The sequence below is a fragment of the Micropterus salmoides genome, unplaced genomic scaffold (genome assembly GCF_014851395.1).
Source record: "Micropterus salmoides isolate LMB-PRFRI ecotype aquatic unplaced genomic scaffold, ASM1485139v1 Ms_hic_scaffold_1, whole genome shotgun sequence".
NCBI lineage: Eukaryota > Metazoa > Chordata > Actinopteri > Centrarchiformes > Centrarchidae > Micropterus > Micropterus salmoides.
In genome coordinates this window covers 31,691,250-31,979,607 of record NW_024040040.1, presented here as the reverse complement: position 1 = coordinate 31,979,607, position 288,358 = coordinate 31,691,250, and the positions used below count along the sequence as shown (strand labels likewise).

The 288,358-nt window shown below is 41.1% G+C and overlaps 5 protein-coding genes across 7 annotated transcripts; 3 read left to right on the top strand and 2 right to left on the bottom strand.

Annotated features, from left to right (window-relative positions):
• The first annotated feature begins 73,735 nt into the window (after positions 1 to 73,735).
• nrp1a (neuropilin 1a) lies at positions 73,736 to 136,913 on the top strand. Of its 2 annotated transcripts, none has more exons than XM_038723978.1 (18): positions 73,736 to 74,225; positions 75,434 to 75,846; positions 77,274 to 77,448; positions 94,167 to 94,348; positions 101,245 to 101,472; positions 106,145 to 106,300; positions 108,897 to 109,063; positions 118,080 to 118,235; positions 120,264 to 120,408; positions 124,080 to 124,411; positions 125,788 to 125,932; positions 129,913 to 130,023; positions 130,701 to 130,751; positions 132,626 to 132,769; positions 132,879 to 133,156; positions 133,277 to 133,373; positions 133,494 to 133,547; positions 133,679 to 136,913. In XM_038723978.1, the coding sequence occupies exons 2-18, from the start codon at positions 75,744 to 75,746 to the stop codon at positions 133,963 to 133,965; spliced, it is 2,811 nt and encodes a 936-aa protein (XP_038579906.1). In that variant the 5' UTR covers positions 73,736 to 74,225; positions 75,434 to 75,743; the 3' UTR covers positions 133,966 to 136,913. The 2 variants fall into 2 exon arrangements, with proteins under 2 accessions (XP_038579906.1, XP_038579910.1); XM_038723982.1 differs by having other exon boundaries at positions 129,913 to 130,002; positions 133,679 to 133,965.
• Positions 136,914 to 142,610: 5,697 nt separating this feature from the next.
• Positions 142,611 to 168,040, top strand: LOC119906664 (integrin beta-1-like). 2 transcript variants are annotated; one of them, XM_038723956.1, is made up of 16 exons: positions 142,611 to 142,978; positions 156,724 to 156,790; positions 157,185 to 157,270; positions 158,029 to 158,248; positions 158,343 to 158,513; positions 159,473 to 159,711; positions 160,040 to 160,195; positions 160,329 to 160,424; positions 160,907 to 160,996; positions 161,239 to 161,379; positions 162,205 to 162,407; positions 162,545 to 162,783; positions 162,938 to 163,160; positions 164,251 to 164,486; positions 164,690 to 164,856; positions 166,836 to 168,040. In XM_038723956.1, exons 2-16 carry the CDS (start codon positions 156,724 to 156,726, stop codon positions 166,899 to 166,901), a joined length of 2,400 nt encoding a protein of 799 aa, XP_038579884.1. In that variant the 5' UTR covers positions 142,611 to 142,978; the 3' UTR covers positions 166,902 to 168,040. The 2 variants fall into 2 exon arrangements, with proteins under 2 accessions (XP_038579884.1, XP_038579894.1); XM_038723966.1 differs by lacking the exons at positions 142,611 to 142,978; positions 156,724 to 156,790 and having other exon boundaries at positions 157,219 to 157,355.
• Positions 168,041 to 168,978: 938 nt separating this feature from the next.
• Positions 168,979 to 188,833, top strand: rab18a (RAB18A, member RAS oncogene family). The gene is made up of 7 exons (XM_038723949.1): positions 168,979 to 169,166; positions 171,512 to 171,567; positions 184,116 to 184,177; positions 184,462 to 184,534; positions 185,288 to 185,406; positions 185,895 to 185,961; positions 186,603 to 188,833. Exons 1-7 carry the CDS (start codon positions 169,099 to 169,101, stop codon positions 186,770 to 186,772), a joined length of 615 nt encoding a protein of 204 aa, XP_038579877.1. The 5' UTR covers positions 168,979 to 169,098; the 3' UTR covers positions 186,773 to 188,833.
• Positions 188,834 to 205,625: 16,792 nt separating this feature from the next.
• mkxa (mohawk homeobox a) lies at positions 205,626 to 231,901 on the bottom strand. The gene is made up of 7 exons (XM_038723947.1): positions 231,782 to 231,901; positions 230,253 to 230,521; positions 227,691 to 227,850; positions 224,842 to 224,995; positions 221,281 to 221,658; positions 208,505 to 208,538; positions 205,626 to 208,377 (listed from the first exon to the last, which is right to left on the bottom strand). Exons 2-7 carry the CDS (start codon positions 230,426 to 230,428, stop codon positions 208,167 to 208,169), a joined length of 1,113 nt encoding a protein of 370 aa, XP_038579875.1. The 5' UTR covers positions 230,429 to 230,521; positions 231,782 to 231,901; the 3' UTR covers positions 205,626 to 208,166.
• A 10,797-nt stretch (positions 231,902 to 242,698) lies between these two features.
• odad2 (outer dynein arm docking complex subunit 2) lies at positions 242,699 to 284,543 on the bottom strand. Its single transcript, XM_038723933.1, has 21 exons — positions 284,460 to 284,543; positions 283,047 to 283,294; positions 282,530 to 282,687; positions 282,038 to 282,239; positions 281,717 to 281,823; positions 280,282 to 280,418; positions 277,493 to 277,609; positions 274,124 to 274,341; positions 273,429 to 273,578; positions 272,305 to 272,458; positions 265,256 to 265,402; positions 264,733 to 264,942; positions 263,761 to 263,994; positions 263,130 to 263,240; positions 262,856 to 263,010; positions 256,001 to 256,181; positions 255,540 to 255,601; positions 253,033 to 253,147; positions 249,501 to 249,689; positions 249,114 to 249,335; positions 242,699 to 243,483 (listed from the first exon to the last, which is right to left on the bottom strand). Exons 2-21 carry the CDS (start codon positions 283,268 to 283,270, stop codon positions 243,367 to 243,369), a joined length of 3,210 nt encoding a protein of 1,069 aa, XP_038579861.1. The 5' UTR covers positions 283,271 to 283,294; positions 284,460 to 284,543; the 3' UTR covers positions 242,699 to 243,366.
• Positions 284,544 to 288,358: the final 3,815 nt, after the last annotated feature.

Genomic DNA, 288,358 nt, shown 5'->3' with positions numbered 1-288,358 from the left:
TAACTAACTTGTAATAGATTACAATTTCTGAGCAACTTGCCCAACACTATCCAGGATTCTGATTACGAAGACCATTAGGGCACGGCAGCAACAAGCTTATTTGTAAGTATCGTCCACCGTGTTGATAAGTCTGCAAGTATTTGTGCTTGTGAAGTTAGTAGTTTGTACAACATGACTTGATGAAAATGTTCAGTCTCCTTGCTGGTTGTTTCAGTACATACAGAATCATTACCGCTTGTTGTTAACAGGCGTCTTGCTTGTGTGTACTTATAATATTTATATTTATTTTGGTTTTGTGTTTCTCTGTAATGTAACAGTGTTAACAATGTTACTTTTAACCTTCTTTTTCAGCCCTGGAACTAGGTGCGAGTAATGGCTTAAAGTAACAAAACAAGTCAACTAGGAAGATCTTCAGGCAGAGGCAGCCCTACATCTCATGGAATAATACCACATACATGTGTTTTTTTCTCTTTCTAAACTCTCTGATGTTCAAGGATCTTAAAACTTTCATCTCAGTGTTTTAATAGTACTATTTTAGGTCATGTTTGTAATGATGAATATGCAGATGTTCAGTGTTTACTCTGATAATGCTTATGTGGTTTCATAGATGGTGGTAGGAAATCCACAGAGGACTGGGAGTAACCCCATTAGCACGCTGCTGGATAACCATGCAGAGGCCCAGGGGAGGTCATTATGAAGGAGCTGTTTGCTATCTTCATATCTGTAATTAACATATGCAATGTTGATTACTTCTTTCAGCATTTAACCTAGATCTATATTTGAACCAGTCTATAACATGAAAAAACCAAGGAACCCAGAAACAAACAAAATAACTTGAAATGGTGTTAAAACCTCACCCACATTCCACAGACGCCAGTTTCAGTCAACAGGTTGGGAGCTGTAAAAAGAATCACAATACCAAATAGAAGATTTTTCTTTTCTTTTTTTATGAGATCCTGTTCCTGTTGGGAATTATTTAGAGGAGGTGTGATTGAATGGCAGGAAAATGTGACAGGAATGAGTGTGGGATTGTGTGATATCCCACCGGTATCCCACATCTCTATGCAAGCTCTCTGATGACCAGCTGCAGAATTCAGTTTACACTTGATGGCTCCATATTTACACGGGAAGACAGCATGAATAAAGAACAATTCAATCACAGGGTTCCAACCTCTGTTTTCCTCTCCCCGGCATGCAGAAAGATGGAATGAAAGGGAAGGGGAAAGAAAATGAAAGAAGGAGAGACAAAAAGAAAATCATGTGAAAGAAATTACAGCAAAGTGAAGGAATGTTTGATATACACTTGGACTGTGAATGTAGAGTGCAAAGCCAAATGTGTGTGTGTTTGTGATAAAACAGGTCTTTCAGAGTCTTTTATCTTAAGGAAAATAGAGGAGAAAGGGCCGATCTTCCAATGCAATCATTCTGTTTCACTCATTCTTTTTTTCATGCTTAAGAACCACAAACAACTTTTTCTTCCAGTTCTCTTCAGCTACTGCATTGTCTTCATCCTTTCACAACATTTTTTGAGAGACAGTCCACTTGATTTGCGTTGTTTTTTTTGATTTTGTAAATGCATGAATTCATTGAGGGAACAGGTGGGGAGCTGGTCTTGTCTGTTTGTGGATTGCCTTGATTCGAATCCCAGTTAGTGTTTCATTCAGCTATTGGGAGGCAATGGGCAAACGTTCAAACAAATGCCAGATTCGCTTATCAGGACCCTGCTTCATTTTTCGATATGTCAGTCTCGTGCCAAGTGGTTTGCAAACTGGCAAGGCCACAGAAGTTTGATTTCATGGGCTGCTAGCTGAACGTCTAAATAGACAGGCGGCAGCATTCTCTGCCCCAGTTTGTTCAGTCATATCATTAAGTACACAGTACAAGTCCCCATGGATGTTTCTCATTGCATTAATGCAGTGATAAGCACAGTTAGATTTGCAGATTCAGCTTTAAGTGCTGGTGACTACCAGTTAGACATTGCTCTGTAAAGAAAAATAGTTCCTCAGGGGTGCAGATTCATTGTATATTTGCACTGAGAAACTGCTAATAAACTATCTCTTAAGCAAGGTTGCTTAAGAGTGCTTTAGAGTTCCCAGTATTGCTTCATTGGGGTTCTGCTAAAGGACAAAAAACATACACATACCAATACATGTTGCACTAATAGCTAAGGATAGCCCACTGTAATAGTAAGAGGGCTGACTGAAGTCAGGGCCAGATTATACTAGAAAAGACATGTTCTCCCACTATTTCGGACATCCAAAGTGTTTAGAGTTGTTCTGAATCCTGCATTGGAAGATGGATTTAGTGAGACAGTTGTGGAGGAGGTGGTTTCCGAAGCTATTCGACCATCTTACAAGCACTTCTGAATTGTTTGTCAAGGAGTCAGAAGAACTTTATTAGTCGTTTTATTCTTCCATAAAAAAAGTGGTTCACACAAAAACACACAGACCTTTAATTCTCTATGCTCTCTCTATGGTCCATTTGTTCAGTAGATCGAAACTAATTATTACAGGGAGAATCAGTACAAGTAAAAACTAAAACAGTGAGTTTTTTGATGAAGAACAGCAGAGAACAGGCTCTGTAGTCTGTGAGAAAAAGTTCACCTCCAAATTCAGTAAACAATGCCTTATGACAGACATTTGGACCATAGCACGAAAGGTCATGGTTGCCCATGGCACAGGTTGACGTGAGTATCCCCACCCCTGTGAAAAATTTTAAATTATGTGATTTTGTATTTGACAATATAGAAATAAGTCATAACATGGCTTTGTTTTGGTTGTACATGACAAAAGCACAGATCAGTTGAACGGGTTATGATGACATTTAGCAAGAAAAAGGTTGTGTAACCTCCTGTGCTCAAACTAATATATAATATAATCTGGCTGCTTTCTTTGTCCTTGTTTGTCCACTCACACAGCTACCAGTCTCAACTAGAAAATGAATGGAGCAGAATTAAAATATGCATCATCACACCTCCTTTTAAATCGTATCACCACGTGCATGCGCTCAATGCACTGTGTAAATAACTGCTTTGAAATACCGACAAGAATTTTGGCTCCCTATTGTTGTTTGATAATGTAAAACAGCAAACACTTGCCAGGGTATCCTGCTGCTCATTGTGTAACAAGCCAAGGCCCTGACAAACATAAGGTACCAGCTGGTCAGCATCCATTTCTACTGAAGTAATTTGCAAATGGAAACTGCTTCATGCTATGCACGTGCACGCACACACAGAAGTATGAAAGGGCCTGAAGCTGTTTCAATACACCCAGACCAGGGAGAACAGATTTGAAGTTGTGCAGGTTTGAGATGTTAATGTTTTCCAGGTTGAATCTGAAATACATTGCATGCTTCAGATAATTCTATACCTGATCCAACGGATTCTGGTGCTCATGCAGAGCCCAGAGGATGAAAGGAAGCAGAAAAGGGTATGAAGGGAGGAAAGCTGAAGATGAATTAATTCAGTGGGAGTTACAGGCATCCTAGTTTTAAGATCTTTGGCCAAAATGTTTTTGAATTTGAAGTTTCCCCGAGTCTTTTACATGCTTTAAAACTAGTTTGATAGTAGTCAAGAACAAACTTTCCTGGGCTGTAAGGATGAGAACCTAAAACTTATCACGTGTTTCTCTACAGGTGCACAGCAGAAGTTGCAAATTAACAAAAGAGACAATTGCTGACTGTTTCTGGAGGGATTCAAACAGAGCTTTGGGGCATCACAGTCTTTCATTAGAATGCTGATCTAGTCAAAATGCAACCCTGGAAAACACAAACTTGGTGAAGAAGGGAAGGCTTGCCTTGTCAGGAGTTTACATTGATACACGAAAGAAGAGGGCAGTCTCTCTTCATTCTCCCTCTCTCCCTTTCCCTTTGTCTTCAATTGTTCTGCTCCATGGCTTCATCAGCATTTTCCCTCCATTTGAAAGCGTGGGATTATGCAAGAGAGGCAGCATCAAATGATAGGTAACTCACCCACCCCTCCCTTCAATACCACCCCCTCTCTCTTGTCTTTAAGTCTCCCGGCTGCTGAGCATGTAAATCTGTGAAGCCTGTAAAAACACAACTCAACAGTCAAGTCACTCACTAACAGGCAGCACTGTCAGCACACACACGGTAGTTTTTGAAGTCAAGGTCGAATGTATGAAAACATACAGTAGTCCCTACAATGTGTGTGTGTGAAATATCGGAGGTTGAGTCGATACATAATGGAATGTTTCAGAAGAACCTTCAGGATACAATTGTCAGTTCCACTGCAAAGCAGCAACATTGGAGCTATTGTGTGCTGAGGTTCCCGTGTATGAAAGCTGGGATGAAGTCAGCTGAATGTTTGGTTATGATGCCCTGCACAGCTTTTCAGTGTGTGGCAGTGGCAATAAAATGCAAACGACTGACTACTTTTTTTCGCCTCCTACTTCTGTATTCATCGTTGGAAAAATAGAAAAAATTCAGCTTCATTTTCAAAGAATCGTTTATCCATTGACAATGAACTACATTTAAACTGACAAGTTCTGTTAGTGCATCATTGGCCCCTTTGCGCTCTCCTCACTAACTCCTTTTAGAACAAGATTAGAAAACGTCCAAAAAATATGAGGAGGTGCAAATTGCACACTCCATTTTGTGCAAAGATGGAACAAATAATAAGCTAAAAAAATTGCCTTGACAACTTGATTACAAATGCATTTTTATGAAGAACAGTCTATGTATTTTGTAGTGGAGTGAAATCTTGCAATAAAGCAGTAATCTAGCACTCATAACATAACAACAATGGGACACAACATTTATGTAAATTATTGCTAACACAGGATGTACTCTTAAAGGATTATCTAAAAGACTCAATCAAAATGAAACCTTTTGACGCACTGTTCTTTATTGACCTATGACAGAACTTGTGTGGACAAAGTAAAGTTGTTTTTATTGACGGCGTGGGTCTTATGTGCAGTGCCCCAGAAACTCATCTGATGCTGTCAAGCTAAAGCACATTGATTATTGGGTGTCAGTGAGTGAACTGTCTCTGAACCTCTGTGTCTCATCTGAGGCGTTGTCGTCCTTTGAGTCATCATGCTGTTTCTATTTTCTACAGGAACTCACACTGTCCTTTTAGTTGATGAAATATCTCAGTATCTGGCCTTTCAAGGATTTGGTTCAATATTTTCCAGACTGCAGAACTTTCTGATCCTGGGATTAAGGCTCGGTGCATTTCTGTGCCTTGCAGCCCGTAGATCCAACAAAATCTGTATTTTTTTCATTAAATTTTCATGGATGATTTTATTATTCATTTGAATAACACTTGAGCTACTTTACCATTAATCTTTTCCAGATATGAAGACAAGAATTGCCCACATTTCCCATTACATGATCAGTGTCTATTCCCCAGACAGTATTCTCTGGCATCTGTGGGTTCTAATTTGTGATAGCATTGAACCTATTAGTGATACAATGCAGGACCTCTTGTTTCATTGACAGCCCTTTTGATTATACCCTTGGCATGCCAATAATCCATTAAACACATTGTTTACTTTGCCCATGCAAATAGATCCACTCTTACATCATATGTGTACGGTGATATATTTCGCCCCATTTAATAATGCTATTAAACTTTATTGTGCAATGAAAAGACTACTCACAGCCATTAGTGGCAGTGCAGGAAACCAAGTGTGCTGTAATTTGCACCACATTATCGCCTCCGTTGCATTTTACTGTTTACATAATGACCAAATGTGTTGGACAGCTTCATACTTTGTGTTTAGATACATTAGCTATTATTCAACAATAAAGGTCTGAGCATGGATTTAAAGTTACAGTTTGTGTGTCTATAGTCACATTAGAATATGTACACTTCCTTGTGAGTGAATATGGTTTTTGACACTTGTTTTGCTGTTGCTATAAAATATGAAAAACTATGCTCCCACAACATGCTTAAATAAAGATACACTACACCAAGCAATGCTTAATGAAATCCCTCAGTTGATTCCTGTACAGAGCCAAGTGATAAAATATAACATCCTCTTCCCATGCGTGTGTGTCACCCTTCATTACACCTCGGTGGCTGCACAGCAAACCAAACATGCCCAAGTCATGCCTTGCAGCCCACAAACCAATCTGCCCAGCAACATCTTATCCAAGGCATGACAGATAAACAGGCGAGAAGTGCTGGTGAATGGATGGGTTTGTGTGTGGGTGGTCTCCAAGGCACGGATGACGGAGAAGGAAGGTCGACGGCTGTGTGGGTCTGTAGCCCATGGCACTATCTTGGAGAGAACACAAGTCAGAATGTAGCCTGGACAGAGGACTGATAGCAATGAAGCAACCGATGATCTTGCATGTGTAGGAGCTTTTGGGTGTGGCAGGACATTTTTGCAGTTTTAGGCTAGATTTATACCTCCGTGCTGATGTGTACAGGACATAGATTGGACCGATACGTCTATTTTGATGTCACGTCAGAAAATTCTGAGTGAACACGTCGATTTTTAACGTCTTATGACATCTGGACTATTTGATTGGTTGGTGTAAATGCACCCAGCCATTTTTGACACGGGCTGCTTTTGGCTGTACATATGATGTGCAATTGTAATTTTGTGTTCAGTCCATTTGTGTGGGGTGGATACATAAGAATTTCTTTCTAAACACAAATGTGGTGTTTTAAACTGTAATTCCAAATCAACAGTCCAATCAGTCTGCTCATGAAGGGACAAAAGTTAAATTACATTTATTAAAATGAAAATGTGCGACCCTGTACGCAGGATAAGCGGTCGACGATGGATGGATGGAAAATGAATATGTCAAGTATGAATCAGGGTTAAAGTTTTTTTCAGTTGGCTGGTTGGGCAACTGAGTCAGAAATCTACTTTCCCCTATACAAATTGTTTTATTTATTAGCGTTTATCAAATTATAACCGCATCAGGTGCTACTGGAACAAGACATGGACTAGAAAATATGGAATCTGATGCAATGCTACTATACAAGCAATCCCAATGAGATTGCTGACAAAGAAACAACTCCTTGCTCAGTGTTCTAACATCCGTAAACTGCAGCTCCTACCAGAACTAGAGATTGATGAGGTACAAGGGGGAGCCAGGAACGACAGGTCAGCGGAGAGATGTCATCATCATCCCCACACTCAGAGATTGGGTCCCAAGCCTCAATAACATCAATATAAACAACAGAACACAGAATCAGACCTACGATTGAAGATCATAACTAAGCTGGACCCCCAAGTACAACGACCAAGATTGCCATAGCTAAGTGACAAATGTACCCTCTGAAAGTCTGCTAGAAGATGTGAATGCAGCACTACATACTCTCCCTACAAAAGCCATAACCGAGACCAATGAGCTGATGTACACTGATGTACGCCACAGCAAGAGCATTACCCCCCATGGAAGAGAAAGCTAGAGGCTAACCAGGAGGAGGCAGCAAGGAAGTCCACCACAGACGAATACCTACAGAGAGTAAGGTCCTGAAAAGTCAGCTGAATGGGAAAAACAGGATCCGAGCCATCAACACATACGCCCTGCCAGTCATCAGATACCACGCTGGTATAATAAACTGGCCAAAGTAGGAGATAGGGGCTACTGACATCAAAACAAGAAAGCTCCTCACAATGCATGGAGTGTTTCACCCCAATTCCAGCACCTCCCGAGACTGTACACCAAGCGTAGCGAGGGAGGCCGAGGGCTAGAGAGTGTCAAGACCACTGTCCACGATTAAACGACAAAGATCCAAGAGTACATCAGGAAGATGGGCTTAGTGAATACCTCAAGTAGCAGAAACCCGAGGGTGAGGACAAGGAAGACAAAGAACCTTCATGGAGGGACAAGCATGGCATGTACCACAGACAAATACAAGAAGTGGCTGATATCAATAAATCCTACCAGTGGCTGGAAAAGGTTGGACTGAAGGACAGCACAGAAGCACTAATCATGGCACAAGAACAGGCACTCAATAGAGGCTGGGATCTACCACACCAGGCTGGACCCCACGTGCAGAATGTGCAAGGATGCCCCTGAGACAGTACAGCACATAACAGCAGGGTGTAAGATGCAGGCAGGAAGTGCATACATGGAATGCCATAACCAGGTAACTGGCATAGTGTACAGGAACTGCCATGAGTATGGGCTGGAAGTCCCAAGGTCAAAATGGAAGACACCTCCTAAGGTAGTTGAGAATGACCAAGCTAAGATCCTGTGGGACTTCAAGATCCAGACTGACAAACTGGTAATAACTAACCAACCAGACATCGTGTTGATCGACAAAAAGCAGAAGAAGGCTGCAGTGATGGATGTGGCAATCCCAAGCAACAGCAAGATCAAGAAGAAGGAACACAAGAAGCTTGAGAAATACCAAGGGATGAAAGAGGAGCTAGAAAAGATGTGGAAAATAAGAACAACAATGGTGCCAGTGGTAATCAGAGCACTCGGGACTGTGACCCTCAAACTGGGAGAGTGGCTATAGCAGATTCCAGGTAAAACATCAGAGGTCTCTGTCCAGAAGAGTGCAGTCCTAGGAACAGCTAAGATACTGCGCAGGACCCTCAAACTCCCAGGCCTCTGCGAGAGGACCCGAGCTTGAGGATGACACATACCACCCCACAAGGGGTGAGGGGTGAGAGGGGGATTATTATTTTTATATATATATATATATATATAAAGAATGAAGAACACGGACATCAGTATCAGTTCTTTCTTCTGTCCTCTGGCCTTCTCCCTCTGCTGATGACGGGATTCACTGACTGCAGGAGGTGTCTGGTTTGTCTCACTCAGCAGCTGAGTTTACGTGAATTTGCCAAATTTTAAGGTACATGGCAAACTAAGTTAAACAGCTAGACTACATACAGGCAGCTTTCGTATTAGCTAGTTTGTAACAATTCACTATTACCCTAGCCAGCAAATTAGAATATAGCTTCCTACATGTTTATGCGTGTTGAACAGGAGTATTGGTTTCTACTTGCTAAGGTTTTATTAAACTTGATTACAGTAACAAGCATAGTTGTCCTTAACTCAAGTAATCTTCAGCGTGGCCTTTCTGATCTGCTGTCCGTGTGTGTGTGTGTGTGTGTGTGTGTGTGTGTGTTTGTGTGTTTGTGTGTTTATGTGGAGAAGCTCAGCTTTGACACAAAGATCAGGGGGCTGCAGTGTCATAATAAATTACACCAAAACATTTTTTTTTCAGTTGGGCAAGTTATGAATATAGATACGATTTTCCGACTTGACAATGGAATGGATGGAAAGGGAGGAGGGGCGAGGGGTAGGAAAGGGCAGGGCATGTGGGGGCAAGCAGTTGGTTCAGTCATGATAAGGAAAGCCAATACTGTAAGAGAGAGACAAAGAGTACAAGAGAGATAAAGACCTGTGATGACTTATTCCATAAAGGACAGACTGGGAGGAGGGAGAATCCATGAAAACACACACACACACACACACACGGACATCGATTTACTTGCAATGTGGTTGAAAGAGAAAGAGCGGTGGGTGAAAGGGAGAAAAGATGGGTTTTGTAGTGATGGACACTCATGGTGGATGTCCACATTATTTTTCTGGCAGAGCAATCTTCTCCAATCTAGGCAGTGCGTAATGGAGGCACAAGAGATACCAGGTGCTGTTACCTTCTCAATTCAGAAATGCAAGACCAAATGCCAGACTGAATCGGATGAACCTTTTATTGTTTGGCCTGCGCTTGGCTGGGCCTTGCTGTTTGCAGAAAACCCCCAAGGGCTTTCTGCAAACGATTCTTTGAAAATTCATGCCCCAATCAAACATGTAAATGGCTCTTAATTTGGTGATGCACTGTTAATAGCACAGCGATTACGCATTCCTCATCACTCAACCTGATTGCAAGCATTTCTCGACCAACCCAGGACACACACATACATGCAGAAACAAAAAGGGAGTGAGACAAATAAAGAGCACTGAGCCGGTGGGGGGGGCACACAGGGACTGGAGATCATCAGATTAATAACCTCCTCTTTTATTAAGAAAACAGTATTATTGTGTTTGGTCATCCGAGCATAACAAAACAAGCCAATACACTGGCTGCTGCAGAGCTGATTATTGTCCATTATGTTTGTTTGGAGGACTTTGGTCAGACCCAAAAGGATTAGGGCTGATTTAGAGACTGAAAAAGGGGATTTGGAGGAGTGTGTGTGCGTTTGTGTGCATGTGTACAGAAACTATTGCTGCAAAAGTGTGAAGCAAACACTTTGACTGTTTAGAACACGACTCAGAACAGGGAGCGTTGCCTGGTGACTCCGTTGCTAGCCGCATTGGCGATACAATAGGATAATGAAATCTCTTGCTGTTCCAACTCTCCAGGCTACGGCACAAACAGAGGAGGGGAAAAATACACTTGAGTTCATTGTAGCTCGTCGGATTACGGCTCACTTAATAATGCCTTTTCTTTGCAAGGGAATAATAGCTTGGGACATTACACGTGGAGAAAGAGGGAATTGTTCCCACCGGCACCTCCATTACCATAAAAGTTGTCACCGCTTTAGCATGTCATCATTTTTGATTGATCGCATCAAAATCTGACACAGACAAAGACAAGCTGATGTGTAAAAAAAAATGATTCATTTTCGTCTCTGCCGTACCAGGGGGCCACTGTGAAGATGGTTCACAGCATATGATAAGCCTCTGAAGGCCTCCTCCTCTGCGTTCTCACCTGTCATTAGTGAAGAGGCCTTCTCCCACAGGCAGGTCACCTCAAGGAAGGTGTGAGAAGAATCTATTACAGCCACTGTCTTGTTCCTTTTTCAGGGACAATCATAGACACTGACCCTCCGTCATCTTCCTCCTCTCAGGCTTGCCGACGGTGAACCTTCTTTTTTCCGAATATCCTCTCACCCTTCCTCACTTAAGTCTCAGCTCCACCTTATATTTTTGTTTCTTTTTCTCCGTGCCTACGCTTTTGTTACCTAGCCTCCTACTCCCACTCTCTCTTCTCTCCTTTCACTTTTCTTTCACCTTTCTCTGCTTGTGTAAGGTGCCTGAGCCCAATTCGCTACACCAACCTGCCATCTTGACAATTACTGCAAGCGAGGAGGACAACAGCAACAAGAGAAAATACATGATTACCTAGGTTCTGCAGGCTCTACAACAGAAGGTAGAGGAGATAGAGGGAGAAACAAAGACAGACAGCTGGTAATGTTTGGGAGAATTGAGGGGGGATGGTGTGTGTGTGTGTGTGTGTGTGTGTGTGTGTGTGTGTGTCTTCAAGGTTGTGTGTGCATGTAAATGTACACTCCCTGTGCTTCTAATTAGCTGATGTGTTCATTAGCTCTATCAAGAGATTAGACGTTCAGTCAATCAGAGCAGCAGACTGAAACGGGGCTGTTCTTTCTCTTGTGATTACACCGATGTTTAACTTGCTCGAGAAGCCCGAGACGTTCCTCTGATCATTGTTGCTGCTTCGTGTTACCACTGCTCGCCGTTCTGAAATTAAAAGTCAAGGGTTAAAAATCACTGTTTTCCTCCTTAACTTCTCTCACATCACCTTGGTAGCTTTTTTTTTTTTTCATGAAAGCCTGCACAGCATTGTTTCCTTCCCACACGTCATTCATAACCTTGAGGAACCAGGGAGAAGTAAGAGACTCCCACCACGTAAATTCAAAAGAGGGATGTTTCAATAGCATTGGCAGGTGAAGAAAAAAAGAGATGTGGTCCATGTATCCATGGTTACCTTGGTTTTATTGCTGTTTGTCTTGGGAAGCAGACATAATAAAAGTGCAGGGATAAAAATGACTGGGCAAAGGGTGTAACTGCAGAAGACGGCCCCACACATAGGTGTTGGGAGGGTATCATGAGGGTGGAACTGAAACCTTCTCTGATCTAAAACCCTTTCAAAACTATCTGGTTTACAAGAGTCTCATTAGCCTGATTGGTCTGCCCCTGAATGTGCACGTACATCATATTTTAGTTTATCAATTAAGATAAGGGGGTAAAGGGAGAAATAATCGTTGAGATGCAAAATGCCTGCCTACAGACCATTTGCTGGTGCAATGGACATCGCTCAGGTTGCCAGATGTCTTGCACAGTCAGCCATTTACAGCATGCTCCCTTTATTTTGCGTTGGACAAGGAAAGGAAGTATCATTCCCATCTTCTGTCACCTTCTTTATTTTTTCCCGTCATCTCTCTCCCTTTCTCCACCAAGGGCCAGAGTGTTAAATGAAATAAAGAGAGGAATTCATTCACACCTCTGTGGTCCTGGCGGGGCAGCTGGGTGGGAAAGGCAGACACATTATCTCCCATGGTGTGGCCGCATCAGATAAATGGCCCACTGAGGCCTGGGTTAGTAGCTGACACACACACACACACACACACACACACACACACACACACACACACACACACACACACACACACACACACACACACACACACACAATTTGCTTCGCAAGGGAGGATTGAACATTCAGGTGTTGTTTGCCACTGATATTATTTAGAAGATACATTTGGAGAAAATAGAGCTGAGAGGAAGGGTTGTGGGGGTTGCAGGAGGGAGATATCAAAGGGCTCCAGCAAATCCCCCCATACTCTTACTTTCTGTAAGGCTATTAATCATGGAGAAACTGCTTGAGCCCCACCTCCCCCTACATACACATGCACGTGTGTGAGCGTGTGTTCCTAGCTCAGAGTAGATGTGGGAAAAAAAGAGACAAAAAGTATACAGTGAAAAGTCAACACTGATTGAAAGACAGGCAGATTCACACAATTAACACATTGGCACATGAAAGCCTGTACTCTCACAAGTTATTGTTCTTGTGCTGGCTCATCAGGGAGAGTGTTGCTTTTGCGGAAGGACACCCACGGGAGCCTCAGGAGAAAACATGGTGATGACACAACCCCAGGGGGGCCATAACGACGATTTTGCCACTGACAAGCCATCTAATCAACATTGTAAGGAATGCTGTCATGTACTGAACTGTAAAATGGTAAGGCTTAAAGAGTGTTACTGTTAAGAGTAAGACTGCCTGCCTTCAGTTCATAAGTTGTGTCTACAATCCTTGATTTACTCATTGACAATACATTATATAATGGATAATTAGAAGTTTACTGTATAGTGCGGTAAATTGAGATTTTTGACCGGTGAATAATCCTTTCTGGGTACAGTGCCACATAAACGTCTGTTGTGCATTTAATTAAACAGGAAGTACTGGATTGTGGGATTGTTAGCAAAATTATGCCATTCCATTAACACCACTGTTAAGTGTGTAAAATTCAGGTTTTTCCCCCTATCAGTTTGGTATGGAGAATGGTTTAGCCTCAGTTGCCAGTGAAAATGAAAAGAAGCCAGTGTGCAAATCATAATTGTAGCAAATTTAGAACTCAGTGTGTTGCAAATGGGGAGAAAATACTGCACCATAGTTACTAAATTCATCCAAAACTGACCCAGACATTAAAAAATGAACATATTTTAACTGCATAGGAACTTTTATAAGATTTCAACAAAGCATAATCTTTGGCTTCAGTTCCAATGCTATGTAGTGTTAATTTTGTCATTTTAAAATTTATTCTTAGTCCTTTTGTCCTTTTTAGTTTTGTCATATTTAGTCCACTGTATACTATTTTTTTAAATCAGGTTTTAGTTGACTAAAAGTCTGGGTATTTTAGTCTGATTTTAGTCAAAAGAAAATCAAAAGTATTTTAGTCCAGTTTTAGTCATTAACCATCTTTTTAGTCTTTTCTGACTCATTAGTATAATTTGTATTAACATTTTGGTCTGCTCTAACCAAAATAGAGATGTTTATCATTTTAGTCTTTATTTCACTCATCTCACATATAGATAAAATGTTTTGTAAAATTTGAATGTTAGCCTTGTTCTCAGTTAACTTACCTTAATTCCCAGGTGGTTTGCCTTGATATGCTGCTTCAAGTTCGTAGTGTTTTTTCCAGTAATATTATAACCACATTGCTTGCCGTCCAATATAATTAGACACTCTGTTTTTTTGTCTGCCTCAGTGTATATGAAATGGGACCAAATATCTAAGCACCTTTATTTCCCTACCAAGTGTTCATTACGAGAGTTTGCTTCCTCCACAGTACACCGCTTTCCTCCCGCACCAGGCGTCACAAAGAAAAAAATACCGCTGAATGAACGCTGTTCAAGTGAAAATTTAGAGAGAAAATATGGCCTGTAATATTTTGTCTCCTCATTATACTGACAAAAAGAAGGAGAGATTTTATTAACGTTTTTATTTTATGAATTATATTTCAGTGTCGTCATTTTTCGTCAACAATATTGCAAGTTAATATAGTCACAGTCAGCGTTTAAGGCCATTGTCGCCGTCTCGTCATTGTCTCGTTTTAGTCAGGGGGAAAAAGGTCGTTGACGAATATATTTCGTTTAGCTTTGTCTGACAAAAGTAACATTAATTCTACAGAATTTTAAGCGAGTTGCTCTGTGTTTCTTTCCAAAGTAGTGCTTGGGAGTTCTGGGTGACTTTTTGTACCTTTGACAATTCATCAAAGAATCAGACATTTTCTAATGTAGTTACTCATTTTTGTACCTGGAGAGTTTCTTTTCCATCTAAGCCTTGTGAGTGTTACTAATAATCACGTACAATAATTTATATAGAAAATTTACTGGGCCTGTATTTATGGAACAATGGAAACCTGAGACAGTTCCTCCGACTTTGCAACCGTCGTGAGAGAAGCAGGAACCCACAACTGTTGTGCTGGCTATGTTTTTATGAGAGTTGCATCTGACAGTGCGACACTCATCAAGGCTAACGTCTGTCAGCTCTCAGTCAGACTGAGTGTTCAACATATTGGAGTGGAAAAGTGTCAGCCCAATTATTTAGCAGTGCCTGAGCAGGTGCCATTACCAGTGACTTCAATGATTCAAAACATCGTCATAGCAGGCATGAGAGAATGAAATGTGTTGCTGAATCAAAATGTTTAAATCTTAACACTCGCACAAACTGCACAAAAATCAATCCAAATAAGCTTTTGTCATTGACTGACCAAGATAAGATAGGATATTTTACTTTCAAATGACCTTGAGGAGGGAGAGTGAAAGACATAAGATGCTTTAAAAACCTCTCTTGATTCATTAAAAAGTCTCTGTCACCAGAGACGAGGGGGGATAATAGGATAAATCTGTGCTCTCAGTGTGTGTGTGTGTGTGACACAGCTGAGTGATTCTCTTCATGTCTCTGAGGGGTAATTAGCTCTGGCGTGGCCTGTTGTTGCTCTACAGGCCTCTTCAGTCCCGGGACTAGGATGGCTGTGTCACCAGAGCCTTAGAGCTTCGTCTGTGGGGAGACCACCATGCAGTGGACCTTTTTCTGTAGAGCTTTAGGGTCACTCTCAAATAATCAGTCTGTCTGACCACACTCTGTCTTTTATACTCCATAGTGATGTTTTCAAGTGCCATGTTATACGTATATTACAATTCTTTCCCTCTCCTTTCTTTTTTCTCTCCTCCCTTTCTGTGTCCTTTCTTTCCTTTCCTCTCCTTTCTATTCATTGCTTTCCTTTTTTCTTTTCTCCCCTCTCTTTCTCTTAGTTCCTTCCTTTTTCCTTTCTTTCCTTTCCTATCATTTCCTCTCTACTTCATCTTTTCGCTCATTTCTGTTTATCTCTTTTTCTTTCTCTTCTTTGGTTTCCTTCCTCAACTTTTCCTTACCCTTTCTCACCTTTTCTCCCCAGCATTCCCTTTCTATTTCCTTCCCTTTTCTCCTTTGCTTCCTCTCCTTTGCTGTCCTCTATCTTCATAATTTACTTATCTTTTCTGCCCTTTCATTTCCTTTTCTTTCCTTTTTTCTCTTCCCTTCCCTTCCCTCCCTTTATTTTATTTTAATTTCTCTCCTTCCCCTTCCTTCCCTTTCCTTTGCATTGGCCATTCTGTCAGGAAATCACAATCTCTCCTTCTCTAGCTTTCTTACCTTGACTTGTATCCTTTGTCCATTGGAACACCAGTGTTTGCTGTACATAACTCTTTTTCCATAATTTTCTCCATCATGTCCTCTTTTTCCATCTCTCCTTAATCTTTTCGTGACTTCTGTCATTGATTTTTCAAAAGGAGCATGAAGCCTATCAATACATCTAGCTGAAGAATGAAATCAATTGACAACGCCCTTCAGTGAGTGGTTAAAATGTGCGCCCACTGGTTTATTATTAAAAAGCCAGTAGCTAGCATTCACTCACACATCTCTTCATGTTCTGTTTGAGCCCATGTTCACTAATGACTGGCTCGTGACCAACCTCAATGTACTATCCTGCCTTATGTGCTTAAAAAGACAGTTTACAAGTAGAGAGAGTGCTGCAGACACCAATGTGCCATCCAATGTACGTTTGCAAATACTTGGTTCTCTGTAGATTAAGTTAAAAAATAGAGATTTAAAATATTTGAGTGGCCACCATATCATCTGTTTCTGAAAGTGGATCCACTCTTATTTATGTTACATATTGAAAAAAATTTACCGCAAAGATTCTGTCACTTTTTAAAATACTTCTGGAAACTGATTGCCTTTCTCGCAGCGAACAGTGGCACCGCTTTTCCCTCCCTGCCTCCAACTGGTCCATCCTCCAAGCCTCCAGTTATTTACAAAATTGTTTTAACTTTTTGTTGACACAGTGGTTTATTTGAGGTTGGCATTTTCTTCTACTTCTGGTTACATAGTGCCAGCATTTTCTCCTGCTTCAGGCTGTCTGCTCAATTGCTTTCACCTCACCAGAAGTTCCCACCAATCACAATCACCAGTCACAGTATGGAGGCTCACATAGGGCAAAAGTTGCATTATTGTGGCAATAAAAATAAATCAACTTAAAAAGTGAACCAGGTATCGAGAAACAAAGGTGACCTCTTCAGTTTGGATTTTGCTGGCTTTTTAGCTTTTTCCTTTTCTGGCTACCATGCTAAAACAGTGATGATGCCTGTTTGTGGGTTTTTAATCGTCAAAGTTTTCTCCTTGTACTTCCATACACCAGCTCCATTAGTCTCTCCCTCAAGGGCGTAGCTTTTGTATCAACAGTGGAAGGGACACATATTCATTTGGTATGGGAATCCACCCCTAGAAAATTTGGAGCATTAACCTCTTAACTCCTGCATTCTGGTGAATTTTCTGCACCATTTTCTGCCTTTTCTGCATTAATTTATGGTGCAAATGTCCGTATTTATATAAAATTCAGGTGGCATGTGACAATTCAAAACATAAAAATATAACAGAATATATGCAGGTGGCACCTATTCATATCCTTAGTGTGCTAGTAGTTACTGGATATGGACATGTAATTCTATGCCCTCGCCCATGGTACTGTTATGGAGTGGTTTCACACAGGTTCCATTTCGTATTGTCTGCCTGGTAATGGCTAATGCTGATGAACACCCAGGTCGAGCCCAACTTGAGCTGTAATCATTTTTACAGTTGGAGATCTGACATGCACAGCCAGTGGTACACAGGTCAGCTGCCTTGCAGCTTAGATAACAGATGCCTGGAAATGTTGGATATGCCGTAGTAGTTACAGCATTGGAACCCAGCATTTCAAGTGCATGCATGTTCTGATGAAGAAGAGGGGAGAAGGCTGAACAATTGATACCTCCTGTATACGTCACATGAAATAGTCTCAGGTGGGTGTAATTTTTAGGAGGACAAAACATTTAAAGAAGACAAAGGTCCCTGAAATGGTATCATTGCCCTCTTGATGTGATGTATTTGGTTTTGAGTGTTGGGGCAGGACATCACAGAACCAAAACTAACAGGCTATTAACAGAGATGTTTTATAGAGGAGACACGCCACTCAATCACATCCTCAATGCAACTCTATGGGGAAAGCCCGTAACACCAAAGATGGTGGTTATCCCGCCCCTCCCGCTAGAAAGTTAATGGCCTGCTTTAATAGCCAAAGGGGGAAACATACAGTGGGGAGAACAAGTATTTGATACACTGCTGATTTTGCAGGGTTTCCTACTTACAAAGCATGTAGAGGTCTGTAATTTTTATCATAGGTACACTTCAACTGTGAGAGACGGTATGTAAAACAAAAATCACGAAAATCACATTGTATGATTTTTAAATAATTAATTTTTCTATTAACATAAGTATTTGATCACCTACCAACCAGTAAGAATTCTGTAAGAGCCAGAATTCTTACTCCACAATGGCCAAGACCAGAGAGCTGTGTAAGGACATCAGGGATAAAATTGTAGACCTGCACAAGGCTGGGATGGGCTACAGGACAATAGGCAAGCAGCTTGGTGAGAACAACTGTTGGTGCAATTATTAGAAAATAGAAGAAGCTCAAGATGACGGTCAGTCTCCCTCGGTCTGGGGCTCCATGCAAGTTCTCACCTCGTGGGGCATCAATGATCATGAGGAGGGTGAGGGATCAGCCCAGAACTACACGGCAGGACCTAGTCAATGACCTGAAGAGAGCTGGGACCACAGTCTCAAAGAAAACCATTAGTAACACACTAGGCTGTCATGGATTAAAATCCTGCAGCGCATGTAAGGTCCCCCTGCTCAAGCCAGCGCATGTCCAGGCCCTTCTGAAGTTTGCCGATGGCCATCTGGATGATTCAGAGGAGGAATGGGAGAAGGTCATGTGGTCTAATGAGACAAAAATAGAGCTATATGGTCTAAACTCCACTCGCCGTGTTTGGAGGAAGAAGAAGGATGAGTACAACCCCAAGAACACCATCCCAACCGTGAAGCATGGAGGTGGAAACATCATTCTTTGGGGATGCTTTTCTGCAAAGGGGACAGGATGACTGCACCGTATTGAGGGGAGGGTGGTCAGTAAGAGCATTGAAGATGGGTCGTGGCTGGGTCTTTCAGCATGACGAAACACACAGCCAGGGCAACTAAGGAGTGGCTCCGTAAGAAGCATCTCAGGGTCCTGGAGTGGCCTAGCCAGTCTCCAGACCTGAACCCAATAGAAAATCTTTGGAGGGAACTGAAAGTCCGTATTGCCCAGCGACAGCCCCGAAACCTGAAGGATCTGGAGAAGGTCTGTATGGAGGAGTGGGCCAAAATCCCTGCTGCAATGTATGCAAATCTGGTCACGCTAAGGGCGTGGCTCGGGATGTCTGACTATTTGTTGGTTTCTCTACCTCTTTGGTTGTGACTGAAATATCTAAATTAATATCTACTGGATTGCCTTGACATTGTGTACAAATAATCCTGGTCCCCAGATCATCATTTTACTGACTTTGGTGATGCCCTGACCTTTACTGTAGCACTACCAACATGTAGATTATTTTTTTCTTGATAACTGGGTGGCATACTCTCAGTAAGTTACACTTACACTATACTGCAGCATAAGGTCACCAATTTAGATGCACTGTTTTACCGCCTAGAGAGTGTATTATATGTTGATATAAATTTGCATTTATTAATCATAGTGTCTGCATTTTCATTTCTTTCTGCAAATTAAGGGGTACCCCTGTGAATTATATCACAATAGACACCTTAAAAAAAGAATGGTTAAATCTGAAGGAAGTTTTTTTTCAGTTTGTTGTCTCCCAAAAGCTGAGATATCCCTTATGACATCATCAGGGTAATTTCTTTACACTTGATATTATGCAGCTGTGTGGCATGCCCATAGGAATACATGTATTTGTGCATGTGCTCACGTTTGTGAAAAAAAAACCGCGGAATGAGAAAAACATTGAATTAATGATACAGTAACAGACTGATCATAATATTTTTTGCTAAAATGCAAGTGTTTGAGTCATACTGTGCAGTACAGCTGCAACGATTAGTGGATTAATCTATAAGAAGAAAATTAACTACCATTTTGATAATCAATTCATTGTTTTAAGTAATAATTTTTCAAGCAAAAAAGTCAAACATTTGCTGGTTCACACTACTTAAATGTACATATTTGTAATTGGTCTGGCTCCTCCAGCCTCCCAGCCCCAGTGTTTCCTCTGTTTCATCTTCCTAGTGTTTTTGTCTGTCTGTTGTCTGTTTGTTCTCCCTGTGATTGTGGGTGTGTGTGGGCGCACTACTCCTGGCTCTCCTTCCTAAGCTCCAATCATCAAATTACCTGTGGCCAGGCCCACCCACAGAAATGACTGGGTCCCTGAAAAGGTCCAGTGAATGGGCCCTCCCCAAATCTGCTACAGGCTACTCATATCATGTGTGCTCTCTCTCTATCTCTCACATTAACATATACAAGTAAACAGAGAGCGACTTACTCAGTTATGGGAGCTACAAAAGTGCGTGCACACACACACACACACACACACCGAGGTTAACATAAGATCTACTAGACTTACACAACACATTTCTCAGAAGGAAATGCCGTCCTTTATAATGTCTTTAAAGTTTGGCCACTCAATGGTCTCACTTGGCTCATTGTGGAGCGTAAGTAATTCTTGATTTTCATTGTACTGAAGGATCTCTCTCCTCCTACCACAGTTACTGGTAAAGTGCAAAATATCCTTAGTGCAACGCAAACATCACCATCATTATCTACAAAATGACTTAATATCCTCCTCACTCAACTGCTGGAACTTCAGTATTCCCTTGAAATCATTGCAAATGTTGCTGATTGACTGAAATCTGGAAGTCAGCTGTACAATGATATTGTCCACTGCAATACACTACACAGAATTCCTAAATGTTACATCAGGCGTCTTCTATGCATCTGACCTTTCTTCGGTGCGGTGGTGCTTTCTCTGCCTGCTGTGGGGGAACTCAGGTGGGATACCCATTGTATCCGTTATATTTTGAGCGGAGTCGGGGTTAAATGCTGAACATCTTCGCTATTATCATTAGCATCATCCTCTTTCTCACAGGTGGTGGTGGCTCCTTTGCTAAAAATATGTAACATTAGCCTCCTGGCTATCGTTGGCCTCTTTAGCCTGACTGGGAGCAGCTTTCTGAGCTGAATGAAAAAAGTTGGTCAATACATTATGTAGCCCACCTCACTCAACTCTAATTTTGTCTCATGGTTGCCATATGAGGCATCTTCACATCTGATTACCTTTGCATGGGAGGTGAATTGGTGAGAGCTACGCGAAATTTCTAAGTGGGAATATGTCTACTTTAACAACATGCACTTCAGGCATGTGATTCTGACTAGGTTGCAAAGAGGCCGAGCTAGCTTATTTTATAGCTATTTTGTTACTGTTACTGTGAGCTGGAACTCCCATGCACTCTTTAACGACTATAGCCCTTATTTCACCACCTTAAACACATTATCCTGAACATGAATGAACATTAATCAAACCACAGTGATTGATCGCAATATTAGTTCACCTTTATTACATCACCTTTAAAAAAAAATGGTGACTCAAAACAATAAACCAAATAATAAAACCCGGGATTTTACTTTACTCAGTTCTCTGTTGGTACCATATACGCTGGCGCGCTGTTGGAGCTCATTTACCTTGCAAATAATGTCTGTAATGTCACTCACGGTTCCTTAGGAAACTCCGAAAGTTGGGACCTCTGTCTCTCAAACCCTGTGTCCCGCTCCGAACTGGACGATGAAGAACTCCTTATAGACTCCTAATGTGCAGAATTTTCTCCTCTGATGTAAGGTGGCGGTCAGTCAGCACCGCGGCCGCTTCCATGAAGTGTAGCCGTCTCCCACAGTCGAACGACAGTTCTCCTCACGCACGTGTTTCCTCTTCTCTCCGCTAGCTGCAGTGCTAGCACGCTAACAACAGTTCAACATGTGTTCTTCAATTTCAGACTTATGGCGTAAACAGTCCAAATACACACGTTGTACCTCTAACACCACATCTACCCGGTCTCTAACTCCTAAGTGCAACGTAATTTAAACCTTTAACACAACTAAAACGTTAAAACTCACCGTTGCTGTGTCGTTCACCTCTCACTCGCTCTCAGGCCGTCACTTCTTTTTTATCTTCCGTTCAACCCCCACCTTAGAACCCGATAGGTTGCCCACAACAGCTCCAAGTAATCACTGATTCGCTAATAACAGACTGACACCTGACTATCGAATAAACCCCCAATTATATGGACTTGAGAGATTCAAGAGCTACATAGAAAATTGGACATTTCAACATCTTACCAACTTAGAAATTACTCCATATTAATGCACGTCTTAAAACTATTACACAGCAATGGTAAATTTAACCAGTCCGTGTCTCAATTTACCCTGTACATTCTTTACTGAAATAAACATTATATAACCCAAACTAGCAGGGTGCTACAATTATTATTTGGGTCCTTGCCAGCTCCCTCTTTTTCTTCTCCTTTCTTCTCTGGCATACCGATTTATGTGCAGGTCCTGGCATAGAAAAGAAATTCACTCCAACATTAGCTAGTAAATGCAGGTCACTTGAGCTGCTGACCGCGAAGCACTTTTGATGTTTTGACATTGCGTACAACAAAAAAAAAGCCTACTCATTTCAGGAGAGAGGGGTTTCATTTTGACACAAGCTACATTTTACTCAAGCAACATTAAATAAAATGCATTTTTTTCTCACTTTCAAGAAATAGTGATGCTACTTTGGTTCAAAATAAAATATGGTAACCTGCTTATATTTAGGATGAACATTGCTGGACTGCATGGGCCCCCCTAGTTGCTGGGCCCCAGAAAACTTTCCCCTTTATCCCCCCTTATGGGCAGCGTTGCCTGTGGCTCCCCTACATTCCATACTCAAGACCTGCAGTAATTAAATACCTGCTCAATTCTCCATTCCTCGTCAGATCGTCTTTTAACACTAGTGGTACACATGTTATGGCCAAACATAAAACCTGCTAAGGACTTTTTTTGCTTTGCTTGTTTGTTCTGTTTGTGATTTCTGTGTTTCGTTCTTGTCTGTGTCTCAGAGCTTGGTCTTGAATTGAGGAGCATTCTGTTTGTCTGCACCAGTCAGCTCACAGCGCCTGCCTTCCCGCTCACAGAGACTCTTAGCCTGGATTTCATCATTGCACATTTTTTGAGTCTATCAGTAAACCACTGTTTTTGCTTCTACTCCAGCCTCTGTGTCCACAATTGAGACCTCAGTTCCTTCAGCCCTTAACAGGCTTTGCTGCTTTTCTTTGTCATTTATGAAAGTCTTTGGGGTTTGGGCTGTTGGTTGGACAAAATAAGTAATTCGAAGACATTACTTTGGTTTCTGGACTGTAGGAAATTGTGATGAAAGTTTTTCACATATTTTTGGACATTTTATAAGCAAAACGATGAAATGCACTGTACTTGTATAGTGCCTTTCTAGTCTTCCGACCACTCAAATCAACATTCCCACACACTCATACATTGATAACATTGGCTACCTTGGAAGGGGCCAACTGCTCATTAGAAACAGAAACTAATACAATAATACAAAATTGTGAAAAATGCTCATCAAAACTTCCCAACCATACTTGGTTGATTTATCATGAAAATAACTGACAGATTAATCGATTAAAATTCCAGCCTTACTGTGCACTCCTATTATTGCTCTGTATGAATATTAAACCTCATTAAAAATGTGTGAAACACTTTCTGTGCTCCACCCCTTTGGACAGATGGCGTGGTCCTCCATTAGAATGTTATTAAGCTAATTATCAGGGCAGCACCCACCATCTACACCCCCACCTCCTGATTATTGCCAAACACACACACACACACACACACACACACACACACACACACACACTCCCTACTTTACTCCATGGCGTGCCTGGAGGGGAAAATGTCAAAGCTGCGGCTTTGCTAGTCAGAATCAACACGACACCAAAGGCAGCTTTCTTCCTCACGGAGAGAGCTTAGAGGACCCTGGGATTGGCGATGATGGGAACAGGAAGTAGGAAGATATTGGCCATCTGGTTGACCTTCTATGTACTGCTATTAATACTAATGAAGTTCACCGTATTCAACCAAGCTGAAATAAAGTGGACAGATATTTAGTGATGGACAAGGAGAATAATCCCCTCCACTGTGCAAAGGACATTTTAAAAATATAAATATGCACATATGCAATCCATCATTGCAATGGAAACAGGAATAATGGAATGATAAATGCTGCACATGTCAGTAGCACAGCATGAGAAATGGGGATGATCTATGAGTTTTCTTAATGGTTCTTGGTGAGGAGAGCGGCCACATTGAAAACATATAAACACCTTCACAAAAACAAATGGAGAGGCTGTGAAATGATGGAGGAAAAACACGGTCCTGTCAAAATGACATGTCTCATACAGACAAACAGACAGCTGACATTTCACACCACAGTCAGCAATCAAGTCATTGTTCATTAGCAGCACAAGGCTGAGGAAAAGGATAAAACTGCATAATGGAATTGATGCCAGCACACACACACGTATATCACTGCATGGACACACACAGAATGCTATGGTCTCTGAAGACGACCCCAGATTGGGGATGCCCATCTCCCCTCACCCCCTACAGTGCACAGAGAGAAAGAAGGGCTGTCCCCCATCCAGACGGCTCTACATCCCTAACGAATGTGACATTTAGCTGATATTTACATGCCATGCATGATGCTGATTTAGCATGCCAAACACTAAGCCTCAGATTAAACAAAGCTTAGCAATTACACACAATCTATCATGCAAAGATTTACTACAGGTGACCTGTGCAGCTTAGCCAAGACATCCACTTAGTCCTGCACCCCCCCCCCCCCCCCCCCCCCCCCCCACCACCTCCAACCTTCATTAAAATGTTACACATACAAGTTATTTACATAGCAGTGAAGCAAAACACAGTATCTCTGCAGGGGGAACTTTCAATCCTTTCCATCTGCTGAGGTTGAAATTGCTCTGCTGACAAGAGGCAAAATATCAATCAGAAGTAATTTCTTCCTACTGCCTCGGTTGTCAGCGCTGCCGTCGAATGTTGACCCTCTGTCATAACACATTTGTTTACCATTTACATCACTCACTACACCGACTCCAAAAAACTGAAAGGTATTATGGCACCAGCAGCAAGAGAATATAAAGCAGTGAGGGCATTTGTATGGTGGCCCCTCTCCGTGTCCCGCTCTTTCAGAAATTATTTCACCTCAGCAAAAATAGCCCAAGTAAACAAGGCCGCATACTGGAAAGGTAAATTATGAATGCCAACTGAAAGGCAGATAAACATGTGAGGTGATAGTGAGTGCTTTTTAGATTAATCAGATGACAGCGACGGTAAGGTCTGCCATCAACACCCATAATGGAGATGTTACCTTACTGACAGACAACTAGCTGCAACAGAAGCTCTTATATCAGCAGGATTCCTCCCAGACAGACTTGTGAGGCCTGCTGGAGTGCTTGTCAAGGCCTTAACTGATGGGTATTACTGGCTCCAGGAAAATGAATGTAATTTCATTTACCACAGTGAATGTGCATGTGTCCATGTATATGTGTTATAGTGCTTCCGAGTGCAGACAACAACATTGCTGCCCCTCTGAAATGACCTCCCTAACCTCACTGTTACACACTCAGACACTGATTTGCATGGAGCCTGGGTAGAAATGTCAGGCCATTAATTGCCAGTATAAGAGCTATTTTGCTTCCTCTTTCCTTCATTTTCTAAACCTGAGGTCCAACAAGTTACTTTAATTGATTTCTCACTGGGTCAGCAAGAAAGGAAGGCTTAAGGCCAGATGTGGTGACATAACTGACATTTGAAGTTAAAAGTCAAGCACTGGTGGCAGCACATTCCACAGCGAAAAAGTTAATTCAGCCAGCACAACTGTGTGACATTATAAGGATCATGTGTTGAGAATAAGAAAACCGGCTACCAGAATGTGATTTTTGTAAACAACATGCCCTTATATCTGTTTATCAATTGCAGAAAATAGACTTAGTATCAATTAGGGAAAAAACGAGGTTTAGTCAGTCTCCAGTCTTTCATTTTTCCTGTCGATCCTTCTTTCTTTCTTCCAAATACACCTGTGTCCACTGTCATTTGTTTGTCTGCTTTCCCTACGGCATCCCTCAGGTGAATGTGAGTGAGTGGTGTACGTGTGTGTGTGTGTGTGTGTGTGTGTGTGTGTATCACACTTTCCAAGGTGTCTGGGAGCTGAGGGCCCATCTGTGGGCTTCCTCCTGAGCCTCTTGAGAGGGCCACAAAGGCTTCTAATTATCCCTGACCTTCTGGCTCTCCCTCTTTCTGCCTCCCACTCCGGGCCCCTGTGGCTCGCTCAGGTCTCCTCTCTCCCCAAGCACTCATCCCTCGCTCTGGTTGCCCCCTCGCACGTTCAGAATAACCCCTCCACTTGGCTCCAGCAGCTAATTGCTGCCATTTCAGAGACAAAGACAATGTTTGGTGCAAGGCTGTCCTCAAGGTCAGTCAAGGAGAAGGGCTCCAACAACACCTGCATGTCTGTCGAGGCTTGGTGGGTGTTTGGAATCACATTGCTTTTGACAGGCACAACTCTTTGTTTCAAGGTGTTCCATTTGTGGAGAAAAGTGATGCTTCAAAACCTGTCATTAACAGCTAGCAAGACACAGAACAGGCAGGGGTGATGTGGATTGGACAGGATAGCTTTTTTTTCTCAATTATCAGTTTCAAGCTCAATTTTGTCTTCGCTTACTTAATGTTTTTGTATGAACACATTGCTTAATAACATCAAATTAGAAATTACATTTGAAAAGTGCATACTTCATACATCATAACTGTGTGCCACATTCCCTGTAGTAAAATACATAGTCCTTCTTCCTTTATAAAAAATATCACCCTGCATTTTGCATTTTAAGATAAGATAAGATAAGATACAATGTAATTAATAAACCTTTAATAGTAATTTGCTGTTGTAACAGCTCCCTCTCCTCTGGAAAGGTTTTCACAAATAATTTTGAAACATGGCTGCAGGGATAGCTCCTATTCAGCTACAAGAACATAAGTGAGGTTGGTTAACTGATGTTGGGTAATAAGCCCTGGCACACAGTTCCAGTTCATATCAGAGATGTTGGATGGGTTTCATGTCGGGACTCTATGCAGGTCAGTCAAATTCTTCCGCACCAAACTGAAAAAGTTATTGTCATGATGAAACAGGAAAGGGCCTTCCCCAAATTTCTGCCACAATGTTGGTAGCAGTATACTGTCTCATTGTATTTTGTGGAATTAAGAATTTCTTTTTTCAAAGGAACTGTGAGGCCTAAACAATAGTTCCTCTCAATGGATGTCCACTAGGGGTGTGATGAGATCTTGCGCCAACACACAACTTGTTGGACTAGAAAAACAGTCTACAGCCATACTAGTGGCTCTAGTGAGGCTGTAGCTAACGTCAGCATGGTAACATGCTCGCAGTGGCAGCGTTAAAATGCTGATGTTTACGTGGTACGCTGTTTACCATGTTCACTGTCTTAGTTTAGCATCTCAGCATGCTAATATTTGCTCATTAGCACAACAGTAAACACAACGTATCCTAAAGCTGGGGCTGAGGGTAATTTTCACAGGTATCATTAACCAAAGTGTTAAAAAAGATTTTAAATACGGCCCAGTGATGCTGGATGAAAAGTCAGGGCATCATCAAAGTTATTACTTTTAGAAACATTTCACTCAAAACCGCACATGTTGAATGTGTTGGGGGACCATGCATTTCTAAACAAATTTCAATTTGCGTCTGGACCAAAGTGGTGGACTGACTGAAGGACAAACATTGCCATCCCTACAGTCATGCTTTAAGTGTGGCTAAAAAACTTAAAAGATAAGATCTAAATTATTAAGCTACATACAGATGTTTTTATATGATTTTCTTTTGCATTTCTGTCCCCAGAGTTTTTGATGAATGGGAACAATATAGTGGTTACATTTTTAAAAACCTTTAAAAAACTGGGTATTTTGATGAAAATACCTAGTTTAAAAAGTATAGCATATCCGCAGTACTGACACACAGTACTTTGTATATCAATATCCAGCATTTGGTTTAATACACACTATAATCAATATTTTTTACAATTGTATTGCAATATCTCATTGTTAACCAAAGTTCATAAAATGTTTACTAATGAAAGTGAACTAACATTGCCCGGGTCTTGACAGCTGATGATGTATGGGTTTGGGACAAGGTGAATGCCATTTGTTTCTTCATGCATGCTACAACCGCTCCGAGCAGTCTTATTCAGTTTATGGTCATGGATGAATGGGGAAAGTGAACATGGGCGGTAATTAAGATCCCGGCTTATTGAATTTCACACTTTTCAAATTTAGATTTATCACCCAGTAAAAGGTGGCCTTGCCGCCTGCCTTGCCTCATTGTGAGGACGTTGAACCAAACAAACAGTGATTAGCACATAGAATAACTCTTCTAATTAGCCTTGAAGCATATATTTGCAAATGAATCTCATTGAACTGTATTCAACATGTAACGTTTAGATGTTAACATATATTTTCCACCTGACACAAACAATAAGGGAAATTTCTCTTTTTTTCATAATAGATAATTACTGTATTTCAAAATGTCCAGTCAGTAATCTGACCTACAACATCACCATGGAGACTGTAATTATGTACATCCTGATGTGAGGGGTTGAAATAGACATGGGAGAAAGGGGGTGATGCTGGAAAGCATGTCAGTGAATATCAGAGCTTGAGCCCTGCAGTAAATAATGACTCCACTGCTGCACTCTGTCTCCTGCTGAAACCTTGCTGGTCTCTCGGAGAGAGTTGCCAAGGAAACAGTGAATGAAATAAATCTACAGTTTCATGTCAGAGGGTTGAGGGAGACTTGGAGACGCAAGACAGGAGACCAGAGCAAATATTCAAATCGGTGTCCTGCATATATGTACACATACCAAATAGTGATAGGTGGAAAAGGAGCTGTGAGGCATTATTCAAGAAAAATTTATTTTCTCTACGGGTAATACAGCTTGTTGCTCCCAAGTCAAGGCATCGAGGAAAAGAATACAAAACTGTGATGAAAAGCAATTTTGGGGCACATTTTGAAATACACTGGAGCTGTAACTATTTTTCCTTGAAGTCACAAACACAAACTAGAGGTGTGAGAAAAATGTGATGTGAATCATGACAGCAAAACATGAAAACAAAAAACAAAAACGTACTTTCAACCCGACTGAAAACCAGCAGCAGGGATAACAAAATGGGTTGCAGAGCCTTGTTAGCATCTTGTTTGTGTTCAGTCGTTGTATCTGTCAGTTATCTGGCTTCTGTTGTTTTATGTCCGTGTTTCTAATTGACAAGTTGAAAGCTACTGCCCCCCTGTCCTTAATCCCCCCGCACCAGCATTAATTAAACATCCCTCCCCTCTTCTAATTAACAGAGCATTACGAGAGCAACAAAATAAATCAGCGCTCCGCATACATCCAACTGATAATGTATTCCAAAGTATTTATCAGGCAAAACAATCCCCCTCTCTATCTCATGTAATTAGACACTGATCAAAGTATTGCTTGATTTGATAGGATAGAAAACAGATTTACTGTATAAATTATCAGCAAAATAAATGCAAGTCTGGGCTATAGTTTTTCAACAAGAAGAATGTGAAAGAATTCCTAAAGTCTAAATTTAGGTTATAAAGCCTTGAATGAAGGATGTATCTTTCAGGACTTCTTTTTCATGTGTTTTGTGGCCTCTGGTGTTGCGTCAAAGTATTTGGAAACTGACACAAACAATTTTCTAGTGGAGGACTTGGTTTTGAAGAATGGCTATTTGTGGCAACCAGCTACACAGTGATCAAAGGCAGAAGCTCCCTCCATCCTTCACTGCAGCGATAGTTCTGTTGAATCACATTTGTAATTTGAGCGTTTGTGTAGGTGGGGCGCTCTCAAACACACAAGTGTGCAGACACACACTTCTTTTGAAAGCCCACGGTTCTGCTTTAAAAGATGTTTTAGCCTTAAACAGTGCATAAAGAAAGAAGTGTCACTTTCTGTCCACCTACCTCTTCATGTGGTGGGTCCTGAGTAGCCAAAAAATGTTTTTGTTCAGACTGCTTTATGTAAGATATTGGATTTTTTGTTTGTGAATGACCGTGTATTGCGATGGTTGAGGGTGTGAATGTGTGTGTTTGTGTGTTTGGCTTATAGTCAGCATGTACACGTGTTTGTTCTTTTTGCACCAATGTTGCCACTTTGTTTCCTTCAATTACACGCGTACACCTTGCCAGCTAATGCCCAAGTTCATTCATAATGGATCAAGGGATGTTCTAGCTGCAAGTACTGGATCACCTCAGTTAGCAGTCCTCAAACAGCCCAGGCATGTCCTGGCACTTGTCCCAGCAAGGAACGGGGACCCCGGTGACATGGATAGGGAGCTCAGGCAGCGCCGAGCTGCTCAAATATTGATCAGTGGAGCTGTCTTTGAGCTGGATAGTCTCAGCCAGTCACTCGCCTGTGGGACTCGGTGGTGGGTTGAAAAGGCCACACAATAAAGAAAGAAAGTACTCGCAGGCTTGTCAGAATCCTTCCACATTCTGGTAGATGCCACTGCTTCTATCGCAGCAGCAGTCCACGGAGAGAGAGTGAGAAGAGCATCACCTTTGTATTGACATTCTGCTCAGTTCTGCTAGATGACGCGTCCCTAAGGATGGACCCAGGGTGGATGGTTGATCAGTATGGGTTAATAGGCCATACAAGACCATTGTGTCTGATTTCAGTTGTCTTACAGAATGCCACAAGTCTACATATCTATAGACATTAATATACTAATATTGACATGGTAATCAAATAAGAAAGAATGTAAGAGACATCCACAAAAGTGAAACAAGTTGTCCTACATGAAAGATGTTGTATTTATGTGCATTTCTGAGTGGAAACAACAGAACCTCAAAGAAAAAAGTTCAAATATCACACTTGCTGCGGTGGAAAATGTGGCAAGAGATGCAATGAAAACTCACAGAAGCTAATTGTTCAGATGCACTTTGACGTTGTAGTACCTGCTTCCTCTACTCTAGGCAAAGCCCTTGTGCCATGCGACACATCACTATTACATGCCTCCTGTCACCCCACAAATAAAGAATAAAAAGCGGAATGTGGTGTACATATACACAACATCCCCAGTCCAAAGGTGGCTTTGCTGTACTGTTAGCATAGCTTGTTTCTGAGTCAAGGCACCAACAAAAAGAAATGTAATAAAGAGCTGTTTTGGTGCATACAATTTAAATGCATTGGCAATAAAACATTATTATTTTTCTTTGAGGTGTATCTTACTAGTGCTTTTGTCTCACTAATATAATGTGGCAGAAGTGCAAGATGAATTTTGTGGGAATCATGACAGCGAAATCCTGTTCTGAGTCCTGTAAGGTTTTGGTTTTCTACTGTAGACAACACATTTTTGTCAAGCTACACAACATGCCTTTACTCAACCAGAGAGCCAAAAAGATAATGAAATAAAAATAGTGGCAGTGTCCTGGGTGTATGTTGCCAGTTTGACATGTTACATATTACCCCCCTCTCCATAACTAGTGTGGCTGGTTAAAAAAACCCCACCACAGGGTAAACCAGAACCAAATTCATTCATAGAAAAAAACAAATGCTGTCTTAAGTGGGAAGTAGCATTAAAATATCAGGATGTATCAGAGTTAATATTGTCATATCCTCTCGAATATAATTGCATAAAGATAGTTAATGGAAACATGCACTAATTATTATTTAATTTGAAAAAATAAAAACTCATCATTTCTCCAATTTAAAAATCCAGCTGGTACTGTAATATTTATGGCATTTCAAATGCCTGCCATAAGGCAGTATAAAATTTGCTTTTTTAAAAACTCAAAGCGACAAATTGCATAATTCCCCTTTCAACAATTTAAGTCTTGGAATGTGAAATGTGAGAAATGAATGGAACAACCTACGGGTGCTGATTGAACCATAGATACCACTCCTTGGGGATTATGAGGAAATCAGACATGAAAGCTGAGCCATGCTCCCCGGTGCTGAATGTTCAAAAAACTTCTTTGGCACTGCAACTCACCTGGCTGAGTCTATAATTAAACTCAACTTTTTGATGAGCTCTAACTTTTACTTCACCTAGGTATGCTGTCCAGATGCCAGAGCCAATCTCGCTCGGACTCCTATCCATACTCTCAGATCCTATTTGGATGACTGCCACTGATTCCCTACATGTCAACACAGCATCAGGTGCGTGGCTGTATTTCGACTCATCCTATGCCCAACTTGAATTTTCATCCTCACGACTGCAGGCTGCTGAGTGCCGACGGCTGGCCGAACATCGCTGCTCTGCCAGAATCCTGACACAGGCTGCAGATGCACATAGTGACACAGGGTCCCCTCACCCTGCTGGCGCCGGCACCCGCCTGGCCATCTGGTGCTGCTAGAGCAGGTGCCAGTCACTCATCACACCCGCCCACCTGCCTTCCTGTGAGACATGGCCCTCCGCTGAGGCCTTCGGACCGACTTCACAGCTCCCACTCCCACCTCCTCACCTCCCTTTCGTTATCTGCTGCCCATGGGACACTGACACGCCAACACGCTGTACTTGTTCAGAATCAGTTCACACACATGAGGGGGAGCTAGTCACTTGGCATGTGCAGAACAGACAGGGATGTTCAGAATAAGTGATGTGCGCTTCGACAGATTGTCACTTTGCGTGTTCGAGACAAAGAGGAATGTCGGGGGAATGCGCAACAAGGCAACCAGTCACTTTGTCTTGTCTGTTCAGAGCAAACTGTTGAAGAGGAATAGCTGTGGCGCCAGGGCAGACAAGCTTATGTAGAAACCCTCATCAATCCTTCCTCTGTCAATCAATGTTGGGCTGAAAGAAATCTCCCGGTCGCGGCAGAAGAGGGCAGAAGATGAAGGCGCTGATTTGACTGATGACATTTCAGTGGACATTAGCACTTTAGCCGTCTTTCGGAAAAGCCCATCAATATGACCGCCTCCTTCTTATGGACAGGCAGCACTTTGCTCCAGTCTACATTTGTTCTGTCTTTCATTTCATTAACTCAGATGTCGGCTGAAATGAGCAGCTGTTTTTTGTTTGTTTGCTTGCTGACATTTCCTTTGACATGGACAATACATCAGAGCAGCCATAATCTCTGCCTATCTAAATGGCTTCTTTTTGAGAGGAGGCACTGCTCAAGATTTGACATAAGTTGCTACTAAATCCATTAGCCCGACTTGTCACTGAACATTAGTGATTACAGTTGAAAAACTAAATGAAACTCTTCTAAATAAGGATGGATGACATCTGCATAGAAAGTTAAAATAATTCAGTTTGTGGTTGTTTGGGTTTTAAACATGACTAAATACTTAATTTTCTGAAGGTCCTTTTGAAAGCTTATAACAAACTGTACCACTTTTTTTTATTCATTGCCATGCTTTAGTAACAGACGTTTGCTTAGATGTCTCCCAGCCACATCAAAACTTCTAAACAAACTAATTTGAGGCCAGATTGTAAACCCAGTCTGTCTGTTGCACTCCATGGTGTGTTCTTAGGGTTGTGGGGAAGAGGTTGACATGAAGACAGATGTTGTTTGGGCTATGTAAATGGTGGAGATGTTTAAGGGGTGAGCAGGAAGACAAAATGATAAATGTGTGTCAGTGAGGCGCAGCATCCCTCACACAGAAGTTTTCCTCCCGAGCGGGAGGCTTATTGCCTTGCGCTGTCTTCAAAGGGCCGAACCGTGCCAGGCGGCACGTTTTGGAAACCACAGTGGTTTTTATCTGAGAATTCCTAAGCACTTCCAGAGGTCCTGTCTATATTGCTGTCAGGAGTTTAATCATAAACTTGTGAATGTCCTTGTGGTTGATGGTGATCTAGGCTCTATAGATAAGTCACTATTCTAGGTTTTTCAGCCCAGGAACTTTACTCTTGTGTAGCTGCATTATTACAGAGGCTTGTCTCCAGTCAGCTGGACTTGGATCAGATCATAAAGCCTGTGAATGGCTTCACCACACACACACACATACAGATGCAGAACACACACCATGCTCAGCTGGAAACCCAGTGAAATACCAGCTTTCTGGCGCATGTTACCATCATTATCTTTCTGCTGCTGGGTATCTAAACCGCTGAGATAGGAGAAAGGGATCATATGCACGCATACATTCGCTCACATACCTACACGGCGATGTCATGTCATAGGACTCCCTGTCCTCCCCTTCTTAGATAAAGGCAAGCACAGATGAAAGCCCCTAAGAAAATATAACAAGAGGACACATTTGTTATGTGTGATAGCATCGGCATGGAGAGGACAATAGAGACGCACGAGGAGCGCTCAAGAGAAGCATTCACAGCAAATGTATTACTTCAGAAGGAGCACAAACACACCACTTGATTCATCACACCAGCAGCGTATGTGCTTCGAAGCTCTTGAATCGGAGAAAAAATGTAATCTTGGTAGAATTTGGAGGGTGTTTGCATCATTGAGAAGACACTCAACCGACTGGGTAATGTGGAACAGTCAGGGCGAGTTGCAGATTTCGCAGATCAAGGAGTCGTTCAAAGTCAGATCAGGTTGAGCCGGATGAGTGGGAGGTGTTTGAGAAGTTGATATCAGTTTGCCATTACTTGAAGAAAATGTTATTCTGTGTGAGTGTGATAAAATGGCTGATTCACCGTTTCAGTTCAAAACCAGTTTCCTTCATGTTTGGAAATGTTTAACAAAGAATTAAAATCGTGAACTAATATGGAAACTTCAGCAATCACACAGTGAGGTGCAGGCGGTGGTGGCACATGTTTCCTTGTGTTCAATACCCTTGAGGTGATTTATTACTATCTTAATAAATGCTCTTGGCACAAAATCTGAAGGAAACAAACTAATTTTGTGTAGTCGAAAGACTTCATGAATCACACTAACGCAGAACACCCCTGACACACACACACACACCACCTCTCCCACCCCCATGAACAGTTTATTGAGCGTTAGGCTATTATATTATGGACACAGTGAAGGGCAACATATTTGCTAGTTGGCAAGTTGTTATCTTGTCAAATGCGATTTGTGTGTTTGCGTCTGGTCAGAACTTATTAAGTACTGTGAAGTCTTAACGAAAAGTAAGGAACAAAAAGTGCATGCAGATTGCAGGTGCTCACAGTTTGAGGAGTGAAAAGTAGACTGGTGCTTACTGCGATATGGATCATTCACTAAGTATGCTGATGTAGTAGACTGGGTGCATGCTGGAGAGAACACATGGGTGATTTTGTTTAATTCATCATTCATGTAGATTGCAGCAGATTAATTGACCTGTCAGAACAGAACATTCATCATTCATTCAACACCAATTTTTCTAATCAATGCATTTTTTAAAGAATTGCTAAATTTTGGGAAGTTTTTTCCTGAGTGATAGATGAGAATATTAATGCCACTCTATAATATGAAACCAGCAGCTGGTTAGATTAGTTTAGCATACAGACTGGAAACGGAAGGAAACAGCTAGCCTTGTTCTGTCCAAACGGAACAAAATTCACCTACCTCCTACCTTTAACCTCTACAGTGGGCTAATAGACTGGCTCTTAGACTTCTTTCACCCCTGTCAGCAGCCATCATCATTTATTTATAATTTATATTTTCAACTGCGCAATACTGACTTAACAGTACAATCATTTTGTGCAATAATTCAACTGTGCAATATTCCGATACACTCTATTATTTACACTGTACATTTCAACTAATATTTATCATTTATTTATGCTATTGTTACATTTATAGATCCACTATGTCAGTATTATTATTAGTTATACTGTTGTTATATACTGTAGTGTGGTGCACATTTTTACATACTTCTTATTTTCCATTTTATTATAATATATCTATGTTATATATATTTCGTGGGGTTATGTGCTATTATATGCGGGCTATTTCTTGGCCAGGCGCAGTAACTTCCTGGAGTCTCTGCTGCTTTTTCCACAACCTCACAGTGGCAGCAAGAGTGCATCACTCCAGGAAGTTACTTAACTAAGATAAGTTAACTTGCTGCTTGCAGTAGCTTCATTTTTACTGCATAAACCTGTTCTCACTCCCAAGCTGTCACATATCATCTACCTTTTATCATCTCAGAAATATTGCAAAACTCCGTTCTACACTCACCTTAGCTGATGCTGAAAAACAGGTCCACGCCTTTGTCTCCTCCAGATTGGATTACTGTAATGCACTCCTCATCGGAATCCCTAACAAGAGTCTGCAGAAACTGCAGTATGCTCAGAACAGTGCTGCAAGGATCCTGATGAGATTGCAAAAGTACGACCACATCACACCCATTCTCCATTCACTTCACTGGCTTCCTGTTTCTGCTAGGATTGAATACAAGGTCTCACTTCTCACCCACCAGTGCATCTATGGAAATGCCCCCCCCCTACCTGAAAGAACTACTCACCCCTCTCACTACAACACGATCCTTCCGCTCAACAAACTCAAACCGCCTCCTACTCCCCAGAACTAAGCTCAACACCATGAATGATCATGCCTTCTGCTCTGCCGCTCCTCGGACTTGGAACGCCCTCCCTGAGGGCACCACAGACTATTGAGACTTAATTATTATTATTATTATTATTATTATATGACACATGGTCAAGCCCTGTTGGTATCAGATCACAACAAACTGGGGAGCCCCTTAGCGTCATAGTTCAACGCACTGGGGAAAGCCACTTTTGAACTCTAAAGTTAGGTGTAGGATATGTTACAGAGAAGTCCAAGTAAAGAGGTGGTTGGGGTGGACAGTGGGTGAGAAACATGACTTTTAACCAGGAGGCTAGTGTTCGTTTCCAATGTGAGACAAAAAGTCAGAATTAAATGTTTTTATTTAAGTTGTGTAAGTTATGCAAGTAACATTACTTAACTCACGTATGTTAACTTAACGTAGTTATTTTTTAACCCAAACCATGATCTTTTCCTAAACCTAACCAAGTACTTTTGGAGCATAAACCTAACCAAACTGCCACTTTTCACAACATTAACAATGTGCCATTTAAAAATTGCACTGTTTTGCAACATTAAGACTTACTTGTCAAGTGTAACGGGACGTTGCATATTTATTGTTGCTAACTTGACCGCGGCACCCTAAACGTCGACACTAAAGGGGTACCCTAACCCAGGGCGTTACACAGCGACTCCAAGGGGACCAAGTGTCCATAGTGGCGAGTTGGGAGTGAGAATGTGTTGACTGCATACATATGACTCTCAACAAAGTGAATAAGCACATTTCCTAAAATGTAGAACACAAAACAATAAGGGCAAACTGAATGAAAATGTTAAGGTTCCAGGCTCTCAAATGTTAGAATTTGCTGCTTTTCTTAGTTTTATATCATTGTAATATCCTCACTATTTCTTGAAAAAAAGTGAAAGTATAATAAAGGATTTTAAGGGTTTCAATCCATTGCTGACATATTGTTCATACTAAACAAATTATAAGAAATTATGTGTTTTCCTCTAAGTTATGTTGTCTAACTAAAATATATACATATATTTCCGGATGTGGTGTATCCCTGATTGCCCCCGATGAGGGGTAAGTTAAGCCACATGGGGATCAGAGACATCAGTGTAATTATGTCATGCCAACAATGCCAGTTCACAACATTTCATTGCACGTGAGACATTGCAGCTAGTTTTTTGTTTTAGTCTCCTAGTTGTTCCGAATGTATTGTTTTAAAGTCATCCTGCTGATCTTCATGTCCCTTGCCATCTGATGTATGGACTTGAAGCCCTGTCCGTCTTCCATTTATAGAAGCATGGCTTGGTGGTTTCTGGTCTAAAATCCATGTCACATCATTTTGGTGATCAAATGTAAGAATGAAATGTAGATTTACAGTAAAATAGCTGGCTCAGCTTCCTACAGGTATTTTGGATAAAAATGAACATACTTTTGGTTTTACTTGCTTGTGCGTGCAACTGCTGCAGCTTCCTTGTCCGACTATTTTCACAACTTTGAAAATAGTTTGTTGTCCCTAACCTTCCGCTACATAGCCATGATGATGACCACTGACGGTGAGAAGTGTCCAACATTCCACATTCATGTGTGTATGAGGTGTCCCAAAGCAAAGAAGATAGACACCGCACATCTAACCCCATTTAGGTACAGGTGTAGGAAATAAAAACATCACAGTCTCTCAGCCACAAGAGGTCTTTTTTAGGAAATCATAAACTTGGCTCATTTTATGCTTTTGGACAATTCTGTTGTTTTTCTCCTGAGGACAGTCGTGTCCTCAAAATTTTAATGAAATTCAGTTGTTTTTAAAAAAAAGTTATACATAAAATGATGTTTGTGCGAAGGTCCCTGCCAGTGGGTGATTGTGGGTGTAACAGCAATCAGCTAAGAGTCTTCTGAGTGTTGTGTTCGTCTAAATCAGCTAGCCTATCACTTAGAATCCCTTTCATCCCTTTGTATGACAAACAACATCTGCAGAAACCACACTCAGCAATCAGCTTTTTATAGCTTGATCCCTTAAATAGCCTATTTGTTCTTTGTTTTGCCGCTGCTGTATATCAGCTGAGACAGGAGTCAATTTGGTTTTCCATTTTGATCATCAGCATCAGTCAAGAACACTTGATTGAGCACAATGAATGAGTCACTTTGAATCATGATATTATACTTTAAATTATCTTCCATGAATAAACATCTGTAGTAAACACAAAGAGGGTGGTCTCTCCTCTCGCTGGTTTATTTAAATTTTTACCTATTAAAATGCATAATCTCCTTTACCTCTTCACAATTGAAGAGAACAATTGGAGCCTGAGAGCCGTCTATTGTATCAACAGTATGATAGCGTGTAACAAAGGCCTAATTACTACCTGCTGGATATGATGAGGAATAATTAGCTCGATCGTTGAGAGCCACTGACGACAAGCTTGCAAGGAGCTCACTTGTGCCCATTAATAGAGTGAAATAAATGTATTATCTCTGTTGTTTTCATGAATAGTCAGTTGGATGCAATGAAAGCAAATGTTACTAGAATGCTTACTTTGTATTTCAGGTGTTGCACTATTCAAATCACTTGGAAAACAGTTTGATTCTTTCCTAAGTTGTTGCTGAAAATAATTTTATTGTGGTGCAAACAAGCAAAACAGAAAAAAATAATGATGTGAGAGCTAAATAAATACCTCTGATAATTGCCCAAGCTCCCCGCTAAGAGTCATGTTTAACAAGGTGCCATCCTCACTACCTCATGGTAAACTACTGAGTCCTGCTGAGAGTTGACACATTGCCCCCCCCCACACACACACACAGCCTTTACGCTGAGTCATTAAACAACCATGCACGCCTCCTCAATCTGCAATTGAGAGTTTAGAGCTTTAAAGCTTCATGCTCTGGGTCAAAGTTTAATCCAGTGTGGTGCTGTGTAAAAAGATCCGGTTCCTTGGCCCTCTGGCTCCTCCAGGCCTTCCCTGCTGCTGGGGTTAACTCCCCTCCCTGTTGGTCCATGCAACATTCCTGCTTCTCAGGATGACCAAAGATCGCTGTGGACCATTAGCATTGAACAAAGGAAGCAGACAAAAGAGGGTGACAAGGAGAAGGCGCAGAGTGGAGGCAGGTGCATTTTAATGACTGTGTGTGTGTGTGTGTGTGTGTGTGTGTGCATGTTTTTGTGCACCCCTGCATGTACAGTCCCTCACACACTGTTAACAACTCTGAGACACTGGTGTAAATGTGCCGCCACTTAAGAAAAAACATTTTCTCGGTCCCCTCCACAGCTTCTCTTCCCAGATTCTGTCATATTTCACAGGCAGATTTGACAGATGTTGTGTGGTTATATGTCAGTGTGTGGCCAACTATTTGTTTTCCCTCTGTGTATGTGTGTGGCCACCTCTGTCTAGTCTTTGTTACCCACATTACAGATTACTCCATAACTCAGCAGGGGCTTTAGCCTCTTTTTTTCCACTGTGTAATTATATTCTAAAATGCTTGCTTCTGTTCCTAATGGGAAACAGTGATTATTTCACTCGTATTACCAAAATAAGTTATTGTAACTTATAGGTTGCACATTACCACAAGAAAAATAAGAAGTGCAATTGAATTGTGAAGGGAGAGTAGCGCATGCAGATGAAATATGTTAATAAGCTGCCAAGGCATGAGCGCAACTTCTGGTTAATGGCACAACACTGCAATCTGGCCCTCCAGGGGAGAGAGAAATGAGCATCTTCATCACCACGAGTCCTCTGTCTGAGAGAGGAAAGAATCAAGCAGACAGAGAGCATTAAAAAGCAAACGAGAAAGACAGAGAGGCTGCGTGTCCCTGCCTCCCATGCACATTATCCCTTCCACCAGAGGAGAGGGAATAAGTAAAGAGAAGAGAATTTCCTTGAAATATCAGAACAAAGAGCACATAAAAGCAAGAAAAGTGTAATTGTAAGAGAAGTGGATAAGAAATACAGGAGAGAAAGGAAGTGAGGCATGAAGCAGTGAAGGGATCGAGGGATGAAGGATGTTTGGGAGAGCAGTAGAGGGCCAATGTGAATACGTCACATCAACACATCTCGGGGAACCCGGCCAATCGAACCCATCCCTCTCAGCACTGCAAGTTGTATTACACACACAAATGTTATGCTGTTTGAAACCCATCAGCCAGCACCTCAAAGATTCATGGCCGCCTCTCTTCCCCTCATGTCTCTGCAAGGGTCCAAACCGAGAATACATTTTTGCTTTTTCTCCTCTTCTCATCAAAAGCATTACTGATACTGGAGCTATGTGAGTGGGCGTGACAGGCATCTGACATCAATATCCCAACACTGTTCTGGAATGATTTCACACAAGTGGATTGGCTGATTGGGCCGCAGAAGGGGGAATCCTGGAGACGGGGCACGGCAAGGTCACAATGACAGCTCCAAGTGTGATGCAAATAGAGGAGGCGAAATTTCATGGCAGAATTGCAATCAACCAGCCAGTGTTGATTAAAACGACACATTTGTTTTGCAGAGGGCTTCCAGCAAATGAAATGGCCTCATTAAACTGTGGTCGGCGTAGAACTATCAGGGGAGTGGGAGTGATAGCAAAGAAGAGAGAGAGAGAGAGACACCATTTGAATTCTGTGTCCTTTAATGAAACATCTCACAACAACACAGAAATGGTTTGAGTCGCAGGTTGTCAATTCAAATATTCAGACAGTTAGTAGGGAAAATGAGTGAATAGCAATTTCACAATATTATATTATATTATATATTTTTCTTAGAGTCAATAAATCCCATAAAATACCATTGGTGCCCAAAAGCTATTAAAAACATGGCAGTGAGCCACACTGTTGGTCAGTAGCATGTTCCTTTCTTAGTATGAATACACAAACTGTACCATCCTGCTAGAGCACCAAATGTAAAGTAGTCCCATAAATTTTCTGAAATTACTGAGCCTTTTTTTTTTAATGAAAACTTCACCTATTTATAGTATTTTTTTTATCCCACGTATTAGTCTTCAACAACAACCAACGCTGACTCAGTCACTCAAGGCAATTTATCACACTTCATGCAGATCATTCTGGAGCCACAAAAGATTGTATACAACTGTTTTCACATATGCAGTAGCACTCCCTGTCAACATCTGTCAACAGACTTTAATGTGTGATTTGATGAGTTCAACTTTAAAAATCAGATTGACCACAGACAGGGAAATTATTGAGTGATGACTAATGAAGGTAACCTACAACACAAACCGATAATGGCTCATTGGCTCAGTATGGCCCAACGGACATGGTTTGTCAGAAACCTAAAAAGTGTTGGGTGCAATAATTGCAAATTTTCCCCTGTGTCCTGTAGTGTGAGATTAGCATTCCATTTTGACGTCTGTCACCTAGTCTGACAACCTCTACAACATGTTCCATGAAGTTTCACAAACTCCCCAACAGTTAAAGAATTTTTTTGTTAAAAGAACACATTTGATCTGTTTTTCAAGCTACATTAAAGAACAAAGGTTTTTTTATCAGTATCACTTAACAACAACAGAGACACTGGTGCTTACATGATCTCACCCTTTAATTTTTGCTGCTTCCTTCATCCTATTTACACCCTGATGGCACTCTTACTCATTTGCGCGCTTTGTTTATTTCACCCCACAGCAGCCCTCAGACTGTGTGTGAGTATGTGTTTGCCTGCGTGCATGCCTATGTCTCTGTCTGACGTGACAAAAAGGGATACTGTCTGTCTAGTAGAGGCAGATGATCATTTTGTCTTCTTCCTCCACAAGGTAAAATGTGCATACAAAATGATTATATACAGTGAAGATTACAATTTCCCTGCGGATGCCTCTTCAAACCTACCCGCTTGATTGATAAGGGATGTCACCTGTGTGTGTGCGTGTGTTTGTGTGTGTGTGTTTGGTGGTTGGGGTTGGGGGGGGAGGGCCAAGACAGTAAAAATCTAGGGCATAATTATGCTGCAAATGTGTTTTGCACACTTAAGAGTTGGCATCATAGACAATCACTTACCCTTCTATTGCACACAGAGGATAACATACACACACACACACACACACACACACACACACACACACACTCTAATCATGATAATAGCATTTGTTAGCAGGCCCAGTTGAAAGCTCCAGTGTTGACAAGAAAATGTTTCACAAGAGGTTTTAGAAATCAGCCTTTATTCACTTAACATTATTAGAATTCTATGCACTGTCTATGTCCTTTTCTCTAATAACATTTCATGTACATGTTCTGCTACAAGGCACACGGTTGAGAAAGATGAAGGGTATTCTCCACCACAAAACCAGGCTGGCTAATCAAAAGATTTAGCAGAGCCCTGGAGTGTGGAACCTCACCAGCATGTTGCACTAGTTGGAATGGGAATGTCTAATTATGTCCTGAGGGCTGAGAGGGGCTTCCCTCTTTACTTCTCTCCCACTCTCACATACTTTTCTTCCCTCGCAAACACACATGGACTGTTTCTGCTAACTGTCACACACCCAGGGGTTAGATGAGCTCTGACCCCAGCTTGTTTAACATCACCAGATCATCTGACAGCTCCAATCTTCCCTCTTCACACAGAAGCCTGTTTGGCCATCGAGGCCAGGTGACAGATAAGCTGGTGGACAGTCCACGTCCAGGGCTATGGCAACACTGACCTTTGGAAAAACAGATAATCGGTGACTCATTTGGCCCTGAGTCCCAGGACCTCTGTTTAGCAAGGTTATCTCCATTTTAAAATGGAGTCTGGACCCTGCAGGCATGTGGACAGGATGACAAGCTTGTGTGACCTTGTTGGCCTTTGTGTATGCAGAAACCTCAAAGCTGCCCCTGGTTAAAGGTTAACACTCAACATAATAAAAGGGCTTTTGTAGTTGTTGGCCTCTGCAAGCATGGATCTCATCACCCGTGCAAGTGTGTACACTTGTATGTAAAGCTATGCATTCTACTCTCAAGTAAATCTGAAGGAAAAACTGCTTGTTCTTTGTTGTTTTTACTGGAGGTCAGGCAGTATATCTTAGACCTCTGTACTATAGCCCAGATTGTAATCAGGTGAAACTATATCCAAAGAACATTAACTACATTTACATGCAAGAAAGGTTATTTTGGAGAAATCAGGAGGAAATGCAGGAAATGACACAGTTTGTTCCCATTCATTAAAATGTGTATTTACATGCAAGAGGTCACTAATCAGATCAGAAAAACTGACTAAATAAAGTTAAGTATACTCAATTCAGACAGTATGCAGACTAAATTTGGTTGAGTACGCTGTGGACACTGCTGTTACAATGCAAAGGAACTGCTCAACTCTGAAAAAAATGTATTAAAGGGTCTATCTGTAGTTGTAAGTGGCCACTAGTGGTGTAGTTTTCAGGTTGCAACCTGGTGAGTGCTCGTACGAGTGCTCGAACTCATGAGCACTGGGAGACTGCTTCACACAACATGCAGGAAACTCGTTTGAACTCCCACTGCAACTTTACAGTAATATTTTTTATCAGCTTAACATTGGACCAATCCATGCTCGTTACATGATAACGTGCTTTTTCAGAGATTCAGTAATGTCAGCACAGCTAAATGTATTGGATGATAATGAAAACAGTTTGTGAGCTAGACTGAATATTAAGATTGTTGCGTTACTTTAGTGGATAGGTCTTTCCCTGTGTTGTTGTTCTGTTTGTTGCCTGTTCTATTTTTGTTGTTGGTTAAAAAGAACTGAACTGACCGCTGTCGAAACTCAACCTGTTCTCACTTTCAAGTCATCACATATGGACACATGGTGAAGAGCCCTTTGCTCTAACGCACTGGGGAGCCCCTTAGTGTCATAGATCAACACACTGGGGAAAGCCCTGTAGCGTAATTTTTGAACATTAAAGACGTGTAGGATATTTAACAGAAAAGTCAGAGTAGGGAGGTGGTTGGGGTGGATGTGTTGGCCAAAAACCGAACTTCACTCAGGAGAAACAAAGTGTGAAACAAAAAGTCAACATTAATTGTTTTTATTGAAGTTACGTAATTTAACTTACGTAAGCAAAGCCACGTAAGTAATATTGCTATTTTAACCTAAACCATGATGTTTTCCTAAACTAAGTAGTTCTGTTGCCTAAATTTAAAAAAATTGCGACATTTCAACACGTTAACAACGTGCCTTTTCACAACATTAACCACTATTTTTATAGTTAAGTCTAACCGGACTATATACTGCATTTTTATTATTGCTAATTTGACCGCGGAGCCCTACACATCGAAAAACAACACTAAATGGGTATCCAGGGCGTTGAAAAGTGACGCCAAGCAGTCTTGACCAAGCATTCATATGTGACGAGTTGGGAGTGAGGATGTATTGTGCAACTAAAGCAGCTTATTATCATTTTCAGTTTTATTTTAGACTTGGATGCATCTGTACATGTAATGATCTTTCCCTTACCCCACTGCAATTCGTCTTTCATGCATATGCACTATTGTTAAAACCCTTTTCACAAACCTCATTATATATATTCATGGTGAGGAAATTGCTGTGGAAAACAGGTTTTCGGGAGACCAGATTTCTAATGAGGTTACTGCAGAAAGCTAAAAGTAACCCTTGTTACTTGGGTGCATGTAAACCCGCTGACTCAAGATTGACCAAAGTCCGTCAATGAGGCCAAATATGTGGCCTCAAACAGGTAGTAAGCAGCTTGGACAAATGTGTCTGTAACCTGCTGACATATCAGTATGTTGCTCAACTCCCCTGACTTAGTTTGAGTGCAATGTTTCAATGTTTGCCCTGCCCCACGATGCAGCCTAACTCTGTTTTCGGAGCTCTGAGTGAAATCGAGCACTCCAGATCCTATCTATTTGATTTCTCACAGTCCTAATATAACCTCTTCCACATGAGGCTTTTTATTACCGCTCAGGGAGACAAGCTTTATTTGCAAGCTGTTTGCTGTAGCAAATCGTTATTGCTCCATGGCATTTCAATTGAATAAGATATCAAGTTATTGTGTCATTCACTGGGCCCCAGACGTGACTCCAATAGGAAAATAAGATATTGAAATAGTGATTTTAATAAAGGGAGCTGAAGATATGATTCTACCTGAAGAGGGTAGGAAATATCCAACAATAGTGTGAGAATAATAGTATTCCCAAACTGATAGCTGTTAATCTTAAGCACTCAAAACATCCGCATGCAGAGATAAAGATTTTGCTGAAAGCTCACACACAAGTAAGCACTTTCACAACTTCACGTTTCACATCACTGTTAGATCTTTTTGTCACGCTGTGATTTGTGAATATTTGGCAGTATTTCCATGAACAGCAGTGCAACTAAGATTATTATTATTAGTACATTATTTAAAGGTTCAGCTTACTTCCATTGTATGAGAGTGGTGCCATAGATTGAGATCCAGTGTTTCCCACAAATAGTCGGCTGTCACAGGTGTTATGCCAAATTTTGCATGCCTGCTGAGAATTGTAGGAAAATTCATTTAAGTTCTGCTTTTAAATGCTATACTTTTTCTTTGTGTTGTTCATCAATAGTGATAAATGATCAGTATATATTTTTTAACGTTAATCGTTAATATATAATTACACTTAGTAAAAGTACCATTTCTTGAGATTCAGCAAAAACATGTGCCGTTAACCGCGTTCAAACAGCAAAGCGTCCTAAAAGGACCTTAAAAAGTGAATTGTATAATTCGGTAAAACAGCCTACCTACCTACAGCAGGCATGCAGAATTCGGCACAACACCAGCACTGCAATACGTCACTAGACCTCGTGGGAGCAAGGCCTGAGTAAGCTCACGCAGTCTACCGGAGGTAGATTGTGTCTGACTTGACGGCGCTGTTTTTATTCCCCTATCTATCAAGTTGGCGAAAGTCACCCAGTTATCTCGAACGCATCTGTTGACTACTAGTTATACAGCGTGGTAACTTCGACAGCTGTTTTCCAAAGTTAACGTAGCTATCCTTATTAGCTAGGATCCTTACATGCTTGCTAATAACTGTTTTGAAGATGGGTCTCCGACATTGACAGCGTTGTGTTGGACAGATTTGCACAGCGGTGTTTATGATACCAACCATTCAATTCACAGACCGGTCTGCTGCCCTTGTTTGAGAGAGGGAGAGAGAGAGAGACAGAGAGCGACTGAGTGAGAGGATGTGCGGAGCGAATATGCGCTGTGCAGCGCTGCAATCACGAACAATTTTAAAATGGGTCGCCAAATTTACTTGAATGGCTGTTAATCTACCTGGGCGGCCCGCCCTAGTTAAGCCTATGTATGGGAAACACTGAGATCTGAACAATAAAACAGAAACTACCTGCATGGCTAGAAACCATAAGCCTAAAGTGTGCTTTGAGATTTGGTTGATATTACCCTTTAAAGTGACCTGGTTGGCATGATTTGGATGTTGAGCTGTCAGTGAACTTCAGAAAAGTAAAGTCACACTGTAGAAAGGCTGTAGACCCAAGGGTTTATATTTGCTGTTGCTGAAATATTTCACCAAACCTGACCAAAATTTTTCCAAGCTGGTCTGCTTGCTGCTAAAATGTTTGGACACACACAGACACTTTTCTTTATCTGCAGGTTGTCAAAATTGTTGTGGGACACCCAGCACGACAACACACAAGTTGACATCAGGCAAACACAGACAAACAGACAGACTCTTTTGCCATCCAACTGACAAACACACACCTGCACACACACACACACACACACACACACACACACACACACACAGTGGGAGGTGGGTTTGAAGCTGTGACAAACTGTCCAGCCAGCTGAGGCTATCCATGGAGAGCTTTTTTGTTCTGTTGTTTGATGCTGTTTTAGTAATTAACTCAGACAAAAGCTCCAGCAGCTCCCTTCTGATGTGCACTCAACACACACACACGCACAGACACAAACACCCATAAACACATACAATTCCACATCTATCGCTCCCTGATAAACAAGGAGTCTGGGGACATGAAGAATGTTTCGACAGCATGAACAGCTTCATTCAGGAATAGTTTTGAAATAAGCATGTGGGAATCGGCGGAAATCTCTGTCTGTGGCATTTGCATCACATCCTTCTACAGATCCTGAAACATGAGACTCACGCAGCAATAAGTGGTGTTCCCTGCAATGTAAATATGTCAGCACATGATACTTCAGTGTAAAGTGTTAAAAGCTGCACTGCTAGAATGAGCTGCTGTAACAAGAAAATTTCTAGAACTTTTCCCTTGCAGACATGTGTTATCCAGTATATTTGCAAAATGCTTAAAGAATAATTCATTCACACTTCCCAAAATGGTTTTAGAGGCCATGATGCCATGATCAATTGCAGTCTGATTTCATGCTCCACATGACAGATGAACACAGTAAAATGAGTTGGTTAGCTTGCTGATAAGTTGGAGGTGTGCAGCCTGTTGCCTGCAGCTCTCCATCTACCAGCTCACCGTGGCTGCTCTTCCCTGTTCCATTACTCCCTGCAAAAACTTAAACTGATCCACTGATGAAAAATGTTGAAAATGACTGTTGTCTTGTTTTGTAGAGGCAATTTTGATGAAAGATTACAGTCATTGCGATCTCAGTGATGAATAAAATTGTGTTTCATGATCATGATGAAAAGCTCCACAAAAGCTACAAAATGGAATTTGTGGTAATGTTGTTTTGTCAATTAGAAGTTCTTCTTTGAACTCACGAGCTGCTGCCATCCCTGCTAATTTATAGAGAAAAATACAGGCACACTAACATACAGCTAGTTATTGGTCTCTCCTTTCTGCAGCATCAATGACAGACTTTTTATGACGACGCACAAACTTGTACTTTTCAACCTTCAAACCAGAGCACTGCACTGTATTTATGTAAGTCTCCCCTCATGTCTCAAATGTTTGATGAAATAAGAGAGCTGTGTTTTCCTGTTTGGAGAGAGTTTGAGGAAGGTGATCCCTGCTGTTTGGTTTAGCTTTTATAACATTTATTGTCTATCTTGGTTTTAAATCTTATCCTCTGCATATATAGGCGGAATAAATTGTTTGTATTAAAAGGCTTTTTAAAAAAAGGTTACGTTTCTTTTTCACAATAAACATTACCTTTTGTGGGTACATCAACCATGAAATCGTGTAACTGCTCTGAATGTGGGTAGCGGGCAATGGAGCCTTTTCAATCCTGGATTAAAAAAGCAAAAAAAGCACAAGTTTCCACAGATGTCTTACTGAATCATCCAATTTCCGATGTAAACCCTCAAAACCCACCTGGTGTTCTCAGCTGAGCTTCAAACTGTCCAAAGAAAACCTTCCACCCACATTGAAAACCCAAATAAATTCTGAGCATTGCATCATGTAGCCGAGCCAAGTAAAAGGTTCCCCATGTACTGGTATCAGAAAAGCTTTTGGAGAGCTGTATGTTCAGCATGGCAGACTGTCAGAACCATTTTCAAACGAGCATGATATCTCTAAATGAGGTCATTTAGCTCACAATAACTTTATTACTACATATATGAAGGCCAGGCTTTGGTCTTCTAGAATTTGTTGGAGACTTGGAAGCCATCCGTGAGCCGCTCTGCTGCTCTTTCACTCTCTCCTCGTTCATTTGACCTACAGTCAGCAGCTTCTGTTTCATTTTTTCTCCTCCTCTTTGTTTCCCTGCCTGTCTTCATTAAACTTGTCAAGTTCCTGCTGCAGCTATGCCAGCCCTGTATTATGCTCTGCTGTTCTCATCACCATGCCCTTCAGTTGCCTGGAAACTGAGTATGACGAAGACATGTGAAGAGGCAGAGAACACCTTCTGACACAAAGTAAACATCAAACCTTGTTATATAAAGTACGTAGAAAGTTTCAGAATGAAAGTGAGGAGCAATTAGAATGAACTCTTTAGTGTAAATGTCCTTCTCAGTATGCACTGGTATGCCTGTGTCACCTGCAGTTAGGTCTGCAGCTAGGATATGATTGTAGAGCATAAAGTAATGTGGACAGTTAAGATCCTTGATGTCTGAGGCTACGCAAAACACATTACATCTAATCAGTGGTGTAGACAATAATCTGCATTGCCAAAGCAACAAGTGCTCAAATTAAATGACAAGGGATTAGAATGACACATAGAGTGTTGCCTGACTTGATTCCCCTATCAGTCGCACACCATTATTTTTTTGTGCCTTCCAAATCTGTTCCAAATTACTGTGGTTTGGGTTCAAATAAGTAATTAGATAAGGTTAGTGTTATCTTTATCATCATGGTGTGGTTAAAGTTAAGGAACAATCATGATCATGTTTTTGTTTTTTAAAAGAGGTTGGTAACGGGAAACGAACAGAAATTTTGTTGACCTATCCGTCTACCCCAATCTCGTCCCTATGTGGACTTTGTCACTCTATAATAGCCCCACATAACTTCCTCCTTTGCTCGTGTCATGAGTACTACGGGGCTACTAAAAGACTTTGTCACTTGAACGTAAACATATGTTGTATTGGGACAATGACACTGTTTTTTTTTTTTTGGGACAAAAGCATATAAAACAAAGTTTCATATCAAGGACTTCAGAGAACTACATCCAAATATGATACAGTCCAAAACCAAGGGCATTTATCTGCTTCTATTAAAGCCTGTACTCTTAAGGAAAACTGGCTGCAGGGATTTTCTCTCATTCAGCCACAAGGGCATTACTGAGGTCAGCCACCGATGTTGAGCGATAAGGCCTGACTTGCACTCTGTGTTCTAGTTCATCCTGAAGGTGTTGGATGGGGTTGAGGTCAATTCTCCCACACCAAACAGGGAAAAACATTTCTTTGTGGACTTTTTTCCACAGGAGCATACCATGTTCACACAGGATTGACTTTCAATCTGATTGAACTGCTTTAAAAAGAGGTGCTGGGGCAGGATGCATAAAACTTGGGACTCATGGTCCATGACTGAAACTGTGTGTGTGCACAAAGACAGCATTATGCATCCCCAGTCTTTTCATCAGATTTATAAAGCCGCATGTATGCCTGATTCTGTTTAATAAATCTCAATCGTTGTGAAACTGGTCTCACGTGGACAAGCATAATTTCCACTCCTACAGTTTGTTGTAAATGGATGTACATACACCCTTACACATCACTGTGCATTTTGAAACTTGTGCTGACTTGTTAATGAAAATGAGAAGAAAGGCAAAGTAGCAGTAGAGTTCAGGTGTGATGAAGAAGTTTCGGAGACTGATGAAGACTTAACATAGCATGGTTTATTGAGCCCGGCCAAGAAGACACAGTGCCAGAATACAACATCTGAACACATGAAACGCTAACACCAAATCTGAAGAATAACATCTTTTGGGTTTGTTTCTTCCCCCTATCCCACATGTTTCCCTCTAAGGTCATCTTTAACTGGCCTTAACCTAGAACAACAAATCTATCTGATGGTTATTTTCCAGTGATATGTCATATTGGAATCTATTACTATCCATAAGTTGTACTCTGATCTTTGGAGTCCGTAAGTTCTTGTAAACACTCTTGTAAGAATCAACCTTGTCAGATTCCCAGAGAACGTCCCGGGTTACGTATGTAACCCTTGTTCCCCTAGAAGCGGAACGAGACACTGCGTCGGTGACGACACTATGGGAACGCCTCTTGGCGTGGCAGGGCTGAAATCATGAATGAAACTACTCCAATCCTATTGCAGCGACGGTAGCGTGTGACAGCGTAACTGGAGGTGTATATAAGCACGCCAGCACACCAGACACACTAGCTCTTTGCTATGAAGCAAGGCACTCCAGGCGGGGCGAGGTGTGGCGGACCAATGCAGTGTCTCGTTCCCCTTCTCGGGGAACAAGGGTTACATACATAACCCGAGACGTTCCCCTTCGAGGGAACTCGAACTGCGTGGGTGACGACACTATGGGAACGAGAATACCCACTATGTCATGCCGAAGCCTCCGCCTGCCCCCCAGCGTGCAGTAACCCGTAGGCACGACTAAGAGGAGAGCGCACGGGTGCCGGGTGCGGAAGGAAGGTCCAGACTGTAAACCGGATGAAAGTGTGAGGAGTGGCCCAGCCAGATGCCTCACACAAATCCTGGAGTGAAGCCCCTGCGAGGAGGGCCCTAGAGGTCGCCATGCCTCGAGTAGAGTGCGCCCTTACGGCCATAGGTGAAGGTAACCTGCGCATCTGATAGGCCAGGGAATAGTCTGAACGATCCAGTTGCTGATCATGTGTTTGGAAGCGGGAAGCCCAGCCTTGGGGGGCCTGAAACACACCAACAACTGGTCTGCTTTCCTCCACCGGGAAGACCTCAGAGTGTAAATACTCAGCGCTCTGACAGGGCAGAGCAGATGAAGTCTCCCATCCTCCGCCGTCACATGAGGTGGGGGATGAAACGCCTGCAGCACCGTGGGCCCTGCCAAACTGGACGGAACCTTAGGGACAGGGGTGCAGGATGGCTCTGACCCTCCCCGGGACAAACACCAGGCATCGAGGAGAAACTGAAAGTGCCTGGAGATCCCCCACCCTCCTCAGAGAGGTGATAGCGAGGAGAAAGGCCATCTTAAGGGTCAGGTGCTTGGCCTCAGCCTACCCCAGGGGCTCGAAGGGGGCCTCAGCCAGCGCTTCGAGAACCACTGCCAGGTCCCAAGTGGGAACCCTGGAACGAGTCACGGGTCTCATCCTCCGGGCTCCACGAAGGAAGCGCACGACCAGTAGAAGCCTCCCCAGAGGCCCATCCTTCAGAGGGGCGTGGAACGCTGCAATGGCAGCCACATACACCTTGAGTGTGAACGGGGAAAGGCCAGCAGAGAAACAATACTGGAGGAACTCCAGTACCATAGTCACTGGGCAGGTAAGTGGGTCTACCGCCCGTTCTCTACACCAGGTAGCAAACACATTCCACTTCAGGCCGTACATCCTTCTCGTGGACCGCTTCTGCCGTCAGGCCCGCCTCCAGGAACTGCTCCCCCTCAGGGGCCAGACCCACAGCTGCTCCGAAAACCGCCAACATTTCCAGGCAATTTATGTGCCAAGAGAAATGATGCTCCTGCCAGGAGCCTCTCGCAAAGCGGCTGTTCATGACCACGCCCTACCCCGTGAGTGAGGCGTCTGTCGAAATAATTATCCAGCGACATGACGCTCCCAACACGGGACCCTGGGACAGAAACCAAGGTTTCCTCCATACTGACAGGGAACAAAGGCACCTGTTCGTAACCCGTATCAGACGGAGCGGATTTCGCCTCGGGGAGAATCCCTTGGATTTTAACCACCACTGCAGGGCTCTCATGTGCAGCAGCCCAGAAAATATTATACTGGACGGTACTGCCATGGGACCCAACACCCTCTGAAAGTGTTTCACAGTGATGGTGCGGCCTCGTTGAACTCTGGTCACTGTGGACAACTTGGACTCTGGGATGGGAGAAAGGCAGCCCCCTCGAGAGCTGCCTGGGCATGCGGCATCCCCAGACAAGCCACACACAGGGCATGAGTGTCCCAAGCCGTGATGTAGCGCGGGCATGGGAAACACTCTGCCTGAACTGCTCACCAGCCATCTCCTCTGCCAGACTTCCTTCCAGATAAGAAATTTCCTCTCGTGGTTGTACTTCTTTCGTAGTCTCAAACATGCCAGAGTGCCTGCTGAATAGAAAAAAGCTAGTGTGTCCGGTGTGCCGGCGTGCTTATATACGCCTCCAGTTACGCCGTCACACGCTACCGTTCCAGCAACGCCAATAAGATTGGAGTTTCATTCATGATTTCAGCCCTGCCACGCCCAGAGGCATTCCCATAGTGTCGTCACCGACGCAGTTCGAGTTCCCTCGAAGGGGAACACCGATACCTGCTAGCCTGACGTCTGAGCTACTGTCTCTCCCTCATCAGTCTAACGGTCCTCTCCCTAACAAGGACAGTTACATGAGGAAAACTAGAGCTGGAAGGCCAGTGAACACTTCTAAGGTCAGCTAATGATTCCTTAACAATGTTTCACTATAGGGTTATGTATCTCACCCTATATTTCACATCCACCTCATCATATCACCCAAAGCTATCTCAGAAAAACTGTGTATACACTTGTTCTGATGTGGGAGGTACCCACATCGCACATTCACCAGTTTATGTGTGGGAAACGGTGTACGCATGTTTTTTGTGTATACATGTTGTTTGCCTGTGGTGTTTTTATTGTGAGGGCCCAAACCCCAGTGCAATATTAAACCATATGCATCCGTGTGCTTCAAAGAGCTGAAGACTGATTATGGGTCTATGCCGAGCCGTGGGAGGGGGGCTACGGAAGCCTTAAGCGGCCATCCATTCAATTTTTTTTTTTACTCCCATGTTTTCCCATGATAATTGGATAATTTTCTTGAGATCTTGAGATAACAAATGTTGTTTTCCCGTGATAACAGGATAATTTTCTTGTGATCTTGAGATAACAAAACAATAGTTTAATACAGGTGCGTTTCCTGAGGATAATTTCAGAGAAGTTTTCAGCGTCACTGGTTAGCTCAGTTGGTAGAGCACAGGACTTTTGGTAGAACGGTTATGTGTTTTATTCCCACTTTTGCCAATTTTTTGTGAAGAGATTCAGGGGAATCCAATCACACATTTTCAGATGGCTATTTCAGAGGTCGTCAGGAAATGTGTGATTGGATTCCCCCTGAATGAGATGGGAAATGAAAAGTCCATAGGTTGATGGATGTAGTTCAATCGCCGGGATGCAAACAGTCCAGCAAATGCTTTATTGTGAGCATTGTCTCTTCATAACAACATTGTTGAAGAGGATTATAAAAAATGCTGCGAGTCCTGTGCTCTGCCAACTGAGCTAACTTACAACTTGCTGCAAAACTTTGCATGGAAAAATATAAACACAGTCTCTTCTGGTCTACATGTCATAAATCGTTTCATCTAATTTCGCAGGGAATCAAACCGGGCAACAGGAATTTAGAGTAACTAAGTAATATAGCTAGAAATAGCAAAATAATCTACTCGATGATGGTCTCAGTTGCTTATGTAGGTCATTTCAAAATTACAAGCTACTAAAATTCTTGGATCGTGGTAAATTATTTTCCACTTAAGTCAGAATTATTTGGGTTAGACATCTTGCACAATCCTTCACATAGATAATTATTACATTGTGGCTTAATCTACTACTTTCCTCGAATATAGAAACAATTAACAGCATAGCTAAAATTTAAAAGGTTTATTCTTGACCTTACAGCAGTTGACAAAACAATCACACCTCAAGGCGATCCAAAGCTCCATCACAGCTTACAAATGGACCTTGCGGTGAGTATTGTTTTGTTACCTTTGAACAGGGTAGTTGTAACAGTAAATATTTGATATTTAGTAGATACAGGTTTAACAATCAAGAAATGTGTCAGATGAGAAGCAGGAGCAGTAGAGAGGATGGATTTCCTGCCCTCCATCAGTTCATCATTGCGGACAGCGAGCCTGTTGACTTCTTCAAAGCAGTAAAGAAACACTATAGCAAATGCCATCAGTACTTGTCACCCCACTGCCCATGGTATCTTGGCAGTGTGTGATACACGTTTCAGTGCGACGTCCCATCAGTTTAAAAAACAAAACAAGGGCGGCCGATTCGTGCATCATTGTCACGTAGTGGCTGATGTTAAATCGATACAGGGGGCATGTATTTGTGGGTCACTCCGTGGCCACAGAGCTAATGACAAAACAAGACAAATTAAGTGTCTGCTTAGGCGGACTTCCTCGACTTGACACGCTGATGGGGGCAGTGTAATGGGAAAAGAGGGGAAGAGCAGACAAGAAACCATATAGCTGAGAAGAACACTTAATTTTATAGGCCTCATTTGGAGGGCTGTTGGATATGCTGTGCACAATGTGATGTGACACTGATTACCACCAGCATGTCATGGCAAGAACTGCTGCACTGTATGTGTCTTGCTAGGTGTATTTAACGTATGTGTTCGTGTGTATGTGCGGTTTGCCTCAAGGGCCCATTGTGAGGCTGTGAAGGTGGCAGAGTTGGAGAGGCACAGACCAGGACTGATAAAACAGACGGAGGCATATGGACGCTGGCAGTGAAACAAATGAGGTCAGAAAAGGTCAACAACATCACAATGTCAGTCTCAGTCTGCTGCTGGTATGACTGTTAGTTTTGCAGAAACAGGGGAGCTGATAAACAAGCATCTGGGCTGACACACTATTGCAAAACAGACAGAACAGTAGTTCATAGTCTGGCATTTGATTCATATCAGTGAAGCTAAAGTATGGGTGTTGCGTTTGAAGAATCAACAGAGCCTGAAATGATTATGTCTGATTGCAAATTAAAGTAACAGTTAACAAAAAATGCAATGTTTTTGGGAACAAGTGTGTTGTTTGTGTTGTTGTGTCTCATGCCAAGCCCCCGTTTTTGAAGTGTTTGCTGAAACCTTGTGGCGATTACACCCAGCCATATGTCTAGTCTGTGAACACTGTAGCTTCACAGCCATCCAATCCGTTTAGCCTTTAAAAAACAGCCACTCTCATCAAACGCTTTATAATTAACCATAAAATATGACTAGAGGAACTATGGTGAGCTGTCGCTTGTCCGCTCTCCAAAAAACGGGCCTGGTTTCCTCAGCAGGATGATTTCACGAGTCTTTCTAGAAAAGTAAAACAGAGTAGCATGGTTGTGTGCCACTCTGTCTGTATGTGTGTGTTTATGTTCTCAATATATCTTAATTAAAAAATGTTAATAATTCAAACTAGTGAAACATATTAGAATTGGTAGTGAAGCTACTTAGTAACCAGTATGATATGTGTTGGAGGCCTGTACCAATAAACATGCACTTCTCCAGGCTCAGTGCTCAGACAACTGACGTTCACTGGGGACCAAGTTGGTTTTCTTCTCATTCCCAAGTTTCTCACTGTCTATTTCTCTTCTCTCTCTCTCTCTCTCTCTCTCTCTCTCTCTCTATTCAATTCAATTCAATTCAAATTAGCTTTATTGGCATGAATGTATGTGTATGTGAATGTATGTGTAACAATATTGCCATAGCATCATAGAAATTACATAAGAAGAATCAACCCCATACATTTCATTAAACAAGCAATTAAAGCATAAAGTATTTAAAGCGTATGTGTGTTTGTGTTTGTGTGTGTGTTAAATTTTTTAAATATATTAAAATTAAAATAAAATAAATAAATGAAACAGTAATGTGTTTGTGTTATTATAATAATATATTAAAAATTAAATTAAAAAAATGTAAACATGTGTTTGTATATTAATGGGCAAAATTGATTAAAAAAATAATAATAATAATAATAATATTAATAATAATAATAATAAATAAGAAGAAATCAGTATCAAATGTAAAAACAAAACAATTACTAAAATATCAAACAATCAAAATAATAATAATATGAAAATGATTTATCAGTCTGAGTTTCCACTGGATGTCCTCACTTCATGGCATGAGGAGACATATTTTGCAGCAAATATTTCACATTTGGGCATTTCTCCCAGTATATAGGGGAGTTTGAATTCAAATTCGGGGTATATTTGGGAAATGTTTGCGAAGTGTCTTAGTGTTTTATATTTAGGGCACGAGGATAGAAAGTGCAGCTCTGTCTCTACCTGTCCCCTGTCACACTGGGAGCAGAGTCTCAGGCCAGGCTGTGTTCCTTAGTTTAGGACATTTTATTATGCTCAGGTAATTTGCCAGTGTGAATTCTCTTTTTAGGGTCAGATAACATTGTAATTTACTTTGTGTTTTGGTCGTTTCTTTCCAGTATTCAATATATTTTTCTTTCTGCGTGTTGATAATTTGTTTAGGTCTGCTTGAGTTGGTATTGCTGTCCTGAGGCTGTTGGGGACTTGTTACTGCAGAGAGCCTCAGGACCAGCTGGCTGAGGGGACTCTTCTCTGGTTTCAGCTCCTGGTATGTTAGGGCTTTGTGATGGTATGTCTGGGGGTTAACTGATTTTAATTTAATTGATCTTTTCAGTTTCTGAAAGATTCTATGATGTTTTGTCCCATTTGTCAAATTCATTATTAAGTTTTGGCCCCCAAATTTATCCACCATATAGAATGATTGGTTCTAGTACAAATTGGAAAATTTTAAGCCAGATTGCAATTGAAATATAGATTTTAATGTTTCTTTTTATTGCAAAGAAAGCTCTCCTTGCTTTGTCCCTCAGATCGTTCACAGCCATGTTGAGGTTCCCTGTGCATGTAATGTTGAGGCCAAGGTAAGTGTAGTTTTTTGTATGTTGTAATTTAGTGGTGTCTAAATAGAAATTGTGTGTAACCTGATTTCTGTATTGTTTCTGAAAGATCATTATCTTAGTCTTTGCTGTGTTTACTGTTAGGGTCCAGGTCTGACAGAATCTCTGCAGGAGATTAAGGTGCTGCTGCAAACCTTCTTTAGTAGGTGAAAGCAACACTAAGGATGCTTTCAGACCAACTGCGAATTTTCGCCTTGCGATGCTTTCCTTGCGTGAGTACATTCGCTGCAAGTGTTCACACACAACGCGAGAAGATTTTAACACAATAACGTGAAAAAACACAACTCGCCATTACTACAACTGTATGAACCCAAAGTAAACATTTTGCTGTGATTAAATAGCAATAAACGCATTAAACTGATGCCTACTGATAACTACAATATGATGCAGATTTGTTAAACATATGACTTCATGCTTTGTCAACAACTTCTAAAATGTTTGTTTTCTGAATGGAGTTTGGATTTATCAGGGCTATGCTATGCTAACTTGGTCACAGTAAAGTACAATGATAGCTGGAATAAAGTTACAGACACATGTTTTTTAACTCACCAGGTAGTTCAACCTCCTCGCTAATGTCCAGTTTTGTCCGGTTTTTATATAAATATGAAGTCGTAGTCCGACAGAGCTAACGATGCTAACAACACCATTGGAACCGGATGTGCACGGAAGCTAGCTGCTGAGAAGCTCGAGTGAAGATAAATCAACATTGAAATCCCAAAAACTAAAGTAAAAAGCTAATTTGATAAAAGCAGTTAACTCCGAGCTCCTCCCACGAGTAAACGGCAAAGCTCTCAGAGCAGAATCCGACCGACTACAGTTGTTTATTTGTCCAATGGTTGCCGTGCTGCTCTCTGCTCCTCTTCTTCAAGTTTAGCAGCTCTCAGCCGGCCTGCAGATTTTCAATCCCCCGCTCCTCCTGGTCCTCTCCACACAACGCTCTGAAGCCTCAGTGACGTACGGACAATCTCAAGACTGATGGGCTATCGCGACTCAGCGTCATGCGACTTCTTTGCTTGAGTTGAAAGTATTCAACTCACGCGAATTCCTTCGCGTTGCCGGCCCTGCCCCCTTCGCACCGCTTTGCACCACCCGACAGGAAATTGCGTCTCAACGCGTCTTTGCATTGACTTTGTATGTAAACTCACCGCCCTGAACGCTCGCTTCGCTTTTGGTCGGAAAACACCATAAGTCATCTGCATACAGCAGACCTCTGATTTCTGTGCCATTTAGGATGAGGTCAAGACCTTACACAATGACCCATTATGTTTGTATTACTTCAGAATGAGCCATTTCTATCTACATACACCACAGATCCACCACATGGATGTTGCCATGTTTCGCCGACAGTAGCCCAAAAGGACAAACTACAGAGGGCGTTTCATCACTACATTGTATACGTACGAAGAAGAACAAGAACAACATAACATTAACATAACATTAGTAGTATAAACTGGTTTATGGTTTTATGGTTTGGAAATGTGGACAAATGTAGTGACACACGTATTTAGCACAAGAGCAGACAGAGCGTGTTAGCCATTGTAGCTTCTCCTGCTCACTTGGAAAGGGAGGGGTGAGCGGTGACTGATGGTGCGTTCATGTGGTGTAGGAATGATCAGAATCTTTTTTTCCTCCTTAAATCTTTATAGCAAAAAGAGAAATAAGGTCTAAAAGTATACAGAACTTTTATTCTTGCAAAATAACCTATTGCATATACATATTTAGCAAACATGTAATTTGTAATAAGCAGTATTGTACTGTAATAATATTACTTTTAACTAACGTAGTGTAACTAATTACTTTTCTAAAACAGTAAGATTATAACTAGTTACTAATGCAAGTAAAGCTGCGTTACTCGTTACTGAAAGGAACTACAGGAAGAATGGAGAATGAGGAAGAGAAGCGTTCTTTCCACAGCTGTAAGTAGCTACTGCCATTATTGTGTCATAGTCTAAGATGCAAAGAACATTGTCGTCTAGTGTAAACTCTGTGTGACCAGCAAAAAGCTTTCAACCGCGAACAATTCTACATCAGATTTACTGAAGCATCTGCTGAAGCAGCACAGCAATGTGACACTTACAGAAAGAAACTCCAGCAGCTTCTGTCACTGATGCTTGGACTCGTCAGGAGAGAGTGGTGTTAACGTAACGTTTTGTAACAACTGAATACTGCTCTTATAAACAGGCTACATGTGCAGAAAAACAGCTGTTTAAAAGTCGGGATTTACTTGCTGTATTTTTTTATTTCAGCCGGTGGTGTTAAGAAAAGTTAGGTCTAGGCTATATGCTTTGTAAAAACCATACTCCTTGCTGCTGTTATGAATATGTTATTAGTTAAAAAGTCTGGAGAGACCCGCTTTGTTTGGGGGTGAAGGGGGGGTGGTTTCCCATAATTAGCCTATAATTTGGATAATTATCAACACTGACCGCCAGGTAGCCTATTGATTTTCAAATTTTTTTACTAGCCGTATTTAAAATCATATTTCATTGAGGATATGTATTGAGGAGCATATATTCGTGCAGCACCTCCTCGCTTGCTCCCTCTTTCTCTCTCTCTTGTGAACACCACTGCACAAACCTGTCCAAAGTTAGAACAGTTTTGCATTTTTGCTTTCAGATTTTTTATTACAGAAAGCGTATGAAACCCATGACCAAAATAGTCATATCACAAATCTTTGTGTTACTTACGGATGGAACAATAGTGAAAATCAACTATCCCCCTTTTTGATAGGGACCACCTGAAACTCTCTCAAGGACCCCTTGAGAACCACTGAGTTAAGTAACGATACTTAAATTACAGACGTTACATAACATCACTAAAAAAGAGTCTATGTTGACTTTTTGTTTCAGATGGGAAATGAACACCAGCTTCCTAAGTAAAAGCCTGGTTTCTGATCCACCCCAACGACTTCCTTACTTGAACCTTTCTGTTATTTATAGTGGGCCTACTTTTAGCATTTAACAATTACACCATGTGCATTGGTACCAGATGCCGAAGACCATGACAAAGCTGAGCTTTCATTTTGGTCATTTCCTCTCCTATTGTATTTTGTGATTTTAGAAAGCAGGTGAAAAAATTATTAAATTGTATTTGGCTAATTTTAGACATACAACCTCTTTATGCATACTATGATCTTTTCCCATATAACATATTGCTTTACAGGCTGGTCTCAAACGAACACTACATGTTTGCCTTGTCTTCAAGGTGTTACATACCAGCCCCTTCCCCACTTAACCACTTTATAAAACAGAAGGATAGCAGAGGTAGGGTAACAAGGGCGGTTAGTAGAGGGGACTGTATTGTACAGTACAGACGTAGTAAGTTTGGACAGACTGCATTCTCAGTTAGAGCAATCTGCTACTGGAATAGTTTACCTTTTGAATTGAGAGAATGCAACAACTAGCTGACTTTTAAACATAAACTTAAGACATAGCTTAAGGCCCAACAGATCTGTAGTCACTAGCAATTCAAGCATATATCTTCAAGAATTTACATAATCTTAACATTTTTTACATACTGTACTTCTGTCACTTTTGTCATCTATCTATGCATTATCTTGTATTTCATCTTCTTGCAGTACTTGATTAGGCACTATACTGATGATATTTGGAACTAAATTGTTTGTTTTTTACAAATACTTTTATCACTTCTGTAATGTAGCTACGCATGATAATTTTAATGTGTTTTTCTTGCAGTACTTGTTGAAGCACTGTACTGATGTATTGATGATGTTGGACATAAGTTAGCTGTAACCTGCTCAGGGACTACGGATGAAAATTTGCTATTTAGCTAACTCCGGTACATTTACATTGAAGTCTTACTACGGTGTTGATTAATGTGCACTGTCCTTGTTAAATAAATAAAAGGAAAAAAAAAGATTTTTAAATTATTCATTATTGTCAACTATACTAGTCCCTATTTCAGTACTTTAATACTACTTTGTTTTGCCTAATATGAAATAACATGATTGCTTGTGAAAATGTCCACTGGCAACATTTGTTTTAGACAAGGAAGTGCTACATTTTTGTAGGCACAGGAAATGGTCAGGGTGGACGGTGGAGGATGTACAAAACAAAAGACCTTAACATTTGCATGTGGTTAGGTTTAGGCAACAAAAGCACTTCGGTTAGGTTTAGGGAAAGATTGCGGTTTCAGTTAAATATTGAAAACAAGTCTTGTGTCGTGCTTCAGATCAGTGATGACTTTCTAATTGTTTTGAACAAACACTGCAATCTTTCTCTGAGTAAAACCAAGTGCTCTGAGTGCATAACCATAAAAAACATAAATCATGCTTCACTTGCTATGAGCAGACATGTAGGGAAAATAAGTGAAATGTGTTGTTAATCAATGTTTGCAAATACCACCAGTATGCGTTTAAAAGTACACATTCTTTATAATTTTGATATAAACTGTAATTCAGGCACCAATACATTTCTTTCACATAAATTTGCTGTTGCAAAATTGTAGTTTATAAACGTAGTTTCTTGGAGACACAGCCCTACTGAGGTACTATGCCCCAAGCCCATTCGTTCTTTCTAAAGTCTTTAAAAACAACTCACCAATATATAGTTTCGTTATTTAAAAAGGCTCAGTAATTGCCTAAAAAAGCACTGTAGCTTTTAGCAAATATTACTCACACACAGGGAAATGCATAGTAATGTTGGGGACTACTATTATTATCTTATTATTAACATACATCTGGTGCCCTAGTGAGTATGTACAGCAGCAGGACAGTGTATGCTGGATTGAGACAAAATAAAGTACAGAAAGAAATGATACATGTGACCATGTGCAGCAGTGTGGTTCATTGATGTGTTTCTAATAGTTTTATAGTCAATGGAGCTCTATGACACACAGTAAAAACATATAATAGGGTTTGAATACACACGTAATACTTGTTAGTAGGATGTTGACATTAAGGAAAATATGGAATACCATCAATCGTATCCTTTAATGCATTTTACTAATAAGATTCAAATAGCACATAACATTCTGCAGCTTACTTTTGTTTAACTGATAAGCATATTTTATAGATGTGAAAAAGATGTGATTACAGTATACTCCTCTGATTCACTTTCTCATTCTCTCTACTTGAATGCCCTGCTCTGTTTCTCTGTCTGCATCCAATTACATTTTTCTCTCTCCCTGTCAACCTCCATTTCTCTCTCCCCCTCTTTCTGTCTGCATTTAACTCCAGATCTTTCTATTTCTCTCTCCCTCTCCCACTCTTTCTATTTCTCTGTCTCTGCTGAACACAGTTTCTCTCTCTCTACATCCAATTACATTTCTCACTCTTGGTGTATATAAATTTCTCACTCACTGTCTCTTTCGCTGGATCCGACTCCAAATATTTCTATCCCTTTCTCTTTCTTGCTCTGCCTCTATTTGTCTATGCCAGCCTTTTCTTCCTCTCAGTCTCTGCCCTGCTGCATCTCTTTCTCTCGCTGTCTGTCTCTATTTGTCTTAGTGGACAGGTTGGTTTCTCTGAGGGCTGCACTCTGACATGGTGAAATGGAGTTAGTTTGTTCCTGCAGTGATGGCGGCACTTTGCAGTCAGGATAACAACTCCAGATATTGACGGAGAGGAGGGAAAGGACTTAGGGGTCACCATGAGCTGGCAGAAGGAGAGGTGAAGCTCCATGGCACTGCATGCATCAGCTGTAGGTACAGTAGAATATATGTGAGCTTGAGGTTAAGGATAATTATGGTTTATTGCAATGAAGGTCTTATTTTCATAGTTTAAATCAGTCATAATGATATGGTGCTCATCTTCATTGCTGGAATACAGTTATATGGCAGCATTAGCAATATTCAAAAGCAGCAGACCGGTTGTTAACAAGACAACAGCCAGATTATCTAAACCACTTTTTTTAAGGTAAAATCAAAGGTAAACACACCTTAAATGTGTGTAACAATCTCTTATTGTACAGAAAATCTGTGTGCACATAAATACAGCAAGTACTGTAGGACACTTCAGTAACAATTTTACCGTTCGGCTTGTTTTCCAAATGAGTTTGACTTAAATCACACCTGTGCCATAGGTATTTACTTACTCACTTCTTACTCATGAGAACTCAGATACCCTGTCTACATTGCATTTGTGTCATTGAAGTTGTATCTTGAAACATCTTCCAATAACTGCCCTGTCAGACAATTAATAATTTAGATGAGACAGAAATAAGCTTGTAAGAATATGGTGAATAAAACCAAACTGGATATTCTTCCTCCACCATTGGAGGACAGTATCTAAGTGAATTCACTCAAGCACCTATTAATTTTTAATTTTTTTTACTTTTACTCTACTACACTTCAGAGTTTTCTATTAAAAAATATGATGAGCTTTTGTTAAAGCAACATTATGTAAGGTGTGGGTTTTGTGCGATTTGGCGCCCCTACCATTTCAGAGTGTAAGTCACCGCTGACATATATATATCCATTTGTTATGATTATGTAACCCAGTGACAGTACAAGTTTAAAAGAACTTAAAAATGTATTAAAATAGTGTAATATTCCTTTAGGGAAATCAGCCAATCAGGAGCGATAGTTCCTCCCCCAGCTGAACATGACTGACAGGTCACGACGCAACTGCGTGATCCTGTGAGACCCTGCGCGTGTGTGTATGAGAAAGAAAGAGGAGACAAATATGCTTGATGGCGACAGGAGAAAAGAGAGGAAATTAACACATTTCAAGTTAACATAGTGATAAAAGTGAGTGTATTAGCAAGCTAAAGAACCAACACAGAAGACAGGATAAGGAAGGGCAACCGGGAGTTTGGAAAAAATCCCATTTACCACCTCTATTTGTCTCGGTCAGGTCTTATGGGTAGAGTGAGAACTACTTGGAAGATCCCTTTTCTATTGATGGCGAGCCTCCCAGTGTGATCTTGAAGAGACGCAGACCACCTCATCGACACTTCCCTTGGTGGTAGGAAAGTATCAGTCGCCTGAGCTGGTACACACACTTCATCCAAAAGTGCCAACTTTCCTCTTAAACAAGGAAACTATCACAGAACTGGTGACACACACTTTAACAGAGAACTATTGACAGTGGATTGACTAATACAGAAAGTGATCACAAACAGACTTCGACTACAAACGTCTAAAAAAGGAAAAACCCAAAGAATCATTTATTTTAAAGGGCCCATTTTTTATTTTTCATGTATGTTACAGTACGATGAAAAATGAGCAACTTTGCCAATACAGCCAAATATCAAGCAAGTGCGACAACACAAGATAGCAATATTACTTACAGTCCAACATAAAGAATGCCAGCTCAGTGACTTGTAGCCTCTCTTCTTAGCTTCCTCTGTCAGTGTCCTCTTTGGTCTATTCACCTCTGCCATTACCTAATGTTATGTCCATAGAGGCTGCTGAGCCCGGACATGTTCCACTCTCTACCAGCAGCATAATGTTGCTTGAAACTTGGGTGGCAAGCTAGCCAACAAAGCTAGACAGCATCGATGCAAGATGTTAACAACTTAAGATTGATAGCTAGTGGCTTAACCTCTGTCTGTGAAACCTCTGGCTGATTTCAACCATGTCAACAACTTTGCTAACACAGCCAAACATCAAGCATGCACAACAACACAAGACATAGAAAGCCAGTAAATATGTTATTATTTACTCATCCAACAAAAGAAGGCCTGCTCAGCATCTGTCCTGAATCCTTCCAGCTATTATAGCTCACAACAACAAGTGAAAGCAAGTTCAATATTTACTCTTTTCTGGTCGCTAGCTCCATCCCTCTTTCGTTTTATCTTCCTCACTTTCTCCAATAACATCTTCTTCGGTCTTTTTGCAGCTTCTGCCGTGATGCCCATACTGATAATACCGAGCTAGCTTCTTCCAAATAACTTACATTGTACATTATATACTTTTTGCGTCATGTTGGTGCCGTAAACCATTACGCCGTTGTGAAAAAATGCCTGGAATTCCAGTGTCACATACCGCAGTAGCTAGTGTAACAAGCCTGAAATGGTAATGACAGAGACCTTATACACCCTAGTCGAGGTCAGTGTGGCATCAAAATGATTTTGAAGCTGTTTTTAAGATTTTAAGATAAAAACACTACATAATGTTGCTTTAACGACTAAAGTGGTGGTTTACAAGCTTTTTGGCATGTGACCCCTTACAAAGAAAACAGTGTCTAGAGATTTCAGATGTCTATGAATTGCTAGCAGTTCCACCAAATTGGGATTTCCACTCTAAACTTCTCACATGGTTTCATTTAAATAACAGATTTGTGTATCACAACTTTGTTTTTCTTCTTTCCTCTCCCAGTAACGGTCTCCTGATTTATCTTGTGACCCTTCAGAGGACTCGAACTAGCAGCTGCAACAGTAAAATGCTGTTTACATATTGATGCATCAGTATTAACAATCTAATAAATATATAATACTTTATTGGTCATAGGGATGAAACTAGTACTTTTACTTTGATACTGTAGCTACATTTTACTGCTAATAATTCTGTACTTATACTTAATTAAAATTTTCCATGTTATTTTAATTGTAATGGAGTATTTTTACATAGACATGAATGCTTCTTCTGCCACTGTGAAAAGAGCTTATCTAATCGAAATACTGTAGCTGCTCTCAAGCCAGCTTTGGGCCAGAGTCGACATCCCAAATCGCGGTACTATACCAGTACCAATTCTGGTGCATCATTCATCATCTGGCAACCAGGCATGTTGGGTTTACGCTGCAATTGGGATTTATTTTGACATCCTGAGTGAATTTGGAAATAAAAACTGCAGATCTGAACCAAGAAGACCTACTGAAACCAGATAAGGTACAATAAAAGACAAGAATATTATCACAGCCCAAAGGTGAGTTTCTTTGTTAAATGTAATTACCAGTCTACAGAGTGGAAGGAATATTATCCATAACTAACAACATATTCTTCACTGTTGCTACCTTAAAATCATATTTAGTTGTGCTGAGGAGACTGGAGAGCCTATTAGCTTTTTAGGGTGAAAGCCAGATTCATTTAGAAAAAAATTATTTCAAGTCTTGCCCATGCACAGCCTGAGGACGGTGATATATCCTGAGCAGCATGTGAGCAATGTTGTGCATCAGTTTGCTGCTGGGGGAATTTCAGTCTTATTGACAGGTGAATCCTTTACACTGATTACATTTTTGTGGCATTTAAAATTTGTACCTTTGTGTTAGATTAAAAATACTTTGATAAAAAAGTGCATTTAACATGGATGTCAGTATTTGTGTGTCACACGGGCTTCTTTTAGAGCTGTACACCACAATACATTTGGTATGAAAAGTCCGCTCACTTCTTCTACATTCTGATGAAAAACTTATTTTACTGCTTGTGACCATGTTGGTCTTCTGGGGATATGCAGTCTTGTGATGTGTGTTTGTGGGAGTGAGACATTGTAGTGCCACTACTTCTTCCCGTCTGTTAGGTCGGAATCAAACATAAGCTTTTTTTCTCCTGTGTGATCTCAGTAGCCCAGCCTCTCAAGTCACATCCTGTCAGTCTTCTGCAAATAATCCAAGACTAGATCACCAGTCCTGTCACATGATACAGTGTTTTGTCAGCAGCCGCTTCGTGACAACAATCAGACCATGTGACAAAGACAGAAATACAAAAGACACATACCAACACATTAAAATAGCCACATGAAATAGCAAACATTTATATCAGCATGACACTGCTCCATGTCCACTCACAAAAGCTCGCACAGTAAGACTGATAAGGTAACTCCCACGCCTCCAGCAACACACATACACACACACACACACACACACACATGCATGTACAAAGGCCAGTGTCTCATGTTCCTCAGTAGCCCATCTCACTGTTTCAGTTAATCTTTACCATCACAGTCCAGGCCGCCATTGTTGGGATTTCCTCTTCTTAATTACTAGGACACTGGGCTTTGTGCCTACTGTGCTGGTTTCAGGCTCCATTTCTAAACTCGTTGTCTGTGTCTTTAACCCTCTTGTGAGGTTAGAGGGCCAGAGGGGCAGCTAGGTTTACCACCTGTTGAGGCAATTACTAACTTACTAACAAAGCATGAAAGGCAAAGAGGGGCTTTTATTCACCTGTCAGTGCTTTTTATTAGACCAAGTAAATAGTCATTATAATCAGAAGGCAAACGACCACCACTATTATCAATTCCAGTGCAAGCATTAAAAAGCTGCTGTAGATTTTTATGTAATAATACATCTGAACTGAGAAGCAGTTAGATACATCCACTGTAGGTTTACTTACAAGACAACGTCTCCATCCACAGAAAGTGATCAACCTTTCAGAGAGAAACACAAACTACATTAACAGCATGGAGTGAGCGCTTAAAAAAAGGGAACAATGACTGTGAATAAATGCCACCACCTCCACTCTCATCAGGCACAAAGAAGAGTTCTGTGGTTACGAATGTGCTGTTCAATAATGTCATGTAATATGATTTCTTAAGAGGAGCAATGTGAAGTTACAATTAAAAAAATACTTTATTAGTTACATGGCTTGTTCGTGAGACAATAAAAAAATGCTTAGTTTCAACCTTGGTAATTGTTTATCTGGGTTCAAAGCAGAAGAGAATAAAAACAATTCAAAGAGAATAATTAATGAATACCTTTTTTTCATACCTTATATTACATGGTTGACGTTTGGGCTGATGGCTGTCATTACTTATATTCATTGTTTCTGATGTATTGTTTTCTGTTGCTCTTGGTGTTGTTTTGGTCAAAGTATTGAATGACGATCATCATTGCCCACCTGTTGTCCCAATTATTCAGACTCCCTTGAATGAATGTATGTAAACAAGTAGTGTTTTATTTATGTAGAGAGTCATCAAGAAAGTATGTAGGAGTGGGTATGTAGTGCGTCAGCCACTCACGAGTTTGTGCCACAGATGTCTTTTTTTTACCGCAATCTTTCCTTAACCTTGACTACACATTAGTTGCCTTGCACAAATATTGTAGAAAGAACTCATCTTAAAAAGTTGTCATTAATTATATTTTGAGGTTTTTAGAGAATCATTGTTCCTGTCTGGTGATAGGGTTGCTATTAATGTGAATTGGTATTTAATCTACACAGGAGCTTATGTCATGTCAGACTAAAAAACTACTACTACTACTGGCACTACATGCCAGCTTATAGGGTCACACAAGGACACACCTTCACAATCTAGAAACTGTATGACTAGGTTTCTTTGAAGAACTTGGACAGACTTTAAGTATTTATTATTAGCCAATATACTGTATAGATCTCTATGTATAGATCCCCCTGAGAGCAGAGGGTTTTTACAGCAGTCACCAAGGTGATTTTAGGGAGGGTAATCTCTCATAATTCAAGTCGGATGGATTCACCGGAAATCAAATCAGCTTCCCAGACTGTGAGCTGAGGAGGCAATATCCCAGTGCAATTCTTCATTGACCTACATGGCTTTTCTCCCTGACAGCTCCCTCCCTTCTCTACACCTCCCATTGCCCTGATCTCCCAGTGCGTTTGATGATGAGCAGCGCAATATTCATCATCTCAGCCTCCAAACTGGAGAAAAGAAACAAGTGGAGGATAGAACATTAACCCACAAGAAAAATATATAAATATATATATATATATATATATATATATATATATATGTATGTATGTATGTATGTATGTATATATATGTATGTATATATAGACACACCAAAAATTTGAATTTGCCAGGCAGTTTGCTCCCTGGCTTTCCAGAAATGTAATTAAGCATCAGAGACAATCGCAAATCTGTGTGTCTCCAAAAAATGCTCGCTTGATTAGGTATCGAGGATTGGGTAATTTCCATCAGTGGTGATGTGAAATTGGGGTGCTGTAGGAGTGAGTTGTGTGTGTGTGTGTGTGTGTGTGTGTGTGTGTGTGTGTGTGTGTGTGTGTCTGTCACATGTGCAGACACTCATACAGATCCACATGCACACCCAGAGACAGACAGTAGGCTCCCTCATCATTAATTCAGGAGCCATCACTCTCACCCTCCTTCTGCCCCTGAGAAGCTCTCGATGCTTCCCGACAACATTATGCATATTTATTCATACATCCCAGCTTCACTAAATGTCACTGTAAATGTTTCTACTTCTAATGAAGCCATTTCTTTATGTTTTTGTTCTATCCCTTGCCCCGCCCTCCTTCTCTTCCTTAGTGTTTCCCCCTGCCTCGGTTTGAATGAGGAATATCCCTGAAAATGTTTCAGGTTCATTTTTCCTTCTCTATTACCATAATGCCTCTAAACTTCAGAGGCGCTTTATTCAACCCTCTGCTAATTCCATTCACACTTAGTTTCACCTCGCCAAAACGCCTCGGAGGAGAATCGCTGCCTTTGTAGCAATTACTCCAGACCTTGATCTGACTGAGCACCCTCCCACCAGCACCACCCTGCCCCTCAAAAGTCAGTGGAGCAGGGATTTTTTTCAGGCTCTCCTCTGTTTCGTCAGAAAGTGAATGTAAGAGAGCCATCTCACTTCGGCTTCTGTTTTTCTCTCTGTGCTTTGTTTTCAGATCCATTCACCTCTTTTCTCCATGCTTCCCCACCTCCTGTTTCACACAAACATGCACATGTGCATTCCACATTCCTGCGAACAAAATATCCCAGATTACAACACACTGGCGGAGTTTGAGGATGTGTCATTTGTGCCAGCTTTCCTGTTCAAGAGTGTGTGAAACATTTCTTCAGCTGGTAATTATCAACAGCTGCAGAAATTGTGAAACAGGTACAGCGGCTTCTATACTGTGAGAGCTACGGTGTATGGCCCCTATTCATGTGCACAGTAACCTTTCAGCCTGTAGCTGTCTTTTACTGCTGTTGTCATGGAGGAAAAACTGGAACACAGCATGATTAGTAGGTAACAAGGTCTTTTAAAAAGTTCATGGCCTGCACCTCTAATCCACTTTGTAATGCAATGGAACTGGAACATGCATTTAAATATTACTGCTGGTGGAGGAAATACCATACCTGTCATCTCATACTGTGTGTGCTGCAGTGATGTCCCTGATGCACTCTGTGACAGCCAGAGTACTTTTCTTTTTATAGAGGAAATACTGCCAAGATGGATATGGTGTAACTCCTTTCAAAGGTTGCGGGTTTTTATTACATAAACCCATGCGATTAAATGGTCCATATGACAGCGGCAAGCAAGAGCCAGTGTCTGACTGAGATCAGTGCAACATACGTTGGATGATATGACATCAGGACTGGCATACTGCACCCAGTCATTTGAGGCAGCAGGGCTGAAAATATCAGGCCTTGCTGTGCAGCTGCAATCGGAAAATGGACGAAATCTCCCAATGGGCGACCCAGATCATTCTCCGGGGGTTGCTAGCTGGTTTGATTCCACTGCATTGTTATTAACTCTAAGCCTGTAAGATTAACTAGGAAAGTTGATTTCCTAAACTTCTAGATCATTGTCAAACCTATAGTTTGTTTGCTCTTGTTCAAATTCAGTGAATTGATTTGTAACCTTGTGTTTTCCCTTTGGTGTGGTATATTTTCACACAGAAAAACTAGCAAATGAAAATGCTCCTCTAAAACCAACATTAAGAACTTTCACTCTGCTCATTGGTTGAATGTGTCTGAGGCGGGTGCAAGAAAGTAGAACGTAGGAAGAAGGTCTTGAAGAGATTCTTATCTACCCAAATATCAAGAAGGCAACGTACTTAGTTTCCAGTTCAGGTCCGAGCTTGATTAATTCTTCTGCTAGCTGATAGCAACTGTTGATTTCACTCTTGGCTGCTGGAGCTGTTTACCTCGGACTTGCAGGGTACGCCTTGTTGGGTCTAATCGAGGTCGGATCACGTTCCCAAAGGAATCCCACCAGACTGAACAATGCAAGTTTGAAGGATGTGTAGCATATTACATCCATGTAGTTGACCAGAGATTGTGTCCTGTCCAAATTTTTTGTTAGTTACAGGTCAAGTTTTGTTTGTATCAACCATAACTATGTTTTCCTCGCATTAAAAGTGTTCTGGTTGCCATACCTATTTTGTTTGCCTTAACAGTGATCTTTTCCTAGTCCATCCTGTAGATGCTGTGCACAAATTTTGGCATTCTTATCCAGTGACAGGGAGAACACACTTGGCCATAACATATGACTCGCTCAGCAAACCAGTGAGTCCTCCTTGTCTGCAGGAATCATGTGTTCATGTTTTCTTTTCATTTATCACCTGTCTGTAACCTCTAAGCCAGAACAGCACAAAAAGTGTAAAATCATGTCCAAATTCTTGGCAGAGGACTCCAAAGACCACCTCAGTTTGGAATGCTCACAATGACTTTTGCCAAACGGTCTGAACCTATACATTTCACTCTGACTCACTCACTTTGGTGAATAAAGGCCAGGCTAATGAAATCAAGTCCACTGCTCACAGGAGCCATAAAATGTCTGCTTTTGTACCGGAGCTAATTATTCATCAGGGCTATACTAAAGATTAGTGTGGATATATGTGAAGAAGCAAATCCTTTAAATGGCTCTTTTATTGTTCCCCTACAACCCCCCCCCATGTTAGATACGGCACAAGCTGGCACCCTTGTGAAATGACTCTAAGCCATTGTTCCTGTGTTATCCTGAAGACACGAAAGGCTAGTTAGTGCTGCCTTTGATAGAGATGCCCGGCACCATTTTAACATTTGTGTTATCAGCAAGACAGAGAATTATCAAGACTCGGGTGGGAATAAAGCCACTCGATCCTCTGTCTGTCTTTCTCTCTCTCTCTCTCTCTCTAGGAATAAAAAGAATAATAATATGCAGGGATTGTTGGCTTATCTTGCTCTATTGTGTCACAAAAAGTTTTCAAAAAGGGGACATCTCAATACACTATGTGCACAAAGCATGTCAATTTCCTGAACTGACACAGTGTTGCATGCATCCCTTTAGGGCAATACAATGATTTGCTACTTATGTTTTAGAACAAGAAGATTATAATACACAGTAAATGAAAATCATTATTTCAACACTACTACAACAAAGAATGAGAAATTGTTGTTAATGTGTAATGCTGATGCATGTGAAGTCTGACTATAATCTGTACTGAATATAGTCATTATGTCGGCAAAAACCTTTAATCAGCACACTTGTTTTTAAACCCAGCTGTGTAATCTCAAAGACATTGCAATGAGGTGAGGCTGAGGAGCAATGGGTGACTGTCTGAGCTGCTCACCAGCTCTGATGCCCCCTATAGGGCAGAAGGCTCCTAACCGCAGAGACCTGCATGCTGCTGAAAGCCAGTTATTGCAGTCAATTGAGCTAAAACAGCAGAGAACTCATGCAGCATGTGTGCCAGGCTTAACCCTTAAGGCCCAGTGGCAGCGGTGAGAGAAGAAGGGTCAAGGAACTTTCAGCTCTATGAGAGTTATGCAGAATTCTGTTTTAGTTTCAGTTCCCCTTACTGGAGAGGTTGCGCAGTTAGAGAAAATAAGAATGGATGTTTTGCTCTCTCCATGGTTCTTTCCAAGGGGATGTCCAGTTTTGTTATCACTTGTATCTAACAATAAACATCTATCATGACATTTTCTGTAATGAGTATTTTCAAATGAGGGTTTGTGAATGCACAAATTTAGAGGGTCATTCATAATTCCAAATGAGGTGTAATTCCAAGGTTAGTCCTGTTTTGTTTTGTTTTTTTAGATCTACAGAATCCCCTCCATGGAACTGATATTTTCAGCTGATTGCTCTCAATTCTATTTGAATTATTAATACTCCCAAATGCAGACATTATTTTATTTGTTTGGTTTTACTTGGGTTTGTGACTTGACACCCCTGGTTGGTGGTCTCACACCTATATTGTCACAGATGATGAGATCATGATAGCCTGTGAGTATTTATGGTACAGGTTGGGGTGTGTGACAGACAGACACCATACACCAACAGAGAACAACAATGCGCAGTGAGTCCCTTGGGCCCTAGGCTCCCAGAAAACAGGGCATCTGCCCAGATAGTACCTCTATGATGTCCCCACGACAGTTCTATAAGGACTTGTAGTGTGTACACTGCTCTATAGTGTCCTTAACGCACGTTGCTTTTTTAAACCTCCTATATCACTTCAATAATCTTACAATACTCATAGAGTTACATATGTTCGTGTTGCACCCGGATAAGACTTATTATCGTCAGTTTCTCATAAGGACAGGTTTTCTGTGAGTGATCTCAAATAAAAAACGGATCTCATTCTAGATGGCTTACAAGCGCAGAGACGCCAGCGCATTTAATGTCTAATGTGACTTTCTCATGCGTCTAATAAAGGCTACAGGCTTGTAGAGAGAGTGGCGGGTGGGTAAAATCTGCATCTCGATTGCAGCAGAGAACCCCCCCACCAACACACACTCACAAACACACACACACACACACACACGCACGCACGCAAGGAATCGCGCTTCCTCGTACTCATCCCTCGTAAAGGGGCGTGTGAGGCTGGCAGGGACTCAAACCCTCTGCATTTGTATCAGTGGAGGAGCCTAGAGCGGTGGCGCACGGAGAGACGAACGGGGGGGAAACTTCTATTAGATCACCCAGGACTTTTCTGTTTATTCTTTCTATCCCTTTGACATTTTTTGGACTGTCTATTATCCTTCACACTGGCCGGATTTCACTTGTGACAGCGCTAAATGAAAGGGAGCGAAACAGCGAGAGAGACCAGAAGAGATCAGCGGGGAGGAGACTAGTCAGTACGCGGACTCTGAAGACTCTGGGCATCGGCTGTGCGTCTTTGCGCGGTGGGGACCCGGGACCGAACTGGACTGCGCTGTGGTTCTCTCCAAGGTGTTAAAAAAGGGGGTTTGGGGGGGAGTAACTTGACTTGCTCAAGTGGGGCTCAGGAGAAGATCTGGTGTCATTTTAATAGAATCAGAGAAAGCCTATCGGATCGTACACTAAGCTCCACGCATGCTGGAGAGAGGAGGGCTGGATGCCTGCGGTTTTGCAAGTCCTCAAGACGCAGGTGAATGCAGCTGTTTTTATTTGATTTGTGCACAGGGGTGACCAAATATTGCTGCGTTAGCGTGCACTGAAATAATAATACAGCCTATTTGACCGTGTTACCATGATTTCATGTACAATTTTACTAATTTGGCTCCTATTGCTGTTGTACAGCCGTTTGTTTTTTCACATTACAACATGCATATAAAACTAATTTTTCATAATCATGTATTCCCTTGCATTGTGTTTATGTAGGATTTTGCAGTACAGGATGTGGAATAAGGTTTGCTGAATGCAAGCCCACTCCGTTTTCTTTTGTGCATTGTGACCCAGTAAGGGCAGCCTTGAGCAAACGACTCGAGGTTACTGTAATTTACGCTTTAATTGATTTCCCCTAAATTTCAGTGTGCCAGTTTAATGGTGTCACTGTTGTGGGGCAGGCTTTAACAATCGGACGCATTTGGACAGCTACTGGTGCATAACAGAAGTCCTCAAGGACTAAGGGGGAAAACACTTTCTATTATTTAGCTCCTGAGCAAAAGCTGGGCCTAATATGCTCTGTAGTATGCTTCCATTTGACCAGTGTTTCACAAAAGGGTTGCTCAGTGAGTCATTTAAAATGATCAGTCCCAAACAGAAGCGGAAGAGAACACATCCTGAGGAATTACCCCTGCAGTATTCATCATAATCCAGACTTAAAAGTTGTTAAAAGTCAGGATGTTTTATGGTAGCATATTTTCACCAGATATCATATTGGGTGAAATCTCAAATATTGTTTTTTTAATGTTCCTGGAAGGAGTCATGTTGTGTTACTACATCTACCATTAATGTCTCGCTCCTTTTTGTAAGAGAAGAGAGAGGGAGGGAGGAGAAGAGAGAGGGAGTAAGTAAAAGAGAGAGGGGAAGAAAGAGAGAGAATCATGTCACTTAACGGACTGCTGGTGCTCTGTGACTCAGTGTGCAGCTCCGCTTACATATAAAGACACAGGGCTTATCCCATATAGGTTGGCTATTTGTAATTAAGCCAATCATCAGTCTCTCCGAGTTCCCACTCGGAGCCTATTGAAGCAAAGTGGTCACAATTTAGGGTATGGGTGTATCCGTGCCTTTATAGTCTTGTGTGTGTAAGCAACAGCGCGTTTAGACAGATTGGGTAATGTCCAGAGCGCACGACCGCAGCACGCATTCTTAACCTGCTCACACTTCCGTCTATCTCTTTTCACCCCACAGCCAAGGATTACCTCCTGCCTTATCATTTGACGGAGTAAGAACTCAAAAAGGAGTGGGTCATTTCTTCACAAATCTTACGTTTTGGCTTCTTGGAGAGGATATGGCACGGTCGGCGCTGGAGAGACGAGCGCAGCCGGCAAAGGCGAGAGGAAACAGGAGCTGAACGACAGGATGCCAGCGACCTGAGTCCGCACTCAGATCTAACTTCGTTAAAAGAGACACTTCTACATTGTTTGTTGAGCTAAGAGGAGGAGAGAAGAATACTTGCCAAAAAAACTGTTGGGGGAGTTTAATTTCGGAGTTTGTTTGTATGCCTAATTTTATTTCTTTTTGTGAGAAAACAAGGATGCATTGTGGATTAGTCTTTATCCTGTTCACGGGAATCCTTTTGGTGGTCAAGGCTTTCAAAAACGGTAAGTGTGACATTTGATATCTATATAAATAAAGCTTTTATGTACTTTGCAAAGCAACTAATCCCGATATTTTTTTTAAAGATTAGCCTTCTCTGATCTCAGCTGATCTTTTGGCAAACTCGCAAGGCGCTCACCTGCCCAGTCTGCCTACACCCAAATCCCTCTCTGATATTTCTACAGAGACGTTATTGCTCACTACTGACTGTATAGAAACCATCCCTCTTAAATTGTGTTTCCTCCTTTATATCTTTTTTACGATTTCCCTCTAAAATTCTCATCAGAAACGGTATGACATTGAGTAGTGAGTTTTTTATTGCCTTATTTCTGTTATGGATCCCATGATACCATTAAAATATTCCTAAATATTTATATTTGTATTAACGCAATTTCAGTTACTTCTGAGAATTGTTACCTCTGATAAACTCTTTTAGAACACTTTATTCAACGAATTAATCCCGGCAGTAATCGGTTAAGAAGGTCCATGTTTTTGAGTATGATGAAGTTCAAAAAGTCAGCCCAAATGCTCGACTCGCACAACTTCCCCGTGTTCTATTCTTACAACGCCACTCTCGTTTCCATTTTGCGCTTTTATACCAGTCTCATTTTATTTGATATTAATTAATTATTAACTGATTTTGAAGATGTGTGTGCGGGTTATAATACAATGATGCAAACAAGCGCAAAACAAAGAAGATAAATGTGAGTAGCAGTCCGGGCCTCAAATGAATGTTCCGTTTAATGATAAAAATCATACTGCATCAGGAGTTTACAGAAACAGACTGTAGATCCCTGTGACTTTTGGCTTCTGCAAAAACGAAACGTCTATTGAAGCTTCTCCATTTAGTCTTTTTACAAGGATTAACATCTACTCATATCGGCCTGAAAGCTTATTTTAATGTGAGGAACTATTCCTGCCTCTGAGTTTTACTTGAGATCACCCCAGTGTACCACAGGATGAAATTAACCAACTCCATATAAGCTTACCATAGACAATATTATATTACATAGGATAGCGTTATTAAGAATAACACTACCGAAGTACTTGCAGTAACACTGGGATTTGTTACAATTAAAATATGTGCCAACTCTGCAACAAATGTGGTTTGGGATACTATTTACTAGATAGATAGATAGATAGCTAGATAGATAGATAGCTAGATAGATAGATAGATAGCTAGATAGATAGCTAGATAGCTAGATAGATAGATAGATAGATAGATAGATAGATAGATAGATAGATAGATAGATAGATAGATAGAACTCCAGTTGAACAAAGTGTAAGTTTGTAAAGTAGTGGCAACATTAACTGGTGCAATCAAACTGTTTTATCTCTGTCTCTGTGAACTGCTATAAAACACTGGCATCAGCTAAATGCCCATATGTTGAAAAGTGCTATCCTTAAAGAACTCTTTCCCTCCCAAATGCAGATAAATGTGGAGGCAACATCAGAATCTCAACCGCCAACTACCTCACCTCGCCCGGATACCCCATATCTTATCCCCCTTCTCAGAGATGCGTGTGGGTGATATCGGCGCCTGGTCCTCACCAGCGGATCCTCATCAACTTCAATCCACATTTCGATCTGGAGGACCGGGAGTGCAAGTAAGTACGCTGCGAGTTAGTGATCTTTTCTATAAAAAACAGATGTGGTCTTGGTCCCAAAAAAACTCATTAATTCAATCGGATTTTATCCCTGTGGCCCCAATCTGATTAAAAGTTGGATGGCAATAAAAGGGGGGAAAAGTGAAACCTCAATGAAAATAATCTTTATACTTTTATTCGGCAAAATGAGTGAATGCAAAAACAGTACCCATTTGGCCCCCAGATCATATTTTGGAAACCACTACACTAAGAGAGGCTGTATAGAAGCTGTTCACACACACACACACACACACACATGACTGTAGATTTATGTTTATTCCTAGCAAGTACACATGCGAGTTCCTTTGACTTTTATAGCGCTCATGTGTGACACTCATTCTCCCCTTTCCCTCATACATATTGCACATGAAACTGCGCCATCTAGCGTCAGCAGGCTCAGTGAAACTGGGTTATTGTGATCCTGCTCTGGCACTTCATAGGGCAGCAGGAATGCATCACCCCTGCCATCTGGTTTTGGAATGTCCGCGCTTCTCTTGTCGAATGAAGTTACCCGGGTATAATATTGATTTCTATTGCTGTACTTTAGCAGAAGGCATTGAGGGAGAAAGCCTAATCAGAGGCCATGGTAACTTTAAACACTGGAAGAAGAAAAAACTTCCATCTCATTTACTCACATATTTACATTTACATTACATTTATTCATATTTCCAATTAAAGTCCCTACTCACAAAACAAGTGAGACATTCTAAGAATGTGTTACATTAGAAAAACAAGCGTGAGCTTATTTGAATTATTAGTCATTCAGAGTTGTGTCAGAGTGAAATTATCTGACTCATCTGTGTTATTTTCACTTAGATTTCAACTTTAAACCAGGTGAAATTCCCTTTTTATGGTGAATTGCTCAGTGACAGTTAGTTACTGATCCTTATTTGACTTGTAAACCGTGAGCCATTGCATCCAACAAAAGGCTAAGAGGCTAACCTGTTGTCAGATAGATAGTTTAAGCCGATGAAACCGGAGACAGACTGTAATGTGATGAGCCTGTGTCAGTGTGGGTGCCCTGAGGTGAGCCTTGCCTGGGCAGACTGCCTCACTCTGATTGCCTGTCTGTGTGTGCGTGATTGTGTGTGGTTTGTGTGCGCGTGTCGGTGCCTCTGTCCTGCTCTGTCTCAGCTGTTTGTTTATGCTGCAGGGCTTAGGAGAGTACAGGGCTTTGCTGGATCCTGTTACTGTATCCCCACTCCACCCAAAGCCTGGACCCGATGCTTCTGTTGTGCTCCCTCAAAGGCCCCTGTATATGTTTGCAGGGTTTGGTTTTTTAATTCCTGATTTCAATCCGACTTTCACCTTTCTTTACTGCTGACCGAGATTTATGGCAGGCTGAAGGCTGCTGTCTTTTAAAGGCTGGATGCACTTTGACACTTCTTTTGGGTCCGATTTCAGCACCAGAGGGACTATTAAACTGTCCAAGAGCCTCAGTTACAAAAAGAGAGCGAGGAAGGGACAGGAAGAGAGGGTTAGCAGTAACAATGCTTGTGCTAATCAAATTAGTCAGGAATGAATTTCCTGTGTCTAAACACACGGAGTAAAAAGATTTTAGTCCCTGCAGGCTCAAGGAAGGCAGCTTTTTTTCCACATAGAAAAGAGGGTGGGCTTTGAGTTTAGTAATCTGTGGATGTATCATTTAGAAATGAGCTCAGCATTTTCATTTTAACAGCCGCTGAATTAGCAGATTGTTGATTGCCAGTTAATTGGCTGTTAATAAATTTGTTACAGGATGAAATGCGTGTATTGGATGCGTTTGCATCTGTAGCGTCTCTCCCTCTTTCTTCCCTTCTTTTTTCTTTTTTTTTTTAACTTTTGTCTCCTTTTTTTCTTATTCATTACATTTGGAGCAGACACAGCCTATGTAATACCAATAGTGTGGTCAGAAGGTTATAAACCACTTGTCTAGAGGAAATGCTAACAAATGACACCGGCAGTCGGCTGTGAAACTTCAGTAAGTCTCTGATTCATGTGGGCCACGCAGAGATTGGACCGGAAAACGGAGTCGACCTGACCTACAGCTTTTTCCTATTTTTAACTTGGTGTGCCGTTTCATTTTTAATGTTTTTAATGGAGCAGGTTTTCATAGGAGTTCCACTTCACAATGTATTCCACATTGTGTGGCTTCACTATGGTTTTATCCAGCAAAGATAAGACATGAAGTGAAATCCATTTTCCTTAATTTCATATTATGGCACTATGTAACATGAGGGCGGGTTATTGTGCTAATCGCTGACAAGGCATGTCATAGGTAACTCAATTACGGGTGGAAAATAGTTACTTATGTATCTGTAGACAGTAGTTGGGTGTGATTTGTGTTGGACCCATCAGACTCTCTGTCGCAGCTCCACTCACCAAATCAGCTCTTACATAATGGAAACTGATGAGAGCCAGAATGGCTTCCTTATCTGATGGACTGGCAGAGTGGGTGGAGGTGGAGGGAGTGGGGGCTACAATGCATGCTTCAGTGCACTGCCTTGCAATCTAATTAGTGGGTAAATGGAACACATATGCACCACATGTTCCCCAACATGGCTGTTATCAGCAAACCAAACAAGAAGCACTCAAAGTGGCTCTCCTAAAAAGAAAAACAGCCTTTACTGAGTGGAGTCTGGCCGCGGTGGTGTTGTTGCACGTGTGTGCTACCCTTGACAGGTTTGTTTGGGGAAGTGCAGAGGCCTGTATCCTGAGAGCTGGAGGAGGAAAACACTTCATCACAGAGATAAGGAAACTAAGTGAGCCCTGCTATTCTGAATGCAGAACGTGTTTACCTTTCACGCACCGTTGTAGACTTTCACGGAGTGGAGCTTCAGGGGCCACCCTCACCGCTCTCACAACTAATGAAGTTTGAGGCGAAAGCGCAGCCAGCATCAAGGCAAATATTTGAAGTCAATTTGCTCTGAAAATCAGTGGAATGAGCAAGCTAAGCTCAAGTGAAAAACTGAAGTAAATAGATGTGCTTTTGCTCCGCTTCCTCCCCACGCATGCATCCTCTGTTTCTCTGTGATCTGATAAGGGCTGTCAGGCTTGTCTGACTGTGGCAGCTCTGCCATCTGAAGAAAAAATGGAGGCTTTAGTGGATTTGAATCCAGAGTAACAGACAGGTTTCACGTAAGGCAGATTGAAGGGCAATTTATCTAATTCATAAGACAGACGATAGTTCTTACTGTTCAAGTAAGATTTGCTGTTTAGGAATCGGATAGTTTCCAGTTTTAACTTACTTAAACAAGTTCTAGGGAATCTTTCATCATGAGCTGCAGGCTGTACTCTCCCTCTTCTTTCCTGCAGACTCGAAGACGAGAACCAACTTTCTATAGAAATCATGTACTCCTGACAACATCATGAATCATTGATGCATCGGATTTGCTGACCAGACCAAAACACAGTTACTCCTTAAGCACACTGAAATCCCTTGCAGCCAGCCAGCCAGTCGAGGCTGGACTGTTTGTTTTGGAGGAGCAGAAGAGAGGGGTTAAAAACAGAGGGAGAAAGAGACTGTCTCCTCTTTCTCAGCCCTCCCTCATTTCTTTGCTTTTCTCTCTGTCTGGATGGTATGTTTCTGGACCTCACAGAAATTCCAGTGTGGCAGTCTGTGCAGTGGATGAAGGGGGGTTCAGATGAGATGTATGGCAGGGTGGTAATAGGCAGCGAAGATATTTGAGGAATGCCTTCTCAAGCAGCCCTTTGTGGGGGAGATCGTGGAGAAAGTCAGCAAAAGCCTCCCGCCTCGCCGTGCTTCAAAAGTCTGCGAGAATACCCCCTGCCTTCAGGTGCCTGTAACTCAAAGCTTGGAAAAGCACTCTTTTCCTATTTTTAATTGTAGTCCTATCCTTTCTCTGTCCCTCTGCTCCTTCCACTCCTTATCTCCCACTGAGCGGCCCCTGTGGAGCTGCTTGGCCTGCTGGGAAGTCAAACATTCTCTGCTGTGTACCCTCTACAATAGACATCCTGCCCCTCCTGGCATTCCTGACCAAGCCTGGACTCCAGAGATGACTAACAGGAGCTTGAAAAGGGGCAGTGGGTATTACCCTATACCGCATCTATAGTTGGCTCTTTCTTTGTCATGTGGAATCCTTCTAACTCCACTCAAATGGTCATAGTGCCCAACAAAAGTTCCACCCGTTTCTAGGAAGTGAGAACAGAGGACAGAAGAGGTTTTAGGGAAAAGAGCCACTTGGCTACTTACTAATTCCACTGTTACACCTGAATAGCATGCAGGAGCTCCATGATAAAGAGCAGCGGAGCTTCACAGCTGGGCAGTGAAGAGCAATAACTAACGTACTGGATCTGAAAACAGCCTTCACTCCTCTGTCAAGGCAAGGCAAGCATGGGCAAATAAGGAGAAGTGGGCCACATGACTGTTTATCAGCTGTTGTCATGGAGGAAAATAAATAAGAAAGGAACGCAACAGGAAGCTTTTCTAAACAGGCCTATGGCAGTAGAGGCTTTTAAAGAAGGGAAGTGTTGTGACCTCCAGGGTGAGCGGACAGGGCTTTGGAGTGACAAGGATTGCTGGAGATACTTACGGCCTGTTAGCGGACATTTATTTCTGATGTCCATGTGTGCCTCTTTTCAAAGTGTATGTCAGAGAAGCATCCATGCTGGTGGAGTTCAAAGCGGCTTCACAAAATAGGCACAGGAAAACAAAGGGTGCATAAGTGTGACACCACTTCTTTTAACTAACCGCTTTGACAAAAGCAGCTGAAATGATGCACCTGGTGTTTTCCACAGTACTCCCACAGTCAATAACAATCAGGCGTGCAAACTTGTGTTTGATTTGTCTAGATCCAATGGGTTTCACAGGAAATGAAATGAGAACCGCGCCTTCTGAGTTGTCAAAAAGAATAGAAGAGTGAAGACTGCCCGCATGCCTTAAGAATCTCTCACAGTAATGTAATGATAAACTTAATTGGCTTATATGTTGTTTTGATTTAGTGAACGCTAGCCACCACGATTTGGATGTAACGTTAGTTTTTAATGTTATTTCCATGGAGTCTAATATTTGGTATTCTAAACTCTGCTTATATAATGTTACTGACGTTAAGGCTCTGGAACTACTCTTTTAATGATACCAACGTTACCATTTTGCCAACGATTACCACAGAGGTTGAGTTTCTCCGCTAAAGTGAAAACTTAATGTTAAATTTAGCCCCTCATGGTTACATTTTTCTTATGCTAAAATAATATTAGCGAGGCTAATACTGTCATTACCATGAAGTAATTAAACAATTTGCTTTTGGATTTTCTCTGTAACATGAGACTAATTCATGACACAACAGTGTAGACATTTAACCTAGCTAAAATGGACTTACATTACTGAATTGAACTAACCCTGTGACAGTTGTTATTTTAATTATAGTAGTTGTGAAATCAACTTTTAAACATCATATCTATGCCCTGTCTTTTAAGTGAGCAAACAGCAGTCGGAATAGCGTTAAAGAGCAAAAACCATACACACAAGATGTCATAATTCTATGCTGAGTTTTTCCATATTCCAGCTAATATCAACTGTAAATCCACTTTTTTTTTTTTAAATATTCTTCCTGGGGGTGCATGCCCCCAGACCTCCTTTGGGGATTTGCATCTTTTTCACCTTTTTCATCCTTCATAAATGATATTGCACCCCTGAACAATGGAAATCAAATTATACCTAAAATTAAGTTGAAAAAATGTACCTTGAAAATCTGTCTTACCAGCAGCAAATCAAAGAGCAATCCTCTTTGAAAATATCATATTTGCACTTCACAGCAATTATTCCAAACCTTACTTTGTCATCATGGCACAACAAGCATCTAAAATGTCTATTTACAATACATTATCCCATTTGCTAACTGCAAAATATAACTGTTAATGAGGTAGGTGAGCCATTCAAAGCAAATGAAAGCCACAATGCTTTTAAATGTTAAGTGTTCATCTTTAATTAGCCAGAGGGCAGAAAAGACAGGACAGCAGACAGAGATGTTGCATGAGAAAACCGTTGACCTTTACTCTCATTACTCTCTTTCTTCATCTCTTTTAAACATAAAGGACTACTCCCTGGCTAATGAGCAGAATTAAAGTAGGTCCCTGCACATGTGTGCTGCAATACATGTGTGCATGTGTGACTGTGGGGTTGAGGGTCTTTTTTTTTATCATCCACCGGAGAAGTGTTTCACCTTGGCCGTGGCTTGGAAGGGCAGCCTGATTGAAAAGCTTTCTGGCCGTGGCATCTGCCATCCTCCCCACTGCTCTGTCACCACTTTGATTCATGCACAACCTGACCACAACCGGGAGGCAAGCCACTCTACCGCACAGCAGGAGGGAGGTCCACTTCACAGCAGAGGGGTAGGAAAAGTAGGGATTGAGGGAGGGAGAGAGGGAGAGAAAGAGACGAGACAAGGCGAGCGCTCATAAATAACCCGCCGGATTTCAAGCCTCAGTCACATATCTGTGGCAGCACAAAAGCATCATACAGTCTCACGTGTCTGCCTGTTTTGTTTTTCATCTCAATGTGGGAGTTAGCGACTCATGTTTGCCAGGGATTGAGTGTCACTAAGCTGTTTCTGGCACACGGCTGGTGAATTCTTTTTCTTTCCAGCCCCAAACCAATACAAGCTTCCCTATATGGAAGTTTCTTGTGGAATGGAGCCGCGGCCCACACAGCTTTAGAAATGTCAGTCGTATGCTCTTTTACTTTTTATCCAAAGCAGATTGCTTGAAAAAGGAGCCGTATGGAGAGACTCATGATTAGAGGACAACATTGGGTAATCTCAGCTCTCTATCTGGACACATCTATTGACTATAAGAAAATTCATACTCATTTTCCTTCCAGTGCCAATGAAAAAGCATTAAACACTGAGGCTGAGGCTGTGATTCAATTATGTGTTTCTGTTTCCAAAGGACAGTTGGCAATAAGTACCGTCTCCCCCTCTCTCTGCCTCATATAATATAATTAGCAACAGGTTTTCATCTCTCGCCTTTTTTCTTTCCATCAAATGCTGATTTCTCAGAGTATGAGGCGGCATGGAAAAAGACAGAAAGTGAGGGTGAATGAATGAGGAATAATTTGAGTTCATGATATGTGGGTGGCAGAGCAGTAGTCCGGGGTGGATTAGTTCCTCCCAACGTCTTACTTATCCACCCGTCCCAGAGGAGAAAGGAAAGAGAAGAGGCTGTTAGCTGAATTGGAGAGGCAGTCCTGGACACTTTAATACAGCGTGTCCAGGCTTGTCAGATATGTTTCGGTCAGTGGTCTAACCTTGAATGGGGCTCATGATTTTGATTGATGTGGCTGTGGTTCTACGCAGCCTGTTTGTTGCCCTAACGCCCCGGTGCTTACAGATCCACAAGGGGGGCAGTTGGGAGGGGGAAGGCTCAGCAACCACAGGGTTCTTTATTCAAACAATCAAGCAAGTGCCCAGAGGGACTCTGGGTGAAGCAAAGTTTGTTTGCAGTGGGTAAGAGGGTAGGTAGGTAGGAAGTAAAGCCAAGGACCCTCCTGTGTCAGCCCCAGATCCCCGGGGTCATTTTCGATCACTGTGTTTGCGCACAGCGGGGATGTTGGCTCACTGGTGTTTCTCCACCACTCAACTTGACGTGATTCGGTCAGGGCAGCAAGCAGACAGTGATTGATGGGGCGGTACCCCACTGCTCTCTGATTGAGTTAGAGCCACTCACAATCCCTTTCTTTGTTTGCTCTTTGCTTGATCTCTTCTCACTAAATTGGCAACATTAGTGTCTTTCTTTTCTATTGCAGCCACCACTGCTTTTTTTTTTTTTATCACGGCTTTATTTTTTTGTTAGATGGTAGTAGTTGTAAAAAAAAAAAAAAAAGGACAGTAAATTCAGCCTCACAGCAACCTTTTGTGGCAATATCACAGCAGGGTGGCGTTGAAAGTGTTATTAGTAGCCTGTACCTCTGGCGCCTGTCCACCCTTTCCAGGATGACCCCTGCCTACACAGGGATAAGTGAAGCCCCCCCCCTTTCATGCATACTTCAACAATCTCCCAGAGGACTTCACCAGAAGGCAGAGGGAAATGATACTTCTGAACAGACAGCCTCCAAGTTGGCACGAAAGTTTGATTGTACGGCCAGTAAATGGAAGAGTCACCTTGCCCTCCAAATGCTGGCCAGGGCTGGCTGGCCACCAGCACTTAGATCAAGCCTGTAATGCCAAGCATTCAGCTTCTCTGCCCGGCACCACGGAAGAGATGCACCGCTTGGCATGTAGCCCTCACAGCACGGCCTATTTGGCTTTCAAAGTGCTGCATCACTGGAAAATCTGAGTTCTTTGCACGCGGCGAGAACAATGCAGCCATCAGAATTGAATAAAGGATGTGGTTTTAAACGTTACATATTGCGTCCAAGGGCTGATCCACATTCAAAGGAAGCTTCTCAAATCTGGCAGCAGCTGATCGACCGGCCATGCCAGCAAATATGTGCCTATTGTAAAAACCCTTATTTATTTTTATCACCATCCTTTTTCCTCTTCCTGTGAAGAACCAGAAATAGCTTGTCTTGTCTTAAGGTTATTGTGTGATTTAAGGTCAGGTGTGGTTGCTGCTGGCTTTTTGTGCATATTATATACGCTCAAGAGGACAATGCTGGTCCTCTACAACACTCTCAGAGCATGTTCACTGTCTTCCATGCTCCCAGCCAACTGGCTGCATGTCCAGCCGAATGACCGGGTCATGGAACACCCAGCCCAGACTGCTCTCTGACCCCTCAAGCCCCGGCCGCCTCCACAGACTCAATTGAGGACAGAGAAAAGAAAAAGGAGGGTGAACGCTAGAGGGGACGGATGGGGCGTTTAATTGAATAATTCCCAGTGCAGTTATTACTACCATTGCCCTCGAGCTTTCTAGCTGTTGCAGAGCCATGTAAAAGAGTGAGAGCATGCTCCACGCCACTGAACCTTTTTATGGATTCATGTTGGCACCTGTTTGCAACTACCTCTATCAGCTATTCCCTCACCAGTCTGTTTCCTCCTCACCCACCAACACCACCGTCCCACCCACATCGCACTCTTTCTCTCTTCCTGCCCATTGTGGAGGTGAAAGTTTTGAACAGCACCCAAAAGCTTTACCTCTAGTTGACCTCAGCCTTAACTCCCCTCCTCCCTTCCCTTCCTCCTATATCCTCTGCTTCTTTGAATGCGGCATGCTCCTCGCACACACAGCTCATTACTCGGCAGGGGAGCACCGCTAGCTTCTCGCAGCATCAGGAACAGATAGATGATAGCCTTCATATATGCCGCATAATTTTAGTCCCATGTTAAGTTCAGTAGGTCACTAGCTCATGGTTGTTGACAATTTGTTTCCTCGTGTTTCTTCTTGTCTCATGTGTTCAGCATGCCATACCCCCACTAATGTGCGCAAAATACACCGAATACACTTCTTGGACCATTTTATTCAGTGCCATGATCCTTGTCTCTTTTGGGCTACAAGCGCAGGGAGGGGACAGTGTGTTTAAGAAAGATACTATAGGTGTTGGCCCACGCTGTGCCACATTCCCCCCTTTCTCCCAGTACCCTGTTATTTTTACCCTTGACTTCTCATTGTTGTAACGACAGCGTATCTGAGCCATGCCACAGACCCCTGTGGAGGACTTTCTCTTCGCTCACCTCTTGCCTGCCCCTCTCGCCTGTGTAATCAGAGATCCTCTCAAATGTCAAGGTGGGACAAATGGGAGCCATTCCCTCCTGTAATGGCCCCAGAAATGGGCTGAAGTGCTTCTCTTTCCCTCTCTCTTTCTCTCTTCCCTCTTTGAGAAAACACATGGGCCTTTTTATCCTCTGTATTTTCTGCTTTGGCCCTGTATTTGGCTCACTTTCTTTCCTTATATTTTTTTAATTTTCATATCAATTTCTTGCTTTTATTTTGGCCATTTGTAAATCATATCACAGCGTTTTTGGCTATGTTAACATGCTGAACCTTTTCGGGATATGATGTACAACTGACATATTGTGTAATAGCTCTGAGTCAAAAGGACTACATAAGAAGGCCATGAACCTGTGGCATTACTTCTATGACATGTTTCTTAGAAATGTACCCAAGGGGTTGGTCGATTCATGTGCAAAAGCATATATTCACGTGTGAATATTCATGTCTGTATGGTAAGATGCACATAGAGCTCGGCTGTATGCCAAGAAATTTCATTTCTGAAGCTCACTTAGCAGGGGGAAGTGCTAAATGTGTTATTTCCATTTTGCCATGGGCAGTTTTCTCTTTAATTGTACTTATTCATTCTCGCTGTATTCATGATAACAAGATGTGCATTAGAAATAAAGGTGGCTAGATGGATATTTTCATCTCACTGCAGCTGTTATACACAGCTTTCATATAGTCTTGAACTTCACACTGCAGATTGATGTATTTTAAGTGAAAGCTCCCTCACGTTATTATTATTATTAATATTATGAAAACGGTGGCTTGTAATTTTGTACAGTATTGACAGATGTTTTATTAACACACTTTGCATGTTAATACATGCTGATTTTTATTTAAATGCAGTTTACAATTTGATATGAACATTCACTAAAGAAAAAATATATAGAATATATAGAAATATCCTTTGCATTGCAACAATAATTTATTAGTTAATTTTAGGTAGGAGCTCATTGTGTTTTATCCACATGTTTCTCTTCACCTTCATTAGCAAAAGCATTTTCTGAGCTCAGCAAAAAACAGAAACAGTTTACTGTAAAATGCAGTGAACATTGTCTTATGAACATAACTTTTGGATGCATTAGAACCAAAAATTCAGTTTTTAAACCAATCCGGCCTTTTGAGAAATATAAGTATTTTTGATTGATAATGACTTCGGCCTTTGATTACTTTATCTTTAAGTCAGCACATAAGACCAATGACTGCATCTTTTGTTTAAGCTACAGATATATACATATATTCACATCTCGATAATCACGTTATTGTGACCTATTTGTCATGCTTTGCAATTTTAATGAGAGCAGAAGGTCAAAGTCTGCCTAACAGGATGACTGAAAATATGCACAGCTCTGCTTTGGCCCTGTAGGCATATCACAGTTGCCCATGGGAATAGAAAGCAAGTCAGCTGTACATACTTCAGCATCGACAGGGTTCAAAGTGCATTACGCCTTACATGCGAGGTGAGCATGGGGGATTTAGATGGCCTGCTAACAGTGGTAGCTTCTGTGGTCAGTTTTATTTACCCTGCTTGTTTTTAGTCCACCACCCCTCCCTCTGCTCCCCCCTCCAGGTCAGAGCAGTCTGAGCCTGCTCTGTGCTGAGAAGAAAGGATCCCCCCCTTGAGGCAGAATTCTCCCTCTGTCCATCCGTGCTCATATTTCCGAATAAAGGATTATTGTGCATGCTGCAAAGGGAGGGGGTTGCAATAATTGAGTCTAAATAGCCAAATTCATTAATTTGATTGTTGGCGACAGCAGATCTCTCGACAGTGTAATTAGGAAAGCTAATGGATGGAGGCACACTAAATCCATCAATGCTAATGATAATTGCTGTTCAGGAAAGCGAATATGCTTTACAAACATGTGGCCGAGGCCACCACAAAATCAGAAACAGCCACAGCATCTAAAAATATGACAGCGCTGGGTCTGACTAGTTGGGGGTGACTCCCTAAGAGGCTAGTCGGACGGGTGCAGCTGAGTTTTATGGGCGGGAAATATCCATCTTTTTTATATCTTCCATCCATCCGTGTGGCAGCGTGGTGGTGAGCGAAGCAAGCATGCCCTTCTCCCTTCGCTGACAAGGAACCACTTCTGAGCCCATCATCTGATTGGATAGTGGTTTATCCTGCTGATTGGGTTGCCACGTTCTGAGGCCTTGAACTCCTGCAATGTTTTACTGCAGATTTTGAAGTGGAGACACATCACTGAAGAGGATGATAGCTTAAAAAATCTGCTGGTTCTGTTTAACGACAAGATCTTGACCTTCAATAAAAATCTTAATGTTAGCAAGTCAATAAGGGTGAACATTTTCAGCTGAGAACATTAAGATGTAGATGTCAGATGACCCGGTATACTGCCCTGTTTTTTTTGTATTTCCTTGTCTGTCCAGGCAAGCTGACATTCGGATCATCACAGATGGACTGGGCCCTAGGAAAGAGTGAACCAGTTATTCTAGTGTGGGTTAATGAATGTCAAATGAAGAGGGAGGCAGCATAGAAGGGTCAGTAGAGAAAGAGAGACCATTTTATTTCAGCGAGGTATGTCCCCTTAAGGCTCGGAAAAAGTAAGTAGGAGATCAGCTTGTCTCGTGCCCCCTTGTACATACATTAATGATGTTTTTCCGGAGGCTAAAGAGACCGTTAGCTGAGACTCATTAACATGTGAAGTCTGCGGGCTGGAGTTTTCTGATAGCTGACAACAAAGTCCTTTTCCTGCTAAATCCCCAGGTCCTCACAGAGCTGTCCCTAGTCCGTTGTTTAGGGCTTTCCATTTGTGTTACCCAGAGATGTTTTGACATGTTTTAAGTGACATGTTTTTGTGCAATTGCAAGTTACGCTGTGATAGCCACTGAAAGGGAAATGCCAGAGAAAAGCGCCAGGCAATTGTTCTATACACAGCTGAGGCAAAGGGAGTAATAGCAAAGAAAGAGCTCTTGTTCTGGGGTTTTCCACAGCATGCTTGAGTTTATAAATGGTCTGATTAAGAAATCTAACCAATTGTATGAGGCTTATACAGTCTGTCATAGCATTATTCCATTGCCTCAGATTGTATTGCTTTTGTAGAACCATATCAAGCAGACATTTATAGAGGGAGGACAGATCATTTCCATGGCAAAGCTTCAGGCAATATAACTGTTATATTGTTAGGCCGGTGGTTTGTCGCCTTCTCTTTGGCTTTGCAAGGAGGGCTAATGTTCTTGTTTGACACTAGCGGATTGCTTTCTCTCTGTGCCTGAAGAAAGAAGGCAGGCTAATACATTTGAGTCGGTGAAGCGAAGGTCGTTGAGAATTACATTCGAACACCCCCGGCCCCCTACCCCTCTCTTTTTTCCCTTTAATTTCCCCACTGGATTGGCAAACCGTTTTCACTATTAGCACTGTGGTAGGCAGCTCACTGTGTGTGTGTGTGTGTGTGTGTGTGTGTGTGTGTGTGAGAGTGTAATCGCCTGTGAGTGTGTTGTGGCATGCTGACAGGCCCACCCAGACCCAAAGCAGACCAGACAGATAAATAGGTACATGGCTCAACTGGATTGTATTGTCATGAGGAATAAGGACAACAACAACAGCAGTGATACAACATATAATATCCCCACACAGGCCCCTGAGTAGAGGACTGTTTAACTTAGCATGTCAGGAGGACATAGATGAGAAGCAAAGCCCCAAACTGTGGGACCATCTGGAACTTAAAAGTAGGCCACGTTCATGTTCTTCTTTTATGATCCTAGATAGAGGTTGTTAACTGTCCCTTGTATTCCCTAAAGATTCTAAACTATAGAAGCAAGTCCCCACAGGTGTTTAGATCAATTGATTAGAGCTATATTTAACAGGGCTGGCAACAGGAGAGCCTTTTGGAGGCGTCAAACAGCTCTGCCAAGCATTTCCCATAATGTCTTCCAGATGATAAGGGCCTGGATGGATCTGTGTTAGCAGAGCGTTTGGACCCACCAGCGCAGAACCACTGGAGTTCTGGCTTACACACCAGTCATTTAGGCACAAATAGAGACATTTTGGAGGAGGAGGTCTCTTCTTTCTTTCTTCCCTCGCACATAGAGCACAGCGAGGACCCCCCGGGCGTTTTCTCTCTTCCATCTGTATCCTCTCTCCCGTTGTGCTGCCTTTATGAGGGCCAGGGTAAAAATGCAATAACAGCTTTACTGGAGGTGTGAGGAGACGAAATAGAAAGAAAAATAAGAGTAATCCTCTTGCTAGATGGTGAATAAGGAGTTGGTGAAAACATTTGTCGACTGGCATCTGCTCATGTGCCCACATGCTATCCAACATGCTATACATAACATGCATAATGCTGCTGTACACACTTGTTTTCACATATATTGCGCATATTACACTTAAATAACAGAACCCCCCCCACACACACACACACAAACACTTGCTCAGCTCCTTCAGCTGTACTGCAGCTTGCTCGTCTCTCCTTCTTCATCTCAGTGATGCATCTCAGCATCAATTTTTTAGGCGTCAGCTCAGCTTTTGGCAGTTACTGGGTGGGGAAGGGGGGTGTAAGATAGCTGCAGAGACAGAGGCTCTGAGGTGAATTATAAGTCTGCTGATAGTACAGAGCAGGACCGCAGAAAGATTGATGCTCTCTGTTGTGAGCTGGGAACCAAAAAATGGAGAGAGGAATCAGTAGAGGTGAGGAAAGGCGAGTGCGTCTAAGCAGAGAAATTGATTTCACAAACAATTGGGGAAGAAATCTACTGCTACATCTTCTAAACAATTATTTCAATTTATGTTGATGAACACTGTCCTTTTTGCTACAGGCACAAACCTTTGACTTCAACCAAAATGTAAAGTTAAGTCAAAATTACCAGTATGCTATCTTTTCAGTAACAAAAGTAGTAAGAAGACAATAACAAGTAACTAGACCCCCCCCCCCCCACACACACACACACACACACACTCACAAAAAAAAAAAACATTGGTTAGAATTGGTTAGTATTTTATCTTAAATAACTGCTCTGGTGACAAAACTAGACCATGACTTCTTTACAACAACAAAAAAACCTGATCCCTGCTTCAGGGGAGCCCTTTAAACTAAATAATGAGTGCGGGAAGGGGGGTTAACACTGTAAACACCATGTGAAACTAGTATTTTTTACTTCTGTAAGCCAAGCTGGGCTGTTGCCGCAGCAGGTGGCCGTTCGAGGAGAGAGCAGGAGGCCCTGGTCTGAAAACATAACACAGAGAAATGAAGCTCGATTTTAACACAGAAACAGTTGAAAAGAGAGGACTGAGCTCCTAAAGCTCCTTGATACAGTATGTTCTGATGAGACTTGTAATGCAACTACGATGTCTGAATGGAATGGATGCTGAAAAGAGGTTTCAAGAGCAGAAGGCTGCCTATCAGGGCGTACTGGTTTCATAGACCAGCAGCTTTTTTGCCAGGTACCAAACCTTTAGCCCAAGACATTTAAAGGAGAGACAAAGAGAAGGCTCCTGATGCATGCTGACAGGTCCATATCACCTCAGATCACGCTATTAGAGCAGAAAGACAAGTGCAGTCATCCATCCACCGCACCTCCTCAGGGGGCCAATGTCAGGGTGTGTCGCTGACGTCCAGCTCTACATTTAGTTCTCACTAGCTGACTCCTACTACTTGCTGTAGTATGTTGCATTATGAAAACTCAGTAGACAGCCCTCCCCACCTTCCCCAAATCACCTCTGGTAACTTATTTTCTGCTTTTTGTAGAAAAAGAGGGCAACGGGGGCATGTGGATACAAGTCAGGCCCCACCTGAGGGATTTAGCCCACCCCAAGCCATCATTCAAAGTGTAAATCACCTTTTTGTGTGAAATCCTATGCATTAAGTGAATTCAGAATCGCTAAAGAGACGTGATGTTTTGACAGTAATTTGGGAATCAAGTGAAAGTATGAAAATAGGCCCCTTTGCCCAGAAGGCACATATTTTCCCAGGAGAAGACAGAAAGAGCATGTGTGTAAATGATTGTGCCTGCACACCTGCTGCACATTATACTTACGTACATCCAAGTAATTTCCAGTATTTACTGTGTGTGTGAATTGCATTATTTTCATCTGGTTTCTGATGAAGATGGAGGACCAGGTCATCAGGGTTTGGGCAGGAATATGTTAAAGAGCTAAAAACTTGGTAGGAACTGCTGTTACGGACAATTAGGAATTGCGGAAACCTGAACCGAAATTTGGTTTTGGAGCGACGCTCGCCCCGTCACTCACAGTCAAAACACAGCATGGAAAAATACATCTGAGCCATTACACGCATATAGGCACTAGAGAAAAAACCACAACTCAAATGCATTAAATGTACACTCTTAACAAGCCTGTAAACACACACACACACACTGATAACCAGAGGCTGTTTAGACCACCCTCGTTGGCCAGTCACTCTAATTTCTCTTCTACTAAAATTTCACATGCCAGATTCTGTGTGTGTGTCATTGCTCCTGTTCCCAGTTCTATTTCAAAGCTGTTCCTCTTCTGCTCCTAAACTCTGCACCAACTCAATTAGGCGGCTGCTCCCTTCAATTGCTGTTTGTCTGAAATTCCATTTGAATGTGATGGGGGTTTTTTGTTCGTGTGTGTGTGTGTGTGTGCGTTTAACAGCTTTAACACCTACTCTTTCATACAATAGCCTAAGTCACACACTGTCGTTGCTGTCCTGTGGTTAAACAGGAGACAGACAACTGTTCAGCTGAAGTTCAGTAGTCAAAGCAGTTAGGTAAACCTGACCTCTGTGCTGTTGGCAGCGCAAAACCTCTGCATTACATTTTTGTGTGTGACTGCCAGGTTGACATAATGGAAGCATAGCCTGCCCACCTGTTCTCTGAGTTTGAACCTGAGGCCTCATTAGTACACAGTGTTTTATTTCCACTACATTACCTGCACAATATGCTGTGTTGCTCCATGTTTATGTGTTCCTTTGAGTATGGATGTATGTGTGTTTATCTATGTGTGTATGTCTATGTCTTCACATAACAGAGCAAGAACAGAACAAAATGAAAGTGCCTAACACGGCTTCTCTTTCTCCTGTTTTGTTCAGGTATGACTATGTGGAGGTGCGAGATGGTGTGGATGAGAGCGGTCAGCTAGTGGGGAAGTACTGTGGGAAGATCGCCCCCTCTCCTGTTGTCTCCTCCGGAAACCAACTCTTCATCAAGTTTGTGTCTGACTACGAGACCCATGGAGCAGGTTTCTCCATCCGATATGAAATCTTCAAGACAGGTGGGTGGCCTAGCACAGCTGTAGTTTCACTCTATCCCAACTGTTTGTGAGTAATATACTGTATATATAATATACTCAGGTTTAGGTCAGCAATTCTTATTACCGTGATTCTTGTTTCAAGTAGACAAGGGCTGAGAATATTGAGAATAAAAGTGTCTGACAAACCGCACTGCAAAGCAGCTGTTCTTGAGCTTTCAGTTGTATCACGCAATCTTCCTCAGCATATGGAGTTTGCAGAGTAGTGTCATTATACAAATGATGACCTGACATCTTAAAGTAGGTATGGACTTATTGGGTTAAGGTTAGGAAAACACTGTTATGAGCGTCACATGACATAGAACATGACTGATTTGTCTTTAGCTGAAGCTATCACACATACGCAATACGATACAGTATGAAAGCTGCAGGAATAATTCTGATAATGGGACAAGAAAGAGCCCCTCCGTCTAATTTCATGGTTTGTTTGTGATTTAGTCAAGGCACCAGAGCATCAAATTATGCAATCACAATATGGCAAGCAATATGCTCCATTCAAAACCAGTGAATCATACTCCCATATGTTCCATAATTGTATCAGTTTTTGTCTGGTGTGAATATTGTACAATAAGCAAGGGCATACTTTGCTAAGCACTGATTCAACAAATGTTGTTTCAAATGTTGGTTTATTGTCAGATGGCAGTCCACAGTAAGGCTATGAACCTGCCATTGTAACCACTGACTAGCTGGTTGTGCAGAAAGTTAATTCAAGCCACTGAACCAGGTTTAGGGTTAGGAAGTGCTTTCACCTCCTTCTGTTTTTGAGTGCCCAATCAGTTTTAACTTCCTTCCTGTTAAACCTAATAATAAGCCCTCTGGGTAATTGTATTCAGGAATCAGGTATGATAAACCATAAATATCCTTGGGGGATGTGTATCTTACCAGAACACAGCATACCAAGAAGGAGAATTTCCTGTTGGTTGGCCTTCCTTTGTTTGACTGGAAAAAGGAGGAGGAGGACAGGACATATCTGGAGAGTGACTAGTAGGCAGACAGGTGCTACAGACTCCACTTTCATTAATTAACCTTAACAGTAGTCTATGGGACGCCCCTCATGACCTTGGAGACATGATGAATGGTCTTGAAAGGTCCCTCCTTCCTTTTAATCTGGGCTAGTGTGTTGTGTTTGTGTGTCTGGGGTTGTGCATGTCACCATCGCGGCACGGCAGCTGGTGGAGTGTGGGTCCATTTACGAGATCAAAGCGACACTCCACCCCGACATACACAAACTCATCTGCACACACTTGCTCATTCCCCTTGATAGCCCAGTTAAATGTACTACATTCTTCCCATGATTAGCTTGGTATTTCCCAGTCTCATCTATTAGCCTGGACTGATTATAAATGAGGTGTGTTAGGGGCCCAGTGGCGATGGGGGATTAAACTACTGAGCACACTCGTAGAGTGCTGAAACATGAAGAAATACGGATGTTGCAAGAAATACTGGATGGAAGATAGAGGGTCAGGACTAGAGAGTTGGAGCTAGGTGAGAATCTGTGCTCTTTTTCTGCATTTTGAATCCAAAGAGGAAACAGTGCTGATTGGGAAAGGGTCTGCAGAGGTGTGGCTGTCGATTAAACCAAAGTTGATTAAACTTTTTTGTCTGGGTGTTTTGCACCTAGTGCCACCCCCTGCAGATGAGATCACCATGGGTGTGCCGTCACTTCTTTAGTGCATCCAGGCCCTACTTATACTTTGAGTTCACTCTGTGTTTTGACTACTGTGGCGCAGGCTGCCGCCAAGAACAGGGCGCTGAGATCAATTAACAGCCCTGTTTGTTAGAGCAAGAGATAAAACCAAGCAGAAAGAGAGATTCAAAGCTAGCTGATTAGCACAGCTTATCAACAAGCAGGGTATTAGCTGGGAAAACATTGTGTTGGCTAACACATGTAATGTTAATGATGATACACAGATGCTCTGATAACGGATGGAGGAATAGGAGGCTCGCGCTTTTGCATGCCAATGAAGGGAAATGCAAAGAATGCAAGCTGTTTATCACTGTGAGTATGGGCCTGGAGATCACAGGAAGTCAACCTTAGGGAATGGTGCTGCCTTTCCTGTGGGGTTAAATTCAAGCAAAGGTCACATAGAAAGTAAATATTTCCTCAAAGCAAACATATGCAAACATGAATACAGACTTATACAAGTATGTTTACATTGTGCAGTTTTACCCGCTTAAGCTATAAACTATGTAAATACACTTTCTGACATACTTCAACATGCTGCCATTTGTAGCCCTGGCTTTCATCAACGGTAGCCTGCAAAGTGTCTAATTAGAAGAGAACAGGTTGTTTTGCGGCTCTCTGTGGCTGCTTCCACATCAGTCTCTACCCTCTCCACTCCTCAATCCCATCCAACTATCTTAATTAGCATGGGCTATTTATTTTATAGCCTGCAAATTGGCAGCCTCGCTCTACTGGCTGAAGTCTGGCGAGAGACACGAAGAGCAAGATGTTGGGGGGGAAAGAGATAGAGAAGAGGGATAAATCTGGGAGTGAGGAATATTTGAGCTGAAGGGAGCAGATTAGCAAGATGGTTGTGTTTGTGTATGTCTCTACGGATGCCTTCAAATTCCAGGCAGTAATAAAATAGTGAATAAAAAAGCTGGGCAAACTAAGGGCTTGATAAACAACAACAAGAATGAACAAAAATCAGTTATGTCCATCCCATGAAGGCATGTAAACTGAGATGAGGTGGGGTTACTCTCTGCCAAAAGACTAAAAGCTGTGTTTATCCTGACGTCTGACAGTATCTCACTTAAAAAAATAAGTGTTTCTGGAAAGATCCATCCTCTTTATACACACACACACACATGCACGACATATGTTTTCTTTTAACAGCTCTGCAGTTTGCTTAGAGCCACATCAATGCTGGCCGAGAGCCCATTGAAGTGGGCGAGGAGACATAGATAGTGCCACTGCTGCCCACTCACACATGCGCACGCACGCACGCACGCACACACACACACATACACACATACACCAACTCATTTCTCTTCCTCACAATTACTCAGCATAATGACTAAGTCGATTGAATGGAGGCCCATCATGTTTTTCTTTACACTATAAACATCAACTTTTCATGCAAAAGCCTGCATGTTAATCGTGTCAATGTGATGCGGGTGCTTTTACTCTAAGCACACACCTGTGAAAACACTTTCAAGATGTGTGTGCATGTGTGTGTGTGTGTTGGGTGGGGCTTAAAAGGGGCCTAATTCTGCTTTCATGGACGGCATGTCCCGATGGTGTAGGTCACATCTGGCATAGAGATGCACTGTCATCACACACACACACAGCCCTTATGGAAACCTAAGACAACAAATCTCTTCAGAGATCCCATCAGCACTGTGACATCCTTCATTGGTTGGGGGAGAAGTGACGTCACCAACACAGTCAGTGCGTTAAATATCATGTCAGTGCTGCAGTGCTTCAGGGTGTGCGTGTATGGGTAAATGTAAACCCGCCTTTCAATCTGTTTCAGGGACTGACACTCAACAGGCATCAGGTTAATGTTTGATTTAGTGTTGAAAGAGTTTATTTTCCACCAACGATTAACCCCTCTGTCAGTGTTGCAGTGAAAGGAAGGGGAGGCGTAATGGGGGTGGGGGCAGTGGTGGGGGTGGAGGGGTTGTGAACTGGGCTAATGATCAGCCAGAGAGCAGCATGGAACATAAACAGTGGTGATTTACTTAGCAGTCCAAGAACAACACCTTCAGCCCCTATGGCTCCGGCCACTAATAACCCTTACTGAAGTGAGAGAGATGAATAGATGAAAAAAACAGAGCAGTGGATATGTGAAAAAGGAGAGCGAGACAGATTTAAAAAATAAAAATAGCAAGAGGCTGACGCATTTAACACCGGCGCTATTCTAATAATTAACACCCAGTCTCTGGTCTGCTTTCAGCCCAGAGCAACAGTTTAATAGAGACACAGAGGACAAGTCATCAGGGAGACTAACAGTTGAAAGGCGTCCCTTAATGTCAAAATCATATTTATTTAATATTTATTATAGATCTCTAACACTTCCACGGTTTAAATCAGATCTCCATTAAATATCATTTTGTCATCTGTGACTTGCCCTGTTACACAAATGCTGTTCACTCAGGAGCAAGTCAGAGTGACATTTGTTTACTCCACCATCCAGAGAAAGGCTCAATATAAACGAGAGTTAAAGGAATCCATTACTGCAGGCAGTAAATGTTTGAGCGCCTGGTTGGACGTTGCCGGTAAATGTTGCGTGTGTTCAAGGTTACTTCTATTTCTCTCTCCTTACTTCCTGTCGTAAATTCAGCTGTTTGTTTAAAACCAGTTTGGACTACTGGGTGCACTGTAGCCCAACTATCTGATTTAGCTCAGATAAAATGGAGCAATCAAAGCGTGTTTCCTTTCAGCCTTACCTGAGTCAAACGTTTCATATTTACAAAACGCTTCATAATTCAACCCTTTTCCCATCGGGGCGATAAATCCGCCAGGAATGATGCCAACCACTGCAGTGACCGAACAAGGGAGAGACAGAGAGTGAATGAGGGGCAGGGAGTTAGTATTTGGCTGACAACATGATATATTTGTCTCCTGAAGCTCCATGTCAACACAGATGGATTCGCACACGCTATACGTACGGACGCTGCCACAGAAAAGCGCAACTGCTATCACTGAATGTCTCTCACACAGACATCAGCACAAAGTATCCTGGGTGAAACGAAGAGAACTGGGGACGGAAGCCCTCCCATGTGCACTAGATAAAAGAGATCTGTTGGATGATTATCTCGCCGGTGGGACCAACCAGAGTGCTCTGTCTTCTCTAGCCACTCTGTTTTGTTGTGATGACTTCGCTCTGTCCTTTTCTTGAGGGGGTATAAACACAGCCAGGCACACTGAAAATAAGGAAGTTTGTCCATTGCTCAGCCTTAGTCATGATCATCCAGAAAGAAAACAGAAATTGGAAGTCCTAATGCTGATGATGATATATAAAGTACATTGGGAATAAGTACTTCTGCATATTTTTAAGCCCTATCCCACATTTCATAAATTAATTTATTAAATAAAATGTCATCAAGTTGTTAATACTGATGAAATTATATGGAAAATTCAGTCCAGGCACTCTTTTCAGTGCAACTCTATTGCCTGAATTTTGAGGTTTTCAGAGTGAACAATTTCCAAGGACCAAATCTGTTCTGGTCAACTGCTGAGCTCAGATAAGGGTCATGGTTGAGGCTGATGAAATGGATGGAGAGTGGAATTCTGAGCCAATATCCACAGGAAATTCAACACACTGACCTGAATTGCACTGTGGGTACTGAAACTGTCTAGAGCACTCAGGGACCATGGGCGCCTTATTCAAAGTGTCTTGCATCTGTAGTTTCTTCCCCAAAACAAAAAATAGTGCAGAACGGCTGTATCCAGCAACCCTCTCATCCCGGGGAACACTCTCTCTCAACAAAATCTCTCCATTTTCCGGGTAAATATGAGGAGAAGCTGTGAAATTAATGGTGCCCACTGTTCTTGAAAGCCACGCTTTAGCTGCCGCACTAAATGTCAGCTCTCTTTAGAGTCAAAACGCGGCTCGCCGTGGCTTTCAACTTGGAAAATCAACATGTCTGACCCTCCTTTCACTCACTCCACTGGTGGACAGGCTGAAGTGTGTCTGATGGTCTTAAATTAGGGGCCCAGCAAGATGCTTGAGTAACAGTGGAAAAAGCAGTTTGCCACATTCATTTAAGCTACAATGACTGTAGCATGGAGGCTCTATCTAGTGATAACTCCCTGCAATTTTGGTTTCGATCGGTCCCATCTGCGCCCATCATGCAGGCTGTCAGACTAGCATGAAAATGACATTATCCTTGGCACATTTCTGCCACTAATGGCTCCAAATAATTGCCCTGGATGAGTCCTCTTTTTTCCTATTGTTGTATACGTATGTGTTTGTGTGGAACCAGGCTTGGTAACAATCTGGCCCAGTGCTTGAGCATGCATAATCAACATGTCTTAATGTCTCTTCCTGTTACTCTTTTAAAAAATGTTCCTGCAGCTGTTAGCATCATTTTTTATCATATGCCACACTCTGAACGCCACATGTCATTCTTAAATCATAATCTTGTGCTCATGATGCTCTGAGAAGTGGCTAACATGGGAAATGTGCTAATGTTCCTCATCAGCTGAAAGGCGGCTCTCCGGGGAGCTGTGAATAAATATTTTGACTTTCCCTTGTGTAAAATTGTGTGTGTTGTATGTTTAAGTGTGTGTGTGTGTGTGTGTGTGTGTGTGTGTGTGTGTGTGTGTGTGTGTGTGTGTGTGTGTTGATGTATGCGCAGTCGTTGCCCTTGTCTTCCATCACTGACACGATAATTTTGTCTTAGCACCTCTCATGTGTTTCACAGACGTGTCCTGATGAGGGTGTGTGTGTGTGAGTGAGAGAGACCGTTTTTTAAGAGTGAATCAAGCTCCTTATTCATCATTCCCCATTCTGGTGATTGAGACCGTTCACTAATGTTTACACTCACAGTCCAGATGTTCCAAGAGTAACAGATTTAACACACACACACACACACAGTGATGAAGGAGTGTGATGTTTGTGATCATAAGGGAATGAGAAAAGGCACAGAACTACATAGAGGAGAGTCGAGAGACCCAGATGTAGCCTCTAGTGAATAGAAGAACTAGGTGGTCTATGGGCCATAAACTGTCCTCCATTCAATAGACCAGCTGGGAGGCATAGCTTCTCAATACCTAGCACACAAAGCCGCTTAAAACAGGTCACTTAACCAACAGTAATTCAAAAGAATAACCCCTCCTCTTCCTTTGTCCCTGTTGCGTCTCATTTTCTCACTTCCCATCTGGTTTCCTCCCTTCATCCTTCCTGCAGGTCCCGAATGCTCCAGGAACTTCACGTCCAACAGCGGTGTCATAAAGTCGCCCGGTTTCCCAGAGAAATACCCCAACAACTTGGACTGCACTTTTATGATCTTTGCCCCCAAGATGTCCGAGATCATTTTGGAATTCGAGAGCTTTGAGTTGGAGCCTGACCCAACGCCCCCTGCTGGTGTTTTCTGCCGTTATGACAGACTGGAGATCTGGGATGGCTTTCCCGGAGGTGAGAAAGCAACAAGCTGGTTGAGACTGAGCTGTGCATGAGCAGTTTTACCGGTAATTTGAAGTGACAGTGTTTCACTTTTGAAAGAAGGAGTGAAAGAATATTTCTACTACTCATGCATAATTCAGAAACAATAAAAAAAACACTCTTTTGTAATGCAATACACATTGCTCCTACAGCCATACTATGGCAGTTAATGTTGCTGCGTAACTGAGTTAGTTGGCAGACTGTATGATTCCTTTCTGCTTGTACTACTGTTACACTTCATTATAGCATCACAACATTTCAGTACTGCAAAAGTTAAAAAAAATTGGTTTTACACCTTTTCTCTGCAGGAGACATATTTGTTGTTACCTGCTTGTGGTATCTTTTCACTCAGACTGAATGAAATGATTAGCTAGCTTACTTGCCTACCTGCGCATACTCTGCCCGTGCACTCATTGGCCCTCATTTATCATTCTTGCGTAGAAACGGGCGTATATGTTGGCGTAAGATTATGCTTACACTCCTCTCACCGCGTGATTTATGAAGCTGTGCGTACCTTTGAAATCCAGCTGTACGCAATACCGGCCCTTGATAAATGCCGCGGCTGAAAACGATTGTCATTAGAATAACACGCCCCTATATATTCAAGTTTCCGCTTCCCCCACGCCCTCATTTTATGCCATGGACACAACGAAGACGGCAAAGAAGAGGAACTTCTCCGACGTGGAGATCGAGACCATCACCAGGGAAGTGGAAAGAAATAACATTGTTTTATTTGGGAGTTTAAAGAGTGGTATTAAAGGCGCCCACAAAAACAAAATATGGACGCAAATATACGACTTCTGTTAATAGTGTGGGGGTTGAGAAGCGCTTTATTTTACAGCAGGTGTTTTGAAACAATTAGCATTTAATTTAGTACCAAGTTACATGTATTGGGGTGTACAATAGTGATGATGATGTGATGTGGAGTACCATTAATTCACATTAATAATTGCATGACAATTTGTAATATTCTTCTTATTTTTATTATTATTATTATTTTTATTATTTAAAAGAAGAAGAATGTCATTTTTATTATTTTGTCAGTCTGAATTATTTTTTGTTCATTGAAAGCCTTTCATTACTGAACCTGCCGGGCCTAACCCTGAAACATCAGGTAAAGCGCACAGGCTCCACTGGGTATAGCTGAGGCCTGAGTACAGATTTATCCTAACTGTCATCCATCATTCTGTTTAAGTGCGGTTATAGTTTTTGCGTTGAAGCGGCTACAATTCCTACATTGCGACATCAAGGGATGATGCTTACCTTTTGTTTAATGCAAGATATTAGTCAAACGCTGAGCAAGAAAAACATAGACAAACCATTCTCGTGTTGCTTTAGAAACATTTTATTATTCTCTTCAAAATGTCGAAAAAAGCAAAACACTGCGAAAAAAAACAAAACAAACCTTAGATGGCATTTTGAATGCGCATTTGGGTGCTGACTTGTGACTGGTTCCGTGAATCTGCAGTGTGCATTTTTCCGTTTTTAGGCAATAATATAGTCAGTTCAACTTTTATTTGTGACACCACCTTTTTTTGTTTGGATATATACTGAAATAAAAGCAACCCCAAATAAACTACAAATTAAGGAATACATATGAATGCAAATCAAATTCTTTAGTAAAGTCACACAAATTAAACATTGAAGTCCATGTTGCACAAAAATAAACACTGAAGTTTATAATTACTATGTTGGTTTTTTTTTTACAGTGGGTCATAATATATCATATCTTGTAGTTTGTCAGTGCATTTTGTGGTGTTAGGAATTGTTTTTCTGCGCATTTTCAGCACTAACTCAAAACTTGCGTACATGTACACCACTTCCTGAGCTGGCGTGATTTGATTTGAGCATTGCGTATGCCAACGTCCATATTGATAAATCTCAAAGTCACTGTGGTTTTGGGTGTACGCCAGGTGTACGCTGGAAATTTGGTGTACGCACTTTTCATAAATGACGGCCATTGAGTGTGAAAATGTATTTTGGGGGAGTAGCCTGGGAACGAGTTCAGTTCTTTCAAAATCTAGCTGTTTGTTGCTAGTTTCTCCAGTCCAGTCTTTTTGAGCTACACTATTTATTTCTCTTTGTTAGTATTAATATTGTGTGCATTTTGTTTAACCACAAGAAAATATCACTGTTAAAAAAGTAATAACTGTGTACATTTGTCTGCCCGCATGGACACAGGTGAGTGATTGTTTCGATGTTAGAATAGGAAAGATGTGCATTATCCCACTGCTTAGCAATCTATCATGTGGGCTACCTGCCTCAACCAGACTTGGCACGGGTTTAACAGACCTCATGAGCAAAATTCTATTGCTGTTATTGCTCAATGCTCAGCAATTCCTGATTATGTCCTTCCTTTTTCTGCCACAGCCTACATTGGGCAGGAGGGTTTGTTTGTGTCAGAACTGTAAGGTATAATCTATGCTATAATATTTAATTTCTTGCTTCTTTACGCATAGAAAACACAATTTGATCTTGCAGGAAATGGCACAAGTTTCCTTATGTTTCCCACTAGAGAGAAAATTGAATTTGAACTGAACCAGTTTGGTCCTGATAAGAGCCAACATCTTCTGGTCGCAAGGTTGTGCAAAGGCTGCAGCACTCGCATAGATTCACAGACACACAATAAAATATTGCCTTAAAATAGCATTCTCAAATCCATCTACAAAATCAGCAGGTGAGAGACAGAGCGAGAGAGGGCGAGCAGTGTTCAAAGTAATGCTTCCACGGCCTGAGATGAGGCTTTGAACTCAGCGAGCAAAATCACCTCTTGAAGTTTTCAGTTTTTCTCCTGGCTATTCCAACACAGGGTGCAGACAAGATGAAAGCTTTTCTCACCCACCAGTGGCTGAAAATTTAAAGAATTTTATCTAGTAGCATTCAACTTGGTAATCTCTGCCCTGGCGTTCCAAGTGATAAGGTTGAAGTGTAAATCATTGCGCCTTTTCAAGTGAGTTTTACTTAAAGTTCAGTATTCTCTGAGATCACATCTCTGTGGATTTGAACGGTGTGGAGTTGACCTTTGAATCCACAAATTATTTCCATAATTCCCCTCGAGGTAGGATATGTTTAATTTTCAAGATTTGTGTTGATTAAGAAGACCCGCACACTCATGGAAAGCTGAGAACATGTCACATTATTATCACCTTTTAATACATATTTTTGCAAAAAGTATGCCGAAATGTCTGGAAAAAGGTTTCCTGTGCTACTTCCACCTTATTGAAATGCAGAGATTTTTCAGTTCCTTCTGCTGAAAGTACAGCACAAAAGAAGCAGAATAAGATCTACTAGAAACAGTGACCCTAGTCAGGGCAGAAAGTGGACACCATCACTTCAGACTGAGGTGGCATCACACCCTTCAAGTGTTGTTGTATGTGAAAGACAGCCATGTACAAAAATAAGCCATGGGAGGAAAATAGAGTATCTGCTTTTGCCAGGCGGTTCCTGTGGTGCAATCTGGATCGATACTGCATTAGCACAGAAGGCTGGAGGCATGCTAGCCATCGGGGTATGCAGAGGTGGGAGATGTCCAGGCAAATGCAGGCCTCCATGAAGCCCCAGGGGAATCACACCTCTCAAAGCACACATTGTTAGACAGGTGCTGTGGAGGAAGAACCTCCACTCTCCTGTCCCTCTTCCCTGAGGAATGGAGTATTCAGACTTCATAGCAAGGTTCTTTAAAATTTCATAGTGCTGGGGAGTCATGCAGATAATCCGGGAGATGGATTTTTTTTTGTCCACCCCAGGCCTTAGAGGATTTAAAAGCACACATAGATTCTCACGCACAAACACCAGGCACCTGGGTTATGAAGATTAATCTGAGCCATCACACCCCTGCCCTGTAAGTCCCCGCGGTCTGGCCTTTGCCTTTCATGTTGAAGCTGGGCCGGTGGCATGTTTTGGATGACAGAAGGCCACATGGAGGCAGGGCTGTCACTCATCACTGAACACAGCATTACTAATCACAGATAAGCCACACATCTATACAAACCAACAGGAACACACACTCACAAATGTGCATGGATCATAGCACACATCAGACAAACAGGGCAAGGTCAGTGTGCTTTCTTGCTCTCCAGCTTCTTCCCTCGTTACCCCATCACTCTTTCCCCATGTTTCCCTGTCTCTCTTTATCCCCCTATAGTTCTTCCTCCTTCCACCTTCCATATTCCGTCCCTCCAGCTCAGTCTGCTCAGTGGAACATGTCCCTCTTGTGCTTTTATTACTCTCTTTCTATTGCTCCCCTATTGTCTCTACACAGTCTTTTTTTGTTTGGCCTCCTTCACAAAACTCACTAGGCCATGGCTGTGTCCACCTCAAGCCTAAAAACTGGGAAGACGGGAGGTCTGAGGAATTTACAGCCAGCAAATAGACAGAGACCGTGACCTGCCCACACTAGGACCCTCTTCCGCTTTGGTCTTTTTGTGTCCAACAGTCAAGCGTTTCTCAAGTGTTTTAATGGGGATGGGTAAAAAAAAAATGCAGCCGGTGCCATACCTCACTGACACACTAGTTTTTACACCTCCATGGGGGGTTTAACCCATGTGTGACATGGCTATAGCAAACTTACAAATATTGAGTTAACCCAAGTCTAACCTGAATAACAATGTTTGTGCTTTTGTTTCCCTTTGCTTCTTGCCTCCAGTCGGTCCATACATCGGGAGGTACTGTGGGCAGAACACCCCGGGGAGGATAATCTCCTACACCGGCATCCTGGCACTGACAATCAACACTGACAGCGCCATCGCTAAGGAAGGCTTTTCTGCCAACTTCACCGTCATTGAAAGGACCGTTCCAGAGGGTGAGCTCACTTAAAAAAACACAAAAAATCGGGGATGTCAGGAAGGCAGAAGCAGAGGTAGCCAAATTACATAACAGCAAGAAAATCTGTTTATTGGGGTAGAAATCAAAATGAAATCACAAGAGAGATTTGATGAGTGGAATGAATTGAATTGAAACGGAGTAAGAATTAGAGGGCAATGAAGTACCCCCAGAGGAATATTACTTAAAGTTAGAAGCAGATGTTGTCTGCAATTGAAGCCACACATGGTCCTATTATGATGTATTCCCACACGTTTAACAGAGTATAAGAGTTAATTAAATAAACACCTCCTGCTTCTCCATTCAGGGAATGTGTTACAGGGTACAACTCTGCCTCCCATGGTTTACAAGACCTTTACACACTGCCGGCTCCAGACAGGCTCCAAAAGGCAACTTCTCCACCAGTAACCGTCCTAAACACACACTCACACACCCCTGGGGCTTTTAAACGCAGCATCGTCGTCACAGCGCTCGACCCCCGACCCCATTTTGCAAAATGCTCCGACTAAACATTTCATTAAGAAAGACGAGTGCTGGTAGGAGTCATAAATCTATCCAGAGGCTAGACCACCCCAAACACACAGAGTCAGCCTTTGAATAGCAATAGAGATGGATGACATTCAACAAATCTACTAATCATTTCCAAAAGGATTTTGTCTTGCCCAAAGGGAAGACAGACGCTGAGCACACACACACACAACAGCCGAAACTACCCCGCCTCACAGTAATGAGCACAGTGATGACTGCTGATGTCATTTCCCTGTAGTTTCCTCCGAGTTACTTGAGTCACTTTAATCACACATCTAATATCAGATTACTCAAATCAACTTTTAACATTCACCATAGAGAGGCATGGTGAAATATCTGACCCGTGATCAGTAAATACCTTCATTTACATGAGTTGCTTGGTCTTACATCACCGACCGAGATAAAAAATGAAAAAGAGAAGAGGCTAGAAAAAGAATCTCCAAACTTTGTCTGCACTCCTCCACACTTGAATCATTCATAATCCCCTTATGCATAATACACGGTGGATTCTCTCGCTGCTGCATGACAAGGGGAAGGGTAGACTCTAGCTGAAAGCTACTGATGAGAGGTGATAAAGTGATGAAAGGATGCCTTGTCTTTGGTTCTTACCCCATTTTTCTTAGTCTAATTCTCTCCAATCACTCTCCTCATCCACCCTCACTGTCTTTTCAGCTATCAACCCCGCTTTGGTTGGTAGCCCATATGATCAGATACTGCCCTTAGCACCCACCAAAATGCCTCTTTGTGATTTTTTTGATCATGATCCAGTAATCTAGATGATGTGGGTCTGAGTATAAAAGTTTGACAAGAACGGGCAGTCCTCTCCATGAGAGCGAGGAGACGAGGAGAGTGGAAAGGTGCGAGACAGTTTTCTCAGCCTCACACTGAGACTCTGCATCTCGTGCACATGAGCGCATACATATGCAACCGCGCATTGACACTGTAAAGCACAAACACACACGCTGACCCAGTGACTGAGGTGTGTTAGCAGTGTGACAGATGGTGAGACCATCTGTGTTAGCTCATAAGCAGCAGCCACATAGCAGTTCCACACTGCTCCTCATCCTGTGCCCTCTGAGTGTGTGTGTATGTGTGACCATGTACACGCAGGCACATGACTGCATTTTTGGGCAAAGGAATTTTGTTTATGGTCAGGTAGCATTGCGTTTAGAGAACAGGGCTCGTGACTGAACGGTGTATAGTCTGAAACACTGCTTTTTGACCAGTTTCATCAGTGGACAAAAAAGAAAGTAAATAAACACTAAGAGTAATGGTCCATGTGAATGTGTGAAAGTGTGCCTTCACATACCTTTGTGTTGTTGCGGTGACAAATTATATGGCTTCTGCCCAGATCAAAAGGTCACATTGTTAGTTCCAACCGTTGCCGCAGCCCCGTCCTCAGCGGTGTCAGCATGTCTGACCTCCAAGGGTTGGAGGGGCCGACCCTTAACTGACCCAGCTGAGTCTTTAGCCATGGAGGCCAGGATGCCTTAAAACGGCTGCCCCATGTCAACACAAACAAGGGAAGCCACCTCCTAGCATGGGTAGGTGTGCCATTGAGTGTGATATATGGCCCCAAAATACACATACTAAATGCACCTAAAATACCCCAAGAGACCAGGTTGGAGAAAATAGTTACGGTGTGCAAAAAAGATAAACTTCCCATAGGGAGGTCAGTGAAACACATCCAGTGAGTGGAAGAAATAACTGGAGTGAAAGTCACTTTAACACCTAATACTGGCGTAAACTTAGCCCACACTGAATGTTTTATGAAGACACTTTGACGTCTTAATGCGGAACACTTCCATCCTGCTTCCATTAAAAACTAAAAAGGATTTACTGAGGCGTCGCTGATGTCCTGTTCTTTTCCGGCCTGCAGCGCTGAGTGCCTGTTATGTGGTGTCCTCATCCCCAGAGACTAGCTCTGATTCTGGGGGACACTGAAAGCACATGCTGGGTACATTCTGATGCTTTCAGTGCTCAGAATTCAACTAAACATCTTTTTCTCTTCCTTTTCATTCTTTTCTTCCACCTCCTCCCCCCCTCAGACTTTGACTGTAGCGACCCTTTGGGAATGGAATCGGGAGAGATTACATCAGACCAAGTCATGGCCTCATCTCAGTACAACCCCAGCTGGTCCCCAGAGCGATCCAGACTCAACTACTATGAAAACGCATGGACACCAGCAGAGGATTCAAACAAAGAATGGATACAGGTACCACATTAAATGGGAAATTATTGATTTATAAGAGGGTTGTTAGATTCAGATATCACAGATAATTGTTATAAAGGTAATTTCAGTTACTGAGGAAAGGTAGAGAATATCTGAAAAGTAAACCATGGCAGTACAGAATAAGTCACCAACTGCCTGCAGTATGTTTTTGGAGGTGAGTCACAGTCTGAGGGTGTATGCCATATTAGAAGTGACTACTGCCTGCTTGAACACAGTATGAGTCCTGTGTGTTTGTCCTTCAGTCTGTGGAGGTACAGTTTCTCCATAACACTTTGACGAGACCCAACAATTTCGATGATGAATGTCAGCTGTCCTGATGGACCTCTGAGTGGTTGAGTCCACGCCTCACAAAAATTGCCCGTGTCCACTCTCTTTGTCACTGTCTACCTATTTGTCTATGTCTTCTCCCTCTGTCTTCCCGTCCTACCTAATAACATTCCCTTTCCCTGATAACAGTGGCCACCTCCAGGGATGCTGGGATTTAGTCCAGGCATCCTGCCCAGCCTCACACACACTCCCACACACACAAACAGGCTTTGTCATATTTTTCTGTCTGTCGACTTATCTGCACAAAGCGATCATCACCCACCAGGGGAACTTTATGCGGAAAGATTAAGGATTTAGTTCTTCCATCCCCAGATGGGGATAAGTCACATATCCCAAGTCCACTTACAGCACAAACCCCCCCAGTGACACAACAGCAGTGGCCCTACCTAGATGCATTTGGAGCATGTTTGATTTATTAACTAAAAGCCTCCAGGCCTTGTAAATGCTCGGACTGTTTTTCTTTTTCCACTGTTTTTCTACAGTCTTTGCTTCATTGCTGAAAAGTTTGGCCCCAGCATAATTCCTCAGGGGATGAATAATGGAGCTGACCCAAAGCCAAATATTTGCTTGGGAAGGGCCACAAGCAAGCTTTTCCTATATTATTACAATGAAAATAGTGTCCTGGGGGCCGCTGTTGCTCCTTCAGACTAATTTAATCAGTGTTTAAGCATTTATGTGTGCGGATTTACATGCATTCTCCCATGCGTGTGCATCCATGTGTGCGTTCTTGGCTTTGCCGGTGAGTGGGGCCAATATTGTCCTGCAGAGGAACCCAGCATGCATGTGAGTGGATCAGGAAGAAACATGGCCTCCCTTACAACTTCCTTCAGCAGTTGGACAGTCTGTTGCATTAAAGCATTTGTCTCTCTGAAAGAAAGGTCCATAAGGGTAACAGCATAGACTTGAAGGCTACTCTACATCGGTTTGCCTTTTTGTCAGCGGAAATTACAAGTGATCACAATGATTTGTTGCCACTCAAGACTATCGCTGCTGTAGTATTGATCATATTGAGGATTTGATTTGGCAGTAAAATCTGTATTTTAAAGAGATGTGCTCTAATGGGTGTCCTGATTTCCCAATACTAATCAGATCAAAACCCTGAATGGAGCTCCTCTAATTTCTAATTTCAAATGCAGCAAAAGAGCCAAGTCTGTGGTTGCCACATAATTTATGTTTTCTAAGGAGTGCGATGCACTTGTGCTGAGCACTCTGAGCAGATGCCCAATTATCACAAGTGGCATTAAAAGAGTAGAATTCTTCGTTCCTCTTTCATTAAGCCTGTCCATGGTGCTGCAACAAACTCAGGCCCCCTCACGGCACGCTCAAATCATCTCAGTGTGCCGTCAGAAGCATAGTAATCAATTCATTATTTATTTCATTATCATTCCCTGACTGCAGTTTGAGGCAGACAGTTTTATTATTCATGACAGGCAGCCTTTTGATTCCTGGGCATTTTCCATTCGCTCGGCGTTTCTTCTTTTTGCCCAACATAATCCAGATTTGTCGTCCATTTTAATGCTGCCTCATTTTGATGCACATGGGGAAGAAGAGGGCAAAATGCTAGAGTCTGTGTGCTCCTCTCTGGTAATTAGATTGGTGTGGTGTGGTTCAGCATTGAGTGCTGGGTTAGCCAGGCCATTAATCAGCCTTTTGGTGTACGCAGAGATGGACAGATGTCCTTTGAGGGGGTTTGTGGCTTGAGGAGGGAGTAAAGAAAGGGGCAATAATCCTTCAAAACAGGGCTTTATTTAATTTTCCCCGGTCCTTTCAAATATATATCCCTCTTTACTTGCTTCATTCTTCCCCTCATTCAAGTCTACAAAGCTACATCAAGGTAGAAGGAGATTTCTGCATATTATCTTTCTGTTTGAGCTATGGCTGTATTTGAAGCTTAAGTGGATGAACAGCAGGGGTCTCTGCAGCAGGTTGCAGCAAAAAATAAATGAGGGTACACCTGCAGACTACCCAGCTTATAACCTGATCCCTGTTTTATGAACTCAGACTTGTTCCACAAGGAAAACCTGAATGACACATAACACTGGCGAGGAAATACCTTCATCTTGTTTTCAGATTGGTGCATCATTGCCTGAAAACGAACGGTTCCTCGGTGACCGGGACAGGGGAAATTGCTAAGTTCCTGTCACAATGGCGTTGTCAGATATGTCGAAGAAAGGATCTGATGGTCACAGAGAGTCACCATATCATCTGAATGATGCAATAAAAGCAAGACTGGATCTCTGTCAGCCAGCTGCCATTGATCGCACATACGCACAACATTAATTATTTACACTGTCTTGGACAGAACCCAACTGTCAATACCTGAAAGCCTCTTTATTGAGCATCTCATAATGGCAATATACAGTACATGTTATCCCATACACTAGGTTAGTTTTTTTTTTTTACCCTTATGGGCTCGAGTTGATATTGGTCTCCATAATTTAGCTGCAATGACTCCTGCCATTATCTTCAATCTTCTTGCCAGGATGCATTATCCCTGATTACTTCATCTGTATTTATGTATTTATCAGCCTTTATATGTCTCTGATAACATAAATTGTTTAATCATTAGTCTCTTTACTCTTGTCATATGGGAAATTCTTTAATCTCACTTGTCTGATAGATGAAAGTAATAAACATGAGAAGCATATCAGTGTTTGTTTACACAGTATGCTCCTTTATCTCCTGCATGTGATACTAATTTCAAGGCAGTGTCAACCATTTACAGACAAACTTGTCATGGGTTTACATGGACGTTTAAAACACAGGGGTTTAAAACATTTTATTTCCTCATGCGGTCCGGCAAGGCAAACTGCACTGTGAAACTTGGGCCAGTTAGCAAAGATAACAGGTTGAGTTCCACCGCCTCACCAACCAAATGACCACTAATTGCACACTTCCTCGATGAAAGCACAGTCCTGGCCACCGTAGCGTTTATCTTTTCCGCAGCCCCAACTGCCGAGGCTAACGTCAGACGCTAAACCAGCTCAATCTGCCATATACTTTCTTCGCATCCGAATGTGCTTTCAATTACCCCAGGTCAATGAGTTGCAGAAATGCCCCCATCATTGCCATTGTCTCTCTCTTCACTTCTGTCCACGTTCCATGGCTTACCACCGTGCCGAGTGATGAGTAATTTGAATATGGACTGATAATTAACAGCAGCTTCTCAGTTGATGAAGTCTAGCGAGAGCAGAGGAGGAGTGTAGGCTGGCATGCATCTGCCGGTGAGATCATCGTGTCGTACAAATGGAAACAATGGACGCTGTCTGTACCTCTGTGCTCCCTGGCTTCGCTCTCAATTGGAAAATCAATGAAGGGATAGAGACCCATACTCGAGTGGAGTAGCCCAAAAGTAGGGCTAGAAATCGAAACATGAGGGATGGCATGATGTAATGAAATGAAACAGTGCTGTATAAGAACCCTGAGACAAAAACTCAGCTCCAGATATAATCAGTGTCATTTTCAGAGTCTGCACTATAGACAAGGAAAATACCTCAGAGCTCTGTATTCAGTCGTCATCACTAAACAGTCATTCGGAGCTGTATATCCTGGGATAGAATCATCAAGCAGTTTCCAGACATGACATACCCTCAGGTCGCCCTCGTTTCCTTCCTGATCACCATTTCTTAGTTTCATAATCATTACTCAGACCATTAGTCGTGTGTGATGCAAGCATGGGAACTCTAACCCTGGAGTTAGAGTCTTAAAGATGATTCAGAAGGAAGGAAACCTTAAAATCTGCTTCCTCTGACAGCTGGAACTGAAACCTTTAATCTTGCAACAGTACATATCTGAGCCCGAGCACACTCCACACACAACAATGCAGGCAACCTTTTATTTTATTATAGCTGTCGTCCGACCTATACATCCCTCTTTGTCAGGAAAACAGATGATCAACGCATGGGAAGACCTGCATAATTTAAAGCCACCATAGAGGTGTCGGAGGCTAAAAATAAACTGTAATTCTGTCAGGTGAATATTGTGATAAATGGAAGGTCGCGAGTGGAGCTTATAGGTCCTGCAGCATTTGAGTAATACAATTTTCATGAAAGGAGAATTAATTACACTTTCAGGTAATGGAGCTATTCCAAAAAGCTTCCGCTACCAAAGTACTGTAGGTAAAATTAGTGAACACATTGCTGAAAGCTGGTTTAGAACTACCACATATGGGACTAGAAACTCTCTTTTTCGCTGCATAATAAAGTAGCTCTGTGTATGTCAGTTCACAAATATGTCGGCTTTCTCTCATTACCATACACAGAACATCATAATCAGATTTTGTATGCAAAAAACAGATGACTAGAGGCTCTGCATCTACTTGATGGCCCGGAATTATTCCAGGCTATCTTTCTTCTTACTATACCATCCTTTGAGATCCACAAAGCATTTCCAGAGGTTGTTTTCTGGACGGGGGCCTCTGTCTATGTCTACCAGCTGCTCTTTGACTTTGGAACACAGAGGAGCGCTCCCTCCTTTCTCACCCTCGGCATTTCTCTTGTTGTTTTTGGTGAGGAAAAACGAATAAAGTCATTCCCCAGAGGCCTCGGTTTTTCAGTCAGCAGCCCCCCACCCCAGAGAAATGGATTTAAAACAGAGAATTCAGTAAACTTCTCCCAGAGTACGGATTGCTGCATACAACTTCTTGGCAACTCAATTATAAGCCAATCGAGCAGCGAGAGATAAAGTGTTTGAGCCTTTCTTGAACATCCCCCCTCCCCGGCCTTAAAAACTGCATGTCTCTTCACTGCACCCACACAACAATGACTAGGCTCAAATACATATCATGTGGCCTCGCTGTACATCTGAGTCATACAGCACAGAGACAAAACACTCCGTATCGGTTAGACGTAATGATCCCGCCCACAGCTGCCACTGCTGTTGAGGGATAATTGGAAAATGATCTCTTCAAACTTGTACAAACACACATAAATACACTGTTTGTCTGTCCTTCCCCGTAATTTATTTCTGTACTTACACACATATATATGCCTCATTCAAATGCATAATGTGGATTTCAGGATGTTAGTCTAATTGCATATATGCAGGCTTTAACTGGCTGATGTTACAAGCCTGAGCACGACTAATTCTTTTTCTGCCTTTCTGGTTTCATTAGTCAGTGAAACAACTGGAGCCATGTGGCTGCTGTGAGGCAAGAGACGTTGAGTCATCAGTTTGCCTCACAACAGGAAGGCAGAAAACACCCACAACACACATACTTGCGAGTCAAACATATTTCGGACAATGCTGGGGCAGGAAACACTCCTGGGAGACAAGGACACGTTGAAGTCCTGCCCACATATCAGTTGCTTTATGGAAAGATTCAGAGACACCTCTGTGATTTCTTACCCAGCCTGGCGTGTTTATGGCTCAGAGTGTGTGTGTGTCCCTCCAGATATGAGTTACTGTGCACCAGCATGCCCAGAATGTATAGTGTCATTTGTCTATAGGTGGGCTTCAGTCCAAACACATACCCTCACAAGAGAAATAACAATAATGTAAACTTGGAAAAGACACAAGCTTCATTCTGTTAGATCAGCAAAGTCACAAAATGCAGCACATCCCTATGGAGGCTAGATTAGGAGTCATAATTCACACCTTTCCGCTCAATGATTACATCACCCATTAAGCATGATTCAGCCTTTCAGGGCTCGATGACAAATAGTTCATTATCATCTAAGAGTGATATATTCCCCCAACATCCACTGTGCACTGTCTGCGATTTCTAAATGTTGGTTATTGGTTTATGTATATAGGTCAGCTAGTGCCGTCTGTGGCTCTGGGCTAAAAGGAGTCCCACTAGTAATCATTATCTGGGCCTGTTTGTTTTCACTGTGGTCTCTGTGGTGTGGGATGGACTGTGCTTTACATCCAAGCGTCCTGGCTGCCCATCTTCTCTTCCTGACCCGTGTAACCCCAGTCTGTTAACGCAGCCTCTACCTCATTCCTCTGCTTCCAACAAGCATCCATTAATAAATCATGCTTTGCTCATTACCCAGGCCCTGTTATCAGCCCGTGTCTGTGAAATTGCTCTAGTCTGTGCACTTCCTCACCAGAGACCCCATGCTTCTGTCCTTCACATCTTCCAAGCCATCACTGTCAGAGGCCTCCTCCTCTTCACTATTCTCTACCTCTTTCCTCCTACTCTTTCATCATTTCTCCTGCTCGTCACTTCTTGCCCTGATGCCGCACATATTCAGTATTATTACATTTGAGCTTTTGTGCCAAAACCTTCAGAAATTACAATCATTTGTTTGCCCCAGCATCTCTATGCTTTGTGTGACCCTAAAACTATTGAAAGTATGTTACGGTTTTCAGCTCTTTCAAAGTGGGCAATTCACCACACCCCTTAAAAAATTACTACTTTTAAATTAAACATACATTTTCAAAAAAGATTTGCATGTCCCAGAATATTGATTAAAGTCCAAAACACTTCAAATCACCCCTATATCAGCTCGCTCAGGCTCTGAGATTGTTTGAGCACCCATGAGTGTTCCCAATTAGCCCCGCCACTCATTTCATTCCTACAGGCTCTTCTTCTCCATTACACCTAATGAGATCCTTTCAGAAAAAAATATCCCATGGCCAAGTCTTCCTATTAGACCTTTTTTTATGTAAGCCTTTTCAGTAAGCCGCTTTGCCATTGGTCCAGATTGGAAATGAGACAGGCTGGCCATTTGAACACAGATGTTAAAGACCTGCCTGGGCTAATATATGTCGGCGCAGGCCTCGCTGCCATCCGCTGTGCTTTCCTCATCCAGCGCTGGCGCACGGCCGTTTACCCAACAGAGAGGAATTCAGCTCCTGCGTTATTAAATGGGAACCGTCTGAAGCTGAAGGGATTTAAATTGGTCTCTATTTGTGGACCCAAAAGAAATCTGGGACTTACTGTATAAGCCCCTTGAGCCTGTAGACAGGAACAAAAGTATTCTGTCTCCGTATTTGACTGTCTTTTTTGTTAGTCTCCATCCATCCAAATCCTTTGAGTAGCCAAGAGAGAGTGAGAGAATGGTGGAACCTCATTTATTGCTCCCATCTGTTTATGTCTTTTTGCTTTTGGTAGTGAATGTGAGGAGCAGGAATGACCAGCGTTCTGTGGCATGCAGATGTTCCTTTCCTGCTCTCTGCTCCGAGACATTAAGTGTGGCACAGTATATAAGGTTGGCAGACAATGCTTGCTGGCTCTGACTGGCTGCTTTTAACATGCTGGAGTTCTACGGAGATTTCTGGAGGCAGATCAACCTGGCTTTGATTTTCTTAAATGTGTGTGCTTCTATGTCTGTCTTCTCACTCTCGCATAAAGGATTTCACTGTTGTCGCTCTTTTCTTACACACCCATGCACATGCACATACGGATGATCTCCTCTCCGTCGATTCGGTAATCTACTCAAGCCTCTGGTCGCCATCCATCAGAGCTCAAACCCGTTTCACGTCAACATCAAAGGCCTCGTCTCTCATCATGATCTGGAAACCTGCTCCAATAACGCCCCAGCTTCCTGCATCAGTCCCGTGTTTTAGTGGTGTCTGCACGCAACACCATTACTTCTCATTACTGTCAGCTCAGCCTGTCAGAGGCAGTGTTATCGCTTGTTAAAATTAAGCATGCTGCTTCATACACTGACTGAGTTAGCATTCCTTTTAAAGCCTTTCAGTATCACACCACACCCACTCTTTTCCTCTGTTATGGATGAAGGGATGGTACCGCGGGGTTAAGTAGCCTCCACAGAGGTCAAAGGGAGCTGATTTGTTATCACTGGTGGCTGAAAAATTCCCTGTGTGTCTCAGAAATAGCAATAGCTGTCCTCACATTCAGTTCCTAGTCAGGCCCTCATGATCCCAGTGAAGTTAGGCAACAGACAGCAGCATTAAGAAAGTGGAAAGTGGAAAGCTAGTAAGAAGGCTGTTCTGGTTGTGAACAGGCATGGTTGGCAGACAGACACAGTTCTCCTTTAACAGGTCTGATGCAAACCAGTGACTTTCTCTGCCCAGCAGTAAACACACACAAAAATGCATACATGCGACTACAGAACAGATATACAACCAGACGCTCACTCACAGGTCTTTCTGACCCCACTGCCTGTGGCTGTCTCCATGTGAAAATATAATGGCTTTCCAGTAATGTACCGCAGTTCGTGATTACTTTATAAAGCCCTGCATATTTTAAAGGCACAGTATTTGATATTCAATCTGTATCTCTCTTTCCTCCTGGCCAGTTTTGATAATGTGATTGCAGACCCCGCTCTATTCAACATTCACTTTTATCCAATAAGCTCTTGTCTCCCATCTCAGGAAATTAAGTTGTCATCCTGTGTCTCTTTCATTAATGTGAAAATCATTTCATTGCTGTTTATTAAATTCCAGGTAGCTGCTGATGAGACTACGGCCAGAGGTGATTCTAATAGTGGGGTTATATTTTTAGCTCACCAGCTTGTCAGTGCATTGTTAATACAGACATTGTGCATAACAGTGCATTGAAAGCCTTTACTACAAAAATGATTCATGCATTTGAACAGACATAGGGCACTATATTTCAGCTGTATCAGCTCCAATTAATCAGTATTCTAATCACTACTGAAAGGGACAAAAATCTTACAGCTCCTGTAGAATGTTCTCACGATTGATAATTTTAAGCGGCTTTTTCTCAGGTGTCTTCTCCCTCTTCTACCCTCCACAGGTGGACCTTGGGTTCTTGCGATTTGTCTCAGCCATTGGCACCCAGGGCGCCATTTCCCAGGAGACCCGAAAGGTTTACTTTGTCAAGTCTTACAAAGTGGACGTTAGCTCTAATGGAGAGGACTGGATCACTTTGAAGGAAGGCTCCAAACAAAAGGTAGAATACCTTATGGTTCAACTTATTTGTGATAAGAGCTTCATAAGCCAGCAGTGATCTAATGACATGAAAAAGTTATGAGGCTAACTTACTTTACGGTGAAAAAAAGTGGAATTATATGGATAAGTGCAGCTCTGATAACACTTGTAGAAACTTTTGCAGCCTCTAACTCTAGATAAGACTATCAGAGCAAACTAGACTGTGGAAATTGTTTATTTTTGCATCTGCCTGACCAATGAATGTGTCATAAAAGCCACCCCTGCACATGTGCTGGACTTGGAATATCCCGTCCCGGTAATGTAGCCAGCTGACTTGAATTGTGGTCTGTTTTCCAAGTTGCTTTTGAGCTCAACAAAAGGGGGATTCCCAGCTATATGTGCTGAGTCTCCCAATGTGCAATTATACACTTTTCTCTGTATGGTAATAAACCCACTGTCTGTTTAAGTGGATGGTATTTCCAGCACAGACAGCGGCACTAATACAGCAGTGCAGTAACCATAGGAAGGATTATGTAAGGAATGTAGCCTCTGGTTTATGTCAGGCACCCGTCAACTTGTCGTAAAAGAAACACGGATGACAAAAGACTTTACAAACAAGAGTTAAAAGAGATAGGGACAGAAGGAAATGGGAAAGGCTGTCATGTTTGAGCAGCTGGTAGAGGTGGGTCCAGGAGAGAGGGAAAAGAAGATAAAGGAAGGGAGGGATGGCATGCTTAACCGGACCGTGACAGGCTGAAACCATTGATTGGCCTGTCAAACAGACCATGTTTTATCCATCTGGAGGCCAAGACACCCTCCACTATGGGCGTCTGGAGGGTCAGAGAGGCATGTGTGTGTCAGACAGTTCTCATGTTATGTCACATGTAAATACCACAAGGCATTTTTGAGTGAAAGAGTGCAAGGCCTCAAGTGGAACAAAGTTCTCAACAGCAACAGAGGGTCCAAACGAGCGTGTTTGTGCTGCTATGTACATGCCCCCGGGCCTGATTATTTTATGGTCTTCCCAAAGTACACAGTCCCTTCTGTAAAGTGGGGGCTTAAAGGTGCCGTGCTTAGCCCAGTCTGTGTTTCACAGGACTCTAAAGTGCTTTTGTGGGCACCATTTGCTACATGCTGAGCCTGCAGTTTGGCATCTCAGCGCAGCTCTGGAAAAAGCCACTTTACAGTTAGCAAGTGGAGAGGAGACTCGGCGTGACATTTAAGAGAGTGGATGACTTTGTTGCAGTGTCCCTTAGTGACGGGGTTGACAGGTATTGCTCAGGGACTGTGTTGCAGAGGGCTGGGCAGGATGTATGGACTAATGGGTGAGCCCTGAACTGCTATCTTTCTATCTGACTTTTTAGCTAACTGTCCATCGTTCTCCTCTCAGTTGGATTCTTCTCTGCCCTATAGCTGCTCTGTCAGGAAGGTCAGGAGGTCGTTTGGTCACCGGTGTGATTCAATTACACAGAATGAACCGTGATTGACTGTGGGGAGTTGTTTTGCTGGGTGGCCAGCCTCATCGTATGGTGCTAGTAAACTGTCAACTGACCCCAGGGGAGAACAGTGACATCGCTGACCTTTAAACAAGACACTGCAGTAAAACCTCCACCAAATCTGGAACACGACGACCGAAAAAGGGCATCTTGAGCAAATCTGGTCTTGTCAGTGTTATACATACTGTCTCAAGTTTCACTTGCCATTGCCTTTTTGTGCTGCTACACGTGGTGCAATAGGAAGTGCTGGGGCAGATTCAGGGGTGACAGGGAAATCAGTTTAATCAGTCTTACATGTATGTGACATTTGTCTCATGTATAAAAGTTACACGGCATAGCACCACAGTGTAAAGATTGTCCATTAAAATGTAATTTTATTTTTATTACAATAATACAAAAGATTTCCCACGCTGCGTCAGTTTCTTGCTCAAAGTGACACCATCACCCTGTGTTATTTAATTCAATGTGGCCAAGGTCTCAGAGAAGTTTTCACCTTGCACAGAAGACTCACCATGTTCAGTCAATAATTTACTTTTCTTCTGCCTCTATCACAGGTTTTTGAAGGCAACACCAACCCAAAAGACGTTGCCAAGACAATGCTGCCCAAACCCACGCTGACACGCTTCGTCCGGATCCGTCCCGTTGCCTGGGAAACAGGCATCGCATTGCGCTTCGAGGTGTATGGATGTAAGATATCAGGTTGGTAGTGCTAAGATCCATGCTGATCGACATGCATATATATACATACACGCACATTTGAGCTCAATCTTTGCCCACACCGTCCCACTGAATACACACAACTCTATATTACCCTGGTTACAGCCTAATTAAACACTACACAATTTCAAATGCAAGAATCAGATGATGACACTGACTCTATTTATGATTTCTGCTCATGCCCCGGTGTTGGTTTAGCTCTCTTCTTGTTGCAACATACTTGGTATTTCCAGTCCTGAACCCAGTTGCACCTTACTTCTGTCCGGTGTGAGATGAAGCTCTATTTCTGTGAGAGTCCTGCTCTACGGTTAAAGCAACCCGATGCATAATAGAGAAGTGGCACACAAAAGAGGATTACGTATTTATGTTACCCCATGTTTAGATGTACCTCATTAAATATAAATGGTGCCAACAGCTGGCAGGCAGAGAGATCTGGAACTGGGTGGTATCTATATGGTCCCATCCCACCTGCTGATCCAGTCTCAGTTTCCTCTTTAGCCACAGTCTGTCTTTTGCTTACAGAGCTCTGATTTTGGCAAAGCTCTTCTCATTTTTGCCTTCTTGTCGATGTCTTTTAATGAGCGGTGTGTGTGTGGCTCACTTTCATATGGTTTTAGCACATCTGTCTGCATCTCTATGGGTTTATGAGCATGTGTATTGAATGTTAATTAGTTCTTGCCTGTGTGTTTTGTTGTTCTGTACTTGGATAAAGAGGACAAGGACATGAATGAAAAACTCATTCTTTGTCACAGTAATATTTTGTCAGCGTTGTTAGTTCAGGATAAAGCTTTGGATTACAGTTAGGGTCAGGATTAGTTGTAACCAACCAAATGTGCTCATATGCAAACTGCGCGAGTGCTCTGTGTGTGTGTGTGTGTATGCAGTTATGCATTACATATGTGTGGCTGTTCACGTAATAGCAGAGACGAGGCACTGCGGGTACAGCAGGGTTACAGCTGGGGCGTGTGTTTCGGGCACACGACCAGACCGCTGCACAGAGCGTAAACACATCACAGGACTGAAGTCACCACAGGGCCTCCGTAAGGACGTCAGCACCCCTGGGTGCTGAAGACATTGCCAGATCCACTGCATGCTAGTTGTGCAGTCAGAGACAGAGAAACTGTGTGGCTCTTGAGGGCCGCATAAACTTGGTGTCTCACTCCGTTCTAGCTTGAGCTATGGATACCAGAACTTGAAAAACTGAAAAACTTTTGTTGAAAGAAATGCGGAGAGATTTTTCATGCTCCACTTCTCCTGAAAAGTGCTCCACATAGTAGCATCCTAAAGCGTGCACCAACATGTGACTACTAAACTAGTGGTGCAGAGCTATATATATATATATAACTTCCACTTCAGATGCCAAGGCCATAATTCAGGCCTCAGATTAGAGTTGTGCCCCAGACTGCTGCAAGATGTTATTCCCTAAATCATTATGGTCGCGTGCCTCTGTTGATATAAACAGCTACTCATTAATAAAAAGATCCACCGCCCTGTTGTTTGTAAATATGCCATGGTGTATAAATATCTCTGATGAACCACTTATGCTCCACCCAAACCCTAAATGTGGCCCGCAGAGCCATGTATCACCATCTACACGCTTACAGTCCAAAAGTGCACACGCGTGTTTGTTCCTCTGGGTGTGTCATTAAGTGCAAGGCATCTCTGAGGCTTCTGTGATCGCAGCTGAAATCGATTAAGGGCTCCAGATGACCCAAGAAGTTCACCCAAGTGTCTAAACTCAGATCAGACACACACATACACTTTCAATCACACACATATACCTTTCTTTCATATCATCCCACTTCAAAGGCGTTCATCATACAGTGCCCTGGCTTTGCTCTGCCAGAGGCTAGCTCTTGTGATCGCTCTCAGACAGAGCTCGGCCAAAGACGAAAGAAAGAAGGTAGAAAAAGTCTTCCGCTCCTCAAGCGTTTATTTCCTTGAGCTCCAGTTTTCTAGAAGGCAGAAACAGATATTTGTCTCACGGGTCTGCATAGGAGCAGCTTTAGATAACCAGAAAGGGAAAGACAAGTCTGAATCAGGCCTTGTTCTCCAAGTCTCCACTCACTTTTCCCAAATGCAGTTTTATTATTGAGTCTCACAGCAGTACAGTGCATGCTCTGTCTCATACAGACATAGAGGATTTAATAATGCCTAAATTTATCCCTCCGTGGGAACCAGATAGTAAATATGTGATTGCTTGCCACAGGTCCCTGACTCAGTGTCTTGGGATTAAGTGTCGGAGGAAGGTTAGGAAGAGACAGACAGGAAGATAACCCTAACACAAGCTGCTAAGTCAATCTGATAGTGGTAATTACAACATGGAGAAACTTTTGTGAGCTCCAGTGTATTCTACTTGGTTTAACAAACTGCAGAAGTGCGTGAAGGTAGGCAGAAAGATGTGGCACCAGTGTCTGTATATTTAACTCCCTGAGGAGGTGTTTCAGAAGTGTATAATAGCATATTTCATATCTGAATTGTACCATTCACCTTTTACCCCTCACTGTTACACCCATGGGACACAAGAATTATGAAGAAGTTTCACAGACTGCTAGTACTGTTAAATGTTACATGAAATGAACACACAATACAGTATGTGTATCTTATTTATATATATATATATATATATATAATATATATATATATATATTGGACTCCCATCATTTTGTTCATTTTGAAAAAAAGAAACCCAGGTACAATTGTATACAACTGGAGCCTTAAAGTCTTAAAAATTCAATGCAAAGTCTGACAATCCTTTATTTCCATGGTGATTCAAACACAAAACCTGGTACCAGTGCTGAAAAAACTGGTACTTAGCTAATTAGAAATGTTTATGATGTTGTCGATTTGGAACTAGAGAGTTAAGAAATTCAAATGTTAAAAAAAAAGATTTAAATGTTTCCGAGCTGTGGCAACAAGTTGTTATCCTTTTCAGCTCTTGATATGGAGGGATGACATGAAGGAATAAGGATAAGAAAAATGAGAAAACAGCTGTCTTTTGCAAATGAATGGGAAAGGTATCCAAAGATGCTAAAACCTACAGAGAGTTATGATAGGATAAGATAAGAGAAGGAGAACAAAACAAGGAGAAGAAAGTTCGAAAATGTGGACAGGAAACGACAAGGTGTTAAAAAAACACATTCCCACAGATGTTGACAGCTGTGGAGCAGAAGGTAGATGAGTGCAGCAACAGATAAAACACAAAGAGAGTGTTTTTTGTGTGTGTGTGTGTGTGTGTGAGTATATGTGAGTCTATAGAGGGAAGAGGGGGTGGATAAGGGAGATGAAAAGAAAGCGCTCCCAGAATGCAGGACGTGGAAGCACCAACCGAGAGGAGGGTTTTAATTGGCTGCCTGGAGACAACCGCTTCAGGCAGAGGAATTAGTATGCATAAGATCTGCAGACACAGAGAGAAAGAGAATAGAGGGAGAGATCATAGTAACATCACAAAGAGCTTGGGGAATCGTCCTCCTCACTTTGACTTTCACTATCACTGTTGCCCCTATATGAACCTCAAACTCACCAAACTAGACTTGTTTGCAAGCCTTTGGATATAGATCAAGTATTTTACCTATGTACCCATCATCTCTGCAGGATTTTATTAGTTTGTATCAAAGAGCTAAGCACCATTTGCTTTCCCTTTTGTCTTTCAGAGTACCCATGCTCGGGCATGCTGGGCATGATATCAGGTTTGATCACTGACAACCAGATCACCGCATCCTCCCATACAGACCGGAGCTGGGTACCAGAGAACGCCCGCTTGCTAACCAGCAGGACAGGTTGGACCCTGTTGCCCCAGCCCCAGGCCTTCACCAGCGAATGGCTACAGGTGGATCTTGGTGAGGAGAAGTTGGTGAAGGGGTTGATCATCCAGGGGGGGAAGCACCGTGAGAACAAAGTCTTCATGAAGAAGTTCCGCCTCGGCTACAGCAACAACGGCTCCGACTGGAGGATGGTGGCGGATACCAATGGGAACAAGCCAAAGGTGAGAGTTTAGTCTTCTGCTGATCATTTGCTACAATACCCTTGAACAGTGCTTAAGGTGATCCAAAAATTACTGCAATCTTTGTTTAGTTCTGTTAATATATCAGAAGCATAACCCTAAACAAAGAACACTTAATGCTTTCTTTTTGTTTAGCCAAAGTTATTTCGAGGAGGTGGGTTGGAATTGATGGTGTGATTTCTAACACAATCTAATAGATAGGTTTTACCTTCAGCATTGTGGAAAATTATTTGAATACATACTCCTAAAAATGTTTCTCAGATACGTCAGAACATCAATTCAGATTATGACGCATTTAGTACATTTTCACCAGAGCGTTGCACCTCGCAGTTGTGAGTCATTCAGCAGGCGTTGCGAGTCAATTTCAGCAGTGCTTTGAATCACATTAGGATAAGCATCTCAAGTCTCTCAGAGTCCTTTCCCAGTTCTTTCTTCCTGCTTTGTATTCTGCACGACGCACACTGTTCAACCCTTTCAATGGATAGTGAAACCTCTCCAGAGAGGAAGGAGGGGTGAAGGGAAGTCAGGGTAAAACAGGGGAGGAATGACGAGGATGAGAGAGAGGAAAGAACGCACAACATAAAGAAGTGACCCAAGATTTATCTGCGAGTGTCATCGCAGTGGCATCAACTTTGCTCATTGCATGCACACGCTTACACACAAAGAATGTATATAGACACTCACACTCACACACCTACACACACCTCCAGGAAGAGCTGCAACAGCCCGTCCCCAATTACAAGCGTCCCTGACAGGGCATAAATCTGATCCAGATGGGCTGATGGTTGATTTATGAAGGGACTAAGGAGGATCCATATCCCCCCGTCCTAGTTAGCCGCCTCTCTCCCCTTGTCTGAGAGGTTCCCAGCATCTAAGTTGCACCAGGCTCCTCTTCATGTGATCACACCCATTAATCCACTTCCATCAATCCTCTCTCTCCTACTTTGCTTGCTGCTCTTGCACCCCACATCCTCCCTTTTCCCCTCATTTATTCCTTTGCTTGTGGTTGATCTGAGGCGGAGTTGAAGGAGCCAAAAGTTGCCTTTGACAGAGGTGTCTTTGCCACCAGCCCCCTGCATCACTTGCCTAAGCTGTGCTTTGGATGTCAGCAAAGAGAGAGATCTGGTCATATTCTGTTCTTTCCTGTCATCATCCACCTATCTAGCACATGCCACCTCTCCGTCTGGTTTTCAGAAGTTTAGAAGAAATCTGCCTCTGGGTATCTGCGTTTGGAGAGCTCTATCAGTCAAATGCCCAAATGTGACATCAGCAATTTTGCACATTGTCTTTCTCCACTCACTCTTTTCTCTCTGTCTGTCTCTCTCTTTCTTCCACCTTCTCTCCTTTTTCCCTGCCAGATATTTGAAGGGAATGGCAACTATGACACTCCTGAGCTGAGGACGGTGGAGCCCCTGCTGACCCGTTTCATCAGAATTTACCCAGAGAGGGCCACTCCTGCTGGCATGGGCCTGCGACTTGAGCTTCTTGGTTGCGAGATTGAAGGTAAACTGGAACCCCAGTTAGAACTTCTATTAAAATCTATTGCATTGTCTGTGTTCTATCTAAATTATCACTAACATTTTGGTGCAAAATATAGAAATGTGAGTAGTAGCAGAGGCATTTTTACCCATGGTGGTGACATTTCTACCTGTGGTCCTGATTTGATTTGATCTACAAGCAGTAAAAACGTTCCTACCAATGGTGGCAACTTTTTCCTCATGTTGATGATACTTCCAGCTTTTAACCATGGTAATGAAATGTCCACTCCTGTTGTTGACATTACTACTCTCAGTGATTACAACCTCACATATTTAGTCAGAATATGAATTTTCTGTCTACACTGACGAAGCTACTGGGCACACCTTGACTCCGAACATTCATTCATAGACTGTGTTTACATGTGTTCGCATCCGACATGTCTTAACTCACACACAGGTGAGTCATCTGTCATCCAAGCCAATGACAAGACTGTAAGAAAGCTCCTCTCTTCATGTCTTTGCCACAGTCGGGTTATTTAAATATGAGCGTGAGGGCCCACAGCTGTGTACCTCCTGCTCTTTATCCCTACAAGGGACTGTTGTCTTGTCTCCCTGTTAAATCAAAGCTGCCCCCATAGATAGCCACTTCTAGAGGGGATCAAATGAAAGCCCACCTGGGCCAGAAGGATTATTGCAACCTGGCCCACATCACACTCGTCCCAACCCGCACACGTCTTTCTTCTTTCAAAAGGCCATACACACTTTGCTATCTTTAAAATTACCCCCATCTGTCTCTCTCAGAGGTGATGTTACACAGAAACAGTTCAGCAATATAAGAGTGTGTAGCGCGCAAGCCCTAAGTGGATTTACATATTGGATTTCAGGGAGGCCCATTCCGTTGTAAGCCTCATGGACTCCCACCGGGAGCTTTAGTCAGATGATAATGCTTGTTTTCTGTGTTAATGCCAAACACCCACAGACTCCCACAAATGTATACACACAGAGCAACCGCAATCACCCTGCCAAACATGTGGTTACACGCATGTATACACAATCACGCTCTTAAACAGGTGTTCATTAAATCATTTGCCGTTATTTTGAGAGATATTGCGATTACAATATGAGACATGATTTTAGTGGGAATGGAAATTTTTGCTTTTTATTTTCACTAAAGAAAAAAAATATATTATAATGTATAATGATATTAATTTTACTGGGATCTTTACCAAACAAGCAAATTCCCATACGTCTGGAGAATATTATTTTTAGGTGCTTCATTTATAATGGTATTGTACCTTTTTTTTTTAAAGCACACCTGCTATTATTGCACATATTATGTTTTCAATTATTATAATATTTTAATATTTCAATTACTTGTTCAGCCCCAGTGCATGTACTAGTGTGCACAAGCGTGTGTGTGTGTGTGTGTGTGTGTGTAGCAAGCCATAGCAAGAGGGCTAAATCCTCATTTCTGTGAGAGGCTCCCCTGACGCAGCTCTGACCCCATCCCTAACCTTTCCCACCCTGAATCTGACAGGGGCTGATCTGCCTCATATTTCATCTAGTGAGGGAGAGAGCGAGAGCATTGGCTCACACGCATGCACACACACTCTCACAATCTCACACACAGATAGTCCACATACATTTTTCAGGCTTTTTTCCCCTATCTGTCTTCCTTTTTCCTCCCTCTACACTGGGGAAGCCCGTTCATTACTCAGTCGGTGTAAACACACAAATACACACACACACACACACACCGCAGGACGGCTGTGTGGCATGGATCTACGGCCATGCCCGCATCCATGTGTAGTGGGGCCATAATGATAGGGGACTATGGCAGCCAGTGGCCCTGCCTATAGCCAATCCCAAACTCTGTTTCTGCGTCTTTGAGTTTTAGTCACACAAAGCTTAAGCACCATGCTTTAGCTTCAGCTCTATTTATACACCCACACATCCACAGCATGACAAAAGCAGAGTATGCTAATAGCTCAGGACTAGATTCAAGCCCAGTGTATAACTGTATGCTTAGTACACATATTTCAGTGTTATGGTCTATACCTAATTTCAGACTACATCTACAGCCCATGCTCGCATGCTTTCCGTTTTATTTCTTTAAAAAACCCTCAGTACTTTTTCTAGCACTCTCAACACACTTTCAGTCTTTGTTTGCTTGAGAGGTTTTCACTCCGAGTTTCTGATGACGTCTAGCTCTTGTCTAGCCTTCGAACCCGATGAATCTGCGTGCTCATGTTACATTTGCGTCTGGCCACCCCCCCCCCATTCAGACAGATTTCCACCAGTCCTGAATCTGGTACTGACAACCAAGATGGGTGCCTCTGTTGGGAACTGTTTCTGTTGAATCTGCCATCACATCAGTATTAAAGAGGTGGTATTATGCTCATTTTCAGGTTCAAAATCTTAATTAGTGGTTGTACCAGAACAGGTTTAGATGGTTTAATTTTCAAAAAACACCATATTTTTCTCATACTGCACATTGCTGCAGCTCCTCTTTTCACCCTATGTCTTGTATGCTCTGCTCTTGAGCTACAGAGTGATGCATCTTACTTGTACAAAATCTTTGTTGGGAGTTGAACATGCGCAATTCCCAGGTAAGGACTACTAGCCAATCAGAAGCAGAGAAGGGCGGGTCGTGAGAAACAAGTTAGTGTGATACAAATCAAAGCCGCTTCAGACTGCGACCGTAACCTAGCAGATGGTATAAGTTACACACAAGTCCACAACCACACAACATCATTGTTCCACATCTTACCATCAGGACTAAACGTTGAACTGTTACTGAACTACTCTGCCTGGCTCCGTTTTCAATTGCAGGTAGTACCCAGAGATAGTACGTAGCTTGTCGTCATAGCGACGCCACACACAACTGCCGCGACATAATGTTTAATGCGACACACACACCAGCGATCCACACAGCTCTTAAAATATATACAGTCTACGGTTAAAACGTTTCAACATTACTCAGAATGTAAAGACAGATAAGCAGTATGAAAACCTTCCAGCTGTGTTTTCCTCTGCCGTTGTTGCTGCAGCGGTGTGTGATGGCGGGAACAGAGGGCTCTGTGAGTGGGCGGTGATTCCATCACTAAATCCACTGAGATGGAATTTCTGTAAAATAGACTAGACTCAGACTAGCTTGGTTTGAGGGCGTGCCTGACCCCGCTAGCCTCTTGTCAAGCTTTATAACGCGTTTTCATTGTGACGTCACAAGTAAAGGAAGTGAAGGGCTGGACTACAAACGAGCTGTTTTCAAGCAGTTCAGAGCAGAGCTTTCTGTGGGAGATGGGAACTCCCTTTGGGCTGGACTTTGGGCTTTTTCTCTTTGCAAACCTGTTACATGCACAAAAAAGAGAGATAACTCAATAAAGGAGAGGGAAAAAGCCAAAAAGCATAATACCACCTCTTTAAACAAACTGGACGGCATATTTTCTCTAAAAGAAACTACACAGATGTGTTTGCAGTACTTCCAGTAGGATTTAATAAGTTTAATTTTCCAACTACGCTACGCTACATGTTCCCTTGCTCTGGTTGGTTGTACGTCTATCCAATTGCATCCAGAGCCATTTTGGTCTGAGCCCATTGATAATGTCCCTTGGATATTGAAAATGAACTCAGAATGTCTGCTTAACTCTTGACCCTATCATGTTTGAACGCATTTAGTGTAAGTTGCTTTGGACAAAAATGTCTGCCAAATGAACATAATGTGATTTCAAACCGTTCAGCATTTTCCCTTTGAATCGCAGTGTGTCATTTGAGATGAGAACATGGTCAAACAGTGACTGGACCAAACATAAGAATGTAATGATGGTCCACATTAGCTTACCTTCTCTGAACAATGAGCCATTTCACAAAACATTTCATACAATTTTGAAATGTGAATCCACTGAGCCAAAGCTCATCCACTCCAGCCCCTACATCAGTGGATTTCCATGAGTAACTTGAAATCTAATCTAGGATGTCTGCTGTCTCTGTTCTTAACCTTTACAGCTCCTACACTCCCACCTACCACACTAGTCCCGAGCACTACTCCATCAGACGAGTGTGACGACGACCAGGCGAGCTGCCACAGCGGCACAGGTGATGACTACGACGTGACAGGTGCTAACATCGCCCTCATGAGACTGCAAAACGCCCTCTTGCCCTTCCTTCTGCTATGGCTCACACTTCGCTGCTCTCTTTGATTGGAGCTGCCATCTACTGTGCACACTTGCAAGCACGCATGCAACTTCGCGTGAGCTGTCATGCAGACAGTTCTAATTGGCTCCACCTGTAGCTCCCACCTCTTCAGTTTATCCCCTCTTACCTCCACCTATACAAACTCACAGGAGAGGATTGCCGCACTTCCACCCAGACTGCCAAATGAACACATGCTCCTGCTTCTAAAATCACTGCACTAACAGCCAGCTCTACCTCTCTCTGTCCTTTCATCTCTCACCTGCTTTGTCCTCCTGCTACTTTTTTTCCACTCTCTTCTCTTGGCCTCATTTTCCACTAACCCAGTAACACTCTAAGCCTGCCCTGCTGCCTGCACTCCCCATTAACCAGCAGTCTCCGATGATGAGCATGGCACTGTCTCAGTCACATGTTTTGAAGGCATTACAATATATCTACCACGAAGCACTTATGCTTCGTGGTAGATATATGGACACAGAGCACTCATACGTATGAATAACAAGACAAGTCATGTGTTGATTAGCTGAGTGCAGTTATTTGAAAAAGAAAACATAACTTTTGCCAGGCTAGGCTAATAATGCTAATGTGATGTGTTGTGACAGGGGGTGCCACGATGCCAGAGACCACTACTGCTGAAGTGGATACCATCCCAGGTGAGCAAAAAACTTATATAAACTTATATGTTTCTTTCCCATCAATAATTCCATGTATTACTGAGATAAACTAAAGATTATATGCCAGAATGTTGAAATGTAGAGTAAATATTTATTCAAGGTTTATTTTTTATTAATTTCCATAGATTTATCAAGAAGCAAACCTTATATAATGATCTCTCCTCTGATGTGTGTCTGTTATTAAAGCTGATGATGTGGCCCTGAGAGGCTCCTGCTGACAGGGTGAGGGGGGTTGTGTGATGCAGGTCTAGTTGATGATTAGCACTGGTGCTCTGCTGCTGCCTTCTCAGCATAATCACTAATCACTGGGCCGACACACACTGAACACGCACACACACACATACGCACACACGCACACAAAGGGAAGCACATGCAAATGACCACAGGAAATGAGGTGTGCTTTGGGGTCACATGCGCACACACACATACATAGCGCTGTCTCCTATAGCAGGTTGATGAGGCAGCAGGCAGCTGAGAGGCTGCGCCCCAGTCTGACCTTGGCTAATGGGCCATAGGTTCCACCCAGCCCCCTTCACTCTGTCAGCTGGCGCTGTGGTCTGTCTGTAGTCTGCAGGGGCACCAGCTATTATAATAGATGAGAGTGAGGTGCAGGTGTGTGTGTATGAACTAAATGTCTGTGGGTAAGCACTTATTTGTATGACTTTCATTTGAAGAGTCTCAAACTATGCATGCTAATCAGTTCTGTGTATTTGTGTGTGCCATTGTCTGGGTGGACGTGTGCTGTGCACTCTAATTTCAGAGGATGTAGTTTCCTTTTGCATTCAGCAACAAAAAGTATCTCTTCATCATGTGACCAAGTGAGTCATGTGGCTGTTCATCCTATTCAGAGCTTGTTGGTAGCCTCAGTCAAAGCCTAGCAAGACTGCAAAAAAAGCCAAAGCCATTTTAATTGGGAATGGGATCTCTCGACAAAAAAAGTGGTTTGGCTTCTGAAATATGGTTTCACATGGAAATTCCATCCTTTGTGTTTAATACAGTGGTTGTCTGCAGAAGCTAGTTAAAATCTTCTCATTATTAAAGGGAATATTGGCTCATATATACTGTCATTTGGAGAGCTGCCTCATTGTATCTATATAAAGGCATGTCATGCTGGAGTTTAAGGCCTTGGCTAACATCCCAAACATCTCGCTTCCTTGTGTTCCTTGGAAGTCTTTCTTCATCCAATTTGAAAAACACTAAAGCCTGAGCTCCCACACATTGTTTTGCCTCTACTGAGGCTTCTCCGGCGCGACGTGTGTCCATGGGGGATTTCATTGTTGGAATGGGGCCCCGGCACTGTTACCATAGCTGTCTTCAAACCTCAAGTCCCTGTTCTCATTAAAATCCTGAGCTCTCTGCGGGTTGCTAAGAATGTTGCTTTTTCAACTGGACACCATGTCCAGACCCCATCTTCCTCTTCCCCTGTCCCTGTCTTTGTAAAGTGTCTGTTCTTAGTGTCCCTCTATATGTTCATTAAAGGAGATCATTAACTGCAGCCAAAAATAAGGTCTACATGACGTCTGTGCTGTCTGTTCATTCTTTTTCATGTGGGAGCCATAACTCGACTTCTATCCCAGTCTGTTTCTCCCTCCTGAGTTAGCTGTTTTTAACTCTTCCAGCTGTGCAATGCTGAGCTTTGATCCCGCAGTTCTTTGCTGCCCTCTAGTGCTTATCGCTGATGAAGATCAGTGAATGAGGCCCCAAAGTGTAGCCTGCAGACATATCATGATAGGCCCCCAGGTCATTGTTCGGGTAAAGCCCAGAGCTCTTGACAATTTCTCCTTTTGTAATAAGGAGAATAATGAAATATGTTATCCTCTGATGATCTTGACATTTCATCAACCTATTTGCAGATTTTGTGTGGTTTGCCTGCGACTTCGGCTGGGCCAATGACCCGTCCTTCTGCAGATGGACATCAGAGGACACTGGCTCTAGGTGGCAGATCCAGTCCAGCGGCACCCCGACCCTCAACACTGGCCCTAACATGGACCACACAGGTGAGGACACTGTAGGGTATCTCTCAATTGTGCCACACAAAAAATGTGCAACCCCCTAACATAGTACATGCCGCAGAGACTTTTTTAAACAAGTTACTTCATCCAACAGGTGGATCAGGGAATTTCATCTACACCTTAGCAGCAGGTCCCCAAGAGGCCGAGGTGGCTCGGCTGGTCAGCCCTGTGGTCAGCTCCCCAGACTCAGACCTGTGTGTGTCTTTTTGGTACCACATGTTCGGGTCACACATTGGCACACTGCATATCAAACAGCGCAAACAGACAGTTGAAGGGCCAGCTGACATCCTGCTGTGGACGGTCAGTGGTCACCAAGGCAACCGCTGGAGGGAAGGTCGTGTCCTTGTGCCACGCACCAACAAACCCTATCAGGTAAATTGATCCCCCATTCGGTGTGTGACTTGTTTGGGCATTTACCACTATACCTGTGCTCTTTCCATTGTGGCTTTCAAGAAAAGGTAGCCAAAAAGTCACTCTGTGCTTTTTTTCAAGGTGGTGATCGAAGGTCTGGTGGATGGAAAGAGCTGGGGAGACATCGCTGTGGATGACATTAAGGTTCTCAATGGACTCAGCATGACAGACTGTAAAGGTGAGGCTTTTAGTGTTCATACTTGTAAAGGCTGCATTCACGTCTTGATCTGAAACACAGTTTTGACTACAGCTTGTGTTCTTTCAGTACTGGATATAATTAGAATTTCTGTTTGAACAGATCCTGACGTACCCACTGAGCCAATGCTACCAGAGGATCGCCTCAATGAAATCCGTAAGTCATTTAATATGGAGGGTTTATTTAGCGCTATCCCTTTTTGGAGAATTATTTGCTGTCCTCCAGACCCTTCGGAGTTTATATTATACCATTCATTCTCCTCTTCTTCGTCTGTCTCTCCCCTCCAGTTGAAGAGATCACTGAATACCCAGACTTTGTGGAGACCAACCAGATCAGTGGAGCAGGCAACATGCTGAAGACACTCGACCCCATACTCATCACTATCATTGCCATGTCCGCCCTGGGGGTCTTCCTGGGGGCCATCTGCGGCGTGGTCTTGTACTGTGCCTGCTCACACGGAGGCATGTCGGACAGAAACTTATCAGCCTTGGAGAACTACAACTTTGAGCTAGTGGACGGTGTCAAGCTAAAGAAGGACAAACTCAATGTACAGAGCTCATACTCGGAAGCGTGAGAGGGGATTGAGTGCATCCGTGTGACTGTATGACGTGCAGAGCTTGCACAAGACTGGCTGTAGGCATATCCTCTCGTATATACGCGAGTAGGCAGGCTCAAAGAACTGCCAACACCCTCAACTCGCTGGAGGAGGGACAGGTTTCAGGAACCAATGGGAAGTTTGGACTGATCCACACGTTTCTCAGGAGCTGCAGTAAAAAGAACCTACCAGTAGGGGACACTGTGTACAAATAAAATCCAGAAAAAATATGTACAGATGATTTAGATGATATTTTAATTTTCTATTTTGATTTTCATTCATTTTTACAATCGGATGCTGGTGTTGAGACCAATTTATTAATAATGTTTAAACTATTTATCGTTTTCTGGGAAAAGATTTTTTTTTAATATCAGTTGAAGGCTGTTTGTTTTCAAGTTTTGAAAGAGACGTATCAAAATCGTAAATTAACCATATCCGGCAAAACTGTAGAGTTGCCCAATGGTGTGGCATACAGGGTGTGCCCATAACCCATAACCCATAACCCTGAAAGATGGACCCTTTCCCCTTTGACCTCTATCACTTTAAAGTGAGGGTCCCATTCATGGCAATGTATGGTTCTGACAGTGCCTTTAGTACATTTCGGTTGGCCTCTCCTGTTGATCTGGGTGTTTTTACTGTACATGGAAAAAGAAACAGGTTAAGTTATGATGACAGAAGGCACATTACCTTATGAATCCCTGCAAAACAGGATAACAATCTATCACACCTCTTTGTTGTTTTTTGTTGTTTTCTGTCCAAAAACCACACACTGTAAATACGTTTTAATATATTTTATTGCCCTTTTTAAAGAAAGTAAAAGGATAAAAGCTGCAGTATCCCTTTTTTCATGGGTTTGTGTGTCTGTAAATACAATCTTCTGACTGTTTTGTGAAAGGTGCAGTGTTATGGTTTTTGATTTTGGATTACTTTGCCGGGTAAGATTTGTGTGATGCTGATATCATAGCGATTTCAATGTGCATTCAAGCCAGGTCATTGAAATACCCACTTCACGAAAAAAACACCGATGGATGAATGAGTCAAAAAAGTAACAAAACAAACAAAAAAACAGCTGGTAAACTCTTGGCACTCTTTCTCAACTAATCTCTCGTTTCTTCATCATATCTCTGCGTATGTTTGACTAGTCACCAGAGTGTTTTCACATATCTTCAAATACGCTCATGTCGATGGCAGAGGAGGCGGTATAATATAAATAATGTCTGCCAGCATACCAAAAAAACAAAAACAATCATCGTTGCTTTGCTTTCGCTAAGACATAGACTAGCTTGTCATCTCAAACGTCACTGTGGATTCACTGAAGAAGTGCTATCTGGACAATGCAGCTTGAATGCACTTTGTAACTGATTCCCTCATGATAGGAGCCTTTTCAAGGAGGGGTAAACACACTAACTGAAGAATGGTGCTATCATTACTTTAACAAGACACAGTTGTCTCATGAAAAACCCAGTTTGTATTGTTCACATGCTGTATTGTAGCTTAAGGCCTCTCAGGCCGCAAAGACTTTTTACGTATTTCACGTGTAGCAGCCATAACGTTGTGATGTCAGAGCTGATGTCATTAGGACGGGACACTGGTACAACAGGATATCGAGTGGCGTCACCTGAATCAGGTCACCTGGCCTCCCCTCCGTGACTTTACCAAAGGATGGTTGCCCCCTTCTTGTTCACTGGGGGTCCTCACCAACTCACAAAATACTGTAAGACCACAGTTCACCAACGGTCGTCACTCACAGAAGAACTGATCACTTGCTTTGTCTCGTCCAAGAGAAAATCAACAGGGGAATGATAGGACGTTTGTAGAGAAGAGCAATGTGTGATGATCTGTTTTTTACTATCTGTTTTTAAGCTTAAAAGAAGTGCAAATGTCACCTCAATGTGAACTCTTCAAATCTCTACTGAGACTCTTGTTTGCAGATGGATGGACGGGACAATCCCGCCACTAGACATTACAAGGGGAATGGACTCTGTGTGAACTCTGTGTGAGCTCAACACTATCAGGACACAAAGGCCCATGGGACCCTTACCACAATCAAACAATCAAAAACTTGATCCTGAGAAGGGTGACGTCTTTAATATCTGTGCGCTTTGTATGTCGTGCCGTGGTGAACACATTCTGAGCTTGTTCATTTCAGATTTGACCTCCCACTTCTCTCAACCTCTACACCGATCTGTCTACGCTTTCAGCTATAGAGGACTGTAGCCCTAGCGCCATCTAATAACTAGAGAAAAAGGATACTGTAGCGTGGACTCAAAAGAAAACAATGTTGCACTGATAATTATATTTAAGAGGTTTATGTGTTTATAGCGTTCATTTGCAAAAAAAACAACAAGACAGTCAAAAACACAAAAACACATTTTAATTTCTTGCATCTTTTTTATATATATATATATATAGTTTCAGATTATGTGATATAATTCTGAAATGTAAAAATATTGAGATGTTTTCATTATTGGAAAAGGCAAAATAGATTTTCCAACAGTAATGTCTCTCCCCCACCATTGACATGGCATATTAACGCTTCATTTTGTACTGTCATTAAAATTTTGTGCAGATTTTTTTTTTTTACAAGAACAAGAAAAGAAGACTTTTATTTTCAATACTGCTTCTGTAATTTGCTGTTGTAGGAAAAAAAAAGAATAAACAGCAAGGCCTTAAAAAGAAAAGGGAATATTTGTGTTGTGATCCAGAATTCAAAACTTTTTCCCTATTCCAGTCAGATCCACATCACAGCAGTGCTGTTTACCAGCAGCCTCTCAAGCAGCGCTTTGAAGCAACATCTGTTTTTTGCATCAAAGTTGTGAAAACACTATAACAGCAAGGCAGTGATGTAAACAACAACACTTTGTCTAGTCTTTGTCTCACAGCCTTCGCTTTATAATGATGCAAATAAAAGGCAACTTCATAAGGAATCTGATCATTCATTTGGTTATTTATCAATTGCAGTGCAATTAAGATTGGTAGTAGTGGTGGTATTTAATAGCAGAACAGATTAATCAATTTACTCTCACACCGAGTAATAAATGGTGACCATTTATGCCCAGATCTCAGAGCAAATTGAAACAACTCCAGTAAAGTCTCTAATGTGAGGACTCTCCACTTATTGGAGTAGTAAACAGCTGTGAAAATCATGGCATAAAGCAAAGGGCGGGTACTGACAACTAATGAGAAGCTGATGTGAGCTACACTCAGTCGCTCAGCTGGTTTTCTTGCTGGTCTATCATTAGGTGAAATTACACTTAGTCCTCATTTTCACTGACTTGTTTTCATCTAAGGAGGTAAGGCCACATCCTGAAGTACTGGTGTGTTATTTTAGCCAGACATTGGCAGGAGCATGTCAGTGGGAATTTGTTTTATAGTTTAATTTATATTCCAGTTCAGATTGTGAGACTAAAGTGAGAATATCAGCAATTATTTGTGATGATTAAAGTCCTTAAACATTAGCACGTCTTAGATAAATAGCAGCAATGCTTAGTCCCCATTATCATAAACAAGCAAATTAGACTCCTAACATAATTTGGCTGCATATTCTTCACACACAATTAACTGCAAGAGATTTGTAACAGCAACCCCACAAGATCCTTTTTATCTCTTCTAAAACTACTTGAACCAATAATCTTGCATAGCAGTAATCAACATTAATTAATTAATTAATTAATTAATCAGTCAAGCGAGCAAGAGACAAAACATCATCAGTCATTTATCTGTGTTGCACACTTAGTGGATAATTGACGCTTAAAATGATCATCTACAGAACAATCAGAGACTTTAAAAACATAAAATCTTTCATTCATACAAAGAAACACAGTTTTAATATGCCCAGTTACTGCAAGTGGTGTATGACTGGATATTCATATCAAATATTTCCACTTAGTGGTACTACGTAATTCGAATATATAAGCCATTAAAAGGCTTTATGGGATAGGGGTTTATTAGTGGTTAATAATTAATATACTAATGCTAACGATTAGTTATATCACTTTTATAAGAACAACTTTAGGGTTGTTAGGTTGTAAAAAAAAAAAAAAAAGTCTTTATCATTTCCGAATCTTTTATTCAGGAATAATGTAAATGTCTAATAAGCTACCTAAGTTAAAAATGTTGATACATCATGAATAAAGGGTCATTACTCATCACTTTCTAACAATCCATCAATTCTGCAGTTTTGAATGTTAATAAGCTGTTAATAAATGGATTTTTACAAGAGTGGTCTGCTTGAGTGTCACACTGCTGGTTCTGCTAAATGGATTTTTCACAACCTGGCAACCCAAAGGAGGCACTTATCTATGTCTTTTGACAATTAACAAAATTATAATACAACTTATAAACCTATTACAGTGTCACTAATTAGAAAGTGGTTTTAGCAGATTAAAAGATGTGCTATATGTGCCTGTTTTCCTGTCAAAACATAATCAGTGGTGGAAAGTAACAAAGAACATTCATCAAAGTACTGTACTTAAGCACAATCTACTTGTACTTTACTTATGTATTTACATTTGATGATATTTTATACTCTCACTCCATTACAATACTTCAACTACATTTCTTGTATAGTCATAGTTAAAACATAATCATTAAAACATATTATAAGATTTCAAAATTTATCTTAAACCAGTGGTTCCCAAACTTTTCTGCTTGTGGCCTCTAGTTGGGGCTCCATGTCATGTTTCAGAGGTATGAGTTGAAATGTTGGCACTGAAGTAGAAAAGTGGAATGAAACAAAAATAAACAAAGTAAATGCAGGTACCTCCAATTCGACTGGTACGGTAATTGACTAAATGTACTTGTTACATTCCACCACTGTAAGCTCCACCTCCAGCAGCTACAAAGGTATGCTACTTAGGCTACACGTTGATGCATCAATATAATCAAACTAATAATGTCCAAATAAATAAAAAAAATCACTCATGGGGGAAATTTTACAACAAAATTAGTTACAAGTTATTTTACTTTTGATACTTTTCAGTACGCTTTGCTGATAATGCTTTGCTTTTACCTGTAATTGAGTATTTTGACATAGTTCTCTTGGTACTTTTGCTAAAATAACAAATTGTGGATACTTCTTCCAACACAATCACCGAACAGCAGTAACTGCCCAACCTAAGTGTAAACTGGATCTGTAGTTTTCCATTTTACCACTGGATGGCTCCATGGAGTACTACTAGTAAGTACAAATGTCCCGTGAATATGAAACGGACATATGACTGCAGTTTAACACAAAACTCTTCATAACAAACTTAGTATCATGCTTCCCACATACAAGGTATAGTCATTCATACACACATGGTAAACAGCTACACAGGCCTTTTCATATTGCAATGTCAGAGTAGGAAAGGCACAGATGTAAATAGTAAAATGAAAGTTGGCTGAATTCCTTTTCAGTTTCAGGGTACTGGTATTATTGCGTGCTGGTCACAGCACACTGTCACGCTGGCTTACTGGGACATTTGAATGAATAAAACAGAGCTATTGTTAAAGTTATCAGTAACACCTGTGCCTTACGCCTATGACATGTCAAATTGTTTTTGTAATGGCAGTGATAGTAGTTTGATGTGTGAAGTGTGATGTAAACAGTAGAACATTAGGATGCTATGAAAGAGAAAAACAATAAAAAATGTCAACACGTTATTTTAAGGGCTTCTGTCTCTGTTTCCTTGCAGTGACCAAAACAGACCACAGGGAGGCTCCGGAAGTCATGGAAGTACTGACATGGACACTGTACTGTATGTACTGTACATCACCATAAATATAACGTTCGACATTCAACAAGAAGAAATCTGTAGCGCTGTCAAGTGTGCTTCAATTCTGGATTCACTATTTGTTGCTGCATGTTGTATAGCCTTCATACATTTTTATTTTTATTTGTAAGTGACCTGACATGTCGTCACTTTTGCAGTTTTTACATTTGGCTAACCTTTTAGGAAAAGATAAGATGCTGAGGTATGAAGAGAGAGATCAGACGCAGTTACAAACCATGAAGTCTACTACATCTGGGTCAATTCCAAACTGTCTGGGTCTCTGCTGCGCTCCATATCTATTCTGGCAGCTTATCTCAAATATTTGGCAGCCTGTTGGACGCGCTATGCTTCTGCACAGCATTCATCTTCATCATCACCAGCGCCTGTTACTGAGTCAAAGCAAAGTGTTTGCTCACTCTGTACTCTGATTCATGCATTTGCAGCCCTCCCATGTTAACATAATCATTACTGTTAATTCCTTACTATTGTACTTTTTACCCAAAAAAACAGTATATTTCAGGTTGCACACCTAGTGTAAGAGACATAAACTATATGGGAAAGAGAATGGAATAAATCCGTCCAGTTAAAGCAGATTAAACTTTTCACCCATCTCAAGGGGCTGGGAGGGAGAGATAGAAAGAGCAGCAGTTTCTTGCAAACATTCCCTAGAGACTAAACAGGAATCAAGGATCTTCCGGGCGTGATAGTTTGTTTTCTCTCACATTTTTCCTCTACGTCCCCAGTGCTGAGGCAGGAATAACTTTCCATTAAGTTTCAGGGAAATAAATAACTGGCTGAGTTGATTATTTTCACTAAAACTGTTCCAAAAACTGTGCAGTCTCTGGCTCTATGACGTCTATGGCATGCCAAAACTCTAACTGTTTTTATAAATTTCTATTTATGTGCTGTGATTATTAGGGGTTTACTACATCTTATAATCCCTATGTAAAAAAGTTTTCATGTGGCTTTCAGTGTTATACATTAGTTTACCCTAGGCTTCATACATACAACGATTCGTAAGATACTTTCTTTACTTTTTGTTTCTTTAAGATGATGGAATATATTTATAGACAACCAAAACTATTTCAATACACACTCAGGAGCAAAACAATATTAATTGTAAGACGAGAAACTATATTCTCAAAATCTTATATTACTTAAGAATTAGTCATCGGTATCAATAGTTTCACATTATTTGCATTGCGGCTATGAAATTTATTTTTGGAATAATAAGAACTTTACTTATATAATTAACAATTAAGTTGTTAAATAAACTTGTGGTTTAAATAAATTCAGTCAGCACTATAAAACAGATTTTCTGGTAATGTGTTTGTAGTAATTGTTAGTGATACCACAAATCATCATGAGGGAAGGAAACACAGTCAGAGGCGCCTGAATAAAATTACTTTTAATTAACTTGTTTGTTTCATTCAGTTGTGTTTTTTTACTAATCTTGTTTCTGTTAATATAAAAGTGCAGTACATTGATGATGCTGAAAGATACTAATTTTTATAGTTACAGATTGAATATTAAATAGCCGTCGCAGAATCTGTATAAAGGCAATTATGTGTGTGTGACGTAAGCTGGAGGCTCAGACTGGAGCCGCATTAAGTTAGCTAAATTAAGCAACAATTGGACGGAAAAACAGAAGCAGAAGTCTTCAAAATAAAAGTAGTTTAAATGTAATATATTTCAACATTTAGCAGTAGGCATTGAATATGTGGCGTGTGTGTGCAAGACTTATCACCAAATCCATCATTTCATTCTACTCATCTGAAGTAATATTTGCCATTGCTGTGATTATCAGGTTGTAGGTTTTTTTTTTAAAAAGTTACATATCTTTTTGTGCATCTAATAGGTTTGCAAAGTGAAAAAGTCCAAAGTCCATCCCAAAGTCAGTTACCATCTCCCACAGAAAACCCTGTCTGGAACTGCCTGAAAACAATTCGATATTAGCCCAGCCTTGCCTTTTGTCCAGTTGCGACACTTTGTTATAACTGTCATAATGCTCGCCATGCAGGTAGTCTGACAAACCCTCAAAAACACTGGTGGAGAAACACACCAAGCTGCAGCACACAGTGAGAAGACGTCCGCCAACTGCCTCCCCTCAGCCCCACCCTCCCAACCAAACATTAGACACCCTCTAGACAGTCAGTGGACCTAAAGTTGTTACTGTGATGTTTTGACAGAGCTCAGTTAAAATGTTGTGTATGAAAGATCAATTTGTTACAAATGAATAACTTACCACTCTCTTGCTCCAGTCCATGTTGTTAAGCAGTTCCAGGAACATGTAGGCTACAGCTGAACCAAAGCGGTGGTTATCGGTTTATCAGGACCCGCCCTCCTTGCTTCACTCCGTAGCTAAAATGGAGTGTCCAACACACAGGGTTAAAAGAGATGCTGCAACAATGTGCAGTATGACAAAATATGGTGTTTTACAACTAAACCATGTAAACCTTTTCTAGTACAACCCCTAAATAAAATGATGAACTTGAAAATGAGCACAGTATGTGTAGGAGCAGCAATAAATACCAGTAAGAGCTCTTAGCACATATGACACCTGGGAGAAGAATAAGTAAGAGAAATAATAGTAATAGTACGTGTATATCAATGTAATGGATTTTTCCGTGTTTGTAGTTTCCCTCAGGTTGGCAGTAAGGCAACACTAGTGTAAACCTCGCATATTTATATTAGAACATGGGAATAATGTATATGTCCGTAGTTGTGGACAGGCTTGAATAGAATAAACAAGTAAGATTGAAATAATTGTGGTTTTAGCGCTAAAGCTGGCGTCCAGGTTTTTGTTTTATTTTGAAAGTTTTAACCGGAAAACCTCTGTGTTACACTGTGTATCTTCACACTAGTGTGGCGTTGGACAGGAGATGCGGAGGTCTGCGGGTTTGCTTCTCCACTTTCCTCTGTAAAGACCGAGGAAAAGAGGTCCTCACAGTACTCTGATTCTTTTGCCAGCTGTCGAACCCTCCCGCATTTGGATTTAGTATATACACTGCATTGTATATATTTACTCTGCTGAGGGTAGTTGAGGGGAATGAATAGCAGGAGAAATCTACCGTGACTTTGTCGGAAGAGAAAGTGGCTCCCGGTGCCAGCGGGGCAGATAGTTGCCGTTGTCTCTGTCCGTGCTGCTGGTTAGCGTCTCATCACTGGGAACTGGGGAAGAGAAGCTAGCTTCCTGTTTCCTCTGTATGTTGCCTGGGGAATAACACCACAGCGCCAAGGTAAGGAAGCTGATAACCTGACGTTAACTCGTGTTAAAACGTTAATGTTTGTATCCCAGAGGGTTTCTTTATGTTTCACGCTCCAGTAACTTACTCAGTGCTAATTTTAAATGGATGTGTTGGTACTTTAGGGGATTTTAATGTTCCTTTATGGATTCATTTGCCTGTTGCAAAAATAACTTCACTTCATGGTTTAAGGTATCACTAACTAACGCTAATTATAGCATTCAAGTGTTAAAATGAGCGATGTGAAATTATGTTTTTAAAAGTAATGTTAAGGGGGTCGGATGTAAAAGTTGTGGCTCATTACTGTGTTAAAAAGTGGTGGTAATGATGGTGGTAGTGGTTGTCGTGTGTTTGTGTATGTGTATGTGTGTGTGTGGTTCTTGTGCGCTCTCTGTATAGCAGTATAATTAATACACTAATTTAGATATTGTGAACTACAATATGCTTTTTACCCATCCATCTGGGTCAGACGCAACAGGCTGGCTTACAGCTCTCCTCAGTTGATGTGGATGGTCGTATGAAAGGGCCTCAACAAGTAATCTCACGTAATCTATTTAAATCACTCAGGGATCACTTGATGAAATGCTGACAGCCCAGAGGGAGTGAGAGGTTAGAAGTTTAAGACTGTCTTCTGTTGAAAGCAGAAGAGATATTTAATAAGTGGCCTAAATGCTGAATCCAGAGGTATGAATATGCTGTAAGTAGGACTTGAAGGCAAAGACTGGATGCACAACAGAGACATCAGATATGCAGCAGCTTTCTGACTGAACATACAGCTTGCTGCATGTTATTGCCCATGCAGTGCATGTTTTACAGGCTACATAGCATCCATTGATTGGATCAAGCAGAGTTCCCCCATTTCATCTGAAGAAAAGCAGGAGATGAAGGCCATATAAATACAGCCATCCGTGCTGACTCCACATAGCTGGAAGGGCCTAGACATCAGTTTAATCAAGGAAATGGAGGCAGGAAGTAGGGCAAGGACAGAGGATAAGATGGGATGTCGGAAGGAGGTATGGAAGGCAAAGACGGTGGAGAAAGGACAGTAAGGAGGGAGGGGGAGGAAGGCTAATTGAGGGGGAGGGTAAATGTAGGACAGTGGGGGAGTTGAAAGACTGTAGCTGAGCCAGTAGCCACCAGCTGAATGCATGTGACCTCAGGCCCCTGGGGAACAGCTGCTGCTGCAGGGGCCGGGCTCCCACCTGATTTACGAGGCCACTTACTGCAGACAGAGGGCCGCACCCGGGCCTTCCTTCTAGACATGTGACGTTTCTCGTGTGTGTTTCTTTGTCAGTCAGTGACGAACACCTATGCGCGTACTTGTCCCTTTGAGACACAAGAGATGAATATGCTCTTTGTGATTTTCTGTGTATGTCTGTGTGTTCCTGTGTGACAGAGTGATGAATGTGTACGATTGCCCTCCGCGGCATATGCTTTGTGCCACAGGGGGAGATCTCAGGGCTCAGGCGTAAAGTGGTACAAATAATCGCCTGCTACAGCCATTTACCTCCAACACACACACACACACACATACCCTGCACGTTTGAAAGTGTGTCTACAGCTGATGATCTCAGAAGAGCAGTTATCTATGATTTGTTACGCAGTGAATCATGCCTGACCAACAAACCCAAACCTGTGCAGTCTTTCCTAAATTCTGAAGGTTTCTCAAACCATGTGATTATTTTAAAGTCTAGTTAGATTAAAACAACACATTTTAGACTCTATTTATAACACAACAACGTGCTTTTGTTCTGTTCCATTCTTCTGAAAATTATTTTCTGGCACAGATTTGTCTGTTTATGCTGTGAGATTGCGGGGTGGGCCTTACTCTTGGTTTTGGTTTGTGACCTCCAGAGCTGCTTTTGGCCAAATTGTTTGCCTTTTCTCTTCTCTAGCCACTTCCTCTCCTTACTGGGCTCAGATACAGTTCTTTTTTGGGGGGCCTCTTGGTCCTAAAAACAGCCTCTGAAACACTGAAATGGTGTGGTTGAAGCTGACTTCTGCTCACCAAGGTTTGTTGAAAAAAAACGAGTCCGAAGATGTTGTGTTGGTAGTAAATAGTAGCAGACTTTTGCTGTCTGAGACTTCTGTCAGACTGTGTTTATTACTGTGACAGTGTGAAGGCTTAACTGCGAGGGCAGTGTGAGTCGGAAAAGAAATGTTTATGTGCCTTTCATTCACAGAACGACTCAGTTCAAGCAAATGAAGGAGTTTGTGTTTATTCACTGAAATGAACATGAGCTTGTTTTTACCAACACACTAATCAAAAAAAATGGTCGTTATACTCAAATGGAAAATTGGTGCTGAGAATCAGACCTCAGTACTTTGTTTTTACCATTTAGACAGCCTTTTGTAATGTATTTTGGGGGATTTTGCTGTGAGATTGGAGACAGTAGAGAGGTGACAGGAAATGAGAGGGATGGGGGACGACATGCAACAAAAGGCCCCAGCTGGATTCAAACTTGGGATGTTGCAATTTCATGGTTGTAGTCTTAAACCCCTAGGCTACAAGGATGCAGTAAGCTTTGTAGTGTAGTGTTTACTTATCTGATTTAGACAAAGTTCATGTACTGCTCCTTGTTTTAAAATATATATATATTTGAGGACTTTGGCTTCTTTTGTTAAATGAAAAAAACTGTGTAGAAAAAATGTGTTTAGTCCTCAAAATAAGGTACCAAGGAGTATTATTGTGTCATCTGTCCTGAAACTCACATTTCTACTGTAATTGTTAAGGCCTACTGTAACATGTTCTGATCTGTTCCCATGTGCCTCCCCTCAGTGCCCTATATGCACACTGAACCAATACAATGCAAACACTGTTCTCTGTTTTTGTGGATGTGGTCTGTTGGACGCTGTCGTCAGGGGTGTTAAGTGAGTCACCAGCAGTCCCCCAGTTCAGAGACAGAAACTCAATATAGTACTGTGGCTTCATAGTCAGGCTTTTCTTTTAAGCCGCTCATTAGATACTGATATTCCTTTATGTGCAGATGTGCATATCTGATAAAGCGTGGTAAAAGAAGCTGATTGTTCTGAGTAAAAAAAAAACTGAGGTGGCATAATTCCCACCTTACAAAGTTTACTATCAGACACTCCATAGTTAGATAAACAGTACAAACATATTTGATTTAATAGACATATAATAATACTAGTAATAATTCTGAAATTAACCAACTGTTCCCTGCAAAGTTACAAAAGACCACCCCTTACTGATACATGTGGTAAAGAGCTTAAGTCAGTTCATTCCCTGAATAACTAGGCTTCACATCACATGCTGCAATAAAATATTAATTGATATGCAGCAGTGTTTAAGAAACAAGTACAAGTATCTTGCATTCCAGGAAAATGATAATGATACAAAATGGAAGAACAACTTAATGTAATTCACTCATTTATATTCACCACCATCTGTACAATTCAGGGACGCCAAGCCTGAAAGTTGTATAGCAGGGAAGGTTCTCTGAAGTACAAGCCTTTTACTCAGTCTGTTGTCCTGATTAAGTGGTACAGCAGAGCTCAAACACCGTTTTTGAACATGAGAATTAAACATGACAGATTTTCCTCTGTTCCCAAGAGGAAATGCATGTAACTGTGGAGTGCTTACTGTTTTAGCTCTGCAGTTTTCACTCTCCCATGGCAGCGGAAATGGAGGCCCTCTAGTTCAAGTGTCAAGTCTGGGGCCTAATGAAATACATCTGAGGGTCATTAATGTGCCAGTGTCTGAGCATTAGGGCTTCAGCAGAAAGACGGTGGAGGTGTCCACAGCTGGACTACTGGATTGGATTAAAACCCAACTTTGACATATCTGTCAAAAACAGCCCAATTGCCACATTGTATGTTTGACTTCTTAGCTTCTGTTGGACAGCTTGTAAACTGTAGTTTGCTCTCTGTGCTGCTGTTTTCACATACAATTACGTCTGCCTGGCTGTTCGTATGGGTCACCATGAAGCTCACAAGATTTCGCTTCACTGGACTATAGGGGTGGGCGATATTACAATATTTGATCGTGAACGATTCAAATGTCTCCACGATCTACCTTTTCAGAGAGATCGTTACTTCTACATGACAGTGTGGGGGTGTAACACACATTCAGGCTATTGGCTACTCCCCTCCCCGTCTTTGTGTTTTTAAATATGCAGAAGCTGTCACGGCTGGCGCAAAACTGCGACAAAAAGAATAGTACGATGACACAAAACTGCAGTAAAGGTACTATTACTTTTATTTTTACACAAACAGAAACAACTTAATGTTCAAATAATCATATGAAGTGTGATAATCAGTAGGTCAGTCATGTATGCATGCTTGAAGGAAAAGTGAGTGGAGTGTTGTATGGTGAAAGAAAATAACAAGGAGCGTGGAGCATAGGGAACAGGGTTTCCCTCCTCTCTAGCCCACAGTGCATAAGATGTGCTCTTATACTGGAGAACTTATAACAAAATGAACCAGTTCTTTGTTGTTTAAATGAATCATTAGGCTATATTGTATATGATTAATAAAGTAATTATTTACTTTATTAATAAAATGTTATTTTTCTCATTTAAACCAGTAACTTGCAAAATAGTCTTAAAAACCAACAGGAAAATAAATCGTGATAAGATCGTGAATCATGATCCTGCCTGAAATAAATCGTGATATGATATTTTTGCCATATCGCTCACCCCTACTAGACTGTTTTCATTCAACCCCCAAACTACCAATGTAATATACCAACTGTACAGATGTTGGCTTTAAGCTAGCTAGCTACAGATGCACATGGAAATATCTTCACGTCAACTTGTGTCGCCCTGAGCAAATTTGTGTCTTTCCTTTGACTTTGTGTGCAGTTGCGCCACCTCTTTGTGTTGTGTCTCATCACACAGTCAGTCACTTCAAATATAAATGGCAAACTAAATTTGTAGATTTAACTTCTTTTTAGGAGAAATAAATTGTCACCCAGTAGCTCCAGCTGGAGAAATGGTCTTTGTCCTTGTATCCAAGTTGAATAATCTGTTGAATAATCATCTCACTGCTGTAAACATGACACTGCAGACTGCTGTCCTATATCTAACTGATTCCTCTTACTGTAAATCATCCAATTTATATATGTGACGGCCGTTTGTTAATTTCCAATGAGGTAATTTGGCTGTTGCTAACATTGTCTGAAGCAGGGATCCAGGCTTGTTTAGCTTTCCCCAGAGCTTAGATTACAGCGATGGCCTGGTTTAGGTTTAGGAATCAGATACACTTGATTCACAAAGACAATATGCTCCCGTTTTGGCAGTTCACAGCATTTTAAACTCTCTGTAACAAGGCAGTCTGGTCCTCTTTCTGTATCTGTCTTTCTCTTCCTTTCTCAGTTGAATGCCAAATATGTCGTCTTCATAGCTTCAAGGTGGAGATTTGGCTGGTTTCCAGGCACCCTGTACTGTCTTCCTGTGTGATCCAGTTGAGCTTCCTGTGTTTCAGCAAAGGAAGGGCCAACTCAGTAAACATGGGGAGTTTGAGGAGGCTTACTGATCAGAAAATCCCAGCTCCACAGGCTGAGCCCTGTGCTGACACTGTCACAGCCAGGTAACCCCACAAGATCCCCTAAACCCAGCCTTTTAGCCTGGTGGTTGGTGGTGTGTATTGGATGGTCTGTCCTTCTGCTTTCAGAGGATCACCATGAACGGTTAATAAAAAAATGTCAAATTTTGCAGATGCTTGAACAACGCTTGTCTTCAAAAATGCAACAATAATAACAGCATTGGAGTGGTTTAATTATTTGGAAAACATTTTCCTGTCTAAGAATGACACATTGCTCAGAAAATGTCGCCATTAACTAGGGGAGGGAATCACCAGAGGCCCCACAATACAATATTATCCCAATATTTATGTTGCGATTTTATTTTATTGGGATATTAAATATATTGAGATATATTGCAATTTAGTACCTTTTTCCAACTTCCAATTAGGTTCCTAAAGTCAAACTTTGTCAACATCTGTTTATCTAAAAAGATACATTTCTCTGTTTGTTCATATCACTTTTTCAGTCCTCTATATCATCCTGTTAAGTTTTCTAGTGGACTAAAAAAGCAATAGATTTTATTATTCTAGTACCAAAAAGTTAAAACTCCCATCTGCAATTTCTATAATAAAATATCGATGCTTGGCGGCCGTGTATCGATACAGTATTACCATGGCAAATATCACGATACTATGCTGCATCGATTTTTCCCCCACCCCTACCATTAACACACCGTTAGTTGTAAGTTTTCCATGTCTCTATGGGGTTGAGGCAGATTTGTTTTTGGTGTCTCCTGTGATTTATTTTACTTTTTGGAGTGATTGCAGAGGCCAGGTGGGTGGGCCAGTCAGAAATAACTTGTTAGCACTGCACAGCTATTTCCAACCCAGAGATGGAGCCGTGAATAGTCATATGGACTTGGCCATCCTCCAAAGGTTTAGCCTCAATTGTTTCTACTGAACCGATGTGGGAGGTGTTGTGATGATTGTGAATCCTATTCGATATGAATGTATTTTAGGGGCTGTAAAAAAAACAGACTTGCTTAAGTGTTATTGATTTTCTGCCTGGAAAAGTGACCCCCCCCCCCACCTTAGTGTATCTATAGCCTCCTTGATGCGCAAGTGGGGAATGTTTGCAGGGTTCCAGCCAACACTTGACTTTAAGTGTTTTGTGTGAAAAGCATAGCAGAATTTTTAAGACCAGCAACAATCTGTCTGTTGAGCTACTCATAAATCTAGCATTTAGGCTGTAGCTACAGAATGGATGACTATGTGTCCCTGACTGTATGAAAAGTATCTGATTAACACTTTTCATACTCTATGTCCTGACTGTAAAACATGTAGACTGCAAGTTAATCGGATGGTCTGCATTTCAATCCCCGGCTTCTTCATGTCGAAGTGTCCTCGGGCAAGATACTGAACCCCGAATTTTATGAATGTGTGTGAATGTTAGTTTCTGTTTGAGCACTTAGGCTCAGTGTCTAAATGTGAGTGAATGGTGAATGCAGTGTAAAAACGCTTTGAGTGGTCGAAAAGACGCTATACAAATACGGAGCATCATTTACATTCAAACGTGGCTAATGCAGCTCTATGTCTTGTCTTAACTTTCACTACGTTGAGTTGTAGAGATTTAGGGAAACAAGGACTAAATGTCTATCGGGGCAAACTGCACGAGTCTCCTACAGCTTTCCAAAAAATGTTTCCATTTTTTACTTAGAGTTACTTGACTCTAAGTAAGTTTTTGCAAGCGGAAACATCAACTGCAGAGACACAGAAAAGTCTGATGTAGAAAACTCTCGATAGAGCTATTGCTGCGTAATGGACATTACTGGAGTTGGCGTGTTACCTTTATGAGTCCTCTACTTGTGATTCTGTTACACTATGTTTCAACATGTCCCTGATAAACATCTTAATGAATGAATGAAAATTCAACTTCTGTTTTTTTATCGTCACATCTTACACATTCTCGCTCCTTCAGTACGTGACTTTAAAGCTACCTTGAGGATATCACTTTGAATAATTATTATCGTACTGCTGATGCTATCTTGTTAAATAACTGTGCAGTTGTTTTTATTACTGCTCTAAATCACTGAGCCTTTTCTCAAAATGTGAAAACAGAAATAGAAGCTCAGACATGTCCCCCGCTTATGCTCTGTTTGAAGGGTATGTGAAGTCAAGAGGCCACTGCTTTGGCTTGGCTCACAGTGGACGGAGTGAACTAAGCAATTGAGCAACTAAGCGGTTGGTATGATGCAGGAGGGAGTCAGCGAGAGGGAAAGATGAAGGAAACCAAGGGAGACAAAGAGGGAGGATGGGAGGATAGGATGCCAGAGATATTACAGATGGCAATGGAGTGACTGAATGCATCTTGTAATGTTTTAATGAGATTTAAGATCGTCAAAGCCTATAATGTGTAAGATACGTGAGAGCCATGCAGACCTGTTCATTTTTATTTTGTTGCCTTTACCAAATGAACTCATAAATATATTATTGACATTAAAAAGGCATGAACAACCAAGTACAAGTACTGCACAAATGGAGGAGGGAGGATTAGGAGAGACTAAAGGGCTAACTCAGCAGAGGCAAGGAAAGTCTGTTAGTTCCTTTCTTTTGGGCGGGAGGCAACTCCTTTCCCTCTGAGTTGCGCACCGCCCTTTCCTGTTTTTCCTTCTTTTCCATTCCTTCTTTTCACGGCCAGAGAAGAAGAGCCATTCTGAGCGAGGGAAGTCCAGGCCTTCGCCTACAAAGAGCGCTGTGACTCTGAGCCGCCAACAGCTCTTTACTGCTGCGGTGCTTGCTTTACTGTGACTTAACTGGTTCTCTCACTGCCTCCCTGACTCTGCTGGTCATTATTCATGGAAGTGCTTGCTGAAGTAAGTACTTCTAAGCACCTGTAAATACTGCTCAATTTAAAGGAAAGTAAATCCACTCATTCACGGCTGTGGTTTGTGTGGCTCAATTAAGTTGGGTTTCTAACACAGAGGTTTTCATATGGGAGTTCAGGAACCTCCAGAGGTACCTTGAGTCCTTGAATGGACACTTGGGGAGCCCAATAAGGACACAATAACTTGGACATGAAATCTTAAAAAATGTTTCAATCATGTTTTAGTTTTGCATTTTAAAATAATGGTTTAAAATAATTAAATTGTGAATCATTGTACAGGGTAGACCGTGAACTCAGTTAGGGGTGCAATTAGACTATAATTGTGAATCTGTAACTAAAAGCTAATGTTAGCATTTGTGCTTGATAAACAGTAACAAAATATACACATTTCTGACTCAACTGACTGATCAGTTGATCAAATTATTGTTTCAGCGCTAGTTGAATACTGAATTAATAACAGCAAACTGAGGAAATGGGGGCATTACAAATTCAGCATCCCTTCATCGTGGGTCTCAGCTCACATTTCCCCAAAGTGCAGTAACAGTGTTTTAGGTTACTATCCTGGTCAGGCAGCATTCAGTCCCTCAGGAATGCCTGAGAAGCTCGGCCCATTTTAGTCATGCACCACAGTGTCTGCCATACATCACCTTCTCCTGCCAACTGATAGAGCTCTAGAAAGCCCATAAAACACTGGGATGCCGTTCACAGCTCAGGTGTTTGTGTGTGTTTGTGACAAGTGGACAGGCGTTGACGAGTAAAATGTGCATGTATGCTTGCTGGTGTCTGACAGAAACAGGCAGGAAGAGCGTGGGAGCTACATAAACTGCTTTACTGTAAGAGAATAACCAGTGGTGATCTGTCATGGTGTTGTCAGGCAACTGTCTGGAATTTATCTTTATTACAATAATACATTTGAGCATTGTGGTTGTTGTGCAAACATCTTAAGTCCCCATCCCTCCCTTCCACACATTAGCAAATTTGATTCATATCTATGTCACAACCAAAATATTCAAGCTGTTTATAAAAGTGTGCTTATTGGAGCACGCACTCCTCAGACTTCATAACTCAAACTGTGTTATTTATAGTGATGTTACTCAATGATAAGATAATTTTATTTGCAGAATCTTGCTTATCCAGAAAGGTATGTGGGTATATTTCTGAGCATTGTGGCTCCTGAAACTCTGCTTTCCCACAGAGGAGTGCAATTTAAGGCTGTTGTCTGGGACTGTTCTTCCAAACTAAGCAAATCTCAAAACATGGTTAACATGACTTGGAAAGTCAGAAAGTATAGTCAGGAATTATTGTCGGAGCTATTGTTTTAATCTTGTACTGCATTGCCTTGTTGCACTTGTTTGTTTCACCTTTATGCACTATTTATATAAGTTAGTTCAACAATAAACCATGGTAAAATTCCCAACGGTTAGTATTACCGTACGTATTTTAATTACCATGATAACCGGGTTGGGTTACCAACATTATAAACTCACGGCGCAATACTGTCCAGCATCAACCAAAGTTAGCTACTTTGAGTTGACAGGAAAAGAAAATGACCTTGTAGAGAACGCAGGGTGAGTTAACTTTTAGCTTTGGTTTGTCTGACTTGCTAACAGCTTGTAAACTGAAGCTCCCAAGAGTTAGCTGCTCTTGTAAAAACTGTCTGCAGACTCTAATCGTCCACTGCACATTATAACACGTTACTCAGTTTAGTCAACCAACCAGCATATTTTGTTCATTTAAATCCAGCAGCTATCAAATTAGTTCTAAAAGTGTCAGAACAGGAGAAACGCTACAGACTGCTCTGTATTTACGTCAGTTGTTGGGCTGATAGCAGTTACTATCACTGTCTTCTGAAGACTTATTTGTTTTCATGTAATTGGTTGCAAAACTGAGCTTTCTAAGAAGTTGTACCCGATAGATAGAATGGTTTGGGGGGACAGTTTTAGACACATGAAGACAGAAACATTACAGCATATTTACTGTAAGCTTCCCGGTTTTGAAAGCAAGACTGAGCATGTCTTTTAAAGGCCCATCAGATTTGCCCACTGAATGAAGTTTAAACCAAAGAAAAGCTGCAATGGAGAGGAACATTTCTCAAAAGTAAAGCTGGTGTGGTTGCACACAGCAGTGGCCGCAGTGTCCTGAAAAGTGCCTACCAGTAAGCTACGCTGTGTCGTCTTTGAAGTGTTTTTTACCTCATTGCACGGTCTTCATCCATACTGATGAAGGTTTTTGGAGAAGTCAAACAATATACTTCTTGGCTGATAGATAAATGTAATTTCTATTGCCTTTCTACTTCTATAAGGGTACAGACAAAAAATACATTTATTATAGTGCTCATGTTAACCAAAACCTTTGTAAAAAAAAAAATTGTATTTACGACTTCTGAACTCTTGAGGTGCACTTGAAGGCAGCATAACATGATCCTGCTCCTAACCCTTTCTTATATTTTACTGTAGTTTTGTTGCTGAGCATTCCTCTGTGCAGCTGCTGAGCTTCATGTTATTAAAGACAACAGGGTTATTTTTCTAACTTGACACCTCGCTGGCGTTTTGTAGGCATAGTTTGGATTTGAATAATTCCTTGGAGCTGAAGTCAAAACCCCAGAAACAGTGAAAAGAAAATATCTGAGTGTGTGGTTTTATTATAAGAGGAATGTCTTTAGTTTAGGCTTGATTTTCACTAAAATCAGTTGGTCATTGTGCATGCACAACATCACAAACGCTCACAATATCTAAACCTGTTTCACATCAAATCAAATACTGTATGAATCTTTTATTTTAGGTTGTCACAAACATGTTGTGAAACCTTTTATTCTCTTGAAAATCTATTAATTTCAGTATGGTGTAGTGATGGTGCGACAGTCGCAGAGCCAGGTTAAATGTGGTATTTATGTGGAAACACAACACACAACATGTACACACTCGCACACACTAAGGGCGTACTCACACTAGGCCTGGTTGTCTTGTACTGTGCATGAGCCCACCACTTCAAGTGGGCCCACAGTTGAGCGTACCGGGCTCATACTGGTAGAACGAACTGGACTTTAGGGGTTAAACGTGCTCGGGCACGGTATGGATCACACACACACTCTGCACATGTACACCAGTGGAGATTCAAGCCAGCTAGTCTAATCTGGGGGGCTGTAGACAGGCTGTCTGGCCCTCTGTGTCTATATAAACGGACACACACACGCACAAACACACACACACAGGAATGTGTCACTCAACACCATACACACTGAACGTCAGAGCTTCCTTTAACCAAGTGTAAGGGAATGCAGCCTTTTAATGTAACCTCCATGAATAGCCAGGAACAGCCACTGGTCTAAAAAACTAGAGAAAGAAAGTTTTTTCTCATTTTATCACTGTCTGCTATTAAAACATGAGGCTCACATTAGAACTAGACAGCGTGGCTACTGTGGAGATTCTCTTAGAAATGACTCCCATGAGTTTTTGATTAGTGGTCAAGCGGGATATTTACATTCCACATGTTAATTAGATTCAGCACTTGCCAATCCCTTGCTGGCCACTGTACCTTAATACAACATTAGATCATTGATTCGGTCTCTTTCTGTAGGAGCCTTCCCAGCTGTTGTTTATTAGAACTGCCAATAAAAAGGGGTGAGAATCCCAAAAGTGTCTTTTACAACAGCAGCAGTAATGTGGAATTTATAATGATAGGGGCCACTGAAAATCTCTTGTCTTTAACTTACAGTACAGTGTGTATAACTTCTCAGGCATCTTTTAGCCATGCTAGCAGTGTGACTATAGGGGTAACGTATTGGTCGGTTAGTCTTTGGAAGACTGAAATACCTCTGCAACTATTGGATGGATTTCAGTGAAATTATGTACAGACATTCAGGGTCTGCTGATGGTGTAACCTAAGGACTTTTTTGATGTTTGAACTTTTCCTCTAGTGCCAACATGACTTTTTCTTCTCAACCAAGTAAGTTAGTTGTTTGGTCTTTGGTTCAGATTCAGATATCTTCACAGCTATAGGATGGATTGCCATGACATTAAGTCCATACATTAACCATGAAACTCCTATCAGCCTCAGCTGTTTTTTGTTTGTAGTGCTAAGTAAAGCTGTTAAACAAAACTAAGATGGCGAACATAAACGTTATACCTGCAATGCTACCATTGTTATTAAGCATGTTGGCAAACCTTTGCTCACAGCACCACTACAGTTAAGTGCAGTCTCGCAGAGCAGCTAGTGTGGCTGTAGATTGTTCACAAATTAGCCGTTGTGTTCAGTGGTCCTACATTACCCTTATCCTTAGTAAGTCATGAGCTTTGCAATTAACAGTAGGCACAAGGTGCATCAGTTTGGCTGACCAAAGGGCCTGCACACAGACGGGATCAATTTACACGACAAGAGAGGGGTTGACTCTAGGGAACTGATGCTATTTACAGTAAAATGGATTGTGAGAAAAAGGAGGCTGCAGTCCAAGCCAGGGGCAAGTGTAATTGTGCGTGTGTCTATACGTGAATGTGTGTACATACAGTATTTACACGTGAAGGTGGTCTGAATTGAATTAAGCTGCCTGTTGCCCCTTGACCGACTGAGAATAGCCAAGCTCCTGCCACTGGATATTTTATTACCTCCAGTTATAACCAAGCCATTTACAGATTTTATCTGTCATCTGTCGCTCTTCTGGACCTTTTTCTCCAGGAAATTATGAATTCAAGCGGTCAGGCCACCAGATATTGCTGTTAACAAAGTGTCAGGGTTTGCAGTGTGTGTAAACGGGTTGAGGACGCAAATGCAAGAAACTGGAGCAGACCAGGTTCAGTTCAGTGATTTAATAAACAAAAGCAAGCATACTTACAAGCAGTGGCTGAGTCCAAATCAATCCAAAGAAAACAAGGTGTAATAATAATCCAAAACAGGCATGGTAGGCAGGAACAAACACAGGTGAGAGAGCAACTACTGGCTACAATAATCCATCAAAGACTGAACAGAACACGGGTATTAAATACTAAGACAAACAAATGGGGCAGAAACAGAGCACACATAGACAAACTGTCACTTGATGTGAGACAAACGCCTGAGCATTGCAAGACTAAAATGCAGGAACAGATGAGGACACGGGCAAAACAGACTGACAAGTGGACTTAGACAGAATACATGTAAAACATAAATGGAACACAAGAAAACCAGATCTAAGAACTGAGACACAGAACTAAAAATAAAATAAAATAAGGAAGAAACACAAAATAACAGGCCAAAGCAAAACTGAAACAGAAAAAATACAGAACACAAAACCAAACCCCAAAACAAAGAGATACAAAATAGTCACAAATAACGTCTTGCTTTTCGAAACAACAGTAGCGCTTTGATGAGACACATTTTAAAGATTTTTTCTTGTTTTCAGATGGACCTGAAGCTGCTCTTGGTATTGTCATTGTTAGGAGTCTTTTGTTACAGCAATGCTCAGAAAGGTAAGACTTCTCAGTCAGCCCTAATTTTGTCAAACAAGATCTGCTTGTAGATTGTATTACTGTAACATTATTGTTCAGTCACATGATGTCATTTTGTTTGTTTGCATAATAAACGTACAATTAATAATGATGACTACCTCCACAGAGAGAGGCTGGCTACTTTATCTTAATGATGTCATTGACCATAGGTCCCCTTAGCATCACAGAGGATAATGGAAAGACGGAATATTCTGTCTCTGTCTCCAGTTACCACCGAACCACACGGTGTTCCAGATGAACTGATGCGTAAACACGGAGGGGCTTAACAGGCTGCTTACTTTGCAAGGACTGTACTGCCCCCCCTGACCACTCTGACTCTGCTTCCTCTTCTCTTCTCTCTTTGTTTTCTATCCAGAGGGGAATGAGTGCATCAATGCCAACGCCAAATACTGCGGGGAATGCATCCAGGCTGGAGCCAAATGTGGCTGGTGTAAAGACCCAGTATGTGAATGGAGGCTGTCAGCTATAATCCCTGCTGAGAAATGCAGTTTGATGCCATTATAATGCTATCAGTCATATAGCAATAGTAAGCTTGCAGTTTTGGATCGTGCTAATGTAGGGTTGCAGCTAATGATTGTTTTTGATCAGTTTTAAATGAATCAATAATTGTTTAGAAAATAATGAAACTCACAATTTCCCTAAGACCCTAGTTCTGTCTGACTAACAGTCCGAAACCAAAAGATATTTAATTTACAACAATAATGTGGAAAAGTTGAAAATCACTTGAGCTGAAAGAATGAGTGGATTAACAAAAGAAAATTCATTGGCAACCACTTTTATAATGTATTGAAGTCAATTGTCAAACATTTGAAATGTTAAGATTTGCTGCTTTTCTGTGATTTATATTCATGTTAGGTCCAGCCTAGCCTGCCTGCACTTGTGGGATTTGTGAGAGACATATTAAAACAATAATGGTCAAAATCAAAGCAGCACAGGTCAAAATATCCCAACTTTGTGTCCCTGTCTTTTGTTGGATCCTCTCTGTCTGGTAATCCCCCGGTTTTCGCCACGATGTCCCCAGTTTGTAACATAGGCTTTCTGTTTTAAATTTGTAGTCTCCAAGCCTAAGCTAAGCTAAGCCTGATGAAAATAACCCTGATGAAAGCTGCAACCGAGTCACAAAGGATATTATGCAGCAGTATGACAAATGTACTGATTTTCACTTGATGGATTGATACTCCCTGTGCTGCTGCTCTTAGAACTTCCTGAAACAGGGTGAGACCGTGTCGACCCGTTGTGACGAGCTACAATCTCTGATAAAGAGGGGCTGTGATAATGCAATGATCGAAAACCCGCGCGGGGATCAGAAGACCCTCAAGAACAAAACTGTGACACATCGCAGAAAGGGGGCAGAAAAACTGAAGCCAGAGGACATCACTCAGATTCAGCCCCAGAAACTAAGCCTCACCCTCCGATCTGGTGAGAATGTTTTTTAATTAAGATTTTACTGAAATTATTCTCACCTTATTTTGGATTTGATTAGAGTTTGTTTAATTATGGTCACTTCATGTAGGTGAACCCCAGTCTTTTGACTTGAAGTTCAAACGAGCTGAAGATTATCCCATCGACCTGTACTACTTGATGGACCTGTCCTACTCCATGAAGGACGATCTGGAGAACGTCAAGAACCTGGGAACCAGTCTGATGCTGGAGATGTCAAAGATTACCTCTGACTTCAGGATAGGTGAGGATTTTAATCATGAGTGTGTGATTGTGTTTGTTTCTTTTGGGGCAAAGAAATTAAAAATTATCATTGTTGCATTTTTGGTTCTGGTTCATCTAGGTTTATACAGCCTAATTATAAAAGCAAAGAAAGGCCTTTAATTAAAAATCATAGTTTTTGGAACTACTGGGTGAGGGTGAGTCATGACATAACGTGTCAGGTGAAAGGGGCAGATGCATGCTAGTTGTTAAAAAAGACGTCAGATATCCATCCCCAATGAAAATCCATCAATCTGCTTAGAAATCATAGAAAAATGTTCCTTATAATACCAGAACTTGTATGAGATTCATCACCTTTTTAGGTTTTCTTCAGTGTCAAGCAAATCCAGCGATAGTTGTCTGTACGTCCGTGGGTACATTGCAGATGGGAACTGCTAATACTTTTAATTGTGCTAATTTGCTAAATGTAAACAGATAAAGGCTAAAAGATGGAGCTCAAGTTGTAGCCCAAAGTCAGCACAACTGACTCCATGGCAACATTATCCTCCTGTTTACATCCCCCAAAGCCCCCATATTATGGGGAACGGTTGTTTCAAAAATTTGAGAATGATTATGCCCCAAATATAAGTAAGGAAAAGAATGATAATAATGTCCTAATTATAATTAATAATAAAACACCATCAATATATTTTCTGACATTATGATGGCAGCATCAGACTTTGAAAACCTCTGAAGTAGCTTAACTGACTTGTATTTTGAGGTGTCATGTTATGGGTATTTAGTGCCACCCAAGTTTAAGTGACCTTTTCAGCACAAACAAAGCAAAAAGCAAACACTTGAATTCATTTGGTGTCAACTTACCCTTAGACTAGAGCATGCGGTCTCAGACCAAGCGTCTTGTTAAGCCTTTCCCTGAATCACTGGTGGAATTTTTGCTTAAGTTGTTTAAATTAAAACCTTGAATCCAACTGTCTTTCAAAGGTTTTGGTTCCTTTGTGGAAAAGACAGTCATGCCGTACATCAGCACCACCCCGGCCAAGATGCTGAACCCATGCACAGGCGACCAGAACTGCACCAGCCCGTTCAGCTACAAGAATGTCCTGAAGCTGACTAGTGATGGCAAGAGGTTCAACACCCTGGTGGGCCAGCAGCACATCTCTGGAAACCTGGACTCTCCTGAGGGGGGCTTTGATGCCATCATGCAAGTGGCTGTGTGTGGGGTAAGCAAAAAAAACAAATAAAAACTAATGATGTTGCCCTTCAGTGATCCTGTGGGAAATAATCATTCTCAGGTTCCCAATTCAAGGTAATTTTCCCACAATTACGGCACTTGCTCGGAGGGATACAGCGCCAATAAATACGTTTATGTGGTGATGTGTGAAAAGGTATTTTATGAGTCCTTGGTGTTTAGGTTGGTTTACAGGGAGATTTTTGGATGCATTGATAATAAAACGGTAATGTGTCACATTCTAAGCTTTATAGAGAGGATGTATCGCTGGTAGCAACAGTTCTTACTTGTAGTTTCAGTGTTTCTTTCTCATTTCTCAGGAGCAGATTGGTTGGAGGAATGTGACTCGTCTCCTGGTGTTTTCCACTGATGCTGGCTTCCACTTTGCTGGCGATGGCAAACTGGGAGGTATTGTTCTACCCAACGACGGGAAATGTCACTTGGAGAACAATATGTATACCATGAGCCACTACTATGTAAGTAGCTGAATATTGTTTGGCCTCTTTTGAAAGACCCTGGAATGTTTCATTTAGCTGAGATTTGGGCATACACTGCTACGCGTGTGTTTACGCTGTAAATTTGACTTTTCTCCTCCACCCTGTTGACAAGGATTACCCCTCCATTGCTCACCTGGTTCAGAAGCTGAGCGACAATAACATTCAGACCATCTTTGCAGTCACAGAGGAATTCCAGCCTGTTTACCAAGTGAGTTCACTTTTCTCTATTTGACACACTTTGACTTCACTTACATACTCTTCCTCATTCCTGTTGTGCGTGTGTGTGTTTTTGGAAGATGCCCAATAAATAAAATTCCACCTGGGCTAATACATCTGCTGTGAGTTATGGCAGTATCCCTTTGACGCTCTGATTGTTTCCTTCTGCCATGCTGTTGCTTTTCAGGCCAGCTCAACCCAATTCCATCTGAGTTTGATAAAAGTTCATTACTGAGCCTTACAGTAGCGTCAGTCTGCTTCAAAGCATTACCAATTTTATAATTTCAAGGTTGAAATCAGTATTGTATCCATCTAAATCTCCAATGAAATGGTTAAAGTCTATGGTTACAGTCTAAAAGTTCATAGAACAGTATTTTTGATCCTATGGTAGGTGCTGCTAATAGAGAATACAAGGATCACAAGATTATCATAGCTTTATTAAAGCTTTATTCTAAACTTTTCCTCTCTCCTCAGGAGCTGAAAAATCTGATACCAAAGTCTGCAGTGGGCACTCTGTCTGCCAACTCAAGCAATGTAATCAACCTCATTATAGACGCTTACAATGTAAGTACATTGTTGCGATTGTTGACTTTATGTGCTCTTATAAAATACTTTGATTAAGTTATCATTTACTCACATGAACCACATTAAAGCATTCAACATTCTGACTGATTTGGACAGTTAAAGCTTTTTCCATACACATATTTTCTCATTTAATACTTAGCTATGCTGTCAAACTAAAGCTACCAGATGACATTCCACAGCAGGAAATAGCAACATTCATGTCATCTCTTGGTTTTTGACAGTCTCTCTCATCTGAGGTTATTCTGGAGAACAGCAAGCTTCCAGAGGGAGTGACCATAACTTACACATCCCGCTGTAAGAACGGAGTGGTTAGTGTGGGCGAAAATGGACGGAAGTGCTCCAACATCTCCATCGGGGATGAGGTAAGGATGAGAAAACTGCTCTGGTGAATTATCCAGTCAGTTGTCAAAACGCACTCAATCATTACATGCATTTAAGTCAATGATAGTAAATGGTTTCTCATAAATACACAACTGGGAACATAGTATCTCGTAAATTAAAAAATGTCTTATTACAGATACACTTAATACTGGCCATTTACTGTTTCGGAGTTAAAACATAGATAGCTCGTTTGTCCTGCTTTTTTTTTTTTGTGTATTTTTATTTGTCTTGAACTCGAGTAACAATTAACAAACAAAACAATCAAGTAGCAATTTTTCAAAAAAAGTGTGAAATCTTACTTTGTAACACCTACAGATGTTTTTAGACTTGTCTTTCTTGCAATTGTCTTAGACCTCAGATTTCACTATAAACACTTTTATAAACTTTTGAAAAAACATTGCCATAATGTCATAATAGCTTGTATATGGACATCTTCAGCATTTTGAAATACTTGCTGGAGACCACTAAAATAACTTATTAGAGGCAAATAGGAAGATACAATACTGAAGGTATTCAGAACATTACCAAACATCAATCTTCAGATAGCTAATGAGACACATGGAATTCCAGTGAGCATTAACTAGTAATATACTAGTATAATATACATAAAAATATATATATGTATATTTAGTAAATACATATGTAGTAAATATCAATAGGTGCAGAGGAGCTCCCTCCAGCTAAATATTAGTAACATTATAAAATTCCTGCTGTTTGCCATCAGAATATACCAGACTCTAGACAAATATCAGATCAAAACTAAAAAAGGATAGGCCCAAAAATCTCCTTTATTCTTTCACTTCTAGGTCACATTTAGCATCAGTGTGACATCTAAGGGCTGTCCAAAACAAGGCAAGCCTGAGACCATTAAGATGAAGCCCCTGGGATTCACAGAGGAGGTGGAGATTACCCTCAACTTTATCTGTGAGTGTGAATGCCACAAGGATGGTATCAAGAACAGTCCACTCTGCCACTTTGGTAACGGGACCTATGAATGTGGAGCCTGCAAGTAAGTCTGAACATTTCCAAAATCTTTATTGTACCATACATCTTGCGCAAACCTTCAAGTGTCATATTCAGTTATACTTGGATTTTTTTTTTGGTGTTAAGAAACCCTTCAGAATCACAACTTCTCCCTTGACTCAGGTGTAATGAAGGACGTGTGGGCAGACAGTGTGAATGCAGCAGCAATGATGTGGCCACAGAGGACATGGACAGGACCTGCCGTAAAGACAACAGTACTGACATTTGTAGCAACAACGGAGACTGCGTGTGCGGCACATGTGAGTGCAAGAAAAGAGACAACCCTGAGGAGAGGTACAGCGGCCAGTACTGCGAGTGTGACAACTTCAACTGTGACCGCTCCGGAAACAAACTGTGTGGAGGTGAGCGTGACAGCTCTATGTTAGGAAGATTTTCTCTCTCTGAATTTAACATCTCAGTACTTCGGCTTTACTCAGTGCAGCAGAGACAGTTTAATGCACATAGGATGATGTTTAGAAAGAGGCACATTAAGCTTTCTTACTGTTTTTTTCCCAGGGCATGGACGCTGTGAGTGCAGAGTGTGTATCTGTGACCCCATGTGGACTGGAAGTGCCTGTGATTGTTCTCTGGACAACAGCACATGTATGGCCAGCAACAAGCAGATCTGTAACGGTAGAGGAACTTGTGAATGTGGTACTTGCAAGTGCACTGACCCCAAATTCCAGGGTCCCACCTGTGAGACTTGCCCTACCTGTCCTGGAGTCTGTACTGAACACAAGTAAGTCTGAAATGAAGATGGGCCAATGTAAATACTGTAATACTTCATTTGTTATATATTACATATTTTGAAATATACTTGTGTGTATTTTCATATCTAAAGAACAGGTTCTATCTTAATAAAACACTTACATGTGAAATGAATGTTGACCAGGTGATATGCTGCTGTAGTCTTTCCTCCTGAACTAATTGGCCATAAAGTGATACCTTCGTTGAATGTGGGAAATGTGGTTCAAAATTCAGCCGAAGCTCATATAAGTCTTCAGCAGTCTGAATTAGCTCAATCTTCCACAGTTACAGTGTTGTTGTTACAGTGTTGTTCCCTTGTTGTGTTTTCCCCTGATGGCATTTCACTTCCTGAGCCGCAGCACAGGGATATTTCTCATTAGTCGCAAGTAGGCTTGTTGCTGGGACACAATACCAGTATCTGAACACACAGACATGATACCCATAGTTTTAGATTCAGTGTGACACCTTTATCTCCAATGTTCACCGCAAATAAACATCCATACATCTGCATGGAAATCATAGAAGAAAGACATTTTAAGTCCAACACTTGCCTGAGAATAATCATGTTTTCCTCATTCTAAAAGTTATCCAGTGATAGTTTTCTGTACATCCATGAGTACAGTGCAAAGAGATTCTGCTAATAGCTAATTCGGCATACTTGTAATGTTGCTAATTTGCCAAAATGTAAACAAAAAAAAGGGTTAAAAATCAAATCAAAGTTAAAGTATCCCACAGCTAACTCCAGCGCTACATAAGGGTTGAATAAGCAGTTGTCTCCATTATCTCTGGGGGAGGGTCACAGTGTCAGCCTGATCTAGAGTAACTCTAGAGTAAAATAATTTCTGGAAAGTAATTTCTGTTGCTGTTGAATTTTTTAAAATGTCATGTTCAGTATATTTAGAATAATAAAAGACAAAACCTGTGTAAGTGAAGCAAAAACTCTGTTCATTAATACACACAACAAGGAATCATTAGAAGAATTTGAGAATGTATGTTTTTTGGGGGGTTTTTGTAAGTTGGGTTACCCTTAATAACAAAGAAAATCTCAATGCTCATTACTAACAACACCCTTTTCCCTCCAGAGAGTGCATCGAGTGCCGGGCGTTTGGCACTGGTGAGAAGAAGGACACATGTGAGAGAGACTGCAGCTACTTCAACTTGATTAAAGTGAAGGACAGGGACAAGCTACCCCAGCCCAACGTCCCCTCCTACCCTTTGATGCACTGCAAGGAGAGGGACGCCAATGACTGCTGGTTCTACTACACCTACGCTGTCAACAACAACACAGAGAAGGAGGTCCATGTGGTTGAAACGCTGGGTAAGCAAAACGTTGGGCTAACATGAACCAGGTTGTGGAAGGTTTCTGCGACAGAAAGCTAATTACAGGGGCTGCGGTGGTTGGGTTGCAAAAATAGGACATTTGTTTCTTTACGTACAGCCGTGTGATGGTCATGATCTTGTTATTTTTGCACTCTTATTTCAAGCTGCCTAAACACACTGCTGCACCCTGCTGTGTTTCAGAATGCCCCGCCGGTCCTGACATCATCCCCATTGTGGCAGGCGTGGTCGCCGGCATCGTCCTGATTGGCTTAGCCCTGCTGCTCATCTGGAAGCTGCTGATGATCATCCATGACAGGAGAGAGTTTGCCAAGTTTGAGAAAGAGAAGATGAACGCCAAATGGGACACGGTGAGTTTGGGGAACTTGACCGGCTTTGTAAAAGTTAGCAGGATAAGTATTTTAGAGTTTTGGCAGAAGTTTGGTTGAGTTATTTAAATGTGGAAAACAGGTGTTGTTTGGCTACTCTGCAAAGCCAGTGGCTGTCAGGGAATTAACTTGTGAAAATAATTTGTGCTTCTTAGCAGCAGATGAGATTTGCAGACTTGTTGATATTATTACAAAGTGTCTTGTTCGCATTTTCTTCCGTCTCACAGCTGCAGAAACAGAACAAATGTGTTGCTTTTGAGTGGCGCTTAAAATAAAAAGGAAAAATGCCGGAGACTGTGTGGACTTTTTTGGGAATGTTATGCGCTCTGAGCATAGCGGGGCTTTTTCTGGGGAGTGGCCACAGCTCCCCCCACCCCCCCACCCCCGCTTCCTTGCTTCTGTGGCATCATCAGCCAACATCAATATGACAGAAGACTGGATTTCAGCAACTTCATGTGCAGTAATATGCCTCCACCTAGTGGTGGAATTGTATCACACCCCGTATGTGGGTTTATTGATGCAGATGTTCCTGATCAATTCTATGCGGGCTCGGCTCCGTACATTGGGGTCTTTCTTGTTACCATGGGCAGGGCAACCCATGGCCCCAGATCCCTTTAATTTTGAGAAATGAAAGGGAGTACTTGGTTTTAGTAAATTAAAATAGATCTCAATTTAATCAAGGTGTTGCACAATGTTTGAGAGTAGGCTCTTCTTTAATTTACAATAGATATAAGAATGTTTCTTTATTTTTAGAAAAAGGCGTGGGACTTCTTATTCACAGTTCTTCACAGATGTAAGACAGAGAATACACAATAACAAATTGTTTAAAATGTCTGCAACCTCCATAAATGGATTACTAAGTCCCCAGTGGACCAATAGCTCATTGGACATCAAAGCCAGCGCTTCTGTTTGATGTGTGTTTAGCATTTCCTGTTCAGAAGTCACAGGGCTCAGTCAAATGGAGGGATGTCCGGATCACTTTTTTTTGCACCAAATCCAAATCAGTATTTATTTTTATTATTTTATATGTATACATACATATATTATATAACATAGTTTTGTCTGTTGCCAGTGGCACATTGTCTCAATGAAAACCTCTACTTTTTTTAATAATTCATTATAATTATGTGTGCACAAGATCCACATTTTGATCACTTGATTAACAATAAAGATCCGTGTGAATAAGTGCTGGTTTTATCCAGATTTTATCTTTATCTGTTACCTTCTCTTTCTTGCATTGTGTTCCTTTCACCACTCTCATTGGGCTTTATTCATTCCTTTTCCTGTGCTGTGCTGTGCTATTTTTTTCTGGCTGAACTCCATTCTGTCCATATTCTCTGCCTGTAGCAAGAAAACCCCATATACAAGAGTCCTATCAATCAGTTCCAGAACCCAAACTACGGCCGTAAAGCTGCTGTCCTCTAAGTTTGTATTTCTTTTCCTTTCCATTTCATTTTCCTGCATGGGCTTTATGTGTGTCTTGATTTCACTCAGTTGCTACTTTGTCTTTGTTTCACCTGCCTTTTAAAACGATCAAGTCAACAATAGACAAGTGTAAACTAAGGAAGAGAAACATTGTCTTCAGTGTTTGTAAAAATGAGTGCATGAGTGTGCTGTGACAATCAGAACAGCTAAAAAAATCAATAAAAACTTTCAGGGTTTGAGGATATTAAGTGTCTTTGGTGCACGAATACCAAAATCTTGTGCTGGCTAAGTATGTTATGTGTTTAAATATGATTTATTTGTACCTCCTGATATTTGGTATGTTGTCACAAAAGCATGGCTGTGTGCTAAGTTTGATCTTAATACATTACATGTACATTAAATGAAGATATTATATCACCATGCCTAATGGTTGGAAAAAGATTCTGTGTGATTGGTGAATGTGTCTAACAAAAACGTTGCATTTTGCTTGACTGAGTAATAATAACATTATTGTAACTTTTTTTTTTGCTTTCCAGGGTGAAAATCCAATCTACAAAAGTGCTGTCACGACTGTGATCAATCCTAAATATGAAGGAAAATGATGGCGTCATAGTTTTCAATTAACTCTGCTAACAAGTATCTGACAGCTGCAGTATTTGTGGGTCTGAGGGGAACTTTTTTTTCTTATCACTTTACCATTATAATGTATCATGCGGCCACTGCATCTGTATTTTTACTGACACTTATGATTTATATGCATTTGTTGTATTTTAGATGTACAGTCTACAGTATGTGTATATACTTTTAAATAGCATATTTGCAAAAATTATGACATGAGGGTGCTTTTTTCCTGCCACAGGACTGGTATGGGCGGAGGATTTAGCTATTTGTTTTTTTTGTTTATTTGTTTTAACAACACAATGTGGACACTATGGATATACAATATATGTACAAGAATTCCTCAGCTTCTGTCTCTTTCTCAGACACTTCTCTGTCTTTCACTCTCTCTCCTCTTCTTCTCTGTGCACTGACTTCCTGTGTGTTTCTGTGTGTTCCAGACAGGACCTGAGTTTAATATTTAAATTGTCAGCCAGAGCAGTACATTATGTCAGTGTGTGTATATATAGATAACAACTGCAATATGAATTATTGAATGATATTCAGCATTCAGCTTAGATTGGACAGTTGTGTCACAGTAGGTTATGCAGTGGTTGTAAATGTAGTTTTGAACTGCAGCTTAGAAACATCAAATGTTTGAGATCGTCGATACTGTTTTCTATTCTAAGAGTAAATACACAAGATGAAGATTAATTAAAACTGCCATTTGAATTGTTGATATACTATAACAAAGGGACTGTAAACCACTTGGTAAAATTATGATACTGTGGCAATGTTGAATAATCAGAGGATTTGTATAGTTAAGATAATTGCAATTAACTAATGAAATATTGCTGTATTTGCTAACTGCAGTAACTTTATTAGTCATTCTCAGGTCCTTTCTTGTGTTCATGTCAAGTACACCAAAACTCATTTGTGTGTGTCAGCTTTGTTAGTTATAGTTGTTTGGATTGTAAGACTGAACCAACAGTGTTGTACATCATATGAATCACCTCTGAAATGCTTTCACACCCAAATGCCTATCCAGTATTGTTTTCAAAGTGCCTTTTATTTCAGTACCATGTTCTCTCCCAATGCTGTTTATGAGTTATTTATTTAATAAAGTACAAAAACTGTCTGTTTATTTCTTTGTGGCTTACTATGACCAGAAGATAACCCCTTGTGTTCTGAAAAACATTTATTTTTTTCTCCATTGTTTCAAACAGTGGGCCAGAGCCTGGAGTAATGACACATTAAAGCTAAAGGCTAGAGGTGTGTTTCAATATTGTAAAGATGTTTACAATGATTACATACACATTTCATAGTATAATTAGCTACAGTATAAGGTTGTGTTCTCAGTACAGGGCTTTTTGCTTAAACATATGGGGCGTAAAATCCATTCACCTACGTATCATGGCATGGTTTGGCTCATGGATGCTCAAGTGTTTTTCCTATTAAACAATCTGTTCATAGGGCTCATTCAGAGGAAGACTGACTATTGAGCTATATTTAATTTTTTTTAAAATATCCTGCTCAAAGAAATGTTTAGTCAAACCAGTGAACATACACCAGTCCAATATATATATTTGAGTTGACTTTGACAGAAAAGAGGATGTCTTGTTTTACTGGGAAAGCCTGCATGCCAAGCACTGGTCCTCATAAATAAGTATTTATTATATTTTGAGTCAGTAATTATAGACAGGATTATGCTGATGACCTTAACTTGACTTATAATAACAGTCATATATATATTGTAGCAATTATTGAAAAGCATTAACTGTATACACAGTAATTGTGTAACCGTTTATAACTGTAATAACAAAGATGTATTGGAATGTGTTAATATAATAATAAAATGCTAATTAAAAGAATCAATGTAAATCAGTACCTGTTTCACTGATGTTATGCGACACAACATGATGGATTCCAATTTTGTTCCGCTACAAAGTAAATCAAAATACACGTGAACCCTATCTTACAATAGCGTCTGCTTTGTGTGATCAGCTCACCGTGGCTCATCAGATGTTCATGTACGTGTACCAAGCGGAAGTGCCAAGAAGTCATACCGGATATGTTTGGAGGGAGGCATCTTGCTGTCAAACTATCTCTGTTGCAGGCTGTAAACAGGGACGCAAGTTACTGAGGCACGTCGTCTTTAACAGGGTGTTGTAAAATTTATCGAGAGTAACAAGTGAAGGGAAAATGGAAGAAGATATATTAACGACGCTGAAAATATTGATAATAGGAGAAAGTGGTGTTGGGAAGTCCAGGTAAGCTGAAGTTGTCTCCCCGAAATTGATGTCGTGGCTCACTGCTAACGTTAGCTAGCTAGCGTTAGCTTAGCAGAAAATCCAGTGATGTGCGGTTCAGAGATAATGCAGCGTTTTAAAATGACGTGGACGACTCCGCAGTGGTCGGCATCTTCTAAAATTAAGCAGGCCACACCGTCCGGCTGTTATGAACTAAAATAATGCTTGTGGTGTGCTGGCTGGTCAGCTAAACTCAGCTAGCTGCCAATAGCTGTAGTATGTAACATCTTTGTTCACGTCTGACAGCTGTTTGAAGATGTTGCAATCGAGACCACTTTTCTGCCCTGTCTTCGTGGCTTACTGCCACTGCGGCAGACAGTTATCTAAGCCAACTGTAAGTTATCTTAGCAGATTTAAGTGAAGACAAGAGATAGTCACTGTAGAGAATTGGGATGGCAGAATTGTATATTTATTGTCTTCTTATCGCTGGTTTCACCAATATGGTGGTCTCCAAGTGGTTGACACCTCACTATGAACACAACAGCTAATATCTACGTGGGCTAATGTCAGCTTGAGTTAAAAGGTCATTCTTGAGAAGGCTTGGCCCTACTAGAAGGACTAAAACGGCTGCAACGTTATAGCTTTTACCACACAGTTGATTTTGCCATTATATGGTAATCCGAGATCCTTGTTAGTAACCACAAATCAGTCTAATATTCAAAGCAGAGTATATTGTTTTTACCAACATCAGTCTGGCAGCAGAGAGATTGGCCAGGTTTTCTGGTCTCCATGACTGTGGTTTAGACTGCATGAAAGAATCCTGACACACAGCCTGAGCCATCAACCATCACATTGCAAACTATGGTATCAAGTACAGCGTGCCTTCCATAGTCATAGCACGGCACACAGGTAATGTGCTGCCCAAAGCTTTGTTGTACGTCCTTTGACAAAAAAGCTTACAACAAGGTTTGTGTCTGGCCAAAAAAAAAAAAAAATGAAATCATCATTTAGTGTAGACTGATGACCAAGCCTCAGGTTCATCAAGACGTAACATGAACCGCAAAAGGGAATTGGATTTCTTGTGTGGTGATCACAAGACTGGGGTCTTCAGCATGATCAACATGGCATCCAATGTAAATGGGCTTTGAGAATACTTTCACTTTGAATCACCTAAGTGTTATCCCAGAAGGTTGAAAATAATCTCAAATATTTGTACTAGCTCACGCTCTTTACATCGGAGAAATTTCAGCAGTAATGTTTCCACATTGTTTTACTCTGTCTTATCACTGTTCCTCTATTTACTTTTTTAGCTTTATCTTATTTAGATAATTTCTTGATTTTAACACACTTCTCTCGCCTGTTTTAGTTTTACGGTAGAAGTCTCTTCTCTTTTTTTTCTCACATTTTCTCCAGTAGTGCTGGTAGTTTTCTTAATGTGGACTCCGTATTGACTGAGTGCACAGGAGTTTTTGCCAACACCATAACATGGACCAAGGTTTGCTTATATTTCAAGAAAACAGAAGAGTTCTGTGGCCAGCTGTACTTGCGCTGCCTGCTTGTGAATCACTGTGTAACATTGAGGCCAAGGGCGTTGTTTCCAGAAAGTAATTTTGTATTATTATTAAATAGGCTTTTGCTTGATACAATAAACTAATTCAGACTATGATTAGTTTCAAATGTCATTATTTGAATTATCCTGTGCCAGTTGTGCTATCGTCAAGTAGGGTTACTGACTGGACTAATTTTTGAGTAGCATACAGATATTGAATTTGTTTTCCTGCAATCTGTAGAAGCCCTTAAATCATCAGGGAGATGTCTGCCTGGCAAGGAATACACAAGTTTCATTTTACCTGAACAAATGACCTACACGGAACACATTTCTAACTTGGCAGTCTCCAAGCATAGCTCATTGGCTGTATGGACCTCAAACAATAAACACTCATTGCTCCAGCATCCCTCCTGATGGCCCATGAGGAAAAATAAGAGAATTATCCTTAGGTCAAGGGAAAGGAGTGAGTTTATCCCCATCATCAGCCTTGTGATTAAGGCCTATGCACTTGATTAGTCATAGTTAAGAAATGAACCTTGTCCTTCTGACTGCAATCTAGCGGTGATATCATCTGGAGCTTGTACATGTAATGCAAGTGAAGGACAAAGTCATCAATAGAAAGAGATAGAGACACAGAATTCGATAAGTCTGGTGCCGCAGGACAGGTTATGTGAACAAAGCAAATGGAAATCTGATTCCAGATCAAAAGCTTACTCAGCCAGTGTGGAAAAGAAGTACTTAAAAGTGCCGTTCTGATGTGTTTGTTAGTGATTCATAATCAGTCTTAATCTAATTATTTTCTTCTTCCACTCAACAGCCTCCTCTTGAGATTTACAGATGACACATTTGACCCAGAACAAGCAGCAACAATAGGTGAGTAACACATCTGAGCTCAGTTAATGACAGAGTGAAATAAAAAAAAGTTTGTGCATCAGAAGGTAGTGGCCATCATCCGTAGAGTTAAAATGAACCACATGCAAAGGAGGTAAGTACAAACAAGGATCTTAAAAATGAAAATGATTATGAGCAACACTGGTTACTCATGAAAGGCAGTGTAGTTGGAATTAACATATAACAGGGTGTCCACGGGGTCTTAAAAAGTCTTAAAAGGTAGTAAATCAATTTTGCGAAAATTAAGTCCATTAAAAAGTCTTAATCGCCTTTTAACAAGGTATTAAATGTTGAAGATACTTTTTTCAATGTGAAAATCCTGTTTGTCCTAAAGTTTGTTTGCTAAAAGTTTAGGTGAACGTATTTATTTATAATGCATAGCCAAAAATACTAAAAAGGCAGTGATTTGTTTCTGTAACATTAGGCGCAGGGATCTACCGTGCGCCTATTTCACTCTTAAACGCTCCAAAAAATAGATCCGTGCGAACCGGAAAATGATTTACGAATACAACCGACCGTAATCTCCCACCCCACCGGACCCTCAATGCTAATCGTCCAAAACATAGTTGGAGTGGCGATCAGGAGTAACGGGATTAACCTGGTTGGCCGGTCGCTCTGTGGCCACTTGAACAGCCTCGTTCCTGAAAAACAAGAGCAAGACGCGCTGTAAGAAGCTGAATCGGTAAGACAGAAGACAACAGGGAAAATTCAAGGAGCGTGTGGGGTTGGCTAACATTTGGCTGTTTAGCTAAATCTCTGCCTTTTTATTGAAACACGTTGAACTTCTCATAAAGCCGATGCTCTTGTTAATGTCACTTTTTGTGAACAAATCATTCACAGCCTGGATTGAGCGGGATTTAAAATAAAGTTTGATGTGCTGCAACAAACTTTATAAATGTTGAACTCATAGTTCTGCATAAATGGTTATGATTACTGGCGAGTTAGTAGCCTGCTTAAAATCAAGGTTGGAGACTCGCATAGCCTAGAGCATTTTTCTTGCACAAAGTTAATGAATAAAAAACAACCACAAACTGAAGCAGCTGTAATTTGAACTAATATTATACTGGTGGTAAGTTATATACTATTATATGAAATTATATTGAATATAGTAACATAATGAATATATTAATATCAAGCTTACAGTTTACTATGAAATTAACAATATACTTTCAATTTAATGTTACAAATTTAGACTAGTTCCTCCTCCAGGTTGTGCCTGTGCTACACCGCCTACACTACTTACGTTATTCATCACTCAGTTTATTCTCTTCATCTTTGTTCCCTCCTGCCCTATTTGAATTTTGTTGTATAGATCAAGTGGTCGATGAAAGTTATCACACATATCATTGCAGGCAAGCTCACATAATCTAGGTTAAACCAACTAAAACACAAAATTACACTGTTTCACATGATTTGCTGTAATATTGCGTACATAAACGTCAAAGCTTATGTAAGACATAAGAGAAAGGTGACCAGTCCTGTACATAAAAAACTGTTGGCCCATACAGGCTGTTATAGGCAACTGAGAAAGTTGGTGAATGCCTCAATTTATTGGTGGCGTTACAACCTGATGACATATAGGCAATAAATATATGTTATAACATAATATGATATAAATATACTTAAATTCCTTTTAAAAACTCAGAAATATCTCTTTTAAAGATGTGGCTGATTTTATCGGTTACAGCTCAAAGTGGCGCGGCAGTCTTTAAAATATGTTGAAAAGGTCTTGAAAAGGTCTTAAAAAGGTATTGAATTTTACTTCAGGATTCCTGTATATACCCTGTATCAGCTCATTGATCGTTGTGGCGATGGGACAGTGGATAAGACACATGACTTTGGTGTGGGAGACTGGGGTTCTATTCCCACTGCGACACATCCATCAATATGTCCCTGAGCAAGACATATAACCCCTGATTGCTCTATTGGCGTGTGACCTCTGATTTCTTGCTTCAGACTTCTCACTTTGTGTAAAAGTGTCAGCTGAATGAATGTAATGTAATTAATATGTAAGAATGGACAATGGATATTTCTGGGAAGGACTGTTCCAGGATTGTGTGCAAGTGCAACCAATAAGTAGAAATACATGTAAACATACAGTGAGTCGCCACTTTATTAGGTACACCTGTAAAATCTAATGTAATCCATTACAACAGCTCAGCTATAAACTCTACCGTTTCAAAGATAAGACTTTCCAGTTTTTATTGACACTTTCAGAGAGGTGTGTATTGGTAAGTTTGTAGTTTGCAGTACATTTACACATACTTTTATCCAAAGCGACTTACAATTGCTATACATGTCAGAGGTCGCACGCCTCTGGAGCAACTAGGGTTAAGTTGGAGTTTGAACTTTAAACAACTACTGTAGACCGCAGTGGCTGCCACATTCAGTAAAGTAGACAAAGATCTGGACAATTATTTGAAAAGTATCAAAACCGAAATTCAGAGCCTCTAACCGATGTAATTTTACCATGTCTGTTATTTCGGTTATTTATAAATATTTTCCCTACTGTGTGTGTTCATGTACTTTCCCTTTAAAAACATACTACTGTGTGTGTGGTCACGTGACTCCGCCCTGTCCAGTCCTGCTGAGCCACCCAGAGTCAGGCAGAAGTTAGCTAGCGCTAACCGCCTTCACTTTCCAGCAGTTGGCACATCCATTTTATTAACGGAGACATTGTGACCTTCACTGTACATTTACTGCCAGACTGACAACAAACTTGCTCACTTTTTCTGTCACTTTCTGCCGCTCGCTCGCTCTCATTCGCTACAAACACACACTGCCCAACTCGGCTGCTCTTATATAGTTGAGCATATTTACAGTACAAACCTTGTCAGTAAACTATTAGGACAAAAATAACAACAAAAAAACAAAATAATTGTTCAATAATCGTAATCGAGGTGAAATGTTCAATTAATCCTGTTTTTGATTTTAGGTGAAAACATCCAGCCCTAAGTAGACGTAAACTGTTCTTCATTCCTCTTCCTGGTCATTAGTCGCTGCTGAGGCTACGGGCAGATGCTATACATTGAACTGAACACCAATCCACAAAAAGACAGAAGCCTTGTTACCCACTCCAGAACCAGAATTGGTTCAATCCACCATGCTCACTTCTTGTGTGAGTTGCACACCCAGTATTTATTGCAAATAATTTAAAATAGAAATTTAAAGTCATAGATGTTTTTATACTGAAATCAAAGTCAAGCTGAGGTCACTGTACAGAAATTCAGAAAGGAGGTCTGCTAACAGAAGGTATGAGCACCTGGCGAGCTGGAAGTAAAGGATACCACGATACCACACACCCTCAAAGCCACGAAGTTACTTGATTTATTTTAAACTTAATGAGGAGTTTGAAAAAAAAAAAAAAACTACAGCAGGCCAGGCTATCTATCTTATCTGAAGAAATGGTGAACTTAGTGGTACATTATTTTTACAAATGGAGGGTTTTCAAAATTCTGGTAGATCTGCAAATGATATCAGCTTCTTTTCACAGTATAAATCATTTGTTGCACCATGGACACACCCGCTATATTTTTTTAAGTGGCCTTGAGGCAGTACTAACCTTAATGGGTTTTTGTTCATTAAAGCATTCAAGATGTATAAACTTATTGATGCATTTGGATGTAGAATTGTTTTTCTACCCTAACTAATGGGATTTTGTGGAGAGCTTGTAGCTCACAATGCTGTCTTTGTTAAAACAACCAAAAGCACAGATTCCAGGAGAGGTTGAAACAGTTAAAGCACTTTTTTTTCAAGGTCAAAGCATGGATCACTACTGCTTTACTTGGCCAGCTGAGGGTCTTTGCCAAACAGATGTCTTTATTGGAGTTAAGCCTCGCTCATTGACTCAAGTTCCCTCAGATTCAGACAGACATCACTTTTATTACGGTATCACTTGATCTCAATTAAGGTATTTTCATCCTTACCAGCTAAAGCAGTTCAGCTGGTTAGATTTCTCCCTGTGACAGTAGTCAGTACATTGTCACATTAGCACTCGATGTATTGGCTGAAAGGTATTAAAGGTTCAGTGTGTAGTATTTAGGAGGATCTATTGACAGAAATGTAATATAATATACTTAACTATGTGTATAACTCAGTGGGGTATAAAGACCTTACATAATAAACCATTGTGTTTTTATTACCTTAGAATGAGTCATTTCTGTCTGCGTACACCGTGGGTCGTCTTACATGGAAGTCTCGATGTTGCACCGCCATGTTTCTACAGCAGTCCAAATGGACAAACGGCTCTACAGAGCGCGTTTTGTCACTACATTGAATACATACAAAGATGGAGAAGAACAAGTAATGGTGGTAGTAGTAGTAGTAGTAGTAGTGCACTCTTTTATTAGAAACAAGAATCAATCAATCAACAAAATTGATTTCAGTCCTCACACATAATTTTCCAAAACAAAAAAACAATGAAAATAAAACAATATATACATGCATAACAACCGAAAAAGGTGTAGACTGAAGCCTATGCTTATTATGCCTACCCCTTTTACATAATTATCTAATGAGCTTCACTTTTCTTTCTGGATTTAATCCATTCAAAATAAATGTACAGTTACATAAAAAAAAAGATTATTTCAATATTTGACATAAAGCGTACACAAATTAATCGTATTGAGTTATATAATTATTTATCACCTTGTTTTTAAACATTTTCTTAAAATTACAGAGTGAAGTACACAATTTTAATTCCTTGTCACAATTATTCCATGGGTTTACCCCTTTTTATATTAGTTCTTGCTCTTACTTTTTTAAACATATACATTCCTCTTAATTTGTACTGACTTTCTCTAATTACGAACAGCCTCTGAACACAATTCGGAACTAAATTCTTATAGACTTTATACATGATCTGGGCAGTATAAAGGTCAACTAAATCAACAAATTTTAAAGCTCGTAAATTAATAAATACATTTGTTGGTGCATAATAGTCAGACTGTTTTACAATCCTTAATGCTTTCTTTTGTAGCATATATATTGAATTTGTATAAGTTTTATATGTATGACCCCACACCTCCACACAATAAGTAATGTATGGAACTATGAGCGAACAATTCAATATATATGATTTTTCATTCAAAATATGTTTTATTCTATTTAGTATTGCAATGGATTTAGACATTTTTGTCTTTTGATTATTTATGTGATTTCCAGCATAATTTATGATCTATCTAACACCTAAAGAATTTATATTCATATACTCTTTCTATTTCCTCATTACTAATCTTAATTTTAACATTACTGTTACTTCGTCGATTGCTAAATATTATGAACTTTGTTCAAATTCAATGAAAGTCGATTATCATCAAACCATCTTTTTAAGGCCACAGATTTCAGCCGTATTCAGAAGCTGTTCCAAACTTTTTCCCGTACAGTACAAATTTGTGTCATCGGCAAACAATATCATTTTTAATATTTTAGACACTTTACAAATGTCATCTTTATACAATACAAACAATTTGAGAGAGGGCTTTCCCTCTTATTCCATATCTCTCCAATTTCCTCATTAATAAAGTATGATCAAGCTTTTTTTAAATCTAGAAACACCCCCACAGTATATTCATTATTATCCATAGAAGTGGAAATCTTCTCTACTAGATTCAAGATCACTGCCATTGAGGTCGACCTATTGCTCTAAAGCCATACTGATGTTCGTTCAATAGTTTATGCTCATCTATAAAATTGTCAAGTCTGCGCACAAATAATTTCTCTAAGATTTTTGAGAACTGGGAAAGCAGAGAAATTGGTCTATAATTGGAAAAAAGATGTCTATCTCCATTTTTGAAAATAGGAATAACTTTTGCTATTTTCATATTACTTGGAAATATACCTGTTTAAAAAGGACTGATTACAAATATATGTAAATGGTTTTGCTATATATTCTATAATATCTTTTAATAATGCTATGTCAATATCATCACAATCAGTAGAATTTTTATTCTTAGTACTTCCATCTCATCAGTTCCCCTGATTAACTTCATTTAATATTAATGCATCATCATTTACAAAGTAATTTGGGTAATCTATTTTTCCAGTATACTCTTTGATTATAATGTTGAGTACTTTCCATGTTGCTTGAGTATTACTCTTATACCTGTACAATAATTTAAGATAATAATCTTTTTTGCTAAATCTTAGAATACTTATTAGTTTATTTTTATATATCTTATTCTTGTATTCAGCTTGTTTTGTTCTAGTTGTATTTCCTATATAATGCATTTTTCTTTTTACGTGCCTTCTCTATTCCCTTACTAATCCATGGTTTGTCATCATTTTTGCGCTTCTTTACAATTTTGTTGGACCAACAATGTTTCTCATATTGCTCAGTTAATATGGTCCAAAAAACACCATAACCTCTATTAGGATCTTTATTTACATAAACCTCACTCCAGTTTTGTTTTTGTAAATCCTCCCCAAGGGCAGTGATGGTTTCCGGTGTTCTATGTCTGATCATTTTATAGTTAGTTGTCCTGTTTTCATTTGTTTTTTTAAATAAGTTTTGAAAGATCGCAAAAACTGGAAGATGATCTGCCATATCATTTATAAATAATCCTCCTACTATTTTCGCTTCAATTTCATTTGTATATATATTATCTATCAATGTAGCAGTGTCGGTAGTTATTCTACTTGGTTTTGTGATCACAGGAAACCGACCTTTACTATACATTGTATCAATAAAATCTGTTGTCCTCTTATATCTCTTTGGATTCAACAAATCAATGTTAAAATCTCCACATATAATTTGTATCTTGTTCTCATTCCATTTCTCAAGCATACCAACTATCTTATTTATAAATGTTTCGATACATGTTCCTGGTATTCTATACACAAAACTAATAAAAGCATTCCAAGATATTTTCTATAGTCATTGACCTACTCTTAATCAAATTGCATCTTAACTCTGTATCAACCTACAAAGCAACACCACCTCCTTTTTTATTAACTCTGTTAATCGTAAACAGTTTATATCCTTCCAAATCTTGTTCTTTCTCATTATCAAGCCAAGTCTCTGACACAGCAATCACATAAAATTTGTTAAACTGGCCCAAGTAATCCTTAATTTGTACAAAGTTTCTATAAAGACTTCTACTATTAAAATGTATTATTGATAATGCCCCTTCCATATCCACATTTCTGTTAAATTGTTCTTCCGTGTAATACTCACAACAATTACTAGAAATGGTTTTCCGGGTCAATATCATTTTCAATATCATACATTTTATAGTCTGTGTGATTGAATGTTTTAAAATTCTAATTTTCATACTCACAGCATTGATTTTGTAAGCAATCAGACACATAGTCCTTATGGATGTTAACAAACTCCCCATCGTCAATATCTCTGTATGGGAACAAAAAATACTTTTCAATGTCCATCATTTATTTTGTGATATGAGTCCATATGATATTCCTCCACATAGTCCTCACTTGTAACACAAACCACAGTTATCGTTTGTAATGGATATTCCTCCACATGCAGTAGTTCTCACTTATCCGTACTGGTCAAATTCTTTGAGTTCTCTTATTGTGAGTACTTTAGCTTCTTCAGGTGTTCCATTTAGCCGTATCATCACTTTACAGTTTCTTGTCCATGTAGCTTGGATCTTATTCTGTTTCCTCAGAATGCATGCGCATCTCGCAATGTCGGCATTCTTCTTGGTAAGATGTTCATTCAGATACACTCCTGTACCCTTCAACTTCTTAGCTTGCCTCAGTAACTCTTTTTTTTATTTCCGATTCACAAACCTAACAACTATAACAGGCTTTGCTCCGCTATTCCTTCGAGGAAGGGTATGGCAGGCCACAACATTATCACTCTGAATATTCATATTCTTACTTTCAAAGAACTTTATTACTTGTTTGTCCAGCGTTTGAAGATCCTCTGGCAGGGCGTCTTCACCGACTTTATCTCTGGCAACAGTACTGTCATACGTTTGGTGTGTTGTTTCTAGTCCTAGTTTCTAGTACAGTGCCTTGCGAAAGTATTCGGCCCCCTTTTGCCACATTGCAGGCTTCAAACATAAAGATATAAAACTGTAATTTTTTGTGAAGACCAACAACAAGTGGGACACAATCATGAAGTGGAATGAAATTTATTGGATATTTCAAACTTTTTTAACAAATAAACTGAAAAATTGGGCGTGAAAAATTATTCAGCCCCCTTAAGTTAATACTTTGTAGCGCCACCTTTTGCTGCGATTACAGCTGTAAGTCGCTCAGTTTTGCACATCGAGAGACTGAAATTTTTGCCCATTCCTCCTCCAAAACAGCTCGAGCTCAGTGAGGTTGGATGGAGAGCGTTTGTGAACAGCAGTTTTCAGTTCTTTCCACAGATTCTCGATTGGATTCAGGTCTGGACTTTGACTTGGCCATTCTAACACCTGGATATGTTTATTTGTGAACCATTCCAGTGTAGATTTTGCTTTATGTTTTGGATCATTGTCTTGTTGGAAGACAAATCTCCGTCCCAGTCTCAGGTCTATTGCAGACTCCATCAGGTTTTCTTCCAGAATGATCCTGTATTTGGCTCCATCCATCTTCCCATCAATTTTAACCTTACGCCAAACATAACGTTTTGCATTGTTGCCAAAAAGTTCGATTTTGGTTTCATCTGACCAGAGCACCTTCTTCCACATGTTTGGTGTGTCTCCCAGGTGGCTTGTGGCAAACTTTAAACGAGACTTTTTATGGATATCTTTAAGAAATTCTTCTTGCCACTCTTCCATAAAGGCCAGATTTGTGCAGTATACGACTGATTGTTGTCCTATGGACAGAGTCTCCCACCTCAGCTGTAGATCTCTGCAGTTCATCCAGAGTGATCATGGGCCTCTTGGCTGCATCTCTGATCAGTCTTCTCCTTGTATGAGCTGAAAGTTTAGAGGGACGGCCGGGTCTTCGTAGATTTGCAGTGGTCTGATACTCCTTCCATTTCAATATTATCGCTTGCACAGTGCTCCTTGGGATGTTTAAAGCTTGGGAAATCTTTTTGTATCCAAATCCGGCTTTAAACTTCTCCACAACAGTATCTCGGACCTGCCTGGTGTGTTCCTTGTTCTTCATGATGCTCTCTGCGCTTTAAATGGACCTCTGAGACTATCACAGAGCAGGTGCATTTATACGGAGACTTGATTTCACACAGGTGGATTCTATTTATCATCATTAGTCATTTAGGTCAACATTGGATCATTCAGAGATCCTCACTGAACTTCTGGAGAGAGTTTGCTGCACTGAAAGTAAAGGGGCTGAATAATTTTGCACGCCCAATTTTTCAGTTTTTTATTAGTTAAAAAAGTTTGAAATATCCAATAAATTTCGTTCCACTTCATAATTGTGTCCCACTTGTTGTTGATTCTTCACAAAAAATTACAGTTTTATATCTTTGTTTGAAGCCTGCAATGTGGCAAAAGGTCGAAAAGTTCAAGGGGGCCGAATACTTTCGCAAGGCGCTGTATAATTAAGTCCTCCATTCTTGTATATTGTTCCAGATCATCAATCCTTCTCTCCAATCCATCAATTTTCTTGTCCTTCTCTATAACAAGGTTCTTCAGTTGTTTAACTTCGTCCATCAGATCAAGTAGAATAGCTTGTTGTTTAACAACTTTGCTCAACTCATCTGACATGAAGTTTAAAGATTTTCGAATCTCCTCCAACTCCTCCTCCACCACACTGCTGACTTTCTTCTGTGGCATTTTGATTGCTTTTGTGTCTTATTCTCAAATACTTTAATAGTATCACTTTAGTTTAGCTTAATTATTGTCACTTTGTTCCTTCTGAAGTAACTGCACATCACAGGGTGCCGCCATCTTGATCAAAAAAAGTGGCGGCTGGCCAATCAAAAAAAATTTGGACAAATGTAGTCCCACACTAGTGTTGGGCCGATAGACGATGCCATCGGCGACGCCAGCCGGCATCGTGATTGTAAAACCCCCGCTCCCCCAGCAAAAAAAATCTCAAATGTTCACATCATACCACCCTGTGAAAGCAGGTTTTAATGACCACGGACATTATTATTATTGTTTTTAAGTATGCTTTGCACAGTCTGCCTCGGAATTCTCTTCTCCCAACACACTGACATACTCACACACCTTCAGCAGTATGTTTTTATAAAGTCGTTTAAAAGACTGAGAACTCATCTTTTTTCCGTATATTTCCACCCGCAATCCGTTATCACGGCAGCAGGTGAGCTGCATGTCTGCTTAATAATGACGCAGCCTAACAACTGAACATCTGCACCCTTCACTGTTGCTTTACCTGGTCCGTGCGTAAAATATCCACCGCGACTTGTAACGTAAGTTAATAGTCTTCCAATTTTTTTACGAGTGAAGTCTGTGCGAGAACACGTGCACATAAGACGACTGCTGCCCCCCGATGACCTCGCCCATCCTGATTTTTCTTTTGTAGACATCGCCCAACTCTATCCCACACGTATTTAGCACAAGAGCAGACCGAGAGTGTCGGCCACTGTAGCTTCTCCTGCTCACTTGGAAAGGGAGGGGTGAGCGGTGATTGATGGTGCATTCATGTGGTGTAGGAATGATCAGAATCCTTTTTTCCTCCCTTAAATCTTTATAGCAAAAAGAGAAATAAAGTGTACATGGGACATAAAGAAATTTTTATTCATGCAAAATCACGTAATATTTATACATATTTTGTAAACATGTAATTTGTATGTATTTGTATTTGAGTTGTTTGTATGCTATGATAATGCTAAACCTACACATCTTTGTAGTAGCGTCCATGTACATGAACACACACTGAAGTCGGAAGAATGATTTTACAACTCGGGAAATGGGACCATCCGAGCAGCACGTGAATGCAATTCGCAACCCTCAACACTAGATGGCTCTAAAACTTACACACTGAACCTCTAAATAGCCAAGAATTAGCAACTGTAAAACTGAGTGATCTTTTTGTCTTAATGAGGTGGCAGATGATTGGCAAGCAGGGGAGCAGGCCTGTTGTCATGACACTTTCACTGATAATCCAATTATCTAGATACTTAGAGAGATAACGGGTAAAGTTTACTCACCATGTTACCTGCTGAGAGTTTCAGTTTACAAGCTGTTAGCAAGTTAGACAAACCATGACATAGTGGGCAGTGGTACGAAGAGGACTCACAAGATTCTAAGGGTTGCCCCTTTCGCAGTGATTCAAGATTCCCTCGGCACTTCTAAAGAGGGGGAAAAAAACAAGAAAATACCACGCTTCAGACTTAGTCCTCTGAGGACTAGGCTGAATCTCCAGAGCGCTGTCACTTCATTCCGTCAAAACAAACCCGCATTGCATGCCGCGCACATGTGCCTTTGTTTTGGAGACTGTATTGGTTGATGCCGGGTAGTGTTACCGTGAGTAAGCGCGGTAATCAAATACGGTTTTAATGATGATTGAATAATTTGTAACGGTAATACTAACCGTCAGGAATTATACCTTGGTTTTATTAAACCGTTATCTGTTTCGTCACTAGTAGTAGGGTGTGTTGTGATGCTCTCAAAGTGTCAACTATATATCATAGGGTGGTTTTGAGGTCCACTGTGAATTGGTTGGCCTACAGAGATCAGCCCAGTCTTGACTCCTACCATCAGTGGCATCTTGTTGTGATATCACAAACAGATGCTCCACTGTATGTTCTCTGTGAAAGGTCTGTCTGAAATTGATCTGAATTAAAGCAGGAGAGACTGATCCAGGTTCAGGGAAATGTTTAGCGTGAACTCCTCTCCACATGCATCAGGCAGCAGTATCTGAGAAACCCTGCTGGACTCGAGGAAGAGCTAGTTGTTGTGATTTACTGTGTGACCAGATGGTATATTTGTGTGTGTAAGTGTGTGTGGTACACACATTGGATGTCATATATCCTCAGCCTGTCTTCTTGTCCCTTTTCGCCTCCTTTGTTTTGGCGCTGAAGTGAACTCCCCTCCCCAGTCCCAGATGTAAAAACAAGCCCATCATAAGTGTACATTTCCCTGGTAAATCTGTCAGTGGATGCTAAAAGTCTGGCGGATATGTCATCCAGACACTGCAGGCTCTGCACACTGAGACATTGCACAAAGGCAATAGAGGAGATTTACTTGTTCAGGGGAAGAGGGACAACATTGTTATTTTCATGTAAATGTCTGTCCCCTTGGGATCTGGCAGGATTTTTAGGGGTGAATCATGGCTCTTTGAGCTATTTAACAGGTGGTGGATTTTTATTTTTTTATTTATTCAATACAGACCTGTATTGATTTCAGTTTTGGACATTAAACCACACAGTCCCTTTGTGATGGATATGAATGCTCGCCATAATTTAAATACAGGACATGGGATGGGCATAATGCCAGTCTGAAAAGCAGGGGTTAGCAGAAGTTCAGAGACATTGTGCGGTGTGGTGTGTATGTTTTTACGATTCATCATCGACAATTATAGTCTGTCGTTGTGATATTCTTGGCAGTAATTGGCAGAAACCTGGAAGAGTCACCACATTGGGACTGTAACAGTATGAGGTCATCATGACAGTATGAGTGATTGACTGGAGTTTTATTGTCTAGGTGTTGACTTCAAAGTGAAGACCATTACTGTGGATGGCAACAAGGCAAAGCTGGCAATATGGGTAAGTAAAAAACACAAACTCATTAAACACAAATGTCGCTCTTGTCTGTCAGTCAAAGCAGAGGGATTAACTAGGAAACTACTCCATGACTCCAGTCGGTCTATTCTCTAAAGTGGCCATAAGATGGCGCTTATGTAACACCATTTTTACCTACCTGCTCATTGAGGAACACAGAGGAGTCAGTGTTGTTGTTTATGTCTGTCTGCCCTGGTTTTCCTTCTATTTGAGCCACAAGTTGTTCCTGCAAGCGTGTCCAGTAGTGCTGAGCTGGTTGTGTTTTGCAGGACACTGCAGGACAGGAGCGCTTCCGAACCCTGACGCCTAGTTACTACCGCGGTGCCCAGGGAGTCATCCTGGGTAAGCCAAGCTGCTGATGCCATCGTTGCTCGTGTGTGTGTTTGGGTGCCCATTTTCTCTTCAGAGTCAAGACCCTGGTTGTAAAGAAAGTGATTGCTTTTCATCCTGTGACGCACACACTCTTACCTCTCTCTCTGGAAGTTAGTTTATACTCTTAAGTCAGACTCCTCATACGGGGATGCATGTACAGTACATATATGTACACACACACAGGAGCTAAATTAAACCTCTTAAACAGACTTCCTCTGCAGCCTTTGGTTTTTGACCACTTTAATGATATATAGAAACACAAGGCGCCTTGCTATAGCACTGGGATTAGCACATGTGATACTATGAGAGGACTTCAGTTGTTTTGGTTTTATCAACCGTGTGTTTTTAGCTGATACCATATTATTTTACATATTTATTATGTTGTATTATTTAACTCAGGGTTATTGGGAGTCTGTCCTTTTCATTACAAAAAGCAATCAAATCTGTTCAAGGCCAGTTGGACTTCACTCTTGAAAACATCATCAAGTTAGTATCATACAGTCTTTCCATTAGGTCCTGTATGCGTACATAACAATTTTATAAAAGCTCGTTGGACTGTGCTTATGCTGATTATTACCATCCTACAAATTTGTCACATTGTCTAATCATAGATTCAGAGAAACGATGCCTTTCCACCAGTCTTACTTCAGACCTAAAGCATGGTCAACTTGTGCAGGAAATGTATTTGCCTTCATTTAAGTCTTTGTCTTTGGTTTGGCACAGTGTATGATGTCACACGACGGGAAACCTTTGCCAAACTTGACAACTGGCTCAATGAGCTCGAGACGTACTGTACAAGGAACGACCTCGTGAAAATGCTTGTGGGAAATAAAATCGATAGGGTGAGTGTTTATGTATAAAATGTTTGTGTCCCCACTCAGGTTGTTTGATTAGAGAGGTTTGAGCTCCTAAGAACAAAGACATTCATAATTTTGAATGGATTTAATACCCCTTTTTAAAAAAAATAAATTAAGTTAAAATTGGTATCTAGAGATTCTAAGAACAAGAATAATACATTAACTTTGTACATATACATGTATTCCACAGAAGAGAAAATAAGTATCTCTAAAGCATACAGCCAGTTGACAAATTGCAGAATTAAATGGCCATGGCAGACCCACTTTCATATTTTGGGCAGCTGGTCTTTTACCAGGTTACCAGAATCAGTCAGTAGGCATTTTTATCCCCACGAAGTAGAGCATTATGAATTTATTGTGTCCTGTTCTTTGTCTGTGAAAATCACTTTTCCTCTCTGCCCTGTGACGACCACAGAACCTGACAGCTCCACCCGGCAGACCTCAAATAAGCCATTACCTCTCTTTTGTTTTAGGAAAACCACGAGCTAGACAGGGCAGAGGGGCTGAAGTTTGCAAGAAAACATTCCATGCTTTTTATAGGTAAGTCCGGAGGATTCCCTGCTCCACAAAGACCTGCTGGGCATGAGTTACAGCAGACTATTACACAGGGGAAGCAGCTTTTGAAATAACTATCATGCTTGAATAGGAATGCTTGCATAGTTCTATTTATAAAACAGGCTTCATATATCATCTTCCAAGCACTCTTATTTTTGCCTGTTCTTTTTTTATTTTTCATATTTGTCAGTAAAGGACTACTTAAAAGAACACCTGTTTTTTTTTCTTTTCTTCAAGTACTAAAAAATATTTGTTGAAATGGAAAGATTTCATGTCAAGTCTTCCAAGGCATTTCCTAATATATTAACTCTGATTTTACTTTTTAAATAAGATGCATTTCTTTATCCTGTGGTTATTACTATTATAATGTTTCTGGATGTCATCATGTTGTTTAGTGGGTGTTGACTATATCCCCTAATAACCTCATAATGTTCACTATTAGTGTCTGTTTTGACACTTGCCACCACAACATCTTTTTTTGCCCATTTTCATCCTCTTTCTCTTTTAAACCCCTTCTCATCTTGTTTTTCTCACCCCTTTTCCCCTCTTTCTCCTCTCCTCTGTATCTGTACCTTCACTCCTCCTGTTTGATCCTTTATTTTTCCCTCCACGCTCTGCTCTTCCAGAGGCGAGTGCTAAGACCAGGGACGGCGTTCAGTGTGCATTTGAGGAGCTGGTGGAGAAAATCATCCAGACTCCAGGATTGTGGCAGAGCGAGAGCCACGGGCGAGGAGTCCAGCTCACCGACGAGGACGCGGGAGGCGGAACGTGCGGTGGCTACTGCTCCCTGGTCTAGACAACATACATACACAAATGCATTCACACAAACACATGTTCAAACATACATGCGTGAATACCACACACAGTGTCACACACTCACACACAAGCATAGACACAAACACACTTGAAAGAACGACCCCGCCCCTCCCGCTGTGTTGCTGGCCTGAGTTGAGCTCCCTCCTCAGACATGAAGGCAGCAGAGGTCTGGCTGTCTCTTCTCCGCTGAGCTGTAAGGGTTGACCGTCCACACACTCTGTGTTGACACAGACATTACTTTTTGCACACACTCTAATAACAATGCTGCGCTAAAATGCATATGCAGCTCAGCCTTCCTCTTAATGGAATTTGAGTGTCTTTCTCTTTTTTTTGTTTTGACTTACAGTCAGTTGCAGTTTCTGGACCTTGGTCAAAATATTAACCATTCTCGCCTCATACATATCATTCACTTATAGCAGTGCAGTGAAATGAGTCCAAAAGTATAAACCAAAGTTTGTCAGGCATATGGCTAAATGTCTGAAGTATGATAATGAGGATGGGAAATCTGTTTTGACTAAGGGTCTTTCTTTTCTCCAGCATGCTTATTGTCCTCCGCTTTAGCAAGCACATCTGTATCAATGCAGGACTGACTTTTCTCCAGTGTTTGTCTTTCCTCTGCTCTGTGTTGTGCTTCATCCTGATCCTGCCCCTCAGACTCTATGAACATTATGCTGCTTATGGAGAAGCTTATCAAGCCAAGCCATCTTGTGTTCCATCTCACTACTTTCAGTCAAAAGCTTGGATCATGTCCACACAACTGCCTCATTTTTTTCAGAACATAATAGAGTTACCAAGTGTCTGGAATGACGTTTTACTGCTTTTATTGATTTGGACTTTAAACCTTTTGGTGTGTTTTGAAGAGTGCATAAATCGAAGAGATTGGCACCAGCGAGCTTTCCACTGGGTGCCGAAGAAGAGGGCACCTCTTAAAATTGCACGCCTTTTATTGTAACGAGTTGCTTTAATGGAGTGCGACTTACTGGCACTCCCTCGCTAAGAGAGATAATATGAGTAATATCACAACCACTGCTATGGACTTTCATATACATCCCTTTGACTGGACAGAGACAAAGGCAAAGTGTTCAATATAAGACAGGGCAGTGAGTCATAAGGGTGTTTCCACTGAATTTGGAAAATCAAAGAAAAAGCTGTGTGCTCCACACACACAGTTTTTAATGCATTTCACAGCACTCCTGTATCTGTTTGTATCTGAAAAGCAGTTATAAATGTGCTGTACCCCTGACCTCTGACCATGTTCGTAGTATTCGAGTGCTGGTGTGTGTTCTGGGAAATGTAGTTCTGAAAGTTTGATCTTTTAAGGGATGGTGAAAATGACATGGATTCAAGCATGTCTTATCACTTTTTTTTTTTTTTTTTTTAAATCTGTTTTTAATTGCATGGGGAAACTGTGTGCCATGTTTTTTTTTGTTTGTTTGTGTTTTTTTAGGTCCAGTGAATGGCCTTTAGAGGCTGTAAACACTTAACTTGTATTTACCTTAAAATATAACATTGCATACAGGTTTACCATTTAAATTTAATGGTATAAATAAACAAAAAGGAAGTAGGCTTTTATGTATTAAACTGGTATAGCAGTCCTTTTTTGTGTGTTCAAAAATATGTTGAAACATGTATACCTTGTAAATTGTGTGTATTTTAGGAATTTGGTGGGATAATTCCTGTATGAATTGTAAAACTGAATGTATACATATTTCACTACAAACCCCGCCCTATGTATTAAACTAAATAAAATTCTTTTTTAAGTGAAGACAATTGAATATGATGTTAGTGTTAATGCAACACCGAGCCTTGAGCCTTCACATCTGTAACTTAAAAAGCCACTTTGTAGAATAATAATTAATAGTATTAAAGTATTTTTTCTTCTTTTTTTTGTAATTGCTCTTATGTCCGGGTGTTCAACAGAGATGACCAATAACTCTGCTGTCATCGTTGCCATGTTGGAAATGTCACTGTTAGGTGATGTGTTTTTCACTCAGCGCACCTTCACATTCCTGTGTCCTCAGAATAAAGACTTGTGTTTAAACAGTGTCCGAGGAACCCTCATACCCCAGACGTGTGATCTATCTAAATCATCTCTTTTGGCAGACTTCTCAGGAAACACCACCACAGCCATAACTCACTCTACCAGTGCTTTAACTGGGATGTGCATAATTCCTGGGCGATTATGAAAGGTTCAGGGCTGGCAGCGAGAGCGAGGACTCTTCCCTTGTAGCATATCATTCATCTCCAGGCAGCCGTCTGGAAATATGTCTCAGTCAAACAACAACGGAGGCATACAGTGTAATAATGCCTTCATGTGGTCCAACCATGTGCTGAGCTGTAGCGCTGCTGTTTCCTAATGCCTACACTGGAAAACCATCAGCTACTCAAGGGGTTGAGCTGACAGATTCTATATTTTCTGAGAATAATTTACAAAGCTTGGCTATTCACATTCCTTTTATTGCTACATCATGAGAATAAAATACCCCTTCACTGCCCTTTGAAAAGTGAGCTATGCTTCTTATTTGGTACACAGGAAATGTCATTAAAAATCTTACTCAGGGCTGAAACTAAATCATTCTCATCAGTCTGATTATTTTTTTGTTTATAAAAAAATTGTGAATAAAGCTCAGTCAAAGGGGATGTCTTCAAATTGTTTAATTGACAGTCCCCGAACCCAAAGATATTAATTTACCATCATATAAAACAGAAAAAAAGGAAATGCTCATATTTGAGAGCATGAACCTTCAAATGGTGAAAATATTTGCTTGACAAATTATTTAAATGTCAGTTTTCAAAACTGTTGCAGATACAGTTTTTGTTGATTAATTAATCATCTGATCTTTTCTATTTCTATTCTAACTATAGCTGAAGAACTGAAAGTTCTTGATGTAACAGTGTTTCTCCCTTCTCTAGAAATCACTGTATCAAATCCAATTACAGATTATTTCAGAAAAGTTACATATAGAGCAATGGTTTCCAACCTTGGGGTCCCTCTGCCCAGAGGTTGCAAGATGATTACCAGTGTAAGAAAGCATGAGAAACATTGCCATCCAAGTTTAGCGTAATAGCAAAGATTTGTTGATTAGCATTAAACCCAAAGCCGGGGTTGATGGAAACGTTTATAGTTTTGCAATCATTTGATCATAAACCAAAGTATTGTATACATAAAACATTTGAGCTGATGATGGCATTACCTATGTCTGTACCAAATTTCATGGCAATCCATTCAATAGTTGTCGAGACAAAAAACTCATGGAACTGTCATGGTAGGGTTAGACAAAGTTGACCCAAGTCAGTAGGCTTCATCCTTTGGTGACCGCAGATGTCTGTACACAATTAATCATTCTTTCCTTGAGCCGGTAACCCACATATATATGCAACCAGTGGTAATGAGTCAAAAGTAGAAATAGTTCCATTATAAGAAAGAATGTTTTCACTGATACATGGAGTTAGTATTAATCAACACTGCAGTGTATGAATACACTGTGTAGAGCCTGCATTCAAACAGGGCCTGTACTCATTATGCAGAATAGTCCACTTCAGTATAATATATGTTATTGGATTGTAATTATAAATGTATTCGTCACTTGAATGTTAGGGTGGAGCTAATTTCAACTACTTACTGCCAGGTACCATAAACCATTAAAATGTAAAAAATTTATTACGTGATTTATTCTACCCCTGGCTGCACAGCAACAACAAAAACCTGCAAGGAAGTTCGGCTGTTGTGGAGATGGAAGGGAGGACTAAACACACTTCACACTAAAGCACATCCAACTTAGTAACATGCCAAACGCCCAGAGGCCTGTTGTCCTTCCCCACCTTGTTGCCTCAGAGCAGCTCTGCAGGGGCCGTCTGTGTCTGAGCTGCCAGGCGCTAGTCTAACAGAGCAGATCTGGCTCTCATTAACACAGTACTGTCTCCCTGCTCGTCCTCTGCCTGCCGCAGCCTGGGGCCGTATGGATTAGCGCTCAGACGAGCCCCTCAGGAGAGCAGTCATGCTGTCGTGTGTAAAAAAGGTTACGAGACGTCGGGCATCGTTTCATAAGGTGTTGGGTTCCCAGACGTCACTCACTTTGTCAGGCTCATTGCCGGTTTGCTATCAGGTAATTGTTTTGCCATGCTGACTTATAAGCGCAAAGAAGTGAGTGAGAGGATGATTGGAAAGATCTTCCTCTGCCACAACCACCTGAATTGTATATTGTAGTGAGGAAGTAATATGTTCGCCATAAGGTCAGGCCTGTGATAATGAGAACGTGATAGGACTGGGTGACACTGAGAGGTACAGCAGGCCTTCTCCGAGTTCACTTTAACAGAGCTCTTGGACAAGAGTGCAGGCCCCTCAGGTCTTGGGGTTGAACCTTTACAAACATGATCAAACCTTTCTTTCCTTTCTCTTCAGACGACCTTCCTTGTTCTGGGCAAAAAGGCTGAGACACCTGTAGGTCTGCAGACTGTTTCACTGTTTACATTCTAACGTGAGGTAGAGGAAAATGCCCCTTTGCTCTTGCTCTTTCCTTCCTCTAAAGTCAGCCAAAGCCACGCTCTGGCCTCTCTTAGGTTACCCTCTGAGCACCAGAAGACTGTGAGGTAATGACCGGCATGCCCAGAACTGATGGCTCTGTCACTGCAGGTGGAAACACTTTGATTATGTGGGACCCTGTGTTTACATTGTTGCACCCGTTTACATTTAGACCCTTTGACATTTCATCAGGCAACGGGAGCGTCCCGTTTCAGGACTCGGATCTGTTTTGAGCTGTGTGACCTGCTGAAAGCCTCAGTGTCCTTTAGGTTACAGAGAAGTCAGTCAACCCCCTTCTCTTGACTCACTAAGACATGGGTTCTTGAACCTTCTTGTGTGGCCCTGGCTGATGTAGGTATTTTTATATTAAATAACATTTCAGCTAAGGAGACCTGAATGGTCGTCAGTGTACAGAGTTCAAATGTACTTGGGAAGAACTTATATCAGGAATTCTTATGGATTCTGTCAACACATGGGCTAACCTACATCCTCACACCAGGCCCCCATAACTTAATAAGAACAGGCCCCAGGTAAGCAGGAAACCTCTATCCTTGTTTTGTGTGAACTTCTGGCCTCGGATCCATGTAAGTCAATTCAGCTAGTAATAGAGCTGTAATTGAGTTTCCTCATATTTGATACTCTGTCAGTCTAAATGATTATATTGTAACCTACTCTTGTTATTTTCAAAAACACCCTGCGCCCTGTGTACAGGCCCTAAAGAAAGCAGGAGACAGGGACTCCTCACCCTCAAAGTGAAAACCCCTGTGGCCGTGGGGGTTATTTCGATTCTGGCTTCAGCTTACTGTGGCAATAAGCATAAGGGTCCAAGACAGACCGGCAGCAGGGCCACTGCTGCCCTGTAGAAACAAAATGGAAGGATGAGTAACTTCATTCATCATTTCACCACCCACAATTCCCCTTGCTCACGGTGCTCCCACCCCGGGTGGCGTAACTCTGGCCACACACCACCTCCTCTCCTCAGATTCCACGGCCCTGTCGTCATTCAGTGTGTCAGGACTCCCAGCCGGATTTCACTCATGCTACCGCTACAACATGGAAGCAAACAGCCATGTACTCAGGCCACCGGCTTCTATAATAAACTAATCACTCTGTATCAACATGGGTTGGGTGTAAGCTTTCCACATGCCTCAAACAGTTTCATGAACTAGACGCATGCTTCTGCTTCCAGTAAAAAAAAAAAAAAAAAAAAAATCCACATTAATAAACTCTCTTTTGGGTGAGATGATTGGCATGTATGGCAACAAATTCATTATTTTGTATAAATAATCTTGCCCCTGTGTTGTAATTGCACTGCTTATTTTTCTTTGCCAAGCTGATCTCAATTTTGGGGTTGGACCAGAGAATTTGTTGTAAACCACTAAGGCTAAAGACCCAAATTTTACTGACTTTGAAGAGACAAGGAGGTCTGGAAGGCCCTGATAGATCTGCAGTTTCTTCATATAGGCTGTTTTTCTACCAGGCCAGACCTTAGGTTAGCAGAGTTTAGGGGCAGAGAGGATCAGGGGTTCAACTTTTTGGCTCCTTCTTTAGTACATGCAGGGTGTTGTAGCTTGAGGCCTTAATCTTATTTCAGGTCCACATTGCTTGTTCTTTTTTTTCTGACCATTTGCTGTCCGTTGTGCCTTGTATGTAACCCGAGTTAAGGTTTATTACTGCAAACCACAGGAAGCTCAGGCTCTTTGACTGTGTGGTGGACAATTGAATTTGAAAACACAAAGGCAACCTCTACCTCTCCCACCCTCCCACCAGCAAGTTAAAGCTCTCTTCAAGGAAATCGTACCCAGGTCACACAAACACAAGTTACTTCACATGTACGTGTTTTTCATTTAATTCAGACAGTGTGTATCCACTATCCACTTTGTCGCAGGATTTCCTTTCAATCAGATTATGTGGAATAATAGAAGCATGACAAGTGTTTTGTAATCACATAGCTTGCAAGAGTCACTTAGTGGGGTTCAAGCACAGGTACTTCTGTCTGTCTAATGGCCTGAAGGAGGACATAGTTTGATCTCTGGTTACAAAGAAATGAGGAAGCAGGTGGACATTTGTCAGCATCGTCTTTGTAAGCTTTTCCAAAAGTGCGCAGCAATTCAGCTTTGCTGTTGTTTGCTGAAGAGATGAAAAATTACAAAATCACAAACAATATTCAGAGAAACAACTCTGAATTTAAGCAAAAGAAACTTAAATATTCTCTGAGATTAAAGTCACAAAGTTTACCACTTTAGTCTCTACCAGAAATTCTCTTAGCTCAGAATATTATCCCCTCCCCCTGCTCCGTAATAAATTTCTTTTTTAAATGGTCCTATTCGTAACACATAACATAGATCAAAATGGAAATATTGAGAATAAACAGAGATTTTACAAAGTGTAACATTCCACATGCAATCCACTCATGGTAATATGTTTTGTAGGCTAAAATAAATGTGCAGTTTAGTGCTCGGCCCTACAAAGACTCCATTTGAACTAATGAATGAGTTTATTACATTAATCCATAATTGGATGCATTTAACTGTGTTGTTTAGTGCACTTAACTACATGAAATCCACCAGTCAGACGTTACAGTATGTTGATAGTTATCGCAACTCTGCTAAGCTACTCACCTTTTAGCAGAACTAATTTAGCAGGAGTTACTTCCATTATAATGAGCTATAGCTACTGTCTTATTTATGTGGGATGCCAAACTGAATTACTAACATGTCTGTTGTCCTTTTAAATCAATTAACTAGTTTAATAAAGATATCAAAGCCCCCCCACTCTGCACCCCATCACCATACTCAACAGCCCTGTGTCTGCTGTGGAATCCTTCAGGTTTCTGGGTTCCACTATTTCCCAGGACCTGAAGTGGGAGCCCAACACTGACACCATCATCAAGAAGGCCCAGCAGAGGACGTACTTCCTGCATCAGCTCAGGAAGCTCAATCTGCCTAAGGAGCTGCTGATCCAGTTCTACACAGCCATCATCCAGTCTGTCCTCTGCACCTCCATCACTGTCTGGTTTGGATCTGCCACCAAAAGGGCAAGGACAGACTACAACGGACAGTCAGGACTGCAGAAAAAAGAATCAGTGCCAACCTGCCCTCCATTCAGGACTTATACATTTCCAGAGTCAGGAAACGGGCAGGAAACATCACTGTAGATCCATCTCACCCTGGACACAACCTGTTCCAGCTCCTCCCCTCTGGTAGGCGCTACAGAGCACTGTACGCCAAAACCAACAGACACAGGAACAGTTTCTTCCCACAAGCCATCACTCTGATGAACAGCTGATTTCTGACTCACAGTGTCAGGAACAATTCCTGTGCAATAACCCAGTAACTCTGTCTCTAATCAGCACCTGTTTACTGGTTTCCACTTATTATTTATTTATTCACCATTGTCTATTTCAGTGCTGTTCATACTAGAGGTCGACCGATATGTTTTTTTTCACGCCGATGCCGATACCGATCTTTTGAAATCTGGGTCGGCCGATGGCCGATTAATGCTGCCGATTTAATTTGGCCGATATTTGCTTGGTTTTTAACCTCTATTTGCACCGAACTGAAGCACAGAAATCCGCGTTGATATTCAGTGCGGTAGATAACGGTCGTTAAGGTTCCAGTGCCGTATTAGCACCGGGTCTGTCTGTAGCTACCCGTTAGCAAAGCAAAGCCAGTCTGTTACTAGCCTATAGTGCGTTGGTCTCTTTTTTATTACTTATTTCTGTGCATTGAGTGACAACCCTCTCAAATATAAGACACACAAACAGAACAAATAAAAGTCTCAGATTAACTCTGTAATTGCAAAATTATTGCTTACTTATTGTGACATGATAGCAACTCTTCTGTGATAATGCAACGTCAACTACGATCCAAATTAGCCAAATGTCATGTGTCTTATTCAGGTTTTTTCTCGAAGTTGGCAGTAACATATCAAAAGTTTTTAATTAAATATAAAGGAGTAATAAGAATTGAATCCTTACCGTTAGCTCCTTAGGCACTGGATGAGGTTTGCTGCTCACTCGGCTGGAAAATGACTCTAGCGGCAGCGCGCGTCAAACACGTGTTCCACGACAACACTAGGCTGCCCACAGATGCGCCTGTCTAATAATCGGCTTGATATACTTGGATACTGGCCAATGCCGATTATGTTAAAAAATGCCAAAAATCGGCCGATTAATCGTCCGACCGATTAATTGTCCGACCGATTAATCGGTCGACCTCTAGTTCATACTATGTCATATTGTATATACTGTATATCAATACAACTACCTCAGGTCATAAGGTCATACTTCGACATGAGAATAGTCTACTCTTGCATCCTTTGCACTCTGATTACTGCATTTGTCAATATGTCTATATTGTTTTGTTCATAGTGTGTGTATATTAGTGTTGTCTACTCTGTAGTTCGTGTCTGATTTTATTATTATTATATTATTATTTTATTATTGTATAAGTAAGCACATCGTGAGCAATGTACAATCCTGAGTCAAATTCCTCATATGTGTACAGATACCTGGCAATAAAACTGATTCTGATTCTGATTCTGATTCAAATGAAAGAAATTTAAGGTTTTAATAAAATGTAAGTACACTAAATGACAAGAATTACATTTGAAAATAAATTTCCCTGTGATTGTACCTTATATTATTACGTGACAAAAAAAGTTATTGATTAAGGCGTGTGACCTCTGACATATATAGCAATTGTGAGTCGCTTTGGATAAAAGCTTCAGCTAAAATTAAGAAAATTGATTAAATTTCACCAGTCAGAAGCTGGGATTATAGTTGCTACACTTTTAGAAGGACTTGTTTAGCTGTTGGCTCATTTATGTGGGAAACTAAAGGAGACATGTCAGATAATGAAAAAAAAGTTTTAATTACGGGAAACAGGTTGGAAAAAGTAGACTAGTTTAGCAAAATCCTTTTCTCATAATCATTTTTATGTGGTAAAACAAATGCCAAAAGTCAGATTCTGGTTGTAATTCCCTTTTGATTAAATATGTAGTTCTTCGAATTTAGGGGCGAACTGTTTTTGATTGTTTCAAATGTCAGAGGAAAGTGACACCTTCAGATGCCCTACACTTGCTAACCAGATGCGCATGCATGTGGGCATTCCTTTATGCCTGCCGGCATGCAATGTCTTGTCAATGTGACTGTGTCTGTGTGTGGGAGCAGTGGGGTGCACTGGTAGCTACAGTACAGGGGCGGCTATTTTGTCTACACCTCACCACCTCTAGTTGCAATATGGCTCATGGTCTTACCCTGCTGAGCTCCAGCTTGTCTTAACGCTGAACAGTATCGACTGCAGAACTCTATTCTCCCCTGTCTTGCTTTACATCAGCTTTCACAAACAATTTCAGCCCGCCCACACCCACCCCACCGCTGCCTTGTGCCCTCCTGGGGCTGTGGAAGAGATAGTGTAACAGGGTTGTGTGGGTGTAGTATGATTCTCCTTATTGGCCGTATTGGCTTCTTGCAAGCAGGGCCCGGAGTGGCTCCCAAATTCACTTATGGTGCTGGATGCCTGGGCTCGGTTTCCCAGCAGGCAGCAGTGCTGCGCTCAAATATTTACATTCATCCAATCAAGCGGCAGACAGTAGCACATATATGTTTCAGTGAGGTCATGAGCTGCCATCCATTACCATCTCCACTGTGTAGAGATCAAGGACTCTCTCCTGTCTCCAGAATAGACCAGATTTAAAGGTGAACACTAGAGTCCTGCATACAAGGGTCCTGCATTAGCACAGCTAGAGTTCCTGCTGTGCTTTGAAATGGAGATAGACACTTGTACGCTTTCTTGCAGAGAGTTTGATGAAAAAATTTATACCGCTCTTATTTCTGTAGAATAAATATGAAGCTACAACCAGCAGCCAGTTAACCTGAGTTACATAAAGACTGGATAAAGTGGGGAAACAACTAGCCTGGCTCTGACAGAGTAAAAATTACCTACCAGCACATCTAAAGCTCACTAAATAACCTGTTATATATTTTTTTAATCACTACATAAACTGTGTGTAGACGTGTGAAAACAACCTGTGGTTTTACGGGGGGGATATGTGCCAGGCTTCACTTTCTTCATTTCAATCTTTATGCTAAGATAAATGGCGGCTGGCTGCAGCCTTATATATAATGGAAAACTGTGGTATCTCAATCTTCTCATTTGACTCTCAGCATTAAAACTAATAAGCTTATTTCCCAAATGTCTGTCCTAGTCCTTCAAATCATATATTTCTATCGAAGGGTGCAGTATCTGATACCAATGTTAACTGAGTCAGAAAGACACACAGAGTGGTAATGATGGAAGACAACCTATTTATTATTGTTCCTGGGCTTGACATAACCCCTCTTGTTTCAGACACATTTTTGTTTCAGGACACACATTTTGACTGAACTGATTTGTCTCCCTAAAAACAGACCAAATGGGCCATTAGGCTTTCTTTCAGTTGCTATATCTCACTGGTCTCCTCACTAACTCTGGCTCAGCCAAGCTGCCGCGGGTGCTAAAGTTATGACAGTTGTCTCAGGTGAATGGTGTAATATTTACTTTCTGTCATGGCAACACTGACAAGTTCTAAGTTGCATGTAGAGTTGGTTGGATGCTTCAGGGTGTGATCCGCTACCCCTGGAACAAAATGCAACTCCATGCAGTTGCACTTATTTAACAGCTTGATCTGGCTCACATGTGAGTGAGAAATCAGAATTCAGACTCTTTCTGCTGTAGTATGGATACAAAGTAATCTGACATCTCTCCACGCCAGTAATGCTGATTCATACAACGGCCTCCTCCCCATCCTTCCAACAGCCCTGAAAGGAAGCCCACAACGGTCACAGCCAGGCGACTCTGAATGAAAAGGATACTGTATGTGACCATATATGTCCTCATGAGGTGGTCCCCCAGCCATCTGCACCCAAAAATGGTATAAAGCATGATGAATAAACTTAGAGGAAGAATTCAGAGTGTTGTACAGCGTGTGCTCTGTAGTCAGTGAAAGGACCATATTTTCCAAAGGCCTCGGGAGGTCTCGCACGGTCCTTGCCACACGGTGCCAAAGTCATGCAGTGGGTTATAAAGAGCCACCATACAATTTGCAGACGCCATCTCCGAAGCAGATGAACCACAGCTGAAGATGAGGCTGCTGTGTCCCCAACACGAGGAAACCATTTAGAGGTCCACTCTACAAACTGGACTTGGTTTTGGAATTGCAGTGTCAAGTGTTCATCTAAGAGTATCAAGTAGATCTAAGATCGCCAATAATCAATGGTAATAATAATCAATCTATGACTACTACTAATAAAGAATAGCCTATAAGACTTAAGTAAAAGTAGAAATACCATAGTTTAAAAATATTCCTCCATTCAACATTTAGTAACAATGTGAGGCACCAAAGTATTATCATAAAATGTGCAGCAAAAAGTAAAAGTACTAAATATGGAGTATTACTATCACTGCATTAACATACAATAGAACATGCATCTCTTTAAGCTGCTCACTTTTTATCCTGCTTTTTGTAACTCCACTTTGTAGATTTATCACCAAATTAGAAATGTCACAAAAGGAGTTGACAGTGAACAGTATTAAGCACTAACATCTGACTCAGTTGATAATCAATAACAGTTGCTTTCCATTGTGGTTTAAACACAGTGGGGGGGCATCTGATTACAGATGCCTTGAAATGCAAATAATCTCAAATAATCTAAAAGTAAAGTGCATACAATTTGGTGATTTTTCAAATTACAGCCAGTGGACAAAGATCTATTGGTTATATGGGGGCGGCATAAATATAGAAAAAACAAAGTCCAACAATACTCTGAAGTGTAGTATTCCAGTAGAGACAGAATTTGAGAAAAAATAAGGATTCCTGGCAACATTGACAGCATGTGAAGAAAGATTAAGTGTTTGATACAGCAGGTATTCAAACCAACCCTCCTGACTTTTTGATCTTTACACATCCTGGATTAGATGCCACTCCACTAAAACAGAATGGTTGCAGTGAATAAAGTCGTAACCTGACATCATCAAACTCAGAATCACCCGTGACGAGATCTTGAATCCATGCGCTTAATGTGTACATATTTATCTGTTGGGGGGAGGGGGAAAATAGTTCCATAACTAACATCTGGAGGAATGGGCTCCTGCGTTGGCCGAGCATGCCCATTCGATTCCAGATTTATGGTAACATTACAGTTTTGGCTCCGGCTGCATGCTTGAGCAATGTGAGGCCTATTTATTTGCTGGCCTTCAAAACTGGCTGCCACACTGATGCCATGCCACTTGCCAGGTCTACAGCCTCTCGCTCTGCCTCTCTCCCTCCACCTCCCTGTATGTTTAAATATCACAATATGCTCTTATAAAACAGTCAAATGTGTGTGTGCACCTGTGTTTGATACCTTTTAAATACCACTCTGACTGTTCCGTATTGCCATCCTTTTAAAATATGTCCTGGGAGTTTCACTAGGTCTGGACACATGGACGCCCACTTTGTGGGGGATTTTTCCATTTGACAATGGAGATTGGACCCACCACCCTGTCCTTTTATTAAACACACATATACACACACACACCCAACACAGGCGGACATGCGATTGAATCCCACTCAGTCCGTCAACAATGTCTCTTTGTGTTCCCAAACACAAAGTGTTAACGTGAGAGGACCTTCCAGTCTCTCTCCAGGCCTCGCTCGCTGCCAAACCGCATTCCTCCGGCAGCTGCCATTTCTTACATCTGCTGCATTGACGTGGTTTCACTTGACTGTAGTGAGGAATTTATTTAGCTTTTCTGTGATGAAATATTACACAGAGACACCAGGCCCTGCTCTCCTCTATGTCTTCTTTGTGATCCCCCGGCTGTCATTATGTTATGAGTGGTTGTGGCTTCTGTTTTACTCTGCAGTCTGCCTGGTGGTGCTCCCGCTGCTGCTGCTACAACTCACATCGGCTGGAAATACTCTCTGCCCTCTTAAGACAGCGTCCTGCCCACAGCGATTTATTGCCCAACTCTGCAGTTCCCCCCAGCTCTACGGAGCGGTTTAGCTTCTTTTAGTTAGAAAACAGCTAGTGAGCATACAATAATGGAGTATTTAAAAGCTAAAGAAGTCAGATTATTTTCATTTTAATTGAGTTTAGTTTTTTAGAAACAAAAAACAGAGCTAACAGTATTAACTGGCATTTGTCATGTGGCCAGAAACATGTCTCCAAATGAATGCTAGCGTCGATCCGTGTCTGCTGGGTGTGTAAATAGGCAGCCTTTTGCTAACGTGTTCGCCATAATAACTGATATGATATATTCAATTGTCCGTTTGTTTCACTGGCCCCAATAGCCCAACACAAATGAATTAATGCAGGTTTAATCAGGCAAGAAAAAAGAACATTTTTTTAGTGAATTAGATTATAGGAAGGTAAACATATAACACCCTTGTACTATTATTACCTTATTGTTAACATTTAAAAGCCTTTTATAACGCATGTATTAATAGTTTACACTACTTGTAGTGTATGAATAAACAGTTAAGAGTGCAAATGATTACGATATGTGAGAGGCAGTTGAAAGCTGCAAAAAGCTGGTAAGTTGACATTGAGTGGAGATTATTTTATTTTATTTTGTCTAGAATGAACTTCCATGCTGAAGTATGTAAAATATTATTGCCTGTTTACACACCATTTATAAATGCTTCATGGGAACTTGAGTTGCTACTCCTTTCTCCTTTTCTTTTTAACTGGGCCTGGGAATGTGAAGGCATGATACAGCCACCTCAATGAGGCACTGTCTGTGCAAATTGCAAACCTTGGAAGATTGTACTTTCCTTAACAGCCCAATCCATCAGCCCAAACCCAGCATTTCAGTGCCTGGTTGAGGGCAAACCCCACACCAAACGGGCAGTCCTATCAGCTGTGGAAGATGAACTTTGGAGGGCAGAGTGGCTCTGCTGGTGACACCACAGAATGCGAAAACAACAATCATGCAATCATGGCATCTAGTGCTGCCATGAAAGTTATTTTTAAATGATGCTGACTCAGGGACTGGCAACACCCCACGTTCATTCACAGGAGCTGAAATAAGACTGCAATATAATGCAAAAATAATACCTTTTTGTACTAAAATATTTAAAACATTATGACCATGACCTTTGTCTGCACACCAAGTCTCTTAGAACAGTAGATCATCCGTTTCCCAAAATGACTTCTGCTATACTAAGGCCTTGGCCAGTGGTTCCCAAGCTTTTACACTTAAAGCAATGTCTTCTTGTAACTACTCATCACAGGTTTCAGCTTTAGTTAATACTATGGTAGTATTTGTAGGATTTTTATAGGCCCAAAAGTGATTCCAAATCCAGTATATTACAAGTTTTAAAAAGTCACAAAAATAAACTGAATATTTTTTTAGCATTTATCTTTCCATCATTTTTAGCCTTTATAGGTGGTGACAGTTGAGGTGGTCAGAAAATGCAGAGAGGAACAGAAACCATGTCTGACTGAAATAGGGTAATTTCATGCACTGAAATACCAAGATGCTAACTACCATAGGGGGATTTGACGTGTATACGAAAATAGATATGTCATTTTAACTTTTGTTTGCACCAATTGAAGTGAAAGCACCCGTCCTCAGCCCTCAGCTTGCATATCATTCTGCTCTCCACAAGTTCTTCTTCTTCCTCTTGATCCCATGTTGGCAGCCGTACACTGGCTTGGACCCACAGCACCTCTGGAAGGGGTTTCATTGTTTGTAGCAGCTGTTTAGTCGCTCTGTCTCAGGAGCTCACAGAATGGCCAATTACAAGGACTTAGGCTGTTAGGAAACAGCTGAGGTGCAGGCAGCTAAACTGCCTTTGTCAAGCCCTATTCTGTTGATGTTACTGTGTGTGTGTGTGTGTGTGTGTGTGTGTGTGTGTGTGTGTGTGACTCTTGGAGTGACTAAGATATGGGATCCAGGGAGGAAATTCACAGACATTATCCTCAAATAAATAAACAGGGAGATCAGCTGCATGTGGCTGTGCATGGCGGGCCTATTTGGATGTTGGAGGCAAATAGAAAAGGATCAGACTAACCTCTGAACAACAGCAGTGAACATGAGACCTGTTGTGTTGCGGTTTAAAGCGAGGAGGAAGAAATGTTTTGCGTGGTTGGAGTTTGTGTATACGTTGTCTTGTGGCTTGCAACTGCATTTGATGAAATTTATGAAAACCTGACACCAGGTATTGAAGCAGATTTCCTGCATTACCTTGCCCCCAGGACCCATTCCTGTTCCATTTTATAAAAAGTGTGTCTCCCTTTCTCTGAGAGCGGTTTACTCTGGCAACTCAAAGTCTATCTAAACCATCTACATTTATCCATTTCTCAGTGCTCTCAGGTCAGAACAATGTGCATGCCTCCACAGTCTGTTCTTACAAGCGCAATTGACCCTTTTTGTTTAAAACTGGCATGTGTCACATTTTTCCCCATCTCAGACCCAGACCCTCTCAAAAAACAAAACAGAGATGATGTCCACCTGGAATAACACCCGGCATGTCCTCATTTGGCCAAACGCAGCGTTTACTTGCGGTTCCGTGTAAGCATAGCTCTCTCCCTCTTTGATTCTGGTGGTTTCTGAAGACATTTGTTATGAGAAATGAAGACAGGAAATATTTTTCAACTGCCTTAGGTTAGCTCAGCACGGAGGAGACTCAGAAACCGCCTCGCAACAGAGCTGGGTACAGAGGAAGAGCTGAAACATTTGGCTTTAATACAATAAAGGCATCAAGAAGGCAAAAGGAATGGAGGATTTGAGGAAATGATACATCAAGGAATTTAATACAAGACAAAAATGTCTAAACTAAAGTACTATCTAGAGTGAGAAGAGTGTGGATCAAAAGGTTTTCTTTATTCTGAACACATGTATGAGGAAGTGTTTCAAAAATATTAAATCTTGGAAATCCTGAAATCAGAACTAATGCTGAAATCACACATTGTTGCCAGCGCATACCTCCTTCATTAAAGTAATTCATTTAGCCAGTAATCGGTGTAAGCACTGTGCACTGTAGTTCCTCTTCAGTGTTAGCTAATGTTTCCTAGTATCATCCAGTGGAAGTTCCCAGTATCATGCAAACTCAACTATAAATGCGCCCTTCGGGAAAATATGCTAATTTCAGGGTGTAATTTGTCTGCAAAGTAATAACACTTCCTTGAACCTTTGTCTGCCATGTGATTAGCTCTGGTTCACACAGTGTCCGTGATCTGAGTAGTGGCCTGCATGCATCACCTCCTCAAACATCCGTGAAGTTACAGCTGATCCAAAACAGCCCTGGTCCCAAAATGATTGCAAGGCCGGACCAAGTTTTTAATCAGTCAATTCTTTCAGGAATCTAACAATTAGGCCTGGCAATTTTTCTCATATTTGTGTCCAAGGGCAGGAGTTAGCAAAAGACAAAGTCCTGGCTTTAATGAACAGGGGCTCCACGGAGCATCCTTCACAGCAAGGTAACTAATTACTTCAGCATGCCACGGGAGTCATATTTCCTCATCAAATGGGAAATGATTTTCAGAACGTCTGCCTTCTCGGATTTCATTCCATGTGGTTTTGCCCGCTGTCAGTGAAGTAGAGTTTCTGGCGGACTAAATGGCCAAGGTGATGTCTGGAGTCTGTCAAGTCGTGGCCCGCGCCAAGCGAGATCTCCACTTGTCCGTCTCCTGCACCGAGATAACTGTGCAGTTCCACGACTCCTTTCAAATCTGTCAGCAGCACAGAGAGAAGGCATGGGTGAAAAAAAAAGGAAAGAAGCTATACACAGCATGGAATATCACTTAGTTTCTCAATGGAAAATGTGGCTCAGCGAAGGTGGGGTTTGGCTGGCCCAGTGCAGCAAGGGATGAGAGGTCAACTAAACTGATAGGATTATTTCAGGAAGTGTCAAAGTGAGCTATCTCACAGGGCCACGCTGACGTCCAGAGGCAACTGATCCACATGAAAACCAGCGGCAAATCAGGCTATGTCTGGTCCTGACTGACACTGGCACCACTGGACGCAGGGCCTTCCAACACTGGGCAGCGTTTACAGCTTGTGGCGTTCGCTGCTACAGGCTCTGGAACAGCTGCTGTCAACATCTTTATTCCTGTATCTCAAATTACTTCTTGCAGTCTTGTTTTCTCCTTCAGTATCTTTCTCATTCTGTCTTATCTGACGTAAGAAGGGTCTTGGCATCAGCTCTGTGGCAGAGCTCAGGTTCAGGACTAACGGTGGCATGGTAGAGCCATTAATATACAGGAAAGAGAAGGAAAGAGAGAGGCTTGGTTGTCTATTGACTCTATCGTACAGGATTCACAATACCACAAGTGTTTCTTTATTTAAAGCAGTTTATCTCATGCTGCTGCCCCCTTGAACTCCTGAAAGACAGATTTCTATCTGATCCTGGGTCAAACAAATAAAGTGAAACACCCAACATCCTTCTAAAGGTAGCAAAAATACACAGGAGACAGAGCAAATGCTGGGGCTCAAACCACTAATGTGAAGTGTGTGGTTGAGGCAGATCACGGGTGTATACATTCAGCTCCTCCAATGGTTTGTCATGATTAGTTTGTTTAGCCTATAAAAACCACCCCGCCTTGTGTGTCATAAACAAACATCTCCATTATTGCGATCAGTGTTGAGCAGTGGCTTAGAATTAAGACTTTAGCCTGGTGACATGAACAAAAGAAAATTAAAATTGCAAGCCAAAATTTGTATTTGTCTTTGCAAGTTGTTCTTTCCTTCTCCTTTTAAATGAAAAACTGACACCCCGCATATAATCTGAGGCTAAAGTAAAATGTGTGATATTTTTCTTTAAAGTTGAACTGGTGTGAAAGGGTTTGCTTGTAATGACAAATCCATAGAATATTATCTCCCAACGCAGCAGTTCCTGCAGACTGTTTTGGTTCAGTCTCACCGCTCTCATCAACCCTCTTTCCAGTTGCACTAAACACCTTTGTTCAGTGAAAAAGCTCTGACAACCCCACTGTACACTACTTGACCAGCACCAAATAGCCGACAGACACAGTTAGCAACTATCTAGTGAACACAGTGGAGCATTTAGCAGCTATAGAGCCTTAGATATTTTTCTAAGAAGAAAGACAAAACCTCAAAAGAGTGAATGCTGGACATACATTTGTCAGGTGGACAAAAAACACAACTCCAAATCAGTGCTAATGTTGCTCCGTATCTAGGAGATGTATAAAAACGCAATTTTTTGCTAACATGTCAGCCATTAAGGTGATAACATGTTGTGCGTACAGCTTCTTTTGCTGCCTCCAAGTGGCCAAAAACAGAGAAATGAACCAGAAAAAAAATGAATGAAACACACAAAGCTCTTCATTTCATTCAGAGGTTTATTCATTGCTGTGACCAAGAAACAACTGTTTTTATAAAAGAAATATTACATGAGAGCAACTCGGACAATACAAGGAGAGATGCATTTGGTCATTGGATTGAAAATCCAGTCTCTATCAAAACAAAACAAAAATCTCAATTTATATAACTTAACAATAAAAAAACAAACTATGGTCACCACTTTCTTCGTCTTTACAAAGTCTGTAATAATAATTTATAGGCTTTAATACATACCATAGCTTTCCATTTGTCAGCATGGTTGTGAAAGCAGGGCTTGTGCTGGAGAAAGGCATGTACAGTACCAATGTCTTGGCCATAGAAACCCTTTTGTTAGTACTCATAGTGTCATTGTTGGGGAGGGAGTGCAGGTAGGAACAACAAAGGCTGCTCTGTAGTCTCTGAAGCCTCCTTTCCTCACTCTTTCTCTTCCCAGTGAGTGGGTATCGTGTGAGGTGTGAGGGTCACGAGTGGTCCCGAGGTTCAGAGGTGCGATTAGAAACACAAGGAGCTGGCCCAGCACTACCCCGCAGCTACCCTGCCTGGATCAGGTGTATAAAAAACACATGTGGGAGCCCAGAACCCCCACGCATAAGCAAATAGTGCCTGGGGATTGGTTAGTGCGATTGATTTCATTGTACTTCCATAGGCACGCTAGTAGAAATTATATAGGTTTGTCCTTAATTTATTTTACTTCTCTTCACCTTTATGTAAAAACACACCCATCCATAGGTTCTCAGTGGAGGCTGTGTGTTTTCTGATTGAAAACCAAGAATTGTAAGTGCAGCTTTTTTTTAACAGTTTGCACATTCAAGACACATAAAAAAGGTCAAAAAGTCACTTTGCACAGCTTCCCTCCCTCTTAAGGTCCTCGACCACAGTCCAGGTCTGTCGAAAAAATGAAAACTGCACAATTTATGAAGGAGTGTACATTTTGACACACATAAACAGTACCTTGAAGATATACACAAAATTAAAAAGTCAGCATAGAGAGCCAACTTCAGCTTCTCCCACAAGTCCATCTTGATTTGCCCCCAGTTTGTGAACTCGGCATCGTTCACCGCAAACGTTTCTAACATATGCACCGTACATAGGTACTTTCTATAGAGGAGATTCTTTCCATTGGATGACAAAAAGAAACTCTTAATTTGGTGCAGTTAACTGAAACCAAGTACAAAACATCAAAAACAAAACAACCACACATGTACAGATTGACAATAACAAATACTTTGAACATTAGCTTGGCCGACAAATAGATAATACTGGAATGTAGTTTTGAAGACAAACCAAAAAAAAAAAAAAAAAAAAAGCGAGGGGAGTAAGTCAAACTTTTAAATCTATCCACTGGCTTCTTGTAAACAGCAATTTGAATGTAATGTTAAACAGCTGAGGGGGCTGAGGATCAAAAGGCTGGGGGAGCTGGTGGCGGCTTTTCTCCGGACTATCTTGTTCTGAGCACAAACATGTGAAAAGCCAATACTGTCCACATAAAACGCTGATAATGCAAAGCAAAAACATCCCTTTTAGGTCATGACATTCTTCTGTTAGAACAGATACTGCACTGAACCTTAAAGCATGCCTGTAGATCTACGTACATCTGTGTCACTGCTGGGGGAACGTGACTTCATTTGGGTCCAGCTGAGCATTTGTGCACGTTTCAGCAACTAAAAGCCACGATAAGAAAGGAATCCTTCGCTGGTTTGTGAAATCCAAGGCCGAGACGTGGACAAGGTGGAGAACACTGGCTGCTTATCGATCTGCTGCTCACATTAGGGCAATTTATCTGCGTATCCGACAGTTATTGTTGGCCTGCCAGCACTGAGAGGTCGACTGAGACAAAACAGTGTTCCTTTTACAGTCAAAATGAAGACTCCAGTCATAACAAGAACAATGCCTTCAAGGAATTAGAGCTGAGTATTGTCTAAGAGAGTGTGTATGTGTTTGTGTGCATGCTATTTGAGTTCACCAGGGCCTCAAATGGTGAGCTCATTCAGTCCTTAAGGCACAGGCTGTTGTGGGGAGTTTTCATTCACAAAACAAATGCTGGATCATGACTTGTGACTCTAAACTTGGTCAAATATTCCTTCACAAATTTGAAAGAGGCACCTCAGCATCTGTACTTTGCATTGACCACAGTCGGTGAGTTATTTGTCTAAATAACAAAAGGCACTTTGGCAAAATACAAATTTCGTAGCATTAAAAAAAGAAGAAATAAAAAAAAAAAATCAGAGTCATCAAAAATAAGTTAACATTACAAAAGTGTCTTGTTTTAGGAAATACTGCAGTGAAATTATCATCAACACTTGTCGCACTTGTCTGTCGCACATCAACCCAGCAAAGATAATGATGTTCAAGGCCTCTTTTACACTTTTTAAGAAAGTAAGAACAACCAAAAAGACTGAGAGTTCTCTTTGTTCCGCGCAGTTCTCTTTTCATTTCAAGGGGAGTTTATTTGGACTCCAGCAAGTTTGCTGAAACAGGAATGTTTCTGGTTTGCATAGAGAGATTTGAGGACGACGTCAGGGCTAATATTTCTGCATCAGAGGCACTTTAACAGTCTTGATCTCTGCTATATGGGAGGACTTCTGGATGATGCAGCTGGTGGTCCCGGAGACACTGTCCTTCCCCTGCGCCAAGTTGGTCAAGGCCATGGCGGCGTTGATCTCCCTCCAATACGTCTCGTCTTTGCCCTTCACCTTCTCCTTCTGCGCAGCTCCGACGCCACCGCTGCCACTGCTGATCAGAGGAACATGCAAAAATGCACACGAAAGAACAGAGAGAGTGGGGAGTTAGAGGTCAGCTTGTAATGAATGAAAATACAGGGATTTCATCTGGGAGGAGAGGTAAGTAAAAGTCCACTCACTTGTCACATTTACTTGATCCATGGTCTGCGGTTTCTGAAAGTACAAGAAGAAAAAAAAGGGTTAATTTTGCAGAGTTCTCTGGGGTCAATGAGGATTTATTGAAAGACAAAAACACGCAGGCTCAGGAGGTGTATGGGGTATGCATGGTTGTGTGTGAGGTCTGTATGTGTGTACACCCTGTCCTGTGCAAACATGTGTTGCTCTGTTTTCTCTCTTTGCTCAGATTCTGGACAAAAAGGACGTTTTTCAAGAAGCCATCAAGAAACAAGGTGACTAACAGGATCGAGTTGAAAGATGTTTCTTATGACTCATAAACTCCATTCTCTAATATTTAGTTCGAAAACAAATGGGCCCCGGCCAACCTAATTGAGTTGTCTGAGGAAATCAGATTGAAAATGACTGAGCGTGAAGGATTTGAGTGGGAATGAAAAGGCAGCAAGTGAGTCAGTGAGAGAAAGATGGATGTCTGCTCTCTTTTTTCCCCCTTCAAATGGGAGCAATCTCTATCTCATATGTAAAACATTAGTGGGAAATAGCAAAGTCATTAAACAATGAAACCAAACTTCTCTTCAGGGCAACCAGCGTGTTTACTTCAGCTCGCTGTTCGCTCGGAGAGAAAGACCATGTGCACGTCAGTGTGTGTGTGTGTGTGTGTGTTTGTGTGCTTGTGCTGAACCTGTCTTCTGTCTTGGGTCCAGATTTAGGTAAGTTTTGCCCAGCAGTGAAAATGATGACACAGGCTTGGCGTTAAAAGAGAGCAGACCATCTGGATTTCCTTGCTGTGCAGCCTCAAGGCGCTCTCTTTAAGTTAACTAAACAAACAGTTAAGGCCCTGTGAGCTTTTAAGGAGTTCAATCTTGACTAGGTATAGATGACTAGCTGACTTAAGAAGGTTCAAAAGAGGGCAAATTCTCTTGAAATTTCCCTTTAGTCCAACGGTACCAAATAGTCTTAGCTACATCCTTTGCCCTCCCAGATGTCCCATCACAAACACGCCACCAAGGGACGACCAGTCTCCTGCACCCACCACACCACATTCCCCCGTAAAGCAAATGTCTAAACCTGAACTGCTGTTTTAATGAGCCCGTCCTTGCGCCACCGTCACCGCAATACAGCAGTCGACAGGCGTTCCTGAGCATTCACTCCTGCTAATGAAAATCTGCACCCTTCACTTTCGCTGGAATTTCATTCCCATGATTGTTAGAACGGACTGGAAAAGGTTGTGCGAGGACACAGTGTTTGGGGTTTAGCGTCGCCGTAGACAGCCACAGAGACGGAGAGCCAAACTCCTCCGGCGTCAGAGAAAACACACACAAGATTTTACCGTTCTGCTTTGTCACCTCTAACCTCGCCAAAGCCTTTTCCAAACTTTCCAAAGATCTGGATCCAGTGTTCAGGCTTTTGCAGGCTGCCATAAGCGCCTAATTATTCCCAACTCCTTGCTCTGTTCCTCCCTTGTTTTCCAAAAATGTTCCCATGTAGCGTGACCCATGCTGACAGTTTGTAAGGCGTGAGGTTAATAAGGGCCCGATTACGAAATTTCCTGTAGTTTTCCCGTTCGTTCTGTAATAGGTGTATTCCACGGAGAGAGATAGACTTCACTCTCCACAGTTTTCCTCTGTTGATGGTTCTTAGACAGACAAAGATAGGAATGTGTGCACACGTGTGAAAGGGAGATGAGGACATGATAACCCAGAAGTACAAACCACAGGACGAGATTTTAGCGCATCAAAGCGTTCCAACAAAATCCTCCACAGTCTCCTCTGGCCACAAACTCCCCGCTGTCCTATCTTTCCCTCGGTCTTTATCTTGCTTTATCAGCAAGTCCCTTTGCCTTTATTGATATTCCTCAGATCCCTCTTTCCTCCACTCATTCCCCCCTTGCTGCAGTGATACCCCCTGATCCAGGTACTGGACACTGACCATTGTCATGCAGCCCCAGCCAAAACAAATCGATGTTTTAATAAAGAGTGACTCTGCTATGTCTTCTTTCACATTTTAAGAAACTGTTTTTAAAAGCCCTTGACATAACTTCCTCTCCTCTTTTTTCTTATTCTCTGTTTTTTTGTTGTTGCCATTTTTCAAATTTAGATCAAGTAGATTTTCCAAGACTATGAAGGTATCCTCTCTGCACTCTATCTCCATCTACTCTTTGATTGTTGCCAGTGCTCGAAAGCAGATTGGTCCTGATTAAAAATATGCACCATTCTCCATAATCAGAGCTCCATAATTACAGGCCAATTACACAGTTTTTGTGGGTTGTTTTTGTTCCCCTGAAATATATTAGCTCAGTGTTTACTGCTGCTGTGCTCAGCATATAGATTGGCTGGTGACAGCAGCAAACGGGTCAACAGCAGCGACATCAAAGACAAACAAAATGTGGAAGAAAAAGTATCTCTTTGAGTGTTGTGAAGTCACTGTGGGCTGTGAGGTGCAGCGTGTGAGTCTTTCCATCCACAGCTTTAAGTGTTTCCAGTGTGTGTGAGGCGGCCACTGTCCAGATGCTCCGTTCAGAACATGCAAAACAGTGTTTTCTGAGGTCACACCAGGCGGAGAAGGTCTATATGGCCACCCTGATCCCCAGGGCCCCCCTTTGGACTAGGCACCAGTCCCTGCCTTTGAGAACCCCAGACCCCAGAATTTGAAAATGCACCACTGCATACAAAAACTCTATTTCCAAAGCTCTGTGCCTAAAACATCTGAAACTGGGATTTTTTAAAACAAGAGCAGAGCCAAAGACTCAATAAATCAGCAATAAATCATGGAGGACCTTTTATTATTTTCTCATTCTTTATTCCTTGTTTTTTCAATTTTTTTTGCTTTTCTTCTTTGCTACTGAACACTCAGTCCACTTTGCTGTTGCCTTTGGGCTTCACTGACAGTGGGGTTTCACGGACCGCCAAAGGGGAAAGCTAAGAAGTCTCATGCTTTCTGGCGTCATGCTGGAAGTCCAAAAATACTAGCTCACTTAACATCACCGCGGGGTAATGGAGGGGGACCAAAAAGAGGGCAAAAAAAGACACACAAAAAAGCCCTGACTAGCTTTAACAAAACTTGGTGAAAATGAGGGAAAACAAGCGGGAGCCGACAAATTAGAGAGAGACTGAGGTTACACCTGTTAAGAAGACTGCGGAGGAGAGAGGTTGACTATCATCATTACCATCTGGTGCTGTTGTTAGCAACACACAACAATAAACAAGACAGGCCCTGCTGCACAAACCAAGGGCTGGGCTGAATTAGGCAGACAAATAAACACACAAACACACATTTTATTTGACATTTATGTTTCAGGCTTTTAGCTGGTGGTCTTATCCAAAGTGACTCTGAGCTAAGTGTCAATTCTTAGGACACCAAAAATCATATGTAACCAAAATTAAGTCTTTACAGTGTTCCCATGACCATAAAAAAACAACAGAATAGAGGAAGGAATTTAAAGGAATAGTTTGACACTTTTTAGAAACGTACTTATTCTTTATGAAGGTTAAAGATATTGTGCGTTCCATTTTAAATGGGATGGCAGAATTTCCCAGTTCCAAGTCGGACATTTCAACTGGAACGCCCCCTTAAGTCGGATTTCCAAACCTCACCAACCCCAACCTTAAAATCCAAGATGGCTGCTCCCAGGATCACCAGTAGAGAAAGCTGTAGTTTTTCTAGAGCTCCATGACCAGATACTACCGCCTGTTATCAAGTCATATCATGCTCCGGTCATGTGACGATGAGGAGTCGACTCCATCTACTGACGAAGACCATGACATGTGGTTGAAAGCTACAGAAAAAGGTGGTAAGTGGGCCTTGAGTTAATATTATTTTGTCAAAACACCAAGCAGTTGTAAATGTTTGTAAATGTCAAACGTTATTGTCAAAAATAGCAGAAATAACTAAGTTTAACTAATAACCCCTTTATGAAGATAGAAAGTGGAATCAAAATAATGTGTCACTGGGCAGAAAGTGAAATGCCTGTAATGAGCTAAGCTGATTTCCTCTTGAGCACCTGATGAGAACCAGAGTGGCGTCTCAGACTCGACAATCTGCTCGCCGCTGACCCGTAAAACCACAGTCCAGGTCAGGATTAGAACAGATCATCATGTCATTACGCGGCTCCTTTGATTTTTTCGGGCAGCTGGTCGAGGTCTGAGGATGAGTCAGGGCTTACTGTCACCATAGGTGAGTCATAACTCTGCACTGGAGAGAAAGTGCATCATCCTGCAGCCAAACGTCACCTCCAGCAAAGCCTGTCAAGAAGTTTACCGGATGTAGATTCACATTCAAATGACTGAATGTGAATCTGTGAAACTGCGAGGAATGGTTACTTTTAGCCAAATCTGTTTGCTTGAACCCTGAGGAACGCTTCAGGCGACTCACAGCGACGTCTATTGATGCTATCTTTGATTTGACACCGACCCAAGCCACAGTCTTGAGTCTGGGGTGCGACACAGAGCAATCACTCACGCTTTTGGGCTCCCAGATCTATCTTTTATATATTTCTTTAATGAGCTGTGCTTTTTTATAATGTCAAGAAGAGTCTGTAAATGAAGTTAGAGATGCCTTGGCACTGTCTGCCTTGCACTCTGCCAACGGTGCTTTTATATTACCCCTCCCAGCCATTCCTCTCTCTGTCTCTCTCTCTCTTTCTGTCTCTACGGGTGGTGAATAAGTCTGAGTCCGAGGCTCCCAAGAACCAAACTGTCAATTCCACTCAGTTAGCCAAAGACATCATACATGCCATGAATTTAATGCCTTCTCCGTTTGCCCTGACAACACTTTCATCACTTAAAAAAATATTGAATAATTAGCTCTTTCACTATTAAAGAGAACATACACGCAGTGACAGAGCCAGACAGATACTGAGCTGCTGCCCAAAAAAGACTCTCCCATCCGCTGCATTTCTTTTTCTATGTTGTTTTTTTTTCCATGTCTGCCCGGCAGATGACACACTTGTGCGGCTGTGGTCAGGGCAGATAACCAAGATCCAGCAACGGGGATTACGCTTTGTGTCTTCTTGCTAGATGGGGAAATAATAACAGTGTTCAGATGTTTAAGCGCTGCCAGGTTGTCATTGTGTTTACGAGTGCCAGTAAACAGAGTATAATCAGGGCCCCCGTAAACCAGCCAAAATGAGAAGAGCGTCTCGACGAAGAAGTAAATACGTTGTCATGGCGAGCCTGCGAGTGTCTTCTTTATACGGGCGTGTGGGTGTGACTGCCAGGGTGTCGTGTATAAACAAAAAAAGAAATAGAAGCAAGCTACAGTCTCATCACGTGCAGAGATCAGGAATTGGGATTTTGTGTGACAGCAGTTGATCCCGTGAAAATGATCATCAGAGAAAGGTTGAAAAGGAGACAGAGATAGCATCTGAGGACCAGAGGGCTCATACTTCAAATGCTGACTTAATGACAACAGGGACACATCGCTGGAGGAAGGACACTGATGATGAACAGATGAGCCTGTTATCACTGCTTTGACACAACAGGCACAGAAGAGACAGAACCGGGCTGACTCTTCCTCGTCGGGCCATTTCATCTCAGGTTTCTCAGTAACAACCTCAGGGAAGAGCGGCTGTTGTTTGCGGTACACGCAACTAACACATTGGGGGGGGGGGGGCACACAAACCACGAGTAAACATTATTCGGATTTTTAAGTGTTTTCATGTGCCCAAAAATATCCCTTTTTTCTTTAGCTAGAGGCCAAATGATATGTTTGCGCTGCACTCACTGCATCATTATGTTGCAATTCTTCACAGTGGTAGGTTGAATTGGCCTCACACTCTTAGGGGATTTCTGTGTGCGCGCGTGTGTGTGTGTGTGTGTGTGTGTGTGTGTGTGTGTGTGTGTGTCCTCGCTAGGTCACACCTCTGCTCTCATTAAAGCTCTCTCTGCTCTCCTCCATCCCGTGGGAACACACAATGGCAGCCTATTGTTCTAGACACGGCTTGGTTTTTAAAATGGAAACAATTTGTGTTTTATACAGACCAGGGCAGTGCGGCTCAGTTTCCCTGACTAGGCAGGCAGCTGTGTTCTCTGAATCTGTCGACCTGATTGTGTGTGTGTGTGTGTGTGTGTGTGTGTGTGTGTGTGTGTGTGTGTGTGTGTCCAAAAAGCCTTGGCGTGCTGATGGTTTAAAAACGATCAGGTTGAGAGGGCTCATTATTCCGCACTCCAGTGCTATGTTAAGGAGTTGTGCATAAACAGTGTCTGTGCCGATGTTTGTCTGTTAACGCTTCTCCTCAGGACGACAGTTAGAATGAACACTGTCTCAGTCTGCTGCTGTTTTTCTCTGTTCGCCTCGCACCCAGTCTCTGTTTAGTGGTCGGAAGCCAATATCCCAGCTTCAGTGACAGAGGTTCCCCATCAGGATTTCTTTTTCTTCCACTCTCTCTCTCTCTCTCTCTCTGTCTTCTTCATCCACCTTTCCATTCGCTTGAAGCTGCACCACAGAACGGTGCCAGGATTATACCTCACCTCTGCCAACTCCCAGTCGTTCCCACCGTTGGCCCGACCACGCCTTGAAGGACACTTCACAGCCTGTCACATCCATCACTGTGCAAATATTAATCTAGAGTGTTGTGTGATGCAGGTCCCTTATTTTGACACATAAGCATGCATTTACCAGGGTGGTGGTACCATCTGTACACATACAATATGTATATAGCTATGTGTATCTTCATTGTGAACTGTATTTGAAAGTCTGTCTCAAGGGCGCAGAGCTGATAGTACACACACACCAATACACATGCATACTTAATTACAAATATTCGGACTGCTATACTTGTTCAGGCGGTCTAACTTATTGTATACCTAGTCCTTACCTTTTGCATTACCCATGCTTATCTGCAGTATACAGTAAGTCCTCATTCTAAACTGACTTTAAAGGGTCAGTTCACACACATACACAACACATTTTTTCAACACACCCCTAATGATATCAAGCCATTCGGACAGTTTAAATGTATGCCTCTGACATTTCCTCCTTCACCCTAACACAAGTGAGGTAAATGGAATTTAATTTGTGGTGCTCACAGCATTGAAAACTCTTCAAAAATTACTTTGGATAATTCCCAGACCTCACTGTCTCCAACAGTGGTTCCCAAAATGGGTGTAGCAGCACCTGGGACTACCTTAAGGACAGGCCAAGGGTGACACAAGAATTGTTCATTTCCATTTTTCTTTTTTTTTTCTCTTTCTTACAGTACATACAGTTTCACTGCATAAAAAAAGAGGCAACATTCACATTCAAAACAGAAGTATTTTTCAACAAACATCACATTAAAAACTAAATAAATTAAATATGACAGAATTTCTCTTCTGTAAGGAAAAGCTATCTGCTGCAATACTGCAACAAAGAGAGCTAAATAGTACACAGCATGATGACGTGTGTGCAGTTTTTGTCCTCAATCCAAGCCAATTTACTCAATTTACTACAAAATGATAGAAGTACATTTAACCCCTCAAATATTTTTACCACATACCACAGCATACTTTTTGTGTTTATTACAAGTTCATCAAGAATAGGCCGTTATAATTGCTCTCAACACTGACATTCATATTCCTCATGTTTACATCAATGTTGTTTTGCTAGTTTGTTAAAAAAAAATTTAAGAAGTTTGGGAAACCACTTGTTCCTCGGTTCGACTACAGCGAGGTCTCTTATTTTTGGGGAAGACACATTGCTGTTAAAGTTTTGAAAGTAAAATTTGAAATGCTGTGAGGTGCACATATAAAACTCAGAAATATATTGCACTGGCAGAAGTTACAGAGATGGATATTCAAATGAAAACTATCTACATAGCCAGACACCATGACAGGTGAGCACAATAAATTGAAAAATATCAATGTGAACTTCCCTAACCTCAGATTAATTGTTATTGTAACAATCCTTAAATCCAAGTCCTTTTCCTGAAACAGCCCCTTGATAAAGTGAGGCCTTGTCGATTTCCCTCTTGTCCCTGTCTTAGTGAAGAACACACACGCAGGCACACTCTCATTTCTTCCAACCACAGTCTCTGTGTCTCTTCCTCACTGCCACCACACTTTCTTTCTTTTCCCAACAGGCCACTGCTGGAGAAACTCAACTCTAGATTTTGATGGAACAAGTGCCTCCCTCTCTTCTTCTTGTCCCTTCCACACTGATTCCTAAAGCCCAGCCTGAGCCCAGCAAGTCTTGGCAAAAGCTGCTGTCTTGGAACAACATCCCCAACCCCCTCCTCTCTCTGTCTTCCCTTTCTCCTTTCTTATGAAAATGTGGAAAGAGCAGATTGTAGCCAGTCCGTCCACATTTCTGGATTCCTAAGATGACGAGTTCTCATCCATCACTGTCCGGGAGTGGCTCATTGTCACCGAGCGGCCCCGCGTTGAGCATTGTCTTTCCTGTTGCTCTGTGGCCTACAGTAAATTACACCATTGCTCATCAGTCACTGAACACGACATCAGAGTCTTAAATCAGACACAACAGCCAGGATCCCTCAACAACGCTGCTGTATAAATCATCACAGTTGGGTTTCTCTTTGGAGAGGAAACAAGAGAGACATTAATGGTAAAGGAAATCCAGTTAAGTATCTTGTTAGTCAAAAATATGAAAACAGCCATGATAGAAATCTTTTTTATCACGAACATACGTCAGATCTTTCTACCTTTCTACCTCAAGAAATCCAAACATTCTTTTTTTTTTTCCACATTAAGATTACTTTTCTTCCATTCACCTGGACAACTCCAGAGCTCCTTAAGTGCCACTAAACTCTCCGGGATTCAATAACTGTCTGGCACTCGCTGTGACCTAATTTGAAAGGCCCTCAGGAGCTTAGTGGCTGCCGTCAAACGCTGCTATTTTCTTTGAACGTATTTCTAAGAAAAATATGTGTGGAGCAGCACCCAACTTATAAATAAGTCACTTTAATGCTGTAAATGAAAGGAATGCAATGAAAAAGTAGTACCAAACAAAAATATATAATTAATTTTAACCATGGTGTTCTTAATTTTAATCACTTTGGTAATCCCTTAACATTTCATGTAGCACTATCATCAGGTCAAATGTTTTATTTACTTTTGTAAATGACCAGACTCCTGCACAACTAATGATATTCCCATCAGCATCAGCTGCCCTTTGTGTTTTATTGGTAATCACTAAACTGAGACAAACATGATCTGCTAAATATTTTAGCAAATACTGGCATGGCTGGAGACTCGCAGTCTTGTTTATCAGAATTGTGTTAATTATCCTAATCTTATTTTAACAGATAAACTTTCGAAAGCGGCGGCACATAAAAATCAAATTATTGGAAACTTGCTGGTGGGCACTGACTTGCTTTCAGCTACTGATACTTTTCCACATCAACTGAAGCATTGGCAAGCTTTTACATCCACCATCAGGTCACTTTACTCAGCTGTATAAGTCCATAAAGGAGAGAACCTGAGAAAATGTACCACTGTCAGCCTCATGTAAAATGTCTAACTGAGATCTCTTAGTCCCCATCCGCAGAAACGTTGGGAGTTATTTGGCGTATAATGATCTATATGATATCAGACAGGGCGAAATCTGGTACGGAGCTAGAAGAAAAACATTGAACCAGATTCCTGCCATTTAATATCCCATTAAAGGGTAATTTGGCATGAAACCCCTGGCATGTGTGATGGAATTCTACTGCTCCTTGTGTTCAATGAAATTCCCCACAGGCTTTGGACTGTAGGTGTGTGTGCATGTGAGTGTTTGCACTGGATGTGGGCGTGCGTGTGTGCTTGTATCAGGCCTGTGAATGGTACATTAGTGTGCCTGTGCAAGTGTGCGAGTCCTTTCAAGCCAGCAGAAGTGTAGTTTTCCACTGGGGTAAATCTACACTCTCCATCTCCTGCCACGTCTGACTGCCCTCTGTAGTCACAGATAACACTGCGGGCTCAGGCTGCGGCTACAACAGCCAACTGGCCCATTAATGGACTTTTAGCCAATGAGAAGATGGTTGCCAGGCACGCCACTTTTGCTTTAGCCAATCAAAATTGTTCAACAGGCAGGAATTCGGCAAAAGAATGTGCCAAAAGGCACCGTTTGTGCTCCTTCTTTCAAGTTCAAATTCATTTTCTTCATCACTGACTGAAAATTGACATTTTGTCATTGTCAAAACGAAATTGTGTGGAACATTCACAGAGCTTAAATCTGATTTATTCTGTTTAACTGATACAGATTTATATGAAACCTACTACTCAGGGAAACATTTTTCAATTATTATAAAAACACAATAAAACTGTTTGTAAAAGAGGAATGTGTTCACTACAAAAATATCTGGAATGTGTAGCCACAGGAGCAAAAAAAAACTGCAGAGGAAATGATGCAAACCCAAGCTTAAAATGATTTCTTTCTGCCTCCCTCTTTCATTTGCTCTGTCTGCGTCGGCGAGATCACATGTGGAATTAAAATTTCATTTTCTTGACTTTTCTTTGTTTCGTTTCGATTGGATTGGAGGGCCCCAGCAGGTGTTCGATCCCATGAGTCAACACCGCCTCGGAGAACTTTCCATGTGTGGATTCAAAAGCTTCTCTTGCATGTAACAGAGTAACACGTCTGTAAAAGTGCCAGAGCCCAAGAAATCCAAGAGGCAGACGTCAGCGCCAAGAAATTATATTAACCATGGAGATAAAATAGTTACTCTCTATTAAAAACAGCAGGCCAGCCAGGTGATTTTTTTGGGATTTCTCTTATTAAAATTTGGTAGAGAGGGAATTATAAGTCTCACTTGGTCTATCCATCTCGCTCTTTCTTTCTCCATCTGTGAGTCCCAGCAGGTGCTTCGATGTGAAAAAACCCGATGTTCGTTCAGGTCACAGGGTTTTAAGTTTTTCGATCAGGAGGACTGTAACTGTCGCAGCCGTTGATGCATTTCATACAAACCCCACACATATCCCCACCCTCCTTCACGCTCAGATAATATGAAACACATTTGTCCATAAGAGGAGCTTTGAATGAAACAATAAAATCTGCTCTTCCCCCATCCTCCGTCACTCCATCACCTACACCTTCAAATCCGCCCCCTCCGGGTCCTGTCTGTGCTCAGCAGAAAGTGAAAACATTACTATTGGTTATGAAGTCTGCTTGAACAAAGGCCCAGTGTTCTCAGCTGAGGAAGAACTTGGACAGATCTGGCCCTGATTGTTCACAGCTCAGACGACTTGTGAGCCGAGGCGTCACAAAAGTCTTTGCAGCACGCAGAGTCGTGTGATTTGCAAGGGCCTGACACAAAATTCACAGTTAGGAGAGCATCAGTGTCAGTTACACCGCTGTAAAACATTTCAAGCTGGTTCAATTTAAAAAAGGAAAAGGTCTCCCTGCTGCCTTGAAAATGTGAATTAACTGAACTCAACTCAAGTTCTAGAAATGTATGGCAAATGTATGTTCTTCATATTACAAAAAGTGTCTCTACAGAGTTTTAACGCTACATACTGGGAATTCAACTAATTTTAAGAATTTTGATTTTACTCATTATTTCAAGCCCCAAGACTTCATATCATGTTTAAAAGTTCTTAAATTGTCTAAAAATAAACAAAAAATGTACATATTTACATCAAATTAATGGCAAACTATTAGTTCATTTCACTTAATTCTTATATGTTTTACAGTCATTACATCCCATGGATAACATCAATATATCTGCTCTACATTTCCTATATCATATTACAATTGGTGTCGTTTTTTTTTACTTGAGTTGGTTGTTATTGATTCTGAAAAGTTAAAATGTTAAAATTACCTGCAACAAAGATGCCCTAAATAAAAACACATGGCAGTGATAAAGTCTTTAAGATGACTTTTTTAAAGGATTATTTCCTTCCAGTTGGTATGAAAACCGATTAGCAACATATTGTGCTAAAACACAAAATACATAAGCAAAACAATAGTAGCTTTGACAAAACCAAAGAAACACTTTATCTGGCTTTATCTCACCCTGGAATGTGTTTTTCATTCTGTAGAAAATGATGACAGAAAACTTCCAGCTCAACTGACCATGAGAACATTGGCAGCATAATGTACACGACAAGTGACCTATATCAAGAGAGTCAACTTTGTTTTGCCTGACTTAAGATATTTTTTCCCATTTTTACTTTTCTTAAAAGGTGATGTTCACTTTGTCTAAAAATAAAAAAGTGATGCTTTTAGGTCTCACACACACAGTGTTTGCCAAAACACAAACACAGCCCGTTAGCCTTGCCCCTTCTCTCTCAGCAGGACCTCATGGCAGGATCAAAGGTATGCCAAACGGTAGTCTGAAAGTGAGCATGTTCCACATGGCCTTGTTGTGTCTGGCCTGCTAACGCCTGGCTGGGGGGAATTCCTTCTCTGTTTGGCTGGAGTGGGTGAGTGACAGCCAGTGTGCTTTGTGAGTGTGTGAAGTGTCAGTACATGGGCTCTGCCGTGGATATGTGAATGTGTATTAGTGTGTTTTGGACACACTGGGCTCCGCTTAAATCTAATACAACACTTTCTTAAAGGCTTCAGGCCCTCTTTACTGCATATTTATTTCAGTAGTCACATGAATCACATTTGGCAACAGCAAACACCATATTAAATAAAAGTAGGGAGGTGGAAGAAACCAGTGTGAGAAGGCAGTAGCAGTGCAATATAGAAAGAGAGGCAGGAGGAAGGACTGAGAGGCCGACAGTTGGAAATAATGGACCAGCTGCAGGAATTAAAACAAAATGTGCAGATGGAGGGGACAAAAAAAGAACAAAAGTGAAGGATGTCGTGTGTGTGAAGGAGACTCTTGAAGGGAAAGAATGCAAGAAATGTGGCTCCTTACCAGCCCGATAAACAAAGTTCGCCTCAGCCTCAGAGGAGGATGGCGAGAGCAGCTCATCGTCGTACTCGTTGGAGCTGAAGGAGCCGGAGTGGTTCCTCTTGCGAGCATCCATGACGGCGTTGGCCACCATGACGTGGCGCAGCGAGTCGTTCAGGTAGCGGTGCAGCAGGCTGCTCTTGTACTTGGGTGGAGACACGTAGTCCTCAGCCAGGGAGGCAGCCTCAGCGGCTGAGCGCAGCCCTGCTCCCATACCCATAGCCATACCCATGCCCATGGCCATGCCCACCATGGAGGAGCCCTCCTTCTTGATCACGCTCTGGTACATAGGCTTGTTGAGCTCCTCGGGGCCGCTCTGTGTCCTCTGAGGGTTGTCCCCATCTACATCATCAAGGGGCAGAATCATAAAAAAAAAAAGAATTTAAATGCAATGCAGAGATGTGTTTGTTTCCTAGTATTTTTACTTATTCACAGTCTTGTATTGTCTAAGTTTTCCTATTTCTGGGCCTTTTCTGCTCACCAGTAACTCAAAAAACATTATATAACACATACTGTTCGTATTCCAATTTCTGTGTAACTGTATGTAGTTCAAATTTTAATGTTTTTTTTTAAACATTTAAAATTTAAGTGTTCACTATTACATGTTGATCAACTGTGAATACATTCATTCTGATGACATGTACAGACTGAGTTAAATACTGTAATGCATACAATCACACACATTTTCTTCAGCAAATGCTTCTTCAGTTTGAATGATTTTTCTAACTTCTGTGTATTGCATGTCCATCCCCACTGACTCAGAGTCTGAGTTATTTTGAGCTAATCTTGAATCTAAATACCAGGGTCGGGAGATTTCAACCTGGCACCCCTGCCCTCCGGTTGGCATTGCCTCAAGAGCAGAAAGCCCAGCCGAGACTTAAGGCGCATTACCAAACCATAACGGATGGTAGTCTATTTCCTCTCCATCAAGAGCACTACGCACGTCTATTTCTGCAGAAATAAATTATTCCAAGGGTGCTCTGTGGCCAAAGAGATGGAATTAAAGTGCAGGTTTCTACCTGATGAAAGAAATGGGGAGGAAAGATAAAACACTGTATTGAAAAAACAGATATCCTCTGGCAGGAGGGAAATCAAGGAGAGGTTCGCTCTAGATACTCTCCCTGCCAAGACCGTAATTGTGTAATTTGGGCAGGTTGGACCTTTGATTCAGGCTGGGCCAAATTAAAATTATAGCTCCTACATATCAGAAACACATGGAGGGAGCGTAGTTGCTCTCCTTTCACTGTGCTGTCTGAGGTAGAATTTAACGAACAATTCAGCATCTCCTCTGAAACCACACAAGACACACTAAATCTGATCTGTCCTACATCCGACACCTTTTGAAATAAATAATAAAAATACATTTTTCAGACCTACAGAGACTTGTATGCAGTACAGATTGTAAAGCCACTTGAGGCAAATTGTAATTTGTGATATTGGGCTTCATAAATAAAACTGACTCGACTTGACTGGACTATTTCAGGACAGTAAGAGGAATGTACGCTGAGTCAGTGGGGTCAGGTCTGGCCCCATAAATAGCCTCTGGAACAAAAGAATAGGCTTAAAAACATAATGGAGGGCCTTTTAGAACATAGGTCAGAAGTGGGAGCAGGCTGCGGATAGCTTCATAACCATAATGTGACAGGGAGAAGAGTCAGGGAGATATACAGAGCCTCCAGTGGTACAGTGGCCTGTGGCGGACACAATGCAAACACCACGCACACATTCCTCTTTCAGCCGCATGCTCAGCCTCTCCAATTTAATTAGAGATCACTGACACCACAGCACTCGTCCTTTCTGTTCACTTTTTCACTGCCTGAGTATCTATGTTTTCTATATTTTTTGTTTCCTGACCATGTTTTCAGTGCTGTCAGTGAGCAGAAAAAGGCAGTTGCTGTAAATACACGGCTGACAGAGAGCTACTCATTTCCAATTGTAGGCTCGGAGACAGAGGTTGGCTCAGCGGGGTGTCTTAATGACAGCGTGTTGCAGCCCGCCAGCCTCTGCTTCTCCCGGCTGGGTCACACACCCGCCATTTATACACATCCAAAACATGGCTCTGCATAGCATCAGCCCGCTTTTGGTGCAGGCGCAAGGGGAGATGGCCTGGCCTTTCGCCTCACTTCATGTCATAATGCTAGATTTGGATTTTGGGGGCACAAGACGTGTGATGTAAGGAGATTTTCCTGCTCACTCTGTACAAAGAGCATCAGATTCGTACCAAAGTATGTGACCAATTTATGATGTGATATATTTTAAGTGATCACCAAACCGCTACGTTTTGCATCACCCTCATTTCCACTATAAACAAAGTCTTTATTTTTTCACTTTCTGTGTGCATATGTATATAAGTAACTGTATACATTGTTTTGTTTCATTTTATTCTTTTGAAATTAATAAAATTGAAATATTTGTATGTATGTCCAGTGTGTATGAAGTGTGAAGGGGCTACAACTTCATTCATTGTGCAACCCTGTGTTCTAAAATGACAATTAAATGAACCTTGAACCTTGATCATCCATCAGTGCAATGGATAGAGCAGTTACACAAATGAAAACGTTTTCCATCATGCTTGTAAAATAAACGCCTGTTAAGTCTGAAAATCTGATTCAGATTCAAATGCAGATTCAAGGATACTAATGTAGCTTTAACTTTTATCCAGAGCAAGTATCAATAGAAGAGAACTGCAGGATAAACCCAAACTTCCTAGGTCTTCATTACAAGTAACCATAACCTAAAGAGGTCAAGGGTCACAGACAAAAATGTGATTACTAACACTGCTGTTTTTGAAATTAGTTAGAAGTGCTAAATAAAATTGGGCCCCTGGGCAAATATAAACTCTGGCCCCCGCTAATCATCTGCTCCTCCTGATCTCTATACACTGGGCACTACATATACTGTAGCTTCATTACAGTTTGCCTAGAGACCCAGATGCCAACTAGTACTCCTAATTTACTAACTCGTGGTAGCAAACTTATTAAACACAAACGTATGTAGGAGTATCATATACTTGAAATAATAGGTCTTAGAATTACGGTTTGACACAGGGCCCCTCTACAAGACAGAGCCTCAAGATTAGGTAGTCATCATCACCACCCTAAGGCCCTCATAAGTTCACTTAATGCTGTTATTTATACCATGGGGAGAGAGAGGCGGTTTCCGTGTGAGAGAAAGGGTGATACGTAACCTTATCTTTGCTGGAAAAACTGTTTTAGTAGTGCACTTCATAAAGTTGTGGGACAGGAGGAGATTAAATAGAATGGTAGAATCTTAGCAGCAGATGGTCTCTGGTATGGGTCAAGCTCCCAAAATTGCTGTATACTACAATTCCCATAATGCAACACAAGAGAGTCTTTCATCAAACCCTCCTTGGCTCCCACTGTATGTGCCCACTTCTTTCAAAACCCATAATTCCTGTTTGTAGAGCAGACTTTTGAAGAGTTGGAGACGACAGAAACCTCTTTCAACCTGGAACGGCACTTTGAAGAGAGAAGGAGTTAAAGCTAAGGTGCCGTGGAGCCGTACCTTCAGAGCAGCTGTCGTCACTGCTAACGCTCAGCCTCTCTGCGTTGCCCTGAACGTATTTGTTGTAGAGCTTGATCCTGAGCGCCCAGCTCAGGTCTGGCTGCCTCACCGTGTTCTTCAGCCGCCTCCTTGCATTAGCAAACCAGTTGGAGACCTGAGAGCAAGAGAAATAGAAGGAAGGGGGAAGACACAGCAAATAGAAACATGTGTCATTGTTTTGATTCCAAACACCTCTACATCCATAGCAAAACAAAGACTATCCTTTATGAAAACGTCTGCGCTCTGCCTGCCATCAGTCTCATTCAGAAAAATCAGGAGAGACTCGAGGCAAAAGACAGAAACAGAGTCAGGTTGCAGAGCCTCTCTCTGAAATTGAGCTTTAAGAAACATCCCAGACGCTCCAGAGAGACACCCCAGCATGCATCTTTTCTGTATCAACGCCATGTAGAAACATTTAACACCCTCCAAAACGCCAAACGGCCAGCAAATGCAACGTTTCATTTACTAATGTTCCGACCGAGATGTACGTCCCCCGTGCTTATTCTGGACTCGCACAGCCTCCCTCCATAATACATTTTTTCCAACACTGTCTTCAAGATGCAATAAAAAAGACACTTGAGCCAGCGCTCTTCCTTTAACTGGGAAGGGAGACCATTAGATGTTATACTAGAAAAACTTTTCATGCTCAATAGACTTCAAGCGGCTTACAAAGGGGCTGGGACAGGAGCCTTATGCTAGAGTACTTATTTTTCTGATCCCCTCTTTCAGTATCGCATTACTCGTTAACTAAGACCATCCCACATCCCTTTGTCTCCAGCCCAGCGCTGTGACACACAGCGGGGAAAGTAGCATCAAGTACATGTGGCTTGGCCGGAGGGGAGGGGAGGCAAGGCAAGGCGAGGTGAGGCGAGGCGAGGCGTGGGACAGCTCGCTAATGAGGACCGGAGGAAAGATGGCTGTCAATGGGGTGAGAGAGAAGAGACAGGATGGCACGCCTGCTCAGATGACACCCAGACAGATTAAAAAAGGGGGGGACCCAGCAGCCAAACCACTCTTTCACCCGTAGCCTGTCTGTACTGCATGTACCGTAGAGGAGACGGCATGCAGGCACGGCGAGGGATTTCAACGGTGATGGACTATTAGCACAAACCTTAAAGAAATAATTTACAACATTTACATGGAAAAGATGGGCTGTTTTGCTAAAACATGACAGATTTAGTTGCTTCAAACACCTGGTGCCAGGTGGGTGTTTCCAGGGAAAAATGCACAGGAAGTGATGCGTTCTACATTACTGGCAGCGACAGCAGTGGACTAAACAGTGGAAGAACTAGGTAGTTCTCAGCCTCCATGAATGGACAGCAAGGAAAATGCCACCTAGGGCTGCAACTAACAATTATTTTCAAATAATAATTACAGAAAATAGTGAAAAACACAAATCACACGTTCCAAGATTGAAGCAAAGGCGATGTCTGTAAATTGCATGTGTTGTCTGACCATTAGTCCAACACCAAAAGATATTTTATTTTTATGTAATTTACAAAGAATACATACATACATACATAAGAAGACAAAGACAAACAGAGATGAGCAGCATATTCTTAGATTTGAGAAACTAGACAGCAAATGTTTTACCAACAGAAAATCAAAGGGCAATAAAAAAAAAATTACTCCTTCATGTTGGAAAATGTTATGAAAATAATTTACCTGCCTGTCATCACCCTCGCTCACTTTCAAGAAATCACCCGCTGACCTTAGACACTGCTGCTGCTGGTTTTTGGGTGTCAACTTAAATGTATGCGTGTGTGAGGTTGGGAGTGTGTGTGTTCGCAGCACAGCATCCCGGTGTCCAACACAAAGCATTCCTCTGCACTCTGCTCGCCCTCACCAAAACAAACAGCTCCATCAGGCTCCCAAAATGAGAACCAGATTAAGCATCATGGCCGGCAGCCCGAAAAAGCCGCTGCAGACTTTTTTGAGGCTGTATCAGTGACCTTGTCAGCCAGATGATACTGTACATACACAGTGCAAGTGCCAGACACAAAACACACTCATATTCACCGCCGGGTTTTCCTCTCAACGGTCAGTTTGTCATGTGCTAAAATCAAGTTGTCCGCTGTACTCTTGAATTATCAATGAGTGTGCAATAGAACTTAAAGCACTTATAACTACAGTATAACAACACAAGTGGTTCCCAACCTGCAGGTCAGAACCATAAAGATGAATATGTGGATTAAAGAGACAAACCAAAGAAGGAAAAATAATTTAATACATTTCTGCTGCACAAAATTTGTTTGTTTTTTTTCTAGGTTTTTGATTTTCCTGTTAAATTCTGAATAGTTTAGCCTGTTCATGCATATAAAATTTACAATATTAATAAATACAATCACTTTTTAGCCACATGATTTTGATGATGAGAGTCATCAAGTAGAAACTGACATATAAAAAAGATTGGGAACCACTGACCTTGATAACTTCAAATTTTATTTCATTTTTTTTCACATTTAAGTGAATAAAGAGAATGAACAGAATTGCCAACTCTAACAATTGGAAGAAGGTAGAAATTATATGAACTACCACTGCACCAGCGCTGTAAAATAAACAGCACAAGGTGTAAAAACACTTTCTACTCACAGCCTAATAATTGCAAAATACAAGTCAAAATCCAGCTTTTCAGATCTGATTCTCCCGAAACTCAACCGCAGACACCCAATTTCATTTCTTCCCTCACTGATCACACTCATGCCTGCATGAATACTAAGAAATACTTCACATTTCTCAGTTTTTTTAAGCGTAACTTATTCTTTATCATCTGCAGCAGCAGGATGGAAGCTATCAGAAAGTGGACTTACCTGGACCAGGGTCATTTGCGAGCCGAGAGCCAGTAGGATTTTCTCCGTCTTGGTGGGGTAGGGGTTGTCTCGGTGCTTGTAGAGCCATTGCTTGAGAGGCCGTGCCATGTCCTGCAGAGCCTGACGCTTGTGTCGCACTTTACCGCCGCTGGGACGACCCCTGTGGAGGAACAGGTAGAATAATGTCAGGCAGATACCAAACTGTAGACTACAGCAAATTACAATACTATTACAATATTTTATATAAATGCACACATAAAACCTGGATAGTCCATAATTATGTAGGTGATTTAAATCTAAACCTGGACTTTTTGTTCTTTTCTATCTAGAACATTTATTCTTTTTAAAAAGTTTTATTTTTTAATTTATAATCCGCTTCTGTGTAAGAAGGATGATTTGACATGTACCAATTCTGCATTTGTCAGTGAAATCATTCACATATCCATCATGTGTGTAAAGAGTCCAGATCAAAATGTCTCCTTTTTCAAATTAAAGCAAAGTTTGTTTTTTCAGCCATAAAAGAGAACCAGGTTTATGTTGTTTATTGAAGTCAACCAAACACTGTTGTGCAGCTGCAAGTGGAGTCCTGAGTGGGCCGGCATGTTGACTGAATTTGTTAGTCATGACACATAAAGTGAACACTCTATATAGTATACAATTTTCTCACCCAAAGCATTGCAATTAAGCTTAGAGATGTTGGATTAGAGGAGAGAAACACATAGAGACTCAGCAAGAGAGAGAGAGAGACTGAAGCAGGCAGGGAGAGAAATAAATGGCCACTCACAGTTTATTTTTCATTGCGTGTCCCACAAACCGCCAACACGTTGCAGTGAAACAAACAAAAACATTTCGCTCAGGAGCACATTTCTGCCAGATTAACATTTCACACCCCGGGAAAAGTGGATCAAGAACAATGTAGCTGGGTCACAGTCCCGGCCAAGCCATCACACAAGGGGCTAACAAAAAACTGAAATTATACTTCTGGTTTTCCTTTACAGAAAAGGGATACGATACATGTCCAGAGGATGCTATAAAAACATCACAGCAGGAATATATTATGGGGTGGAGATAAAAAAAATACAGATTTTAAAGTCCCAAATCAGCAACTCAGTGTTGTGTACAGCTACAAACAGCCCTCGTAAGAATACTGTAGGGATATTTTACACAACAAAACAACACAAATCACTATAAATGTATTACTGAACACTGTGAGTTCCCAAAATAATACTAAAACATTTTTCATTCATGTTTATCTAAAGCAGCCTGTTTTCCTGCTCTGTGAAGGATTCAGTCTCACCTTAGCTCCAGGTTTTATGAACCTGTAGATGTCAGTATGGCGCTGTGCTCTGCTTCTCCCTTTATCTCACCAAAAAGCTCCACTGACTGCAGATGTAACATATTTTAGTCTAACCTCAAGGTTCATGTTCTACAAATATTTTCCTTGTAATCTAGATCAGTAAGAACATCCGAAAGGACATTTTACTCTATGTTCTGAACTTTGGTTTAAACACACACAAACACACCTCTGTTTAATAATTGAATGTTCTTCATTAGTACTGACTGCTTTCCCTGAGGTGACACCTTGCAGTCACATAAGTTCACTCACTCATAATACTCTTTCTCATTATTGAAGAAATGAGAAAGACCTTAAAAGCCCACTGATTTCCCTCTGTTCTCTCACTCAAATGTGCCTAATAAACATGCAAATAATACATAATAAATTGAATTACATGATATTTTCTTACACCTGCCCCCTGCCACATAAAGGAAAACAAAACGAAATTTAATATACATTTAAAAAAAACAAAAAAAAACACTTGGTCTTCATGTGATTGACTAGACCACACAGACAGTTAAATGGGGCTATTATTTATTGGAAACAGATGGAGACCTCTATAAGACATGCTACCGAACACGGCTGACCTACTTATTAATTTTAAGATTAGCTGTGAACATCAACACCTAAATGAAGAACAGATTGGGAAACGGTAAATATGGATACCCTGATCCATAAGATCCTGTTGCGTTAAAGCCACATGAAAAAAAAGTCAGACTGGATAATCAAATTGGCGTTTCAGTCTTGAAATGTAAAGCATAAGTAGTTATAGTTTTAGACCTAGAAAATACTTTCCATGTGGATATTGTGTGTGTAACTTTCTGATTTTTGTGCGTACCTGTGAAATTTACGCACAGCTGCAGAAACTATTTTATCAATTCGAAACTGAATGAAGAGCACTGTATTCTAACTCAACGATGCTCATGCATATATATAAAACACCAATGTCATTTTATAGGAATTTCACCCAAGAAGCCCCATCTGAGCTTGATATTCCTCATCATGTCTTAGTTTTGCGCACAAGGTGTAGAGAGAACCACAGAGCTCCGATTGCAAAACCACCATTGTTGTCCTCTCTCTGTGCTAACTTGTACTGAGTGAAATAGCCGTAAAACAGAGGTACTGCTCATCAGTAACCCCGGACTCCAGTTAATCCACATGTGAATAATAGGCCTACAGGTCACACATGCTGACCCGTTAAACACACAGCAGAATGCTCCACATACCCGCTCCGCCTGTGTCTGATGGCCTGGTTGTCTCTGATGGTCTGGTTGCTAGAGAGGAGGTCTGGATGTTGCCCGTCGATGACTTCTAGATAATTTCTGCTGCTCATTTCCACCTCTTTCGCCTTCTCCTCAAACAGGACCTGGCTGCTCAGCTTGTTAAACACAATGGTGTTCATCTTTGGCCAGCTATTTCCCGGACTTCTCTGATGCGCAAAAATGAAAAAGGAAAAAAAAATCTCCTCTGATTTGTCAGTGTCCCCGTGTCTCTCCTGTGGAACAGGTTTGGATATTTTTTACAAAATGAGTCTTTACATATGCTTAACAAACTGTAATGTGGTCGTAAACTAAAATATGACCTTTGGTCGGTGAAAATCATCTTATATCATCTCTAGATAAGCATAATAATAATATAATAATATTTGTCCTGGCAAGCACGCATTTCTCCGATAATTTATAATTTGACACCTTCACTCCGGTGTTTGTGATTAGGTTAACCTCCGCTGTGTGCCTGCACAGACGAATACACTGAATAAAACAGCCTGCAGACTGTTCTGAGCTAAGGCTGATCGTGTGTAACTGCGCTGTTGTGATGCGTCATTATAAGGTCGCTCTTTGTAAACACTTGCATCTGCAGTTCCAATTCATAACAAATGATTTCTTCAAAGCCTAAAGCATCCAAACTATCGCTATCAGTTAAGTGTGCACTTCATTCTACAGATATTTTTGGAAACGAGCAAAGAAAAAAGGAGGAAGGGTGCATCATGATTGTCAGGGAAGACAGCGGGTCCAGACTAATATGGGTAAATACATTTTATTTGACTCATACCGAGAATGTTTATTTTCCTATTCAGCTTCAAACATGTTTTTCTAGAACAAAATTTCAGTCAATTATATTTAATACAGTTTCACTCTATTTTCTAAAACAAATAAGGAGAACAGGGAACTTACCGTATAATCTACAATTCAGACTGGTGGTAGGCTATAGATTGCAAAAAATATCTTTTAAACGTGTTCTATATTTCCAGTTCAAGCATCTTGAATATTTCTACAGTGCGGTCGCGTGTCGCTGTAAACCTGGAATGGTTTATATTGTTTCGGCTCTCCCTTTTTAATGCAAAATAAACAAAGCCTGCATGGCCGCAGAAATGTGACATTTTGTTTTCCTCTTCAGTTTCAATTTAGCATTTCTCTGCACGTGTTGAATATTGAATCTGCAACGGGAAAAGACGCACCGTGATGTGGTGTCGTAAGCAGCAGCTAATATGTCACCACAGTACCATGTAATGATGTCCACTGAAACAAAAACATTAATCTGGCAGTAGCATATCTATATAACAGTATCTAGGCTATACAATATATTTAGGCTATTAGAAGAATTAAAGTCATGAATATTAATGACAGAATAGAGGGCAGTGTAAACTCAGTCCTGTCCATTCAAAGTTGAGTAAATTGGCTGTAGGTGGCTTTTTCCTTAACTACTTCTCTGGTTCCGAATCGTAAATAAACAGTGTGTGAGTGTGTCTCGTTACCTGTCCCGGGCCCCTCCTGCGTCTCGCTGTTGTGTAGAACAATAATCCTGTTTCCAGTCGCCCATTCCCTGCTCACATGTTCCCGTCCTGAGATCCTGAGCTCAAACCACACGGACCACCGTCTCCTCCTCCGCTTTATCCATCGGCCTGCGCCGCTCCGCCCGGGACTCTGAATATCTCACCCTGCTCATGTTTCCTAGTACACAGCCCGAGCCTGCGAACATACTGTTGATGGTTTACGCCGGTTCTGGGGCCAAGGCCAGCAGAGGGAAAAGAGAGGGAGGGAGGCATCACGCTGCAAAAAGTAGGCTGTCTAAAATCATTGAATCCATGGAGTTTGAAAAGGTTACTTTTCCTACAACAAATGTATCCAGCTGACAAGGGAAAACATCCCCAGTGCCAGGCTGGTCTCAGGGATTCTCCTGACACAAGTTACATTTTCTTCATAAATTACGCTCATGTTCTTTCTTGTTTCAAGTCTCGGCACCACTTTCCAATAAGCTACCCTTTATAAAGGTTTTATAAGTTAAAGTTGTTAGTTGGTCTAACTAATGGTTTTATTAACACTTATTAATTCACTGAATATTGTTTTATAGGTCAGTTAGCGTAGCTTAGCACTCACAAAAACACCAAACTCTCCATGATATCCAACTCCACCTACCAGCATCCATAATAGCCTACATTATATAATGTTTGTTTAATGTGTATAAAAACCAAAGTGTAAAAACATCAATTTCGACATTTCATGGGGTTTATGTGCAGCACTATTTCTTGGCTCTGAGCTGTTGCCCTGCAAAAAGTTAAGACTCCCCAACCCCAAAACAGTTCAGCACACAACCTCCTACTAAGATGTCAAATTGTTGTTATTTAGCCTACAGATTAAACAAACAAGGTACTAGGTGTTAAATTGTGAGTGGCACGGGTGCTGGCAGGTGAATTCTTATCAAATTACAGAAAACCTATTAACATGCAGTGATTTTAACTTGTTTAAGTGAAAACAACACTGGAACCAAGTAGAATCTTCTCGCCACATGTGCAGAATTTGTGACTTGCACTTGCACTTGGTGGAAGTGACATTTTTTACAGCCTCTGCACCATGCATGGAGACTGAATTAAACCTATCCAACAGGCTGCTGCAGACATACTTTACAGTGCAGTAAACCTGTTTTGGATGCTTGTAAAGACTGTTCCTTCACTGCATCACACCTCGGTCCTAAATAGTCTTGTGTCAGTATTACAGATGAAGGCTTTTGATGCAACAATAATTATTCCATCAGATTCAAACCAAACACAATCCAAGCTGGTTTTGGTAACATTCAGAAAAAAAGAGAGATTCTTACTGTATATAGCCATGCCACTCCTGATTACTCCTGATGCACCCTCTCATTGACTTCCATTAAAAAAGCTGTCGCATTATGGGCTCATGAGTCATAGGTTCTGAGGTCTTCAGCTGTGTGTTCCGTTGGGGTTTATCCAGGGTAGTGATTCGAAGGACGTGACTAAGCAGCAAGAGCCATATGAAGGGTTAGGGATCCGTGTAATTATTGTTTATTTGTGCTTATTTTCATTTAACGGGGGAAGTTAACTTTTACTAACAGCTTATGCAAACATGCTATGAATGGCCCAGTCATGTAATCACTTTAATTAAGGTTGGGGAGGGTTTATTTGCTTAGGTTATACACAATATGTAAGTTTTCCTTCTTGCCTGAAATGAACTTCCGTTACCTCCCATGACCTTGTGACTGTTATCTAAACCTATGGGTTAGAACGGCCTTCTCTAGGGATGGGAAAATATGGAAGCTTGTCACTAGCATCTCTTTAATCTTAATCCACCTTCTCCTCTGCTCTGGCTCTCTATATCTCTGTTTCAGACTCCTGCCTGTTGTCTAGTGTGGGCGTACAAAACGATTCAGCAGGTAGGAGCGCAGCATTAATCATGATGTCCTGCTTCGTAAAGGGTTGGTGACTCTGCAAGCAATTCCTGCACACAGCTCTGTTTCATCTCAGGCTGGAGTTGATGAATTACACTGGCATCTGCTTTCTTTGTCATCTCTGTAGCTCTACCAGTCACTTGGGATTGTCCAATAAGGTTTTTGAAGCCTGGTAACAATACCAATATGCCAATATATTTAGTTTGAAGTTTTTTTAATGGTTCATAAATAGACTTTCATGTGACACCTGATGCTATGTATGGTATAGGAGAATCTGGGATTTGTCATCCCATTAAACATACAAAGTTTTACAAATTAAGAAATGGTGAAGCCTCTATTACCTCAATACAAAAAGATTTTGCTGTCTAATTTCTGGTTAAAGGGGCACCCAAACATTTTTTTTGAAAGTCAAAGTCAGTTTACTCGTCATAATTATAAGTTAAATAATGTCCTCTGTGTCCTTTCTGATGAAGCTTTGTCAAGTCTGAGAAAGTGGCTGATGATGTCATCAGGGTTATCTCAGCTATCTATAAATGTTAGCAAGCCTAGAACTTGCTAGCACTAGTCAATCACGGCAGCTTTCAAAGTTGTGAATGAATCTGCCAGTTGCTGTGAATCAATTGAAATAAACACAGTTTGCTGCAAAATTTCACTGTTTGAATTGCAGGTGTTTAAATATCTCGGACTCTGTTGCTTCAGTTTTTACCTTTTTTTGTCATTTGCCATTTCCTAGTCTTTGTGTTGGTGTAAAACTAAAACTCAGGCGTACCCCTCTGATAAAGGCCCAATTTCCAATACATCCACTTACTGATTTATATCAGTATCAGATATCTTCTTACGCTCTTTATCCCAACATCTGGAGCTTTGCTTTCATACAATGCTGGGAAGGAAACCTTAGTTTAACGTCACTGTCCCTCCTTATTCCAAGACAATTTATCATTAAATATACGTCAGTGTCATTTTGGGAATGTCCAGCTCTGTTATTGCATCTAATCTCAGTTCATGTTTTATATACATATTTCACTGACTCTTGTATTGTTTTATATCACATCTACTGGAGTTCATTTGGGTTAGGTCTGGCCTGCCAGAGGGGCGGTTGTAGTGAAAGTTTTATTTCTAGCACTCATAACATTTGTTTTCTTCTTACACTTCCAATTTAACTCTGCGCCCTTTACAGAAAACAAAATGTGCCACTTACAGCGGCAATAAAAATGTTTCTCCTTTTCAATAAGTAAAATATTGTAGCAAAGAGGGAGCAGAAGGCCCAAGGTGAAGATCCACATTGTACAGCCTCAAATGGAAGACTTGTGTCTTTTTTTGAGGCAGTGGATGTACAATTGAAAAGCAGACATTCATTACACATCATGGATCCAACTTGGAACACCCTGTTTTTGCCTTTGGGTACTTCATCATTCAATGTGTATTACAGGGTCTGGCTATGAAAGGTGGCCATTACTTGAAATCAGTGTTAGCTCAATGTCAACACCTTACACCATTACAATCCAAATTATTTTTTAAAACCCCTGTCTCTGCACCCATAATCTGCCCCTCATTTAAGATGATGTTTTCACTCCAGACTTGGACTTAATTTCGCCATGTAAACCAAGTTGGAATTACACACGGTAGTACATGGACTACTTGTAAAGCCACAGACATATTTGTTTAACAGTTTGCCAGCTTTGGTGGAAAATATGACAGAGTAGAAAATTTGCAGGTTGTTTAAAATGACCCAATTACTGTTTTCAGAGGGGGTTTAAACATTTGGGACAGTAATCAGCGAGTTGAAATGCGTTTTGTCTGTCCATGTCTACTGAAAGCAATCAAGAGTCAAAACCAAGTGCCATTAGAAGTCACTGGGAATGCTTCTTGAAATTACAGTGGGGAATAATTGTAACTTGGAACACCCAAAAGTCTTTCAGCCCTCCCATCCTCTGTTATCTCTAAATATGGCATTCCAAGAATACACAAATGGCTACTAAATAGGCACATAGTACTTCACAGGGAAGAGTGTACATGGAGGTGATGGATACATCTGTCAAAGAACATGCTTTCATTGTGAACTGGACCCCCTGATTTTCTTGCAATGTCAATCCAAGTTGAATTAAGTCAGACAAAGCATACTCTTTGTGCACCTAAGCCTTGCCAGAACTACTCACTCATGTTGGAATAACAAAGAGGAATGTTTGACCGTGTCATTTATAATGCCAGTGTGAAAACTTCAGTAAAATGTTTCAGTTATTGTCATCGTGTCTATCATTCTGGTCGCACTGTCTTTGGTTGTTGAGTCCCCAGGTTCCTTTCTGAGCAGACAGTTGCAAAGCTCTGAAGTATTTGGGAGTGCTTGGGCAAACTGACAGACAGCAGTGAGCTAGACTGGAACAGGGGGTTATTTATGCATCGCGTGGAGGGAAAGGACATTTGTTAATGTCAGAATTAAAGCAAAAAAACGTTGGAGTTGAGGGAGCCAAATAGAAAAGAATGCCACATAAAACGCCTTCAACACAACACCCAAGCAGAAAAATACATACCGAACATTTGCCTGATTGACCACTTTTACAAATATTGCTCTTAATTCTGTGAAGAAACTCAAGTCGGTGGACAGCAAGTCTTAAAGTGCGTAATCAGTTACAGATTTAAATAGGATGTTCTAATGCCTTGCTGATGATTTGTTGATTTGGTGCTATTCCCCTCAGTTGCATGTCTTCCCCTCAGGTCCAGAGTTGTGATAGCTTGATGAAAAGACTGTGATGAAAACTCTGGGATAATATAATTTTTGGTGGGGTGCCATACAGAGCTCTCAGGTTGGTTCATGATCCAGCAAGGGAAACCTGGCCGGGCTTATGGTTCACAGCTGTGCAGCTGGGAGCGCGTGCCAACTCATCACTGTCTGCAGTGTGAGGAACTCGGCATTTTCTAGCATTTTTACTTGATATTATCCTCTGCAAATGAATTTAAATGCCTCTTGGCTATTAGTATCCTCTCCTTTCCAGTTTGGTGTAACTGCAAGAAGGAAAGGCTCTAGATGATGCAAAATATGAAAAGCTGAAAAGCATACTGAATATTGTCACATTACAAAGAAAGCTGCAGAGTGAGAAAGACAGTAAATCAGCATACAAAAAATAACTGCAAACATATTGTTCCTTAAAAAAGATGCAGTTACCTTTTGAGGCCAATCAGTGGGATTTTATTAAAGGTAGAGTCATACCTTCCACGTTTCATCAAATCAAAGCAGTTATGTCTAAGATTTCATAATTTCCTCGATTTCAAGGTCAGGTACAGAAAAAAAGCTATGATCTGTTAATGTGGTTGACAGGCATATCCCAACCCCCTCCTCCTTCAACTTTACACTGACTGCAACAGACAGACAGACATCAGATCCGGTGAGTAAAAGCTGTTTCATTAGAAATGCTCAGATGTTGAGTGCCGTAACAGTTCAGGATGAGCCAGGATGACTAATCTAACAGAAGTGCTGTACGGAGCCTCCTCCAATCTGCTCTGCCTCTCATATTCATGGAAGAAAAATGTGAGCATTTTGATAGGAAAAAAATTAATCTGCGAGTCTTTGCAAAATATGTGGTTTTAGAAGCTTGGTGACATAGTGACTTTTTGTAAACTACTGTAGCTGGTGAGCTAACCAAAATTGTGCTAGAAAGCCAACCTTGTGCTAATCAGACACAATAGCTCCCCAAGCTTTTTGTTCCCTGGATTGTACACCATTAAATTCAATAAAGAGTTACCAAAGGAGGGGGGATAAGTTCCCTGAGCAAGCTAGCTAATTGTCAGCGAGCAAGCTAGTTGGCTCGGTTGCTAACTGGACAATAAGTTAAAAACGGTACATGGTTAACGATGTATGTGGATAAGGGTTGCAATTTAGTTAGGTTTAAGCCCCAAAACTACTTGGTTAGGTTTAGGAAAAGATCGTGGTTTGGGTTAAAATAACTACATGTGAATTAACTTACTGAAGTCAAGTAAGATCATTTACGTAACTTTACTAAAAACAATCAATGTTGACTTTTTGTTTACAAAACACACCAACTACCTCCTTACTTGGACTTTTCTGGTATTTATAATAGGCCTACTTTTAGCATTGAACAATGTGCCTTGTGCGTTGGTACCAGACTCCAAAGGATGTGACAGAGCGTAGGTATTTGACGTCCTGGGAATGAGAATGGGCTGTCTATTATCTAGTTCATCATCAAAGTGATACGTCCAGAAGTGAGCGTTTTTTGTCCCCCATTTGTACGTAAGTCATCACTTCCTGCCACTCCCAATTAAGGCAGACTTTTCGTGCTGCCACCGATGGCTTTCATTTGTCTCATCTGCAAGCATGGGAATGATCACTTTGAGAACAAAAAGATTTTTGCCAGCACATATATTATATTTAGTTGATAAATTATTATTACGCAAAGAATAATAAAATTTGTGTTTGGTTATACTTACAAAAGCACACAATAAAACTCTCACTCAGTTTTGCATATTTGTTCTTACTCTAATTCCCTACATTGAGAACTCTCAAACGCTTGGACACTTGCTCATAATGTCTCTCTTGCACTCTCAAATGAGAGAGAGGACTGACTGAGAGAGGTTATTGGTATGTGGGTAACAGCAAACACCCATATAGCACAGAAGGGATTTATATTTGCTCAAATTAAATAATTCTTTGCATGAAACTTTCTGTACAAAATATAATTTTTGTGCGTGCAAAAAAATCGATTTGAGCATGTAATGCTCAGAATTGAACACAGAAACACAGAAACAAGTGTGCTTGTAATTAACGCACATGGCCAAAAGCCACTGCTGCCATGACCAATGATGGTATTATTAATATTTCTGAGACCTTTATGGAGACATTACTCTTGTAGCCTGAAATCGGACCTACACTGTGGTATTTGCCCACTCATTTCTCTGTTTATTTATTGTCACACCAGCTTGTTATTTACACTTTATGGAAAGGAATGTCAGGATTTATTAGTGCCATGAAAGCCCTTTTACAAATGCAAGGGGATCACAGGACAGCCCAGAACCTTCTGAGGATTATAGAATTGGGAGATCTTGTAAGCAACCGAAGGAAGGAAACTGATGCAGCGAGGCAGGCCACTGAGCAAACAGCAGGTGAGCATGACACGCAAGGCTTTGTCCGACAGACCTGGTGGTGTGAGCATGCTGTTATGATATAAAAGCTAATTTACAGATTGAGAAGAGAAGCCGTGTTCACCCCACGGGCCTCGGCTACCAGAGAGCGCTGCTCTCTGTTTGGACGGAGCTCTGAGAGGCCGTTGTGTACACGCATGTTATTAATGGCAACATTGCAAGCAAACCACGCTGCTGCCACTGCTGGGCAACAGTTTGTGATTTTATATTAAAACTGGTCCTCAGACACTGAAGGGGACAGAAAGCCACTTCTAATATTTGGAAAGACCTTTTACTGTTCATTAGTTTCTTTTATGAAACGTTGCTGCAGAATGCTTGGCGAGATGTGGGATCTTTAAAAAAAACTTCAAAGAGCAGTTCCATTTTAAAACAATTGAGCTTGTATCACAATACACAGCACACTCTCTGAAGGACTGCCTGACTATAAAAATAAGCGATATATATTTATTACTCTGTCCACCCAAAATGTGGATAGACAGATTTCACATAAGTCTTGTGTACTGTGTAATACAGTTCTCAAATGTGGTTGCATCCATCACCCTGACCCAGGGGAAACCTCTGCAGGAGTCTGGACAGGGTGAAGGTCGGGCCAATGGTGAGACACACCAGTTGAGATACAGGGGTGTGGCAATGCCAGGACCCACATGTTCCCTCAAAACAGGAGCAACAACATCAGGGATATCCCTCCACTATTTCCATCGCTTCCGTGAAGTGATGAGAAGCATGGGATTTTGAATGGTGACCAGAAAGGCCAGAGCCGGACGTAATTGCTGACTCTGCCGAGGCATGGAAGCATAACCTCTAATTTCCCATGAATAATGTCCCTGTTTCAGACGCCGAGCCAAAGAAAGTGGCAGTTTCTTTTCTCAGAGGGTTTGTGGCTCAACTAATACACTCAACTGTGGCTTTATGACCAATGGGCCTGAGGGCCAGGCTCCTGCTGCAGCGGCTCCTGTGTGCTCTGCAAGGTTTAACATCAGGTTCAGAACGGAAAGTAAAGCCCTGTTTCTTTGTGTTTAAATGATGCAAATCACAGCTTATCAAGGTCTGAAGGCATGACGGGAAGCCAATGTGCAGAGGAAGAATCCATTGTTCTCTTCTAATTACTAAACATCTTGAGCTGTCCTGTGAACCCCAAAGCCAAAAATGTATACGAAGAAAATCCTGGCAAAGAAATCTCATTGTGTTAACAACATTTTGTCTAATCTCTTATCCCAATTACAGACACAGGGTTTCTTGTTTACATTGTTTGCGAAATCAGGTTGCTGCAGAAAGCCAACAGTAACCCACAACGACTAAAACGGAGTGGAAATGCGCTGCTCATAAATTCTTTAACATGCATAGTTTGTTTAAGGAATAATTGAACATTTGGGGAAATACATTTATTTGCTTTCTTCCCGAGAGTGAGATGAGAAAATCAATATGTCGTGATTGTGCTGGATGGAGCTGGAGACAGGATGTGGTTAGCCTAGCTTAGCATTAAGACTAGAAGCAGGGGGAAACAGCTAGCCTGGCTATGTACAAACTTAGAAAATATGCCTGACAGTCCCTAAAGTTGTTTAATTAGCATGTTGTATTGTGTTTGTTTAATTCATATAAATGGTAAGTAATTGTATAGCGCCTTTCCAATGACTCAAAACGCTTTTACCCATCACATTCATCCCATTCACACACAATGAGGCAGAGGATAAGATGCCATCTGCCATCAGAACAGAAATACACATTCACATGCATTCAGACACATTCACACACTGATGGAACAATCAGTGTGTGACAAACCTCAGGAGCAATTTGGGGTTCAGTATCTTCCCCAAGATGACCACTCTCCCCCTGAGCCGCAGCTGCCCCATTTACAAAATGAAATGCAATCAAGACAAGTTGTGTTTTCGTCTTGATGTAATGGGTAAACAAGACTAGAGATACCAACCGTAAACAAGAAAACACATGTACTATTTTATATTTCTGTTTGTGCATGGATAAATAAATTGAGATTCATTGTGCTAATATGTTATTGTGTTATATATTCATATTGGTGAGAGCATGATAATGATTTTCTCATCTAGCTTTTGGAAAGAAAGTAAATAAGCTATGACCCAAACTGTTAAACAAACTGTTAACTGTTAAACTATTCCTTTTAAGGATAAAAAAGGAAAAAGAGGTGAAATTAGATAGCTAAATGTAAAAGCATGAAAAAACATCAGCAAGAGAAAAGGAAAGCTTAAGCAGCTATACACAAAAAAACCCCAATGTTTCCCTCTTTGTTTGTTTAAGTGACTAAATGCTTTTTCTTCAAACGTCTCTTGAAAATCAGTTTTGACACTGGGCATGTTGCAGTGGCCATGAAGCTTGCTGCGTTGAATTAAAGAGCTATTAATCATTGTGAATTTATTTGCTTTGAATGGTTTGGAGTCAGGGGCTTGGTTCTGCTCCTAGTTTTGTTTTGTGTTTGCAAGGAAGTTGCTTCTTCACTCAGTTCAGGCATCCACTCTCCTCCATCCATGCTCCTGCAGTGACCCCCGCTAACAGCTGGTAGTGTTTAAACATCAAAGAGTGATGAAGATTTTCAACCACATATTTTCAATGTTTTGCTAATTTTCTATTTTAGCACGTGGCTGATATTAATGATAAAGTCCTAGGAGATTTTGTGGCAGCCTCTGTGGTTGAGTTTTGAGCATCTAAGTTAACTGGGACCAGGACAGTTGGATCAGAGAGACAGAGAAGCTGACAGACATGCGAGAGGGTGGTGGGGGCCAACAATCGTTTGCTGAAATCTGCTGTGCAAAAGGCTGTCAAGCCTGACATGGCCTGTTTATAATAAACATAAACAAAAACCAAAAGGATCAGATGAGCCCAGATCCGCTGCACTCATACACCATTTCTATAGCTGTGTCTGAATCATAGACTGTATATAAAAAGGTCTAAATGTGTACAGTATAGAAAAAGACAGGATTATAACTATGGAAATAACTTATAATAAAGATATTCAGCAACAAAAAAACAAAAAAAACAATGACTGCTTTTGGAAAAAAAGCAGAGCAATTTGCTGCAGTTTCCCAAAAACCCTTCATTAGATTGTTTTATAGTTGCTGCTGACTAAATGCCATGCAAGTGCTTTGGTACAGAGATGATCCCAACTGGCAAAATATGTACACCATTTTTGTTTTTACTGACAAAAATAATGAGCTTGTTGTAAATATATATATATTTATTTGTAATAAATACCTCTACAAAATCTGAAATTACTGTAAATAAATGAGTAATGTGGAAAATCCTGATTCAAATTCATTCTTGTACAGAATCTCTGTGGTGGAGGCAGGACACACTATTGTATTCCTGATTGTTATAGGCATTTCTTATCCACTTATAATAACAGTGCTTGAATTTATGTGTTCATATTAACGTGTGGCATTTATATACATATAACATTTGTGCAGACTATTCCACACTGGTGCGATATAACTAACAGCAAGTTATTCTTTATCTAAATATCTTATTGCAGGCTGTGTGTTTTCTGATTTTGGATGTGTTACAAATGTATAAGAGGAGGTTGAGTAACCCAAGCAGATGTGGGTCTTGTTTAGATATTGTGGTCTCGAGTGAATTACTTAAGGAATGTTACTGCAGAGAACACAGCTTCGAAGTGTTTCACGCCGAACAACGTATGGGGTATTTGGCGTAAGATCAAACGTGAAAAAGAAGCATTTATTTTTATCATCACAGTCAGAGAGCGAGAAGAGGGCTTCCTAAAACGTTTGTATGATCTCCTGATGAGGTAAACGATCAAAGTTTGCCACAAAAACGGAAGCAGGAGCACAAATAAATACACACTCTCCAATCAATATAATACATTTTATTTGAAACAGCAGTGAAACACTTTTCTCATACTTTCAATTTGAAAATATTTTCAAAAACTTTTGAATCAAACTCTGAAGTTAATGTACAACAAGACAGATGCTATGGTGAGAGCCTGCCAAATTGTACTGGTAAGGGACTGTATAAAAATGACTGGGTGGGATCAGAAAAGGGTGAGATTTTTTCATTTTGCTAAATGGAGGGTAGTCTGATTGCTTTGATATAGTAGGGAGGGACTGTTACTTTTGTATGTTACTTCATCCATTTCTTGCCAAATTTACTGTAAAAAAGATGTTATAGTTACAAAAAAGTTCTGTCAAAAACAAGGCTTTTGTGGATGGATGAAAACTACACACTGCCATTTGCAGTTTTGAGAAATAGCAGATGTGGATCATTACAGTTAATAGAGATTTAACATTTTCTCTCTAAAGAGCAGACCATTTTTTCACTAGCCAACAGTTAGCCTTGACAGAACAACAGCAAAGTCACACATAATATAGCACAACCCAACCTGTTTTACTAATGGGCTAAGTCAAAATATTGCAGTGCAGCCTGTGCCACGCTACCTTTTTTAGTGACAGTGGTAATGTGCCCCCCTCCATTTTTGTACAGTCCCCATTGGATTTTCAGGGGTGCTCTGATCATTGATTGTCAATAAAATAATTGGGCCTTCCTATTAGCCAGGGCCAGTTGTCGGATGTTGCGCACACAGCCAGCAGCAGCCTCTTGGAGTGTCTCATCATCAGAGCCCATGATGTGGATGAGGGGCTGCAGGAGTACAAAGCACAGAGGTTACAGTTGGCAGCAGGAACAGATTCCCAAAGAATCATTATTTTCCAACGGTGTACTAATACACCGTTGGAAAAACATCTAGTGCCCAAATATTTAGCCTGCTACATTTGTCAGCAGCAGTCGCTGCACATTACCACCGGCGTTGGCTGCAAACATATGCAGTGACTGCACCGGCACATGTCACTCGGTGTGTGTATATACATGTGTGTATTCAGTGTGTGTGTCCCACTTTACCCTTCCAAACCATGCCTCGGCAAAGGGGCTACAGCTGCAAGCACATATGCTTCTGTAAGTTTGTTCAGATGAAAGTCGTGCAGGGCAGGCTCGACATTAAAAACCTGAGCATGAACCACACCACTTGACAGCCTTTCCGCCGTTCCAAAGGTCAGATTATATGCAACTATTAGTGGCTTGTGTAATGGATCTCGTTAGATCTTATTGCAGAACAAGGTTTTGGGCTCTCCAGATATCTCTGATGTTGGAAGTATTTTTTGGGGTTACATAAAACTGAACATATAAAAGATTTTGTACGTTCAAAGAGTTGCGTTTTATACAGAAATAAGCAAAAAGGAACACACTGGGTATATGGAATACCACTGAGTGCCATGTGTTTTGAAGGGGTGAACTTTTTTCCTTATTTTATCTGCAGCAAAATCACTACATTATGTTTGTGGTAGCTATGGGGCTGAAACAAAATAAATTAAATGTAGCACAAACACTCCGGTGCAATGGGTGAATCTAAATTTGTTCAATGTGTGCTCCTTGGTAAAATCACAATGGTGTGCCACTGAGGTTTCCTAAGCCACACTTGCAATTATTTTGGATTGTCTTGTTTATGTCTATAATGAACCAACGGCAAACTTTACATCCCTCAACTAAGCACTTAAGGACTCCCTGTTCCTAAACATATAATGAAGTTTTGATAAATACAGTAACTGCTGAGACATCTGAGGCCCCATATATATAGGCCTCCACTCCACTATGTGAACAAGGAGTTTGAAAAAGATTTCTTTAACAAAGATTGTGCTGCAGCAGGCTTACAAGTGATGTTTGAACACCATCAGTTTTGTTTCCCTGGTTTCAGTGTAGCAATGTCACATCCCTGTAGATTCTGAGCGACACAGAGGACAATTTCAAGATTGTCACTCTCAAAGGAAATGACTAAGCCTCTTCAAAACTTACATAAAGCCAGTGGTTAAGATGTAGTTTAAGGCAGCAGAATAATTCAAAGAGCTTCTCTCCAACCTCCATTCCCTTCCCTTGCTTCCTCCTTATTCAAAAGCCTCTCTCCTGTTCAGCAGGGGCTCCACTTATCAACATAGGAAGTGATGGAATGTCTTTGTTGCTCTCACACAAATGAAATGTCACTCTCAACTTGAATAATCATTGTCAATAATATTTTTGTTCGTAGACATAGCCTAATCTCTATCCAGCTGCTCAGGGCAATCTTGTTTTCCTCTCAGGTTATTATTGTGTTCACAATACATGACCCTGACCCACCTCCATGTTACATGCAAACTTAAAACGCCACTATGCACATTTGTGTGGTTAGCAAACAGCCAAAGAAGCAGCGAGAAGGCATTCCCAGGATTTTCAGTGCAAAGATAAACAGTGAAAGGAAAACAGATGAAAGATGAGGTGAGCCAGCTTGTGTGTGCTGTATGAGCATGAAAGGACTGTGAACTTACAGTATAAGTTCAGTTAAAAACTGAGAAAATAATATCCTTCCTCCTGATTATAATCACAGCATTTTGTGGAAAAAGGCTTAGTGCGGTCCAAGATGTCAGCTCCTCTCAGTGCAGCAGTGTCGAGGAGTATATGTGAAACATTTGCCTCCAGGTTTTATGTGATTTTTAAATAGCATCCAAAACACCTCCAAAAGCAAACTTACATCCACAGGCTCCAGAAAACATGAAGCTCACTAAACAAGTCTCTTTTGTGAAAAGAGAGGATGCCTGAGAAGTGCCAGAGGCAGCGTTTTTGCCAACCTCATGGCATGTTATTCAGACGTCGCCAAATAAGGTCTCCTGAAGCGCACAGCTAGGTTAAGATAAGCGTGTCTCTCTTTGCTACCTTTTTTTCTAGCTTACTCTTTCCCTCCCAGCTGGGATCTGGAGGAATATAATACGCCACTTGTTAGATATTCCCTGACTGTGGTAACATGAACACTTGCCCCACGTTCGTGAGTTTTTGAGGTTTTTTTGCACTTCTGAGAGCTCTGGTGAGTCCTGACCTCCAAGAAGGGAGCTTTGGGGGGGGGGGGGGTGCAGTCTGGGAGGGCTGGGCATGTGTACACACACATCCTATTGCACATGGAGGTGTCACGGTGTTAAGTGCGCTCTGTTGGACCGCAACTGCCTGCAGGAGTTTAATTCCCCTGTGCCAGATCTGACAGCCATTATGGCTCCATCAACCCACCCTACATCCCAGCATCCCCATGTCTTACAATCCACCATGGATGCAAATGGTACAAACAGACAGCAGTGTTTAGCTGGGCTGAGGGGAAGTTGGTGAAGGAAGTCAAGGTAAACAACATTCCCTGCAGCCTCCGGTGAGCCACAGACTGTTTAGCTGCTTTTTCAGTGTCTCTAAAGAGGAAGAGGAAAAGGAGGGAGGGTAGCTTTCAAATCAATGACTTTAAGGCGAAAGTTTCTAGTCTGAACCCTAACTTCAACCTGAAGAACATGGCTTGGCACTTCTGGTCCAGGCGTAGGGAGAGAGGATTAAGTCAACAGCTCTAAAACATTACACTCCATGGATCTCAAAAACATGGTAGTCATAACAGAGCAGGCAGAACACAGCGCCTGTATCATCTGCTCACCACACCCTCAACCTGAAGTCATGTTACACACAAACCAATAGGAAACTGTAGAAGTAAACCTGTAACGCTCTGCTTGCTTTCTATTCCTTCCCGCACATTTGGTGTTTGGTGTTAATGTGTGCCCCCCACAGCCTCTCTGCGAACTTTCACTCCTGAAGTCTGAGAGAAAAAAAACTTGAAACAAACACTAACCGTGCCGGGGCAGAAGTGTGCTGATAGCAACGAAAGTGCAAACGTTTTTCTCATTTAGATTAGTAAAAGCCTAAAATACATACCAGGACCTGGCAAAAGCTACACTCTGGAATACCTTCAGTTGAAAATTACCAATAATTACCATCCACATTTTGTAATTTTCATCAATTTACTTCACAAAGCTTTTCTTATGAAAGAGCCTATTTAATACAAAAAGCTGGCTGAAGCTGTCTACAAGGATTTATGGTTTCAGCAAACAATCCCCAGTGCTTTTGGAAGCGATGTAAAGCGCACGGGCAAGGCATGTTGATTTTGCACATGACACAAAACAAAGCACATCCGTATAAAACTGCAAGATACCAAGCGTGGATGTCAAATCAAACGGTGAGGGCGATTCATCTCTCAGGCTAAAATCCTCTTTTCCCTGGTATGTATTTCCTGTGAGAGTGAGCACCTGAATCCCTTTGCTCGAACAAAGTCTGATCTGAGAGGCCTGCAGTTTCCAAGGAAAAAGTGTGGAAAGAAAATGTATGCAACAAAACAGACTAAAGTAACGTGTGAATGACAGCAGGTTGTGTCCAAAACAAATCAAAGTGTGTTTAATAGTATTTACACTAAATTACTTAACTGACTCTGGACCAGATTTCAAGACTTTAGAAGAGGTCAAATAAAAAGACTAAGACGGGTCACTAATGTGTTTTCCAGTGTGAAATACTTTCTTTTCAATTCTTGATTTCCCCTGTGAATCTTAAGGGACTGGGCCGTACACCATTAAGTGTCCTAGAGAGGAAAGTTACTTGCTAAACCAACTTTGGAGAAAGAGAGACCTTCGCTCATTCGAAATCATATACTACACGTGGGTGAACATGTTTGGAGAGCTCCTCAACAGCACAGAAAAACTCTTTGAAATACGGTTGCAATAATATAAGAGGCAGTCCAGCATTTTACACAGGGCCGTAAATTAGACACAGTGCACTGTATGAATCCTCTACTCAGAAGTATTGGAGATATTGTTTTAACACATTCTCTCTACCAAGCTCCTGTTTATCACGAAGCTGAGCATTACAGCGCACACTGAATAGAAGAGATTGACAAGTTCTCACACTGTAATGTTTCCTCCGGGGTCAGGCAGGTAAGTATCAGCCTCCCTCCCAGACTGGCTGAGACCGAGGCCAGACTGAACAATGAGGCTGCCTGTGTTGTGTTTCCATGTCTGAGATTAAGAACAAATGCAAATGCTGGTGCAGTTACGTGGCCTTTGGTAATTAAGCTCTTTAAAAGTCCAAAAATACATTATGGAGTAGTGTTGCAACTCTTAACTGGTACATTAATAAGGGCAAACACAGAGACAGATTAAAAAGGGTGGCATGTCTTGCATTTGCACACACATTCTCGCCTATACACACAAACTCACCCTAGAATTTCAAATATAGACACACACACACACAGTGAGAGCAAAAAAAGAGGGCTTGTCCAGTTTTTGTCGTGGCTCAAACTACAAAAAGCATTCAGCTTAACGACTTTTGCAAATTGGACATAACTCTTTCGGAACACCCAATGTTCAGTCCAGCTACCAATTATGGCTAGTGTTGAACCACATACACTGTAACAGCAGATCAAGCTAAAGTACACCATTTAATGAACATGGGAAAAAAATATCTGGCTGCAATGGCATGACCACTTCATAATTTATATCACAGTTGTTATTGGGGGGGGGGCTATAACTGTGGCTACAAAAAGATTTCTCATGTGAAAGTCTTCCTATGTGAAACATGATTGAATTAGAGAATAAGATAGCAATGTTTTCCCAAAATGCTGAAATATGGGTACATGATCATCTGTGACAAGACATCAATTACAGCATAATCTTAACATTAAATCTCCACATCACTGTCTGAGACAAACATAAACAGTCTCTGGAGCTGAGCATGGAAATAGCCCAACAGGCTCAAATGTTAGACAAAACAATGCCTGTTTCTTTTTGGAACACAACTGCAATGAAGAAGAAAGCTGGCGGATGTAGCTTTACAGAGTTGGGGAAAAAACGTTGACCATAAAAAAACATTGTTCTGTTTTAGCCTTGAACAGCTCTGCCACACTCTTTGGCCTGAACCATATCGCTGCTGCATTCTACCCTGATGTCCAGGAACAGCCCTTAGCAACAGTTACCCCCAGCTACAGCCCTTTGACTTGTGTTGTAATGGCATCTAGGGTCTACCGGAGAAATGGCACTGCGCACACACTGAGCTGTTTGCTTTTCTGAATTCCCATGACGGCTAGAAAGTGGAGTCATGTTTCCGCCGCCGAATAAAACCCACTTTGTTTCTGCTCCATCGGTCAAAGGCTCTGAAAATAGTCAGCTTTTCAAAGTTTATTACTCAGTGTTTTTCACACATCGCTAAAACAAGGGTGGTGGGAGGCCAAAGCACATTTTCCTCAATGTAATTATGCCAGATTTATTCTCAAAGGCACCAAACAAACCAGAGAAACAACTACTAATTTATATCTATTATTTATAATTTATATACCATACATTTTCTACAAAAAAGCAGTAAGGAGTCAGAAATCCAGCTTCAACAGCATTACAACTGACCTTGACCACTCCTTTCCCATGCATGGTAATGCAATTGTTGGGGTCCATGGACAGCCGGTTCAGGGCCATCGCCGTGCTCCTGTGTACTGCCTTGTCTTTTGACTTGAGGTAGCGCACCAGGGGGGCCACAGCTCCAGCATCACCAAAGGACGCCGTATTGCTGCCCCACATGCAGCAGTGGCCAATGGCCTCAGCCAGGTGGCGACGAAGCCTGTCATCAGTCTGTAGAGAGCAGAACCGGATGCTTTTGGTCCCCTGAGACCAGTCTTTACAACGTAGACAACAACAAACTCTACTACAACTCTGCAACACACACTGGATTTATGCTGCATTCAATAGTCCATTGTAAAGAGATTTCTTTGTGTATTGACAGTGAGGTGTACTTACTGTGTTAGTCAACTTGGCCAGCAATGGCACAACCCCATGATCAGTAAGGACTGCCAGATTCTCCTTGTCTTTGGCTATTTTGGCAATGGCGGCGCAAATGCTTGCCAGCACCTCGTTGTTTGTTGACTTCAGTAAATTAACAATCAGTTCCAATCCACCGACGAGGGAGCGCACCATTTCCCCTGCATCCTATAGTCAAAGAGTTTGTTATTAGCTGGTGCTCTGTCAAAATGAAAAAGGACAGTGATGAAGAGGAGGGATGTAGTGTAATGACTAAGGAAAGAGGAGAGATGGCATTTGAGCAAGGCAGACAAAACAAAGCACACTATATAATTACAAACAAAGTAATTTCATCAGCCCAGGCAACAATCCAAACAAGTCCCATCGGTGCAAACCCACCAGTAGAACTGGTCTTTATGCTTTCAAAAATAACAACTATCCTACAGTAGTGTTTTTTGGATCTGGGCGAACAAGCAATAAGTTTGACATCTTTGTCAACCATTCCTGCTCTCACCCTAACTATTCATAATGAAGATGACACGTAGAATTTATAGCTCAGTGACACTGAAAATGTTGGCCCCAGACTGACACACAGTGTAGACTCAAGGCTTCATGGTTTTAGTCCATGGCACCAGCTGGTACCACAGGACTCTCAACCACCATAAGATGGCTACCAAACCAACAGGCTGGTAGGGAGCACTGAGAGAACCACAGCGGAAGGGCTGGCAGAGACACTCGCTTCAGTATGGCTTGGCACATCAGGCCACTGTTTAAAATCACAATTCCCCGTATCGCCAGCCACGGAAGAATACATCAAGGTGGCCGAGTCTGTAATGTTCAGTGCAATGAAAATAGAAAGGAAATTTCCCCAAAATCATACAATTATGGATGAGTCTATGCAAATCGCAAAGCACGCTTAATTAGAGTCCGTCTGAACATCAATCTACATGTCCAGAGCGGATGTATGGCACAGTACAATAAAATACAGTAATCACAGAACTTATTATGTGATCTGGACAGTTGTTCTTCATTCCATAAAGTAATGGATTTTATTAAATTCAGAACTGACAAAAAGCAGTAACTGATTTACAGTTTTAGTGTACAGCTACTTTGGGGGAGCTGGATACACTGTTGTGCTCAGAGAGCTCACAGCTGAGATCAGGCCAGGGTGCGGTGTATGGGCCCTGTGATGCCGTGCCAGAGGATGAGCCATGTGTGCAGTGCAGGGTAGTGAGGGGGGTGCCGGGGCCAGGAGCTGACCCCCCGACACACAGGAAGCCCTTCCTCAGGAATACTGATGACGGCTGGCCGGGAGTCGCTGCGACAGAGGAAGCTCTCTCAAGCCACCAGCTGCGATAGACTAGCCAGAATCTCTTTCATGGCCTGGACGGGCCCCCAGATCTGAAAACCGCAAACATTATGAGGCTGCACACGGAAAGGCCTTTCTCGCTCTCCACTCTCTCCCCTTCTCTTACCCTGGATGAAATGAAATAGAAAACATATTATCTGCTGTGCGTGATCTCAAGCTGAGGGGAGCAAGCCAAGCTCAGAATGGCAGCAGCGTGCCCTGACCCCTTCTCTGGAGCAATCAGGCTCCTGTAACATACATGGCTACTATGTAAAGGAAAAATAAATCAAGCATCTAAATGTGCCACTGCATCCAGGCAAATTAATGATACACCTCATTACGTGCGACTTGGAGGGTCTACTTCCTTGACTGGAGAAAAAAGATAACGGAATCGTTTTTTTATAGTATGGTATAGTACTAAGACAGTTTAAGTTGTGGACCAGTGAGCATAGAGCACAGGGACTGTCTGTGTCTATGGAGGGGTGGCAGTACTGTATAGAGCATATAGCAGATGCATTTATACCACGGCCCTCTCCTAAATCCACTATGGAATTGCTAACACAAACCACATTTGGGTTTTTATCTAAATAACGACTGCACCGAAGCAACTGTATCAGGTTCCTCAACACGATGGGCAAAGAGCACTATTTAGCTCTTGTCTTTGCCCCTGTCTAAAAAAAAACCCACCCAAAAAGCATGTTCATAAATTTCCCTCAAAATTGGCACACTGACGTTCAGACAAACATTGTCAAACTTTGTTAGCGCTCAACAGTGGGTCCGCAGTCCCCCTCTCCCTCCATATGGTTGCCATGCGTCATTTTTGCTTCACTTCTGGGCCAGAGAAATTTCAGCCAGCAAAAAAAAAAAAAGGGGCTTCACCCCCAAGACACCTGTCTGGGTCCAATATATCTGTTAAACTTAACCAGATTGTCCCTCTGACAAGCTGTTTACCTTAATCACAGCGATAATCTAATAGAACAACATTACGTTTGTAGTTGGAACTGATACAAGTGCTCAGTGGATCAAAGACTTGCTGATGTGTAACTGAAATTAGAGTTGACTGAAAACACTGCTGTGTGAGACTGGGCTAAAGGCCTGTGACGATAGCATCCAAGAACTCATAATTTTTTTAAAGAGTACTCCACTAATCTAGCATTGCCCTCCTGTAACACTGTCTGACTTACAATGGACAGTTTTTAAGAAAATATCAAAATCGATGCAGCACAAACAGAGATAGTCTTCCTTGTCAAAACCTTGTGTCCATATTACCCACAATGGAACTTGATCGCCGACAGTTCAGTTGAAGATTCGGATGTGTTATGCTAGGAGCAACTAATGTAACCTCAAGCTTCTAGCCTCAAGCAGAGACGAGGATTAGGCTACAGAGGTCTGGTAAGCTCACGTCTCTCTAACTCCACACCTCCAGATTTCTTTCATTTGCAAACTTGTAGTCTTCAGTCCCAATGGACACTGGCTCAAGTGACATCACTTGAGGACACTGATCATACTTCACACAGCTCCCTCTGGAGATTAAAAAAACTTACTAAAAATACATTATATTTCCTCAAATACAGTAGGAGCCTACACCCCAAAACCTACAAATAGATTTTGATGTGTAAAATGTGCCATTTTATGGACCTTCAAACTTTTGATTTTATATACGATGCTTAGTATCTAAAATGATGTAAGTAGTTTTCATGAAGATGTTGTGGGTTCTTCTGCAAAGAGTGTTTTCATTAGAGAAATTAGTTCCCAGAAACTGTCTGGTACACTATGCTTGGATTGTGTGCCTCTCTAACTAGTAGCATGTTGAGAGAAGACTTTCAGCTGGGAAATCAGAAGCCATGCCACAGGATATTAGTCCTTCTCCCTGCCTGCTTCCCAATTCACCAATCCCACTGTGCCAAGGAGGCTTCTCTGCTTCATATTAGCACAAGGTTCATGTAAGCCTCCTCTGACACAGCTCTCTCTGCCCCTGCTAACCTCCTAGCAGCAGCAGGTTGGAGGGAGAGCATGGTGATATAAGCAGGCTTCTGTTTTGTCTGTGGGATAACCCTTTGTTCTGAAACAACACGAACTCTGCAGACCTCTTTGATTTAGAGGCAATCTATGTGTCTTTGGTGTGCTTGACTTCCATAGTCACAGGACAGAGGCAGAAGACAAATGTACGTTACTGTACTGCACCTTTGCATTCTGAATGCACGGACAAAGGGCCCAGGCAGCACTGGACTGAACATCTGCACAGGGATTTTTCAATAACGACCACACCAGGCGGACTCCATCAAGCTGGTCAATGATTCTGTAGGGAGAGAGAGAAGAAGGAAAAAGAGAAAGGAATGAACAAAGAAGAATAAGCAAGACCGAAAAAAGAGATTTCAACCAGATCTTTCATTAAGCATCATTTTCTGCTTGAAAGATTTAAGAGTGTAACTTTTTTGATCATGTTTGTTTCTCAGTGCTCTGGATGTATCAGCCTGGCCAGCAGCAGGCTCAACACAACTACAACCAAGCAGGATCAAAGCAACAATCGATTTCGGCATTGGCTTTTCATCAGAAATGTCTTAAGTCCTGCTAAGTTCCTCTCCAAGCTTGAAACCCACCCACTGTCTGCTCACTCAAATCACTCCCTATGGAAAAGCTCGGCGATGCAAGGGCCAGAGGTTAACTTGCATAGTGCTTCATACATGGATTTATAAATAGAAAATGAGACAAACTTACACTTTATTTTGGTGGCTTGTTTTTCAACCAGAGCCAAAAAGACAACCTCTTTCCAAATCAAACAGAGCCAGAGACAGGTCGCTCTATATTTCATAGGGTCTGAGTGAAGTTTACTTAGGCATGAGCTGTATTTCAAGTCATATACATGACTGTAGTCAAAACTGCAGTCAGGGTCTGGGAACCCAAAGAATTACGCCACACTGCACCCGTTGTCTGGTATAAATAACATGTAACGTGTTCCCCATGTGTGCTTTCACCAACAAGGCCGACATTGAATGCTGTCATAATTACTTAAACACTCTCTAATCACAGTATCTCCGTGACTGGCAACGAGCGAACACTCATCAGGGACGTCCCCTGCGCCATCTGTCTTCCGTTTGCACATAAATCAGTCTAGAGGGATCATAACATCAGATTCCAGTCTGCGGGGCCTCTTAAATCCGGACCAAAAACAAAAGTGAAGCGTCATATCATCCGCCAAAACAGCTCCGTCTTCTCATGAAGCAGGTATGAAACAGATTAGCAACGAAGTTGCAGCTGACAGTGATGGATTAGAGGAGGAGACCACAAACCCTGAAGGCATTAAACAACTTGTGTTCACTCTTGTAGCTACACAGGATTCATTGGAGGAAGTGCTATGTCATTAACCACACACTGCCTACTGGTTGAGAATGAAAACAAACATATGATTATTTCATGGAAAACTTGAAAGTGATCAGTGTTTGTTTTGGGCTTTCAGTAGTTATGGATGACCGGCATCAGAATGATGATGAGAGAATGATTGCGCTGATCAGCAGAAGGTGCTGTTTGAGAAAAAGTATCTGTTGGTAAAATGAAGTCATGTTAACTGACAGGAATGTTGTTGCTAACTGTGTGGTATCATGCATACATCATCATCATATTTGTTAGCTAGCCAAACACCGTCTAATCACCGGGAATCAGAAAAACAGCTTCGGCAGTGTTGGGTTGGAGTAGGAAACAATCAAATGTGAGTTATGTTAATTGCTCAGCAAACTACTGTACACATACATTTCTCAAAATAAGCCATCGCCACAAAACATACAAAAAGTGGCAGATGAAATTAGAACTTTCTGTTTACAGCTAAGTGTTAAGGCTGAAAAATCTGTCTGGCTTAAATATACATACTGTGAGAAAACATGGAGAACATGATGAACTGAGGTAAAACACTTCTGATCTTATGTGAAGTTCACAACAGTTAGTGGCTTTATTTTGACATGCATCACATTTTATTGAACCCCTTGGTTTTTCCTCCAAACAAATTAAAAGGCTCATATGATAGCATTAACAGCTAACTAACAATGTAAACTCAGTCATTAAGTTGTATTTGTGTCCAGTGCTAATTAAGACAGGTCTTATAGTCTATAACAGCCTTGTAAAAGCAATGAGGCACAGATGGAAGCTCCACAATGTTCTGCAGTATTGAGGGTGAGGTTAAATGAACACAGAACAAAGACTGCTCTGGACTGTGGTTCACTGTGTTTTCCCAGCCATGTAGTCTTGGACAGGGTAAGGTATGTTCGTCTGACCAGTTAAAGTCCTGACAGTGACCACAAAGCTATAGTAAAGCACTGGGAATTAAACCACAACCATATTTAACACAGCAGGTACAATAAACAAAGCTTTTAAAATCTGTCATTAAGATGGGGATGAAAGACAAAAGTACCTGCATAATTACAGATTAAAAGAACACACTGTAGATTTCTTTAAGCATCAGCCCATGACAGGTTAATGATACATGTGTCTGGATCCTAGAATTGGTGTCATTCCTTTGTCAAAACACATGACATCAATACATGTCCAAGAATATGTGTTTGGAGCTAATTCAGTAATGACAGTTAGTAAACCACTAATCACATTTTAAGAGACACCTCACATGGGGCTGTTTGCCTTGTGTAAACTGTATGTAAAAAACCACAAGCTGGTTATATGCCCTGGAAGAGACAGAGACTTACGCCATGTTGTCCATATCAGTGGCACAGGCGCCCACTGCCTTGGTTACATTCACAAGCAGCGCCTGGTTAAATGACAGGAATACAAAGTACATTCTTGATTCAGTATAGGAGCAAGTTTTAAAGGGATAGTTTGGGATTTCTGAAGTGGGGCTGTATAAGGTACTTATCCATAGTCAGTGCCTGAGGTAGATGGCAGTCAGTGTGTCCCCAGTTTTAGGAAACAGAGAGTAATGAGTGATCACAACATAGATTTCCCCATGTTCCTTTGACTGATATTGGGCTTAGAAAGCTGTGGCCTGTTGCACTAAATCTATACAAAACACTCATGTGCAGCATTGAGACAATTCCATGCTTGCAGTGGTCACTTCTCTGAAGAGAATTATGGAACACCACTTCAAAAATACCGAACTTTCCCTCTAAACATGAGACAGCCATTTATGCAGCATGAAAATTAAACATGCCTGGTTTGTTCCAGTGAGCAGGTTGACTAGTGACTTGATGCCCCCACTCTTGCGGATGATGGCCTTGTTAGCAGGTATCTGGGCAAAATCTCCCAGGGCTCCCACTACATTTACCAGCACTTCCTCAGGCTGATCAGTCAGCAGGCCAACCAGAGTCTCCAGGGCCTTGTACTCCTGAAACCTTTCAAGGGTGGAGAAGAGGGAGGAAGAGGAAGATTATTTCGTTATATTAACTGATGATCAATGAACAAACAGGATGAAGAGTCTGCAGCCATGCTAGTAGCTCTGAGAGGCTGTGCTTACGAAAGCAGTGCTTTGAGCTAAATGCTAACATCAGCAGCTATGATCAGCATGCTCACATTGACAATGCTAACATGCTGATGTTAAGCAGGTATAACGGTTAACATTTTTACCAGCTTAGAATAGTGTGTTAGCATTTGCTAATTCAGTGGTTCTCAAACTTTTTCACGTCAAGGAACCCTAAACTGACACAAATTAGACCACGGACCCCATTTGATAAGATTTTGGGTTTTAGATGTTTTATTACAGAACATGTATGAAACCCATGACCAAAACAGTAATACATTCTGTCACTGTGTTACTTATGGATGGAATTATAGTGAAAATTAAACTTTTCCCCTTTTTGGTGGGGATCCCCTGGAACCCTCTCAAGGACCCACTTTGGGAATCACTGTGCTAATTAGCAATAAACAAAGTCAAATAATATCTGCAGCACAGGTTCGGACTTAATCTAGTCAATTGGACGACTGATGTTGGTGCTTGAGTGTGCTGCCAGACAAAAATGCTAGTCTACATTCAAGTTAGCAGCTCATAAAGACCGTACTTACTGTGAATGCGAGGGTGAATTTTTCACATGTTGCGATTACATACAAAGTCAGTGCAGTGACTGAGAATGATGGGGAGCTCTGGACACCCACAGTTGCACTGGATTCTGCTCTGATCCGGAGCCATTTACCGGTTGGAGGAGCTCAGACTTATTTTTTTGAAAATTAAATTAACTTTTTAATTAGAATTTTTGGGATTAAACAGAAAAATCGCATACAACACATGAGCTGAAATTTTTCAACTTAAGTGTGAAATTCTTGTGACGCAGTGAAGGGACAGAGGCTCTGCTCACCGACAAACAGCCGCTGAGCTTCAAAAAGCTCTGAAGGGGAGAGACGGTGCAGCGCCAGAGCTTTTGGACAAGTAAACACCTGCAGTCGGACTGGATTCTGCTCTGAAAACGGAGCTGTAGTAGTGGCGGGTTGTGTTTATTCGCAGTATCGTGTTGTGTGTGAACCCTCGTACGAGTAGTCCAGCGGTCAAACTCGCATAATAAACGCGAGGATAATTTATAATTTGAGTTGTGTGAAACCAGCATAGCTAAATGATAACTTATTTTACCTAAACGTGTTAGCATGCTAACATTTGCTAAGCAGCACTAAACACAAAGTACAGCTGGGGATAATGGAAATGTCTTTTTATTTGCTTGTTTGGTCATAACATTCAGTGTTTCCCACAAGTAGGTGGGCCTCAGACCCTGTAAGGTGGCCCGGGGGCATGTCCCTCTGTGAGAAAATTTAGTAAATTTTAAAGTCAAATGCATTAATCTGGTGCACTTTGAAAGCAAAATAAATAGGCTAGATCTATGAAGGACTTTGTTGTTGACAATTTTGTTCTCAAGTAAACATATTTATTTAATGTTTTTACAGCAACCCTAAATCAGAGAACAGTTAGTAAGTAATTTCCCCAAAAATGTATCTTTTGAACTTTTAATAGACACGTTTTATACTTTAAGTGAATAAACTACAATTAATCTTATTTCCATACTGTATATACTTTGTGTTAACACCTTATTTTGAAAACCAGACGTTGTCACGTGTATCCTCGTGCTAAATTCACTAAGTCTGATGCAACTTAAATAAATAAATAATAATTATATCTAAATAACCTCTATTCAGGTCAGACTCTCATAATGCAACACCTATCTTTGTAAAGTCAGAAAATGACAGAATAAACTCGCTAACCCCAGCTCGCTCTGGTCCGTTTCACTGCATTAACCATAAGGCTTGAATATGTGTGCACTCCAAATTTAGGTGCGGCTAGCTTAATCTCGTTCTCACAAACGAGTGACAGTGGATACACTCAAAGCTGGTCAAACCCTTAACATTACCGTAGTTACCTCAAAAGAATAGTGGTTGTCTCGAGTCGGATGCCAAAATGTATGCTTACAGCAGCAGGGAGAAGCGGCACAAAACACAACATTAGAGGTCTTTAATGTTATTATGAGTGTAAGTGTAAAAATTGTTTTGGTTTATTTTAACGCAACAACTGTGGCAGCCCGCCTTAGTCTCATTAATTAATGGGAAACACTGACATTGGACCATAAACTGTATATAAAGATGGACGACATGAGAGGTTCCCAAAAGTAAAGCCAAAACAATCGTGATCACCCCCTGACAGCAATATAGGTCATAAACCCTTCTTAAATGTAAAATCCATTTTCCCCAAAGTTCTTATCACACTGATGTTTTGTACAGTGGAAGGAAGTGGAGAACAGTCGTCCATATTTATATACAGTCTAGGTACTGGACAAATAAAAAAGAGATTTATTTAGCTATTACAATTCATCCTGAGGGGGACATGAATGTCTGTACCAAATTTCATGGCAATCCAATTAATAGCTGTGGAGATATTTCACTCAAACCACAAATGTCAACCTCATGGGGGCGCCATATGAAACATCCGGGATCACTAAATTCTGAGGACCATGAATGTCTGTAAAAAACCTTGTTGGTAATAAATCCATTTGTTGTTGAGTTAAATCAGTCCGAACAAAGTCAAAGTGGTGAACCGGCCGGCGGACAGACAGATCAGCAACACTGTCATCACTAGAACCACACCACTAGTGTGGCTAAAATGTTATTAGTTGCATAAGTGACAGGTTGCAGCTACACTGCTGATGTCTTACTGTAACCAGGCAGTTTTCCCACGGCTGCTCTCAGTTGTCCCTTGTACGTACTTTGCATAACCAAAGCTTTGCTGTGGCTTGGAAACTCTCCCTTCCTCTTTTGCTGTGATTTTGCCTTGTTTGCCAATGCTATAGAGTGGTAAACTATAGTAAACATTTAAAAGGGATATAATGCGGTTGCAAAAAACCTCAACAAACCTCTGATGTACAGTTAAGTTCTACGACTGTTTTTATTCACAGTTACGGTTGCTGGCATCATGGTGCGTAAGCTATTGTAGATGGCCAAGGTCATTTGGTTTTGGTCAGGGTCCACCAACACACAGCCTATTCTTCCAAGTGAAAACACTGCTAATGAACATAGGAGCTGCCAAAGTTAACTTCAGTGAAATTCACCATAAAGAAAAACAATGATTTTCCTATGCCATCAATGAAGTGTCATCTGCATTTGGATTATACAATAGAATTATCTTGTAATCACAGACATAACTTGATAAATGAACATTAAGTCATGCCTATTTTTGTTAAGCCAATCCTATTACGTGATGGCAAGAGTAACATTAGACAAGGCTGCCTTAAGCCTTTTCTACTGCAAACACAAGGCTACACACAAATGGAATCTTATTAATGCCTGTCAGATGACACAGGAATCATAATGGGGCTTCTGTGTCGCAGATTTTTATGATTTATTGCCTTTGTCATTTCTTTCTTTTACACATTCAACTAAGTGCAGAAAGTCTTACTGGTATTTTTAATACTAAGGTTTTTAGGTAAGCACCAGGTGAAAATAAGACATTTCAGGGATGAAGAGATGCTTAGCTATGACTATGAAGAAAGAGACAGCCACTTGTTCCACCTGAAAGTTAAGAGTGATCTATTTCATTTGAAAGGAAACATCAGAGCAGTGAATAACTTGGGTGAGCACAGAACTTTTGTGAGGTAAGGAGAAGTATCATGTGGAGGGGAAATTATGGTGTGCTCATCATAGGGCTGGAACAGAGGTAAGATGGAGGGGTAGTCAGTAATTGGAAGCGAACCCCACAATCTTGACCCTAAACATTACTGCGTTGGCAAATACAGTCTGAGACTTGGCAGTCATGACTTTCCATTGCAAAGTTCTTTCCTCACCCTTTTGTTAAGGCTTTTTATAGCATTTTTGTGTGTCCATAACACCTCAGTATACAGGCTCAAGGGGCCACATATCGATGCATCCATAAATCTCCACAGAATAATGTTTCTGTGTTTATAAGCAGGACTTTTGCAAAGGCATTTTCCTAGTACATGTAAGCTTGGCTAAAGTATGGCCGTCTCTGTAATATTGGATGTCCGATGAAAAACATAAGCTTATGTGATCTTTAAACAAACACACTTATGAATATAATTATATTTCAGGGCATCAATCATCTCTCATTTTGATGCATCATTAATCAGGAAAATGGCTAACACATGCTGCTACTTGTCTTGAGTGGAGGTCCCCTAACCTATACTGTCCAGACCATGCAAATCATCAGTCACATAAAAGAAAAAAATATCATGTTGTTTGCAATGGGCCACAAGGTCTGCTTCAGTTGACCATGTCTATAAAACCCACTCTCTGCCTCTCATTATAACTGTAGCACAATATATTCCAAAATGATTTTCATTTCAGTACACCACTCAGCCTGTGATTGATTCTGAAATGAGCGCATGCCCCTAAAACCCTGTTACCATTAGCAGCCTTTCCTTTTTGACAGTAATGGCTTGGTCACTTCATTCCAAGCTTTTGCCTGACCTAGACACTAAGTGATTCAAAAAAGCCTGAGAGTATGAAAAAAAACAGATCCACTTACACTTTCAAGTGTGCATTAAAAACATTTGCTGTGCATCATGCTGGTTTCCTCCCGAAGAGGTGGCCAAATTTCACATTCATTCACACCCAACTGCCCCCATCGTCCAAAATAAAACATAACACACACAGGAAAGAAACCACAAAATAAGAACTCTATTAATATTATGGCCCTTTGGTAATCTCACTAAGATACGTTTGTGACATGTTAAATTTAGAGTGAGGGCAACCAAAGTGTTTTTTAGTGTTTGTAAATGAAGTGTCACTAAATGTGGTTTACATGTGATTAATGGCATCATTATAATTATTTCTATTATTGTTATCATCAGTAGTAATACTAGTATTTTACATAGCAACAGTGTGACAAGCCATTACATATGGCAGAGAGCCTGTACTGGCAGCAAGTTTATTAAGCAGTCACATTACTCATGGCCAGTGGAGCTGTAGTCTGTGCCAAATTTGTTAAGAAGACAGTTTAAAAGCATAATTTCGTACCATTAAAACATAACTGTCTATCTATAGATAAATGGTCATGTTACTATCTAATCATTTAATTAAAATAATCATTTGAATACATTTAATTCAGTTAAATTACCCAAATGATTTTCTGTCATGACGTGGGTTAAGTAGACAGTGGTCTGTCCATCTTGCTTTAAAAGAATGTTATTGTCATGCTTCTGCTCCTGTAAAGGAATCCCTGCTTAACTCGATGTGGCAGCAGACACTCAGTTCCAGTTGGGAGGACTTAACTTAGACTTTAAATGTAGGATATCATTCTGTCAGTTATGATATATGAAGTGAAGAAAGATCGCTGTGAGTGCTCCTGCTCTTTTTTCTCGTTATTTTTAGAATTCCACTGCAATTTGAACTATAGAGCATTTCTGAGTCAGAAGAAAAGCATTTTCACATAATCTCACCTCAGCAAAAAACCTCAAATATCCTCTTAATCGTAAAAATAATTACAAGACAATGTCTTATCGGTTTCTTGGCTACACTGGAGAGAATAGGTTTTGAATTGATTAATATGTTACCAAGGTATTAAATTACAACATGTGGGTTATATATTATGTCCCTGACCTCACAGTAAAAAAGAAAATAAATACAGCTAAATCATTCTTTCAATGGAGTACTTGTGGAACTGTATGGGGCTGCCAGGGCACGGTCTTCAGGCATTATTTATTTTAGAGGGAAAATTACTGACTTAAAAATCATCTGACACTAAAATACAAGTCAAAAACCAATCCAGAAATGTCACTGGGATCCAAGCTTAATGACACTTAAATAAACCTCTGCTTTACATGACAAATGATTAAAGGCTCTGTCAGCCTACGTCTTTTGACATTAGAAAATCACCATCTCAAGGCTGATTCTTTCAGTATGCCTACATTTTGTTCAATACTAAAAGGCCTTGACTAACACATCACTATAGTCTATAAAATCAGCACAATGACTTGAGCCTTTGTTAACGGTGGAAAAGATTGAATTCTAGCTGCAAACACTCACATAAAAGATCAGAGCTAATAGAATCCGTGCAAAAACATTACATTTTTTACGCAAATAATCACTTCATCCAGACACAATGGTAAAGCATAGGGACATATGACAACAGCATGTGAGTGGAAAAAGTGACACAGCTAGTCATGAATGAATGAGAGCCCTCCATAAAAGTAACATATGTGATGATGGCATGACAACCCTAATGCACGCAAGTCAGTTGAAGCCCTTACTGGTGTTCTGCACATACTGTAAAACGTCTATTAACCATAGTCTCAGCATGTCTCAGCAAACATATTTTCCAAAGCGATGGGTAGTAAGTTTGTGAGTAAAATGCCTAATTGCTATTAACCCCTTCTACACTGAGACTCATTAGATTGTTGTTTCTATGTACAATGAGTGATTTATCAAAGTTATACTAATCTGTTACCACTAATTACACATAGGAATACATCCCATAAGATACAGCTACAATGATTTTCTGTGTCTCTGCTATATTAAATTTGTGTGTGTGTTAATGTATGTTAATGGGAGGTAATAAAGTGAGACCCTGAGTCCAACATACTTAGCTACATTCTCCATACTGATGGAACACTTCCAGATGGCTCCAGTGGCAGCGGCCAGGAGCTGCTTGTTGTCCGCCTTGCTCAACAATGAAACCAGCGGCTGCAGACCTTTGTATTTACGCACGAGGTCACGAGTTTGTTTGTCCTCTGCACACTGCAAAGCAAAAGAGGGTATCGAGATCTACATTAATTCCTCTAAAGGCTGGGTCTTATTAGGAGACAAAGAAGTCAAAGAAATACTGTTTATATTAATTTATTTTGGAAAACGTGTACCTTGAAGATTGCACTGGCACAATGCATTTGTAGCTCATCATTGTCACTACTTAGGTTTTTAACCAAATCCTTGATCATGCCCTCAGTCTGAATGGCAATCCTGTAACTTTCCTGTAGTGACACAACAATAAACAGATCGCATGAACAACATGAACTAATCTATAACTGTGTTGCATATGTACTGCTACTATATTACATTTTTCTCATCCATTTCAGATGGTAAGTATCATACGTTTGGATTTTTACCCTTAAATATTTCATAAGTTTGTATATGTTTGTTTATGTTAAACACATATTTTTACATCTCTTCTATTTTTTATGTGCTATTGTTGTTATTCTGCACGTCCTGCTGCAAATAGTTTTCACTTTTCAGTTTCATTAAGAATTTTCTTATTGTCAACAAATCCTATGCTAGTCCACCTCTTAAGACTTTGTTTGTTTGTGGTAGTCAGCCCAAACACAATTTTGACTCTTTTGAAGATGCAAATGTATACAGAGAGGTTCATCTTCACAAATGCAATTTAATTTTTTATGTCTGAATAATCTCTTAAAACAGAAATAAAAAGTTCATTTGGTAGGAACTAATTTCAGCTGCAGATTTATACAAATTTGTGTATATAGCCCACCTCACCTCTGAGGCACACTCCTGCAGGGTGCCCACCACAGGAATAAGCATGTTCTCATGTGGAGACTTCAGCAGGCGCCCTAGCAGAGGGATACCCCCGGCCTTACGGATGGCCTCCTTGTTCTTGGTACTCTTGCTGCAGCTCCACAGTGCCAGAGCCCCACAGCGAGCCACCTCTACATCCTTCTCCTGGTTTGCAGTCAGGTTGGCTAAATTAGGGACACAGTCCAGCAGTTTCACCTGAACAAAGAGACAAGAAACCCGGTTTACATGTGGATAAACATGAAAATATGTGAAAACAAGCAGACAGACCACACATGTTTAAGCAGAAAACTTCCATGCACACATTTACACAAACTCGATGAACTTGACATAAATTCAAGGACTCTAAAAATTTTGCTTGCAGAGTTCGGGTGATAATGGATGGTTCCAGATGGGAATAGCAAGTTGTTGGCTGTGATTAAGGGTGTAATTAAAATTCTATTACCACTGGGTCTGTGAGGATGAAAAAGCCAGAGATGCTAGGAGTGGAAAACTGTCAGGATAGATGTTGATGTTAGGCCTGAAAAGCCCAGTGTGACGGTTTATGGCCATCATTCAGTGTTCTAATCCATAGTTCCTGGCCAGTGAGACAGAGCAGGCAAAGCTATTACACACAGCATAGTTCAAAGGTGGTCTCGTTGCATAGCGTGAAATTAATCTGCCTCTGTGAGTGACTTGCACATGAGAACATCCGATTTGGGGCTGAGGAAAATATACAAGGCATGGAGGCTTTAATCACAGGTTGCTCTGTCAACAAACATGAATGCAGGTCAGAGGATGTAGGGGACATTCTATCTGTTATAGCCCAGCACCCACGCTGCTGTTTTCAAAGACAGGGAGAAAAAGAATGGATGGGCCACTATCTGGTATTTGCATACAGTGTGAAAAGGGCATGAATGAGTGATTTAAAATCATGAAAACTGTGCTTATACTCACCAGTTTTTTGATACCGCCATATTGCCTGACGTTTCTCCTTGCTCTGCAGAACCTGGCTACGTTGGCGATTGTCTCAGCAGCTAAAGCCTTGAGGTCCTTGACTGGAGAGTCCAGAATCTTTACGATGCTCTGCAGGCCTCCCATGTCAACAATGGCTCGACGGATTTGCACATTGTGACTTATCTTTCTCAGGATCTTTAGAGATCCAATCTAAAAACATGCACGAAATACATGTTCACACTCAGTGAGATATTTTTAAAATGATAGGTTTGTTTTATAGAAACAACATGAAGCTTCTCTCTGTCCTAAAAATACATACAGCGATATCTAGCTGTAGTAAAATCGAATTAAAAAGAACCCACATCATTAGGAACATCGGAGAATAATTGCTACCCTGTGTCTTTAAAGGCACGCTCTCTACCCAGCACTAGTGTTTCTGTAACTAAAACACAGGCTGGCACACATGGCAGGCTCTGTTTATGCCTGCAGGCCATCCAGGTCCAGCTTTGGCACAGCTACTCACTTTGCATTTGACTTCATCTGTATCCAGCAAGTTAATGAGGACTTCAAGGCCACCTACATCCCGGATGGCCAGTTGGCACGTCTCCTGCATCAAATTAAAGTCCATCATGGCGCACAAAGTGAGCACAGTGGCCGTCTGGTCGCCTCCCTGAAATAATAATGCCAAACATGAATGAATGAAAAAGGGAGACAAAAAGGAAGAAAATTAGCAGGAGAAAACATTAAGCAGACATTTGAAAAAGGGAGGAGGATAGTCCACCCTGCGTTCTCCCACCCTCCACCTTTCTGCTATTTCCCCCCATAATACCACTCCCGCTGGGGTTGTTTTGTCTATACTACAACATGGTAAGTGTTTTGCTTTGTGGTGGTAAACACTGATGAAGAGAAATTATTTATAATTATTTACACTGAGATCTGACAACAGCACCAATCCCAGAAACCTTTAGACATTGCCCCTAAGATGAAAAAGAGCACTATTAGTACTGAAACCCTGAAATTAATGAGTTAGCATTTCAAAAGCAAAATATGTTTTGACAGTTCCTATATACTTACATTTAAGACCTGCACCCCAGCAATTAGCAGCTTAGCATTACTAAGTGCTTTGAGGTGGTGGATATCTGTTCTTTGATTAAATTCAAGCTACTCGACACACATGGGGCACAAAACTGATTAGGTTTTATTGCCACTTAACTAAAAAATAAAGAAGCCGTGTGTGGTCAAATCTTCACGTGTGGCAGTGGCAGAACATGAACCTGAACTTTAGTGTCCATATACCCATTGTATTTTTCAGATTCTCCACATACTACATAAATCCACATAATATCCTAGCCGTGGATGGATGTTGACAGCGTTATGGCACTTAAAATACCAGTCTTAGGGTTGGTGCTTTGGGAAGGTTAAAATACCATCCAGGAAGGCAACAATGGTGTTTTATATAATATTATATTTAGTCTGTATCATGTGCAATTGCATAACAAACTAAATAACTTTGCATGCAATGGTTTATATAATGAAAAGGGGAAAAAATCAGCAGTCACATAAAACAGAAGCTTGTGGCACGAAAATGCAAAGTTAGCTGATGTAATACTAGACAAGCTACATGGCTTTGATATGTGACACTGGAATGTCCAGTCCAAAATCTCCTGGCAACTGAACAATCAAATATTATTTCTTTTTTGCAGTGGTTTAAATGTGCCACAGATTCTCATCTTGTGGTTTCTACCGTTCTAGGCTTCGTAAGCCTTTATTAGTTGCACACTTCCCAAACTATTTGAGACTTCAGGACCATACTAAATACATTATTTCAACCAAACATAAGAATGTAACATGTCCTGCTATCAGCTACCCCTATAAGTAGAAATTAGCCTATCACTATATAGAAGGCTGGGGCAGTAATCTGTTTCATGCAGCTGTTGGAGGGGTCGACTCATCAGTGTAGGCCAATGCCACAGTCTCAAGTGGTGTTTGATCATAACTCCCTCACAAAGCATTGCTCTGACACAGCAGGATAACGGCACATATGTTCTCCATATCATGATGCTACCCTAAATGTGAACCATTTGCCCATTAACAGCAGTGGATCTACTGCTTCCTTTGTCTCGTCCATTCTCACTCTTCAAAGGAATCGGCAGGCGAGGTTCGTACCTTATAAAATCAACAAAAAGCTATGTTTAGGAGTGATAGCTGGGAGAACAGAAAACAGATCATGTGCTTTCATTTTTGTTAGCTTTGGTCTTGAAGTGTTGTCGACATTCTTTAAAACATTGACAACATCTGACAATCTTTTATGGTGAAAGTTCTTTGACTCTCTGAGCATGATGGGGCAGATGTTCAAAGTGGAACCAATTCAACCAGTATTTGACCTCTGAACAAGAAATTCATTAGTAGTTTAATATGTGTTGGTGGAGATGTATTTACGTATAACTTTGCGTAGATACTGTATGCCATGACCAACTGGCATGGCATTTCAATAATCATTAAAGTTGCAAGGAGCGTTTACCAGGTCCTTGCACTGTCACGCACGTTAGGGCATTCCACGGCTGACGTGCAGTTGACGGAGGTCAGCTGATGCCTATATGCCACTAAAGAACACCGGCCAATTATAAGTTATGTCCCAGTACATCAAGTGTGGAACACAACTTAAAAATTTCATGTAAATCACAAGCTTCACAAAGAATCATCAATATCCTATGGCTTTTCTGACCAAATGTGATGTGGATGTGGTCAACCTGCTAGGAGTAGTACATCACAGCACTGAACTTGTTGTTTCCTGTTGCCAGTAGGTGGCGCTATGACAATGATTGAATATTGGTATGTAAATGTCTTCAGGGTGTCATAAGTTTGGTAAAGATTTGACCATGTACAGTCAAGTTACTTCTTGTTTCATTGCAAACCATAGATTTTTGATGCCACGTTACAGACATGCCCTTCAACAAAAACTCTGTTAGCACAACTTTTCATCTGCAGTGTCTATAGATTGCACTGCAAACATTTGAAGTCCATCCGATTAACAAGAAAGAGTTCAACAGTGTGGAGCCTGTAAATGACAAAAAAATGCCCTACAATTGTACTTTCGATTCAAAATAACGTGCAGGGGTCCATCATTGAAATTTTGTAAGGGGTGCTATGGAGCCATTTTACCATGCCTAGATGAGACTGACATTATTGCCACTTCTGACATGTGTGCAAAGTTTTCGAGTCTATTTAGCCCCTCAAAATGTGATTCATTTGGTGGACAACAAAGAAGGAAAAAAAGAAGAAAAATGCGGTCCATGCCCTAAATATGTAATACCAACATTGAGTTAATTTTCTTTTAATACAGGAGGTATTAGGGTGTATTACCTGTGATGTGCTCCATTTAGTCCTTTAAAAACCCACCAGTGATGAATGTCTTGGTAAACTTCAACCAATGGAAAACAAGACTAAGAGTCTAAAGTCAGGCTAGCAGCTCTGTGCTCCGTGCTTTGTGCTAAAAGCTATCATCAGAATATGCAAACATGCTAACAGCATGCTGGCATTTAGCAAATTCAAACTATTTCGCTAGCAAAGTAAAAACACTTTTCAGCCGGATTCCTACTCAGGGGACCATAAATGTCAAGGCAATCTAGCCAATAGTCCATAGTCAGACACAGTGACATTTATAGAGTGTGGATAAAAAAATACATCTAAATCATAATGCTCCAAGGAAGGTTAAAATCAAGGGCAACCGCTGTGGGTATCGTCACAAAGGTTAAATGGCCGAGTTTCCCCACCAGTCAGTCAGAACTGTGGAAGTCTATCAGACGAGAGATGAAACGTATTCCAGTATCATCAAAGTCCAGTTCCCTTGATTTTAACCTTGCTTGGATAATGACCTGGATGACTGAGAACCTTCACAGATACAAATCATAATGCAAAACACAAAGGTCAAAAGAAGTGACAGAAAATTTGTAAAAATTCTTGCAGCAAAGGAGGAGAGTTGTCACCCTACCTGGGTCTACAGGGTACCAAATATGTAACTTGACCACAACAACACAAGAGCAAGGATCATTGATATAGCTGTCAGAGCGCATAGTTATGATTACAGACAGTATCAATACCTTATCCTTTTGTCTGATGGAATTACATAATCAAACATGGATTTAGAAGATTAAGTAGTATGAGGAATCAAATTCATTAGGTGAACTCGATATCACCTACTTAAAGATGCTTTACACATTTTGTTTCTTCCTTTACTGCAGGTGTCACTGCCTGAGCTACTATATAGCTGATGCCTTTACACTACTGAATGGAGGTCTTATATTAGTCTGGTTCCTCTGGAGCAGCAGACTGGATTCTGCAGACACAGACTGTCCTGCCTGAGCTACTCCAGGCCTATAAATCATAGCACTAAGCAAGTGGAAGCAGGGATGGGGTTAATAGGGCTGTCAATGATATCCTGTTGACATCAGGCCATTTTTTAATACAGTTTTGTTGTGTTTATTTTGTGGTTGACTACGCATATTGAGTAATGCTCAGGGTAGAGCATTAGTGTAAGAGAGAAGTAGTGCGTCTTGGCATAGGTCGAACCATAGAGGATCCATGAGGTTTCATACTCTGCAGTATACATCAGACTAAGGAAAGACTGCTAATGACAAGAACAAACCCAAAATCCTGCTCTGTTATGGGAAAGGTACTGTAGGGACAGAATGAATGATTACTGGTTGATTCTTGCTTCATATTTGACATAGGATCTCCTATAACATAAAATTTGATAACTTAATATGCCTTTCTGTCATAAAATGAGTACAGTGCATGCTGAGTAAATGTCTAGTCAGGTCTTTGAATTGTTAAGTACCTTAAATCAAGAGAATGAAATGATGCAATTATTCTTGTAAATAAACTCTGCAGATTAGACACATTGTAAATGTATTACAGGCAGTAAATGTAATGTTTTAATTGAGTGCTGTAATTATTAAAAAAGCATCATAAACGCTTAACTAGTACATAATTAGCTACAAATTCACCTCTTGAAAAAGCATTGACTGATATTGGCTCATGTACACTGCAGACAGGATTAGTTTTAGTGTAGCAATTAGTAGAATGGTTCTCATGAGAGAAGCATAGGGCAGTAGTACTGTGACTGCCCAGCAGAGGGGGAGCAACCTTAATGAGGGCTGAAAACAATACCATATGTGTCAAGTACTTTGCCACTTAAACTAAAGTTACCGTACTAGAAAAACTATTTTAAAGCTATTGAAAAAGACTGCACTAATAGTGGCACTAAATCTAAAATCTGTGTGGTGACTTATCCTTTCATTGTGACAGTTCAGAAAAGATCTACCATCCACCATCTGAGAAGTAAATAAATAAATGATCAATATTATAAAAAGTAAATTATGAAAATGTTAAAACACACAATATTGAAATGTTTATATGTTAACTAGTAACATATTGTATATCAGAATATTTATATCTGTGAAAATATGAAAATTGTTTTATGTTTAGAAAGCCACAGGCCAACGTAACTGATAGCAGCTGGTGAATTTTTTCTTTATTTAAACAGAGACAAAATATTTTATGGCTTGGTTGCTAAACTTACCATGTGAAGTTATTACGTCCTGAGTAGAAAAACAACACTTCAGTCTTTTTGGTCAAGTTGTTATTTAGCTTGTCTTGTTTCACAGTCTGGCTTCCATAAGTTATTAAATGTCTATATGCTGCACATATAACTATATATGATACAGCCTATAAACATATATGCTTAAATAAAAATATAAATAATATGCATGATATTCTGGGATAAGGAACGTGAATTATTTTAAAACTCGTTTTCCATGTCAGTGTGCTACAGACCTAAACACACATACAGTACTGTATAAACCCATGCTTGCTAGACACACACTTAAACCTGCATTCTGGATTTTGTGAGAGACTATGTAAGCGTTTTACAGGCACAGATCTCCAGTCATACAAGTACAAAAACAAACATTCAGGAACCCCAGGTAAATATTCCTACATAAATATAATTAAAACACAAAACAGAACATCCATGTGTCGCTTTATAAAAGTATTAAACTTCCTAGAGTACAAACGACTGTCTATAGTGCAAAGGAAAGGGGGGGGGGGGGGTATCCTCCTAAAATAAAACAGATATTTAACTTGGCTCATAGTAAGTTTCAGCGTCTGAGCGTCCGATGGTAATGATATTATAAAATGACCACTGAACAAACCCCATAAATAACTGTGCTGTGTGGTTTCCAGACAGATAGAAAGCTGGGACATGTTGGTTACTGCAGTGCTGCATCTTGTTGAAGGAGGAACACACACACAACCCTAAAGATCATGCCACAATCCCGCTAAATAGTACAGAATAAACAGACCAGTGAGTTCTTTTCACTTGAACTTTCGTATCATTTACATCTTCTTTTTCCTTTCTGGGACAGAGTAGCAGCCTGCTTTTAGAGAGGGAATTTCCTTCTATTATAATCTATTTTGCTAAGCTATAAATATCTACCTACAGTTGAACTTTACAGCAGCGTTCTCTATAAAAGATTTACTCGGTTGCACTGTGAACGATCTTATTTAGCACCAAGCCACAGAACACAAATCTGTTGATAGTATCAAGAAATACCATACTGTGTTAAAATGTCATGTACACTATTATTACACATTGAAATAACATTAATTCAATTAATTTTCCTAAAGTTGAAGCAGCATTTACAATATTTTTACTGTTACAAGGAGAACTGGTTTGCAACATGCAACAAAACAGATTCCTGTAAAAAAATAAAAATAAAAAAAAAAGTAAAAGGCTATTTTAATATAATTTGTCTGAATGATACTGTCCAGACAGATAGATAATAGGGTCCACTGAGTGAGGTAGGGTAATCTCTGAAGTCAAGTGGTTGGAGGTTTTCCCAGCCAGTCTGGGTCATTGGCGTTTCTATCCTCTTTTCTTTTTCTTCCATGTTTTGACACATTAATAATCACCATATGCCCTGTCAGACCTATCATAGGCACGCTTCATTTTTATGCTTCTGCGGTGTGGGCAAACAGAGCATACAGCTGCTGCCGTCAGACAGCTCTTTCCCCTGTGTCTTGGCTCACATGTGCAACCAAACAGGCCTGTGTCAGAAACCAGGAATCCACAAGCCAAGCCAACCACTTCAATGAGCATCTTCCAATAAAGCGCCGCTTTAAATGGGACCAATCTATTCTTTATTTCATCTGACATCCTTTTTTTTTTACTGAGTGGCACCTTGATCTGACTGAGGCAAAACAGACACGTGGGATTATGTGATTGGAAAATTACCTTTCGTGATACCAGCTATTCTAAATTCCCCTGCTCCTCCGTGACTAAATATTCTTTTCCATCCAAGGCAATTCTGAGAGAATTTTGAAATTTTCATACTGACTCAGGACATCAAATTTCTTGTGTGGATGACAGGAAAAGAGCATGGACTTTATTGTTTCCTGTCTGTTGTGGCCTGCCTTCACCTTCAGTAGTATAACTCTCCGTACACATCACTATTTTTGGTTGAAATCCATCAGAGGAAGGAAACAGTGGTGTGCAGGGTAATGTTCCCTTACCTTGAGGTACTTGACCAGTTTCTGGATCTGCCAATATTCAGAAGGCAGGTCTGTGTTACTCTCTGGACGGCGCTCTGGCTGCTCCTCCTCCTCCTCACTCTCAGATGAACTCTCACTGAAAGTGTCCACTGGCATGGCTCCTGCTGGGGTCTTACTGAACAGAAACAGCAGATAACGGTGCACTTATGACCTCAGATAACAATCTACAAATTGATGGGATAATGTAACGAGACAATACATAGCCAGACAAAATAGATGGAATATAATATCATGAAATCCGTTCTTGTGTTTTAAATGGAAAAACAGTCTGCTCATCCCACACAAGGAGACCCATTAAGGATTTTGAAATTTAAGTGTCAAGTTTTAACTTCCTGAGGATCTAAGCAGCAGGAAAATAAAGATCGAAATAATGTCATGGGAGGACTGGAGTCTTCATCATATACAGAGCAAAGAATCTTGCTAGGCTTTTGATGCAAACAGAAACGCAGATGGCTTTTTAAAGTTGCTCGGGCCACTTGGATAACTGTATCATGAAAATTGGGCACTGTGGAGCAATGAAATTTGGTACACATTCAAATGGGGCCGCTGAGAGACAGTTCCCATGTACATATAAATAACATTGCCAGGGGAGCGCATTATCAGAAGGAGCCAGCCGATTTGAGGGAATGTTTTCCAGGAGGCAACATGATAAACAGCAAACAAGACCTTCACGAGGCTGCCAGGCCTACACACTGTCCTGGGTGGTGTGCAGTCATGACTGTCAGTGAGTGAATGCAACTTGGGGTCTTATTGCATGTACACTAACTGATGAGCAGAAAAAAAGAATACAATCAGTGAACAGTGGCTAGCATAAATGTATGATGCTAGCAGCCTGTATTCATTGGCAGCAGTATGGAGACAACTGAGGCAGTTTAGCTGCCAAGAGCCAGAGAAGGAAAAAGCTTTTACATAGGTTCTTGTTCAGTACATGGCTGATACTGTATATTTAAAGGTTACAGTTTCCACTACAAATTTCACAACTGGTAAAACAGTATTCAGTTCTTCTTATCAGTTCCTAAATCTCGTATAGGTTACTTGATCTGCAGTGAAAGAAGCTGTCCTAATTCAGGAGACTTTGTACTTACACTTTCTGGGAGGACAGGCGTCCAGGTAAAGAGGACATAGATAATTCTGCTTTCATCTTGCTCTTGGCTCTTGGTCCCAGCTTTTTCTTCTTTATTTCACCAGACTTCTCCTCTCCAGAGCTCTTACTGGGTTTCTTTTCCTCTGCTTTACTATAATGATGTGAAATAAGAGTCATTATGCCTGCTTCTATTTTGAAAATGGTTATTTTTCTAACATAATCATTATTTAACAATTCGAGACAAGGGTTCAGCTGGCATGTCTTTTTTTTGCAGTTGAGATGCTTTTATCCTGAGCCAGTTTCTCCTCAAATGGGTATAGTTATCACAAGGTACAGCTGCAACAGCTCAGCGCTTGCTAGATCTATTTATCAATCAAAGACCATATGTGATAGATCTTTTTGGGACTTTTTCCCAAGAGTTCTGTCTGTAAAAGGGTTTCCACAATGTGAAAGTATAGATTAACTCAGATCTTTGTGTAATCAGGAATATTTGCACTTGCCCTAAAATTTATAAACCATATAACAATCTCTTTATAATGTGTGACTGCTGGAAGACACACTGAGCACACGTGATGGGAGCTTGGCATCACTGTCATCTAAAGCTCATCTCCTCAACAAGAGGGATCCCCGTCACGCACATTACATGGTTGCCTGAAGATATTTTTAGGACATCTTGAGAGAGGAATTATCACATACCCACATGGAGACATGAGACCAAGGTTCTTCCATCTTGGACATGGCTCATATTTCTTCTTGCCGCCTGCCTTGTTCGGCGTATGCTGTTGTCTCGCCTCCTCATGCACATTCTTTTCCTGTTGCTCGTGAGACCTCTGGGGTTGGCCTAGTTCCTCCACATCAACCAATTCCACATGCTGGATTCTTTGTGTTGATGGAAGTTTTTGAACTGCAAAATTCTGTTGGAGGAAAAGATAACGGCTGGAGTGAGGAAAAAGACCTCTTTCAATTATCACCAATCAATTCTAGTGGTGAGAAGTACAATTTGTAAAACTGTATGTGCTCTGGTTGTAAATTTAATTCTAATGTTCACTTGTGCTTCTTGTGATATTTTCAATCCAGATGACATGTTGCCTCTCTCTTCATTTTTTGAGCCACCTAACTTATTAACGTCTGACAATGTGTCTTTCTTGAGGCATTGGAATAAAATAACTCTTTCCCAATGCTTTACACAGAAGAGGTCCCCCTCTGTTAATTGGCTGAACAATATCACAAAGTTTATTGTTTCTGTACATTCCATCACCTAAAACCTTGCAGCTTGGCACAGACAAAATAACGCCTTTGTGTCACAGTTATTCAGTTATGATTTTTTTTCTTTTTAAGTTTTGAAGGTCTTTATACCAAACTTTACAACCTATATATGAATGCCAATAAGACACATATGAATGATGTGCAAGCTGGAGAGTTTTTAATCACAGACACCTGCTCTGCAGAAATACCTCAGACTGTCATTGTTTGTTAGGGCCTCAACATTTTCAAGGGCAGGGAAAAAGAATTAAGATGTATTTCTTGTGTTCACTCACAGGCTGGAGCCAAGCATGCAAAATCACTTTTAAGACTTGTTTTCCATAAAACACAAAGTGACCTGCTATTGGAAACATACAAGTCAATTCACCCAACCACAGAGCCACAGTCTGACTTTATTAGGCTAACCAACCTACTTTACTTCTGTTATATGTGAAATGGACAAAGTCCATGTGCATACACACAGAAGGAAACACTCCAAATTCCTTGTTATGCGACAGTAAAAAGTCCTATTACAGGTGCCTTCCTGCATCTGAAAACACTACAGGCCTGGAGACAAATGCTGTGTTAAGCAGGACCGAGCCTGCGGTTCTAAACTCAAAATATATTTTTTATAGCAGGTGACATTCAATCATTAGCACTTTTCATATTTCTCTATGTGTCCTTTTTTCCAAGCATTTTACTACTAAAACATAAACTCCAACTATTTGCATGTGTTTGGGGGAAACTTGTGTGTAATTACTTGATCCATACTGATGGAAAACCGGCAGGGCAGCAAATCTGAAGCCATTGGCCATAAAAACATCTGTTAGTGGCAAGATTCAGGCAGTCTCTACTGACTGATTATGACAGTGAGGCAGTCTATATTCATTTCAGGATGTGAATAACGAAAACAAATCTACAACCCAAGGAGTTTTTGCTTTTCAGTGAGCGTCTTGTGCATGCAAATACACAGCATGTCCAATTTCCAATCACACTGTGATGTCAAAACGAATCCACAACACTGAATAGAGATGGCGAGTCTGCTTCCTCCCTGTGTTGCAGCCCTCGTCTCCTTTGGCTGCCTCTGCTCATTTGATTGAGGCTGTCTGATCTAATAGAACTGTTAAAAAAAGACCTGCTTCCTCACATTGGAAGCAAGCAGATATGTTTGGAGATTAGGTGTTGTTATCTTTGGCTATCGACTTCCACGTTTGGGCTCTCCACGTTGCAATCAGGGAACTGAGTCAGGGCTATGCAAGATTGTGTTTCTGACAGACACTGCTGCTTTGCTCACTCAAATTAAAACGGAAATGGATCATGTCCACAAGAATGACTGCAATTACTTAATATCTCAGACATAGGATGCATATTGCACAATTTGACTGCTGTCATCAGCAATCAATCGAATGAATTTCAAAGCAATGTGTTTTTAAGTTGACCACATCATATGAAGGTGATTACCTCAAGTAGAGGCAGAGAGAAAATATTCAGCAGTCATAGTGAAACTAAAGTTACAGGACACTGAGAGGCACATATCAAAGGAGTTAAAGAATCCAGAAGAAAAAGACCTTGACAGTGATTTGTGCCTCCACAAACTCGTTCACAGCCATTTTTACTGCAGCTGTCCATCATTTTTAGATCGTTCAGACTCAAGGCATCACTCTTCACACAGGACTCATAAAACATAAAAGCCTGAATTTAAGGTTCAGCCTGGCACTACTCAATGGTTTACTAAAGTCTTCACTTCCAGTTTACTATATCACCTACTCTAGAAGTCACATGGACCAATCGCATCTGCACAGATAGAAATCAAGTGCTATTCTACTGTGTATGGTAAACAGTGCAGTCTTAGTATAATTTCATTTTGACAAGCCTAAGGCTGTGTCCAAAATCACTCCCTCATTCATGCATTTACTACTTCTGATATACTAGACACTCAATAGTTTAGAGTCACAAAACAACAACAATTTTAGCATTTGAAATGTGAGGACAATTGCATTGCAGGATTGTTACCAAGAAGTAGTAGTGCATACTATAAACACTTTTTTTTCTTTCCATTATGGGAATTCTTGAGGGCACTATGGTGCATACATTTCGGGCAATCAAATACAATGGTGGAGAGTAGATAATGTGCTCTTTATAGTAAATAGGCAGTGATGATATTGTTCTGAATCATATTTACACTTTATTTTTCTGAGAATTACATCATAACAAACACAAAACTAGACAATATTTTGTGATGAGCCTGTGATGATGCCACATTGTGAGTGAAAAAAATAAAGATAATATTTTAAATGATTAACAGATTTTTGGGTGCAGATGGAATCTATTATTGAGGCAATTTGTCATGTCATCAAATTACTAAAGCAGGAAATAGCACTACAGAATAAATCACGCGTATTTCAATTTATAGAAATGTGTGTGTGTGTGTGTGTGTGTGTGTGTGTGTGCGTGTGTGTGTGTGTGTGTGTGTGTGTGTTTGCCTGTCTAAGAGTGTGTATGTTGTGGGGGTGGATGGTAGGTGGAATGGGTCCGTGCTGTTTTGATGTTGGAACACAGAGGAGGTCGATTCAGACATTTTTCATCACAGTGACAACCAGACACTAGCTCACTAGCATGGAACAGCGCAGACACTGATTACACAATCCTAACTCTGTTTACGAATATGAGTCACTAAGCATCAGGGATAAAAATCAGGGTTTAGAGAGAAGGACCTTGTTCATGGGACAGATGCATTTTAACACCCACACATATTTGCTTTGAGAGCAAAAATTCAATGCTACAAAAATGAGGTCTTAATGGGTTGATGATAATTAACTGTACCTGCTCGTTTATGTTCTCAGCAAAATGTGGAGATCTGCTCTTCAGAAGTGTTACCAGGTCTTTGTACATATCACTTGTACGCTCATAGCCACTCTCCTCCCCCTCTTGTTTTATGCACTGTGAAAACAAAGTGAAAAAACAGCTTCATTAATTCTAAAAACCACAATTATAATGTGACCCACATGTCTGCTGGAATAGCTGAGGTTAGAAAGCTCAGAGTATCTCCAGGCAGCCTCAAAGAGGAAGTGTAAAACCATGTAAACCGCTAAATTAGGTTTAAGACACTACTGCTCTTTGAGGTTTCATTTGCATCAGTGTCACCCATTCGGTTTAAGGTTGCAGTTTTTTCACCTTGGACGAACCATTTCCAGGTGAAGAAACAAAGGCACGAAACCTATGGCTCATCAGCAAAGTCAGGGGAAGAGTGAAAGGTGCGGCAGCATGCAAAACCCTCAGAAACCCTTAGAAATTATTGCAAACACATTCAGAGGGATTCCTGACATTTGACTAGAATATGGAAACTCTCTATCCAGCTCTCTATACAACCGTATCCTTAGGGATACTGATATGTGAGGTTTTTTGACCATACAAATCTTGTGGACATAACAGAAAATTTTTAGTTATAGATTGATTAGTTTTGATTTTTGAATTTTTGATTTTATTTGCCATTTGTACAAGCACACTACAGTACAGGTACATTGGAATTATTGTACGTATCTCACTGAGTAAGCTTTTAAGAACACAAGCAAAGAAAGGCAATTAAAGTAACACAATAAAAAAATTGAAATACACTCTATATACTAAAAACACATAATAAATGACATCAATTACTATTTTAATTACGATTAATTAAGATACTTTTAACAGCATTAGTAACTTTACCACTGTGCTGTACGTTTATTACTGGGAGTGCATATTTTGTAGACCACTGTACTTTGTTTAAATACCTGCCACTTCCAGCTGGAACAATGTCCAGAGGGACTGAAGTGTCAGAGTGATTACTCTTCGTGAAGTCTAGTCAGTTTAAAAATATCTGAAAAACAGCACTCTTGGTCAATGCCTGTTAGAAAATTTATTGTTTTTAACTTTATTTTGATAGTTTTGGAAACTCATTTCTTAACTTTAAGCATCTTAATAGCATACTGTCTATACTCTTGTAGCATGTGACAGTTGTCTTAGATGGCCAGGTCTAGGGATGGGGATCGAGACTCGGTTCCAAAAGGACCAAAATTTGTAAATTCCAAAATTTGGAATGGATAAGAAAATCATCAGGATGCAGTCTCTGCCTGCTCTCTGTCGGCTCCTACACACACACACACACAGCGGCAGCAGAGCGAGAGGCTGCGCCATCGCGGTGGAATACGGTTACTTACTAACTTAACCCTTAGCTCCAAACTACTGTAACGTCAGTTGATGACAGCTACGCTCGTTACTGTAAGTGCCTGCCTTACCTTCGCAAGTAAAACGACAATACTTTATCAATACACCTGTCTGTAAAGGTAACGTTAAACATGTAACGTTAGAAATGGTTAATTTAATCATCTCTGTCCTCAGTATCTCATCCTGTAACGTTATGTCTTATACAAGCACAGCTAACGCTAGCTTGGCATTAGCCAAATGTTAAAAACAAGCTAATAGAAAGCTGTCTGTCTGGAGCACAGACTGGTCTGTAGTCTTAAAAACTCGGAGGAGGAGGGACTGATACAGACTGATGTTATTCTTTCTAAACGTCACTCACTACTTGTGATGTCAGATAAAGTTATTTAGTTACTTTGCTGCTGTAAACATTAATGTTGCTGCTCTAGAAACAACACTTAGCTATATTTAAAATATAAAATTAAAAACAACCAGGCAGTTAATATGTACACTTCAATATATGTTTATTTATCGCAAGTGATATGTCATCTCAATATATAAGGTTATAGCACATTGAATATTTCCCGTGCAGGCCTACCTCATGCCTGCATGTTGGGTCTGGTCTTACCAAATAACCATCACTAAATAATAGTAAAGTATCGATAGTGGTATCGATAAAGAATTGGATCGTTAAGCAGTCTCAATAAGGGTATCAATATCAATAAAAATGAATGATCCCCATCCCTAGCCAGGTCTCTCTTAAAAAAGACATTTTAATGGAAATCAATCAAATAGAGAATGACAGCTGCTTCAAATCCTGTGTTTTCAATTTTGGAGGTCTGGAGCTTGTTTACATTTAGATCAGATTGTACCTTTAACTTGTGTTCTGAAATTTCTCATAATTAGAGATATGAACACAAGATTAATATACTGTAGGAACATTGTAATGTTTGGTAAGTACTGAATATAATACTGGTTGCCTAACATTGTTGCTGTGTGGCTCCTTCAGTAATTTATCTAGCTGAATCAATGACTAATAACGTGACGTGAATTTTGTTGATGGATAATTGAGATAATCTTACTGAACTGACAACTGTGTTCTGTGATGTTGGTTAGATTGGCATTGTGATAGTTGCTGAGGAGGAGAATATGCACAGTAAGGTCTACCTCATACATTCGAGATTTATGATTGAAGAACAGTATTAAAGGAACGCAGAATAAACCTTTTTTAAATCACTGGAGAACTACATACCAAACATACAGAGGTAAATTTGCTGCCACTTAACTGACTGTATAATGATGAATTGGTATATTAGAAATTATTTGCCAGAAAGTAACCTCCCTGAACATTTTCTCACACAGGAAAAGAAAACAATATTACATTGGATGTTGCAGCTGATGTAGTCCACAGTGTTTCATCTTCCAACTCTTACCCCATTGAGAAAAACTCCGGCGTTGCTGCAGGTGATGTAGACGGTCTCAGTGTCACAAGGCTCAATAACAAGGTAACAAATCTCACCATGCACCTGTCTCCACGGAGGGGCGCGACAGCCATTTGAAAATTCATAATCTAAAAAGAAAAGCAGAAGAAAAGGTTTGCAATTGCAAAACTCTTGCTGCAAACTTTATACTATGTAATGCAGCCTGATATCAACTCACAAAAAGTTTGTCTCCAAAGGAAGAAGGAAACAGTGAAAAATAGTTGAGCAAAAAGAGAAATCATCACAAATGTCTGGGCTGCTATAGAGGATGACATACAGTAGTACTCCAACCAGCACGGGTCTGAGACATGAGACCAGTGTAGAGCCATAGTTTCACTTGCAATATAAATCATTCACTAAAAGCAGAGCCACATAAGGACAGTATCATATTTAGAGGCTGGTTGGGAGATTATTTTCATACAATCAAAAGGGTTAGGAGTTATCACAGTATCATACCAAGTTATTTACAAATCCTGATGGTATGCCATTCAATAACGTCAGAAATACAGACACTCCTCTTTCTATTAAACTGGTACAGAGTTGCTGTATTGAGCTGAAGTATTGTAGTGTACGCTGGACATACACTACAAAACTGCCTGACTGCATTTACCTGCTGCTTACTTACTTTTGCTCAACCACACACTAACTACACACACACAAAAGGGAGTGACTCGTCTGCGACTGAGAGTGGTTGAGATAACATAACAGGACTAGTAAACAAGAAAAATGCCTCTTCCCCTATTTTGGAGTATTTTGGATTTAGTCCAGATGATAAAGGTGAGCCAGTCAACATGGACAAAGCTTTGTGCACATCATTACCATTCACCCACTGATGTGTTGGTATCCACGGCAACAAGTCTCATGGGGTCCTCCAGCAAGATAGAAGAAAGAAGAAATATTTGGAAGAAGGTGCTTACTTCCTCTCTCTCTACATTATTCTATGGGCCTTATTGGTATGGTATTTAAACGCAGCAAGACTTGTCTAAGTAGGCTAACTACATCTTAGACACACAGCACTGTGGGTTAGACAATGTCATACATGCTACAATTCTTAATACATAAATACTTAAATATATAACCTATGTCAGCAAGGTATGAAGGTCTGAAAAAATAAATACTGCCAAAGCCTAGGTGTCCATTCAACCTGAGTAAAGGGGACACAGACTGCTTTGACCACTTGGTGGGCACATGCTGCTCCTTGCTAATGCAATGAAGAATAAAAAACATGCACTGACAAATTACTTTGTAAACTAAAATCTGACAGGTATGACTTCCATGCGTTTTGTGACAGCAGAACACAAGCTTTTTATACTTTGGAATATCCAGCATTAGTGTTAATAGCAATTGCTTTCCTTGAAATTGAGTGAAATGTGGAGACAATTCAAACCTGATGTGTATCGAACCGACTTCAACACCCTCTTTTCCCCTTCACTGCAGAACCGTTTCAACAACTCCACTTCATTCGTCACTGCGGTGCAGTCGAGACTGACTTGTCTGTAATGAAAATGTAGAAAAATAAAACAAAACAAACATCCAATTCACATCATTCATTCATGGTTGCTTTTCTAAACGAACTGCCTATTCCAATCAAAAACAACCACATGTCACAGCAAAACTGGTTAGGTCTGAGTGTAAGAGGATAGCTGTGGCAGATGGATAGACAATTAGATTGAATGCAGAGAGAGCTGGAAATAGTAGAAGCACCTACCCGGTTACCTCTTTGAGGCACTTGCTAAGGAGTTGGTTATCCATATTTTGTAGCAAGAGGAACAGCTTGACCTTGACCTCTGAGTCCTTAATGTGGTCTTTCACTTTGTCTACCAGACGTAGTACATCAGTAAGGTCATCTTCTTTCTCCAGGGTGCTGACAAAACTCTGACCAAGAATCTTAACCATGGGTTCTCTATTTTCTGAACAAAAAACAGGTTATCTTCAGATTCAGAGGCTGATCACACTGTTTCTGAAAATGCGAGTCGGAATTTTTAACTAACAATACAGCAAGCCTTGTGTGTACTGGATTTCTTCCACACACATTTCTAAAGAAAATGTATTTTTGTAAGGAATTACCAATGGTAGCATAATTGTATGGTTGCAGAGAATAACTAAGAGAACAAACAAATTAAGTCTGTGGCATGCTGGTGGCAGGAATACATGGAATACAAGTTAGATTCAAACCTCAACCTGTGGTCATCATGCTTACCTTCTAGACATTTTCGAACCTCCTCCAGCTTCTTATCATCTGCCAGATGAACTAGTTTAGAGAGCTGGCTGAAGCTGCGTACATAAACAGTAGGAGGGGAGAGCTGCAACAATGGATGCCCTCCACTGTCTTTCTCGTGAGACTGTACATCTGAGTCACTGAGAAGAAAAGAAAGCCAAAGGACTTCAATACTTTATCCCTATTATGACTTGTTTTTTCTATAACATTATAAATGCCAACATAAGATCTGAGTCTGTATTTTTGTTTTCGTACTTCTGTTTCCCAGATACGAGATACAAAGCTTACTGCACACTGAAAGTAGACCAGAACCTCTGATGAAATAAAATGGAATGTACTTAGTCTAACTGAAGCTGAAAAACTAATTAATTATAGCCTACTGCTTTGAGTATAGTCAAGGTAAAATACATTTGGACACCACGGTGACAGCATATCCTGCATAGACACGTAATACTGAAAACACTGGCCGACCAACTGCCTGCCACATGATTAGACCAACCTGATGTCATAGTCTGTTTTGAAATTAGACGCCACTAAAGTGGTACTCCACTGGAGCGGCTCCTCAAACACATGCTCTGCCTCCTGTGGATGTTGGGAAGTGAACTGCTCCACAAAGTGCAGAATTTCTTTCAACAACGACTCATTCATTGGCGTGACCTCCAGTTTGCCAGTACCAGAGCTGGATGTGGTCCACTGGGCTGCCCTGGTCAGTGATAACCCCATAGCTCCCACTGGGATATTCTGAAACTAAAAATGAATAACAACACCATTCTTAAACAGTGTTTGGATCATAAGGGTTCACCATGATGTTTGACTTTACAGTAATTCACATTTTTATCAACTTTGGGTTTGGAGTCCCATGTCGAGATATTTAAGAATCGGCCATGTAAGTTTTCTAAGACATTTGTTTGTAAAGTTCTTGAGAGATGAAACAATCAGTCAATTAATTGTCAATATCTTTAGGTTTTGGACTGTTGGTCAAACAGAACAAGCAGTCTGAAGATGTGTCATTAAGTGTGAGAGAATCGTGATGGGTATTTATTTTTACTATTTTCTTACATTTTATAGCTGAAATTATTAATTGAGAAAATAATCATCTGATTAATTGATAATTAAAAGTATTGCTAATCCTAATATATTTCCAATCAAAATTAAACCAGCTATGTTTAACATGTGTGGAACTGATGCTTAAAACATTAACGTTAAATGCTTACTCTTAATACTTATTCTTACAAGAATATAAACAGCAGGTCATACTAATATTATGTGATAACGTATGTAACATAAACATCGCTAAAGTCATGAGCGGTTTGAGATCTTCAAAATTGGTCAGAGGGCCATGAAAAGGTTTAGATGTTGATGCCCTAAATGCTCAGGTAGTACCAATAACTACCAAGTACCTGAAAGCTAATTCTAACAAAATGCTAAACTCAACTTTGTTAGCTTAGTTTTCTCAAGCAATTCCAGCACACGTGTGTGATGAAAGCTGGATATGTAGCTCCAGTATAGGCGTATTAACCTGCATTTAAAGCATTAATATACATTTTTACAAATTACCTTATAATGGCATGTTGTGTTTATGGTGCTCAGTAACTTACGTTAACTAACGTTAATCGTTTAACGTTAGAGTAACGTTATTTTCTGTATTTTATTTAACCTTTCCTAGTAATACAGTTTTAATATGGGTCAACATACTTGCTGTGTTATTTGTCAAATTTTCTTCACATCAGTTTCGACGTTTAGACATCTGACTACCGTTAACTAACGTTATGCTAACGCTAACGTTGACGATAATTAAGTTAACGCTAACCTTATACTTCCGTTAGAAACGTTGGTAACGTTATTAAGGTTATGGTTTCATGTTTCTACCATGATTTGATATGTCGACACATATACTTAAGAGCAAACTTACCGTGAATTTCAAGTTTCTTTTCTACTTCAAAACTTTTACAGTTTGCTATCAACGGTATCCATGGAAACCACACGCTCCCTCCCCCAGCTATAGCTTTCCCTTTGGTTGCTATGACACCGCCAAACACAACGGAACGCGAGTTGGGTCTAAAATCACTAAACCCAAAATTTGAAATGACAATATGACAAAAACATAAACATAACCAAACCTAGAATGACGACAGTGCAATCTAATGCAACGCCCAACATAAGCTCTGCCATTAGCATGCTGCATAGTGTGTCTTAGTTGGAAAATCTGCATACTGATTATATTTTCACATGTTCATAATATGTGCACTGAAACGCAGGGTGGCATACTCTTGGGGCTAAATGAAAATGATTAGATGGGCAGAGACCCTGGGTATCTTTCTTTTGGTGAAATGTCTCTTTAGTGTTCTAAGTTTTTATAACTGTGACCTTAATTGCCTACCATCTGCATGATGTTAGTATCTCAACGACCATTCCACAGGTGCAGGTTCATTGAACAAGCATGAAAAACATTGTTTACACCCTTTACAATAAAGATCTGTAAAGTTTGTGCCTTAAAATACAGTGTCCTGAAAATGGGACATTTCTTTTTTTTGCTGAGTTTATGTTCACTAACAGCAGTTGCAGTCTGTCTGTGCGAAGTCTAAAATGTCAAGTCAAATGTTTTCATAATAATAAAATCCCTGTATGCTTTCCTTTTAGAGTGTCCACAAGACCACATATTTGAGAGCCTATTTCCTCTCTCACTACTGGTTTGGCACTGTCCTGCAGACAAACATTATAGTGAAAACAGTCAGGAAATTTTTTGTTTATACACAGCAAGTAAGTTCACACAGGTATTCCTTATTCTTCTTCAAGGTAAGTGGAAAAGCAGCTTATACTTTTGAATGTGTAAACAGGCAATACCACTGTTTTACACGTTACATTAAAAAATTGTTTTCCCCAATATCAATTTAAAGTGCCCACTTGGCATGGTTGCATATAATGAAAATTATTTGCAAGTATAACAAAGGCAATGCCCAAGAAAACACTACATTCTTTTTAGTGAACACACTCCCTTAAGAGTGACATGAGAAAGATACTGTCAGGCTCCACAGTATGGTAGGCAGCATTTATGAGTTCAAGCATGCTCTCAGACACATGATTCATAAATGGGGACATTAAACATGCTTCTTCTTAAAGAACAATTTTGTGTCCTTATTGTTTTGCAGCTGCCCAGCCATGATGTTGTTCTAAGGCTGACTGAGAGAAGTGATATCTCATGGCCAATGAAACCACTGATTTTCTCTGGTACTTGCCTTGTTTGGCACACTTGTCTGCCAGGAGTGCCAGTGGCACAGAGACCTATCCCTTTCAGCTTGGCGTGCATGGCGGCACAGCAGGTGGAAATACTTTGTCTCCTAAACCGTTCGGGTGAGTTGGACTCGGTCTGCATGTAAATCAATCACCAGGGATTCCCCAGGGGGAGGAGAAGTAGTAGCTCTTCTCTACCATCAAGAGAGATCATTCTGGATGTTGTTGTTGTTAGAAAAGTAGATTTATGAGTTTGCCTTCCCATCCAGGTATTTTATTTGGAATAAAGGGAAAAGCTGTCTAAATTAGGAAGCACTGAGAATTTGCAACTGGGTGCTGGAGCTGGGTGGCTTAAGGCAATAGAGCTCAGACACAATGGTGAGCAAACTCAGACAGAGCTCAAGTTAAGTGTGTGCATCTGTGTGTGTCTGAGAGCCTGACTGTGAAACAGTAAAAAAGAAAAAACAATGTGAAGAAGGATGGAAGACTAAAAGGGAAAAAGAAGACAGAAAAGCTGGACAAACGAGGGTCTTAATACATCTAACCCAGGGTCTCATTAGCAAACCTAATTGCTGTTTGTTAAAAGGGATTAAATGAAACGCTCTACCCAGCCTGGGTCTTTTACAAAGTAAAACAAACATGCTTCGAGCTCAGAAGCACCTGCTCGCTCTTAGATGTTCTTTGGCTAAAACTTAATACAGCATAATAAACACAACTGCTCTCCATGCTACTTCTCCGATGCTTGAGTTCAATCACTGATTGAATTGCATGGAAACACGCTGATGACACACACAGAAAGTTACTGCGGCCCGGCTTCTTGGTCATCATGATTGCATCCGTTCACAGTGTGCCCAACCTCCACAGCTCTCCATTTAACACTCAGATTAAACATACACAAAAACTGTGCGTGAGTAACAAGAGTGATGAGGAGGAGGTGTGTGGACTACTGTTCCTTTTCCTGCTTTGAAGGGAGCTGGAGAGCGTATCTCCTGTGTTTTTCCTCCCGCTTTCAAGCCCAGATTCACATCCTCCATGAGCTCTGATGTTTTTACAGGCTTCGTGTCAAATCCAGTTCAGCTCGGCTCTCTTGGCTGTGCGGTTAAAGCAGAAAAGGAAAGGGGTGACACTGGTCATTGTAATGAGCACCTGTGAGATGTGTCGCACTAATCCATGTGAGGTTCTAAAATAGAGAACTGTAAAAGGGACTCTAACAAGAGGCTGTGACCACATCCCCTGGTTGTAAAAGGCTCCAGAATCATGCCTGTCATTTCCCATAATCCTCTGTGTTTTTAGGCACGGAGAATAAGGGGCAAGTGCTTTTAAATGAGATTCAGCATGGGTGACTTGTGATGGACAAGAAGCTTGCAGACTTGTCATAAAGCTTTCTTCCAAGGAACAGTTTATGGCACACATTTGGTACTTCAGTGCATTCTGGGTCACTTCTAACAAGGTTATCTTTATTTTTCCCATTTTTAATCTGACAGACAATGATTAAATCATTCTGTCGTTATAAGTAATTTCTTGGTTTATTGACTGTTTAAATTGGCACTAGTACAAGAGGCCATTGGAAAAATGCATTAGGTTGCGCTCAAACTCTAAAGAATGATAACGGAAGCAAAGACAGCAGCGCCAAAGAAAACGGACTATAATTATTCCTAATACACGCGCTGCCTGAAGAATATCTCCATATTAATTGATCTTTTTATTATGCTGCCTATCAAAATAACCCAAAAAAAAGTTGCACAATGCTCACTTCATGAAAATTAATTAAGATCTATTCTAAATGAGTCTCAGAAAACAAAACCTGATACTGTTGAGAACTATATCATTGCTTGAGCTTCTTATGGACATAAACCTGCAATTGTGGTTTTCAAATACAGTGTACAGTATGTATTTCAAGTGGTGATCGCTTGGTGCCAGTGCTTTCTTTGGAGTGGATGGAGGCTTGTCAAATATAGAAGTAACACAAGATTTATGGCCATAGGGCTTCTGGGAAAAAAAACGTGACACAGTCTACATCTACATGACTTAAAACACATTTTGTTTATTTTGGTTGCAATTCTGCAAGGCTCCATAAAATCTATGAGGCACTTTACAAAAGCTTTTATGTATTTACAGAAAAGCTGAATGAGCAACAGGTAACCACAAAAAAATATCTTAGAAAAAATCATTATATATTATAGAATATTCCCAGCCCCTGACTGGCTGATACGGTGTTTTCTTTAAATCTGTAGGTTGTCATTTAATGTAAAAATAGAAAAACAAAAATGATAACAACATGGATGTCATGAGCAGATTTAACACGGGAAATGGCTATGTGCTGCTTCAAGATGGAACACAACACATGCATACATTTCACTTTGATTACAGGATATTTAATTATTACTTTGAAAAAATATTTTGTTGGTTGCATAGTAAATGGTAAATGGACTTTTGTGGTCTTCCAACCACTCAAAGCGCTTTACAACAGTTGTCAAATTGACCCATTTACACACATTCATACACTTATAGCATCATCAGGAGCAATACTAAGATAACCCATACACACACACTCGCACACCAACGGCACAACCACAGGGA

What these genes read in the sequence shown, in the direction of transcription:
- rab18a (XM_038723949.1), top strand. Translation starts at nt 169,099, where the DNA reads ATGGAAGAAGATATATTAACGACGCTGAAAATATTGATAATAGGAGAA. An exon ending in AGTGGTGTTGGGAAGTCCAG is followed by an intron (nt 169,167 to 171,511) that starts GTAAGCTGAAGT and finishes TCCACTCAACAG; the next exon opens with CCTCCTCTTGAGATTTACAG. An exon ending in AGGCAAAGCTGGCAATATGG is followed by an intron (nt 184,178 to 184,461) that starts GTAAGTAAAAAA and finishes TGTGTTTTGCAG; the next exon opens with GACACTGCAGGACAGGAGCG.
- nrp1a (XM_038723978.1), top strand. Translation starts at nt 75,744, where the DNA reads ATGCCTAATTTTATTTCTTTTTGTGAGAAAACAAGGATGCATTGTGGA. An exon ending in CTGGAGGACCGGGAGTGCAA is followed by an intron (nt 77,449 to 94,166) that starts GTAAGTACGCTG and finishes TGTTTTGTTCAG; the next exon opens with GTATGACTATGTGGAGGTGC. An exon ending in TGAAAGGACCGTTCCAGAGG is followed by an intron (nt 106,301 to 108,896) that starts GTGAGCTCACTT and finishes TCCCCCCCTCAG; the next exon opens with ACTTTGACTGTAGCGACCCT.
- odad2 (XM_038723933.1), bottom strand. Translation starts at nt 283,270, where the DNA reads ATGGGGTTATCACTGACCAGGGCAGCCCAGTGGACCACATCCAGCTCT. An exon ending in GGTCTCATGTCTCCATGTGG is followed by an intron (nt 273,579 to 274,123) that starts GTATGTGATAAT and finishes ACATCATTATAG; the next exon opens with TAAAGCAGAGGAAAAGAAAC. An exon ending in TGGCCAAGTTGACTAACACA is followed by an intron (nt 249,336 to 249,500) that starts GTAAGTACACCT and finishes TGCTCTCTACAG; the next exon opens with ACTGATGACAGGCTTCGTCG.
- LOC119906664 (XM_038723956.1), top strand. Translation starts at nt 156,724, where the DNA reads ATGGACCTGAAGCTGCTCTTGGTATTGTCATTGTTAGGAGTCTTTTGT. An exon ending in ATACCATGAGCCACTACTAT is followed by an intron (nt 160,196 to 160,328) that starts GTAAGTAGCTGA and finishes CCTGTTGACAAG; the next exon opens with GATTACCCCTCCATTGCTCA. An exon ending in AATTCCAGCCTGTTTACCAA is followed by an intron (nt 160,425 to 160,906) that starts GTGAGTTCACTT and finishes CTCTCTCCTCAG; the next exon opens with GAGCTGAAAAATCTGATACC.
- mkxa (XM_038723947.1), bottom strand. Translation starts at nt 230,428, where the DNA reads ATGAACACCATTGTGTTTAACAAGCTGAGCAGCCAGGTCCTGTTTGAG. An exon ending in ATCAGACACAGGCGGAGCGG is followed by an intron (nt 227,851 to 230,252) that starts GTATGTGGAGCA and finishes GTTCCTCCACAG; the next exon opens with GGGTCGTCCCAGCGGCGGTA. An exon ending in GGATCAAGTAAATGTGACAA is followed by an intron (nt 208,378 to 208,504) that starts GTGAGTGGACTT and finishes TCCTCTGATCAG; the next exon opens with CAGTGGCAGCGGTGGCGTCG.